General features: G+C 39.3%; 13 protein-coding genes across 29 annotated transcripts; 9 read left to right on the plus strand and 4 right to left on the minus strand.

Annotated features, from left to right (window-relative positions):
* Positions 1 to 26565: 26565 nt before the first annotated feature.
* kctd12 (potassium channel tetramerization domain containing 12) lies at positions 26566 to 29536 on the minus strand. The gene has a single exon (XM_023336496.1). It carries the CDS (start codon positions 29132 to 29134, stop codon positions 28274 to 28276), a length of 861 nt encoding a protein of 286 aa, XP_023192264.1. The 5' UTR covers positions 29135 to 29536; the 3' UTR covers positions 26566 to 28273.
* Positions 29537 to 33159: 3623 nt separating this feature from the next.
* On the plus strand, positions 33160 to 37540 carry acod1 (aconitate decarboxylase 1). Its single transcript, XM_005798088.2, has 5 exons — positions 33160 to 33261; positions 33446 to 33607; positions 33776 to 33865; positions 34096 to 34295; positions 36105 to 37540. Exons 1-5 carry the CDS (start codon positions 33250 to 33252, stop codon positions 37063 to 37065), a joined length of 1425 nt encoding a protein of 474 aa, XP_005798145.1. The 5' UTR covers positions 33160 to 33249; the 3' UTR covers positions 37066 to 37540.
* Positions 37541 to 37636: 96 nt separating this feature from the next.
* Positions 37637 to 40939, minus strand: LOC102221032 (ES1 protein homolog, mitochondrial-like). Its single transcript, XM_005798026.3, has 4 exons — positions 40704 to 40939; positions 39245 to 39416; positions 38926 to 39124; positions 37637 to 38093 (listed from the first exon to the last, which is right to left on the minus strand). The coding sequence occupies exons 1-4, from the start codon at positions 40899 to 40901 to the stop codon at positions 37898 to 37900; spliced, it is 765 nt and encodes a 254-aa protein (XP_005798083.2). The 5' UTR covers positions 40902 to 40939; the 3' UTR covers positions 37637 to 37897.
* Positions 40940 to 41924: 985 nt separating this feature from the next.
* Positions 41925 to 45328, plus strand: cln5 (CLN5, intracellular trafficking protein). The gene is made up of 4 exons (XM_005798089.3): positions 41925 to 42125; positions 43147 to 43321; positions 43567 to 43792; positions 44526 to 45328. The coding sequence occupies exons 1-4, from the start codon at positions 42022 to 42024 to the stop codon at positions 45011 to 45013; spliced, it is 993 nt and encodes a 330-aa protein (XP_005798146.1). The 5' UTR covers positions 41925 to 42021; the 3' UTR covers positions 45014 to 45328.
* Positions 45329 to 49792: 4464 nt separating this feature from the next.
* On the minus strand, positions 49793 to 55292 carry fbxl3 (F-box and leucine rich repeat protein 3). Its single transcript, XM_005798090.3, has 5 exons — positions 55012 to 55292; positions 53413 to 53785; positions 53172 to 53294; positions 52112 to 52283; positions 49793 to 50829 (listed from the first exon to the last, which is right to left on the minus strand). Exons 2-5 carry the CDS (start codon positions 53782 to 53784, stop codon positions 50189 to 50191), a joined length of 1308 nt encoding a protein of 435 aa, XP_005798147.2. The 5' UTR covers position 53785; positions 55012 to 55292; the 3' UTR covers positions 49793 to 50188.
* Positions 55293 to 56424: 1132 nt separating this feature from the next.
* On the minus strand, positions 56425 to 129218 carry mycbp2 (MYC binding protein 2, E3 ubiquitin protein ligase). Of its 14 annotated transcripts, none has more exons than XM_023336824.1 (84): positions 128544 to 129218; positions 125642 to 125717; positions 115383 to 115598; positions 111945 to 112098; positions 111626 to 111822; positions 110442 to 110684; positions 110212 to 110283; positions 109160 to 109256; positions 108987 to 109060; positions 107362 to 107500; positions 107114 to 107190; positions 104675 to 104879; positions 104425 to 104589; positions 104155 to 104313; positions 103820 to 104024; positions 103568 to 103713; positions 101320 to 101406; positions 100894 to 100998; positions 98863 to 98982; positions 98703 to 98784; positions 98418 to 98535; positions 97236 to 97594; positions 96965 to 97137; positions 96520 to 96645; positions 95902 to 96029; positions 95647 to 95738; positions 95385 to 95519; positions 95214 to 95297; positions 94556 to 94652; positions 94263 to 94455; positions 93268 to 93542; positions 92964 to 93185; positions 92103 to 92294; positions 90595 to 90801; positions 90336 to 90473; positions 90061 to 90239; positions 89839 to 89981; positions 89646 to 89746; positions 89342 to 89560; positions 89042 to 89264; positions 87910 to 88028; positions 87389 to 87476; positions 87228 to 87277; positions 86964 to 87136; positions 86289 to 86433; positions 85958 to 86164; positions 85153 to 85208; positions 84968 to 85083; positions 84772 to 84869; positions 83550 to 83666; positions 82931 to 83071; positions 80506 to 80583; positions 78973 to 79197; positions 77942 to 78074; positions 76853 to 76978; positions 73511 to 73720; positions 68929 to 70566; positions 68672 to 68841; positions 68316 to 68563; positions 68059 to 68226; positions 67429 to 67586; positions 67146 to 67345; positions 66913 to 67062; positions 66676 to 66836; positions 66409 to 66565; positions 66099 to 66323; positions 65386 to 65451; positions 64914 to 65153; positions 64720 to 64809; positions 64552 to 64632; positions 64202 to 64468; positions 62608 to 62891; positions 62426 to 62522; positions 62139 to 62258; positions 61949 to 62050; positions 61733 to 61861; positions 61122 to 61254; positions 60862 to 60965; positions 60109 to 60297; positions 59900 to 60007; positions 59553 to 59762; positions 59358 to 59465; positions 59043 to 59208; positions 56425 to 57835 (listed from the first exon to the last, which is right to left on the minus strand). In XM_023336824.1, exons 1-84 carry the CDS (start codon positions 128819 to 128821, stop codon positions 57720 to 57722), a joined length of 14268 nt encoding a protein of 4755 aa, XP_023192592.1. In that variant the 5' UTR covers positions 128822 to 129218; the 3' UTR covers positions 56425 to 57719. The 14 variants fall into 14 exon arrangements, with proteins under 14 accessions (XP_023192592.1, XP_023192598.1, XP_023192596.1 ...); XM_023336830.1 differs by having other exon boundaries at positions 79162 to 79197; positions 101320 to 101430; XM_023336828.1 differs by having other exon boundaries at positions 79081 to 79197; positions 101320 to 101430.
* Positions 129219 to 134702: 5484 nt separating this feature from the next.
* Positions 134703 to 148385, plus strand: scel (sciellin). Of its 2 annotated transcripts, XM_023336779.1 has the most exons (37): positions 134709 to 134987; positions 136178 to 136209; positions 136913 to 137009; positions 137180 to 137242; positions 137356 to 137427; positions 138080 to 138112; positions 138295 to 138318; positions 138461 to 138493; positions 138758 to 138817; positions 138933 to 139001; positions 139244 to 139306; positions 139397 to 139465; positions 139571 to 139627; positions 140759 to 140815; positions 140944 to 140997; positions 141087 to 141155; positions 141261 to 141317; positions 141714 to 141770; positions 141903 to 141956; positions 142046 to 142114; positions 142220 to 142276; positions 142620 to 142676; positions 142810 to 142863; positions 142954 to 143022; positions 143127 to 143183; positions 143581 to 143637; positions 143771 to 143827; positions 143977 to 144021; positions 144107 to 144163; positions 144249 to 144296; positions 144384 to 144425; positions 145291 to 145341; positions 145434 to 145472; positions 145565 to 145651; positions 146341 to 146449; positions 147309 to 147411; positions 147511 to 148385. In XM_023336779.1, the coding sequence occupies exons 2-37, from the start codon at positions 136191 to 136193 to the stop codon at positions 147525 to 147527; spliced, it is 2082 nt and encodes a 693-aa protein (XP_023192547.1). In that variant the 5' UTR covers positions 134709 to 134987; positions 136178 to 136190; the 3' UTR covers positions 147528 to 148385. The 2 variants fall into 2 exon arrangements, with proteins under 2 accessions (XP_023192548.1, XP_023192547.1); XM_023336780.1 differs by lacking the exons at positions 139571 to 139627; positions 140759 to 140815; positions 140944 to 140997; positions 141087 to 141155 and having other exon boundaries at positions 134703 to 134987.
* A 747-nt stretch (positions 148386 to 149132) lies between these two features.
* On the plus strand, positions 149133 to 160936 carry slain1 (SLAIN motif family member 1). The gene is made up of 9 exons (XM_005798093.3): positions 149133 to 149746; positions 152477 to 152613; positions 154781 to 154897; positions 155956 to 156066; positions 156243 to 156392; positions 157584 to 157919; positions 158532 to 158720; positions 158815 to 159148; positions 160092 to 160936. Exons 1-9 carry the CDS (start codon positions 149307 to 149309, stop codon positions 160165 to 160167), a joined length of 1890 nt encoding a protein of 629 aa, XP_005798150.1. The 5' UTR covers positions 149133 to 149306; the 3' UTR covers positions 160168 to 160936.
* A 3158-nt stretch (positions 160937 to 164094) lies between these two features.
* Positions 164095 to 167750, plus strand: LOC102216826 (kelch repeat and BTB domain-containing protein 7-like). Its single transcript, XM_005798094.2, has one exon. The coding sequence runs from the start codon at positions 164391 to 164393 to the stop codon at positions 166278 to 166280; it is 1890 nt and encodes a 629-aa protein (XP_005798151.1). The 5' UTR covers positions 164095 to 164390; the 3' UTR covers positions 166281 to 167750.
* A 1010-nt stretch (positions 167751 to 168760) lies between these two features.
* Positions 168761 to 172296, plus strand: LOC102217081 (ras-related protein Rab-33B-like). Of its 2 annotated transcripts, none has more exons than XM_005798095.3 (2): positions 168761 to 169033; positions 170020 to 172296. In XM_005798095.3, the coding sequence occupies exons 1-2, from the start codon at positions 168776 to 168778 to the stop codon at positions 170464 to 170466; spliced, it is 705 nt and encodes a 234-aa protein (XP_005798152.1). In that variant the 5' UTR covers positions 168761 to 168775; the 3' UTR covers positions 170467 to 172296. The 2 variants fall into 2 exon arrangements, with proteins under 2 accessions (XP_005798152.1, XP_023192549.1); XM_023336781.1 differs by having other exon boundaries at positions 170026 to 172296.
* A 705-nt stretch (positions 172297 to 173001) lies between these two features.
* Positions 173002 to 182160, plus strand: LOC102222160 (katanin p60 ATPase-containing subunit A-like 1). Of its 2 annotated transcripts, none has more exons than XM_023336355.1 (11): positions 173002 to 173182; positions 173638 to 173812; positions 175347 to 175501; positions 175714 to 175861; positions 176138 to 176262; positions 176353 to 176458; positions 178513 to 178671; positions 178788 to 178914; positions 179086 to 179220; positions 179343 to 179469; positions 180952 to 182160. In XM_023336355.1, exons 2-11 carry the CDS (start codon positions 173651 to 173653, stop codon positions 181148 to 181150), a joined length of 1443 nt encoding a protein of 480 aa, XP_023192123.1. In that variant the 5' UTR covers positions 173002 to 173182; positions 173638 to 173650; the 3' UTR covers positions 181151 to 182160. The 2 variants fall into 2 exon arrangements, with proteins under 2 accessions (XP_023192123.1, XP_005798088.1); XM_005798031.3 differs by having other exon boundaries at positions 176141 to 176262.
* A 1770-nt stretch (positions 182161 to 183930) lies between these two features.
* tspan7 (tetraspanin 7) lies at positions 183931 to 197498 on the plus strand. Its single transcript, XM_005798032.2, has 8 exons — positions 183931 to 184238; positions 192092 to 192280; positions 192535 to 192609; positions 192694 to 192789; positions 194741 to 194896; positions 195086 to 195169; positions 195265 to 195350; positions 195447 to 197498. The coding sequence occupies exons 1-7, from the start codon at positions 184173 to 184175 to the stop codon at positions 195331 to 195333; spliced, it is 735 nt and encodes a 244-aa protein (XP_005798089.1). The 5' UTR covers positions 183931 to 184172; the 3' UTR covers positions 195334 to 195350; positions 195447 to 197498.
* Positions 197499 to 207061: 9563 nt separating this feature from the next.
* Positions 207062 to 208720, plus strand: LOC102222676 (mid1-interacting protein 1-B). The gene has a single exon (XM_014468427.2). The coding sequence runs from the start codon at positions 207556 to 207558 to the stop codon at positions 208060 to 208062; it is 507 nt and encodes a 168-aa protein (XP_014323913.2). The 5' UTR covers positions 207062 to 207555; the 3' UTR covers positions 208063 to 208720.
* Positions 208721 to 212332: the final 3612 nt, after the last annotated feature.

Consider the following 212332-nt stretch of genomic DNA (forward strand, 5'->3'; position numbering starts at 1 on the left):
CTGAAATCATTACTCATCCTCCCTTTTTTTTTTCTTCCTGTCTGTCGCTCCCGTTCTGTGCTTCTCTGCAGAGCGACACTCATAATGAAAGGAATCTCAATGAGCTCCTCTTTTTTATTTTCTTTGCTAAGGTTCAGAGGGCCGGCATGCTCTGAGTTTCCCAAAGCCAATTTGTCATGCATATTTTATTCAGTGCACATGCATTGCACTTGATTATACTTTGATAGGCTTTTTTTCCCTCTCGCGTATTCCTTTGTTCCTGCCTTTCCGCAGGTGTATTTTGTGGACGTCCATATTTAGTCTGCAGCTCCCAGTTGCATTTGCAATACAAGGTAAAAGACGGTGGAAATGAGCTCCATTCAGGCAATTTTACTTTGAGGAAATAGGTTAGACCGAGCATTGATTTCTCTATTCTCTGAGGTGAAGCACAAACAGTCCTTGGAGGCGGACGTCTTAAATTCTTAGATTCTTTTTTTAGATCTCTCTTGGCACTTCTATTGCAGAGAGATTTTAGTTTTGAAAGGAGCCAAGCACAGCTGAAATGCTGGCTGGGAAATCTAAAGTCATCCAAAATAGGTGTTCTATGTTTTTTGGGGGATTTTTATCTTTCTTTTAAAGCCAGAGCCAGCTTGTTACAGAGCATAATCGAAGAGCCTGTCTGTGTGTTTGAGTACAAAGGGAAGCAGGATGCTTCTCATGTAGGTGTACTTACTAAAAACCTTGCTTTCTTAACTGATCCCCGCTGTTAGGAGAGCGGGGATCTCCCAACAGCGAGGAGATCCTCGCTGTTTTTAAGGTAAGGAGGTTATGACACTCATAGATCAACAACTTCACTCATTTTAACACCCGTCCTTGAAAATTGTTTTGTTTCATTATTTAGATTGGCCTTAAGGGGGCAGTGTAGGGTAAGATTTTTTATTTTTTTTCCACCAAAACAGACTGAATTGATATTTTAGCTGCAGCTGAGTGACAGCTGCTGTTGGCTGCACCACATATGTAAATGCATGACATTTACATGACATATTTTCTGAGACGAGCTAGTGCAATTGAAACACAGCAAATCAACAGTTGAATCTGCAGCAAACCAAAATATTATGCCGCTTATAATTTGCAACATATTCTGACTTCAGCTGTCACTAGCTTAGATGTCGGGTCTTGGTTTTGGTGTTTTCATAATTAAAAGGCACATTTTCGACACGGTAACAGATATGTAATCATCTTCCAGGTTGCACATCCTGCCCCAGACGGAATGCCTCTCTGAATCAGGAGAAGCCATCAGGCTAATTTACATGCAGCTTAAACTGATGCTATAATTAGACATTTAATTGCAGACACAGTCTCCAAAGACCTGTTGCTACAGCTCACTGCATACATATTCTACACCTCCAGCTGGCAACAGGGACTAAAGAAAATGCCCTTCCAGTAAATCTGTAAATACTCGGTGCTTCAAGGAGGATCTTTCAATCTTGGACTTTAGGTCTCACTGGAGAGGCTTTCGCATTAATACGTGTGACAGTTTTGTAAGTTTCTTGAAAGTTTAAAACACAAGACCACAAATTGTTGGCAATGTCAGTCTTTTTTTATTTCATTGGGACAAAATGATCCGGGTCAAAAAATACAATGTCAGAAGACATACTGTAATTATTATAGAAGTCATGAATGTTTTGTAGAAGAAAGTGGTGACATTGAATTCAATGTGGGTGTGTGGGGCTCAGATTAATTCAAAATGCAATGACATCATCCCAAATTACTCACATCAAATATAACAGAAACACTACTACTTTTAGTAGTATGTCTGATAATAGTAAGGACAATAATCAAGTATAATAGTTCTATAAGATCAAATATAATACTTAAACAAGTAACTAAATAAAATTTGTTCTATTAGTTTTTTATCCACGACCACATAAAACTGTCACAAAAACTGTAATAATGTTCTTATAAAGCTAGTCCTTAAGGTACAAAGATTATAAGATTTAATAACCTATTTTCAACTGCAAATTTTAAAGGTTCAAATTTATCACTGAAAACTAAATGTGCATCGCTAATTTTTTGCTACTCTATTGCACAAATCCAGGAAGCTTTGACCTACAAAATAATGGCAATATAGAACTGTGCAGACAATAGCTGCTGATAAGCCACGGTACATAAAATGTACACACAAATAGTTTCAGTAAATCTTCTGGACATGTTGGTGCAAAACGTCCCACCAGTGTTCAATCTGGGGAAATCAGTAGCCAAGTCAAAACCTCAAACATGCTGTTGCGGTCCATGTTCTAATTTGGCTCTGGGCCAAACTTGCTCAAATCATCATGACTTGTCCTCAGTTTAGTCTCTTCAACAGTTTGTCCTCTACCACTTCAGCTTTCAGTAGTCGTGTTGCCTGAGCAGTTAGATGTTTAGGTGTTAGTCATGCAAGCTTCATAATAATCAACAGAACTTTCTAGTTCGAGACGGAAAAAGTAGTTTCTTTTTTAATTACCAACAGATTATTAGTTCTCATCTGCGAGCACGCACATATTTTTTCCAACTTTTATCAGGATCATTGATCTGTGACCTTTCGCGAAGCGAGGGAAGGATCAGCTTAGATCCCTTCTTGTCTTCATTAAAAATGCTGCCTCTAATCCCCCACTCACAAAAGGGCAGCGCTCATTCAAAGGAGACTCGACCTTATAAAAGAGGTGTGTTTGTTTGCTCTCTTTTTTTTTTTTAATTTGACAGTTCAGCCCAGCTTATTTATCCAGCGCCCATTCCCAGCAATTATCATCTCGAGGCACTTCAGGAAACAAATTTATTCCCAGTTATAAAGAATCCTGTTCGGGCCTTCTTCGGTTCATCTCATTAAACCTGTTCATAAAGTCAAGTTCAAATCTGGTTCCGAATTATGTTGCAACATAATTATACTCACTTGATGATTTGGGTACCTGGTAAAAAGCCAATTGTCAATTGATCTTTGATCAGCGTGGCGCAATCCCTCCTCCTGAGCAAGCATGTGGCAACAGTGGAGAGGAACTACTTCCTGTTAAGAAGAAGAAGGTTCCAGCAGTACCAGGCTCCACATGAGCTGCCATTTGTCATTACTAGCTGGGTGTTAGAAGGACAGGAAGGAGACACAGAAAAAAAAAACACTGGACTAGGAGTACTTTCTACGAGGGAAAGACGCTGTGTTTTATGTCAGCAGTAGTTCTTTCATTGCATGTTTGAAAAAGCTGACATTTGTTTCCCTTTTTTAAATGTACATACATGTATTGTAGAATAAGGTGTTATCACTACCTTGGTAGCCTTTAATAGCCATTTGGCAAATATCAAAAGGGTTAATGCCATCAGATGTCTGGAGAAAGTTGGCTGTGGACGTTTGGCGAACATCTGGCAGAAGTCCCGCCAATGTCCAGCTGAAGTCCTCCGGATGTCTAATGGTGTTTCATTTTGACGTTCAGAGAACGTAAGCAGACCTACGTTCACCAAAAATGTATTGCAACGTTCAGGGGACGTCGTCTGAACATTCGTTGCCAGGAAGGAAGGACAAAAATGCTCTGTCAATGGCACCATCCACAGCAGAGATACATCAGAACACAGAAGCACTGAGTCATGACTCCTTTCTATGAAAATGTAAAACAAAAAAAATCACACATAGCTCATGACAGCAGCACCGCCATCAATGACTGATGGTAAACTGCTCAGTTGTGAATCACTGGGTGAAGCGTACCCTTTGTGAAAAGAAAAAGGAAATGTGAATTGAGCCTTCTGCATTTTCTACTTGCGTATTCAAGTGAACTTGGTCTGCCTGAAAACAACCAAGAGAATAATTCATTTAAGTAAAAAGATGATAAAAGAAACTCCCTACTCACCCATCTTGGCTTCCCCCTGCAACCATGTTATAATCAGGAATAATAATGTGCCAGAATTTCTGCTTGCGACCTTAAAGAACACTCTTTTTTTTTCTTCTTCTTCTTCTTTTCTCCCCTTTACGTCTTAAACACTGTAAGGAAAACCATTCCCGGTGATAAGATGCCTTTGAGTTGCTTTTGCAGTTGGCAGGCAGGAAGAGAGGGAGTGTTACATGGCTGCAAAATGATAAGCCTCCATGGTCCCAGCTGGGGCACCCAGATATGTTTGAGACTGCTTTGTGCCTTGGGTGACAGGGGACCAAGTTTTCTATCCTGATATTAATTCATCCTGCCTCAGTACTACAGCAGAGCATGAGCTAGAATACAGATTCTTTGTTAAGTGTTTTCTGCTCTTTATTTGATGCTTTGACCAGGAACAAGAACTGAAAAAGACCAATCGCTTAGCAAAAACTGAAAAGAACAATGCTCTAGAACCACATTGCTGTTTGCAATATGTTTTAAAGCAGTATGTGGACAGAAAGCCATACCTAAAGTTGTAGTTTGCTCCAACGCTAACTGTCTGCAGATTCGCAGTCGTTTAACTACACACAGTTCAAACTTGCCAATCGGGATTGAAGTTAATTGGAATATGTGCTGACAGATGATTCGCTGTGAAGTGTAATGCAAGCTGTGATTTAACCAGGCACCAACAACCTCCAGCCCTCTGCCTGACAGACAACAGAGGAAATATCACATTACCTACAGCCTTTTTTTTTTCCTGATTGCCTTTCCAAACTCACGTTTAGGATCCTGCACAATATCTGATACTCAACTTCTACTGAAGAATTACATTTTTAAGATGCAAAAATTATGATTTGCTCCCTTTCATTTAATTCCCCTGTTTTATGCTGCTCATCAACCGATTGGTCGGTTTATATCACTCTTTTAAGTCCTGCTCGGTTTTCACACGTAGGGAAGCATCGCCGGTTGCTCTAGTTTCTAAAATGTAAACCTCAAAATGTCACAAGAATATTAAGTGACCTTCAAAATATTTCTGTTTATTTAGCAATCTACTTTGAACAAACTCTCTATTTGCATTCATCAAAAATCTAAATTATTTGTCCAGTACATTTGATTTCACATAAATTATCCCCAGAATTAAACACCACATTCCACCTCATGGTACATGAAAATCAGTACAGAGCTGCCTTCATTTAAATGATTGAACTCTTCATTTAAATGATTGAACTCTTCATTTTAATGAATGTTTGGCTGTTCCAGAAAGTTCTCCTTGAGATTTTTTTTTTTTTTACTCACATTTCACAGTGAAAGCCGTGGTCTGCATACAGGAGGAATCTCATTGTCAAAATATACCAACCGTCTGGGAGAAAAAACACCCAAGAATTGCTAAGGGAATAGATACAACATAAAACACCCGAAAACAGAGACAATGTGAGTGCAAGGAATTGGACTTTCTTCCAAAACCGATCAAAAGACAAGAGGAGAACTTGTAAGGGAGGCTGTCAAGAGGCCTATTGCAAAATTAAAGAAGGCGTAGATAATAATGGTAGTCAGATTCATGTGATAATCGGCCATATTTTCCATGTGAAGTATGAAAGACAAGAGCAATTTCTAACAAAGAAAAACGGCAAAGTCAGGCTAAGTTTTTCAAAAACACATTAAAATTCCCTCAAAAGCACTTCGATAAATGTGACTTGATCTGATGAATTACAGGTTAAGACTTTTAGCCTAAATCTCCAAATTAAATCATAATTAAACTCCTGCTGTGAGAAAGCTTCAGGTCTGTAGCTATGTTTGAATCTATACCTAAGTGTGTTTGATTTAGTTCTATTTTGAAGGTATTGAAATAAATTCAACCAAAGTGGGTTGACATGACTTTTGTTTAAAGTGCAATAAAATTAAACTGAATTATTTTAAAATTATAAATATTCTCACCATTGTGCAAATTTTGTCTGACCCCTTACTTAGGCTTTTATGAGTTTTGATATATAACATAAAATTAATTAGGAGAAGACAAAAACATGCATGTATCTCACTAATTAAACAGAGCAAACCTCAACTCACTTAATTACATAATTATAAGTCACAGACAGTCATTACAAGAACATGGAATAGAGGGAAAAGCTGCATATGTCCCCAAAGATAGGATAAGCTGTTAACCTTTGCTTATTGTTTCCCAGATAAATTACGAACTCCGATATGCCATCATGAAGTTACATGTTTTTGTTTTGTTTGGGGTTTTTTTCGTCTGTGTTAACCTTTTAAAACTAATGACGGAGGGGGAGATAATCTTGCTGACTATGTTAAGTCAGACAAAGAGTGCAGCATAACAGAAAAGGTGAATTGTGCAGGACCCACTCGTAGGTGGAGAGACAAGTCAAGTCACAAACAGGCTGAGGTCAGGTGAGGGTCAAATGTCAGCTGTGCAAAACCTGACTACAAAAAAACCGAGAGCTGATAAATTCATTGAAGGCCAGAGTCACTCTGTGAGCCTGAAGGGAGACATTGAAAGTGACTGTGCATGAGTGCTGCTCATTCTCACCTGAGGCAAGTACTCCCAGGATCCAGTTTTGTGCCGCTCGCTCTCTCGCTCGCCTTCTCTCTCTTTCTCTCCGGGAGTCACCATATGGCCAACACAGTAATCCTCTTTCTAGCCTGAAGCCAGCCTGAGGCTGAAACAGCCTGGATAACTTGCACTGACTGGAGCAACTCCACTCTCTTTGTTTCAGAGACGAATTTAAGAATTCAACGCACTGCAATCAACCCTAACGTACAGCTGACGTCTTCCCCCTTGTTCACTTTGCAACCCACATTTTAGCATCAAGTGGTAAATATTTAAACAATTTAGTCAAACTGGGGTCAATATCTCTTTGATCTCCTCTTTCATTTGTACAAAAATAGCATCTTTTTTTGTTATTATTTAGAAGTCATTCCAGCTGTGTAGGAACCTCTAGGGGTAATGTAGTGGTAAATATTTCACAGACAGTTGGTTTTATTGGGTGTGTGAGTAAAACGAATGCACCTGGTGATCTGTTGCACAGTGGAGGCAGCATCATGCTGTGGGTATGCTATTCTCCACCTGGGTAATGTTTACAGGACTGAAAACCTCAAAGGGCTTGCAAAACACCTAAGATTAGAAGGGTGGGTTACATAGGCATGCCACACTTTTCAGATCCATTACCAAAGCATTTTGAATGCCACTACCAGTTCCCAGACATGAACCGTTTTGTGTTGATATCTCATTTGAAATACCAGCAATATAAGCTTACATTTGTGGCACTAAGGCAACAAAATGTGGAAAGGATAAAGAGGTATGACTACTTTCTGTGGGGTTTTTTTTGTTTTGTTTTGTTTTTTATATATATATATATATATATATATATATGTATATATATATGTATATAAATGTTAAACAATGGTATATTAAACATGTCAGACAGATGAGGACTTCAGCAAACTTTTTTCCTGCATGTCCTTTCTCAAGGTTAAGCCTTCAGCTCAGCTGATAAATATAATTCACTATTGGTAGGTAAAGTGTGAGATATTCTGTAGGAGGAAATAAAGGTAAAGTTAAAAATCTAAGAGTATATTTAGAGTTTTTCAAAAAATTTGACTCACAGGGGCTTACTGTGTAACTCCTAAATGTATAAGGAAGACCATCTTCCTTCTTTCTTGATGGAATCGATCCGCTCTTGCTGTTCCATGTCGGACTATGTGGGAAGCTGTTTTTTGGGGGGGTTCTACATTTCTTTGATGTTCTGTTGAGACCAGACCAATGACACATCAGAGCCGAGCGTATTTTTACCGGCAAACAGTTTCCGAGCCGCAGACATCACTCACGCTCGCTTTTATGTTCTCGACGGTGAGTCAGACGCACACCGTGTAGTTTTATTTTAGCACCACAATAAATATCTCTTCCTCTACTTTCCAACCAAGACGCGACACCGGGTTGGGTCCTGAATTTTCTGCTCACGCATTGATGCATTCGGTTTGTAGTTTCTTCATATTTGATGCCCTTTCTAGTTTTTCTGACCTGTTGTTGACCTCATGGAACATTTATTGTTGCTTTGCCCATAGGGAAGAAACAAACAAACAAAAAAAACCATTGGATAATTCCTGACCTTGAGGAGGGTAAAGCACTCAACAGGAGAGAAAACAGTAATTTATGTTTATTTATCTCTCTTTGTGGGTAAAAGCAAAGATCACTCTTCATCCTGTGCTCAGGTTCAGGATTTCAAAAGACCTCCTGAGTCACTCTCTCATGCTGAATTTGCCTTTTTGCCTCGTCTTCATGTTTCTCCAAAGAACCTTACAGCTGCGGAGTGGAAAGACACCTGAAACGGTGCGCAGCCAGACAAGATAAGACTTCCCTATTGTTGCGAGCGCAGCGAGTAGACGGCGCCTCATCTGAAAAGCACTGCTGTGGCTGTGAAGCTGTATGTCTGGGCTTTTGTCTGTAGTCCATTCGGTGTCATTATCGCTGTTGCAAAGATGTAATTACTGTATGGAGAATAGCTTTCCAGAACTCATCATTTCCTGCTCTGTAAGCCTCTTGTTTTGTTCGGCCCATAACGGAGGTGCCGAGCTGTTGTCAATATATTCATATCAACAGTTTTCACAACTGTGATGCTCGGGGGAGATTTGTGCATGTTTCTTTGGACCTATAAAGATTGGAAATGGACTCAAATGACAAATTTGAAGATGAAATAACTCTGAGACATTGATATTTGGGGGGGGGGGGAATCTCATTGCTGCATACTTGAGGAAACCCTTGCTATATTATATATATATATTTTTTTTTTTAAGATATTTTGTGGACAGAGGTGAAGAGTTTATGTAGACCTAAAAAGTTGAACTTGCTCAGAGTTTTGCGCTAGAGTCCCAGGCATATGGGTCATCAGTACGCCTAGCTGCCGTTTTCTTCATCCTTGACTGAAGGCCCAGGAGGGAAAGGAAACTGGAGCTGGAACCGTACGCCCTTCAGGAATTCCTCACTAAATCACAGTTTGACAGCTTGTTTGTTTTGGATGATTGCTCATGGTTAATATTAATGTTCTTAGAGGTCTCAAGAGAAAAGGCATATCAGTAATCTCTTATTGGTACAAATACACACCCTTTCACACTCCTCCGGTGAATGAAAAGCAAGAAGCAAAGATGCATTCTGCTTTTTGTTGCAATAAAAAAGTACACTGGTGCAGAACTTCAGTCATCCAGGATCCCAAGTGCTTAAAATGGAGGGAACAGGACTTCTTCTACTGATTCTCTCAGACCCAAAATACCCAAAAAGTACCCAAAAACTCAAGTAGCACTTCTTTCATATATTTTTTATCCAAGTACCATAAAAGTAAAATATGGTCATTTGAGAAATTACTCACACAAGTTACTATGTAGCTGGTCATAACATCTGATTTGATATTTTTACAATGATGCCATCAGACTTATAACAAAAATGAGCAAATCGTGGTGTTTGAAAGACTAAGTTGAAAAAAAATGTATGCAAAATATTAACCATAAAACACACTTTTGCACAATTTTTCTTCATTTAGTGAAGTGAGTATTGAGGAATTTTATTCAAGTGAGAGTAGCAATAAAAAGTAGTGTAGTAAAACTATTCCTAAAAGTTTTTTTTCTTTCCAAAAAGTTACCTGAGTAAATGTAACTACTGTACTTTTTTTCCCACATCTGCTCTCAACCAAAATGCTTCTTCAGTTCTGAACATTGGTTGGACTGCCTGGAATAGCCCGATACTCCAGAAACGTCCAAGAAAAACCAATTATGGGGTAAACAGGCTGTACTTATGTATCATAAGATCATTGTTTTGTTGTATCATATAAAATAAGTGTCAGAGGTATGAATATGGCGCTTCATAAAAGAAGGACATGTCCCTGTCTCACATTCATCTCTATTTAAGTCAACTTTACATATGCAAGCAATGTTCTCTGGTGAATTCATGTTGTCAACATTAAGCTGTTGTGATTAAACACTGGTGCAGATTTAATTCATGCAAAAATCTTTCCACAATTCTCTCTTAGCATGCTGTCCTCCAGATTCACTTGAACAGTGGAGAAACTGTGTAATGTACTCAGACCATTCAGTCATTACCACAGTTCATCATTAAGTCCTGCAAGGGCCTCATTGGTCACAAAGCAAAGAGACAAGCTGAGCTTATTAAGAGTGTTTGGCTTGTTAACTTGCTAATGGCCAGGGTGTTTGCTCATGAAAGATGTAGCTTATGTCCTTTTGTCTCCAAACTCAATTTCATGCCCTCCTGAACTGATTCTTTATGTCCTCAGAGGAGGAAGATATGAGGGTTTGAGCAGAGTAGATCACTGCCCGGTTGCATATGCTGCAAGTTTTGCACTGTTCATAATTAACACTTTCAGCTAAGATCTAAAAGTTTAGGGGGAAACTAAATCACTGCTGAGGCTTTTAAGCCCTTAGATCTTTCAGCGCGTAGCTCCACTGTTTTGAAGTCATTTTCTTCCACTTGCCTCTTTACGTTGAAGCTTGAATGTGGCTTATCTCTGCCTGGTTTTTAGAAACCATGAGTGTTCATTTCTTGTTGACTTCTACCCAGCTTTGGGATTTTAGTGGAGACAGATATGTCTTAGTGACATTTGAAATACAAGCAAGAAGGTGTGTGTGTCTCATATTACCTGAATCAAAAAAAAAAAATTAGACTTTATATTTAATTTCAGGACTTCAAACGTAACAGAAGCAAACTTTTTTTTTTTTTTTGCCTGACAGATTGCTGCTCAGTTTATATGTTAGTCAGGATTTTGTGTCACCTGAAGTTTTTTATTGTAATAAAATTACAATTTGAATTGCTGCAGTGACAATGATTCAAGCATTATGACAAAAAACAATCAGATTTTAAAGGATTAAATTATTTTAACCGGATGTTATTTGTAGCCCGCGTTTGTTTCGTAAGATGTGTTTACTTGCTTAATTCTTGTGGGTCATGACCGGAATGATGCATATCTCCAGTGGTAAGTGGACAATAGATAAGGTAAACCTGGACAGGCGGAAACACGGAGACAACCACGTATGGACATGGTCAGATCTAATGGCCAATTAACCAAACTTTCTGTTTTTGTACAGTAGGAGGGATGCTCTTAGTGGCACACTCTACAGTTATTATTAGACGCATAACGATACCAAAACAAGACAAGACCAGACCAGACACATTTGAGTTCACAAGAATGACATGGGATGAGATTTTAATTATATGCTAAAAAAAAAAAACTTTAATGAACCAATTTATGTTTCAGAAAGCACTTTATTGACTTTTTACACAGCTCCTTTATTTTGTTACTTCCCTTTTAAATTGAGTTTTAATTTAGCATAAGTGATTGGTCACTAAGTTACTGATCAGTCTTGTATATATTGTGAATAGTAAAAAAAAGGTGAAAAGCAACTTGTGAGAAGGAATGTTTTTATTAAGACTTGATATATTGAGAATATATACTATAGAAAAATATTGTACATAATTTCTGAATAAGATGGTTGGGAAGACATTAAATTGCTAACCATCTAATTATATACACTTTGATCAGTCACCCTGCTCCACCCACATTCTTTATTTCAGGTAAATCTCTATATCGAGTTAAAGGGATTAGCAAACCAAGGCCTTAATCTGGAAAACTGTTGTCCAGGTTGTGTCCCTAATTTACCCTCCGTGTTATTTTAATTGCTGAATCTTTTCACAAATATTACGTATAATACAACAACATTTGTAATTGGGTTAGTTTCAGAATGTCCTGTGCAAAAATGTTAAATCAAATCCATCTTGTTCTTGGACATGAAGTCTTGGATTACAGCAGGTAATCCAGTATCAGTAGTTTTCCTTAAATTAAACAGCACAAATTCTCTGCATGAGTGAAAGTAAAATGTTTTTTATTGTTGTTCTCGTTAATCCTCTTTTGCCTCAGTAATCTCCTTCAGCTGGCCTGATTTCTGATGGAGAGGCCGCTGCTGACCCTTATGATAGCGTTACATTTAACTATAACAGATTATTTAAAGAGCCGATTGTTGGAATTTTTCTCTCTTTTTTTTTTTCCAATCGCAGGTCTTGCCAAGCAGGCAGCTTTCTGCTGATTCGCCAGCTGGATCACAGCTGCAGCGGGCAGCATTTCCTACAAAACACCGCCCTCGATCCTCCTGACAAACCCAGTCTAATCTAATAAGTAATCGATGCCACTAATAAACGGGCCCGTCAGGCATCAGTCTGTCCACAGAATGTCTTCTATTGGGTCAATAGATCCCAAGGTGGACTGAGATTAGTTGGACTTAAGTGTGCAGGAGGAGATTTATTCTCTGTGAAGTCGGCGGCTTGCCTCCGTCCTGCACGCAGCTGGTGGAGCGCTGATAGGGAAACCTGTTACCCTCAGATAGAGCGCAGCTGAGGCATGAGGGAGCAGACATGTGTGCCCTTTGGTGGGAAAAAAAAAAAAAAAGATAAGAAAAATATGTCAACCTGAATAGTAAATCTTCATGAAGTGCGATTTTGTCACTCAGAGGAAAAAATGTTTTCTTTCTTCCTCAAAAACTGCCTGAAAAACTGCATCCATGTTCCAAAAATAAAAAAAATAAAAGACGGGTGATGCACCAACAATAATACACCACATAAAAAGACGCACAGCAGCTGCTCTCAAATGTTAATGAGTGTCAATCACATGTCTGCCTACACTATTATTTGATCGTTACATCATTTATTATATAATTGTTCTTGCTCCTTAAAGGCTTTAAAGGAGCCAAGCCGACAGACATATTCCAGTCACCGGTTGTTGCAACTGTCACGTAAATCAGCTTTAATATTACAGTATGACCCAAAATAAAAATAAAAAATTAGGCACCACAATATATATCGTTGCACATTGCTTATTATAATCCTGTTCCTGCAGCATGGATTGCTCCTTGGTGACTCACTCTCTCTAAATCCACCTCTGCATTTCAGTATCATATGTTGGGCCTTTCACTATACCGCTCTGAATGCATATTTCATGGCTCAATGTGTGAAGAATGGAGAGTTTCCCAAGTAAAAAATAGCTCCTTGTAGCTGCCAAAGGATGTAAGAAGAAATGCATGTTTTCTCTTTCATTATAAAAACGTCTCTTTTGAATTGGGGATTTGCTGAGGTTTGCGTCACAGCACAGTTAAGAAACTTTCTTGCCACTCTAAATTGCAGCAGCATTGTTGAAGAAGCGTGGCTCGCGTGGAATTCAAAGGAGAGATTTTTAAAAGCTGGACTTTGAGCTCAACGTAATCAATTCAAAAGAAGGAAATTGCAGGTTGTCACTGCAACTGCACTCGGAAGCAGAAGCCGGTAATTGTATTTCAGTAAATACAGTTGACATCCTCAATGATTTAAGCCAGCATTAATTGTGAGGGTTGCACTGCTCATTGCATAGAGAAATCTCTCATAATTGGTTATAAACTCAGTTTGAATGACCAGCTGTGAGTTGCTGTCAGCAGTGAAGGACTGCAGAAAGAATTAGTCCTCCAAGAATTTCACCGTTTATAAAAAAAAAAAAATTGCTACAGTGCCTTACCAGAAGGATCCCACCCTATTTTTTACTCTACAGCCACAAACTTGAATGTATATTATTTGGACTTTGTGTATCAACACAGAATGACGGAGATAATGTAGCCAAAGTGTCAAGGAAGGTGATAAGGAAACAGCATCAGCAGACAGTTCAAGTTAAGTTTCTCCTTGGTGGATTTTATTTTCCCAACATCTTGGGATTATGACATCTTAACCTCCCAGTGGCCAAAGTCTTACTGGATACACACATAATTGGAGACACAGCTGCATTTCATTAGTCTGTACCATTAGAAAATAGGTCAAACCAAACGACAAGTAAACAAACTCATGTTCACAACTAAATGATTTTCAAAATCAAACATTTAATAAAAGTTTTACCTTCAAGAGAATAAACAATGGATGCTAACAGTGACATCATACACTAATTTAAACAGGAAATGGCAGCCGGCCCGCCCACACGCCTGTCCTGACTGTAGTACTCTAACTAAGTATTAAAGAAACAAACAAGTAATTTGGAATAAATTTATGATGTAACAGAAGAAACATCCAAATAAATGTAATGGTTCAGCAGTGTTAGCTTTACAAACATATGCGTGGATGTAAACTGCAACATAAAGCCACCACAAACGAAACCGGGATAATAAAGTGAAGCAACAAGGTTTAAGTTGAAGCATTGTGGCCAACTATAGAAAGAAGAAACGAGTTAGAAATAAGTTTTTAAGTTTGGGGCGTGCTGTGGTGACGCAGGGGGTTAGCACGCCCCACATTTGGAAGCCTTAGTCCTCCACGCGGACGTCGCGGGTTCGACTCCCGGTCCCGACGACCTTTGCCGCATGTCCTCCTCACCCTCCTTCCGGGTTTTCAAAATGGCGCCGGCTTAGCTGGCTGCCTGCAGACGCAGCTCTCCTGTCGTGTGTGTGTTAATCTGTGTATAAAAAATTCTTGCTGTAACTGCGAAATAATTTCCCTGCTGGGATGAATAAAGTAATTCTATTCTATTCTATTAAGAGGCAAGTGGTAAATAAGTACAATCATAATCACTTTGTCACAGGGGAAAAAATGATGAGTGGTTTATAATTTTAGAGCTAACAACTTGAAGAAGTGTGCAGTCAGTTACTATTTCCATTTAATCTTTTTTTATTATTATTATTATTATTATTATTATTATTATTATTATTATTATTATTATTATTATTATTATTATTATTATTATCATTATTAGTAGGCTAGTGACGAAAACTGTCAAAATCCACGTGAGCGCCGTCTGTATCTGTTCAGCATTTTCCAGCGGATTTTTCTGTGAGCTGTCAAAATATGTCGGCAGCCTTCAGCAGACATGTGAGTTTATGATTGGTGCGTCTGATTAAAGGCCAAAATTAGATCCCTCAAGGCTCAGCGGGCTAAGTAGGGAACAACAAAGGCAAGAGGGGAAGAGAAGTCCAATGTTGGTGATGAGGAGGAGAACGTGGTGTTAACATTGGTTTAACTGACTGACTGGTGGTTATAAAAATGCCTGTCGATCAGGGCTGTGTTATTGATTTATTGAACCTGTAAACAGTGACAGCGGACAGACATATTTGATTCCCAATAGGGGTTAAAGGAGCAGAGGAGCCTGTGGTTGTTTTTGTCCTCTGCATCTATTTATGGTCCAAATATTGACACAAGGCAGAGCACTGAGTATCACTAGATGTATTTAGTATTAAATCTACAAAAGTTAATCAGAAGAAATCTGGTGAACTCTTTAATATCTTACAGTTACAGTAAAAAAAACAAACCTAAATGGACATGGGGAGGCAGAGGAGTGAAGTGTTTGCTTAAAATAGTCCAACTGGCTTGGCAATGATTTCCAGAACATACACAAATGCAAGGAACAAACTGAACTCTGTTTTATTTCTCTAGACAACTATTTTCAATGAATAAAAATCCTTTTTTTTTTCAACATCTATTTTGCAGTACCTGCACGATACTTACAGCAGTTTTACTAAATATAGTCCTAATGAAACAAGAGAACTTTCTGGATCATTTTTGAGAATCCATCTACGCAAATGGCATACATAAATATGGTCATTCTTTTAATGAGCAACCATTAAAGTTGATTACTACCAAAATTGCAAAGGCAAGAAATCAAATAAGTTAAACGTACCTGGTGGCATGTAGTAAGTTAAAATGTCTCCAGTATCAACGCAGCACAATTCAAAGAAATTCAAAAATAGACAAGAAATTAAGTATGTGGCAACTATTAATCAGAACAGGGATTACAAAGCCGCTTCTAAGCCTCTTGGACTCCAGGGAACTAAAGTGAGAAGCTCAAGTACTGTATAAGCAGAAGGAAAATTATTAGAAAAACAGCAGCAAATCCACCTCAAAACAATCCCAGAAAGAAAGATCTTGATATTTTTTTGGAGCACTCTGGTGAAAAGACACTGTCTCAGTCACATTTAAGGGTCTCTGATGGGTCTTAAGTAAAACAGGTACAGCAAACCTGTATTAAAATACTAAAATTCTCCACAACGAGTTAAAAGACTCATTTAGACTTTTTGATGAGTTCTTAAAGGTAATTATTTTCGCCCAGGTAGACACAACCAGCTTCAGAAGACCCAAGCTATTATTGGTTTCTTATACATTCACCTATTTGCATCATATTTTTCTGTCTGTTACTCCAAATTATTTGCAGAAAATTTGCTTATTTGGGTTTGTTGTTTTTTTCATGGCACATATGTGAATTTTTTTATTTTATTTTTTTAAAAGCAACTTAGGAATCTGACACATTATTGGCTGATGCAGCCAATCCAGGAGTGGCCTGGATTGGCTGCTATACAAGCCAATCCTTGGTGGTGATTGGCTGCACCCCCAAGAGTGGAAATAAGGGAGGAATGAAGTTGATGTTAACTTCTGTGGTTGTGCCAAGATGGGCTCCACTGTGCGCATTGATGTACATTAAGATACTGTCTGTTTGATGTTTGAATTGTTAAAATAGACAGTTATGGATGTTTTAGATGAATCTAAAAAAATTGCAGAATTTCATCTATTTGTTGGCCATTGTGGTCCTTATCTATCACAAATACCAAGGGGTCACCGTATCGGGTCTAGAGAGTGAATACTTTTTCACAAATGAATGAATGGCTTTTTTCTGCAATAACTAAAATCCTTATTTGAAAGCTGCATTTTGTATTTACTCATCTGACATCAAAATGTCTGACAACAGAAAACACTGAAATGTGACTAAGCGGCAAAAACAGAAGAAACCTGTAGTACTTTTTTTTTACACTGTGGTATGTGTTCAAAAGACGTCAAGTCGGCTCATCATTTGACTCCTGTTCTTCCACCCTTGTTAGTATTTTTAGCCAGCCATGCATCAGGTGACCTTTACACTTGGAGAAACATCCTTCTCTGCTGTTATGTCACTTAAAGGTCATCTGTCTCAGAGAGTTCTGTGTTTCACGGTAAGGTAGAGGAATGTGCTCAGAGAAACTTTTCAGACCACCTGTTGCTCTGTCGTCATCAACCCAACGTGATGCATCAGTGTACAACAAATGTTTACAGCTCGGCCAGCGCTTCGCCACCAATCTCAGGCTTGTGTTCGTAAATCTGATGCTGAGCAGAAAACGTGAGAAGACGAGGGCTGAGTTATTAATCACATTCATAAGTAAAAAAAAATATTTGAGCATTTCTGTCAGCAGAGCAGCCTTTTGAAATAAAGAGCGATATCAAAACTGGCAAGGCTCTTCTTCGAGCTGTTAAATCTTTCATCTCAAAAAGCACCTCATCTAATCTGCCGCTTGAAATCAATCCAGCTAAAATGATGAAGGAGATTCTGTCTTATTGCACTCAATAGTTTTAATTTTACTGCCATTTGGAAAAAGATTTTAATCCTTGCAGTATTCTTACATCAACTTTTACTATGGAACATTTCGCAAAGATTAACGAAACGAAGCTACAGACATTTATCTGGAGGGTAAGACGCATTCCTAACAAATTGGCGCATGTTAACAGGAGAATTACCTGCTTATGTAGTTGCATTGATGGCCAAGTAGGATGCCTGATGATTAATCTGTGCAGTGTAACTCAAGTCTGTGGCTGTGAGAGAATACCAAGCATTGTTACATCTGCTCAGCCACCAACACTCTAAAAGTCTGATGTTGTGACTTTTAGCACCTTCTAATTAAAGCTATAGCAAAGAAATGTGAAATGCAGAGAAGTTAAGCACCAAAAAAGTAAATAAAAATCATAAGTTTGGAGATGCAGTATGATTATGGTTTACTCAATTTAATATTTGTACCTGCTTAATGTTACTTTAATGCCTACACAATTTCTTGTGCAGCTGTAAAGGAGCAACAAAAACAAAAAGCTTTGCCTGGGACGTTTGTGCAATGTTTCTTTATTGCAGTCTTCATGAAAACAAAACCTTTTGAGCAATGACAGCTCGGGGCCTCACTGTGCTTTGTGTTTAACAACACTGCTGCTGGAACACCGCAAAGATGCAACGTTTCCAACTTGAATGGGCAGTGGGAGTTGTCGTCAACTTTCTCTCATCGCTGTATTGATGTCCTGCAGCAATTTCCCTCGCCAGGGATTTTAGACCGGAGTGTCTCTCGGCAGAAATCCTGCACAGCCGCAGAGTTTTGCTTCAACATTAAAAAGAATCCCAGTGTAAAAATAACTGTATTTTCTGTTCATATTTTTTTGTTTGTTTTAACAAGCCTCAGCAATTAAGCAAGGATCAGTGTAATTTTTCAGACTTTACATGAACGGTGAGAAAATGTGCACTTCACAATCCACGTTTTTGGATTTGCAACAAAATGAGCTACGTTGAGGCACGTGGAGTTTATGGGACAAAAAGATCCTGTCCACTTTAGATTTATGAAACAACACTTACCTTGTCCTTTAATTTGAACTCTGCTTGTTAAGTTATAACTTTTATTGCAAACATGTGATGTTCTGCATATGTGATGAGCAGAAATATCAACAAGTCACCGAAAGGGAGATATTAAACATGTTAGCATTAGCTTAGCACTTCAGAACTGTTCAAACAGGGAGGAACGCTGGCCAAAGAAAGTATAATAGAACTGCAACAAAACCAAAGTTTTAATGCTTTGAAGTTTCCTTTTCTATTTACACTTGTTTTTATTTCCTTTTTTCTTGTTTTATTGCGAAGATGTGTCAATTTCATTGAGGAAACATCTCATTTGGATTCCATCCGTCATCCATCCATTTTTGCTTTGTTTCTTCTCCATCCTTTCTTGACTTGTCAAGGAAGGACAAGTAGATGATGGAAAATATGAGTTGTTGCCTTGAAATGCATCTTCCAGTGTGACTCCATTTATTGTCTTTTTTATACAGTGTTTGTAAACATCTGCTTTCAACAATAAATACATTAAAATTAATCAAAATATTTTACTTTATCATCCTGACCCACTTTCCCTTGCAATAGAAGGTCATATGTGACCTTTGAACTGATTACAAAACCAAAAGAAAAGTGAATAAACGTAAGAAATAACATCACTTGCACTGAAATATATCAATAACCTTTCCATTCAAAACAACAACAACAAAAATATATTATTTAAAAAACGCTCCGAGTCATCCAGGCATATGTCATTCAACATGCCGTGTTGTTTGCTCCATGAATTTGAAAAATATCAAACACACAGAGAAGATACAGAAGGTTGTTACAAACGCATGAAGGGTGGAAACACATGAGCACATTTCGTTGGAGGATTAGGACAGCCGCTCTTGACATCAAAAGAAAATAGAAATTATCCTTCTTAATATCAAAATAACTCCACAGATGCTTGCCAGCACCGACAGTCTAAGCTTCGCCTGAAGGATGTAGCTTCGGCCGAGCAACATGCACACGTTCTGCCAAATAGAAGGAAAAAAAAAATCTCTGCCTCTCTGCGTAAGAACAGCAACGCTTTTATTAAACGTTGGAAACACGACAAACTTGAATGTTCCCATCAGCTTCCTTGGTAGAGTATATGTAAAAAAAATAGATAAATACAGAAGCTTCTCGTTGAACTTGTTTGAAAACTAAAATATATCTGAAAATACATTCGACCTAGTTGTCTAATCAGGCTGGAAACTTCAGCAGAGGAAGCAGACATCTGTCAGTGGAGGAAAACAGATGTTAGAGTTTTACCATCCTCTATTTCTGCATCCCTTTCCTCACTTTTTATTTCCTCCACTATCCTTGTTCTGAACAAGAAATCTGTCAGAGCTCATGCACCAGCATCAACGTAAAGCACCGTCCATGCTTTAATTGCATTGTGCTGAAATCAAAACCCATTTAGTCTGATGTGAATGTTAACAGTAGAAAAAAAAAAAAAACTTAAAAGTACTCTAATTCACCCGTATGCTGCCAATGGCGATTGATATTGACTTAGCATGTCTTACGTAATATCTGTAGAGGAATCCGTCTCTCGCTGTGGTGTTTGTTAAACTCCTAGATAGAGGATTGTCAGACTGCCAGTGTACAGATGAGTAATATGGCACAGCTCAAAGCATGGAGGATGAAATCACCTGTGAATCGCTGTGTACAGAACATTTTTTCTCCCCCACCAGTCATTGCTTTGAATCAGATATGACACACAAAGACTTTTTTTTTTTTTTACTATTTTATCTTTACACCCCAGTCGTCTCTGAGCTTGTATCGACTTCTTGAAGGGTTGTTCTAAATTGAACCCTTGATTTTCGGATCCTTCAGGTTCTTTCCCATTTTTTGGCTTTAGATTGGGCCAGCTAACAAAAGCTTCTCTTGATTATTTAAAATATTAACAAAGATTACTTCTAGGTAATGAGAAAGGGAGAAGGAACTTGTCTTTGCTTGTTTGTTTAACCCTGAAGTCTTGAAAGTATTTTATATTCTTGTGTGTTTACAGTAGGAGCCGTATGGAGAATGCCAGTGTGACATTAATAAATGAAGACTGAATTATTTATTAGACTCAGGTTGAGCTATGAATGACGGATCTACAGCTCTGTTGTTGTTTAACACCCCTGTTAAAATGACGAAACTTCATTTCCAAACTTTTTCCACATTTAATGCAACATGTAACCTGTAATTTACAAAGGTATATCCACTGCAGGCAGGGCACCGAGTACAGCAAATGGAAAAGAACCAGAATCATATCTACATTTCAGTCAGAAACATATTTATCCTTGTACTGTTTTTTTTTTTACCACAGCCAATCGATTTGCATCTTTGTGTGGAAACGTATCTCTAGAAATCTGTTCCACAAAAGTGGGGAAACTCAAACAAAACGGAGTAAATATTTGCTTTGATTGAAATAATAATACTACTTCTTTCTGTGAAAATGAAGTTCATTCAAGCTCTTTGAAAAGATCAGAGTAACACTGGTTGCCTCTGTTAGCTGAAATATTGGCAGTCAGCACTTAAAGGATCATTTTAAATCCATAAGTGACCCAAATATTTTCCTTTTTTTTTGTTTCTATTTGATCCATTTCATTAAAAAAAAATACTTGGGCAATGTAACGTTCAATGTAAGATTGTGTTTCTCCATCAGGAACAAAAAGATGAGTTTTTTATATCAAGTGAAGCAGTCTGAGCATTTGCTCTGGTTTTGAGGGATTAGAATGACTTATATAAGCTCAGAAAGCCAAAAAGGATTATAAGAAATAAACCATTTATTTTATTCTACCCCTTACTCACACTAGGCTTCTCTAGATTACCTTAGATTACCATTCAGATAAGAAATTAAGCTGTTTGCTTTTGAGAATACTCACCAGCATATGATCTTAAAAATTTATTTAAATATTGTTGACAATTGCTGAACAGTTAGTTGATTGTTTTTTTTATCTATAAAACTAATGCAATATGAAGATAACCAAACACTGTGCTAACTGTACTGTCCCGTGGAAAAAAAAGTCAAATACTTTTTGATGCCCACTGTATGTATTCATTTTATGTTTGTGACCATTTCCCTTTGTTTTTCGTTTAAATGTCATCGGGGACATTTCTGATGTGGCCCTTAATGGATCAGGAAACGCTGTAAAAGAAACAAAATGCCTGAGTTTAGGCACAAACCACTATCAATTCTTCAACCAAAGCAGTGCTGACGTTTACTTTTAAATCACTTTAAAGGACAAACTGGACAATTTAAAGACCAGAAAAGAACAGGACTTGACTTATTGTTCCTTTCACAACAGAACAATAAGCATGTCTTATTCCGTTTCCGCTCGCCAAGCTGTCAGTGTACTTACTCCTATAAAGTCGCCTCAAGGTGTTTTATGCTTCTCTCTAAACACTTTCTGTCCACAGTGACTCAGAAATACAAGTCTTACCTTATTTATACGTCCCCGCCCTGCCATTCTGTCCCTTTGGGACAAAAGTCATCAGTTGTCCAAAAGAAAGCTCAACTAGCTCACAAACACGTATTCTGGCGGAATTTAGCTTAAATTCAGAATTTTTTAAAATGTGAATCACAAACACTTTTGACATTATAAGCCTTAAAACTTTATGAACATTACACATTTTCTTTAAAAAGAAAAATACATCTTAAGACCACCATTTAAAAAAAAAAAAAACATCACTAACATCACTGATTAATTCAGGACTCATTGAGATCTCATAATAAAGTTGCAGCGCTCCTGAAAGAGCAACTTAATGTACCCTGATTGGTGCTGAAGTCCAGTAATTGGTCTTTAGGGCAGCAATCAAATATGAGAAGCATAAAAGGGGAGTCTGCTGCTGCCAGGTGCTGCCTCACATGAATGAAAAAAATGAGCACGCCACTGAGCAAATAACACGCCGCTGATTGGCAATAACCCTCCGAATGCAGAGGAGACTCGACTGTGGGGCTTTGATGTGAGACGAGCAGTGCTGTATATGGGGAGGCTTTTACAGAAATGCATTGCTGCAGGAAGGACATTTTCTTTTTGATGATTGTAATTTTCAAAAGGACTCAGCAGCCATGAAAGGTGGCAGGTTTAATGGCCGAGCGCGTGGGTAGCATCTCGGCTCAGGTAATATCAGGACGCGTTACATTGATGTGGAGCCTGGTGATCACAAATTGTGGCATTGGCAATCGTCCAGCAGGGCTGGGATGCACACGAGATGGATTTTAATGCAACATGTGCTTTTCCTAGTGTTAAAAAAATGTGCACTAAGTGAATTCAATTGTTTCATACTCTGCAAGACGTCATGTTTTTTGCTTCTTTATACAATGTTTTGCGGTCCCTACACAATGCTCATGTGCAACTTTTTAAACTTCTATTTATTTGGATGCAACTCGTAAGCATCCATACACACTAGGCTGAATTTTAGATGCTGCTCTACATTTTAAGCCTCTTACTTTTCAACCTAAAACACATGATTAGCTTTGTTATTTTAAAAAAAACACTACGATAAGTAGACAATTTGATGGGGCAGTAGTGTACAACCTTCAAGATGAATGTTAAATAGATATGGTTTCAATTTCTTAAAAATAATATATAAATAATATTATACAACTTCAGGGCATTTAGTGGCCTAATTGGAAAAAGCAGCATCCAAAGATCAAAGAGCGTGCCAAAAACAATTTAGCCGCAGACTTTAAAGCAGCTTAAGGTCATAAAACATTTTCCAAAGCTTTGAAAATCTCTCAGATGACAGTTCAGTTTGTCGTTGGAAAATGGAAAGATTGCAGAGCAACTGCCAACCTGCCGAGACATGACCGTCCACCTAAATTGCCATGCAGGGTAAGGAGAACATTAATCAGACATGTGTAGTCGTCACTCTACACATCTCACCTTTATGGAAAAATGACAGGGAGATTTCCACTGTTGAAATAAAGCCATTTGAATTCCTGTTTACTTTACACTGGTCCATAAGCCATATAGCCATATAGGATCTGGGATCTGGGATTTTGCTGTGTGCTGGTTCACCAGGACTGTACATCACCCTAAAAACACACTATCCGCACCTTAAAACTTAGCGGAGGCAACATCATGCTGGGGTATGTCATGTCTTCAGCAGGGACATTAAAGCTGGTCAGGAAAAACTGTGAAATACTGAAGGCTGGAAGAGAGGTTTACCCAAAACATAACCCAAGAGCAAGATTTAAATTTGTATGAGAATCTGCAACAAGCACATGATGGATGGATGGATGGACGGACGGACGGGAGGGAGGAAGGAAGGAAGGAAGGAAGGAAGGAAGGAAGGAAGGAAGGAAGGAAGGAAGGAAGGAAGGAAGGAAGGAAGGAAGGAAGGAAGGAAGGAAGGAAGGTATGTTTTAGTTTCCAAGTCACGCTTCTTAATATAGTTTAGAAATAAATGCTGTGTCTGTGTCTCAATTCAACATTTACTTCCTGGGTGATTTATCACTGCAGTACGGCAACGGGGGGTATTTTTAAATAAAGCCATTTTGGTGTCTCTTGTTAAAGTCGTTTCTTGAGAATTTAGATAAATAAAAATTTATATGAGCAGAAAAAAGTAAAAAAGACCTAAATAAACTGATCAAGTTTAAAATGCTCTGCAGTTGCCACACAGTGACATCGCAGATATACTATGCTTCACTAAATTCTCCAATTTTATTTTATTGACAGAACTGACGAATGAACAAGAACTAGCTAATATTGTGACGGTGAATTTAGTACAGAATGTTTAGGTGGTGGATTATGAATCTAAAAAATATGTAATCTTAACCATTATAAGCAAAATTAGAAGTAGTTCTTATTCAGGGTGACCTCACATAATGTATTCATGCTAGCCACCATAAGTCCTTCCCTTTGTGTTTGGGAGATTCTGGGTTTTGGACTTACCTTAGTTAGCTACTAACACAGGATCCTGATTATTATAGCAAATCTTTAGTGTATGATTTATATAAAGCTTTGAGAAATGCACTTGACCTTTTCTAACAATCTCTTTGAACAACTCTCAGTTCTATCAGCCCAATTATGTCACCGAGTCTGTGGATTTGGTAACATTTGTCGAGAGAGGTCACACCTACTGCGAGTGAGTCCAAAGATGCTATGCAGACATAAAGATTTCATCACACAATCACACAGACTTTACTTGTTTCTTCCTTTTGCTTCCCGTTTCATAATCAGTGAGTAATGTTCAGTTATGATTGTTGCTTGAGATTTATTCTCCTTTCAATAAAATTACAGCCAACATGCATGAATCTAAGGAGCTATGGAAAACATGCTCTATGGCTGAAATACTAAGCAAGTGCTGTGGGACTGAATTTGCATGTGCTGCAACAGCTTGAACAATTTGTTCAGTTGTGAATGATAGTTCCCTGCACATGTTCAATTGGGTCCCAGTCCGCAGTCTCAGAAGAGCCAGTGTCACAGCGGCTGAGGTGCTGCTAATATTTCATGAGTAAACATGGGCATGAGTCAGTTGTTTGCACCCAGAAATTGATGATGGGCTGGTGACTAATCCAGGGTGTTTCCAAGGAATAAATGTCATGTAAAAGAAGCCAGTTCTAATAAATGGCAATGTTGTCCATTGTCTTGTGCATCTCTGATGCAAAAAAAAAAAAAGAATTAAAACTAGTTATTTATTTTTGAAGCATGAGCATTTCTCAATGTAATACCTAGATTTTGTATGGGAAAAGGTTGTGAGAATATAACTTATAATGTGCTTCTTGTAAACCAACATCTCTACTCTAACTATGTGTCTATTAGCTCTCCGAGAGTGGTTTTGACTTGTTTTTCAGGGTGGACCATTTGTAAATAAATGGTTTCAGAGAAATGCAAAAATAAGAACTGGGTGAACAAGTTTATTATTTTAGATTTTCCTCTAAGTCCACAGGATCGCAATTTCTATGCAGACTCAAATATATCAATGAATCCCCAGTAATATTTCATTAAATGTTTCTCAGCAAATTGCAACTCAAGCTCTTCTGTTGGAACACCCAGTTTCAAAGCACCAGACCCAACATATCAGACTTAAGTGGAAAAAAAATTCTTCAGGAAGAGTTTAGGACCCACAAAATTCTCATCTTACCATGAATGGAAAATTACTAAACCACCAGTGTCACTGTCTAATGAAACCAGTTTCACATTGCCATGGTGTGAGTGTGTGCCAATCAGCAAAGAAGACTCTGCTCCAAACTCAACTCTTTCAAGCTAGATTGAAATTTGCAGGCACCAACAAGGACATGGCAAATGTCTTCTCTGGAAAGTCATTTGGATGATTTTGCCACAATGACACAAGGCATGTGTCAGTGGGAGGCTTTCGGACTACAGAGCACTGTACAGTCACTCATCTTTTAGAGCTGTACCAGCTCTAAAAGAAGTTGTACCAGCTCTTCTTTTACAAATTTTGAATTATGAAATTACCTAAGGATAGAATGAATTTGACCTAAAATAAGGCTAAGCCAGTACTGAGCTGCTGAATCTCACTAAATACATTTTAGTAGAGAAACCCGTTGTGACTGTTGAGATGCCGGCCACATTGTTTTTATCAAATGTGCAAAACATAAATTTAGAATGAAAATACAGAGCAGAGATTAAAAATGTGATAATTATTTAAGGTAAATATTACTGAATTCACACAATTTCTACATGGTGGCTGAAGAAGACCTAAGGTCTTTTTAAATGATTTAGCCAAAAGATCATCTCTGCCGAGCCCCAAAGAGGGCCTGTTGTTTGTTTTCTAATCCCAGCCACATTGTGAAGGTGTAACAATCCATTTTCTGAGTCCGTTTCAAGCGAGAGCTGGCTGTACTCTGGCCAGTCACTGACTCTCCATTCAGCCACAATCCCTGGCAGACGGCACCCTCCTATTTGTGTGCAGCTGGACCCTTTCATTATTTACACTTGAAATGATAATGGCGTCATGTGTGCGCAGCTGCAGTATTTGCATCCACACGCCACGCTGCTGAATTCGCGTGACAAAACAGGAGCGGCACATCCTCCTGCAATATTTAAACGCCAACGACATTCAGATGTGGAGGCTTTCTTCTCGTGAGGTTGAAAAGAAAACAGAGTACATCCAAGAAGCCAAACATGAAAGGGAAGAAAATGTTCAACGTTAGGCCTTTAGGGTTTCGAAAAGTGAAACAAATTTCCCCTGTGCCTTTCAGGGTATGTCTCTCTTTTTGAGACTGACTCTTTGATTCCCTGTGGAGTAGGGGTTTGAAATGCAGAGGGCATGGAGTGGCAAAATGCCACTAATGTTAACAGATAATGCAGATTATAAGAGGAACATGATTGGCAAAGAGCTTGGAGTACAAGAGAAGAAGGCTTTATTTAGATCTGAACACTGTAACAAATATAGCCAACATTCCACGTATACATTTACGGTCACTGCAGTGGTAGAAACTGCTAGAAGACACTACAAAACTTGGGCAAACAAGTCAGCCCTGAATGTACATTGACACTGAATATTAATCTTCGCTTGTCAGCTCCTTGATATCAATCAGTTAAATCAGCTGGGACTATATGGCGATGAAGACGATGGCGGTTGCTTGTGCCATGCCACGCAGCACAAACACCGGGGCGCCTCCAGAAAGTTTTCAAAAGATGGCAGGGATGGTTACATGTCATTTCTTCCAACTCCTTGTCAAGTATCAAGTCTTTAAGGAGCAGGTCTGAGTCAAGTCTCAGGTTACTGAGCACTAAGACAAAATCCTATAGGGCCAAGTCCAAATTAAGTCTTGAGTTCACGAGAGGCAAGTCCAAATAACGTCTTAAGCTACTAAGGACTAAGTCTAAGTTAAGAGTCGTTGTTTTTCAGGAGCAATTTCAAAGTACTGTCTGATCTTGAGGGACAAGTCCAAGTCAAGCCTCAAGGGTTAATGATTAGAGGAAGTTCCCCACGCAACAATCCACGTCACAGCTGTCCTGAGTTCAATACCTGGTCATTGGCTGCATGGCTACCTGTTTCTCTCTGGCCTCTTTCCCATCTTCTGTCAACAAAGGCCACTAATACCACAAAAAAAAATCAATGTCTCAAATCTTTTGCCATAAGTCTAATCTCGTTAATATTTAAGTCCAAGTCAAGTTGTCAAATCAAGGTCTCAAGTTACTTGCGTCAAGTCCAAGACGAATCTTAATTATCCATTGACTCATTCAACATTTTCACATCAGATGCATCTCATCTAATTGAACACATAAACATTTGTAATCTTTACATTTTTGAGAAGATTCAATTCAACATGTAAGAAAAAATATTAAATACTGCTGTATTATTTATATTTAAAAAATCAAAATGGTAACATATTTACCTGGCTAATAATATAAATATGCAGTTATGTTCTATGAAAAATAGCAGAGAAAGATTAACATGAATTAACGTTGAATTTCTGCACTAAATAAGTTAATACCTGTTGCTTAATACCCTTGCTTTGAAATGCTCTAGCTCTTTATGGTGTGTTATGTTGAGTTTGGAGGATTTTCTTCTTACTTTGAGTGGGATGATTTTAAAAAAGTTATTAGGAAACCCTCTTAAAAGCTTTGCTGGCAGGTCTAAACCATGGTCTCCGATTTACGGGACAAATAAAAAAAAGAGAGAGATTTGTTCATTTCTGTTTAAATGTAACAACTTGTGCTTTTCATTTTGAAGTATCAGAAGTGCCTTTGTCATTTCTAAGTTAAGGTCTGAAATCATGTCACACAGACTTTAGGTGAGAAACTAAATATCCACATGTTGTTTGGACACTGGAAAATGAACATTTTTAAGGAGAACCACTCGCCCCCCTCCAAAAAATACTTTGGAGGCGCAACTGCTCATGTGATGCTCAATTAACAAATTCAAATTGATTTTCTCGGTTAAATTCAGTTAGAACCGTCTCTAGAATCTGTTTCCGAGTCGAGTTACCAGTTTTCTCTCTGCCACTCGCTCCCTACAATTCAGAACAAGAACTTTTGAAAAGACAGTCCTTTCCAGATTTTGTTTTGCTATGTACATTTTTACATCGAAATGGCACGAATGAGCTTATTCCCGACAGAAGACATATTCGGTGTAGCTTGTCCAGATCTTGTCCTCGTTTGGATCGTTGCTGGTGTAGGCGCAGGTACCCGTAGAGCTGCAGGCCACCATGTGAAAGCCCGCCTCTGTCAGCTTGTCAAACGCCTGCTCCAGAAAATTATACTTCAGGTAGTAGCGGGAGGTGTACCTCTCCGGGGGCCTGTCCGGGTCCCTGCTCTCGTTCAGCGTCTCTCCGAACACCTCTTTGGCCAGAGAGGTCTTGCCGCACACGGTGATGCGCGCCACCCTCCGGAACTTGGCGTCGGTCTGGATGTCCCTACCGATCGTGTAGGAGCCACGGTATCCTATGGTGATGTACCCGGACTTTCTGGAGTCCAGAGACGGTGAGCGCATGGCCCCGCTGGCGGACAGGGCGCGCAACGGCTCCCCGGAGGAGGAGCAGCACTGCGCGCCGTCCTCCGTGTCGCTCTGGCTGATCTCCTCGCTGATCGAGTTGTCCTTACTCACCCGCGGGCGGAGGCGCTTAGCCAGGTCCCGCAGCAAGAAAAAGTCAGCCTCCCTCTGCAGGCGGCTCTTCTCCGGGAAGTAGTCCGGAAGGACCAAGTTCAGGTCTCTCAGGTAGTCGAGGATGTATCGGAACAAGAAGCCGTCCCTGTCCAAGAAGAAGCGTCCCTTGCTGTCTCTCGCCAGCTCCTTGGGGGACTTCTTGCTGAACATGTTCCACAGGAGCGAGTCCGGCACGGCGATCAGAGTTTTGTGCCTGGTCACGTACACCTGCCCGCCGACGTTCAGCTCGATGATCTCTGAAAACGGGGAGCCCGAGTCCCCGCAGCAGGACGCGGCGCGCTCCGTGTCGGCCAGTGCCATGTTCTCCGAGCCGCTCTGCGCTGCAGCAGGAGGATCAGTGGGAAGGAACAACGAGGTGCCAGCGGTGGCAGCCTGCTTATGAAGACTGGGCTTACCATGTGCGTGTGTGCGCGTACTCACAGGGGTGACTGATAAATTAACATTTAACTGTTGAGATGCTGCTGTGAGGGGCGTCTCTGCAGCTCCTACTCCCGTTTTCTTGCTCGCATCTCGCACGCAAATACAAATACGGACAGACAAGGATGGAGAGGAGAGGATGAACGCAAATGATATCCTCAGGTTTCAGGGGCGTTAGCTCAGAGAGACATGGAGGGGCATTTCCCACCCCTTAAATTTTAAATAGAACATCACCAAAAAAAAGTTCATTTATTTCGGTAATTCAGTTGTAAAAAATCAAAGTGGTGGATTTCAAGTGTGTACTAGCTGATAAGTCAAAGTCTTATCTTCAGAAAAGTCATTTTCTCATATAAACTGGCTGTTCACACACAGGGAGCTGTTTCCACACGTTAACAGAAGGTTAAGTGCAAGGAGAAACTCCTTCCACATGACAACCAGAAAAAAATTCTGAAGCAAATAGGGCATTCAAGAGTTTATGGACAAATCAAATCGAATGCACTGCAGCTTGGTCATCAGGGGTCATCTTATCTGACTGAGGAGGAAAAGATGGCATTACTGCTCGGTGCTGCGAAGTCCTCTTTTTAGCGGAAAATAAATGTTGCATTTATGAACATCCCACAGTCTGGAGGGAGTGGGGAACAGAAAGTCACAGGAGGCCTAGAGTGAAGTTTCCATCATATCCAAAGTCAGTGCAGATGATGGTGATTGGATGCAGTGTAAAACAGGGACATATTTTAGGTTGATTTCTACAGTAAAAAAAAAAAAGGAAGAAATTATTTTTATTGCTTTTACGGATTACTGTAATTTTCTGAGAAACCGAATTTTAGGTTTTCTGTATCTGTAAGCCATACTTATCAACGTTAGAGGGAAAATGTATTAATTACACCACTATAACTTTCATTTTTTAAACTAAATAAGTTCAATAAATTAATTTTCAATCTGTATATGGATAATATACCTTAATATAAATTTGAGAAAGGAGAGAACAAGATCAAAGAAGTTGCTCTTAGATGTTTTTTTTAATTATTATTTTTATTTTATTTTATTTTTTGAATGCATACTGTATGCATTTTTCGATCTTAACATTTTGTCTGTCACTCGCTCATTGCTTCACCCTTTCCCCTCCTTAAGTATCACAACGTGAAACTCTTAAACCCTCTCAAGGCTCATTATGGTTCTTGATTATCGGAATAATCCAAGAAATGTCCAGAAACGTTCCAACTGATATTTGTTACTCTCAGGCAACGGACATGAAACATGGAAAGAGCGACACCTATGGTCCTGGAGATGGAAATGCAGCCACTGAACACAAATCCTGTCCTTATTGAGTGGAGAAGCAAAATCAGGCAATGAGGGGAGGGCTTTCATCTTAGTTAACAGCAAAAAATATTATTATTATATATACCTATTATCTACGATATATATAATTTATTTGCATACAGTGATTTTTTTTCCTGTTCATAATTGGTTATTGCAAAATAATTGAACACATTTTATGTTTCTTAATCTAAGAATGACTAGTTATATAGTCAAAAAATTAATATGTCCCTTGTCTTTGTTTCCTGTGGCAATAGCTGCGGTTTCAAGTCAGGGGTGCCGTATGGGGGGGAAAGGTTATGACAATTCTAAGGGCCCCTGGCCAACATATTTATAAAAACATATACATATATTTTCACATATTTGTTAAAACTGTTATTATGTTATGACAGTATGGTATGAGAGATAATCTATGAAAAATCTATTTCATCTGCTTTCTCGTTATCAGTATTGGACCAAAGAAAGCAAGGCGGTTGCAAGCCTTTAAAATTGTGACGTTTTTTTTTTAGGTCAGATAGACTCAAAAAATTGTAACAGCAGCTGCGTGGGGGGGGGAGGCAATTTAAGTTTTTGTCAGGGGGCCCAAGATTCCTGGCAGTGCCCCTGTTTCAAGTTGCACAATATGCTCAAATAAAGGCATTTAAATGGTCAGAATCAGACCTCTTATAGATAGTAGAAGTGTAGTTTTCCTGGGATAGGGAGAAAAGAAGCATGCATACCATGCCAGTGAATTTGTTCTGCAAAATTATATTTAATGTGAGACTGGAAAAGGAAATGCATAAGATTTAGCTGAGGTTTGAAACCAGAGGAAGTCTTTGAGGAAGTTGGGGACTGGATTGCTCGAAAGCGAAATAAAAATTCCTGTTATCAGAGGACTGATGGCATGCTATCGCCAAACTGAATTTTCTTAGGTGTATTCAAGACATAAAGGTAATAAATGATCATCTAAACAGACCTTGGTTAGTCATTATGAAAAATTCTATTTGGGACTCTTGTATAAAGATGGGGATAGAATGAAACCACAAAACCAGCCATAAACAAAATATGTTTAGAAGAAAAATTAAAATGAGAAAATTTAAAATGTTGCGGTGTACTTGCGTTGCAACTCAGCAAGAGTATAATACCAGTAAAGAAAATATAAATATTACTTCTTGGAAATCTTCACAGGAGGCTGAGTGTTGCTGTTTTGAAACCATAACTTGTCATTTTTAAAGTTGCGTAATTTTCCTGTGCTTGATGTTAATTACACAGAGTGCAGAAAATATTCATACGCCCTATTCATTAACGTCACATAACAAAAAATTTTAAGATTGTCCTTTTTTATGAGCAATTGTCTGCTTTTCTAATTTCTCAATTTCCTTCTCTAGCTGTTTGAAGTCAAACAATCTTTGTCAGGTGACTGTTGGTTGACTAGTTTAGACTCGTGACAAATTTTTCAGTATAGAACTTCCTATTTCAAAATACTGAATTTCCATTGTCTGTCGTCTCAAAAACACGCATATTGCGAAAGACAAGTCTTTTTATTCGGGGTTATGAGACAGTACGGAAGGTGAAGTAGCTCTTTTTGAATCTATTAGTTCTGTATGAAAGTTGGAAATAAACATTTGACAATGTTTTGATTACAGGTATGCTAGAAAATCATGCAAGAATAAAATGGTTTTTTAAAGGTTAAAAAGACAATTAATGTATTTAGATACAACTGAAAACAGATGACTGCATTTATATTCCTCTTTCTCACTGACACACAAAAGTGTTCCTGTTTTAGGCCATGTGGGATTATGATATATAATAATATATGAAATTGTATATATAATATTATTTCTTTTTACTAAGTGCCAGACTAATAAATTGAATCTTTTTTTTTTTACTTTTACTTTATTACTTCTTTCACTTTCAGAAGTTTACATATGTTTCCTCATTTGGTATTAATCCGTTCATGCTGAATAACTTAAGTCAAATGTCTTGCATAAAGACAAAGTTTCACAATACTTTGTTGGGAGTTTTGACTCATTCCTTCAGTCAGAACTGATGTAACTGAGTCAGATTTGCAGGCTGCTTTGCTCAAATACGTACTTTCAGATATTCCCACAAATTCTCTACAGGACTGAGATTAGGACTTTGTGATGACTTTGTTGTCCTTAAGCCATTTTGTAACTAATTTGGTTGTTTAATTAGTGTCACTGTGCATTTGGAAGACTTATATCAACTTCCTGGCTGATATTTTACCCATTATTTCAATATTTCGTCATAATGTTCTTTCCTTGTCATACCATCTAATGCGTGAAGTCCAAGTTGTCTCTTCTTCAGCAAACACCCCCACAACATGATGCTGCCACCCCCGTACTTGACAGCAGTGACGATGTTCTCAGGCTTGCAAGATTCACCGGACCGCATGACTTGTCTCCAAGCATTATATTATTATATTTATAATTGAACATGCCATTGAAGAAGATGATAAAACAAAAGCATAACACCTAGCTGCACATTTTCCCAAACAGTCAGCAGAATCAATAAGAGGATAAGGCAACATCCAGTCATTGTGAAAGTACACACTTCTCATCAAGGGAGGATTGTAGCCACTTTGGAAATTTGGCCGACTGGCCCTCACGCAGGCGAGCTAACTATAAAAGTCGAGGGCTCTTAGAGGTTTTGTCAATTCAGAGCCTGGCTGTGTGCGAACAATGCTGCGGAAGGTATCGCAGATTTCTTACACTTACAGATTTACATTTTCTCAGCGTTTCCTCTGCAATACTTTCTCAACTTTTTTTTTGGTATTTTGCTCTATTTGTTCCACATTAAGCTTGTTTGTTCTCAAGCAGCTGTGTTTTTTTTTTTTTTTTTGTTTGCTTGTTTATGTGTTTGTTTTCACTTCTCCAGGGTATTACCGAGAGCTTTGGAGCTGCTATCCATGCCCTGGGTGCTTCTCAGCTGACAGATGGTGTGATTAACAGGAGCAAAAGAATGATGCTGGACACCCTGGGTGTTGGGCTGTTAGGAACCCGGACAGCTGTCTTCAACAAGGCTCTTAAGTACAGCCAGGTAACCCGAGACGAAACAAGTCATCCGTTTTCCTAACACCAGCTCCATTTACTCCTGCTCTTCCTCACTTGACCTATTCATGCTGAGATTTTGAGGCTTTGAGTAAAATCTGAGAACGAGCGCTGCTGCTCACTAGAGATCACTTTTCATGCATTGGTCTGATTACAGCTGTTCACATCGGAGCGCAGCAGCAGCATTTGGGGAAGATCAGAGATAACGCTGCCTCCTTGTTATGCCGCGCTCGTCAACGGCGTCGCAGTAAGTTTCAACACAGAAATGCACCATACTAGAAAGTAAACACTCCAACTCGATATTTTCCACATTTTATCACGCTCCAACCACAGCTTTTTGCAACTGGTTTGTATTATTGTGTTGGTAAAATCGTATTAAAAGTGTGTTTATCAGACAAGATGCGAACACTCCTGCAAAATTTTGTGCATTGTATGATTTGTCTCTCTTTTGAACTTTGGTGACCCCCGTGACTCAAGGTTCACTCCATGGACTTTGATGACACTTGGCATCCAGCGACTCATCCTTCTGGAGCCGTTCTGCCGGCTCTGCTGGCCCTGGCCGAGACGCTGCCCAGCCGGCCTTCTGGTCTGGACTTGCTGCTGGCATTCAATGTTGGCATCGAGGTGCAAGGCAGGCTGATGAGATTCTCCAGGGAGGCTTACAATATCCCCGAAAGGTGGGAAACATTTGACATTTTCTAAAAAATGTATAAGATGTATCCATTAAGTACTGTATACTTTCAGATTAGTCCCACCCAGTTGCAAGTGGACGAATCCCTGAAGACATTTGAGCCTTAAAAGGCTTGTCCATCCAGTTATAAAAAATTTAAAAAAAACTGAGTCATAAAAAGTGTATCAATAGTGCAGGAAGTTTTTTTTATTATTATTACGTTACAGTTTTGTTCACCGGGGATTACAAAACTGCAAAAGTTTTTGTAACCCTTGAATTTGTTCCTGTTGCAATAACTTTTAATGTAAAGTGGAAGGAAGATGATTTATGACTCAAAATCTGAAGTATAGTATTTTTATTCAGCCTTCCTGAATATATACTTTAGACCAGTGTTTTACAATGTAGAGGCCGCCAGGGGGTGCTATCGTGGCCTCAGAAAGTTGGAGGGAAGGAGGGGGGGGGGAATGCAATGATAATAATAATAATTTAATCTAATACCTTTTTTTACTGACATTTTTGTCATAATTTTAGTTTTGCTTTTCTATAATTAAAAGAAAAATCAAATTTAAGTTAAAATAATTGATTTAAATGTTATTTCTGACGCTCATTTCTGATTGGGTGCCATTCAAATTGATCGAGCTGCTTTGCTCCTCAAGCTGGCGTAGCAAGCAACAAATGGAAAAGTTTCTGACAAGAAAAAAGGCCAAAGAAATTGTCCAGCAGCCCTGTTGTGGAGGACAGTGCTGCTAATAACCATAAGAACTGTGAAAATAAAATAAAACTTCATGTGGTTAGTAAAACATATTACAGATTTTCTTATAATCAAAAGAGGGGGCTGTAATTAAATATTATGTCATCTGGAAATAAAGTTAGATATTTTCTGCTAACAAAATTTTCCACCACAGTACTCATGAACATCTAAAATCAGATGTATGAGGCGGTATTTATGCTAAATGAAGGAGAAAAGAAAACATTCGAAAAGTTATTGTTTCTTTATATATTTTGTGGCATTGTCTGTGGATTTTCAAAGGGGGCCCCTGGTCAGAGGTTAATGTGTTTTGAGGGACCATAGCAAGGAAAAGTTTGGGAACCCCCCCTTTCACTGCAGATAGATACAAATTCAAGTCTTTTGTCTCCTCTTTTGCAAAATGGCTCAACTTAAGTCAGATTGGGTGGAGAAGCTCTGTCAACATCCATTTTCAAGTTTCCTCGTTTGGATTTAGGTGTGGCCATTCTAAAAAAGAGAGAGAGAGAGAGAAAGAGAAAGAGAGAGGGAGAAATTAGTGTGTTTTAATCGAAAATGCTCTGGTTGTGAGTTTCAGGTTGTTCTTCTGCTGGGAGATGAATCCTAGTTCACCCTAGTCTGGAGTGTTTTGCAACCTTGTTTTTTCGGTGTTTTCCATGTTCCTGATAAAGAATAGCATCTCATCTGACCCGAACACCTTTTACCACACGATTGCTACATATCCTGTGTGGTTTATGGCGACATGCAAACAATTCCCTGTCGCTTTCTTATTAAACCGATTGTCTTTACTATTTCAACAATCTTCTTGCCTGGTGTTTCAGCTTTGGTTTGACATGCTGATGTGGTACAACTGCATGTTTCTACTACTTTGTGTTAGCCCATCCTGATAAAATGCATCGTATTATAGTTGCAACATGACAAAATATGAAAAGTTTAAAGGTTTTGAATACTTTCGCATTTAACTGTATTTGATGTATTGTTCTCTCAAGATGTTTCTATGGTTTACGAGTACAGGAAATTGTTTTATTGTCCACAAACATTCAAACTTGACCCTTTGTTTTGAATCCTCAGGTTCCACCCTCCCAGCGTAGTTGGAGTAATGGGGAGCGCCGCGGCCTCAGCCAAACTCCTTGGCCTGTCTCCTTCTCAGTGCAGTCACGCGCTGGCCATTGCAGCCTCCTCTGCCGGGGCGCCTTTGGCCAACGCCGCCACTCAAACCAAGCCGTTCCACATAGGGAACGCAGCTCGGAGAGGCTTAGAAGCTGCCTGGCTGGCACAGATGGGACTGGAGGGAAACCCTTCCATGCTGGACATGGACGTCGGTTTGGGAGTTTACTACAATGACTACAGCCCTTCCACGATGCCAGATTGTGCCTCTGGTGCCTTCAGGTGGATCCTGGAAGATCAGGATGTGGCATTCAAGCGCATCCCTGCTCACTTGGCCATGCACTGGCTGGTGGACGCAGCTCTAGCAGCACGTGGGAAGCTCCAAGAGGCGGCCTGGAACTTTGACCTCAGCCAGATCCAAAGGGTCACCCTGAGAGTGCCTCCATCCAAGTACATTAACTGCCCCTTTCCCACCACGGAGCATCAGGCCAGGCACTCCTTCCAGTTCAACGCCTGCTCGGCCCTGCTGGACGGCAAGGTGACAGTGGCTTCCTTCGATCCAGCTCAAATTAACCGTCCCGCTCTGAAGGAGCTCCTTTCTAAAGTTGAGGTGAAGACGCCGGCAGACAACCATCCCAGCTTCGACAAGATGTACTGCGAGGTCCAGATAGAGACTGCTCAGGGGGAAAGCTGCACAGCCAGATGCAATACCTTTTACGGCCACTGGAGGAAGCCACTGAGTCAGGAGGACCTGGTGGAGAAGTTCATAGTTAATGCATCGTCGGTATTGTGCACGGAGGGAGTGGAGGGAGTGATTGATGTGATTGGGAACATTGAGAAGGTGACGGAGTGCTCAGTCTTGGGCTCGTATCTGAGGATGACCAGTAACACACTCGAGCAAGTGTACAGCACAGGAATGATCTGACTGCGTAATTTAAAGAGACAGTGTTATGCAAAATATATTCGTCATGTTATAGTGTTATTCCCTCATCAAAAGAATACCTGAAGTGTTGCTTAGATTTTGTTTCATGAATGATTGAGGAATCCTTGTGCTCTAAATAAGCGCTGCCTTTTTCACCCTCTCCTGCTACCCAGCAGCTCAGCTCCTTCAGACTAGACAGCAGCAAACACCTGAACTGAGCATCTACTGAGCTAATAAAAGGAGTTACTTGCTATATGATGAGATGCTGGTAAAATCGTTGAAGGAATTTTGTGATGCTAAATGCGACGTGTTGGAAAGAGCAGGAGCTTCTTAAAGAGACAGAGGCCCAATTTCAAGGTTCTAAATTGCAAAGTCGAATTTCTTTTAGATCATGTTTTGTATATACATCTTTTTTTTAAGTGAAGCTAGGAGTTACTTGATTGTACTTTAAAATACCATGACATGTCTGGAAAACACATAATGCTGCCTCTTTATATTTGTATTCCATAATCTTGTAAGAAAATGTAAATATTTATTTTTTTTGTTGCCGGAGTGATTTGGGTGAAATAAATTGAACTGCAAAGCAAGTTTTCTTTATTGATCCTCAGAAATGTAATCAACAATGAGAGTGTTTGAATACAACGAAATAAATCCTTTTTTTGTGAACCAAAAATTTCAAACATGATGCAGATGTCAGAACTATCCCCACAAAGCTAACATTTCAAGAGCATCTGTTTTTAATCGAGTTTAAATCTCCTTGACGTCAACTCAGCAAGCCGTCTACAAAAATAAATTGGCAAATCTACACTCCAACATTCTGCGGTCTTCTGCCGAATCAGGCCATCTTCAAGACGCCCTGCACCATGGATCCGATCCCGTCAAAGATCTCGTGGATAGGAGCGTCGCACATGAAGGCGCATGTGGTGACCAGCTTGTTCTTCTCGTCCACGTGGCTCTCGCCGACGCCCTTGCTGACGTGCTTGCAGCCCAGCTGGTTGATGGCTTCGGCCGTGCCCGCCGTATCTGGATACCTGAGCGGGAAAAAAAAAAAGTTACTTGCTGCGTGAAGCGACGGTTTAATCATCAGACAATCAGATCAAACCTTTCCTCTTTTTGTTTTAGCTAAATACCAGATTTTTTTTCTTTTTACAAGTTCTAAGTACTTTAACATAACAAACTGTGGAAGTGATTGGTCATTACGACCATCCTTACATCTGGACTAGCACAGCAGAACCTTGTAAGCCTGAGATTAACCATTCCAGTGTGCAGAAAATGTCGGATGGTTAAAGTTTTTACTTTAGTTCAGTGAGGGGAAAAAATTAATTTTTGCTGCAGAGAAAAACTCAAGATCCTCCATAATGGAACCTCTTGGTCCTCTAGTCTGTTCTTTCATCAGGAATATTTTATAGTTTGACTCCAGCTTCACCTCAGATGTTTTGATCACTTCTAAAGTCTTGAAAGTTTAAGTTTCATTGTCACACAGAGATAAAAACTGCTATGAAATGATGTGCGTCATGAGATCCATGAGTACAACTTGATTACTGTAAATGATAATTTGCCCGACATTGTGAAACCATCCCTGCAGCATTTGCACGTTCCCTGAAAATGCTTTCCTCCTTGTCAAAGTGAAGAATCGGCATCCTGCCAAAACTCTAGTGGTCATGCAATTACGCTGTTCTGAACGTCCAGAGGAACTTGGGGTTAGGAGAACTGCTCAATTTCTCTTTCATATGTAGTTATGAGAAAAGAGAAAGAATTTTTTTTTTTTGCAAACCTGCAGTTTCATTAGGGACTAAGGGCCAATGGAAAGGCATTTGCTTCATTCCAGTGATTTGTACGCGGTCCAGAGCGTTTAAGACTCACTTGCTGTCCTTCTCGATGCCGACGGTGACCTCGCAGCCCGGTAGCACCTTGGCTGCCAGGACGGGCGAGATGCAGCAGAGGCCGATGGGTTTGCCTTCGCTGTGGAACGCCTGCAGAGCGGCCTTCACCTCATTGTTGACGGAGCAGTCCTTCCCCTGCACTGCCCACGTGCACAGGTTCTTCGCCGCCCCAAAACCACCTCAGAAATGACAAAAAACCAGGGAGTTACAGCACAACTTTCACTACCACCGCCCACAACATCTGTCGGGAGGGAAAGAAAGCACCGCAATCAAGGAGGCCGTAGCAGTGATGAATAAACCTGGGAATATGATGGCATCATGGTCTTTGGTACTGAGTTTAGACAGATCCTGGATATTCCCACGGGCGAGTCGTGCGCTCTCCACCAGAACGTTTCTCTTCTCCTCAGAAGGTTCACCTTTCAGGTGATTGACTACGTGCATCTGGTCGACGTTGGGAGCAAACATTTGCACCTGCAAGCGAGGAAAAACACAGAGGAAGCAATTTTTATTAACAGAACACAACCAGCATCGCAAACTGAAAACTTACGCGAGTAAAACTAAGATTTTGAAAAAAATAAAAGGATATCCAATTTCTTGAGGAGCTTTTTATATTTTCTTGTTTTAAAGACTGACATTTAAACGTCCCAGCTGCCAGCGAATGCATCGTTGACTGGAAAACCCAGAAGAAAGAGGAAAGCTGGCAATATGCATAAATGGCAAACATTTTGTGTTTTGGGCTTTTAAATATGGATTTAAACCATTCTTTTTCCCAGATGGAATAATTATGCAGTAAAATTAAGTTTTAAAATGGGTTTATTTTCTCCAATCTATACAGGGTCAAAAATATACTTGCATGTTTAAAGCTACAAGAGCAAACAGTAAAATCAAGTTTCAGTAAAACCTAGCTTTTGCTTATCGACAAGCATCAGGCATAATTCTGCCTGAACACTCTTTATTAGAAATGGTAGAGCACATTTAAACTCTCCTTTACTGTTATTATATTAGATGTTACTCCAGATTATTAATATTTGACTGTTTAATCCATTAGAAAACTAGTTTTAAGTGGACTGGAGGGGTGAGCACACCCTATGGTCCTCTCAGCTGTTCTGTCAACGCATTGCAGAGTATTTTGATCCTGAGCACTTAAGTTGCCAAACCAGGCTGTGATGCTGCACATGTCTGGCCTTCCTCCAAAGGAAGTGAAGCTGTGGCGTCTTCACATCAACAACAATATGTGAGAATAAAGACTAAGAAAGTAGTCCTTCCTCCAAGACGGACCTCTTTAAGATTAACTGAAAATTTGAGCAAAATTTCTCCTGGAGAAAATTTCCATTTTGAGCTACAATGACAGCAACAATGTTTGAGGGGGCCGGCAGAATCCTTCAAACTGGGTTTTATTGATTCTCCCTTTAGTGGAGAATAATCTAGTCCTGATTTAAAGAGTTTATTTGTTGTAGTTTTTCTTTAAAGCTAGAGTAGGTTAAATTTCACTTTGGTGAAAATGAGTGGAAATTGCTCTTTAGCTTTAGTTCTCCGAACCGGAAGCTAACTTCAGCTTCCCTAATGTCACCAAGTATTGCTGAACAGGTCATAGAGGTCAGGTCGCTTTCACGCAGATCTTATCAGCACTCTGTGTAATCCTGACTTAATGAAAACCTCTGATTGACTTCAATATGGCAGAGTGACTAATTCATGCTACCGCCAACTTCACACCTCAAACCACACAAGGGTCAGACCCTGCAGATAAAGCAGACTCACAGTGGCACCTCCTCTGCTCAGATGGACCAGGACAGCCGAGGCCTCATGGATTTCACTTCCATCATAAACCCCGCAGCCCGCCAGCACCACAGCTACGCGTTTAGCCATCTGGGAGGAATAAAAGCTTTTATTCAGAGTCTGGAGCGTCCTGACAGTCAGCAAGCTGCGACCAGTGTGCTGGAGAAGGCTGAGCAGCATGTCGGACGGCCCCTTTCTGACAGCGCTTCCTCTTCTGTGGATTTATAGGGGGCGTGAGATGGATTTCGGGCACGTTAACTCATTAGCGCCCTCGTGTGTTTGAACAGGAGCGTCACCACGGTACGTCTGAGAAAATATCCAAAAAGCATAATGTTGTTGTTTATTTTTTATTTTTTGCTTTATCTAAACACAGTTTTTGATTTTTTTTTTTATAAGCAAGCGCTAAAATAAGTTATATTCCTACTTTACATAATGTGTAATAAAATACAGTTGAATTGTGCAGCGAATTTTGAATTAAGTTTAAAAAAGGTTTTCATTGACATTTACATAAAAATATTAAAATAAACTAGCATTGATTACGTTTTGGTATTGTGCGATTTCAAACTAAAACCTCCACCAGAAAAAAACTATTTTTATTCGCTGCAGGAAAAAAAAGTATAGTTTTATTTTTTTCGTTCGGTTTTTACTTTTAAAGCTTCAATCTTTAAATCAGCTTCACACCTAATCAGAAGGATTATAATTACTTGTATACCAGCAATGTCGAGTTAGTTCTAAAAAGATGCGAGCAAACAAAAAATATATTTTAAAGTATTTTTAAATAATAGGGGGGTAAAAAAAAAGATAAAATCCCAGACTACAAACAAAAGACTAAAAAACATCTCTTGTTCTTTTTTCCATAAGTTTTTTAAAAAATATATAATAAGGTAATCTATCTTTTTTTATTTGTTAAAATTTGGATCAGGTTTTAGTACGGAGCCTTCAGGCTTAGAAGAAGCGTTTTGCTAGGAAGCTCGAAACGGATTCCATTAATGATAATAATTAATATTATTAAGTCTAGGTCACGATTTCCCACGAGTTATTAAGTCAATTTTTATTTATTTATTTATTTATTTTCTCCCACGTCACCAGACGGGCTCTGTGTAGCTACACTAGAAAATCCTAAACAATCAATGAAGTTTATTTTTCTTCTCCCGTTTCGGTGACGTTCACGTGAGTTACGTCGCATCAACAAACCCACGTGACCCCGCGAAAGAGGAAGTCGGCTCAGAGAGGAAGAATCATGTGAAAACAATCACCGTGACTTTCTCCTTATTTTAGGTTTGTCTGTCCCGGCTGCGGCATGTCCCGCAGGGAGGTCTCCGTGTGCGTGAAGCTGCTCCTTTCCCTGCATGCTGTTGCTCAGTTGCGGGCTGACGGACCGCAGCAGTGGCCTGTTCCCTACAGGTATGCAGTCAGCTCATCATATGACCGATTAGACAGCGGGGAGAAAGAAGTGCGTCTTTGTTTTGCATTCGCTTAAATTTGATGTTAGCTGCTGCAAAAATGCCGAAGCTGGGCTGAGTCACGAATGTAACTTTTGGTGAAAACTTGCTTTAGTTCAGCTGCATTGATTTATTCATCTGTTTTCAACGTGATTCTACTTTGTGTCACTTTAAGGAACTGAGTGAAACTAATGTCTGCTTAAATTGCCGGTATTAGATTAAAGTGTAGAATTTCCAGCAAATAGAATCATAAAACTTTTGCATCAGTAATATTTAGTGTCGTACAATTAAAAAAAAAAAAAAAAAGAGTTTACTCCTCAATACACAATTGGAGCAGAGGTCGTTTCCCAGGGCGGCAACACTAAACAGACACCTAGAGCATAGTGGGAAGGTTTTAGATCATGTGCTAGAATGACCTAGTCAAAGTCCAGATCTACATACAACTTGAAAATGAATGTTCTCCATCCAGTCTGAGAGAACTTGGGTTAATTTCCAAAAGAGAATTGGCAAAAACTTCAATCTCTAGATGTGCAAACCTTTTAGAGACATAACCCAAAAAGACTTTAATGAAAGGAGGTTTCACAAAGTGAAAGATTTTTAGTAGTTTAAGATGCTGAAATATGTTTCCTCTTTATTCCTAGATAATCACCACTTTGTTTTGGCTTATCACACAAAAATACAAATTCTACAAGTTGAATTTTGTGGTCTTATTGTGTCAAAGCACAACAAGCTAGCAAAAAAATTGAATTGGTAATTTCAGTTTTTAGAGCTGACTTTTTTTTTATTATTTAGAAATCTTGAGATCATTTACAGAAGGAGATCTAAAACTGTGACATTGTTGGCCCCTGAAAGTGTGTAAAAAAAAAAATCTCATTTCATTTGATGTTTGCTTATTGTTTTGGTAGCTGTAGAGGTTGCTGTTAAATGGATCCAAAGTGATGTGATTATGACTCCCCGTTCCTCATTCCTTCTGTTCTCATCAGGCGCTTTGACCAGCGACCACCTGCGGACTCGTACTGCGAAGCTCTCTACCCCTTCTGCCCCACCGGAGACCGCGATGGACGCTTTCCCTCCATACGAGACAGCGACGTCATCTCTGTCTACCGGCTGCAGACGCCTGTGTGGGAGTTCAAATACGGAGATGCGCTGGGGAAGTTTGTAAGTGCGTCGATCTTTGATATTTCTATTTCAGATATTTCTCTCTGCAGCTTTCAGTTGATGTAACGTCTGAATTGGTACGAAAGAACTCTGTATTTCACTCTCTTACTTTCGAAACGATCCGAAATAGCAGCATTGTGGAAGCTGAGGTGCAGCTGTGTTTGACAGTATTAAAAGAAATGCAGCTGCACAACTTTCCTCCCCCGTGTCTTCTCAAGCCAAGGTTTCCGTGTTGCGTCTTTCAGCACATCATGCACGATGCCATCGGCTTCAGCAGCCTGAAGACTGGGGCCAACTACACCATGGAGTGGTACGAGCTTTTCCAGCTGGGCAACTGCACGTTTCCTCAACTCCGGCCGGAGATGTTCGCCCCCTTCTGGTGCAACCAGGGAGCTGCCTGCTTCTTCGAAGGCATCGATGACCTGCACTGGTCGCAGAACGGGACCCTGGAGAAAATAGGAGAAGTGACAGGTGATATTTTACAACTTTGTTTGTGGAAAGACCTGTTGGCGATCTGCGTTTGCGACTGCCCCAAGGCTGCAGCTGCACCTCCCATCGGCCAGAAATAAATGCAGTTCTTAGAAAGAAAAAGAAAAAAGGTTTCAGACAGATCTCTTCGGTTTTTGCTTTTCAATCGATCGTAAACGTGTCAAACGAATATCCAATTTTACATCATATCAAATAAAACCTGAGCAAACTTGAGGTGGTGGTTAATGTTTCACTTTATCACCAAAGGCTTAGAAATGAGAGATGTCAATGACTTTGTTTATGACTTGTTTTCAAATTCCTTTTAGATCTGGGTATGACTGCTGTTTGACACCCGTTAGTCTACTTCATGTTGGAAGAGTTCCATCTATGATGGTTGTGATGACTGAAATTGAATAGAAAATGTGGTAAATCACAGTGAGTTCATTATTTATGTGGGGTAGGTATATATTCACATGTAGATTTCAACAGCCTTTTCTAAAAATATATCTAAATTATTCTTTGAGAACATACAGTAGTTTAGCATTTACTCAGGTTATCTTTGTCTGATATTAAAATTTGGTTGATAATCTACAGTAAAACACGTGAAGGCAAAAGCAGAAGAAATCTCTAAAGCGGTACACAGTCTTTCACAACGCTGTAACGTTGATGAACATAATAGAGTTCTTCCACCATTATCAGCACTTACTTTTCCTAAACCCTACTTTTTGTCCTGCAGGGAGTCAGTTCAACGCGATGGCCCAGTGGGTCCAGGACGACAACGAGACCGGGATCTACTACGAGACCTGGACCGTTCGCTCTGACCCCAGTCCGAACGCAACGGTGTGGTTCGAGTCGTACGACTGTTCCCAGTTCGTCCATCGCACGTACAAGAAGCTGACCGAGCTGGGAGCCAAGCTGTCCAGCCGCTCGCAGACCAACTACACCAAGATCTATCTGTACAGCGGAGAGCCCAGGTACCTGGGCAACGACAGCGCCATATTCGGGCAGCCGGCGCTGAAAAACCTCGCGACGGACATCAGGCAGTTTTACCACCCGTTCAGGCCGCACCAGTCAATCTTCGACCTCGCTTTCAGCCTCCTGGAGGCTTACAAGGAGGTTGTGCTGGACAAGAGCTTCTACCTGTACTACAACTTTGAGTACTGGCACCTGCCAATGAAACATCCATACGTGCAGATTACGTATGAAGAGGTGCCTTTGCCTTAACAACCAGCGTGTACACTTGAAAATGTTTTTATTTCTGTTTTTTAAGTTTAAAATTCATGACTAGTCCTGCCAGCACTTGCTAACTTTCATGCTAAGTTGGTTGTTTTGTTTTAACACAGTAACACTTTCCCTTCTCTGCAGGAAGCAGGCTGGTCTGATTTCACCTTTTAAAATATTTGCTGTGGATGATCCTTATCTGACCACTAGGTGGAAACATTGTTTAAACCAAACCTGATCTAGCTCGTCTGCTATATTTATAGAGATGCCATAAATGTAAACTTTCATGCCTCACAGACAGACAAAAAAAAAAAAAGTTAAAAGATCTGATTTAAACGAAAATGGCCTGAGTTACATCTGACGTACCAGGCATACCCGATAAAAATGTGCTGAAGTCCTTAAAAGAAATCTACTTCTAAGATTTATTCCAACCAACATTTTGCAAGTATTTTTTGCAACTAGTAGCATTGCTTTGGCATCCATAACAATTTCACATACATATATATATTTTTTCTAAATAACTTTTTATGTTGATGGGCGTGCTGTGGTGGCGCAGGGGTTAGCGCGACCCATATTTGGAGGCCTTGAGTCCTCGACGCGGCCGGCGCCAGTTCGACTCCCGGACCCGGCGACATTTGCCGCATGTCTTCCTTCCCCCTTCCTGTCAGCCTACTTTTGTATAAGGGACACTAGAGCCCCCAAAAAGACCCCCTGGAGGGGTAAAAAAAAAAAAAACTTTTTATGTTGATCAAATTGTCTAGAAAGTTTAATTTATAATTCAGATATAAAATGACACAGAAGCTCCTTTCCTCTGTGTTGTTTCAAAAATGGGAATGAGGAACATTTTCTACAAGGACTACAGTTAAGCATTGATCTAATACCAGTAAATATCTTTCAGATATTTAACTAACTTTCATCGTCAGTGTAAATGTACCAAAATCAAAGGTTGAAGTTTTTTTATGTGGCTTTATTCTACTGACTAGGTTTTTGGGTGTGTTGCACATATTTTGTAGGGATGACAGTAATGGTGGAGGGCATTGGAATGAGTCAGTGAGTTAACTAGAGATGACGGCATAAAGGAAATCTTTCAATCCTGCCTGTTGTGGCTTCTTCTTTAAAATTATTGCTAAGCCCAATAATTTTGTTTGGAAACTACAATTGGTCTTTGAAGATTTATTTTATTTCTCATTATCAGTGCACCGAGTACAAAGACTTTTTTTTCTAGTCTGTGAAAAGATGCCTTATTGACTTTAACCTGATTAATAAAAAAATGCTTACAGCCGTGGCTGACATCGTGAACTCTTTGTCCGACGGCCCTTTTGGCTATGCAATGCGACGCTGTGCAACAGCAAAAGAGGAAGTCCATCATGTCAGATGAGGTCATCACATGGACAGTCTGCTCTTTTTGCCCAATTCACACCTATGATTTGATTTTGCATCAATGCATAACATGAAATGGAAATAAATTATTCTGTGGTAAAAAAACAAACAACAAAACTGACAAGATAAAAGATATTTTAGTGCATGAATAATAAATTCACAAGTGGGTAGTATTTTGTCTTCGGCTAGAGTCACTTGGAAATGTCTAAATACAAGGTGCAACAAGTACATTCACAATGGTTTATTTCTGGAGAAGATCACAAGTCCCAAACAATACCTTTGAATTAAAGACAAGTGACCAGTAAAGCAAAGTAGACAAAGTATTTATTTTCCATAATCACTTGCCGTACAGAAGCAAAAATAATAATTAAAAAAAACAACAAAAACAGCATTAACTTAAAGTATTAAAGTTTAGGAAAACGTAACAGTTACGTTTTCCTAAACTTTAACCAGAGTACTCTCTAAACAAAACAGAGATCAAAACATTTTCTGACGGTCGGTACTTAAAAATGCAAGATAAATAATTTCCCCTCGAAAAGAGTCACTTGTTCAGCTGAATATTCAGATGAAGGCGACAGTAAAAATCAAATGTTCTGGTTTCTTTAACTGAAGTAAAATCACAGCCCTAAATCCAAAAATAATCAGGTGATATGTTACTGTATCGATGACATGAACACAGACGGTACAGCTACCTGCTTCAATGAGACTTGATACTAAAAGAGTCTAATAATGACTTGAAATGTCTCCTTTTTAGTCTAAATATTGCCAAAAGTATTCATTTGTGGACCCAAGATCAAATTCCTAGGGTTTAATATGATGCAAGGCAACTTTTGAAACTAACAGCTTCAACTCAGTTAGGTACGCTTTCCAGGTCTAGAAAAAGAAAAATCTTAAAGAGGCACTAACATTCTTCCAGAAGCACATTTGTGAGGTCAGACACTGATGTTGGACGTGTAAATTTGACTCACAATTTTCACTGAGGTGACCACTCAGGCTGAAATCAAGATTTTGTCTTTCCCACACCAAAAATATCTCATCCAGAGGTTTATGAATCTGGTGCGAAAGTAAACTGGTGCTGAGTTTGGAGGAGTAAACAAATACTTTTGGCAATATAATGGATTTCCTTTTTGTTTTGTTTTAAAAAAAACAACAACACATTAACAAGATCTATTGACCACAGCAGAAGAGAGAGACCACAACTCAATTCCTTACATTTTTTTTAAGGACTTAAGTATTGTTAAAACCGTCATAGTGAACTTGAGGACCACCTGTCTGCAACGATACCACGATGACAACAACCAGAAGTATAAAACATAAACAATGATCTTGTTGCTGATCTACATTCAATACTAACTCACAAATTAAGTTCAGCGTAATAATTAAACAATAAAGCGTAACTTCTCGAGGGTCTATCTGAAAAAGAAAAAAAAAAAGGCAACTACTTCAGCTTAATTCGGACTCCGGTATTACCAAAGACAAAGAGCTGCTGGTTGAGCAAACGTTGAACCCGACAGGGTGAAATAAAGAAATAGGTACATTTCTATTCAAAATAATCAAACACACAGCGTTTTATATACAAGTGAATTTGACTTCCTTCTTAAAGGAAAAAATTTTTAAAAAATACGTTCCACTCATCTGACTTGCCACATCTCTTCTGACTGTAAAGGATGAAGGTGGGAGACAGCAGCAGACTTATTTGCAAAGAATAACTCTGCTGCTCCTGTTTGATGCTATTAAAGAAAACATCAGTAATAAGAGGGTGGCTGGTATGCGAGACTGACAGGATGTAGAGGTTTACCGGGCAAATTGCAGAAGATAAAAACTGAAACCTGAGAGACAATAAAAAACAATTTTAAAAAAAAGGGTTGAGCTCTGCGTTCCCAACGTGCATTTAGCAGCAACAGCTGCAGACTATTATATTGCTGATTCCAAAGTAAACTGAGTGCAAAGAGCGGAGGCACACCGAAGTGCACCGACACTTCTGGACGCAATCAGAATTCACACAATACTTGTAAATGACTAGAATGCTTGTATGAATGCTTGTAAAAGCATACGACCCCGGCGTTTTCACACTGTCCGACTGTGAGCATCATCTTTTACAAATAAAAATCTGAGAAGTGTGGCGTCTGCTTCTACTGTTACTCCAATGCCCCTAGATAAAACCAATAACCTTTATAAGTCACCTGATTACTAAACAGAATCCACCTTTGTGGAATGCAGGTGCAAGTTTTTAAATATCGACTCAGGGAGGCGGAATATAAATGTGCGCCACACTGTTCAGATTTCTGAATTTTAAAACAAAGAAGCTTGTATCTTTTACCTGTGAATTTAAACGTTACTTTGTTTTTTAAACTTAATGTGACAAAATTTGGAAAAGCTCAAGGGCTACGCGCTTTTTTCACAAGGCACTGTAAATTGATTGCTTCTCTTCTTTCATTATAGCCTCATTATTTTAGCATACGGTATCTGGGTGCTGATTGAGCAGAGCTTCGGTTCAATACAAAAATGCATTATTTGGCCGTGAAGACTCGGTTCGGCCCAGCTGTCATTTGGTTTCCATGTAAGGTGCGTAGAAAAAGCCTCTCACTGTACAAAAAACCTTCTTTCACCAACACAAGAAAAATAATTAGTGTCTCAAATATACAGAGAGTGTGTGATGAAATACAATTCAGCTACGTTACTGAACACTGTACACCTTCACGTCACAAATATCTACCGTATTTACACGTTGCTCTCTGGCCAATGTCGGACAACTGCAACAAGACGTTTTGTGATTCATGAAGTGCAAAGAGAAAAAAAAAAAAAAACAAGGCTCCCGCTGCTTCTGTTAAAAGCGTTAAAAAACTCCTTCGGCCTCGTCTGAAAGGACAAAATCCCCATCTGTTGCTTTCTTTGCATTTCCACTAATTCAGAAACCTCAAAAGCTGCTTTGTTTTCAGAGCACAGGTCGTCTAAAAAGAGCGCAGTATGTAGGCCGAGTGGTAGCGTGACGACATGCAACGATGCAACTAACCGGATTTCCTGCAAAACGTCTGACGTGTAAAAACACACCTGAGCCTGTGCTTGCAGACGCACAAGGACTGACATCTTCCCTGATGCACAAGGTGGGAAAATGTCCACATCAGGGCTGCAGCTAACGACTATTTTAGTAATCGATTAATCAATTATTCTGACAATTAATCGGATAGAAAATACACACATTCTGCACATTTATCATTTAACCCCTAAAGCTTTTTTTTGTACAATATTAGAAATACATTACAAGTTGCAAATAGACAAATAATTAAATTCATTTTTAATTAAGAAAATAAACATTTTATTGCCTAAAATACAATACCGTAGCATTCCTTTTGTAAATCTGAACCGGGTGAAGATAAAACTATACCACTTGAGGAGTTTTGGCTGAAGCATATCTACAGAAAAATATGTTTTTATTTTAAATGCAAAATGTATATATATATTTTTTTACATACTTGGTTTAATTAACCGCTCTGAATATGTTGGCCTTTTTTAGAACCTGTGTACTCCGGTTAATCGATCACTATATTAGTGGACAATTATTTCAGTAATCAATTAATCACAATTCATCGTTTCAGCCCTAGTCCTTTTAACTCGGCATGTTGTTGTTGCTCTTGCTCTGAGTTTCACTCCAGAGTCGATTTCAGGCTCTCAGACAGAATCACATGACATCCCCGTTTTTTTTTTTACTCCAAACAGACGCTCAGAGAAGTTTTGCTCGTCAAGTTGGCACCTAGCAGTTCACTACAGCGGAGCGGCTTTTCAGCTCAAAACAGCCCCCTACCAAGTCGGCATCATGTCCGGGAACCAGACTCGGCCCAGATGTTTGGACACCTCCCAGTGAATCTCGTCCAGGGAGTATTTGTGGTCCGGGATCAGCACCTCCTCCATGATGGACAGCTGGGACAGCCTCCTGCCGCACATTTTCACAAACTCCACGAACGCGCTGCAGGACACCTCGCACTCCCCCAGGCCAATGGCGGACAGCTGCGTGCAGTGCTTGGCGATGCGGATCAGCTCCTCGTCGAGCGGCCGCAGCCCGTTGGCGCACACGACCAGCTCCACCAGGCGGGGGCAGTGGAGGCCCACGCGGCCCAGGACCTCCTTGCTGACGGAGCGACCAAAGTAGAGGTGCGTGATGGGGATCTCGTCGTTGAAGAAGGGGCCGAACTCGTCCTCGTAGAGGAAGAAGTACATGACCAGATTGAATTTGGGCGAGTGGCGCACCATGGCGTCCCAGCTGCTCTTCTTGATGGTGTGGAAGTGCTGGCCCGGGTTCTCGCTCACCACGTCGATGCGCAGGTGCTCCAGATGGACGTGTTTCTCCGAAGAGAGCGCCAGCAGGAGTTCGTCGCTGAGGAGGTGGTAGTTGAGCGCCAGCTCTCTCAGCCCGTGACACTGGTCCGCCACGCACAGGATCCCTGCAAGCACAGACCAGATTCTTTATTTTTAATCCCGCCGATTGTTCTGGCCTGGTTTTAAGTTCATGTCAAGAACAAAACAGCTCATTGTGTTTGGCAGGAAAGCTGTGGGTTGAATCAACAGAGCATCGAAAACCCTTCCAGGTTGATGAATTTGATGACAGTATGTCACAGCAAGAAACCACAGAACAAGTCCCTTCATAATTACCGCCACAGTATGAAGTCGCGTTAGAGAAGAAAAGTCTAAATCATTAGAACGCCGCTTACTCGAAGCTTCAAAGGTCGGGTACATTTAAATGTTTCTGTCACGTTACAACTGCAAACGTCAATGTTTTTTTATTGGGATTTTATGTTTCAGACTAATTTTAAGTTTTTTTTTTCCACAAATACAAATATCATTTGTTTCAATATCATATATTAAATACTTTTTCAAATGAGATTGTTGCTCATTTTTGGTTGTAATATACATGTAGCTCCAGCTCTGTCAGAATGGCTCAAGAGTTTCTGTTAACATCAAAATTTAAGACTCCCTGCAGTTGGATGTTGACTGGACGGCTCTAACTCATAACTACGCTTTGATCTAAAATCCTTGTATTGGAGCTCTCTGTGTTTTGGGTTGTTGTCCGGACAGAAGATTTACCTCCACCCACTACTGCCCTATAATTAGCACCATCCCTTTTCCCATCCGTATAAAACCATCATCATAACGAAGCCAACACCATGATTCACCACGGCGAGGATGTTTCTGGGAGGATTTTCAGTGTTGGGTTTTATTACAGCAAAGAAAACTGGCAAAGAAAGTTTAATTGTGTTTCCATTTCCACATGTTTGCCAAGTCCCCTACCTGCCTGTTGCTAACTGGACTTATTATGGCTTTCTTCTAGCAATCGCACTTTTTAATTAAGGCCAGATTCATGGAATGTGTGACTAACAGGCGTGCCGCTCCTCTATAAAGTTTACTCACACTTTCTTTGAGGCCCTTCACATTCCAGCTGTATTTGCGATGGGAATAAATTATACGACGGTAGTCTCTGTTTACTAATCAGGTGACTCGAGAGGAAACTGGTTGCACTAAATAAAGGAACCCAAAACAAGGCTATAATTTTCAGATTTTTATTTGTAAAACAAATCAGAAACCTCTAGTCGTTTAGTTAACAATTTGCAACGCTACACTACACCACTTTGTGCTTTTCTCTTGCATACAATCCCAATAAAATACTTGGACGTTAGTGGCTGTGATGTGAACAAAAAAAGAGAACAATATCTCTTGATGACAATGTACCTGCAGGGGACACATGAGGGCAGCTGCTCATCTTCAGCAGCTTTAGGGTGTCGCTGTTGTTGGCCACCAACACCTTCAACGATGGATCATCCACCGGCGTGTCGTCGATCTTCAGCGAGGACAGCGACTTGGAGTTGACGAACACCACCGTCAGCGCTGAGATGAAGTGAGACTGAGGAAGGAAAAATGTGGTCATTCCTCTGGATTTTCCTCAAACTTAATGTAGTTCTTACTACACAGAGTTCAATAATTCAGCTCTAAAGAAGAAACAGTGATGAGGCTCCATTACTGCTGAAGTAACTGGATTCGTTTTCATACGATACGCAAACACCGATTACAGTGTGAACGTTAATATCTACTCGTGATGACAGGAAAATGTGACAGAATCTGACTTTAGGAACACGACTATGCTGGTGAAGTGTTTCAAAACAAACATCAGTAAAAGGTTTCCAGATCAATCCCAGCGCAGCACAGAAAATGACAAAGCTGTGTCAAAAAGTAGAAAACAGATTAATCAAAAGGTAACATTAATAAACAATAACAAACAAAATCAAAAAGAAAAACAAAACTCCGAGTTTAAAATGTATAGAATAAAGATAATGACTCAAATAAAAAAAATTCTATTTTAACAATAACTCAAGCCTCACAAAAGAGTGAAGTTCATAATTTATTTAAAAAAAATAGAAAAAAATAAAAAATGTTAATTTTTTGTGCCCAAAAGTGCTGAGAAACCTTCAGGCTTAAATTCAGTCAGCATTAAGGGATTGTTCAAGGGTTCAGAAAGAGATCACTGTGCACAGAGGAGAACTAAATAGTAGTTTACTAAATAACATCATGTTCTGTTTTTGAGGCCAAATAACAAAATTCTGACCTTGTTAATGTGTGAGACAGACTCTACTGTCTAACCTTATCTGTGGGTGGGAATACTGAAAACACTATCTTGTCAGCAAGTGAGTAAGAGAATTAAATGTGTCAAAGGTTCAAGATAAACTGGCCGGAAACCTCATCTTTTTCTTGGCTAATACGGAGAAAGGAAATTCTTGTTAAGTGTTGATTATACCTTGGGAACCTCCATGAAACTGGGCCTAGCTGTAGAGATGAGCCCCAAGGTCTTCAGGGAGCAATTCACCAGCTGCGACAGAATGTCACATGCTGCCTCTGCAGACTCTGTGCTACTGTCCACCTGATGAGAACAAACAAAGACTGGCTATCATTTCAGGAGGACAAAAACGACATTTTTCACGTCAACATTTAGCAATAGCAATAAAATCAGACGGACTCAACAGGGATTGGATTTTTACCTTAAAGCTGACGTACTGGAGGTGGTTGGAGTGCCTCTTGATGATCTGCTTGATGAGGTCCGGGTGCGTGGCTTTCAGGTACGAGCTAGCTGGCTGATTGAGCTCGAACTCAAAGCACCTCCACAGCTCGGGCATGTGGAAAGCTTCGTTCCAACCGCGGCACACCTGCGAGGCGTAGGCCCGGTCCAGCAGCGGAAGGTACTGGAAGATGTGCAGCAGGATCTCCTGAGGCAGCAGCGACCAGTCACACAGCAGAGACTCACCCGCTGCCTTGGCCTCCGACTCCTCGCTTATCTCCGTGCGGAGCTTTTTGCAGGCCTCTGGCGGACTTTCACCGCCGCTTGCCTCCTCTCCTCCTTTGATCCGTTTCATCCTGAAACATAAACACATGCTGTTTAAGCCCAGTATATAAGCTCAGAAAAAAAATATTTAAATGTATATAGATTATAAATAGAAGCGCCAGGAAGTTATTTGCTTAATGGTACATGTTTGACATTTCTGGATGCTGACAATAAGCTAGGTCCATTACTGAGTCATTAGTTTTCTTAATTTTTTTAACGTTTTTTTTCTGGCTCTAAGAACCTTTAGCTGATAGCTTGAAACAACAGGACAGTGGGTTGAGAGTGGGGAGGAAGACATGCGGTAAAGGTCACGGCCGGACTCGAACTTTCTAACTTTCTTATCCTCACAACAAATTTGAGTATTACCGTCACTGAAAATGTGCCGTTTTTCATTATAGATTTCCTTAAACTTTTTATTTTATTCTTTTAAAGTCAACTTATTACGTTTTTTCTTTCTCATGCATTATATGTGTAAAGCACCAACATATAATGACGAAACCACTGTTGTATTTACGTTTGCAATACATTTCATGAGTCATCAATTTCGGAACAGGATTGTTTTTCTTTTCTTTATTATTCTAAGAGTTTGGTGGATGATCCTTTAATATTAAACTGTAACGCCCTCAACCAGTCATCAAATAATCTGGTGAGAATAGATTTTATGTCAGTTCAAAAACTCATGTTTTCTTTGGCTCCTTTCTAATGTTGTATTCAGCAGCAATAAATCTGACTTTGTTTACATTTTCTACACATAACAATTAGAGCAATTTCACACAGATACAATCAATTACCGGTTTGTAGATTAACAGTCACAGGTAGAGCTGTACGGAACATAATAAACCCGAGTGATAAAGAGAAAAGATGCTAGCATTTTGTTTCTGACTGCTAAACCAACGTGACCGTGACAATGTGACGTCACGTTTTCAACAGAAAACGTGAGAAACGTGACAAAGACTATAAATATGACACTGCAGATAACGCATGTAACGCTAGCTTTAGGTTTGAATTTGTATCACATGAAGACAAAACTTGTCATGTAAAATGGTCTACGGCGTTTTCCTGTAATTCGCAACAGCGTCAATGAATGTAGCTGTTAGCTAACTTTACATTAGCTTGTTTTAAATTCACTCTAACAGCTTTTCAATACAAGTTAGCTACACGCACCTTCCTGTAACGCATTGTACGTGTCGAGAATAGTGCTTTGTCGATAATGTGACATTTACTAGTGAAGCTCCAGTTCAGCCGAGAATCATCCTACCTTGTTGTTTACACGCACAGCTAGCTCAGTAGCTGGACGAAGGAAAATCCGAAAGCCGACTTCACTCTTCAACCCGGGCCCACGAAGGAAAAACTCATCCGCCACAGCCAGATAACTCGCATCGGAACCCAATTACCGAGCACACCGACGTCAGAAAATAAGAAACTGCCACCTCCGCTCGGCTGACCCAATTCCCCCTCCTAACCCTGAAATGGCGAAGTGTTTTGACAGCGGCGGTGCTCCACGGGAAACATAATGCGAAATGGCTGTTGGAAAAGATCGTGCATACTCGCGAGATTACTCACTCTGCTGCACAAACCTGCTTTCGCTCCATATAACCCTCGCCTACAGATATATAAATAAATGAACATCAAAACAGTGCGACCCTTCGTTATTATTAGACGAATTCTCTTTCAGGTAAGTTACAGCATCTTTGTTAGTCATTTTTAACTAGAAAAACAAGATATTAAGTCATGACTGAAAAACAGTAATTCTGACTTTCATTCACAATGTTGAGAAAGACGAGTTTGAAAGTAAATTTTGGCTGTAAAAAGTTATTTTTACGGGCAAATTAATATTCATGGAATCCAACATCATAAATGTTAGATTCAAAGGCATACAGTGATTCTGATTCTGAGATCGAAACTCGCTAATTTGAGTTTAAATGTCATCAGGATGAAATTGAAACACAACTTTGACCGTCAAGGGCATAATTGTGTATCAAAGTTAGCATCTGTTGAGAGATGTTGTTGTAATTGCAGCTCTCACTGTCGCAATCATCAGTAATAGTTTAAATAAAATCCTGAGATTGTCACTTAGTCTTAATAGCTACTTTAAATTCCACAATTATGGATTTAAATCTCCAAATAACGACGGCTCTTGTCATTTTTTTTGTCTGAAGTGATCAACTGTACCATAGTTATGAACATGTTTTAAGCGAATAAAAAAAAACCCCAGTAAACCATGTAGAGTACTGAAAATGCTACCAGTGATGCATCTTTCGCTCATTTTTATGAGTTCTTCTGTTTGCATTTGATTTACCTTATCTGCATATTTTAATGAAATCCCTCCTATAAAATTATTTTCTTGCATTCTGCATGGCTTCTGCAAATACATTTGAGTTGTATTTGAAAATACTGAATGAATTTCAGTAACATTTTGCAAAAAATGTAACAATGTTCCTTTTTCTTCGAAAGAACAGGGAAGATTGGAATGAAAATCCAAAGCTTCAAAAAGCGACCTACACATTTTGCTGTGAAAATCCATAATTCACTTTCCACTTGTTTTTTAAAAATGTTTTTATTGTGAGTGCACATGTTAGTGAAAGAAAGAAATACACCACTGGAATGCATATTTAAAGTCCAGCAGAAATTGTATTTTGGCTTACCAACGAAAAACTGATGACACATTGTATAATTTGTGAAACAGAGAATCTGGTTTATTACCATTCAACTCCATCCACCACAGATATTACAGAGCAGATTCACAAGTAATAAGCTTCTTATTTAACAGCAGCTGCTTCTTATTTTTTTATTTTTATTTTTTATCCCCCACACTCTGCTTCTTTGACCCCCAAATCTCTTTGCCACATACTAGGAAAACGCATACAGGTGCACAATTGTATTTGGTGTAAAGACTAGACCCTTGAATCCTTCAGCTGTAACCACTCCTATCAAGACTTTATTTTTTAAATTCTTGTATTTAAGTAGGATTTTGATGCTTTTTTTTTTTTTATTTATTTGAGCTGAAAACAAAATTTACATCCACCATCTTTCAGAGCAAGTGCCAGACTCTCTTTTCCAGACAGCAATCGAAGAGAACCGACACTAAGAAGAGGGAGGGCGAGGACTGGGGGCGGGGGGTTACGACTGTATAAAAATGTACAGTGGTTTTTATTTGACATACATTCCAGATGAAACAGCTGCAAAATAGGAGGCACACCCAGTATTGCACTTCATTAAAAGTTCTGGCTCAAAACAAAACCCAGAATACCAAACAACTGAAGAGAGCAACTTCGGAATACAGCTACTTTGAATAGTATCGCTATATACAAGATTAGATAAATCGTACACTATTTCGATGTTCTTAGCAATATTCTTAACAGTCTTAACAACCAACTCACCTTTTTGTTGTCTGTCAACTCATGATGCACTTGACAGGGGGGGAATACTATACAAGATTACGAAAAAATGTTTACATACAACAATATTTTAAATTTATAGCAAGGAAGCTGGAAATATGGCCCCTTCCTTTGTTTTTTCTTCCCCTCTTTTTAAACTCACGCTCATCCTCAGTTGCGTTTAAGCAAATTTATTTAATCTTCAATGTTACATCGTTACAGTTCAGTGATTGGGAGGTGTGCAACGTCTATAGAAGCCGAGGGATTACAACGGCTGCATGCAAACACGTCACAAGTTATTTTCTTTTTTTTTCCATTCTTCTTCTTTAAAAAAAATAAAACAAAAAAAAACTTTTTTTATTATTAAGTTTGCTCTGAATCGAAAGGAGCAACAGCTTGCGCTCGCAGCAGAACCTAGGTCCTGATGTTGGTGAAAGAGCAGACCTGACAAACTCGGCGTAGAACGGAAACCTGGTCTGCGGTCCAGAAGACTCAAAGCCAGAGCCGAGCTTCATCGCTGAGTCTCAGCAGCGGCGGCGGCTATAAAAATCACAGTAGACCGACTGGTTTTCAGCGAGTCTCTTAAAGTTCAGAAGGTGTGGGCATTCCTGCACACTCCACAGCCCAGAGCAAATTCTTCGCCCGTCGGAGGGTGGACCACATGCAGGGGGCACTCAGTGCCTTCAAGCTGCTTGCCTTTTGGCCCTGTAACACAGAGATGGCAATTAAACCTTTTCCTTCATTGCTTATTTTATCAATTTCTCTGGAGACATCACAACAAAAACAGCACTTAGGTATTTTATTATATTTCAACCACAAACATGAATGGATACTTTTCTCACAGTAAAATTCAAGCACTTCTCAAACATTTTCAGGGCAAGTTTTCAACATCACACTTTGGAGATAAAAACAATAAAAATAAACAAAAAATGTTCAAGTCATTATTACATTATATATTTGTGATAGTATTCTATGTTTTACCGCAGGGAAGAAAGGTAAACTAAAATACAGACAAATTTCATATTTGAAATATATCTTGCACACACAAACCATACACCTGATTGGTCAGAGAACAAAATGCTAATTTAACACAAAAAAAAGATGTAATTTCAATAATGTTTATTGTATAAGATATATGATTATCAATAAGTCATTAAGTCATTATAAATAAATGATAAATATTAATAATTCAAACAAATCTTGCTTGGACTGGACTGGATTTGAATTTCCTGTCAAAATTAATTGCTTACATACAATATAGAAAGAAAGTCACAAAAAAATGTTCTCTCTACATTTTCTGGAATTGAGAAAATAGAAATTATTTTTGTCATTCTAACTTGCCTAAAACAAGAGAAGTTCAGTCTGATTTAACTTCAGACAGTGACAAAAAAGTTTATGTGTCTTTCTATTCGGTGTTTGAAAATATGTGGCTTTAACTGTAAGTAACATTCTCCAAAATTAGGCTTTTAAACAAGCGTTAAATTGCACTTTATTACAATACCAAACACTTTGAAGGACTTTAGGCAAGGATTTCAACCACCTGTATGAACCCTGTTTAGTGAGATTTTAAGTCTGTTCAGAGTGTCAATATTCTCCAATACGAGTCGTTTCTCTGGTTAATGCTCTTGGCTAATTCTGCCTTCACAGAGAGCTTTAAAGAGCAAATGTTTTACATGAAAGCACAAACGTTTCATGGAGGACAATTAAAAGTCTAACCAAAATGGCAGATCAGGAAAATCAAACAAATATTCAAATTTGTTTGTGTAAATATAATACTTTAGGCAACTAAAAGAAAACACATTTACCACTATTTAAAGACTTTAATTGTTACTATAAGCTAAAATAAGACTCCTGAAACTTTGAGGAAAAGGTAACATCGTATTATTGTTTTCGAGAGAAACCATCCAGTCACCTGCAGGACAACGAGGGAGCTCCTCCTTGGGAACGCTGGTCATCCTCTGGAAGTCGTCATGGCAGGCGTTACAGAAGTGTGTGGTTCCAAAGCAGAAGAAGACGGCCACGGAGCAGCAGTAGCGGCATTTATACTCCAGGAAATCTGTGCCGTGTTTGGAGCACATCTGATAAACGCACACGGGAGAGAACATTAGGCGGATTTCTGGCAAAACGCAGAATTTTTGGAAGCCATTTTCTTGTGCAGCAACCCCCGCCTTAATTGAGATCTTCTATCTAGCATAGATGGGATTCGTTACGGGCATCATTCATTCACCTGTGCCCTGGAGACATCCGAGCATGCTCCACAGATCAGTTCGCTGGGGTCATAGTCATCACCTTGTCCTGCTTCTGCATCACAGCGAGCCTCTCCTCCAAAATATGCCTACAAGAAGGGACACTGTTGATTTTTTTCTCAACCCATGCAAAACATTTGAGTCCAAAAATCAGATTAATGGAAGTCATTTGTGACCTTTTTGCACTTGTAGCAGACATAGTACGCATATCTGTTCATAGCAAAGCCTGCGGGGTCGTTGTGGAAGCGCGCTCCTGGTGTAGTTATCGCCTCGCTCTTGTGTAGCCCCTCGTACTCCAGTCTCATCAGAGCTTTCCTCCTCACGTCCTCATACAGCTCCTTAATGGGGTCGAGGAGGTCTTTGATCACGGAGTGATTGATTTTGTTCTGTAGAGGAAAAATAAATCACACACACAATAAAACTTCATGAAATCCTTTTTAAATACACCATGTAGAGTCTGAAGATCGCCATGTCTAGAGATGGTAACATTTTTAGCAAGCTAATCTCAAATATTGTGCAATACCTTGCAAATTGGACACAGCATGAACCCAAACGTAATGCGTGGCCCGAGCCAGCGGTTTTCAAGAACACGTCGAGTGCACTGAAGGTGAAACACGTGAGTGCAGTCCAGCTGGAAGCAGAACCAACAGTTTAATGTTAAGGCAAGCTAATTTAACTCCCAAAACATGATATATATTTAAAAATAAAAATAGAAGCTAAACTCAAAGCTACCTGTACTGCAGGAGCTGCCGAGAGAGCCTCTGTAAAGCAGATCATGCACATGTCATCTGCATCCTGTTTCAGGCAGCCGGCGTTCTTATCGCAGCCATGCAGACACGGCAGACAGGTCTCCTCGTTCTTGACTCCTCCACAGGGGTGACCGCAGGGATGAGTTTTACTGCAGGCCAGCTTTGCATATTCCTGAAAGAGCCGACAGGAAAGGAGGTGGTGATGTTTATAAAGTACAATACAATACACAATACATATTTATTGACTCAGCGAGCCAACGGCAATTTAGGGCCGTAACGGCTGGTCAGCGGAGGCGCTCACTGTCGCTCTTGTCCGTGTTAACAGCGTTCAGAGAATAAAAGAACCTGCGAAAACCACACTGCTTTATTATGAAGTGTGCAACATAACTTTTATGTTACAGGAAGACCATATGTTTGCGATTTCCAATTAAGTTGTAAGCTACAAAACTGCTCTGAGCTTGACCTATAATTGTTTAAAACGCTAAATTTGATTTGTACCAAAAAAAAAAAAAGTTGGCAAAATTTACAAAACAGTCAAAAATGTATCAGTATGTTCTGGTTTTTTTTGTTTAAGTAGTTTTACATTGAGAAAGTGCGAGAAATTCTTGATCTCTTCCAGGGGGGAAAGGAGGGGGAGGAAAAAGTGCTAACAATGTTTTTTTGTATATGGTATTAAAATAAACTATCTGCATAGTTTGTTTATTGTGGATGATTGAGCTTAGTGAATCCTCCACACCTGACAGTCTGGGTCTGAGCAGACGCTCCCCACTGCAGACAGTTCGGTTCCATTTCTTGTACCACAGAACCTGCAGGCATCTGAGCTGCTGGATGCTGGTTTGCCTGCAAAAATATTAAATATGTGAGCGGAAGGAAGACATAAGCCTGAGAATGCAAAGACTGAGAAATTTAATACTTTTTTTTTTCTCTTATAATTTTGTTAGTCTTCTGACGTGAGAATGTTAGCGATTCCCATTGTCATGCTCTATGCTAAGTTACCCGTGTGCTCTCTGAACTCCACCATGGCCTTCATCGTTTTTGAATCAGCGAGCGCCATGAGCCAGAAGAGCTTGGTCCTCCCACAACCTTCATGGAGGTCGACCTTTATGGCCTCCTCTTCCTCCTTAAACACCTGAAGAGCAGAAGAACACAAAGCTGAAACCAATGAACTAACAAAATGCCCACCCAGATAGAAATCAGCTGGAACTGGAATTGACTTAGAGAAATATGATGGTGATGAATTAACCTCTTGCAAGCACTATGGACCTGTACTTTGCCATTTTTCATATCAGTGAGAAGTTTAAAATTGAAGTTGGACGAAGCACAGAGATGTAAGAAGCTATATAAATGAAAAATGTATTTAGCATGACATGTTCAGAAATGTGCAAAATAAATAATTACAGCTAACAGCAGAAGGATTTGTTAAATCTGCTTTGAAAGCCGTTTTTATTTCCTATAAAGTTCTTAAAGAGAAATCTAAAGGGCCAAAACTGGAACCACAAAATTCAACTTGAGATAATAATTTGGCCACAAAACTCATTGCTTCTTAACCTTACCTTATTAGCAGTGACAAAAACTTACTGATGTTAAAGCAAACTTCCAACACAAACCTGTCTCTGGTGGGAGCGAGTGCGTCGGTGAAGATGGAGGAAGCGGTCGCAGTCGGTGCAGAGGTTGCCGCATATGTTACACAGGATAATAGCTGCTGTCTCGCCGTCATCGTGATTGTCACACATGGGCTGTGGGTGGGGAGAGAAGGGAATAAATTATTACCCTTTTATTTAGCCTCATACGCTTTACGTTTCATGCCTATTTATAAATCTAACCATCTGCTTCTGCTGTCCGTCTTTTCCCATCCAGCGACCAGAAGAGAGGCGGTCTACGTGATCCTGGTCAAGAACGCACAGTGATGCCAAGGCGAGCCACAGCTGAAGGAAGAGAACATGAAATACTTACAGCACCGTCAATAAACGACATCTCTAATCACTGATTTGTGCTTCTGAATTGCTTTCTTACCCTTGTTGTTGCTATGCAGCGAACAGGAGACCGATGCTCCTCCTCCATTTTAGTCAACGCTATGATGGTCTCGGCAATTGCGTTTTTGGTCACTCTGGACCAGGCGTCCGACAGGTGGCCCTACAAACAATGTTTTGCAGGGCTTGTGTTACTTTAATCTGTGTAGGTCTGCAACTAACAATTATTTTAGCAATCAGTTATTCTATTGATTAATTTAATAAAATTTAATTAAAAATCTATGCAGCGGTTTTAGCAACCGATCTGAAATGTAAGAAAAAATTAAATACCGCTGCCATATCTTTGACCAGCTTTATGATGATCTCAGCTATCTGCGGAGGCGTGGACCCTTTCATCCACCAGTGGCTCTCACCCCTGCGAATGTAGCTGCGTACAAAAAGAGAGAACGAAAATGTAAACAAACTGACGTCAACAAACCCATCTCTTGAGTCTTCCAAAAACTCCAGCTCACCTGGAGTTGAAGATCATCGGTAGAGTGACGGTTGTGACGCCCTTCCCTGCGACGGTGCCGCCCGTCCCGGCGATGGTGGTGCCTTTGGCTTTCAGCTGCACAGTGAGGGCCTTTGCAATGCAGCCCAGGAACATGTCAAGGATGCACAGCTTGTTCCAGTCGCCTTTCTCTGTGGAGTGGATAATGTCGCTGATGTCTGCCGGGGGAAGAGCCTTAACCCCGATGATGCTGGCGAGGCGGACCGGCGTCACCTCCGGCAGGACACGTCGAAGCAAAGATGTCACCTAAGACGACAACGGTCAGGAGGTAAATGTTAATAAAGTATTATACAGGTAATATTTTATCCTATGAACAGTTCATTTGAACCATCAACCGTGAAGTCTTAAAATCTAGTTTCAGCTCCACAATATGGATGGGCAATAAATCGATTTTATACAGTTGTAAAACAAAGTTGAAATAAAATGAGAATGGAGTCTTAATATTACCAGAATAAAGTTGTAATATGAAGTAGTTATTTTATGAGAAATCCAACACGAAGTATAAAAAATTTAAATGAGAAATGTTGAGCATCTTGTGAAGTTTTACTTTGATATTAATTTAACAGATAAAGAAATACTTTTTTAACACATCAGCGTAAAATTATTATTAGTAGCAGGACTTTGTGCAAACAACTGAATCTATTTTGAAGAAAGGTCAACATATAGTGAGCTGGTCATGCCAGATCTCAATAACTCTAAAAGCTTTTTCTCATTAAAACAACTTCTAGTAAAATTGACTTTTTTCTTATAATATGACTCTTTTCTCATTATTAAAAAAATGAGCAATAATTTTGTAACTTGGCCCTAATACTCTGTTGTACAAGTCACAAAGGGACGACTGATATAAAAGTCACTTTTTGAAAATATTCTCTGTCATTTGTAATTTCTTTTTTAGAAAAAGAGAAAAAAATAAATGTATTAAAATTGGAAATCAGATATTGTGTGAAAAAAGAGAATTTATTTTTAAACCATATCGCCCTACTCAGCATACATCTTTAATACAAGAGTGTGAACTAATCAATTTCTCAAACATACAATGAGGAATTGGGCTAAGAGGGTTGGCATAGCCGACTTAAGCTCTACTAGTGTGTTTTGAACTGAAGTTTTATAACATTTTATATACCAATTTTATTCCAATCTCAATGTACATGTTTGTCCAGGACTTATTTAGGGTGATCAAAACAACCATTTTCCCACGTGTCATTTTCCCAATTTCACTTCTTCAAGAAAACCTTACAGGAACATTCTGTATCTAAATGTGTGGAAAAAACAGAAGGGGTACGTGTAATTCAATTATTAAGAAACAGAATAACAGGTTAGAATGTTTTTTGATATTATTCAACCTTTCTATTACTACCCAGCACACAGAGCTACACGTGTTTCAAACAAGCACTTTTCCAATGTTATGTATGCTGCAGTTAGCTTCACCACCAGCTGGTGGAAGTATTTCCATAAAGAAATCCCAATGAAGAAGTAGATGCAGTTTTCAGGAAATATGTAAGCTACCACGAAACACAAATTTGCATGTCGGAGAGTGTGTTCACATTCATGCCCACCTGTCTCTGCACCCTCGGAGAAGCAGTGTGCAGGAGAGAAAACAGGTCCTGCATGAGGGTGAGCTGTTGTGCCAGATACTGGCGGCCCACGTTGGAGCCGCTCAGAGCCAGAACCATGGAGAGGAGCTCGAAGCAGTAGGCGTCGGATGAGGCATCGTCGTCGCTGGGCTGGGAGTTGGCGTTCTCCTTGCTGGAGATGGCGTGTTCCCACTCCTCCCTCACACGTGTGGCTTCCATGCGGATCGCCTGAACGATATGTGCGCACACCTGGAAATAAAAGACAGCAGTTGCGTTGGTTTGTGGATGCTTTAAAGATCTGGGGGTTACTTTTGAATGGTTTGAATGTTTACTTGTTTCTGTAGGTTGGTTAGTTTGCTCCTGCTGAAGATTATTCCCACCATGTGCTCCTTAAGATCCGCATCAGATGGTACCTGTTTACGGAAAACAAAAAGATCAAAATAATCAGGAAACAATGCATCAGTTGGGAGGAAGCTACACGGAACTGAATTTCTACAGACCTTATCCTCTCCTTCTGGAGATGAAAGCAGATTTTTCTCCTCCTGCTCTGGCGTCGGCTCTGCATCTCCACAAATTAGTTTGCCAAAAACCTAAATGCAAACCGAAGAATTATACTCACGGTTTCAGTTAAATGTATTATCTGCTAAAATAACCGCATGACGAAGACGCACGCCAATGAGCCAGATTGACAGACCTGTGAGGTGATGAGGCGGAAAACTCGGAGCGTCTCGGCTTCACAGTTTTTCTGCTGAGCCATGCTGGCTGAGATTTGTCCAAGGATCTTGATGCTCTCGCCCTCTTTCCAGCCAAGAACCTTCACCTGGCGAACCCTCAGAGTGTTTTCGGGGCCTTTTAACTCCACCTTGATCACATGATAATCGCCTCCAGGGAGTTCACTCGTCACCCAGCCCATGTGACGTGAGTCAAGGTCAACCTGTAATTTAAAAGAATAAATTAATTAAATAATAAAAATTTTTTACAAGCATAATCAATTCATCTAGCTATTTTTCATTCCTTTCTTATAAAAAAAAGTCAACACAAATTGGAACACAGCCAAAGGAACAAGTCAAAACTACCAAAATTTTATAGAGTGAATATGCCATCTATTTTATGCCTAAAATAGTTTTTAAATATTTCTCATGTTATTTCACTGAAACTGCACATACCTGCTTGATTCTGCAAAGATCCTCTATGGCTTTTCCGCAGAGAAACGTTACTGATGTGACTTTGTTCTGTTTGCACAAAATACAAAATATAAATTCCCTGAAATCCATAATATGACATATTTTCAGTCACTTAATTCTCAAGTATGCCAACACATTAAGTGGAATATATGACTTGTTCTTTTGATGAACAAGTCATCCAAAGAAAGCTAGCATTATTTTACTATTTGTTTTTTTTAAAGCTCAATATAAACAGTAGCATCAAAAAGCAGCGTACGCCTGGATTGAAAGCATAGAAATAGAGAATTACAAATTAGACCATAAATAAAGGATGCCTGAAAAATTGACTTAATGAACAAGTGATTTCCTAGAATTCCTTGTCTGACTCCTCTTTTTGGTGGATTAAAAAAATAATTTAAAAAAAATCAGCAAACTCCTTATTGTACTGAAACTGCTGCTCATTATTAAAAACATATGCTTGAAATTGAAACAACCATCTTGTTGTCTCTAAAACAAGAGCTAATCAAGCACATCTTACCCATTTTAAATAAAAATGTCTCAACTTGTACAGTTCAACTCCACGTAACTTTAAGACTGAATCCCAAATTTTCCAATTACTGCCAAATGTTGGAATTCCACAATGGATCTTATTGTGAATCAAACAACACACCAGTGTCCTTTAAAACTCTACAGCCTGGTTTGGTGTTGCTCCTTACCCCGATGTCTCTGGAGTTGTCCACATGGACAGAAACTTTGGTGGCATTTATGCCTTTCACGCAGCTAAATGTTATGCTTTTGGTCTTGTTCTTGTCCTCATCTCCAGACTCCCAGAAGGTCTCCGTGGAGCCATCAGTCAGGCTGCCAATCATGGCGGGGCGGCTGGAAGTTTTAATGTCTACTACACTGGTCAGGTCCTTCAAGCAGGTTACCAGGCAGAGATCCTGTAAAAACACACATTTTCTCCTGGTTTCCCAAATGGACAGCAGATGAGCAGTAATAAGAACTAGAACTGGTTTGTGTTCTTGCCTGGCTCATGGCTTCATAACCCGACTGGACACTGATGTTGAAGCTCTCCTCGCTGTCCCCATCGTCTGACTTGGACAGTATGTTGTTGATGTGATGGAAAACATTGCTCTGATGAAGGAACTGGTGGTCAGACTGCTTGAACTTGAGACTCCAGCACCTAAAGCGACGAGACACAGCCAACGAAGCTTAATGTTCACCTGTTTGAAATCAGAAGACAATCTGGCAAGTTATTTCCATGACAGTGGGATTCTGGAAGCAGAGATTTACCTCAGTGCCATCTGCTGTAGTGCACTGCCACTAGGAAGTGACATCATGAGGTCAGAGATTGTCTGAAGAAGGCGGTGGAAAGTGTGGGGGAGCGGATGGGCTGCCTCTCCGGCAATCACTATGTCCGACAGAGGGTGTTCACAAACCCCAAGGTCTCTTTCCTATGTAACCAAGGAGATACTCATGATTAAAAAAAGTGACAAATAAAAGGATCACGTAACTGTAAGCCACTCTTGCCTGTTCTAAATTTTCTTTGTTCCCCTTATTCTCCTCATCTTCCTCATCCTCTGGCTCACAGGGTGATGGAGTGAGAGATGCTACAAAATGCCAGAGGATGTCGTGCAGAGAAGTCGTCTGGATCACATTGCACAGAAGCCAGTTGAATGCCTGACAAGAACATAAAAGAAAAAAAAAATTGATCACAACATCTGACATTGAAAAGTAAAATTTCACAGCCGCAACATCCATACCTCCATAGCAAACACCCTGCAGGCAGACTTTCTCAAAGCATGCTTCATGGCCACCTCCAGGCCTTCAAGGTCATGGTGTTGGATAACGAAAGCCAGAACGGGCCACTGGAAATTCCTCTCCCCTTTACTGAGTGAGCCATGAGCTGAGATGAGGCGGGACAGCTCGGGAGACGGGTGGCGCAGCAGGGAGGAGCCCACTTCTATGTGGAAAACGGAGCGGTTCATGAAGAAATAATGTCACCACTCACTCTAAGCAACACAAATCACTTTTGCATTGATCTACCTGCATCGCCGCTATGAACTCTCCGTCTGGGCACAGCTTTGACTCGGGCTGGAGAGGGCGAGTGTTGTTTGTCATACTCTGATGCTACAACGGAGTAAGACCTCTGAAAAACGGTGCGCTTTGCAGTGTCGCTGTCTGTGATCGGACTAGTTTCAAGACTAAAAGGAAATCAAGACAAACAGAGTAAAACTTTGGGTTAGAATATCCCGAAAGACAACAATTTAAGCTTGTTCTGTTGAGGTATGTTATTGGCTAGTTAATGAAGTGGTAGACAATATGGATGTCAAGAGATTTTTAACTAATTCAGTGCCTTGCAAAACTGTTTATGCCCATTGAACTTTTTCAATGTTACAACCACAAACTTCAGTGCATATAAGTAGCAGTCCCTCCAGTGTTTTGCAATTCTGTAATTGGAGAAATTCTCACAATATTAAAGACTAATTGTGAGTTTATTGCAAATCTTCTGCAAAAATTGTTAAAAACATGGGGTTTTACATGGCTGCTAACTCACCACCTGCAGGTGGCAGTATTTCTTACTTCTATTACACTTTTACCTCAGCCTTACTTTTATAGTCTGTGACTAATATGGAGTGAATAAAAAGTCGTAAGGAGTTCGCACTTTTTTTTTACCTGGGGGGCATTGATTTCATATTACTCTCTGGTTCCTCAAACACATTGGGACAAGCGTCTGGTGTGACAGAAATGTAGGGGGCAGGAACGGACGTTGACCGCAGATACCTCATCTCATCCTGGAAAAGGTTGTCATCTTGATAAGCTCCGAAGTTCTCAGTGTGTTGCCTGAAACGAAAGACATAAAACCAAAACCATTATTGTAACCCTCATTTTCTGTTTTCGCCAGAAGAAAGTTGAAGTCGCCCTATAACTACCTGGCTAGTGTTTGCAGATAGAGGCAGCCCATTTTATTGGGGAGTTCCTCTGACACGCCCTCCTTCAGGCTGGGGAGCAGCTGCGAGTGAAGGGGGCGGGGAGGATGGTGGCAGAGCATGCTGGGCTCCGCTGCACTGCTGAGGGACAGCAGGAACAACGCGTTGGCTCGGATCACCTGGTGGGCTTCCATGGTGGGTAGAGCTCTAGGAGTCTTCACCTGCAGAGGCTTCTTCCTCGACTGTTTCACCTTTAAGATTATGTTGACGGTATTAGCTTAGAAATAAAAAAAAGTATCATAGAAGCAGAAAACAAAGAAGAAAGGAGATAGAGATGACGATTAGTCGACGTCTGCTACCTTTTCCCTGGCTGCCGTCTGTTTCTCTCTCAGGTATTTCTCTCGACAGCGATCACAAACCAGGTACCAGGTGCTGCCTCCTATGCCTCCATCTCCACAATTCCCAGCCCAGCCTCCACAGAAATGGCCGATACTGTTGTAGCCCTGACCCCCGGCATAACGACCGCAACCTGGATTGGAAATGTAAAAGAAGCTTGTTTGAAAACACATCGGCATGGGTTTACAGTTAGTAAGGAAAAGAACTTTGCTCTTCTCACCTGGATGAGCCTGTCTCATGTGGTAGGTGACAGGATAAGGGTGAGATTCCCCACACAGTTCACAGATGGTGTCTTTCTCCGGTCCTCCCATGGCGAGTTGAGCCATCTCTCCAAACAGATTCCCTCTTGGACGTACCTCTGCCTTCTCCCTTTTCTTCTTCTCCTTCTTTGCCTTTTTGCTGTCCTTTTCGTGCTCCTTCTTCTTTAAGATGGCACTGGACCCTGGGCTGGGAAAGATCATGTTCTGGGTGGCTGCTTTGATGGTGGCCATTGAAATGTCTTCCCAGAATGCAACCAAGTGCTGCAAGGTTAACGGCAAAATCGACTTCGGCCTCAAGCAGGGGTGAGAGGTCATCTCATAAGACGAGGCCTCCCCTTTCCCATCCTCGCACTTCTCTGGCAGCGGAGGCTCCTTCAGCATGGATAAGACTTTGTTTTTGTTGATGCTGCCCATTTTGGAGATGTCTGGGCCGTGGGGCGCGATATTAAACATGTTGAGTGCAGAAGAAATCTCCAAGGAGTGACGGTTTTTCAATTTGCTCTCTTTCTCCTCAGGTCCCTGTCCGCCCAGGGAGTTACGAATGGGGGCTTGCTCTTTGGTCAAGTCAGGGTTAAACTTGAGGAAGGATGAACAGGCCATGGCGTCATGGACGATCCCCTCGTGCCAGAGGAACGCGGCGAAAACTGCACGAGCGCATTCAGCTACAGAGGGAGACATGGCCTGTTTGACGGGCTCTGCGATTCTCGATGTGCTCTCAGCTTTGAACAGAGGCCCAGATTTGTCTTTCTTGGGACGCGTGTGTCGGCTGGACGTTTTACGGCTGACTTTGGGCGACGAGCGGCTCTCCAGCTCCTCTTTGACGGGCGCTTTGCCGATGCTGAAGTGGACTTTGCACGAGCCTTCCTCCGAACTGAGGCGCTCCGCATTCTCGTCGTTGATATCCTCATTAGAGAGGAGAGCGCTAGAGGTGCAGACCTCCACTACCTCACTGTGGAGATTTTCCTGGGTCACGTGTGGAGATGGAGCACGGTTTTCTGCATTACTGATCACTTCTTTATTGGGATCTTTAGGAGACAGTTTAGATTTAGGAGATGTAGACCTTCCCCTCAGCGGCTCTGTGAGGGGAATCTTCTTCTTCCTGAGTGTGTCAGGATCAAGAGTGTACGAGTCTGACTTGGATCTCTCCCTGGGAGGATCCAGTTTTGCTTTAGAAGAAGGGCTGACCTTGGGGGGTAGGTTTTTGTCATGGTGGCTCGAAGAGGAGTGCTGGGATAAGTTGCTCGAGGGACTGGATCGTCCCGATGAGGATACGCCTTTTTGTTTGGGAGAAGAAGAGCGAGAGCCTGGATTTGGCGACTCGGCCCGGCTACCCGAGGTTCTACCGTCCGCCTTTAGCGCCTGGAGAGTGTTGTGGTTGGGTGAGTGGGAGCGGCTGTGAGAGTCACTCCTCAGTTTGGCCGTGTCAGACCGCAGAATGAGAGCTTCGCTGGCCGAGAGTCCGCCCTCGTTAGTTTTCACCCGGCCCTGTTCAGAGGAGCGGCTTCCTCGACTCTCCTGCTTGGGGGAGCGGTTTTCCTGACGCTGTTTACTGGTTTGGGACATGGAGCGCGCAGAGGACATCAGATTCCCACGTTCACCTAAAAGCATTGATGATTCAAACACAAATGAATTAGAAAACATGCTATTCTCATTGATGAGTCATAAAACAACAGCAACACACAAAAAACTGTAATGTTGTGTCAAAACAAACAATAAAGAGAACTAAAGACTTGAAGATGAAAGATGTTAATAAAGGTTGTTAAAAGCAATTTTTAAAATGAACTTAGTCAGTGGACAATGAAAGCATTAATGAAAGATGGTTTCCAACCCAATTTTGGGAAAAGCTCTATCAGAAACCAAAATGGTTTACCAGACAAGTTTGCAGACCTCATTCCTACAAAAACTAAATCTCTGTCTCTTTATGCTCCAACCTTATAAACTATTACATCAGAAAACTAAATGCTGTCCTATTAGCAATAGAGGATTGTAGGTATTACCAGCTAGGTTAGCAATAACTGTCACTGGTGGTTTTGTAAAACAATTTTGGACAAAATGGGATTTTTTTCCCCACCAGTGAATAAATGTGCTCAAATTAAAGATAGTATTGCTTTAAGTTTTTCAGTGTAAGATTATTGTTATGAAATTAAACATGAATTTATTTAACAGCTTTTTATACATCTTTGCCAGAGGGATCTGTCCATGTTTGTCACTTTTGCATTGAGCAAAATGTAGGCAATCAATATTGTCAAACAAAGCGTTTAAAGTTTTTTTATACTTCTACTAATGCCCTGAGCCCTACTGTCTAAACAGTACACCCAGATTCCAAAAACAGTTAATCATAACATAAATACAACAAGCTCCTCAGAGGAGGTTTTTCTCTGGAGTTCATACCCACCCTCTGTTGAGTCTGAAGGGAGCATGCAATCTGTGATTACCCACCCTTTTGCCTTAGAGCGAGAGATGAGAGAGCACTACCATGACCAGCCACCGACACACTGCTTTTGTGCACACGCTCACGAGAAGCAAGGCTGCGAGATGAACCATCTACTGCGGGAAACAGTGGAGCAGGTAAACAGGCCAGACATGAAATGCAAGACAGAAAGAAAGAAAGGGAGGGAGGAAGAACAGACGGACAGAAAGGAAGAAAGAACGAAGAGGAAGCCAATGGAGTCATATCATGAAGCCAAAACAAGAAAACAACAACACACAAACTAATGGGAAGATATAGATGGAACATGAGAAAACAAGACACTTAGAAAAAGTCAGTGAAGTCACAGAGGCCTGTGGGTTTAGTGAAATTTTGCACATTTGCTGCTTAGTAAAGTAATAAAAAGCATTAATTGATGCAGATCACCAGAATGAATGTTTGTTTTTAAATATTAGTAGCTTTTGATGGAAGGAATTGAACCATCTTCAATAGCCAAGAGCCTGACATGCACACATCTACAGAAACAAAGATGCACAAATGGCAAAATGTAAATAATGGGCCTGGGGAAAATGACCAGAAAAGTCTTAAATCTGCCATTTGGAGCTAAACTGTTTTCCCAGCAGCTTTTTTTTTTATTAAACTCTGACCTGAAAATACAGATTTGTCTCCAAGACATTTAATTATTCTTAAATGTGGGGAAACACTTGAGAAACATTTTTAAATATTAAAAGAATTGTATCATGGCTATTTTTAGATTTTTCTTATGTATTCTTTCAAGGGATAGCTACATAGAATTTGCATAACAGAATGGCACTAATGATTCAAAGAGTTCTCTTTTGCATAGTTATTTCCTTTTGCCATTCGGCTGACTAGAAATTCTTTCTTCATTTTCCATAAATTTGGAATATTTCAAATAAGAACTTTGTTTTATTGTATTTTTTTCTAAAATTAGAAAAAAATTGAAAAAAATCCAACAAAAAATCTGTACTACATTTGGTCATAAAACTAGATAAACTTGTCTCTATGAAAACTTTTGCCTATGTTGTATGGCTATACACTAATTTTATTTATTAAGAAATAGGAAAAAAATTCTCTTACAATTGTAAAGGAGGCTGTACTGTATTACTGTGTGATAATAACACAAATGGTCATGCCAATTGTCTTCCATTTTTACACAAATTGTTCGAAAAGGAGCAGGTGAAATTTAGAGGAAACACTGGATTATTCCCATTTACGCATCAACAGATGTATTCCTGGGGAAAACGATCCTTGCATAATTTTTCATAATCTTAAAAAGGTGAGTATGTTTAAGGTGCTAAAAAATTCTGATAGTATTTCACTTTCATGCATGCATCACAGCAAAAAAACAATGCAAGTTATTCTGTATTTAATCTGCTCATCGCAGACAATCATATCTATTTTTTAATGACCCTCACAGGACTCTGCAGACAGACCACACAGAACCAACAAGAAAGCAGAAAGCAGCAATGCTACAAAATAAATCAACATGTGCAAAGAATATTACTTCAGCTGGAACCTCCAAGGATCTTCTAAGCTGACTGTCTTTCATATTGTCATACCTTTTCATTTAAATGATCAAGCTGGCATACAAAAATCTACACATGCCACTGCTATTAATACTTAGATAAAAGTCTCGGGCTGGCTGAGGTGGGAAATGAAACAAGACACTTATGTGGCAATAAACACCATGAAGGAAATGAAGACGATAAACAATTGAGCAAGCACAGCAAACAGAAATCAAAGCAACTCAGCCTCTTATGTGAGCACATAGCAAAAATATTCATTTTACCAAGATATTAAGTCTAAGTATTTCAGCTTGAAATCTTGTTTTCTTATGAGTGTGTTGTTTTTTCTTAATTACAAACCATTTATTCTGACTGAAAACAAGATTTCAGCAGTAAACATTAGACACGTAAGCTTGTTAAAGATATTTCTGCGCTATAGAGCAGTAGCGTTATGCGTCACTTATCACCCCTCTTCACCACATAGAATATTTAACATCGAGGAATAAATCAGGAAAACAAAACATAGCAAGGTTAAAAAAGATCAACACCTGTGTGAGCAAGTGCTGTCAGAAAGCAGGACAGACTTACTCAGAAGCTGTGGTTGTGGCTGAGACACTTGGGAGGGGGACTGTCCAAACACAAATGGGCTGTGAACAAGGGAGGAGGAAGAGGAGGAGGAAGAGGAGGAGGAAGAGGAGGGAGGTTGGGCAGCTTGATCAAATACGGAGGAAGAGGAGGGAGCTGCTGAGAGGAAGGGCCCAGACTGAATGGAATTCAGTATGGCACTTAACCGGTCACCTGCAAATATGAACACAGAGGAAGTGGAGAAACTGCAGCTTATACTCTGGTTTTGAGGAAGTCAGGGGGATGGGGGGGGATTCAGGGTTGTTTTGTTCATTTTGTGCCAAATCTTTCAGTTACCACCACAGAACAGCAGATTTACAAAATAGGAGGAGCCGAAATGGACATACAGCTTCCTGAAAGTCCTTTTGTTAGATGTGCAACCAAAGGTCCTTTTATTAAAAAAAATCCAAACCACATTATATTTAACTGCTCAAACTGTATCATGTTAACCATACTCATTCACAACAAAAGCCATCTACTACAACTAATCAGATAACGTCAATAAATAAATTCCCCATTCAGTACAGTTCAGTCTATCTTATTTTAATTCAATTCAATCCCAAATAAATTTTTCGATATTACAAAGTGGTAATTGATCAAATCAGATGATGGAGGTCAGTAATGGTTGACCCTATGATAGAACCTGCTTTGAAAAGGGAGGTCAGGGCTCCTTCCTAAAGCCAAGATCCACAAAATGCTCACTAGGGAAAAATTAGAGCGTTGGCTCCTGGTGCTTGGCTGAGCTTAGCCCAAAAATGCTACAAGAAGGCCCCCTCTCACACTGCTCACCCTGCATGTGACTTCAAGGTCAGGTCAGGCGCAGTTTGAGCAGAGGTGTCATAATGTGACTTTTAGGACTTTAAATGTTACATCACTCATAGGAAAAGAGTAGAAACTGTGTGTGGTCGTGAGCATCTTCAAACACAGCCTCAACTCTGGGACCTAGCCTGCAGAAATGGGGTAGACTCTCATCTTCTCTTGAATTCCCAACCAAGACAGTATTCGGTGTGTGCAGGGACGCTCACAATATTGGTGTTGACCCCTCCACAGGGTAGACTCTTTGGAGGGGAAAGTCTGTTTTTTGTCTGTGCTTAGACATGGAAAGGTAGCTCAGATTACGCAGCCTGATGATGATGACCTTACCTAAAGGGATATGATTGGGATGAACAGCTTCCCAAATCTGAATCTGAACATTAAGTTACTGAATTTTGCTATAAAAAGGATCGCTATAACAAACACCATGTTTCAGCACAAGGTGGTCTATGTATCTTACTTATCATCAATCAGTGGTGAGCAGGATCTGATGGATGGGGAGGCTGCCAGACAGACCTTATAAAACTAAACAATGCTTAAAAAGAACTTATAATGTCTAGAAGAAAGATGTTTTCGTCGTTTTCTGAGATTTTCAGTCAAAGTTTCATGTTTAATCTAGGGATGAGGCTGATTGTCATGCAAGTTCAGCTGTCCATTTCACATGCTTTTGTGGATCTGGATCATTTGTTGGGGGTCCAGCAAGAGTATGCAATGCCAGGGACACTTGCAAGGGTCATCCAGTCCTTGTATAGCCACAGTAAGAGCTGTGATCACATTCTTAGCACAAAGCCAGTCTCGTTTCCAGTGCAGGTTGGACTCTACCTGAGCTGTCCATACTCAGTGATACTGTTTATGGTGTTTAAAGACACATTCTCAAGAAGTAGCCATGGGAATGAAAGTGTCTACCTTGGAAACCCTCAAGGTCTTAACTTTGCTCTTTACAGGTTATGTAGTTGAGTCGATATCTGCAAGTCAAGAACTTCAGCATTTACTGGGGTGGTTCGCAGCAGAGTGTCACATGGCTTGAATGAGAGTCAGCTACTCTAAGTCTAAGGTATTCTCAACCTCACTCCAACTCGGCATAGAGTCTGCTTCAAGCAGGAGAATTCAGATACTGTCTCATCTTAAGTAATGTGGGCAGTTTGATGTGAAGAAAAACCAATAAACCAAAAGCAAAGTTCTCAAATTACTAGTACAACTACATTCTGATTTTCCTGTATGGTCAAAAAGTGATGGATGAACAAAGGACTGAAAAGGAGGTGCCTCTCTCTTTAAAGGGCATTGGCCATTGGGATAGACCCCGAACTAAATGATGGAACTATAAATCCCTTTTGGCCTGGGAACACAGTGGGATTCCACTGTACAGAGTTGCTGGAAAGAGGGATTACTGGGTTTCCCTGCTACTTGTTACCCCATCTTGGATAAGTGAAAGACAATGAATGTAAGGATGGAAAGATGGTTGAACGTTCTTTTGTCGAGAAACCCAATAGATTTCTCTGTATATTTCTTTCATTCTCTAAAGAAGAAGTAAATAAGTTGCACCTATGAACTGCAACATTTGGCAGTCAAACATTGTGTTGTCACTGTACTTGATTATACATACATTGTTTTGTGGATGACCTTCAATCTGATTCTAAACTACTAAACAGTTGAAGCCTAAGACTGATTTTTAAAACCATAATTCTCTGGAAAACCTCTTAAGCCAAGTAGGGTAGAGAAAATTACTGTAGGAAAACTGTCATGACAAGGTACAATATTCAAGCCAAAAAAGGGGACAAATACACTTTACTGAGGCTACAGCTGCACTGTCCCTGAAGTGATGCTCACTGTACTTCACAATGAGTTGAAGATAACTAAATAAATAAAGGACTACATATTGTAAAGGAGACTTAACTAAAACAACAGAGAAAGGGGTGAGAGGGGTGGTCAGAGCCAGCTTCTGCAATAAACTAAAAAGCCCACAAAAGTTCAAATGACACTGACTGGCCCATGCATGCAGACATATGCCCAACACTGCAGAGATGTGAGGCATGACACAGCAGCATTAGACAAATTAAAAAGCATGCAGAAACCTCAAAAAAGAAAACAGAAATAAAAATAGATGACACCTTGGGATTCAAAGAGAGCCACTTAATGTAGAGGAGATCTCACTATGTTTGTAAAAAAAGAACTTTTCAATATTTTTTATCAAATACAGCAGTGATATTTTGAGATATACAACAGCTTTTCCTGATAAATATGGCCCTGAAAAGCTACAAACTGAGAACAAGATCATAAATGATTTAAACATTCCACAAGGGAGAGAGTTAAAGAATCGGTAAATTGTAAATCCATTGATGATGCTTTCAAGCATTTTCAAAAGCAAGAGAGAAGCATGACAATGAGCTATGATAAATGTATAAAGATGCATATTTATATTAAAGAACATTACGTTCAGATAATGTCAGCTCATCAACTGTTTTTGTTAACAAAAGCTATCTTTAGTAAACTCACCTTTGTTGTTGGAGATGCCATAATCAAAGCCCTGTGCTCCATTTGAAGTAGTTGCTCTGTTGAAAGCTTGCACAGAGAACGGACTGGGAGGGGGGGTCTGATTCCCATGCTCGATCAAAGCTTGTTCTGAAAAATCCAAGTTAGATCACCTAGTCTTAACATTCATTCTTGAGATATTTAATTAGATAGAGAATCCTCCAAGGTAACCAGATTACTCTGGTAAGGTTTGCATAAAAACACATTGAGATAAATTTATCTTAAGAGCTGTTAAATTCTGTCACATGTTGTTGGCACACAATCTCAAAGAACAATAACATTTAATTTGTAATAAACATTCAACAAACATTCAAAAGCATTTTAAATGTCCAAAATAAATGAAAATAAAACAACGAATAAAATGGATAGCGAGGGTTCTGTAAAAAAAACTGTCCTTGAAAAAGAGGCTAGTTGAGAACCAGATTGAAAGCTTTTGTCATCTAATCTTTAGTAAAAAAAAAAAAAAGAGAGAGACGAGAAAAACAGAAAAGTCATGCAAATGGAAGTTATCAAGCTCATTTTAATTTATCATTCAATTAACTGATTTATTGTGAGAGGTTTATGCACAACGTGGATGGCAGCAAGACAGAATAAACAGTAAACCAAAACAGTCTTTATCCACATAACATAAAAAAATGAGTATGAATAAATAAAAAAAAATACAAATTTCAGATGCTTTTATTGTGAGGAACTGTCACGGATTCAAATAAATGTGGCACAAGCGATTTTGTTAAAAATAAAATCTTATCATATCCCCCTCTACTGCATAAATGTACTAAAAGTAACAGTTGAGTACATGGTTCATGGGTAGTTTCTCGTCTACTCACGAACAAGGTAGGCAAGCATAAACATTTTTTGGTAAATTATGGGTTTGTAAAGTAGTATTTTCTTTTGTTTGTATGAGGTTGTCAATTTACCAAAATAAAGTGAAAGTATTTTTAATCATTATCTAAGGATTTATTTATATATATATCTTTATTTATTAGTGGCACCAATAAATTTCAGCAATGTTTCAAATTGCCACCAAACGCTATAAGGTCAAGTGAAACTCACCATCGTCGTGACGGAGGTACTGGTTGCCACCACGGTCTCTGGCCAACGACCACGCCTCGCCTTCATCACTCTCACAGAACTCCACTACACTGTTCTTATCCAGCTGCACCCAGGTTCCCTCTGAGTTCACAACCTGATGCACAAACAATACCTTTTATTCATACTCTCACACGTCATTCCAAGCCACTCTGATCCATTTCACTGTTCACCCACTCGACATTCAGTTTGTTACGGCACATACAGAAACCAAGAACAAATCTCGGCTACAGAAGGACCAACAACATGCAAGCAGTTAGGTCATCTCAGAGGCACAATATTCATAAGCAGAAGATTACATGAAATTGATTTCACCAGAAGATACTGCTGGACAAAACTGTGGTAAAATTAATTTTAAAAAAACAACAACTTACTCTAAGATAGAGGTGTTTTATTGAAAGGTAAATGCATGAAGTTGTGTTTTCTCAACGCCCTGGAATATTATCGTTGTGGAAAAACATACACAGGTGGAAGTATTAGTAAATGCAGGGAGCATCTCCCACATCCACACAGGGCATTCAAGAGTAGTCTCAGAAATCTACTGAACAGCATGACACACCACAACAGCCAAGGATGAAAAGGAAAGGAGGCTCCGCATGGACAGATTAAGGGAAACCGACGTGTTTAATTCAAACTTGCAGAGCAGTTAAAAGAACAAGAAAAGTGAAGTCAAGGTACAGAAAGGCTACTGGATTTGGCAATCAGTTTTTTTTTGTTTTGCTTTTTTTTACCAACAGCCCTCAAGGCAGCTGAACTTGACACCCTAAGATCACCATAAATTTACACATATGCTGGAATTAATCAGGTGTTAAGTACTGCAGCCACAGAAGTTTATTAGACCTCAGAAAGTGCAAAGGCAGAGAACAAACCCCATGCCCCGAAGCTACAGAGAACAGCTTAGAAAGTAAAGTAATAATGTAAGAAGATCTACACAGACTAAATTATTGAGCTGCAGCCACAAAAACACATTGTATTATTTGGGGGTGAGTGCGTACCTCGCCTATGGCCTTGACTTTGTTGCCAAGTACTAACATTCCAATAGGGATACCCCTAAGGTTTGGACAGCTTCTGATGTTGTGACCAGAGGGGCCGGTCTTCACTACCTTATAAAGCCCCGGGCCGCCGCCCTGCCCTGCCCTGTTCTGCACCCGAATGGGAGCCTCGTGGGAAGGGCAGCTGCTCACCTCCTTTACGTTCTCCTCCGACTGGCCCCTGACCTCCTGCAAGACGTAAAAGCACAAATTTAAACACAGCAACAAAAAGGTCTGAAAAGCTTTAAAAAATAATAAAAAAAGAAGGCTGGAAAAAATGCTGGGATATTAAGTATTCGCCCCTTTTTGTGCTAATGTTACAACCACAAACTTCAATCTAGTTTGCTGGAATTCTATGCTGAAAGACCCTCACAAAGTAGATTACCATAATGAAATGGAATGGGTATGAGCTATGCGTACACAAGCATGATTGACAACCAATCATGCTAAGACCTTCCTCCAGTCTCTGCTAGGTTGTTCCTGACTGAGAGTGATGCATTTCTGCAGATGGCAGTAGGGCCACAATGAGAAGGTGGGGCCACAGATTATCCGTCACATATTGTACTGTCGGGACATAGTGACACTTTTAATATGTAAAAAACATATTTTAATAAAAGTTACACACTGCAGGTTAGAACCTCAGCATTTCCATTTGCTGCAATGGTCCAGTCCAGGACTAAATCAGCTTGAAAAAATCTTCAGAGAAACCTGCTCTCTATTCAATCAGAGTTTTACCTGTTTTGCAATGAAGAATGAGCAAAAATCTCAGTCTCTGAATGTGAAAAGCAGCAAGAGACTGCCCAAAAGACTTGGACCGGTGTATAATTTTTCATTCCCCCTAACAATTATACACTACTTAGTATTGGTCTATAATATTAAAGAATACATTCAATTTAATGGTTGTAACGGAATAAAAGGCGAGTAAATTTCAATACCTTTGCAGCACAAATACACAATCCATTAGCCAAGCTTGGCTTGAAACCCTTAAAACAAATACGGTAAGTCATCAAAAACAAGCTAAAAATAGATGTTTTTGGTTCAGCTAATTCTAAAAGAGCATACGCCTCATTCTTTGTGTTTGGAATCACAGTCTTCTCAGCACACACAAGAAATCAAGACTCTATTCAACACTGAAATAATTCTGACAAATAAACAATGGCCTACTAAAAAGCAAAAGGCATTTTTTTTATACAGCTTGAAGGGAGTCATGCTCAAACATGGGTACTGTGTTTTCATATCACAAAATCTCATGCAACAGACTGGACATCAATACATGAGACCCATGCAACTACCAACCATTTAAAGCATTTACGCAAAATTTCCAAACACCAACAATGAACTCGGATACAGGGAAGTATGAGGTTGAAATGTCATAACCTCAGTGTTCTGACAACCATGCAAGTATACTTTTGACGTCTGACTCACAAGGGTTTCAAGGCGACACGTGGAATAACACACAAACCGTCAAGCTATTTATCCCTGATTCAAACAACTCACCTGCGGTGGGAATATAGTTAAGGGGGTCCATGACAAAAAGGCGATATCCCTGACTCCTTGGCTTGCGTTAAAAACAGTCTGAGCAAATCGTGAGAGAGTCAAAAAACAGTAGACGACTCAGGAGGAAGAAAAAGCAGAAACAGGGCGGAGCGGGGGGAAGGTGCATGTATTTTTTTGGAAGAAGAAAAAAAGTTCAGCCGTGGGCATTCTGGTTTTACTGCTTTACGAGGTTTATTTGAAGAAAAGAAGAATATTGGTTAGATTTGGGTGGATGTTAAATAGGTGGGATTGTGTGCATCACCAATAAAACGGCCCAAAAATGTTTGCATACTTAATGCAATAACAGAAGTTCCCTGCAAACACTTTGGGAGATTTCTTTCCCCAAAAAATACAATAAAATATAGATAAATAGGAGACTTCCAAAAAAATCCCCCACTTGGATGATGTAGTGTGCCATGCTGTTCAGACAGAGACCTTTCACTAAAGCCTCCTAGCAACTAAAGCATCCCAATGCAGAGGAGGAGTTGTAATGCAGTAAAGTTAAAATGTTACACATATTCTTTTTATGGACCACTGATTAATTTATAGCAAGAAAGAAGAACCGTTGTAATATTGACCTTGTTTTTAAGACGAAAATGCTATCTATGTAATAAGCAAATTCCAAGAAAAACAAAGTGCATACCCTTAAGAAAGACAGTTTGCAAGTCAGATACACTAACTAAAACACCCTTCACTACAGAATAAACCTGCACCACATTTAATTGTTTTTCCTTCTCCTTGTGAATCATTTGCTGCATTGGGATTCTCACTAATGCACAAAACAAACGTGGACACTACAAATCAAGTGTTCCTTTAAGGTGTTCAGCTAAACACGGAATGAGACATCAGTTAACACATGCACACTGATTAGAAGTTACGTTGCAGTGTTAGTGAAAGTTTCATACTCCGGTCTTTCTCAGTTATACGGTTCCCTGAGCAAGTATTCATTCCTCTTGAATTCTTTTTCGTATTTTTGTCACATTGCAGCCACAGAAGTCAATATATTTTATTGGGATTTTACATGAGGGAGCAACGCAGAGTTGCAAGTCACTGGGAAGTGATTGTAACGTGCTGTTCAAACTTGTTTTACTAATGAAAATGTAAAACAATTTTCATTGCTTTTTGGATTTACCAAAATGCATGTGGCATGCATTTGTATTCAGCTCACTTAACTACAGTATATCGCAACAAACCGTCTTCATAAATCTAGCTTCATCGTGAAGCCTTTTTTTTTTTTACAATATTAGACGTATATTAAAAAACATTTATAATTCAACTCCTTTCTTATACAAGAAAATAAACATGTTATTGCTTAAAATGCAATAACATAGCATTCCACTTATAGCAAAGGATGCAGCTGCAGCTAAAAAATACTTCTAACATCAACGTGAAAAGCTCAGCTTTTTCTGCTAGACTTCGCATCAATGGAGCGTCGCTTCGAACTTGTGACTATTTTTTGGATTTACCAATTCATAATTTGATGCCAAAAGATGCTAAATAGGATTTCTTTTTTTTTTTTTACATAATATGAAGCTAAGTCTATGTCGCTTGAGTTCTGGGTAGAGCATATTTACCGACAGAGGAGTTTTTTTTAATCTATATTGTAAAATATATATATGTTTTTGTACAGTCTTGTTTTAATTATTGCTCAAAATATGTTGTTCTTTCAGCTACTGGCCTTTTTTTTGAGTCTGTATACTCTACTTAATTAATCGAACCCTAAACCCTATCAAACCCTAGCCCTAAATTTGTTAAGTGTAATTTCAAAAATTGATTCAACATGATTAATTGTTTCAGCCATCGTTAAAATCTCCCAATTAGAGTCCAAACACAACGGAGAATCTGAGACGAGCTGGGAAAACTGATGTTCCCAGATATTCTCCATTCAATCTGAGACTGAAAGGAGAACAGGCAAAGATTTAGATCTGCAAAGCTGGAAGAGACATGACAGGTTCTACTCAAAAGGGTGGCAACTGTAGCTGAAGTGAAATCTATTTCTACACAATATTGACTGGTGGAGGCTGAGTGCAAAAAAACAACACATTTTTCTGACTTACATTTGTACAAAGTGGTAAAAATCAAGTATCATTTTTCTTCAACTGAACTTTTATTTGTCTATCACTTAAAGTCCCATGAGATACATGGAAGTTTGTGGTTGTAACGTGACACAGCGTTCAAGAGGTATGAATAATGTTACAGGACACTGCATCATGCACAAAAACACCCCGAGAGCTGCCCTTTTAACTGACCGCTTACCATGCTACCGGAACATATAAGCGCACCATTGCTATACAACATAGATGAGCTCCTTCCCAAATCAACAGTGCATGAGTCTGTCATCGTCAGACTGGGTGAAAGCTACTCAAGCAGGCCGCCTTCTACTTACGTCAGCTGGGACCAGTAGGTTCCTGCCCAGGTGCTGATTAAAAGAGAGACACCAGGCTTCTGTGTAACCATTCATGTTGGGAACATACTTCTTTACTGTTTCATCATTGAGCCTGAGCCATATTCCATCATCATTGTGGATCTAAGGGGGAAAACAAGCAACAGAGCAGAGCACAGCCATGCCGGCTTGTTACTAAAGGAGAGAGAAGGGGAATCACCCAGATCACAAACATCTGACATCTCTGAGGCTGCAGGAAAGTTGTTTTTTTTTATTTATGAGAAGCAAATCAGGGAAATCAGCAGAAATCGACTCTAGAATATGTAGAGAGCTAACAAATTTATTTAACGTATTAGAAAAAGCACCAGAATCTTTCATGTGGCCTCAGAGTGTCTTGCAAGATGAAATGAAGCAACTTAAAAGAAGAACATCAAAGTTATAAAAAGCAGTAATTATTACAGAGAAATGATTTTGTTAAACATACCAAAATTACAGACAAAGTCTTTAAGCTTGACATTATTTGTCTCATTTTCTAATCTGAATTTCTTGATTTAAAGAAGAAAAGCTTGGATCAGAGTAGTCCAGCTTCTACGTCTATGATCTTTTTTTTGGTTTTCATTACCTCGTCAATAAAAGTGATGGTGCCATTGACGTGCACTATGCCTATCTGTTCACTCTGCAAGGAGGGGTGACTACGAACACGCAGGCCCGCGCTGTCCTTGGACACAAATTTGCGGACCTGATAGAGTCAGAAGGGAGATGGAGATCGAGATCAGCGGAAGCAAAGAATAGAAAGAAACTAACAAGAAGGAAAGAAATGTCAAGGGAGGCACTGATGGTGGGAGTTCACATGCAATTTGTCCCCATACAGAGCCTGCTTTGCATTATATGCATCATCACAGCAGAAGACGACAGAATATTAGGAGGTGGATTTTCAGTAGGACGAGTCGGTGCTTCTTTAAACTCGCTTTTATGGAACACAAGTTCCAAAGCTTGTTTATTTATTTTTTTAACAAAACCGAACAACACACATTGTTGCTTGTTTCCCCATTATGACTTTCAAAAAAGTTAAATCCGTTTCACAAAATGATGATGAAATCAAATTGGATCTTATTAGTTGAAGGCATATTCTTTAAGATCTTTCCAGCTTAAATGGCAACTTATCCCTCAGTATCAACAAACTAACTCACATTCAGGCCTTGATTCTGAATTTTCTCTGGACAACATGCTACAAATGTTTTTGTTTGTTTTGTTTTTTTTAAAGATTCAAATCAAACTTGTCTCTTCTTTTTCCTCACCTACTGGATATAAATGGGTATTTTTGTTTACTCTGGGATTCAAAATGGTCTAGACAAGAGTTGCTATACATTAAAATGCACTTTTTGAGTTAAGCAAAGCAGTCTCAAATCAAAAGGTACTTAATACTTAATATACGTTATAACTTAAATCCTGAATATGTCAATACATTTATTAAAACACCGTTGGGCTCAAAACAGAGTAATCCAACCTAAATGTGAACTCTTCAGACATGTTTTTGCAAGTTTTCCCTGTGCATCATAGGCACTCCAGCTTCCTCCAAAACCAAGACTGTAACTTAATTGGTAACTCTAAATTTCCCTTAGGTAATTGCGTTTAGGGTTATCGTCAGGAATCTTTGTGTTTCCCAGTAACAGACAAGCAGGGTGTACCCCGCCTATCGTCCAGTGACAGCTGGGATAAGCAGGTGTAAGACAATGGATTGAAAAAAACAAATAATTCTTGTTTTAGATGCTCTAAAACATTTTATTTGTGTGTGTGTGTGTGTGTGTGTGTTTATGTTCAACAGAAAGAAAAATAAAACTCACCTTGCTAGGCTGAGGTTCAGCCTTTTGCTTCACCATCTGAGTCCCAGGTGGTATCATCCCTTTTGGAGGATCTTTGACTTCTACCTCCAACCCAGCATCTTAAATAAAAAACGATTCAGAACTCAGGCACACACTGCACAGATGTTAATCCGAGCGTTCACAGAATATGCTCAAAGTTACACCAATAGGTGAATACCTATTTCAATGCCATCGATGGTGACATGGATTGTATAGAGGCCGACGGCTCCTGGGGTCCAGTTAGCGCTGTAGGTCCCGTCGGTGTTGGCACGGATGAGCATGTTCTCACTGGGTCTGTTGAGGGAGGAATCAGTGAGAGCGCTGCAACTCAGTGGAAAGTGTGGTCTGCATGCTGCTGCTTACCTCTTTGGGGTGGGAGAAGCAAAACGCAGCTCCTCAAAAGAGTAGTTTTCATACACCTAAATGTAGAAAATGAGTTTGAAGGTAACCAAACTGTACTTTCTGTAATCTTTGTATTAAATGTTATTTCCTCAGGTAGTTATGATGATAATTTTACTCTGACATCTGGCCAATTACTACTCGGTAACTGGCCAGTTGAAAACTAAACGAATGCCGTTCTTTTTTCTTTTTTTAATTTTAGATCCCTGGACACATCACCAAGAAAATAACAGGATGAGATAACAATACTTTTCTGTGGTAAGAAAGTTTTTAATGAGCGAAGGAAATACAGATAGCATGAGCCAAAGGTTTGAAAAGATTCTAGAAAGACGATTTTAATTGAGATTGCCCAAATTAACAGTAAGTCATGGAAAGAACTGGATTTAGAAACGTTGGCAGGTTTTGAAACCAAGAATATGTCATAATTACACAATTTTTTCCTTTAAAAGTGTTCCCTATCTGCAAAAAATGTGGGATTGGCACTCTTCTTTATTTTGAGGTGTGCAGATAGAAAGAAAGCGGTCAACTAAGTGTAGTTTTATACAATAGATGAACCGATTGCAGTTTTCTGACTAATCACTGATTAATCTTTAGAAAGCCTTACCTGCTGATTAAAAAAGCAGGAGACAAACTAAATCAATTAAGAAAAAAACATACATATGGAACCCTCACCTAACTGACAAGCAATCAGATCCCTCCTTCAAGAATCCACAACCCTTTTTGACGAAATGAAAATATAAATGGAGAGTGAGTGAGTCATGCTGCTGACCTTCATCATAGTAATGGCAATGTATCGAGCTTCTTTCACTATGACCGGCTCATAGGTGGCTTCCAGCTTAGGTGTTGGCAGGCCTCCAAAGGTGAGGTCAGGGCCGGAGGACGAAGGAGAGGAGCTTCCAGGAAGCCTCTGCAGCTTCTTCATATTGTCTGTTTGAACCGACTTCTTCTGGGAAACTGGAACAGCCTTTACCTCTACCTACAGGTAAAGAAGATAAAAACTTTGTCTAATTGGGCAAAATAACAATATTACACATTAATAAGCCACTAAAATCTAAATTTTCCCAAAAGGAGGAAATAAAAAAAAAAAAGCATATCCTTACCTTCATGTTGGGAACATGAACCACATCCCCATACTGATCCTTAGTCTGTACGACCACAGTGGCTGGCCATCCACAGCGGATATCATCTTTGTTCAGGATCAGAGAGGTCTTTTGAGGATCTGCATAAGAGTCAGGCTGCAGCCATCTGGACAAAGCAAAAAGTTGAAAGAATTTAAGTCAAGTTTATCTGCACAGCACATTTCAGCAACAAGGCAGTTCACAGTGACTTACATCATAAAAACATCAATTATGGCACAAGCAAGAAACAATATATTTTGTCAAATGCCATCATTAAAATGATCAAAACACATCAAATATGTTGATCAATGTTCCGGTTAGTACTACTCGAAGACAATTCTAAACAGGTGGATTTTTAGCCTTGATTTAAAAGAACTAAACTATTTCAGCTGTTTTGTAGTTTTCCAGAAGTTTGTTTCAGATTTGTAGTGCAATATAAGTTTTGTTTTGCTCTGAGGAGATGCTTTGGGACCTGCAGCATAGTGAGGAAAGCTAAAAATGGCATTAGAGGGCTCTTGTTTCATATATTTGATCTGTTTGCTGTTCTCCTACAATCTATTTATTCTCACTCTAGTGTGTTTTTGATTTCAGCAAAACAGTACAATGGCAATAAAATGACTTGAGTTGATTTGTCAGCATCAAAGAGCAGCTACACACCTGGCTAGTCGCCCTCCGCTTGAGTTTGATACACAGGTGATAAAGTCCTCCAGAAAAGAGTGCTCGTTTGTTTGGATGTGGAGGGGCAGATTGCCCTCAAGGGCCTCCAGTATGGTAGGAGAATGAGAGAGAGCCAGACCTTTCCCCAGAATCCCTGAGTGGGACTTACACACCTAGGAATGTGAGGTAAAAAAATGTAAGTGCTTAAGAAATGTATACTTTTACATTTAACACACCTCAGGATTCATTTTACAGCTAACATACCTGAAGGGAGGCTTCCTCAAGAATCTCAAGGTCTTCCTCCAACTCGTTTCCTAAATTAGAAACAGGATAAAACATAGATTGATACTTAAAAATAGAAAAACAGATTTATTAAAAATAGTCATAAGGGACAAGAAAAATCCATTATGCTCCGTTTTTCATACCAATAGGGAGGGCTAAATCTTTCTTCATTAAAGCTGCAGCACACACGCTGCCCAGGAATGCCAGCTCTTTCTCTAACTGGATTATACCCTGAAAGCCCAAAAACAATTGGATGAGAGTTCGCGTTCACCTTTAACAGAACGTTGTCAACAAGCCACAACATCCAACCAGTGTTCAGACTTGCAGTGGACCAGAGTGCAGAACATTTTAAGCACAGAGTGTAGAGGGAAAGAAAGAAAATCAGAATTTTTCTATGAAACTGAAAATTATTAATTGGTTGACCTGGAATACCAGAAACAAAACCGCAGTTCATAATGTGTCACAAACAGTTTGGGTCACAGCTTTGCAAATATTTAAGTGATGCAAGCACTTAAAACATGTAAAATGCTAAGATGTGCGATTTCTTTTTTGCCACTCTCATTTTAATTTGAAAGTTCAACTGGGTGTCATCTTGATAGTGTGGGGTTTTTTTTTTTTACTGAATCCCCTGTAGAATTGTTTCAGTGAAACTTTGTGTCTTTACCTCATCGGGACCGGGATTGAATTCATATCCGATAGCCACACACTTAAAGCCGTAGAAGCAAGCTTTTTCGTCTTTCACGTAGTCTGAGGCCGTTTCCAGTGAAAAGAGAACTTCGTTTCCTGAAGGGAGAGAAGGAATTGAAATTAAGAGATTTATATATTCAGCAAGATGCCTGTGACAAAGGCTGTATAATAATCTCATGTACAGCTAAGAATACTCACTGACTGATAAATGAAAAACATACTACTGAACTACTGTCTTTAGCTTGACAGTGATTCATTTTTCTACCACATTCTTTGTCTGAGATGCTGGCAATACTATTATTAAACTGTACCAAGAAAGCATGTGTGTTTCCTGCCTCCTATAATATTTGTCCCATCCTTTCTGATACTTGACATCACAACATAATTGACTATTTCACGATTGTATTTAAATCCTCACAGCACGATTGTGGCAACCCTCCTGAGCTCGGACGGACATCAGCAGTGTCACACAGACCTGAGGCTAATAGCTGCTGTCCTGTTAGATTAGTATTGACAAAGTAGTAACATAACACTTTGTGTTCATTATTTGTCAAACCTTGTAGGAACAGAAGACAGGGTTTGCATATGCTACCAGAATAAGGGATATGGTGTCTGGGGAAACATGGAAACAAGACACAAGGAAGTAAGGGAGAATGAACCTCAGGAAGAAAAAACAAAAGTATACAAAAAGGAGTGAGAGGAAGGAAACAAGAAAGAAAAGAAATACATATAGATGGAAAAAAGGGAGAAAGAAGGGAGGAAGGACACAAGAAAGGAATGGATGCAAGACAACAGGAAAGTAGGGAGGATAGGAAGGAAAAACCCCAAGAGGGATAGAAGTAAGGGCACAAGGAACAGAGGAATGGAGTAAGGAAGAACTTGTGAGAGAAAGGACAGGAGAAGGACACTAGGAAAGGAAAGGACAGAAAGGATAGAAGGAAAGAACATAAGGAATAATGGACACACATAAGAAAAGAAACATTTATCTAAACTCATCGAAACCTGGAAAACCCGAAAGTCAAATTCCAGGCCTTACCAGACTATGTAGGAACCCTAATTACGATTTTTTTAAAAACAAGAACTGCTTTTCCCAGATATAATAATCTCACCTGGAAGCACCAGCACAGTGGTGGGCCAGCCAGTGGAGCCTGAGAACTTCCTAAGTTCAGTCCATGTGTTGATGGTGTCGTGGATCAAAGGCTTCCCGCCCAGGTTTGACAGGTGGAGCGTGCGGCTGGGGATGAGCAGCCGAAGGGCGTCCTCCGGCTGCGCAGTTCCGCATTGCGGATCAAACTCTATGGTGGTCCACCGAACACAGTCTGGGAAGGAGACCTGAAAGCAGAAATAACGATTTAAACGCCTCGCTGCATGTTTTGATGATTTATTGGTATGGTTAAAAGGTGAAGTACCCTATATTGTGTGACCCCAGCTTGCTTGTAAGGGTGGTCGCTCTCGATCACAGAGTAGTGGTTTGAAGTGGTGCAAGCCGACAGGCCGATCTCAGGCTGGTTGCCGGTAGTGCTGTCAGTGGATTGGTTGGGGTTAAAGGAGGGCGGGGCGTATTTTTGGTTGAGGGCAGAAACGGCGGGTAGCAGCTCTTGAACTAGGCCAAATACCTCAACAGCAGCCTGTAAGAGGAAGAGGAGACATTATAACTCATGATATCAATTAAAGGATTTTTTGGTAGCACTGCTCAAAGCTTGTAGCTTCCACCTTTGGCACAGAGGCAGCAACAGGTCCAATGTAGGCCAGAATGAGTGGCAGCAGCATGGAGAAGAGGCTGGAAGAACTTAACAGCTCTGGAATATCATCAGCTGCAAAGACGAAAGGACAGCTACTGTAAAAAATCTGAATGCATATGTCTTCAGCTCCAAAATTTCTCCATCATATTAGCTTTTGCACTTACCATCAACTGCAAAAGCCCTGTGGAGAAGGTCCTTTGCAGCTCTGACCACAGCACTAACCACAGACAGAGCTCTGCTACAGTTCTTGTCCTCCTCATTGGCTTTGCTGAGCAACTGAGACTGGAGGTCTCCATCATATTCACTCCTTCAGTTATTAAACAAATGCGTTAAATAAAAAGCAACTTTGTAGACGATATTCAAGAATAGATTGGCTCTGTGTTTACCTGTAGTAGAGAATCTGAGGGATCTGACCCCTGGTCTGATTGGTTCCATTGCTACTCAAGCTGCAAGTGCTGAAGGTGAAGGAAACGCCATCTGAGCACTGCACTGTTGTCATACCTCCGTCCCCATTGGCTGTCCTGCTGCCGTAGTTACGCAACCGAACAGCATATTTCACCCCTTCCTACAGCAGAAAATAATTTACACTTTAACACTCGGTTGCAGATCTTTGAAGCTTGACAGAAACCCCTAAACGGCCTGTTCCAGAATGATCAAGTACCTTTAGCGGCACTGCCTTGTCCAGGCGGATCTCCGCAATATCGCTGGGAGAGTCATCAGTGCTGTAGGTGCCCTTCACCAGCTCTAAAGACGTCCACCTGTGAGAATGCGTTGAGTCGCCAGGGTGTTCCGTCTGTGCCTGAAGGACACGTGTACAAAAGTTGGAAATACTTCTTTTTTTTATTTAAACCGGCCTAGCAACAACACAGCTAAGAGTTATGAAAAGCTAATCAAGGCAGAAAAGATTTATGAGTGCTTACATCATCAGCCAGCACCTCCAGCTCATACTCATGGATGCCCCCTCCTCCGTAGACACAGACCCCGACCAACACAACGCCCGGCTTGTCCACCGTCAGACAGATGGCGTCTGGGGAGCCGTTGCCTGTGTTCCAGCTGCGACCTTGGCTTGTTTTGGTGAAGCGGTTTGGAGATGCTTTCACAGAGTGGAGAGAGTTCAGTCCATCAACCTAATAAAAGAAGCACATACTAAGACATGTATCCAACAGTTTGAGTTTATTAAGAAATTAGTGACAATGGTTATAGCAAGGCAAAAAGGTATATAATAAGTGACATGGATCAGGTCGAATGTTAAAGAAATAAATACAATATACAACTAGGGATGAACTTATACAAAACATTTGGGTACCTACAATATATCCAATACATATTGCCTTTATAGCTGATAACCAATACGAGATGCCAATTGAGTTCAAAATATCAACTCAATTATTTTGTCTTTGTTTTAAGATAAAAGTGAATTATGATTTACAACAACGACTCTCATAGACCACAGACAGTGAGATCTCTTCTGCTACTAAAATAAATAATGGTGATTTATGACAGAAAGGCTAAAAAGGAATGCTCTTAATTATAACTACTATAGAGAAATTGGATTTAGCTAAAACTGTTTTAGCAAGTTAAGCCTGTACTGTAATTAAAACCAAAAACCAACAAGAAATCTCTGATTCCAAATGACAGGATTACAGAAAACTATGAAAATATACTATCAAATAAACTTGATCTCCTAATGATTATAAAAAAAATAAAGTTGCTATTTCTTCCACCCTGATGAGACTTAAGGACCAGACAACTACTGAGATACATAAGCGGGTACACTGGGGAGGAAAAAGTTGTTTCCCTGACAACAGACTGAGGAGAAAAACATTGCTGTGGGGGGGCTGCTGTCAAGTGACATTGCTATGGCAACAAGATTCCTGACTGCAGCGACTGATGATAATAATAGGGAGTGTGCATGCAAGAAAGGCTGACAAACATTTGGCCACTCCTATCTAATGACTCATCAAAACATAAAGGACAGCAGAATGACCCCCCGCCCCCCGCCCTCCTTCAGTTTGTTGCCGTTTTTTTAAGAACAGGAAGGACAAAGTGTCCGTTACTGTCACAAGCTAGTTTGGTGACAGTTTAAATTGAATTAAATGGCAAAAGATCGCTAATAAGTAGAGGGAAGAAAAGGTCTGGGTGTGACATTTGATTAAAGAACGAGGAAGAAGATCCAAGTCATTTGATAAACTAAAAGAGACAGAAACATGAGATGAAAATGCAAAAAGCATAAATATCAAAGTTACGTTAAGCACTAAAGATTGCTTTTGTGTATGTGCTCTCAAAAAAACAGGTCACTGAGTGAACATAAAGCTCGTGATGAGGGTGAGGTGTTTGTCAAACCTAAGCCTCGAGGCAAACGCTCTTGTTGTTTGTGTTTTGTTGCTCTCAGTGAAGTGAAGTGAATGTGAAGTGAATGTGAAGCTACCTCAGAGCCCATGGCGGACGCGGTGAGCTCAGAGACGATGGAAGCCAGCAGCCCGCAGGTGTTGGAGACCAGGTGAGGGGAGAACAGCTCGACTTCCTTCCTCAGAGTCTTCCTCACCGGCAGCACCACGATCACCAGCATCTTCTCCAGCACTTCTCGGAAACTGGTCATACCCATCAGGTTCTCTTCGGTCTGAAACAGTAAGCCACGATACACATAGGAATTTTCTTAAATGCTTATATAACTGAGTTAAAACACATTTTTCTTTCCATTTGAAAACTTCATACTTGTCTAAATTAAAATGTGAAGATTTTGGTCTATTTTACAGTTTTTTAACTTTATTATCTTTATGTCCCGGAAATCGTGAAATTATACAAATGAAATTAATCAAGTTGGCTCCTGATTTAGTATAGAAAATTCAAATCTATGATTTGGTGAAATGGAGAAGTCGACTACTAAATACAGATTTTATTTTTAAGACGAGTTCTTAACCTGGGGTTACTGGGATATGTAGCTGTTTTAATTCCTTTTTTTGGCATCAATTTTTTGGTATCCATGAGTCCAATTGAAAACCCAAAACAGGTGAAACAGCCTTAAGTGATTTTGAATGAGCATGTATATCACTGGGTTTCCTATTAGTGACTGTGACAAAACTAAATTCACGAATTGTCAAAAAAAATAAAAAAGACCAGAATATATGTAATTTCCATATAATTTAATAAGCATTTCTCTGTAATTGGTTTTCGTTTTTCCACACTTATCCAAAAATTTAAAATAATAAAAACAAATTCCATAGAAACGGTTAAATAAGATTTAAGAAAATCTATTCACAGGGTGAGTATCACTGCTGTCAAAACTTACATGGCTTAGTTTCTCCATATGGGCCACCAGCAGGGGGAAGCGATGAGCAAGGGCAGAGTCATTCTCTGTGCTGACTTGCTTCACTAATGAACGCAACAGCACTTCTCCATCGTATGCAATGGGCAAGATGGATGTCAGCTTGACTGAAGTGTTACAAAGAGCTGACATTACAGCTGCCAGCAAACGGCTGCTGGATGTGCGAAAATTTGCCTCAGCAATGTCCTGGATTACAATGAGAGAGAGAATTTTTTTTTTTCTCAGAGTGAAGGTAATTTTAGCTTCTGGAAGTATGAAATCCTCCTACCTGGTCTAGACAGTTAAGCAGATCACAAAGACAAGCCCACTGCAGAGCTGGAGTTGGGTAGAAGGAGTGAAAGCAAGCAGTGAATGTGTTGTGGCACTCCTGCAGCACAGCTTCCAGCAAGGTAAGAGGCTGAGACAGGTAGCCCTGAGGGTCATTATCCAGTTTAGTCAGGCAGTTATCCATGCCTTCTGACAGGATCTTCTTCAGCAGGCTGCGCGTCTTTCCCACACACTCGGCCAGCTTGCTGGACTCCTCCACCACAGCTTTGGTGCTGGCTGTAAATCAAAGACAGAATAGAGCATTATCATTCTTATAATCGGATTAAGTAGTTTCTGTGTTGCAAAGAAATGTTAAATATTCAACATTTTTCATTCCAAGTAATATGTGTTTTGAGCATTTTGTTCTCAAATCTTTTTAGCCCCATTTTAAAGCAAGAGTACAGAAGTTAATGAGGAACTTATTAACTTCAGTGCTAAGTCTTTAAATATGCAAGGTTCCTACAATTTGTCAATTTAAATATTTTATACTTATTATGCAAGCATGTTTTTTCTAGATTTGTTCAACAAGTTTTTATGCAATTCTAGACATTCGAGGACAAAACTCAGGATCAGGAGTGTCAAACTCCAGTCCTCAAGGGCCGCTGTTCTGCAGTTTTTAGATGTGCCACAGGTACAAAACACTGGAATGAAATGGCTTAATTACCTCCTCCGTGTGTAGATTAGTTTTCCAGAGCCTTGCTAATGACCTAATTATACTAGTCAGGTGTGGTGCAGCAGAGGCACATCTAAAAGTTTCAGGGCAGTGGCCCTTGAGGACTGGCGTTTGACACCTGTGCTCAAGACTACACATAGGAACCAAGAACATGTAATGGATGAATGCATTTGAGAAAGAAAATAAAGTGTGAAAAAACATGTTTCTGTACTTTGTTTTTATCTAGACCTGAAAAACATTTATATTAAACAACACAATTTTCCAGACTCTACAGGCGTCCCTACCTGCAATGGGGAATATCTCACAGATGTAAACCCTGAGTAAGCGGAGGCAGCACGTGCCAACAAAGCGGAGTCTCTCCAGGTCCAGCAGTGTTGCTGTGTATTGGAAACCCTTCAGGCCTCGAAGCTCCTCCACTCCCAACACCAGGGTGGTCCAGCTCCAGTGAAGAACACTCAGCAGAGACTCAAAACACTCCTACAAGCAAAGTGATAGTCAAAAGCAGTGGCAAAAAAAAGAAGAAAAACAGACTTACATAGTCATTACCAAAACACAAATAAAAAAAAAAAAAGCTCACCACCGAGACCGTCCGAGCAAACGACCGCTTCAGGATATGAACTGGTTCACTGGTTTGCTGTTTTCCTTTAGAAGCGTTGCCATCATGGGATGGAAGCCTAGTATTAAACATCAAAATTAATAACCTTTATTATATTTACCCAGTGGCTCTTAAATGCACAATATAAATAAAGTTGATTTGAATTTGAAATTGAAATTTGATAAACCTACAGGCAGACACAGAGCCTTGAAAGTAATAAAACCTAAATTGTACATGTTGGTCTACATGCAAAACATTATGTGGTGGAAAAGTAACACTTTGAGTATTATGGTGGCGGCAGCATGATGCTTTGGGGATGCATTACTTTAGCAGAGAAAGATAGAATTGTCACAATTGATAGAAACATTGAGAGAGCTAAATACAGGACAATGACGACAAAAATGGGCAATGCTTTCAGTCTCAACACACTTTTCAGATTTTCCACCTACTTCACATTTATGTTTTACTTTGTGTTGGACTATGTTTGTGATTAAAACGTGACAAAAAGTGGAAAAATACATAGCAAATTAATACTTTTTTCAGACAAAGTGTGGAAAAATGCAAAATATATGAATATTTTTTCCAGGCATTTCAATACTTAATTAACTTTCAACAGAATGTAGAAATGTAGCCTGCTTGCCTGTAAAGCAGCTGAGGTATCTGACCCGCATTAACATCTGTACCATTGTTGGATTTCTTGGAGCTTTTGAACTGGAAGACAACACTAAAAAAAGCAAAACAACCATACATTTGATACACTAATTCAAGGGTTTAAAATATATTTATTAGCTTAAATGCAATAATGTTTCACCCATCATCAGTTGTGATGGTTGCCTGTCCGTGGGAACCGCAGTCGCTGCTAGGGCCAGAGACTCTGGCCCACGCCACGTACCACCAGCCCAGCTGCAGCAGCACCGGCTCGTCAAACATCATGGCGTATTTCTCCCTGGAAACAAAAAGAACTGTCAATTTAAGCAATGCAAGAAGGTAGATCACAAAAAAATCAAAGGTCAGTAAGGGGAACCTAATGTACTAAGGGGGAAAAAAAACAAACAAGGAAACATTATTCGTACCTGGCAGCACAATCATAAGCCAGAACATCGGTCTCAGCTAGCAGATCTCCATCTGTCTCATGGTCGCCTCCGTCGGGTCCCAGCTCAAAAAGCTACACATTTTGTTTAAGAAAGGAGTCTCTCCTTATTCTTTTTTAAGAGTTTGAGTACTACATTACAACTACCAATAACATCTATATGTGCAAAATACTCTAAGCAGCACATGTTAAGAGGTTAAATGATCAGCTCTTACAGAAAATTGCCAAAGTTTCCCACCTTGATCTTGGCGGTGTACTCCCCTCGTCCGCCGAACAGGCCCAGCCCACCCAGCAGGATGTCGGCATCAGCACAGAAACGGATGGCCTCCACAGAGTGAGCCGAGTAACCCCAGCCACCTCCGTGACCTATGAGATTAATCATGGCATCAATGAAGCTAAGCTATACCGACTAAAAAGAGTTCATTAGCCATTAGTTTTAAATCGGGTTCCTCAGAGTTTATTGGAGTTTTTCCAGAAAGGTTCCCTAGTACTCTAGTTTCAGATTCGAAGCGATTCAAGACAGTTTTTAAAATATAAATGAAAAACAGGAGTCTCTGACACGTTGACATATTTATGGATTTGCACAATGTGCAAACCATCAGGCTTCAAATATGTGTGGTGTAGAACCAGCAAACAAAACTGAACAGACTGAAAGGACAGAGCTTTTAAACAGGAGGACTAGAAAGAAAATCTAGTAAAAATGCCAGGTGAAATAAATCAAATAAATGTTGATAGGTTGGTTTATAAACTGAAGACATAAAACTTTTTATTTCTGGATATTTTTTTCAATAATTCAAGGATGCAACAACCAAAATCTGTGCATTGGCTTTCACTCTGAGCATTAACTCCATCTTACTTTCAAAGCGGTTTACAACACTGTAGTCCTCCTTTGAGTAGACCTTCATCACTGCCTGGGTTTCTTCTTCTGCGCTCGCTACACCCATCTTCAGCTCCTGCATGGCGGCTAATGTATCCAGGCAACCTGCAGCGAAAAAACCAGTTTTTCAGCACGTCAACTAATTCTGATCACGTTAGTTTACCCCGTAGCTCACAAATAATACTTTAATTTTGCTGAAACAAAACAGTAGGTTTGAGATAAAATTAAAAATGTGAGAAAAAGCTCAATATCGCAGCATAATAATAAAATTTACAAGGATTTAAAAAAAACAGGTGTTACTTATTTTTACAAGATGCTGACATGGTAATACTTTTAATTACATATAATGAAAAAAATTATAAATAAATCACTGGAGATCTTAACAGGCGTTTATTAAATAATATGTCAGGAATATGAGGATTACCAAGAATGTGTAGAGCTCCATGGGAACGAGTGGTGGTTGCATGGGATCCCGAGGGCAATGCAAGTTCTGGACTGAGAATGCTACAACGGGCCTGTAGATCTGTTGCAGAGGGCATCCTAGCATCGGCTATTACTGCGTTGTAACACCACATCTCTTTTGAAGCCGGCAGGAACCTTCAAAAAATAGTTGGGGTTAAAAGATTTTAAAGTCCAGGTCTTATAATCAAGCAAATATTGAAAAGCTGTTCATTTAAAAGACTGCAAGGATTTACCTCCATATGACATCATAAACCGGGTCCAGACAGAGGCCGAACCCCTGCAGGTCCTCCTGCTCAGAGTCATTGAATGTTCTGCAACTTCCGTCCATTTTGTTGATCAGCAAACATTTAAATGGAGGCGGCTCAGACACAGAGGATGGAACAAGCCCAATGATGTGCTTGCTGGCAAAGATCTCAGAAGTAGCCAGGACGTGAGAGTTGATGAGGGCCTCATCGATCCGCAGGAACGTCTGGTCTCCGCTGGCGCCGATCCAGGTGGCCTTTCGTCCGTATTTGGCACCAATGTTGGGCATGGGTGACGGCTTGGCGTTCCAGTAGGGCATGTCCAGGATGGGCCGGCCCAACTGCCCTTTCTACAAAGTAAGCAAACATTCAGACTGAAATGCAAAAGAAATGCAACCAAGCAAACAAGCGCTTATTATGAAAAGATCTGAGCTAGGTACAGTTATTACACTAAAGTTTTGAACATTACAGATTCAAAAGTTCTTTTAATAAGATGGGAGAACTGATTTTATTGTTGTTGCCATTTGACAAAATAAATTAGATCACATTATGTTTTTGTTTTTTATATTAACAGGATATTTGCGGGATTCAGCAAGTCAAATTCAAGACGTTTTAAGGCCATCTTGAATAGAATTTAAGGCAAAAATACTATAAACACAGGGGGTCTTTGGGGGATTCTGCTGTATTATGATCAAACATCTCAAAAACTGACATTTCTGGGGTCTGTTTGTGGCTCTAAGCAGCAGCTTTGTCCTTCTCACACTGCATGTTGCTCTGTAAAGTCTCAACCTCCTTAGTGCCTAACTTAAAAGTTTTTATTTTGTTTGCTTTAGTCTGATGTAGGTTCGCAAAAGAAGTGAGAAAGTGGCGAAAACAATAAAGACGTCTGCACTTGACTCAAACTTTTACCCAACAGAAATATTCCTCGAGAAAAAAAACACTACCTAACTCTTCAAGATTAAACAGTCCTGCCACGACAAAATGTAAGACCTGTAACGTACTTAAGGCCAACTTGCATTTTCCCAATAAATTTAAGACATTTTACGACTTTTTAAGGATATACGGACACCCTGGTCACTACTGTCAAATCATAATTTTTACTCAACTTTATCATGCCATAAGAATTATCCAGACCATGTGTAGGCAGAAGACTATATTGCTACATTTTCTCACCGAGAAGCTCCCAAAAGTGAAGACCTGCCCATCCATGAGGAGAACGGCCGTGTGATTACTGCCTGCCGTCACCTGGACACTCGGTCCCGGCAGAGCCTGAACCAGAGTCGGAGAGCCCCTGCATGGTAGAAATGTTGAATTAGCTGGCTAGTTTGAAGAACTGCCTGTGTTTCAACAACCTAACCCATTAAACAGATCTGGGCTCCAGAATGTAGCTGCAGAACTCCAGCTATTGTGGCCATTCCTATAAATTTCTAACAACATTGCAAATCATCAATCTGTTACCTGGAGTTGACGTCTCCATGACCAAGCTGACCGTGTTGGCCATACCCAAACGTGAAGACATCTCCATTCTCCATCAGCACCACTGTAAAGCAAGTTTTGTTTATAGCAACCAGACAAAACCATCAAAGGGCTAAAGCAGCAACGACAAGAAAGCGCTTACCTGAGTGGTGAAAACCGCAGCTGACTTGAACGGCTCGCAGCTCACTGTCAAACCTCACCGCCCCGGGGGGATAAGTGGTAATTTTGCTGGCATCCTTCTCTCCGCGCTCACTGCTACCATCTAGAAGATAAACACTGAAGTCAGCATATCCGAGTGGAGAGTAAATATCGAGAAGTGTAGTGGCGGCTTTAGAGCGCCGAGGTGGGTGTCTCTGCAGAGTCCTGAGAAACAGAGCTAGAGGGGAAAGAGGCAACAAAAGAAAATGAGAGGAAAAAAGGGGAAAACATGCTGGAATAGAAGGGAGGGGCTAACGGTTGTGCAGGAAAAGGGCCGTTTGGCATCAGGGCATTTTAAATTCAAAATTTCTTACATGCATTAGTCCAAAAAGAGAACAAAAAAAAATCACAGGGCTAAAGTATGACTGGACATTTTCTCGATCTTTTCAAACCTGGAGCTGTTTAAAAAACAGATTTTACAGTGAAGGAATAATCCTCTGCTTTCTTCAACGCTCTCACTCAGCAGCCTATCCCTGCTTCTTTTTTTTTTTTTAGGACAAGGCTCAGGGCACAAATTTCTGAAGACTCTGGATAATTCACCAACTACCTGGGTCTGCAACGCTACAGTCCTCTGCAAATCTGAACCGCTCACCAATCAAGACACTTTCAAAAACGGGCAGCTCAAAACAAACTAACAAGCACGTGCTGCATATTTTGAGCTGGCAGGTATGTCATGCAGTAAAATAAACACTCTGCAAATTACTAAAATAAAAACACAAAAAGGAAGAGCGGCAAAGTACAGCAATATCATAACTTTATAGAAGAATGGAAAAACACACATGACAAGTGTCATAGTATTGCAGGGTATTTTCCGTAGAAATTAAAGCTAAACCATTTATTAATTCTGACTTTTGTCCTTAGAAAACCATTTTTAAAAGTGCATAATCAGCAGATGTATTACAGAGACCGATTTTTCATTTACCAATAACAGTTTCCCCAACTAAACTCATCTCCTGATCCATGTTATCCAGTCACATTTTGCTCAGCCAACGTTTTACAATAACAACCTTCTTTTGGTGTGCAGAACTGACTTTGCACATTACTTTGCTGATCTAAAAAAAAAAATCTGTATTTTCCCAAAAAAAGTTGAAGTATTTTTTTAAATTATTTATAATGGGGAAAAAGAGAAACAGTGTTGGCTGCAGCAGCTTTCTGTTTCCACACACTGTACACATTTAGGAAAGATCTGCTTAAAGTGCAACAAGAACACCAGCTGTCAATTTTACAACTTTTAGAACAAAGTAGTATGTTTATGAAGCAGGGAACGGCTTTCTGTATGTTTTGTCTGCACACATTAGGTGGATTAAGTGAAATATGTTACTTGTATAACATCTAAAGAAAAAATAATCTTGCGTCTAGGAATGGTTAATTATCGGATTATTTATAATTATTTTGTGAAAAGCAAGTTATTTTTAAGAGTGATAATTTTGTCTATGACCTTTAACTATTTGCAGGGATATACAATGACATACAAATTCTAAACCGGTGTCCAAAATTTGTCCAACTAAAACTGCTGGTCATAAAAGCCTCAGCAGGAGAAAGTCATTACTTTACTGACGACTGGCTGTACGTGTAAAATCAGATGCATTTTTAGAAACATAAAGGTTTTACTGAGACAACATATGTTGCTGTCAAGACAAATGGCTGCTGCAGCATCAAGGATGTAATTGATGATAATGTGAAACTGATTTAGAAATGGTTTACTCATAGTATTGTTTTAATGAAGCATATCAGTATCAGGGACAAGAAAAAAAATGCTAATCAGCAAATCCCTAATAATAAACCTTTTCTGTAAAGAAGTCCTTAACTAGCTCTACTGAGTTTACAGTCCTCCATGCCAGCAGGTGTTTATCCTGGTGCAGACTTTAAAGAGTCCTTCCTTCAGAGAGTGAAAGGAGGTGGACGGGACAGCCAGATTGGGAGATGGGTCAAAGGGGCGTCTCCGCACCCGCTGAATTAGTGAAGACCATAGTACCTTTGTGCTTGTCCCGTTTATGCCTGAGTGCCTGAAGGGGTCTTATTCTGGCTAGGGCCTGCTCACGCTGGTTCATAAAAATGGGACCAGGAAAAACAAGGGGGCCTGGGGGAGAAAAAAACTTTCACATGCATGCACAATGCTCACAAATGGGATAGAAATACATGGTAATACTACATCACAACAATACACAGACAAGGAAAAATATGTGACAAGGAAGAGGGAAGTCACCAAGGCACACAAAACCCAAGCTCTTGCCTCACATCTGTAAACAATCCAAAACTATAAAGGATAGACCTACTGTCAGTCAATCCACATTTTTATAATCCATCCCAGCAGCCAGGTATCCTGAATATCCCCACCAACACTTTGAAGCATTAAAACGTTATTTCCAAACCGCATTCTTCTCCATCTTTTGGGCCATACCTCTTCCCTCCTCCAACCTATGCCGGCGGTTGATTCTCTGTCGCTTCTCCTCCTGGCGGATCTGAAGGTGCTCCTCGATGTTAACTCCTGGAGGGGGAGGGACAGGCACAGCTGAAAACATAAAAGGCCCCGGGGTAAAGGGCGCCCCAAACGGGATGAAGCCGGAGGTGGGAGGATGAGGCAGAGCAGAGCAGAGCAGAACAAGACAAACATCAATGAGCGAAGGAGGGACTTGATGGAGAAAGCAAGTGACTGTGCAACACAAGCATTTTAACAGAGTGAACACTGACAAGTTTATGGAATACAGCATTCAGACAACTACAAAGAAGAATGTAATATTGGTAGCATATTGTGTACTAATGGCCTTAAACAACAGCTCATGTATCTTGAACTTTTTCACATTACGATGACAAACTAAACAGTGTGTCTTTGGGAGTTTATGACTCAATCAAACACAAACTAGTACATGATTGTGAAGTGGAAGAGTTGATTTTCTACTTAAAAAGAAACTAAAAAATATAACTTCGATCTGTCATCAACCCTCTTGAGCCAATACTATGTAGAACTAGCTTTTACTGCAATTACAGCTCTAAGTCTTTTGAGTTAAGTTTGTACCAGCACAGCACATCTGACTCTGGCTGTATGTCTTGCAGCCTCAAACTGATTACAAATACAATACTTTTCCAATCCAGAAAATTATTTATCGTTTTTATTCCGCTTCCCAATTGTGCATTACTTGTTGAGATAGAGATAAATCTTTATTGTCATTGTCACAAGGACAACGAAATTTAAGCAAAGTTTGTCACTGCAATGTGATAAAAAGTTAATAAGTTCAAGGGCCAGGGATGCTTTTGCCAGGTACTGTGTGTGAAGGCAAGTGTTCATGAAGAGCTCAAACACACCACTCACACATGTATGTACAGCACTAGCAAAAGGCTTGGTCATTTATTTAAATTTTGTTTTAAAGCAGAAAACTTTTAAAGTACAGTACAGACCAAAGGTTTGGACACACCTTCTCATTGAATTCAATTAGAAAGTGTGTCCAAACTTTTGGTCTGTATTGAGTACGGACCAAAAGTTTGGACACACAGTTGTGTCCAAACTTTTGGTCTGTACTGTACATTTCAGCCAAAGTCTCAAAATCTTTCTTTTCCTTTCATTTCTGCTTAGTTCTTTGCTCAATGCTTCCCCCTTGTCGAGTACAGAGTCTGCACACAATGGAAATAGTGGACAAGTAGCAGACAAAATAAACAGAAAGGGGCCTTAAAACACACTGTATCTACAATAAATGATCAGCATCTGAAACTGGTATCTTTTGGAAAATGTAAGAAAGAATAACAAAGGCTAGACTGAAAGCAAGTTCTCTTATTGTCCGTTTTACTTTAGGAATGTCTTGATGTCACACTTTGTTTTATTTTATTTTTTTTTACAAATTTAACAAAAGAAATGACAGGCCTGAAAAACACAGCTAAGAGTTATAAACAAATTCTAAAAATTCATTATACAAACGATGAGTCAAAGCTTTTGTACATTGCTCTAATTTAGACAGTAATTTTCTTTTTCCTAATCAATTTTAGAGACGCTATTACAACAATAAACAATTGTGGTTAAGATTGTAACATGCATATGAGCCTGGATTTATGTGAGACACAAACAAGACAAGTGATGAGTCCGCTGCAAACCATTTATGCACAAAGAAAAAAAAATAAAAAGTGAAAAATAAGTGTGAAAATGCAAGAACGAGAAGAAAAGTTTATTAAAGATATTTCGAGGCTAATTACTTAAGTAAATTAAAGTCACTTTTTATAACTATAGCAGATCCAGGTGAGTTTTTCCATTTGTGAGTTTTCTTTTGTAAAACATCAAGATAAACTCTATCCTCCCAACAACAGACTTCTACAAGCACATAAATTAAGTTGTATTATATAAAACAACTGAACAGAGGACTTTTTAATATATTAATTTATATTTTTTTGTATTACATTTAGATTTCTCAAAAAAAGAAAAAAAAAGTTTAATTTTACTTTTGTAGAGCTGTAGCAAAGCGTTTGAGTCGTATGTGATGATATGGCATGAAAATCAGGATAATTTGGCAACAATTACAATTTTTTATTTATTTATTTTTTTGACTAGAATGCATTCGACCTCTAAATGGTAGGCACTTGCAAACATCCGTGCTTATATTTTGTCTGTTTGCATGCTTAATTAAAATGAGGCATAAAGTGATAAGATAGAAGTGGTGAAATACCTAGCAGCAGATCCAGTGGAATCATCTCCTTCACAGCATCAAAGATCCCCCGCTGCCGGGCTTCCTGACCGTCCAGCTCCCTGGCGCAGGCCTTACAACAACCACACGCTGAGCAGCCAGACTCTCCAGACCCACAACCACAGATACTAGCCCAAAGATAAACACAAACAGATAAAGGTCAATTATTACATTATAATTAATAACTTTAAACGTACTGCATATAAACACGATCTTATTCCATCGCCAGCTTACCCTCCTGGTACTCTGTCTGGCCGCCCACTGCTGACACAACTGGCACCGTACCCAGTGCAGTCTCCACACACAGTGCAAACCATGCACTGGTCCAGCTTCCACTTGTGCATGCCCGGCTGACACATCATGCTCTTCTCTTCCTTGTCCTCCAGCTCGTCCTCCAAGTCCTCATCCATGGCCGTGGCCATGCTCTCAACGCCAAATGCTACAATAAACACGAGCACCAGCAGAACGATAAATTAGTCTGATGACATCGCAGTGCTAACGTAAGTCTATTAGAATAGCTGGTGTGTATTGTTATGGCTACTGGTTTAGTCTGCCGTCCATCTGCTCACCTTTCCCTGCCTGGCTCATGGCTCCAGTGTCTCTGCCACACTGGCCCTTGTTATTAACCCCAAATGTCCACACTTCTCCATTCTTAGTGAGAACACACGTATGAGCCTTTCCCATGGCAACCTGAGTTACAAAATGGCCTTTAAGATCTGTCACTTGGCCTGTGGAGAGACATGAAGTGATTATGACAAAACAAAAACAAAAGAAATCCTGTTCAAGCAAGTGTCAAACTTGTTCTCAAAAGAAAAGCTGAAATACTCCTGTTAACTTACAGGTGCTGTCACTGTAAATGGCATCCTTGCCAAACATATAAAGCTCTCCATCCTTTGTGACGATGCTGCTGCTGCCGTTATTGCAAGCCGTACACACAGCTGTCTTTGTCTCCAGTTTTATCATCTTCTTGGGTTTGTACGGCTTGGGCTGCCTGCGGCTTTTAGCTGCAACGGGAAATAAGACGTCTGCTTAAATCAACACCCAATGTTACTTTACGAATGTTTAAATGTAGTTGGGAATATATCCTACTGGATTCCCCGTCCTCTCCCTTGCTGGCAGAGCCAGTGAAGAAAACGCTCCCGTCTTCAGCCACTAGAAGGGCGTGGGAGCCATCATGGCCGACTGAGAACTGAATGATCTTCGGAGACTTTGTGATGGGCAGCTCCACCCATTTACCAGCTGATGGGCCACCCTGCTTAATACCGAGGCTCTGGTACTTTCCTGTGTAGTAGATCTGAGAAAAGAACATGTTGGAAGATTGTTGTTGAATATAGTTAAAATTAAGTTTTAACTATATTAGAAAGAGAATTTTCACACACACTATGGTAGAGTTTCAACCTCAACAACAACAAAAGAAAATCAAGAAATGAACTGTTACAGGCTTGATAGTCTGAAATCAGCTTTTTTTGTTTTGGTTGGCAACTCCCTAGAGCAGTGGTTCTCAAACTTTTTTCAGTGATGTACCCCCTTAAGAATATATTTTTAGTCAAGTACCCCCTGACACGGGCAAAACATTTTTGGAATAAAAAAGAGGTACAGTGCTGTAAAATCACTGTCTGATTTATTAAAGCCAAACAACTTATATCAGTGAACCTGACAAATACATCCATATAGCAAAAATTGCATGGTTAAACAAAAAAGAAAAACAGAAGACAGTGACCACCAGGAAGGTATAAAACCAGTCAAACCGTTTTATTTTAAAGGATATTGAAACTAAATACTGAATATAAATTTCAGTGCATGAACACACATTTATATTTTATCGAACTTTTTACAAAATAATTTTTCCCAAGACTTATTATGAGGAGCCTACTAATTTTTTAAAGATATTTTGAAAAGCTTCACGTACCCCCTGCAGTACCTCCACGTACCCCCAGGGGTACACGTACCCCCATTTGAGAACCACTGCACTAGAGCCTGCTGCATGCAGGCAGCGAGACCAGATGTAAATTTGCAAGAACAACAAAGACAAGAAAAGGAATAAAGCTGCAGCTTAGTCGTATTCCTCACTTTGCTCTTTATTCATCGCTGAGGTAAGTATTGGCAAAGTAATAGCATGGCTGATATCATTTATGAAGAACAACAATGCTTCAGTTCTTTAAACGTGGCCAATATTAAAGATCATATGCTTAAAACGATACATTTTCTAATAAAAAGTCAGTATTATTTATCAATCATAGGAAGTAGAGTTATACTCTAAAATAGAAAAATATGTGAATACATATTCACAATAATAAATTTGACAAATTATTACTAAAAATGTATTATTTATAATTAATTCTAAATTATTATTATAATAAATTATTATTATTCCCTCTACTTTATGTAAGTAGAGTGAACAGGAGAGCATAAACCAAATAAACCAAAGGTCATGTTTTGGTAGATGACAGTAATCCAGTCATCTAGCAAACTAATGTGTTGCATCATAATAGATTATTTTTTTAATCTATTATTAAAAAATAATCTTTTTTTTTTCATTAAAAAATATGAGTGAGATGCCATCTAATTAATTGCTTGTTGCTTATGTATTGAAAAATTAATGTGAATTAATTCAGTTTAAATTCAGTTCTGAATGTGCAGCTAGGCAATGACTATTATAAATAATAGTCATTATTATTATAGACATTATAGATTATAGACATTATAGATTATTAAAGACATTATTATAGACATAACAAAGATGGTGTGGGGGAGGGGGAACTGCAGATAAAATGCTTTGAAATCAGGCACATAAAACATGCACAATGTCGCTAACATGAGCTGCTATCTGCAAAACAGGCACACTGCACCACACCTAGACTCAACGTACAACCAACCACACCCTCCAACACACCCTAAACCAGTGTTTCCCAACCCTGGTTCTCAAGGCACACTGCCCTGCATGTTTTAGGTATTTCCTTGCTTCAGTCCAACTGATTTCAATTGATGACTGATTAACAGGCGTTGGTTGAACTGCAATCAGTTGAAATCAGGCACATTAAAGAAGGGAAACCTCTAAAACATATAGGACAGTGTGCCTTGAGGACCAGGGTTTGGAAGCACTGGTTTAAACCACCTACATAGTAAGCGCTCTCATCAAGATGAGACACTTTCAAAATATGTAAATTATTTACTTCAACTTAGTACTCACTGAATGTGCTCCAAAGAAAATGATTTATCGTACACATGATGCAGTTTCACCCGTAGGATCTTCAATCTTTCTAAAAACATGCTACCAGGCTTAATCAGAAAAAGAGCCTCTGAAAAAATGAATTCCTAGCTCGGTTAATACAGCTTCTATGTACCAAGTATATGTTATTTAGATGATTATTAATAGTATCTGTAAAGTGGGGGAAAAGTGCACTGAAATTACTTACATAAACTTTTAGAGGCAGAGAGTTTGGCCTACCCTTATCAAGATAAAAGCTTAGCTGTTGACGCTGCGATAACTTTCATTACTCTTAAATGTTCAGACACCCGACTGCTCACCTTTCCAGAGGCAGTTTTCATCAGAGCAAACTCCCTGCCAGCTCCAAGCAATGCTGCCTCTTCATCAAAGCCAGTGCCTAAGAGAAAAACAGATGACTGAAAAAAAACATCCTGCAGGATAGCATGAATTAAAAAAAATAAAAAAATGTTCCAGCCTATCACACACCCCTACAACAACTAAGTACTTGTTGCAGCTGTAAAGCCCCATATGACACTCAGCACCCACAGACTCATTTTGTATCACTTACTGATGATGTGTAGATCCTTTTCAAGGTCGAAGAGAGAGATGCCACAGGCGTGCAGGCATTTCCTCGCCAGCTTCAGCTGCAGCTCCTGCTGCAGAGCCGGGTCTGTACTCATGGTGTAGATCCGCACAACAAAACCGTCCTGCAGGAGTGAGGGCGTCACAGGGGGAAACGTTGTTTGACTTTACAGCACAAAACTGTTACAGTTTGACATTTAAGGCATATTAAAGATAAACACCTTCACTGAATGTTGTTTACCCAGCTGCAACCATTTAAACAACCAATAAGTTCCATTAGCTGCAGAAAATCTGGGTCAACATAATGAACTTGTGGTTTATATTACAAATATATGCACAGTCTTTTTTTTTTAATTAAAATTATTTCTAAGAGATCAAAGCATCTCGACTTAAATCCTACTTGACTCAGCTCTGTGCCTGTAAAATGATATATCTGCCAGAGACGCAAGTGAGGCAAGTAAAGAAATGTAGACAAAAGCAACTATTTACAGAGCAGAAAACAAGAATCGACTTCAAGTGAACAGAAACTATAACTCAGCATGGCAGTGATCACAGTCATGTATTGGACATTCATCCAATCAATTAACTGTAAGTGGTCTGTGCAGCTTTTGCAGTGACGAATGCAGACAAACTCCTCCCCTCCAAACAGTACTCCATCCATACAATTAGCTGGGAAAAAGGCTTCTTCTTACAGTGGGTGTATGGATTTCACGTATTACCCTGCCCCCACTCCCATTACAAAGTGCTTTCGCTAGAGAGGTTAAGCTCTCTGGAGAGCACACACATGTGGGGCCGCAGCTGCCACGCCCACACACATCTAGATGAAGGGATACAATGTGAGGCCTCTCTGTGGCACAGCTGATGATCAACTGCGGATTTCAGGGAGAGAAACATGTGCTATACATAGAGAATAAAGAGAGGCAACTAACCTCAGTTTGACTAAGAAAAATACTGTTTGAAGTCCATTTGCATTCATTTATTATCTAAGAATATTCTCAGTTGAAATATAGTCTGAATGTGATTCAATTTTTATAATCACCTTAAGTTTAACTGGTGCATTCTAGTAAAGGGTAGCCATGGGTTGGTAGTGGTATCAAAGTATAACAAGATTTTGTTTTCTTTTTTATTATTTCAAATTCGAAACTGCTAAAATCTTCCATCATAATGTTTAAATCTTTTTTAATGAGGCACCAGAGAAAGTGCCAGAACAGAGTTTTCTCTTGTTTTATGGAGAGTCGACTAATTCAGTGCTGCCCCTCCCTCACTAGCTGCTGCGCACTGCCAGTCAGCTGTCTAAAAGAACTCTCCAACAACTTCCCTGGATAATAATGAAGACAAAAGTTAGACGTTTAGAGATATTCCAAGGGACTATTTGACTCTTTTAAACATCCGAAAATAAGGAAAACTGATTGACTTTACTTTTTAAAGCAAGTTATCAGCTTTCTCCATTTGGTGTGCTGCTTGAGTTTTCTTTCCAGGATTAGTAATAAAAAGTTAGGGACTCTTATAAATGTAGCTTTAAGCCTTCTTCTGAAAGATGTGGAAAGCTTGAAATATTTTGCTATTATAGTAGATACAATGCAAGAAGAACAAAAACCAATGAAAACTTACATCTTTGCAGGCTGCTATTTGGTTAATGTACTCTCCGTCTGTGAATATGATGTTTTGTCCATCCGAATGTTGACCTACAGCAAGAGGCAACATGAATATAGTGTTGCTTAAGTTAATGTTGGCCTAATTTAACAGCACATTGATGAAAGCATGTAAATGTGTTTCCTTTGTACCTGGCATGGTGACCACCCCCTCATGTTCCAGGGTCTCAGGGTTGATCTTGATAGCTGACATACTGTGGTTACTTGTGTCCCGATACAACAAGTACCCCTGAGGACACAACACAGACACTATTACTCATCTGAAATTACAGCCGACTCTTCTTAACAGGACTGTCACAAAACATGAAATTAGGATTTTAAGTATCATTTTAAGTATTTAAGATCTTCTTAAAAACAGATTGCTTGATATTTGTTATTATTAAATAACAAATATTTATTGTATTCAACAGCAGGGGGCACTGGTTCCCTCAAAATGTGACATTATTGTCAAACTAGAGAAAAAAATAAAAATAAAAAAATCGCATTAACTCTACAGGTAATGTCTGAATGCCACAAATTGAATGGGTGGACTGCTCTCCTAAAAAAGATAAACTGAAGCAGAAAGAATTGCTGAACTTCAAGTGGCAGCCGTAAAAATAGAAGCGTTATCCCAAAAGTAGGTAATACAACACAAAAATAAGTTTACAATTTTGAAATCATAATGAATTCCTCAAAAAATAATCAATAGCTTGCAGGTTAGCCTGAAATTAGCCAACAATAGTTCAAGTGCTAAAAGTGGCACTGGGGAAAAAAAGTGGCACTAGCATTGGAAAGAAAAAAGCAACCGCCAGCTAACATGCTAAAATCATCATGTTAGCTGACTTTAGCGACCACTAGCCAATATGCTAATAGAAAGTGCTTTGCAGCATTACCTATTATGCTAATGTTAGCTTAAGAGAAAATAAGCTAAATATTTTCCTATAAAAATAGGAAAATATCTCAATGGATTTTCTTGCTTTAAGTAGAGAAAAGCTACTTAGATAATAAGCTTTTAAACAGTAAAAGAGATTTCGCCGTAGAGATTTCTTTAAAAAACATGAATAGAAAATGTAAAAACAAAAACATTTTAAGCCATGACTTGAAAGACCTGAACAACTTGATATTTGATACTTCACAGCAAACTTTATCATATTAAATGTTTTTTTTGAATATTTCTTATGCAAAACAGAGGCTGTACTAGTTACCTGAGCAAAGCCAAGCCATGACCTTTTCTCCTTTCGATTCCTGATTCGAGAAGTGGAGTTGTAGACGTGTCCCTGTGCGGAATTGAGCTTCGGTAAGTTGACAACCTCCACTAATGCTTTGCTGAATGTAATTTTTTCGAAGTTGCTGAAGTTACATGCTGTGGGCTTCTCTAGCCTCTTGTCTTATGTTTCCAACAACTTGAAAAAGCAAAACTTGAAGAGTCACATACCCTGACGGTACCACTATATCCAGATCCAGCTTTGTAGAGTCCATCCTTGCAGAGCAAATACAAGAAAGAACCATCAGTTTGTAGAAGACAGCGTTCGTCTTCATCGATGGATACTTCCTTAAGGACCCATTTGTTCATCAGTGCAGCACGTTTGATGCCATTTCCAAACCAGTCCTGGATTTGGATTTTCCCCACCAGGACAGCCTGGACACTTCGCTGTAGTGCATTCAATATGGTGGGGACCTGGTTTGATTGAACAAGACAGGGAAGTAAACCTCTGATTAGAAAAAGGTGGAACTTCCTGATATTTACATTTGCAGCAGACCTGAGGCAAATTATACTAATGTTTCGTAAACTGTAGGTTTACATTTCTGTCTAAATGCATTTTAACACAACACACAAACTGACACCATTAACATGAAAGTGACTTCAAATGCCACTGATCTCACAAATGTTTACCCATGCACAACCAAGCAGCACACTTTGTACCACTCCGACATTGTGATGATTCACAATTCAGGTAATACATAAAATATAAGCGCATTTATTAGCATAGAGAGGGATAAAATTTGTGAGTCTAGAGAGGTCCGGTGAATTCTTGATCAAGTATAGAGTTCTTTCTACATACAACTGAAGCGTTTTTTTTTTCCCTTTTAGGCCGAAACAAAACAAGAGAAAGAGGATGCAGAAGCCGAAAGGCAGACGCAAAAAGAAGATTAGCTAACCGACAGAGGAATTCAAGCAGAGTAACATGATTAAAAAGGAGAATCAGAGCAGCTTGACATTTTACAAAACTCAATTTGAGCTGTCCAGACATGGCCCTGAGCATCTGTGCACAGAGGAAATGGACGAAGGCAGCTAAAGTTATGTTTTGCAGCCCAGAATGGACTGGAGAAAAAAAAAGAAAACTTTATGCTACACCCAATTTTTATTCATGTTTTTCCTTTCCATTTGGGACTAGGTGTCTTCTTATGAAATATGACAGGTAATGACCTCTAATTAGAACAAAATAGCTCTGAGATACCTCCTGCAGGTAGATAGTCACTATTGGAATCACTCAATGGGAGATTGGCAAAATGATCCAAAAGATTTCAAATGGATGTTGTATAATTTTGAGGATAAGGCTGATCTGTCAGACTACCTGCTAATTTGAACCTGTTAAAGTAAGCTTAGTGGTTAATTACCTGTATAGTCTGACAGGCATGGCTACCATTATTTGTGAGAATGGCAGAAACAGCCTGCAGGATTTTGCCTGTATCTCCCCAAGCCACCACAAGGCTGAAAAGGCATGCACAAGACAGAGCGGTGATGTCCTGTCCAGTTGGGTCGTTGGGCCCTGTGCTCCGGACTGTGGTCTCCAACAGCAGCTGGAAAAGAGACTCTAAAAACAAAGCAAAATAAAAAAATAGTGGAGGACTTAGATATTTGGAAAATAGAATAGAATAATAAGTAATTACCATTATAGAAAGGCAAGTGCAAGTATAAGTTTAAGTATAAGTTTACCTAACACATCAGGAGGCTCTGTCTGAAAACCCTCTGGCTGTTGTCCCTGCAGCATGTCCAACAAAGCCTGAAGGCTGCGCAGGCACAGTAACGGGTGAGAGAACCGAGTCTCTTTAATCAGCTCAAAAACCCCACACAGGCCGATGCCGATGATCTGCAGATGAGGAAGAAAGCAGGTTTGTGTAAAGGGTCAGTGAGGAAAGATATTGGACATTTTGCTAACACAAAATGTTTTTCTTCCTGCATATTTTAATGCAAAAGGTAGATTAACAAAGGATTGGAATCTTGCTCAATCTCCTATAGTATGCATAGTTAATTGGGTTAGCTTAACCCTCTATGGTACAATGTTGCTATTTGGCAACAAATCACTTGAAGCCCTTCCACACACATACAGTACCTCCAATTTTACAATGTACAACACTGAAAGAGAGATGAGACTCTAAGAAAAGCAACAGCAGTGTTTAAATTTGTCACATAACCTTATGGAGGGAAATTTGACACCCTTTTCTACAGACCTCTTCACAGGGAAAGGGTCTCACCATTTGACTCCTCAGAAATCATGAAGAAAAGTATTTTTATGACATTTTTTGACCAACAAAAAAAAATACATACTCAACAATAAATGAGATAAGCTCACTATTCTGTGATTCATTGTGCTGTATTTGATCATTTAATAATAATAAACTGTTAAAATGTTGATGTTGCCATATGGCAACACTGTACCATTAAGGTTGCATTGTATTGCTAGCCTGGCATATTGATCTTCTAGAGTCTGCTATAATCGTGCTTTTTTTGAGTCCTTTCCATATTGCATATGACTATATTTGATATTCTGTCTTCCATTTACATCATTAATGCAACAATGTTTTATAGTTTCTTAGGAAGAAAACCAATCTAGCAGTTCCTTTTTATGGTAGTGATGATGCATTAGGATTTAGTGTTGAAGAAAATGAGCAGCTTGCAACTTTACAATGAGACAGTGAGGATGATGAAGACTATGAGCCAACAATGAGGGTGAACGTGCAATTATTTCTTGTGTGTTGCATTAGACTGGTATGTTCATAACATAGTAAGGGTATTTGCTTGTTTTCTAGATCCACCTCTTCACTGGAAGCTGAGAGTAACTGCTTCATCAGCTTCCACAAGCAGTAAGGCAAAGACGGCAGGATCAAGACACTCAAATCAAATAAAAACCATTATATCAATGAAATATGCCAATAAATTAAATTGTTTTTAGCTTTCAAATGAGTTTCATTGTTTACTAGTATTGCTACTGGAGACTATTTAGATATAAATAAAGGTTTTTACGATAATAAGCCAAATTCTCTTGTTTTCATTAATTTCCACTATGGTACAGTGTTGCCAAGTGGCAATGTCAACAAAAAATAAATGAAAAAATTATATATTTTTTAAAATTTGTCTTTATTATGTTTACTTGGTTTATTTTATGTAAAAAAAAAAATACATTCCAAACATTTTTTTTCCAACTTGCATCATTATGTGTACCATAGAGGGTTAAATATCAAATTAGTATGTTGGGTAGAATGTCAACTGAAATTGGATGTTTACATATGTGGAAGAGTTTGGCCCAGAAACAGATGTCCTTTCCCATCTTTTATAACCAGGCTTGTTAGACAACCAAATAATGCTGCAATCCCATTGAAGATCTGTTCTTCTCTAACTAAACAGTAAGCTTTATTGCATAAAGGTCCAATAACAAAAAGACAAAATGGACAGATTCAATGATAACTTCGGAATTAATTTTAAAAACATATTTCAAGAATTGTTTTCTCAACACATTCATGTTGTTAGCATTGCCAACATATATTTGCAACATATATCTTGGCATCAACAGTTACAACACGATGGAATTAAAACTAAATCCTAAAAAGCGCTGTATCATCAGAGAGTTTGGCTCAGAGATTATGTAAGCATGAAGACTTACATCTCTTTATCATAATCCATAGTAAAAGAATCTACATTGCTATGGAATATTTACATGGTAAACACTGCTTCAGTAACAGTTTTAATTATACAGTGGGTCAGATTCAGGAGAGGCAGAGTGGCCTCCATGCTGGGGTGGAACGTCTGAGCTGAGGAGGGTTTGGGTGGCATTAGTTTTCCAGTCAACGAGTGTTTTTTGGACCTTGTTGACTGGTCTCATCTTTGCTCTTTGCAGATGATGATCTGTTAGCATCTTCAGTGTGCAGTGCAAACAGAAAGAGGTGAAGTGAGTCACAAAAGAAAGGGATTATTGGGTTTCCATCTCTGATGCAGTAATTCACTCAAGACGCAATCTTGTTCAAGCAAAAAAGAGTGAAGGAAAGATGACTTCCGAAAAAGGAACATACAAAAACCTTTTAATCGGTACCGCACAACGGGAGATAATTAGCATTTACTTTTCAGGGACACATTCAGGAGTGACTGTATTAACAAAATGTAAGTCCAGTTCTGCATTTGTGAGTCCAAGCCTGCACCCATATTTAAGCTCAAACTGCATGTATGCAAAAATAGCACACCAACAAAGTGACATGTTAAGAATCAGCAGACTGTAATTTACACATGCTAGATTTCTGGTAACTACAACTCAAGCCACAATAAGCATAAATAAGACTGATTGTTCCTTTATCAAAAGCACTTACAAACCATCAGGGACTGGGGATAATGTGAGTGAAATGTGGAAAATGTCAAAAAAAAAAAAAAAAAAAAAAAAAAAAATATATATATATATATATATATATATATATATATATATATATATATATATATATATATTGTTTTCAGAGATTAAGTTATATTTCTAACCCAATTTCCAAAAATGGAAAACATCTTTTAACTTATTTTCTCTGTTGTCAGTGCACCACACCTGTCAAGCACCAAACCTATTTTTTTCCACCAGTGAATAATTGGCAGATAATTGTGTGTAGACAGTTTGCTTGAGAGGCTAAGTTTACCACCTTATTGTCCCTGCAATAGCTGTAAACAAACATTACAGACCCTTAGTCTCCAAACAGCTGCTTTATTCCTGAGTTCTGATAACCGCATGAAAACAAAAACATGATCACCTCTAGCCATGTTGTCTCACATAAGAAAATATTCCATCTTGTTACAGTAAATGGCAGTGGCTAGGTAATTACCCAGGCACAAGGGTCATACGTTAATTACACCACTGCCATAGCAACATGTCAAAAGTCCACGGGTTGACTCTGTTCTAAACAAAGGGGAAAAGCTTTAGCAAAAACAATTCTTCTTTGATCAGTGCTTAAAGTTATTCCTGGTAATATCAACAAAATTACAAAGTTTACAGGTCAAAAAAAAAAAGTTGAATTTGCACAATTAGAGCCATCAAAAGCTCATCAAAACTACAAATGTCTCTGCCAAGACACAAAGCAGTGACACCGCTACAAAAAAAACAAAAAACTCCTTCTTGGTTCATACCTTTGGCAGCTTTACCGCCGGCTCACGGTACTCTTCCTCCTCCTCGCTGTCCGAGTCGCCGCTCTGCACCGAGGTCCTGGAGGCCAGAGCTAGGGAGGCCTCCTTCTGCTGCCAGTCCAGAACACAGTGTCGCACATTGCAGTAGACATTAAACGCAGAGGGGTTACTGTGTAGTTTGATGTCTGGCACGAAAAGAGCTCCATCTAGACTCTCGGCCTGTGGAAATAAAAAACAAACAACAAAGATCTATAAATACTTTACTTGGTCACTATGTTCTCAACTAGTGCATTCACAAGTACATAAACACTGAAAGGAAACAAAACAAAAAAACATTTCCACAATGGCAATTAAATAGAAATCCCAACTTTTATTCTTGTTTCTCTTCATTGCTGAAAGAAGCGAGGAATTCCTCCTCCAAACCAAACATACTGGTAACACTTTATTTGATGAGGTGTGCATAAGACTGACATGACACTATCAAAAACATGAAGGAGTCTTAATGAATGTCTATGACCATTATCATGAAGTGTCATTCAGTAAATAATGAGACTTTTAATGCAAAGTTGCTCTAAAAGTTGCATTGAAAGTCCATTAAAAGTGTCAACTTTGTAGCATTTACAAAATAATGTCGCTTTAATGCAAATTTGGCACTTTTAATGGACTTTCAATGCAACTTTTAGAGCAACTTTGCATTAAAAGTGTCATTATTTACCGAATGACACTTCATGATAACAGTCAGATACTCATAAAGACTCCTTCAGGTTCATAACAGATGTTATGTCATGTTTATGGCAGTGTCGTTTCAGTCTTATGCACATCCCGTCAAATAAATTGTTACCAACATATTTTTCAACTTGCATCTCAAAAATAGACATGTAAGAAATCCTACATCTAAGGTAAACTTCATATATGATCTCTGACTACAAAACATCTGTATGTCTAAAACGTACGTCGACCAAAGAGACTTCAAATTATTTACACAAAACCATCACTATGTAATTGTCTACTCAGAACAGACAGGACAATCTACGTATATGAACATAATGTGCAAGCTCTGTCAGCATCAGCTGAACAGAAGTTACCAGATACTCTGCATGTTAAGCCAGGATTCCTTTAGATAGCAGAATTTTTATTTCTAGCAAACCTAACCACCATGTTGTAAGCAACCAGAAATATTCTCAAGTGGTCTGTGGGTGAAGTATTTAATGTTATAGGGCCAGACACCTATCTATAATGTAGAATGAGTTGGCTATATTATTAGTAATCTATCAGTAATGTGGTACTCTACTCAAAAATTTGCACATCTAGCAAATACTAGTAATTTTTTTTAATTAGCTAGCAGTACAACCTCACAAACCTGCACATTTGAGAAAAATCCAGGTTATAGCTGGAATAAATGTATTCATTTGGTAAGAGTCTATCATAACTAATGTAACTGTTTAAAGATGGGAAAATATTAGCAAATTTGCCATTTAAATATCTCACAACCAATCAACTGTGTCAATTAAAGTTAAACAACTAACTGTAGCAAAGTTGAGTGAGGACCTACGTTTGTCTTGCCACCGCAAACAGTAATGAGGGTGAGCTTTGAAAAAAAAAAGGTCAATAAAAGGCTACTTTAAGGGTTTGTGTAAATATTTGCCAAGGGTGCCAATAGTTTGCTGAAGGCCTGGAACATACAGTGGGGCAAAAAAGTATTTAGTCAGCCACCAATTGTGCAAGTTCTCCCACTTAAAAAGATGAGAGAGGCCTGTAATTTTCATCATAGATATACCTCAACTATGAGAGACAAAAGGAGAAAAAAAATCCAGAAAATCACATTGTCTGATTTTTAAAGAATTTATTTGCAAAATATGGTGGAAAATAAGTATTTGGTCAATAACAAAAGTTCATCTCAATACTTTGTTATATACGCTTTGTTGGCAATGACAGAGATCAAACGTTTTCTGTAAGTCTTCACAAGGTTTTCACACACTGTTGCTGGTATTTTGGCCCATTCCTCCATGCAGATCTCCTCTACGGCAGTGATGTTTTGGGGCTGTCGCTGGGCAACACAGACTTTCAACTTCCTCCAAAGGTTTTCTATGGGGCCGAGATCTGGAGACGGGCTAGGCCACTCCAGGACCTTGAAATGCTTCTTATGAAGCCACTCCTTTGTTACCCGGGCGGTGTGTTTGGGATCATTGTCATGCTGAAAGACCCAGCCACGTTTCATCTTCAATGCCCTTGCTGATGGAAGGAGGTTTTCACTCAAAATTTGACGATACATGGCCCCATTCATTCTTTCCTATACACGGATCAGTCGTCCTGGTCCCTTAGCAGAAAAACAGCCCCAAAGCATGATGTTTCCACCCCCATGCTTCACAGCATGTATGGTGTTCTTTGGATGCAACTCAGCATTCTCTCTCCTCCAAACACGACGAGTAGAGTTTGTACCAAAAAGTTCTATTTTGGTTTCATCTGACCATATGATATTCTCCCAGTCATCTTCTGGATCATCCAAATGCTCTCTAGCAAACTTGAGACGGGCCTTGACATGTACTGGCTTAAGCAGGGGGACACGTCTGGCACTGCAGGATTTGAGTTCCTGGCAGCGTAGTGTGTTACTGATGGTAGCCTTTGTTACTTTGGTCCCAGCTCTCTGCAGGTCATTCACTAGGTTCCCCTGTGTGGTTCTGGGATTTTTGCTCACCGTTCTTGTGATCATTTTGACCACATGGGGTGAGATCTTGCGTGGAGCCCCAGATCGAGGGAGATTATCAGTGGTCTTGTATGTGTTCCATTTTCTAATAATTGATCCCACAGTTGATTTCTTCACACCAAGCTGTTAACCTATTGCAGATTCAGTCTTCCCAGCCTGGTGCAGGTCTATAATTTTGTTTCAGGTGTCCTTTGACAGCTCTCTAGTTTTGGCCATGGTGGAGTTTAGAGTGTGACTGTTCGAGGTTGTGGACAGGTGTCTTTTATACTGATAATGGGTTCAAACAGGTGCCATTAATACAGGTAACGAGTGGAGGACAAAGGAGCCTCTTACAGAAGAAGTTACAGGTCTGTGAGAGCCAGAAATCTTGCTTGTTTGTAGCTGACCAAATACTTATTTTCCACCATATTTTGCAAATAAATTCTTTAAAAATCAGACAATGTGATTTTCTGGATTTTTTTTCTCCTTTTGTCTCTCATAGTTGAGGTATATCTATGATGAAAATTACAGGCCTCCCTCATCTTTTTACGTGGGAGAACTTGCACAATTGGTGGCTGACTAAATACTTTTTTGCCCCACTGTAGATCTCTTACTATCGGAAAGGATCACACAGGTCCAATGAAATCAAAGTGAAAAGCTAATTTTTTATACTCTTTTGCAAACAGTAAGGTACGATAGGCTGTACAGAATTTGGCGTTGTGACATATATTGTTCATTGAGCAACAGATTGGGTGTGAGTCACCGCAGCGTGTGGCCGCAGTCTTTTTGTTTGGTAACAGCAGTGTCATCTTAGAAAAGGCTAAAGGGACAGAAGGGAATATAGTTCCATAGTTTAACAAAATTAAACAATTTAGATCATTTTGCCTGTTAACGTGAGTATCGTCAGCAGTACCTTCTTACTACTAGTGAATAGTGTTTCAGAAATAAACATTTAGCCAATACTGTAACTTATTTTCCTATAATAAGAAAAATAAAAGATTTGGAAATCAGCTACAGAAGAAATGATAAGGTGCTGTAAAATTTAGACTGGACACAGTTTTTTTTCCAAGAAATGGTGGTATAGATCACCAAGTTTAACTGATTTATTAAGTTAGCTTTAAGGCTGAAAAAATAAAACCTGTTACCTTGTCTAGAGCAACTATTGCAAACAATTCGAAAGCTACCTTCTGCTATTTTACACTCCATTGTTGAACGCTACACAATATCTAGGCGTTGCCTAAAAACTGACCCTTAATTTATATACACAGTACTCAGAAAAATATTTTATGTATTATTAGCAATATTCAGTGCTGATTATTGCCTCATTGAATAAAGAAATAAAAAATAGAACCTGTCTGGTAACATGAAGTATGTCAAAAGAGCTTAAAAATCATGATTGGATCTTAAAAAAGAAATTTAAATAACTCATGAAAAATATAGTCCTTGAGATCTACCAGTCTTGAAAAACATCCAACCTTTCTAACCTTTTCAACAAATAGTGAGAGCCACTATACACAAAATAAGAAAAGACTGAAAAGATCATGCTTCCTACGGGTCCTTCCTACTAAAATGACTCCAGGACGCCATTAGTCCAGATGGTTGCACTACTGGAAGCACTGCAGGCCTCAACTGTCTCAGTCAAGGTCAGAGGTGATGATTTAACAATAAGAAGGACATGGGGCAAAAATGGCATCCATGGGACCTTGAGAGGTTAAAACTCCTGCACACCAAAACAGAACAGAAAGTGATCCTTCACATTTGGCACAAAACATCAAAATGATCCAAAACTTTGGTGTGGAATTTTTAAAAGGTGTGAGTCAAGCAACAAAATTGCATCTGGAAAGTAAAAGGAAGCAGATGGGGAAGAGAAAAAAAAAAAGACATGGTGGTATTAGCGTGACAATGTTGAACTTCTTTGCTGGTTCAGGACCTGGACAAATTGTTATAATTGACTGAATCAGAAATTCTGGTTTCTGCCAAAAATTCAACAAGTTTCTTTAGTGGTCTAGTCAAAGTCAGGACTGTAAACGGATTAAACGGGTCGCTCTTGCTTCAAAACCCATACAGTGTCACCTAATGAAAGCAAATCTGCAAAGAAGAGTTGACCCAAATGCCAACACAGGGATGAATTGCTTTGAATATTACTTATTTCCAAAAAAAACACCTAATATACTTAAAATTTATAGCATATTTATTTCAAATGGATGACAACAGTTGATGTTTCAGCAAATATCTTCTGAAATGGACATCAAGCAGCTCAACGTAACAACTCTCCTCCATTACTGAGCTTTTACAATACGAGGAGTTTTGTGTTTTGTTTTTTTTTTTATTGATTTTACTCTCAATATAAATGAGGAGGGCAGCCCACCTGGGAAAAATTGGATTAAAATAACTATTCAGATTAAAGGTTTTCTATAAACATTATTATCAGACAAACTGCAGCTGACTGGGAAACTCGATAAACAATTTAACTAATTGCTGACTGCTTTCCCAGTCCCACCAAGAGAAGTATTTTAACCACATTCCTGCTGCGAGCTCTAAAGAACTGCATCGATCCACCCAGGATCTCTCACACTGCTGTGCTTCTGGCATCGTGGTCGCAGTAGGTGAGGTCATCTATTGAGGGGGAAAGGGTCATTTATTATCAACTTAAACCTGCGAGGAGGAGAATGCTGGCTCCACACTCCCCAAACAGTGCTGTCAGCTGGTCTTTTGCCACGTTAGTAGCGTAACCTTAGTGACTCAGGCTGCACAGCACTCATGTAACAGAATTAAAGCATGGAGATATTCAGAGCCAGCAAACTAAATAATGTCAAACTTGTGCAACAGAGAAAATAAAGCGGAATTCTTTAATTATTTTCTACCTGCAAAAGGAGTGTTTCATAGGGTTAGACGCAGAAGCTCCATGCAGATCTGTGAGTTTTATAAAGTGCACTCATGGGTTTCTTCTCACTATGCTAAAGTACAACGCATGACTCCAGCAAGCTGCTCAGAGGGTTTCTGTGTTCTCCACACTGCTGTGCACTTAAAAGTTTTACAAAGCCACTGCCAGACATCCAAAGGCACACTTTGTCAAGGAAGCATTTTAAACTAATAGAAAATTGAAAACAGAGGGGGTGCAAGCCAACATGGTAAGCTGAAATCAAATTATATAACGGGCTATTTCATGAGTAAAACACGTGAAATCGAATCAAAGAGCTCTGTAGTTGCTGTATCGGTTCATGCTAATATCAAGGGGCCCAGGTGCCTGTTTCTATTTTTAAGACTTGTTTTGAAGTAAGAAAGGAAGAAGTTCTTAATTTGTGCTGTCTTGTTGATGAAAAGCAACACAGATGGACAGGTCAAAACTAGCGACGAGTCGATTATTGTAATAATCGTCAATTAATTTAGTAATCGATTAATTGTAAACAGGTGTAAACACATTTAAAAACATGCAATTTGCTGAAGGAATAACATAATCAGAGAAGTAACAAAGCAAAACCATACAAAGATATATATTCTTTACTACAAATGATCAAGAGTTCACTAATGTTATTACATTTTAGGCAAAAAATGTTTTATTTTCTTTTAAAAGAAGGAATTGAATCCGTTGTTTATTTGGATATTTAAATGTATTTTAATTATTGTATGAAAAGGCTGAAGTTGTGCAATGAAAAATCTGTAAAAAGTGCCAATTTTTTTATCTGATTAATCAATCGTCAAAATAATTGATAGAATAATTAATTGCTAAAACAATTGTTAGCTGCAGCCCTAGTAAAAACTGGAGTCCAATATCATAGAAGGATTAATACAGTTATTATCAATGCAGTTATTTAAGAAATTGGAATATAAGTCCAAGCAGTTATGTCTGTTAATTAGGATGATTTTCTGTTTAAAGCTAATAAAAACATGACCACTGAGATTAACTATTGCACTATGCCAATAAAAAAACATTTTAAAAACAGAAATATGGGCTTAATGAAAAGTATGTTTAGTACCTGATTAAAGGTTATTTTCAAAAAGTATTTTTAATCTGATAAACGAGCCTCATCAGAACGCATATTGTAATTTATTCCATATGATTGCATACTGCAAATTCTTCATAGGTGCGTCATCACTGCAATCACAATATCAGATGGTTATTTAAGTATAATGCATTCAGGCATTTTATGGTAGAGATGTGATTGATGATGCTTATTGTTTAATGCAGCATCAAAATGCTAGAGAGTAAAGGGTTTCTGCAGAAACACGAAGCACTTTTACTTGCTTGCAATAATCATATCATTATTGCAGCATTCAGTGACACCGCCACATGTTGAATGGCTTGCTGATAGCATAAAGTCCTAATATCAATTATGATTAACTTGCATTTTTCTGACTCATTTCTGCCTTTGCCATTATACAATGTCCAACATGCTTAATATCTCAGTCACTAACAACATACTTGAGGCGTGGCCATATCTTTTCTGATAGCACCCGTGCACTCCTTTGCAAATGCAATACTGTACATGCTAATGCTGAAATGACAACTACAACTAGATTGATATCGCACTTGTAAAACCTTCGCTGTGTTTGTGAAAGCCTAAGTCCTTCTTGGTTTCCTCCGAAATATTGTCAAAATCTTATCTTGTTCTTTTTAATTCAACATTGTGTATTGTCTTTCCTCTCGTGCTCAATGTATCTTTACATCACTACTCCAATACAATTCATTGAGAAAATCCTAATAAAAAGCAATTCAATAATACCTTATGATGTAAACATAAACCACGTCAGTTTTTTAACCTTTAAGCTCCAGTCTGTGCTTTTCAAGTAGTGTTACACTTACTAGCTTCACTCAAAAGAAAAAGTCATTTTCAAAATGTTCAATATCGCTTCTAAGCTTGTTGAACCATTTCAAGGAAAGACCGTTCTGCCTACAGCGCGGAAAAGAAGATTGTTTCTTCTTTCCAAGGATCTGCTCTATATCTAACTGGCTGAAAGCTGAATCTCTTTAAATATTAAGAGCCACAAGTTAGAAAATACATTTAGTGTAATGTTTGAGTCTTCATCAAATGATGTTAAACGACGGATGAAGATCACATCAACACATCTAAAATATCTGTGTACATGACTAGAGAGACATCATATCCATGTCACTAACACACCAATTATGGCTTTGTGGAAATAAACCACATAAGAATCTCAAGTATCAGAGCAGAGTCCTGATTAGGAAACGGAGATAAGGACTCTAAATGTCATCACGATGCTTTGCAGTATTTATATCATCGCTTTTTTGTTATCAGTAAAGTATTTAAAAATTAATCAGTAGAGCTACCACTGCATGCTGTTAGACAATCACAAACACAGATGCTGCTCTTAAGATATATTACACTCATTAGCAAATCGTTTACTTCAGCACACAAGCAGTTACATTTACTGCAACAGTGGAGGCTGAAATAGCTGAAACGCTAAAACTAAAACAATCCCAACCACACCGTCCCATTCTTGCAGACATTAGGAGATTTTATTGATTGCAATCATACCACTTTTAAAACAATCATATCCCCCATAGTGTTGTGATAATTCTCAAACCTGGTCTAGATCAAGACCTTTTTATAAGATGGCAACAATTACGCTTCTAAGAGCGTCTTACTCTCAATAGAGAAAGTCTACTGCCTTCAGCAGTTCCTTGTCTGTCTGTGTGATGTCACCTGCTCTGACCTGTGCTGTCTAAAAGTACTAAAGCAGAACAGATAGCAGCTTAAACACCAGTCGTTTAAATTGTACAATGTTCAAATCAAAAGTGCAAAGCTTACGATGCAGGAGAACCTTTTTTGTATGTTTTGTCCATACACAATGACTTGGTACCACATTTATCAAATTGATTTATGTTGCATTTATGTGAATTATCAATGAGACACAGAAAAACAAAGTAAACATGCCAAAGCTAGCATGGCATTTCAGCAAACTGCTCTGCATGAAAACATAATCAGCTGGAGAGTAGCATGAGTTTATAAACTGCAACCATGTGTAGAGACACAAATAATAAAGTTATGCTAATATTTAGTAGCACACTAAATTATTTAATGCCATGATGAAGTATTTTGTAGCAGTCCTGCTGAAATTCCAGACGGGGAAAAAAAAAAAAATCTAGATCCACCAGGTACGTCCATGGCATTCATTTTAATTCCTTAGTATCATAATTACTCTGATCTGCATCTAAGAAAGAAATTCTCATCAGTACATTCCTAGTAATAAGTTATAGGAAAAAGCTCCAATTCAGAATGTAAACAAACATTTTCAAAGCTTAATATCAATGATCACTTAGCATAAAAGTACTTTTGGGAAATGTATGCAAGAAGGAAGCCACCAGAAAAGGGATGTAAAACATTTCTATCATTACATTTTAAGAGACTTAAGAAAACTAGAAGTTTTCTGGTGATAATGACTTCAAGCAACAAATGCATGATGAGGAAATTGCTTAGCATACCATAGCAAACATATTACTATTGCAATTAAACACAATTGTGATAGGATTTTAACGAAAACAAATCACACATCTGCCTACAAACAAGATGTTACATAATGCTCTTCATAGAAATGACAAGCGTGCGTGTTTTGCTTTTTTTTCCGTTTTGTTCTTTGCCCTACTTTCATGTTTCAATGCAGCAGCAGAAGAGGAGCTGAAGAAAATTCAAACCACTCTACTGTCTGACTACTCCAGTGTCGGAGGCATGACAGAGCAAGAGTGAGCGTGACAAGTACAAATACGACATGACTGCCCAGTGTCCATGTAACAACAACAACCCACAGTTCTTATGCCTCCCTGATATCCAGCCTCACTTCTCTGCCTGTAGAGGTTGTCACTTAATTTTAAGAAATCATCTAAAAGGAGTATTTTTACTTGAAGAAAACTTGAAACATTATCCCATTTCAGACAGATTCTTTTTTGTAGAATGGAGCATCAGGACATATTTTCCACATCTCCTTGGAGACCTACTCTCTTAAAGAAACAGTGGAAAAGAATAAATATCACCTTCAGTATAATTCATCTCCTTATGAGTTTGAAATAATTTGGGATCAAAACACAAAACAACACAATGGCATCCTATTATCCAGACCTGGATCCTCCTTCGGATGAAGGAGATGGAGGCAGGAAACTGTTGCTGTGGAGATGTGGAACACATTAGGTCGCTTGGCAACAGCCCATCATGCACAAGTCAGAGCCACTCCCCGAGTGCTCCACATTCAACCTCCCCAACTTCATGTTTGAAGGGGGTAAACTGCACCTGACTGAACTTAAAACCAATAAAAAATAATTATCCTGACAAAAAAAAAAAGACAGATCTGCAGAGAACCTGTCCTCATCTTTAATCACAGCATCAGTTCAGACACTTCAGCAGAGAGGATTTGTCGTAAGATGTATCAAGAAACATTGTGTGACATCTATAGATTATGTCATCTTCAACTTCCTGGGAGGCTTAACAACAACAACTAAGAAAAACAGTGAAGCTTTGAGCAAATAAAACCCCAGAAAGGAGACATAAAATAGAAAAAAATATTTTTTAAATCAAGTGTAGTATTAAAAAAAAGCAAAATAGAACATCTTGGCATCTCTTACCTTTGTTCTTGATTTGACTTTTGACTTGACTTTTTGTCGCCGTTTCAATTTCTTCTTACTCAAGGCCTTCTTCCCCCTGGAAGTTCACAGAAACAAAGCGGATAATGTAAAGCAGTTGTAAAGTTCTGGGGGGTGCTTTGACTTCTTGAGCTGTCTGAATGTCCATGTCTGAATAATAATTTTTCAGTTCTTTTTATAAGTTTAAACAGACCTTTTAAGTTTCAAGTCTTTAGGAGATTTGAAGAGAAATTAGGTTCTTTAAGAATGTTCTCATAAAAACTATTCTTCAAACTGGTCAGGTCTTTGTCATAAAATATATCCTTCATGACTATTATTTCAATGGTAGTTGCTGCAGTAGAATTTAAGGAGTTTAAGCACAGGATGCGTTTTAGTTTTTGGCAACAGCCCTCGTGGTCAACGTATAACTTTAGCAGAAGGTACAGAAAGGTTTTAAAAACAAATGACACTCCAAAACCGCCACACTTTATCATAATAATGGTCATGCAGTTGATGGGTCTTTTCACGACATCTTCCACCTCTTCCTGCATACTGCTGGTCAGCTGGCTAAAAGAAAGACCTCCCCACTGATTACAAACAGAATAGTCTAGCGCAGCGTTTCCCAATTCCGGTCCTCAGGCCTGCCTGCTCTGCATGTTTTAGATGTGCCTCTATTCCAGAGCAGCTGATTCAAATGAATGCATGACCATCAAGTGCTGCAGAAACCTGTTGATCACCCATATATTCAATCCAGGTGTGTAGCAGAAGGGAAACACCTAAAACATGCAGGGCAGGGAGGCCTGAGGACCGGAATTGGGAAACGCCGGTCTAGCGGCTTTGAAATACAGCTGCCAGTAAATTTCACAGAAAATCTTTACTCTTCATTAGTCAACTGACTGTGGTTCTGTGGGTAGAGTAGTTGTTTTGTAATTGGAAGGTTTTTGGTTCAATTTCCAACTTCCCCCCCCCCGTGGCATGCCGATGTGCCCCTGGGCATAGCACTTTACCGCAAGTTGCAATCTGGTGAATGTAAAGCGTTTTCACTTATCAGAATCACTAGAAAAGCGCTATATAAATTCAGTCCTTATAAGGCATTACTTAGTGGTATGTTTGGATATCAGGATTAAAATAAAAATAAAGACACATTTTACATTGTTATAAAAGTAATAATAAACGTGCTACATATTTCAAGGAGCATAATAAAATAAAATGTATTTGTTTTCATTTAAATATTTGTTTAAATGCTCAAAACTCATAACTCAAAATGATTTGATCATGAAAACCTCACCAGTGCTTGTTTAGTACATGCCTTTCTTTAATTTACAGTCATACTCGATAAATTTGAATAAAATAATTCTCAATGTGTCTCAGTTGTCAGAGATTAAAAGTATCTTTTGAAAACAAAAGTTAGTTAGGTAATAAACTAATGCTTTTCATTTCTGTTTTTGAAAATAGCTTCTTTTAGTGGCGTAATCTAATATTCTAATTTTAAATGTCAATTTCATTAGTTTGAAGCAGAAAATCATCATGATTAAGTAAAAAATACAGGTGTTTGACTAATCTATATGATGTGTTTCACTTGATGATGGAGTACGGTAACGGTAATGGGCTTTTCAATAATATTCCAATTTATTGAAAGGGTTTGTATCTAAAGATACAAGAAGATGAAGATGAGAAAAAAAGGGAAAGATCTGCATTATGCCACATGTTAAAACAAAAACATGATTTTGGCTTCAATTACAATCCATTAGTCGCCCCTGCGCTCTGAATAACTGACATCATCCATTAAAAATCTCTCTCTGGCCTTCCATTAAAACCAATACTGAAGTAATATCAGAAACCCACTAATATAAATGTCACTAGACAGGATGACATGTTCATTTATAGATGTTCTTGCACAGTCTTATGAGCATATCAATTAGTTGTAATAAATAAATATCAATGCAACAATCAGACGATTTATTAATTTGTCAGACTTTACGGTCCAAAATTAGAGATGAATTATTTGGTTTCTGATCGATCATCAGGTCTTGCCAAACTAAACAACCTGTCTAGAATGACGTAAGTGTATTATGACAGAAAACCAGATGAGTTCATTTTGCTGCCAACACGTCTTCATCTAAGCATGTCTCAAATTGCCATTTGGGTTTGTTTAGATGTGATGTGTGTATATATTATATATATATTTCTATATATATTTCTGTAGAACTGACATGTTTAGATAACATAGAAAGGGGCTGATGCCAAACGTTTGTTAGCTGGCTAACAGTGACGCTGTTGGGCCTAAAAGCATGTACACGGCAACACTAAACGACTAAATTGACAAACGCATGTTGTCAAGCCAAACTGGAACGATTTGTAACATGCTTAATAAAAGAAAAAACGTCAAAGATTAGGGACGAGTTTGTTTACGAGCAGCAGGGTGTCACCCTCTGTCCAAAACAAACTGGCAATCTGCTGTAATGACAGCTAGCTAGCTAGCAAGTGTGAGTGAAATCTGTTTTTATTCCCTATGCATTAGGACCCAACACTTGTATTTAAAAATGCATTCAATTTTGAATCACCGCTTAATTAAAGTCACATTGCCCGGAACACCCGGAATAAAAAGTACCCACAGAAAGGTGAAGCAACGTAATGCTAGCTGTGATTGCACCTCTAAGCTAAGGAAGTCACACAAATTTAGCAAATAACAAGATGACTCCGCAAGCAAATTATTGAATACACAGCATGCTTGTTTTAATATTAAATACGGAACATTAATACAAGTCAGACTAATATATATTAGGTTTAAAATATTCGACTTAGCACCGCGACGAAAGGGTTAAGGTTAGCTTACAACCGCTAGCCCTGTTAGCCCTTCAACTGACAGAGCAGCTCCGTGTATCATTTTCTGTCGGCCACTTACCTTCCCTGATTTATCCCCTGCTCTTTATCATTGATGGCGGTGGTATAAATCCGTCTGTATCTTTCCGCAAGGGCTCGTCCTGAGAGTAAAAGCTGGTACCGAGTCCGACAATCCGACTGGGCTCCGAGAGTCGGGCAAGAACCCATTCCCGAGCCGATGGTGGTGAGATCGGCTCCCACTCCAGAAATTACCCTGACACCCAGCCCCATGGACGGCGATAAAGAGGGCAAAATTCCCCCTCCACCGGCGGCGGCCGCTGCCGCAGCAGCACACATCATCGTTTAGCAGAACAATGCATATATCACACAGTCAGGCAATATCCAGCCATTAGATGCAGTCCTCTCAACGTCAAACCCGCCACATGTCACATCATCTGTCCGCTTCGAGCTGCAAAAAAAAAGCCGCAATTAGCATCCACTGTCTCGGTTATTACAGACGCAGAGTAGGAGCCTTTCTGGCGGTGCTGCTACGGGGCTCCGATGCGCAGTGTCAACACGTCGTTCTCCTCCCGAAGGCGGACCTCCTCAAGCCACGAGAAGAAAATGTAGCAGAATAGAAGAAACGAAAGTCCTCATGAATAAAACTGCTGTGTTTCGGTTTCATTCGTTCTTTGAATATTTCTTGACCCCGGAGAGGCAGCACCCTCAGCAGGGCTGCCATCTTAGCTCCATCATCCCGCCCCTCCCAGACTCAGTCCTGCGTCGATAGCATGTTGGGATATTTTCATATGACCAAACTGAGCTGTGCTATTATTGATTTGCCTAACAAATTACCGCTTTGTGTAAATAATTCCGTTTTTTTTTTTTACAGAGCCCTGTAAATTATATCATCATTGAAAAGTAAACTTTTCGCAGTTGTACTCAAAATGTGCAACTCATTTTGATTATGCTTAAAACCAAAATTCAGTTTCCCAGAAAAGTAGAATATTATACAACTGTTCTGACATCAGATTTCATATTTAAATATCAGATTTCATTTTTTTAAAAAGCGTAATCAGACATAAAGATGATGTACAAACTCTGGTATTTTAACAAATCAAACAAAACATTACTAAAATTGCCTAAAATCGTTACAAAAAACCCAACTCAGAAGAAACACACACTTACATAAAACCATTTGAAACCAGTACATTCAATAGGGAATGTGTATATATTAGAACACCACACAGTACTTCCAGTCAATCCTTTTTCCTGCATGTTCAGTTGACCTCCAAATGGTCCAGCAGCCTAGAAAATAACATTAAAATGATAAAGCTCGTGCACAAACAGGAAGTCTCACTTTAACATAAATTGTGACTGAGTTCCTCCAGCACCACCAACTGACTTCACCTTGGACTTTGAGCAACTTGGACTCTGTGTTTCTTCTCTCTTCCTCCAGACGCTGGGACCTTGGCTTCCAAATTAAATGCAGATTGTGCTTTCCTCCAAAAAAGAGAACTTTGGACCACTGAGGAACGGTCCTGTCCTGTTCCTCTTTAGCCCAGATGTCTGAAGTTATCTTTTGTTCAGAACTGACTTAATACAAGAAATGAAATGATTGTCTGCGATGGACTGGCGACCTGTCCAGGATGTGCCACGCCCCTGCCTCTCGCCCATTGACAGCTGGAGATAGGCACCAGCACCCCTCCTGACCCCAATGGTAAGAAAATGGATGGATGAATGGATGGATGGATGAAATGGTTGTAACCCATGTTCTGAATGCATCTGTGTGTGGTAGCACTTGAGGCTCCGGCTCCAGGCCCCAGGCTCGATCTCCGGGCTATACCTTGTAAATCAACCCTAAATATTTATATTTGCTCAACTATTCTGTCAAAGCTGTGGTTATCTCTCTTGCTTTTGAGCCATTTCCCTCCAGCACATTTTCCTTCAGCTTAACTTTCCATTAATATTGGATACTCCTGGTTTTTCAGCACTATCTGCTGGACAAATGTCAAGTCAGTATCCCATGCTTCCATGATTGTGTAGGCCATAAAATGCGCGTAGAGTAACATTTCTGTTTTGTTTTTATTTACTGGTCTTATCAATATTCAGTTTCTTTTATAGAAGTAATAGGAAGTAGACGTAGAAGGATTTGGGGCTTTTGTTAGTCATAATACATAATCATCAAAATTTAGGGATACTTCTTGCAAAATGACTTCCTTGAAACATAAATTAACATAATACATGTTAAATGGAACAATGTAAATAAAACTGCAACTTTAAACTGTGTAAAAACAAACTTAGGAAAAAGATCTACTAACCCCAAATAAAATATGCTGGCAAAATGATGACAAAGTGGGACAAAAGTATGAAAAACCAAGGGCTCATATAAATTTGCATCACCAGATAGGTTTATCAAGGTTTGTTATCCATATGACCTTTAAAAACAAGGTTGGATTATGTTGAAACTGTTTTGGTTTTATATAGCACACCCTAAAATGTATTTATTGGTCAACAAGATCAATATTATGTGCTTGTATAGTTCACCTTTCCCTGGTGAACAGTGAGACTTTGACCTCAGACATGCCCTCTTACTGTACTTGCATAAGAATTGTAGCCACCCTTTGATTTTGTAATTATCCTGATAAAATCACCTCACTGATTTCTTTTTTAACCACTGAAGATGTATTCATTTCTGTCTAAACATAAAAAAATGGATTGCATTTCTGGAATTCTTAGAAATACAGAACAGATTATAGATTCTGATTATATTCAGACTTTCTCTTGTCAAGGAGCAACAGAAGGATGGTGCAGGAGGGAAACTGTGTTCGACAACATCAGTCAAAATGCCAGTGAAGGCCAAAACCTGTCGTGGTGCAGACGTAGACATGAACAGCAGGTACATGAAGCAGACATTATCATAATGTAACACATGCAATGTTTGTGATGTGCGAAGATGTATTTAGCACGAAATAAATCCTCTTGGACCTTTCTGTTCTCAGAGGGATGTCTCCTGCTAGCATACATTCACATTTGCTGAGGCAGGGAGTGGAACAGAGATGCATGCGGCCGCTTGTGTTGTTTTATTGGCTGCGAGGCATTGCATCGGCCCAATGACAAGGGGAGAAGTCCATCTATATTGTCTCTTTTCATAGCAACCCAGAAAGCATTTAGTGGCTATCAGCGTCAGTAGCAGCGTGTAACACTGATGATTTAGAAATCAAGGAGCAGTCTCCTTGAGTTTTTAGAAACATGTGACAGACAGAATCCCTGAAGAGTATTTTTCTGTTAATCCTTAAATAGAAGGAGTGATTTGCTTTTGTTTGTGTAATCTGAACACACATCCACATGAGGACTCCAGTGATTTAACCCCTGGTTGTATCATCTCTCTCTTGTTCCATCAAGGAGGAGGAGGAAGATTATCTGTGCCAATTTAATGCCACAGACTAGACAGCACAGAAGAATATGGCAAATATGACAAAGGATCTACATGTTTTACACAGATTTACAAACCAGGTCGGATGGAAAACCCAGAGCTCGCTACTTATTATGACAAAGGAATACTATTATCTCAGTTTTTCAGTCTGCTGTTATCATTATTCACATTGCAAAATGCATTGTAGTTCAAGAGCCATCAATCAGCTGGCCAAATAAACATTCTGTAAACGAAAGACATTTATTTCATTATTACAAACTGGGCACCAGTTGCTATTTTTAAATGTACATCAGTTATGTTCACCATCACTTCTATATACATTAGGAACATGTCAAACACACACTTTAAAACTTATTTGAAGCTTCTAACACTCATTTCATGACATTTCCATATCACGTTTAGGCTAACATTAGTATGAAAATTGATAGGGCTGCAAAATAAGTCACACAATCAAATCCTAATTCACAGCAGTCAGTCACATTTTGTAATTCAGTTAGCCATAATTGATTGAGCCATGATTTGTTCTCCCTGCCATAAAAACCTTTAGACTGTGACCTGAAGCTCATGCACGAATGAAGAATGCCGCAAGACAATGATTCAAAGCGCACCAACTTGTCCATCTTTTAATGCTTCATACATAAAAAAAATAAGATTTGCACATATGACTTAGTTACAAAAATATTAGATTTAATACAGAGCTATAGAAGCTACAATAAAAATGTTATTGTTAAAAGAAATTCTCTGGAGGAGCTTGCAAAGTCTGACCAGCCAAGAGACAACAGACGCTCCAAGTTGTAAGCATCACATTGCAATATTTTGTTTAAACTTTACATAGTTTAAAAAAAAAAAACAATACAGAAAAAGGAAGATTGTTATGTTTCCTGTAAGACTCCGAGAGCACAAAATACATTTCAGTAACAGAAACCTCTGAACATTTGAATAAATGATGCAAAAGTCTTCATATGGAAGAGTCTACCTGGAAGTTTTCTTGAACATCCAAGTTCAAGCATAGTTGAACTTGGATGTTCAAGTATGCTGTATGAGTTTGATATATTCGCCAGTAGAGGGCAGTGTGGCGTGTTCATTTGGAGGGAACCTGGACCAGTGGAAATGCTTTGCAAGAGATGAAATGTTTTGGCTAGAAGTGGTTTGCTAAAAAAAAAAAAACTCATTCTGTGGCAAAAAAACATATTAAAAATACATTGTCAGACATTGTGATTTCACAAATATTTATTATTTTCATTTTATAGCATTTAATACAGTATAATGTTCAAATTTATTTCTTCAAATAGAGAATTTAGCACATATCTTGAATGATTATGGATATTTTGACATAAAAAGGGCCATCTCTTGCCTGACTCCAATTAAAATAAAGATATGTATTTCACATGTTTTTAATCAGCTATTATAGTATTTAAACAATTAAAAACTTCACTTTTCAGAGTGTCTGTGAGTTTTTGAGAGAAAAATCTGTTACCAATGAGTTGGATTAACATTTATTTAGCGTTCATTCTGAGTTTTGCTATAAGTATTGTCGCCATTACAGGTCCTGAGCAACTTAGGATCTATAATGACAAAGTAGTCAATGTTACTAATGTTTGGGGATAGCTATAATGGGCAATGCAGAGTAAAAACACATGTGAGAGCCTACAAGTTGATATTCATCAGAACACTACTTTATAAAGCCTAAAATTCAAAGGAGCTTAGAAAAATAAAAGGTTGTATAGAGTTTTTCTTTCACAACTGGTCACCAATAATTGTCCAAAATTGACAAAAAAAAAAGGTTTCAACTGTCTTTGGCACTCACCTCTATTGTTCTGTCATTCTGGGCCAGTCTGCATTCCTTCTTCACTGTCAGTGACCGGGAGGGGTTAATCTATCAGAGACATGCAGTCACACCCAAGCCAGGTATGAAAGTGACTGAGCACCTTTCATACCTCTGATCACCCAGAACATGGCACACCCAATGGCACATTTCTCGCTTGCTCAAAGTCTGAGCTTTTTCAGACTGATATTGGCAACCCTGATCAGAAACCAGTCTGAAAATGTTCACATCTTACTTGCATAGTGCATCATGTATCATGGAGGTAGATTTTGAACTTCTGGGTTCTCTGAGATCTGTTCTTCACTGCATCAAATCTAAGTCAGATATCGTATTTGTTGGAACTAAGAAAGAAGCATTGCTGAAATAATCAAGCCCTGCTCTGGCTGTGTGTTTCAACCTGTTGTCCCTTTATATCCTTTCTCTGCTTTTCTTCCATTTGGCTCCAGCCATCCTCCCGCTGGTTCTGATTAGCTTCCCTACTGAAGAAAAGCATCCCCACAGTATGATGCCGCCACTACTATAATTCATTATGGGAATGACATGTTCAGGGGAGAAATTTGGTACTTTAACTTCACAAATTGTGTCTTTCAATGTAACCAACAAGGTTCACGTTTGGAGGAGAGCACGTTCATCTACGTGTTTACGGTGTTTAAACAAGACTTCTCATAGCTTTCTTTGTACCACCCTTCCTTGAAAGCCAGTTTTGTGGAGTTCCCAGCTAATTGTAACAAGCACTGTAGTACTTTTATCAGCACGAGTAAAGTACAAAGTCTCGTCTTAGCAATAATGCAGTAAAAGATCAACTCAGGCAAGACACTGGTTAGTAATCAAGTTGCAGAGTGGCCTATTGAGATCACTCTGCTCACTTTATGGCCACAAATTGTGATTAAAAATGCTTCAGAGGTCAGGGTTTAATAGAGCTGATTCGTTCCAGACTATGCTAGAAAGACATACTCCAACACCAAAGCTGAGGAGCAGGTATTTCAGCACTCCACCCAGATCCTCTAAAGCTCAGCCTGCACGCAGAAACTGATAATTAAGAGGGAAATGATGACGATGGAGGAAGAAACATGTAGAGTGACATGAAAAGAGGAAAACTGTTTCTTTGAGTCCTTTGCAATGCCACTCCCAAAGGGTGGCCTCCCCTTGAGGTTAAAAGCAGAAGGAATGACAAAGGTGTGACTGTGTGTGATAGACAGGTGTTCAGACCTGAGCTACAGTGAGGATTTTACCTTTAAAACCCAGGAACAGAGCTGTCTCCAGAGGTACGGATCACATTTTCTGTCATAACTTTTCCCTCAGTGATTTTGTCATTTTTAGTTTTATTATTTCCGTTTTTTTTAGTGATCACGAAAAAAGTTCTAACCCTCAAAACATTAAAAGAAAAATACAATTTATTTTATTTAACATGGTCTAAAGATAAACAATAATGCAAAGGTGCCTATACTCAGTGTCAACTCGCAGTTTTACTGAACATGTTTGCCAAACAATTTAAAACATTTTTCTGGCACCCAGACACTTTTTCCATTGGGAAAAAAACATAATTATATCAGTTTTAAGAGCAGCAAATATACTTTTCCTTTGACTGATACCTTCAAGATGCTGAAAAAAAATTCTTTAAGTGAAAGCAGTTTTAGTTTGTGTGCCGCTCATTGAATGGTTTCCCTTTTGAAGAATGAATCCTCGTCACTAGAGACAGACGTAACACTCTGAATCAATTCAGACGACGCACATAAAGTGATAGTTATTTCTCTAACGGTTAAAACTATTCTTGCTCTGGCTGATACAGTAAAACAGCAAACCGTTTTCATCCTGTACAGGGAAAGCACTGATTTAATCCTGCTGCGTTGTGTGATGTTAATAGCAAAGGGATTAAATGAAGGAAAATAAGCATGAAATTCATGTAGGATCATAGCTGCATCCCAATTTTTGTTTTCTATTGTGAAGAGTTTTTCTTTCTTCAACTTCAACTCAAAAACACAGAAACCTCTTACAAAATACTGTTTCTGGACTGCATGACTGATAATAATTTCACTTGATTATGTCTGCCTTCTGATTCTTTTTCAGTAGCATTTAGCACCTTCTAGTATGTTATTGTACGCCCCTCTTGTTTTGCTGACAATGGTGTGTTTGGAGAAGGAGTGTTGTGGAGGGTGGGTGTGTCTACATGTGGGCATAGATCAAGACAAACCAGTTTACTGCTTAATCACTGAGCCTGGGCAGAAGGTGCAGCGACAAACCCAACAGGGTCATTAACGTAAGCTGCTCACAAAACGCTCAGAACGAGAGAAAATGACAGGAATGCAGAAGCAAAGAATGAGTAATTTCAGATCAGAGTTCTTAGGTTCATTCAGTTCATGTTGAGAGTCAATAAGTCGCCTCACATTCACTTTCTTAGGCTGCAGTGCCACCTAGCGTCCATTTAATGTGCTCTAATTTCCTCTGTCATTTTCAGGTGAGAGTCCAAAATGAGCTCCTACTCAACTTGTAAGTATTTACACTATTACGAATAATAACTGAATCATTGAAACTGTTGTGTGACGTTACTGACAATATCTAGAATTATTCTATGCTATATTCTATGCTATATTCTATGTCATATTCTATGCTACGTGAAATGTTTGCCCCTCGCACATTTCTGCTGTTCTTGCTTGTTTGTCACTCGGCTGTATAATAAGATCATCAAACCAATTTTAAAAGTAGACAAACTTAGCAACAGCAGTGCCAAAACAGGCTGACTTTAAAACTGGTGGAAGGTGGGGCTCATCTAGATTCCACTCCATGACTGTGTTTTTCCTAACCAGAAATATTTCCAAACAACTGAATCTGTTGACTTTGTAAACAACAGAGCCTTAATTAAGCACTGCCAGCTGGCCTGCAGTGCTTAGCAACAAGTGGGGGACGGTCAGCATGACATCATTTTTGCTTGCTGTGGCATCTCATGAAAAAGACTTTCAACTGAAGAATGATTTATGGGCAATTTTTTGTGTTTTGAAACCTTGACATACTATGAAACTGATACTTAATGAAAACGATAGTAAATAAAATGAAAAAATACAAGTGTGCACAAATGTTTCACTCTGTTTTGACTTTTTTCACATTAAGCTTTAAGTGGACATTAGATGTACTTAAATATACAAAACATGGGCTCCTGAATGACTATAGATGTTTCTGTTTTGTTTGTTTGCAGCCAAGACCAAAGCGCTCGAGGACAGCAAGAAGAAAACCTCTCTGCTGAAGGACAACAGCTGGATCCGAAAAAATGCTGATGAAGACGAGCCCGTCGAGTAAGTATACAGATACTGAAGGCAAGCCGGCTCACACCCTTTTGGATTGGCTGGACAGACGAGAGTTACCTGTACCAAGCGCACCTTCAGACACGCTCGCATTCCTTTTGCGAGTCGCAGTGTTGACTCATAACTGCATGGATGAATGATTTCTCTTTCCTCTCCCACAGCCAAGACCCAAACTTTGGCAAAAGTGTCTTGAGTCGAGTGAATAACACTGATACTACTGACAGGTAAAACAAACATAAATCTCCATCGCAACCAAAGTATTAAGTGAAAGGGACTACATCTCAGTGTTATTTGTGTCATTTATAAGTAATGCATATTGTCTTTATGTTTCACACAGTGGATCAGAACCCAAGTCAACAAGAACAACTAAAGCAAGTTCAACCTCATCTGTTCAAGCTCTCACCAAGAGGTAATAGCACTTTAGTGTGCTAAAAGGCTTTTAAGAGTAAAGCTTTTTTTGTTTTAGCTTTACATCATTATATTATATTGTTACAATGTTACTCCCTCATCAAAAACATACCTTGAGTGTTGCTTTGATTTTTTTTATACACATTTGAGAAATCCTCGAATCTCCCATTGGCAGCCATTCATTTGGCAAAACACCTGACAAAGCACTGGTTATTTCCACAAAGCTCCTCCTTGTAGCTGCAGTCTCCACCTGAGCCACTCAGCTCCTCCAGACTAGCGGCAGCAGTGATTACAAATGCCTGGTGGAAGTGCGAGACTGCTGAGCTCGTTACATGAGCTACTTCTCGGTCTAATGCTCCTACAAATGGCCGTAAACATTATAACGGAGGAATGTTGTTGTGACGAGGTGTCAGAGGGAGCAGCAGCTTCTTAAAGAGACAAACGTCTAATTTCAAGGCATCAAATTGGAAAGTCTTGCAAAGATGTAAAGTTTGATATATAAAAATTTTTTTTATAACAATTGAAGGCAACATAGTTACTTAGTTGTGCTATAAAATTGCATCATGTGCCTGGAAAATATATAATATTACACCTCTATCAATTCGCTCATAGACTACAACAAGAGCCTTAACTTCTGAGTTCTCTCATTGCAGGTTCAGTGGAAGCACAGATGACCTGAAAACCATGTTAGTGCCATTATTATTATTCTACCATTATGTTTTTCTGCTAATATTATTATTATTTTATTAATAATAGTAGCAGTAGTAGTAGTGGTAAATACACAATTCTACTGTATTTATATCATTACCTAATATGTTATTTCATAATATAAACCCATGACTAAAATATGGTTTTCTTCTACTGGCAGGACACCGTCTTACTACTCAAAAAGGTACATTTTCATATCTGAGCTCATTTTATAAATATATACACAGTTTATAGTGTGTGTATGCATGCACACACTATATATGCATATGATGTTTTATGTGGATATGCAAATGCTTTTTGGTATAATCCACTTTCTGCTTCACTAGAACTTCCGGTGGGAAGACAGAAACATCCAACACGTAAGCTCTTGTATTTCACAAAAATTGGGAGATTGTATTACTGCAAAGATGAATTTATTTTAAGACTTTTTACACTTTTTTTTTAACCAGGAGAGCCAATTATTGTGTAGAATGCTGTATAATGGAAACATAATCAAATAAGAAAGCATTTGATATTTAATTGCATATTTCTAATGCTATTGCAGGAACATACAGTAGAAGATACACATAGAGAAACGTGCGGTAAAGGACTATTTTATGTATTGCCTTTTTTCCCCCTTTCAGCACTAAAACCACAGCGGTGACTAAGGATGGGACAACTGAGACCACCACCCAAAGTGTCAAGTAGGGAATAAAATATCAATACTCTGAAACCGTATGATTTGTTTCATCATTACATTATATCTATTTTATAGCTATTTTCTTATTATCGTGACTTTCAATTTTTGTCTCCTTACAGATCTCCTGTGACCAAAACACCCACTAAAACTGAGACGTTCATGGAGCGCGTCAAATCCTCAAGCAAAGAGTAAGAATTAATCTAACCGTGGATGCAAGACATACTGTATATTTACTAGAGATAAACTATAGTGTAATATGAATTTTACATTTTGTTACTGGTTATTTATACTTCTATTCTGTTTTTATTCATTTATTTTCATTGAACTATATTAGAAATCTCATACCACAAACTGCTAATTGTCAGTGGAATTGCCATTTATGTAATTTATGTGTGAAAATGAAGGTCATCTGTTGTGTTCTCACATCTAGTTCACAGTACTCGAGCTACTCGCCTACCAAGACAACAAAACCGACTATTACCACCACTAAAGAGTAAGATTTAAACGTATAAAATTTTCCGGTTATTATAATATGTACTAATTTGTATTAAAATATTTTACCTTTAATATTTTTCCCACGCAGGGCAGACGACCAACTTTACAACTCACTGACCCCCTCACCTTTGAAGGACGACTCCCCAACTAAAGACAGGTGATATTTTCATTCACCAAGCCTAAAGTTACAACAAATGTGCTTTGATACGCGGGAGTGTTTGAATTTATACTCATTATGATGTTTTTTTTTTCTCCTTTGTAGCAAAACAACCGTGCCCACAACTAAGACTGTGACGGTGAAAAGTAGCAGTGATGCAATGTAAGTTTAACCCCATACTTTGAAATAGTGTCATCAAACAACTGACCTTAATACACTGCAAAGTGATACAAAACTATAGAATAAAATGGAATATTTTGCAATGTAATAGATGCCATGCAATTCTAGACAATATGTTAGGATATAAAACATGATGTGATGCAGTGCAATGCAATATGATACGATACATTACGATGCGATACAATAAGATCCAATAAATTGTGATAAAATGTACAACTCTATGTGATCCTAAACAATCTGATGTAATATGATAATATTCCCTATGATATAACAGATGATGCAATGCAATACTCTGCAGAGTGACAGTATTATGTACAATATTATGTGATCTGACCAGTATCAGATCAATATGGTCTATGTCACAGTACAATGAAATGCAATACAATACTACAATGCAGTACAATATTGTATTGTATTGTATTGTATTATAATAAATGCACATGAAAAGTCACAGCATATGATTAAATAATTATGGCATGTGATTGATTCTCTTTGTCTTCATTTGAAGACTAAGCTACACAAAAAACAACCAAGGTGAAAAAAAAAAAATCCAAAAATCCAAACGCAAACTGGGAAATATATTGTCCACAGATTTACTGCATCTCTAGTTAAAACTCCCTCTGATTAGACCTTACATAATGCATTTTTCATCTGTTGAAAAAAAAATGTAGGCTAATTTGATGCTCAGCTGGTCTGTAGGTGTGTGAACAGTGGATGTGTGAGGGTGCAGTGTCCTTGGTGACTTGTTCAGTGTGTTACTGCCACAGAGCCAGCATTATAACTAATGGGCACATTAGGAAATGTTCATTTTTATAATGCAGACGTGGATTTTGAATGTTAAAGTAAGACAGTTTGGTAATGAATTGTTTCAGAGACTTACTTCAGTTTTTAAAGCTTTTAAGGTTTGGAGGCTTAAACATTCTTTAAATATGCATTTTTATCATGGGCAAATGTGTATGAAATGTGATGTGAATTTGTTGCCACATTGGAAGATGTTTTGCAAAATGTACAAAATGTTCTCTTCATATTTCTGTTGCATAGATAGATAAAAAGAAACAACAGTGTGGTACACTACTGGTCAATTAATGATCTTGTATTTATTATTTCTTGCAGTGCTGAGGACAAACTCTATGACACACTGATTCCCAGTGCTATCAAGAGTGGAGACAGGTAGGTTTTTCTGTACTGTGCATTTCAACTTTCTTGAATATAAGTTGCTTAAATCCCAGTAATGCCATGATAATGTGGGACATTTGTTATAGTTTCATCTGACCAATTATTGGAATATTTTCTTACAGCAAAAAAACACCTGTGTCCAGCAGTGAGACTGTGACGGTGAAGAGCTCCAAAGAGTAAGATTTAAACGTATTAAATTTCCCTGTTATTATAATATATACTAATTTGTATTAAAATATTTTACCTTTAATATTTTTCCACGCAGGCCAGAGGACCGACTTTACAACTCACTGAAACCCTCACCTTTGAAGGACGACTCCCCAACTAAAGACAGGTGATATTTGCATTCACCAAGCCTAAAGTTAATGCAAATGTGCTTTGATACACGGGAGTGTTTGAATTTATACTCATTATGATGTATTTTTTTTCTCCTTTGTAGCACAACAACCGTGCCCACAACTAAGACTGTAACGGTGAAAAGTAGCAGTGATGCAATGTAAGTTTAACCCCATACTTTGAAAAAGTGTCATCAAACCACTGACCTTAACCTGCAATAATTTCATGTGGGGTGCCTCAGAAAAATTCAATGAGACGACACAATACACTGCACCATGATACTAAACTACAGAATAAAATGCAATATTTTGCAATGTAATAGATTTACTTCAGTTTTTAAAGCTTTTAAGGTTCAGACGCTTAAACATTCTTTAAATATGCATTTTAATGCAAATGTGTATGAAATGTGACGTGAATTTGTTGCCACATTGGAAGATGTTTTGCAAAATGTACAAAATTTCCTCTTCATATTTCTGTTGCATAGATAGATAAAAAGAAACAACAGTGTGGTACACTACTGGTCAATTAATGATCTTGTATTTATTTTTTCTTGCAGTGCTGAGGACAAACTCTATGACACACTGATTCCCAGTGCTATCAAGAGTGGAGACAGGTAGGTTTTTCTGTACTGTGCATTTCAACTTTCTTGAATATAAGTTGCTTAAATCCCAGTAATGCCATGATAATGTGGGACATTTGTTATAGTTTCATCTGACCAGTTATTGGAATATTTTCTTACTTACAGCAAAAAAACACCTGTGTCCAGCAGTGAGACTGTGACGGTGAAGAGCTCCAAAGAGTAAGATTTAAACGTATTAAATTTCCCTGTTATTATAATATGTACTAATTTGTATTAAAATATTTTATATTTAATATTTTTCCACGCAGGCCAGAGGACCGACTTTACAACTCACTGAAACCCTCACCTTTGAAGGACGACTCCCCAACTAAAGACAGGTGATATTTTCATTCACCAAGCCTAAAGTTACTGCAAATGTGCTTTGATACACTGGAGTGTTTGAATTTATACTCATTATGATGTTTTTTTTTTCTCCTTTGTAGCACAACAACCGTGCCCACAACTAAGACTGTAACGGTGAAAAGTAGCAGTGATGCAATGTAAGTTTAACACCATACTTTGAAAAAGTGTCATCAAACCGCTGACCTTAATACACTGCACCATGATACAAAACTACAGAATAAAATGCAATATTTTCAACTTAATAGATTCACTTCAGTTTTTAAAGCTTTTAAAGTTCAGACGCTTAAACATTCTTTAAATATGCATTATTAATGCAAATGTGTATGAAATGTGATGTGAATTTGTTGCCACATTGGAAGATGTTTTATAAAAATTACAAAATGTTCTCTTCGTATTTCTGTTGCATAAATAGATAAAAAGAAACAACAGTGTGGTACACTACTGGTAAAGTAATGATCTTGTATTTATTTTTTCTTGCAGTGCTGAGGACAAACTCTATGACACACTGATTCCCAGTGCTGTCAAGAGTGGAGACAGGTAGGTTTTTCTGTACTGTGCATTTCAACTTTCTTGAATATAAGTTGCTTAAATCCCAGTAATGCCATGATAATGTGGGACATTTGTTATAGTTTCATCTGACCAATTATTGGAATATTTTCCTTACTTACAGCAAAAAAACACCTGTGTCCAGCAGTGAGACTGTGACAGTGAAGAGCTCCAAAGAGTAAGATTTAAACGTATTAAATTTCCCTGTTATTATAATATGTACTAATTTGTATTAAAATATTTTACCTTTAATATTTTTCCCATGCAGGCCAGAGGACCGACTTTACAACTCACTGAAACCCTCACCTTTGAAGGACGACTCCCCAACTAAAGACAGGTGATATTTGCATTCACCAAGCCTAAAGTTAATGCAAATGTCCTTTGATACACGGGAGTGTTTGAATTTATACTCATTATGATGTATTTTTTTCTCCTTTGTAGCACAACAACTGTGCCCACAACTAAGACTGTAACGGTGAAAAGTAGCAGTGATGCAATGTAAGTTTAACCCCATACTTTGAAAAAGTGTCATCAAACCGCTGACCTTAACCTGCAATAATTTCATGTGGGGTGCCTCAGAAAAATTCAATGAGACGACACAATACACTGCACCATAATACTAAACTACAGAATAAAATGCAATATTTTGCAATGTAATAGATTTTCTTCAGTTTTTAAAGCTTTTAAGGTTTGGAGGCTTAAACATTCTTTGAATATGCATTTTTAATGCAAATGTGTATGAAATGTGATGTGAATTTGTTGCCACATTGGAAGATGTTTTGCAAAAATTACAAAATGTTCTCTTCATATTTCTGTTGCATAGATAGATAAAAAGAAACAACAGTGTGGTACACTACTGGTCAATTAATGATCTTGTATTTATTTTTTCTTGCAGTGCTGAGGACAAACTCTATGACACACTGATTCCCAGTGCTATCAAGAGTGGAGACAGGTAGGTTTTTCTGTACTGTGCATTTCAACTTTCTTGAATATAAGTTGCTTAAATCCCAGTAATGCCATGATAATGTGGGACATTTGTTATAGTTTCATCTGACCAATTATTGGAATATTTTCCTATTTTACAGTAAAAAAACACCTGTGTCCAGCAGTGAGACTGTGACGGTGAAGAGCTCCAACACTGTGTGAGTTAATTTGATTCAAAAAATGTATTGAAACATCAAAAGTGAATATATTGTATATATTATAACTATTAATAACAGTATTAATATTAGTGTTTGTTATGCCAGGAAGTCTATTTAAATGTTGTTTTTATTCTCATTTTGATTTCAAGAGATGACACCAAGACACCAACAGTCACTGTAAAGTCCTCCTCAACGTAAGCTGAAACCTGTCCTCCATTTTTAAGTGGCACGCCTCACAGTGTCTGGATTACAGCCGTGATGATGTCATTGTTTTAACAGGCCCAAGGATAACCTCTATGACAACCTCCTGCCTAAAGCCATCACACCTCCTGTCAGGTGAGATGTTTCAGTCAATAAATGAATAAAACAGATCAGTTTTTTATTACGTTGATAAAACATTAAATGTTCATCCTCTCAACAGTTCAAGCAAAACCGAGAAGGACATTATCACAGTAAACACCAAAAAAGAGTGAGTGGCTCTTTCTTTCTTTTCAATATTGGACAAAGACATACTGTATGGTCTGACATATTAGTGTTTTTTACAATTTTTTATCAGAGACGAAACCCCATCAACACCATCGTCCACGCGCAGCGTCAGGTGAGAAGAGACCGCAACCCTAAAACCTATAACGTAAAAAAGAAAAAAAGTTGCCAATTTAAATCCCTACACATTCAGCCAAGTTGAAATTACTAATTTGTATTTTGTTACAATTTTACGTTCTTAACATTTTTTAATCCAAGTGAGTTGTTCTAAGCTTAGAAAATGATTTTAGAACCTAGCCCTGCTTTAAGCTACTCTATAACTTAAATCCCAATAATTAACACATGAAGAAGAAGAAAAAAGAAGCTAGCTACTTGCTAGGTTTTGCAAACATGTAAAGAAGCATACGTAAAAGCGCTAACCCTTTGTGCTGTTGTTCACAAATGCTCTCTAAAAAAAAAAGCACTAAAGCCCTCACTATACAGCTGAATTTAAATTGACATCAGTTTATGTATGTGGAGAAACTATTTACTAATTAGGAAGGTTCTTGAAGCAAAACGGTTTCTATTAAGGGCTATCCAGGTAGGGGTTGACTACAATGCAGATCTTATGTTTTAAAACATTGGATTATTTTCCTTTTCCTTCATAATTATTCACTATTTGTGTTGTTTTACTACATAAACCGAGGTTTGTGGTTGTAAAGTGACAAAATCTAAAATTGAGGTGTGAATATTTTTGCCCAACAAACTTACTTCTGAATTGGCTTTTTCTAACCGTTGGAAATATCCTTTCAGAGGATTGTGGGGGTTTTTTGGGGGGTTTTTTTTAAAAACCTTTTCCAATAGCGTAAAACTTTTAAGCAAGATATTTTTATCAATGCACAAGTTTCCTTTGTTGTATTAATAAAAGTAAAATCAAATATTTTTTTTTACTGCATCCAAATAATGTCTGAACTTTTTCTTTTTTTTTTTTTGATGAACAGCTACAGCTCATACACTGACGATACTCCCTATACTCCCACCAGCTCATACAGGTAAGTATCTAATGTTATCTACTGCAATAAAAATATACGTGTGGCGTTTCTGTTATCTTTAATCCTTTTCTCTGTTTGCACAAACACAACAGTGACTATAAAGCCTACTCCTACTCCAGACCAGACTCCAGGTGGGTGGCAGAGGAAGTGGACAACAATCGCTCGGTAAAGAATAAAGTGCAACAGAAAAGTAAAATGTGTCTCTGGTTCTGTCTTCTTGCAGCTATGAGTATAGCAGCCTCAACAGCCCCTCTCTCTACAGCTCCACATCATACTCTTCCACAAAGAGTGCTTATCAGTCCCCTGACAGGTAAGAAAAGAACACCGCCAGCATCTCTTGATTATGAAATTTATAGCACAAAGTAGCTGCAAAATGCTAAATGCCGAAGTCAGCAGTGAATTTGTGTACCACCAACATGCTGACGTAAATCCTTACTCAAGTTTATTGTGCTCATCATTATAGTTGCTTAGCACATAACATGACTTTTCAAGCCTGAGAAGAATGTTTGAGTTTGAGCCAAACAATAATTAAATAAACTGTGACCAGTTAGTTACAGCGTTGCTAGGCAAGTCAAGGGTAATGCTTAAAGCCGCCCATCCAACAATCGTTTGAGGCAAAGAAAGTGTCCACCAAAGCAGCGTTTCGCCATTTTGACAGGTTCAAAATATCTTCATAGAAAATTGTTGAGGATCTTCTACATAATTGCAATGAATTTATCTAAAATATTAAGTATCACTTAGGGCTAGCCTAATTAGTTGAGGCTCCAAGGACCACGAGATTTATGTTGGCAGAATTTCTTGGAATATTATTGCAAATCCTTTAAGCTGGTTTACAAGACTTTCACTAGCAATGAGCTTACCGCAAAGGAGTGAGTTTAAAGGTTTCATGAAGGGTCAAGGTCAAGGATAGGTGACCTGAGGAGACTTGCTGATGGACTTTTTACAACGTTAAAGTTAAACTAGCATGTTTTGAACAGCAATGGTGTCTTGTTTGAACAGGCCTGTGCTGGAGAAGGACCTGTGCACCACCTGCCGAAAGCCCTTCACTGGAGACGCCAAGATGGTCCTGGACGACATGAAGATCAACTGCCACGCCACCTGCTTCAAAGTGAGACCTTCAGTTTCAAGATGCAACTTTTATTCATCAACTTGAACCTTTCCCCCATTATATAATCTTACAACCACAAACTGCAATGTGGTTTTATGGGAATGTTGTGTGACAGATCAACACGGAGTGGAGCATAAGCGAGAATTTTCACATTTAAAAAAAAAATCAGATCAGAAAATTGTGGCTTCCAGTTTTATTCAGCCCCCTTCATTCTGGTACGCAACACAATTTCTCCAGACATCCCTTAGTTATTAAATAGAGTCCAATTATTTGACTGGCTACTCAAAGAGAGTATTATGTGAAGCTCAGGATAACTCTTGACTTATTTTTGCAACAGGTCATGTAGAGAAAGCAGCTTAAATGTGGAATAAGATACTGCAGTTAGATGAGAATGACCCTGAACACATCACGTGCATGTTAAAACCTGGCGGTGTCAGAGTCATGCTCTGGTGATGCTTTTCTCCAGCATGAACAAGGAAGCTGGTCAAAGTTGATGGCAAGTTGGATGAAAAAGAGTTGAAATGTTTGTGGTTGGGATGTGGCAAAGTGTTTAAAAATGTGAGGGTCATTACTACTTTTGCAAGTCTCTGTCAATATTGGGTTTGGATAGGTTTGCAAGCAGCACAGAGAGGCTGCGCAGAAATCCGGGACACTTCCTGTCAATACATGTAAAATATGTGAAATACATCACCGAACTCCTCCTCTGGCCTTATCCCCTCCGCTCAGCTTTGAAATCCTTACATAAATGTGCTTAGCGACATTTATCCAGAAGATGTCAGACATTAACAGTCATCAGCCGGGCTGCTGTGTACTAAGCATGATTATCCGTCTTCATTTAAGCGTCTGTTTGTTTTGGCAGTGTGATGTCTGCAACGGCTCTCTGGGCTACATGAAAGCTGGGGACAGCATGTGGATCTACAAGCGCAAGGTGCACTGCGAAAACTGCTTCGAGAGCACCAGAGGTAAATGAACAATCTCTTTGCTATTTTTTGTTGTTGTTGTTATTGTTCAGCTCTTCAATCAATAAATGTGAATAAACCCAATTCCTTTCCTCCTGACAGAAAAATGGCGCCGCTGAGCCTCCTCACAGATTACTGCATTCTGATGGTGTGGGTGACAAGGGTCTTACTAAGACGTCTTTAAGTGGGTGCTTTGGACAAAAAAAATCACAGTTACATAATGTAAATTACGTTTTCATGTGACTCTACAGGCCACACAAGGCATGAAATCTACTAATATATCTGTATTATAATATTCCTGTCTCTACCTCTACACTGTAAGTCTTTCTGTGCTCTCTTTAATGTGTCACTTCTCGGGGGACTCTTGTGAGTAACATGGCAGGGTATTCTACAATATTGAGGGCCGGGGTTTTTTTCTTTGTGCAATAAGGGCAAATAAAAAAAACAAACTTCTTTATTTACATTTTTTCTTGAACGTCCCTGTTCTTTGGGTCTATGTTTACTGCTAAATTATTATGTGATAATACAGAACAAAAAAAAAGATAATAAAGAAAGGCTTGTACTTAAATAAAATTTTAAATTACTGAAGACTGTGTTGTTGTTGTTTTAAACCAGATGCTAAAATCTCAAGTAAAAGGTCAGGCTGTCTCTATTGTTAGAGGGGAATTTAAGAATATCTGTTTGCAATTCTCTATACAAGTGTGTCTTTGCCTTTGCCAAATAAAGTTAATGCAACAATGTATGTTAAATATACTTTTCAAATTATTAAAGCACTCTGCAATGTTGTTTTTGTATTTTTCAACTGCAATGGAATATATTACGTATTGGAACAGCATTTGATCAGCACTGTGTCTACTGCTAATTGAAAGACAGCCCTAAAGAGCAATAAAGTCACAATACTTGGTATGTATGTAAAATACTTGGAGTACATTACTTGTTTTTCAATAACTTTGTCAATAAACGGAATTCAAAATCAACTTGCTGTTATGTCTTTGCTGGCAATTTACCCAATTCCTTGGGAGAGCCGACCCAAGACATAAGCAAACCAAGTTTGGGCCAGTAGGGGGCCAAAGGTTCGTCAGACTAAAGATGTCAAAACATGAAATTTGTCAATAAGGCTAAAAGACTGAGCCCACATTTATATTTGAGTTGAAGATTTATGAATAGCAAAAAATGAAGTGGCTCAGGATAATAAAAATGTTATTAGGCGTTAGGATATCAGAAAAAAATATTTCAGTAATAATACAACAGAAGGAAAGTTTGATAGTTAAGTTGTGCATCATGACACGTCATTAGGTATCAATGGAGATCTATTTAAGAAACAGTGTAGCTGCACATCGGTCAGTAAAAATACAAATTTTCTGTGTAAATTTGTTCTTCTGCATTTCAGACACGTCTGTCCGAACAAAAGAGTAAGTCAGAAAAATTACTCTGTCTTCACAAATGTACTGCTAGTTAAAACACATTTAATATGTTATAATTGTAATATGGTGCTGCAGTTTGTCACAGTATGGGTTAAATGCAAAGACTGGGCTCTTTAATATATTTAATATCACATTTTAGAGCAAAAAGTAAAAAGCTACAAAAAAAAAACCCACACCTGCCAGTAAACAAAGATATTGCACATATCTGTGCTTTTAAATGTCTTCAGAGCGGCTATAATAAACACCTCCTCGGTGGTGGTGTGATGGGAATTTAACTCGAAGCTGCTGACCAATGAGAAGCAGGCTGTGCAGCAGCCTGCATCTCAAAGAGACCAGCAGCAGCAGCAGCATCAGTGTGAGGCTGGCTGTGAGTAGTAGCTTTAAGGGGGGAATCTGGACACCCTCTCTGAATCGAAGGAGACCCTCTGCCAGCAGGCCGTGCTTTCCGCTCCTCTCAAATGTGCTTGTTAGCAAATGGAAGCAGAGGTGCTGAACCCCCAGAGGATGGCGGACGTCAACGGCAACACTAAAATCGCCAACGCGGAGCTGGAGGTGCTGAAGCTCCAGGAGCTGGTCCGAAAATTGGAGAAGCAGAATGAACAATTGCGGAGCAGAGCGAACGCTGTAAACAATTGCTCCGTCGGCCCTCATCTCCAGACCTCGTTGTCGTGTCTGCACGGGGCCACGGCGTGTCTGAGTGACAGTTTCTCCTGTAAATATGACGCTTCGAGTCCGACTCGCCCGTGTTTCTCGGCGCCACGGGCGGAGGAGCCGTTCGCGTATTTTCAGCCGAGCTCCGCGTCTCCTGGTGCCGCCGTGGAGGACAGCAGCGCCGCCGGTGCCTCAACCGTGTTGGACGAGGTCGATGTTTTGGACCTGAACGCCGTGCTCCCCATCGGAGAGCCCGATAGCTGGTAACCACGCTGTTTTATGTCAGACAGCTTATTGTAGACACATCTATGTGCTTTGCATAAATTCATATGAAAAACTCTCTCACTTGTGTTTCACAGACGTTAATAGGCAAGACATGTTTATTTTTATTTTTTTCCCCCTCATATACAAGGTAATGATTTACAAAAAAGAGAAAGGAACAAAGGGAAAGAAAATTACATTAAATATATTAGAAGAATAATAAGACAGTCTGAGCTATTGGTGTAACATGCATGAAATATTCAAGAATAGAGCTTTGAGGAACCCCACATGTGATCTTTGTTTACTCAAGATTAAAACTTATGAGGGACACAACAATTGTTGCATTGTGACCAAAACACAATAAGCTAGAGGTTTGTTTTTTGGTTAATATTTTCTTTTTGATTATTGTCTGGGCCAGCCCGTGGCACAAGTGAACAAAGCTTTTGTTTTGAGACGTATATCAAAACGACATACTTGTAATTACGTTTTTTAAGAGTAAGCTGACCATAAAATCCATTTTGACGCTTGCTAAAGAGCAAACTATGAACATAATCAATTTACATTTATTTCAGATTGAAAAGAAGTTGCAAACATGTTGCTTTAAATCATCCAAGGGGAGATCATAATAGTCTGATGGTCATGCCTGAGATGCACCAATTAGTTAGCCAAATCAGACAGTCTTCATCAGTGATCGGCAGGTTGAATACTGGAAAAGTAGATGGGTTTTTATCTCCTTCTGGCCTTTAAATGCGCCAAGCGTAATAAATCTCATCGTGTTCAGTCTTTAAATTACTCAACCAAGCCCTTGTACGTTGATGCACGTTTTTGAGTTGAATAAAAATCAGACAATGTCAGGGTCATACTTTGATGCACAAGTGGGGACAGTCTTGCCATTCCTAGATTTTTAGGTGGACTCAAAGCTTGTGCCGTTATCAAAAATCCCACAACAGCTTTGAACTCTTCTATGTGTTGCAATCCCTAGAAACACTGGCAACGAAAACTGAAAAGTAACATTGGCCAGGAACAATCGGATTACTGCATCTCTAGTTATGTCAACAACTATTATTTAAAGCTACAATTAGTGTTTGTTTTGTAGACAAACAAGGGATATTAATTGACACATTTGGTCTTAAGCTGCTGTAAAGATTTGTAAATTTAAAAAAACAAACAATTTCTTTGCTGCTACCAAGATCTTAAACATTTCATACCAAAATCTTATTTATATGATGTGACTGATCACATTCTCCAAGACCCTTGAATTTAAAGAATTCATTGTTCGTCCACAACTTGACTAACACAAAAGTGCAAAGGATCGAGCTTGCAGAATTTCTAAGACATGATAGCAGTGCTGTGGTGACTGGTGGGTTATTGGCAGAAAATGGCCCCAAAATCGATTTCTTCCTCTTTGTGCCTCCTTTGATAATGGTGTTTACTCTTCTCATGGATTACACGTAGAAACGCTGGAAAAACAGTGTTTTTATTTTCACGAGGAGCTACAGTAAAAATAAACCTGAATCTTAGGATGCAGGGTGCAGCACATGTTCTGGGATGAATTTAGAAACAATGACCCCCTTCAGTCTATGATCAAACAGCTCGGCTTTGTGTGTGGTGTTCAGCCCCAGGCTGAGCTAGTGCGGAGCGCCAGAGCTGCTGACTTGGGTTGCTCTCAAACTGACATGCTGACTACTGAAGCAGCTTTATGTATCTGATGTGATGATGTGGAAAATGTAGCACACAGCTGATTGCAGCACTGATGGGGTACGGCGCTCATCTCCTGCCCTATCTTTTTTCCGTCTAGCATGACAAGCTGACCTTAAAATCACTCTAACACTCTGGCCTAGTTGTTGAATTTAAGGTCGCTCCTGTCTTATTTATGTTCTGCAACTTTGGAGAGTCCGGGAATAGATCCTTGCTAGATTTATTTTAGCGCTCTGTCGAGAAGGAGTAGCAGAGCTAACAGAGAAGCAACTTTTATAATTTTAGATGTGTTTTCTTGTTTTCTTGAGATTGTTACATTTCTGTAATTTCTCCATATATTTATCTATAACAGTTTTGGTCGGAGGTTTGTATACCTTCATCGTTGATGTGATTCCCATATTAATGTTGGACTTTCCATCATTTGCGTAACTGCTATTTTTGGGGATGGATTATTAACTCCGATTATTACGACGTCAAGCCTCAAACACATACAGTACAACTCCACTATTATCTGGTCAAATGTCCCATTTTATACTCATTATTATCTTCTGTAACCATCGATTTCTGATGTAGCTCTGGCTGGATTTTTAACCAATCCTGTTCTCAGAGTCGGTAGACCTCATTAAATTTGGTTGATTTAATGTCATATATGAACTGTAAAGCATGGTCCATCAATTTTCCAGTAACAAGAGGCATGTGACTTTTTATCTCTTTAATATTACTGATCATTGCAAAACCCATTTTTAATGTGTTTGGATCACTGTCCAGTTGGTTCACGCACACAGATGCTGATTTGAGCTGAATTTGAAGAATATGTACATAGATATCCTTTTTGATTGTTGCACCAAACAGAACAAAACTCAGAACTCCCTCTGACATTTGGTAAAAATACATAAAGCACTCACTATGTTCGGATTTGAACTACTGGTAGTGAGAGATTTCTCTGTAAAAGACTAAGTACCGCAGCAAGTGAGATCATTTAAAGGTTTTCTGTAAAGGCTGCAGAACATGACTGAAGTGCTTCTGTGTCTCAGGCTGTATGTGAATCCCAGAGCCAAGCCACCTAGTGAAAGCATGCTCAGCCCTCTCCAGTGGTGCAGGCAGGTCCTGGACCACCCTGGGCCGGAGGTGGAGCTGGCCAAGATGACGCTCTGTCACAGACTGGACCAAGGTACAGTGTGCTTATCCTTCAGACAAACATAATTAATCTACAATCACATTTTATATATGTACATGATAGGAGATTTGAACTTCCTATTGCGCAGATTACAGTGCAACTTGGAAAATAATGAAGAAACAGAAAGTAAAATAGTGTATGGAAAACCATCGGTGGCTCCTGTCTCTGCTTCTTCCATTTTTTAACAGCATTCAAATCAAAATTTCTGATATTTCTGAGCAAGATTCCTTTTGCATATTAAAAATAAAAATGCCTTGTGTGCTGGGTATATGTGAAAGAAACAGTCCTGGTAAGATATTTTCCAAAACTGTGCAATGTTTATTCCTGAACTTGTTCCTTCAAGTTCTCTCAGGTTTGAATTCATAAACCTGAGAGAAATACATTGTTGTTTGTTTGTATTGCTAATTCTAGCTAGTGCCCATGAATTAGCAAATTGCACTGTTTTCTTCTTGCAACTAAGATGAACTCAAATCGGGTGTGATGAAACTTCTAACTGATCGGAGTTCTAACTTTAAACAAATGAAGCGCAAGATAAAAACCTTATCCAGCAGGTTCTTTAGTATCAATAGCTAATTATGCATTCTATTTGAACTTCAAAGTTGCATTTTTCAACTCTTATGATGGCAAAAGTTAAAATTGAACATCTCCAGAAGTCAGAAATTTAATTTGGATAGTCGGAGGTTCCAAATTAAATTTGTTTATCATCAGCTTTTCTTACTAATGGTAGTTAGCCTGGACACTGAGCACATCAGTTAGTAAATCCCACTATTGTTCCTACTTGCAGCTATAGAGTGCGCTCATTTTCCACAGCCAGCAAATCTGTCATTTATGTGCTAATGTAAGTCACATAAACAATTTACAATAGACCAAATCTGATTTCTGCCCGTCTAGAAACAGATGGACAACCTCTTACCACTAAGGCCACAATCCAGTTTAAAATATGTTATCAATATCTGGGACAAGGGATTATTAAAATTACAAAAAAAAAAGATATTATCAGATCAATTTATATAGCTTATATGTATATAAATGCAATAACTGGTACATATGTGTGCCAATAAATAACATTTGCTGCTGGACTAGACCCTTAGCTGTAATGCGTGGGGATGTTGTTACCATAGAAACACCGGTTACATTAAATGCACATTTGAAGCAGATTTCACAGTTTCAACAGCCTGCTTCAGAGAGGCTTTTGCCGTGAAAGCTCATACATGGGTACAAGATGTTCATGTATGTGGTTTTGTCTACAAAATATTTCCCCGTGATTAAATATTCTCACACTGTGGTCTTGGGTCCACCCTGTGACTCGGTAATGAGCATCGGTGTGGACGTTTCAAGGACGCGTTCTTTCTCTCAAGTTGGCTCTCCTCCTTGGGGTCCTGAATACACCCTTGTGTCTTGAACAAACCAGAAGCAGTTTTGTAACTTGCTGTGAATGCCGGTTTTATTCTGTAATGGTTGCGCCTAATTGTGTAAGGAATGCAAAACACTCCACTTCGTCAGGAGAGCACCTCTCAGACTGCTAATCAGCGAGGATGGACCCGGCGTTTTACACGTTGGACAGGTCAGACAATGAAGACCAATTTACTCAACATTTGAGGGTAAAAACAAAAATATTACCGTCTGCAAAGGTTAAGGGTTTGCTCATGCTCTGCTAAATTTCAATCGACCTTAATTTGAGGTATTTAAGTTAGGCGTTCAGCTAAGATATTAGGTCATATTTGATGAAAATTAGCAATATTAAAAAAAAATGTAATGAAACGAAAAGCATTGCAGTTTTGCGACTTAAAGGATTTGAGACAAAATAGATGTAAGCTTAGATTCTGAAGCAGTCCATGGATATAATTTCATTTTTGGATTGTGATGTAGCCTAAATGCACAATCCCTGCTTAACCTAAGACCCATCTCCAAAAAAAAAAAAAACAATCTGTGCTTTAGTATAGCTCAATAAGCTGCTATTGGAGGCTAAACCCTGTCTTACCATCTTTGCTTTTTCTGATCCAATCATTTAAAATATCAATTCTGATCTGTAAGAGGCAGATTAACATGGGCCTGAGTGTGTCAAACTGTATTAATCAATGTGCTGTGTGCGAGTGCGTAACATAAGGGGAGGGCAGTCCGTCTAACATGTCCTTCACTGCATGTAATCTTGTTTCTGTAGCAAAGCGGTGGCGAGGAGTGTCCTCTGTCCGTCCATACAGCTGCATAGAGGGACTGTCCACCCTCAGCTGCCCCGTCCTGCCTTACGCTAAACCTGCTGCACTAACGGAGACCCCAGGTAACACAAAGCTGTGCACGTCACCGCTGCTAACCACAGGAATCACTCCAGGATGATTCCATCAGAATTTTGATTCCGTTAAACCAGACTGAAGCATCCGACTGAGGCAAAATGCTTTACGGAACCAATAAAGCCAATCCATCCTGATCGTTATGATTGGATATCTATCAGATTTTTTGGTGTGGTTTAATTAGTGTTATATTTGCATTAAGTTTATCATTACATAAAGGCAGGTTTTCTGATGTTCCTGACACTGCTGTGCTCATCTCCAAATAAAATATGAGAGCCAAATAGTACTTGAACGTTTTTGCACTGCTTATGGGATACGGAGAAGAATGATCAATAGGTTGTTGTGTCTTGTGCGATTATTCATAGCCCTCCAGTTTTTAGCACCACAAGCCTCAGTGTGTCCTATTGGGATTTTATTAAATCAATCAACACCAAGAAGGGCGTGATTGAAATGTATAGGGAAACTGATATATGGTTTTAAAACTTTTATACAAATAAATACTTTGTAGAACTGCATTTCACCGCAGTAATACCTGGAGTCTGAATATCTCTGAACATCTGTGAACTTTCAAATCTTGCCGCAGATTAAAAATGAACACTTTGACTGGGTCGTTCCAAACCAATGGAGGTGCTTTGAGCTAAATCTTTACGTTTATCTTGGTCTAACACACAATAAACCAATTGTGTATAAATAGTTTTGTTCTTGCACCTTGATTATTTAAAGTCCACTAGACTCTGTGCGTAATGATCAGACGTAACCTTCTTCAACTTCAAATTCATATTCTAATCCAAACTAATCTGAAAGTTGTGCCAAAAGCAGTTGTTGCTTCCGTTATTGACATAACCCAGATTCTCGAATAACCTGCTTCGTGCTGCTTGGAATCAGATTACATCGAATTCCAGAGAAGAGATTATATAGTCGGACCCAGACGATGTTTGGAGATGACCAGTCTCATGTTCAACTGGAGAAAAACTCAATCAAGCATAATTTAAGGTAGAAATATCAGTAAAGTAAGGCTTAAATATTGTGTGTTTCGTTTCCTTTGAAGCCTCAGTGCCATCATCAGTCCAGCCCGTTGTCCAGCCGGCTCCCCCTCCCAGGGCCAGCTGCAGCCTCAACGACAGAGCGCCCACCTTCCTGTCAAACTCATCTCTCCACAGTACGACCTCACTGTCAACATGTCTGTTAGTCACTCATCTCCTTTAGTGGGAGTGAATCAATTAGGGATGATTGCATGCACACACATGCAAGTATTATCTGTCCACGGAGCGTCTTTAATGGGTGTTATAAAAAAAAAAAAACTTTTGAGAATGAGTGTCGCCTTCATCGTTTTAGATGTCGGTCGCCGCCACGCAGCCATCACACCCCAGTCTTCACTGGACAGTGACATAGGTGTGTCAGAGCTGGAGGAGGACTCCATCTCCATGAGCTACAAACTGCAGGACATGACAGACGTGGAGGTCATGGCACGACTCCAAGAGGAGAGTGAGTCACCTATAAACTGAAAATATTTATTTATTTATTTTTTAATTATTTACTCTTTATTTAGCTAAAGTAACTCACAGAAATTTAAAGGATTTTTTTAAAGAAATTCCTGAGCAAGGCACACAGCAGTACAGGTTAAGACAGGACGAGTTACAACAGTCTAAATATTTTCATACGCACAAATATAAATACATATCCATAATCAGCGTTTTCATCAACATCAGGAATACATCTACATCTTTCTTCTACTAGTAGAAAGCTCAAACACTTGCTAGTGGAGTTAAATTCAATTGGCAAACCTTAAGAAGTGGTGACTGTTGGCAGATTGACAACATTTGAATTTGAGAACAACTTGAGTGTTTTCTCTGAGTTTCCAGCAAACATAAACTGACAAATAGTTTTATTGCGTACATTGTAGAGTACAAATCTGCAGCTTTTACTTTAGTTTTTGACCCATAACTCTCCTGTGTATCGGTAATAGCCATGATGAGCAGAACTGATCCAAAGACCAGACCCGGAGGGACAACAAACAGGAACTTATCTAACCGTCCAAAAAAAACCAAAAAAACCTTAAGGATTGATATATGGATGTCATGTGTGTGTGAATGATTATCTTGTTGTGAAAGATTACATAAATAAATACTTTCCATCATGTGAGAAATCTGTAGAAAAACTAATATTAGGCTTTCAAATTTGTGAACAAGAACTTTTATAAAAATTGCAGGAATTAATCGGTGGTTCAAAAACTAACCACCAAATAATAACAACACAACATACAGTAAATTGTAATGTGAGTCAGCCAAATTGTAGCAATTTTTCTTTTGCCCATTTGACCAAAGCATTCAATAATTTTATTGAAATGAAAGATGGATTTACTCCAAGGATTTTTAAGTACCTTGTGGACGGTGCTGTATCTCCGCTCATTCTGTCTGTGGCCCACAATGAAAATGCTGATCCGTGGTTGTATGGAGGGATTGAGAGGGGGTATGTGACCTCTGAAACGTTGACTTTGAGTATCCAGCTCATAAATTATGCAGACCATTTCAGAAATATGCCCTATATCAGTCTGGCTTACTTATACAGCAACTAAATAATAGATGAGTGGCGCCTCTATTCGAAATATATCATATACACCATACAGTTCAGGCTCGTATTTTTATCAGGATAAAATATCGATCCCCTCTCCTCTAGGCCTTCGCCAGGACTACGCCTCTACCTCTACCTCAGCCACAGCCGGCCGTCGCAGCTCCAGTTTCTCCTTGCACTCCCTGAGGCGCTGTGAGTTGGACCTGGAGGAGGAGGACGAGGAGGACGAAGGCTATGACCAGCTGCCGCCTCCCCAGCCTCGACTCTTTCGCACGGGCTCTATGCAGCGGGGCAGCATGTCCCACTCTCACACCTTCTCCAGCTTCAGAGACTGCAGGCGCACCTCGGCCGGCCCTCAGTTTTCACTCAGCGGACTCTCTCAGCTGTCCGGACCCTCCAGCCTGATCGCAGACACACACGCAGCCTACAGGAGCGGCACAGGTGAGTGTTTTCTGTTTGAAAAATTCAAAGCTGAATTTGGACTTTTGCACACAAGCCCTTTTTTTTTTAAGGTTTTGAATGCTGTAGTTCAATACTGCAAGATCTGAGCACGACTGTTATTACTTATTTATTTAATTAATCTACAGTTTAAAATGAAGGGGGGATATGCTGATATAAACAAAAGTTCTGAATGAAAAAGAGTAGTTGGAAGGAAAACATCTACCTAAAGCCCTAACCCTTCTCTCAAAGGTCAATTCATTATACCGTAAAAACTAAGCGTCAATCAACTATAGAGATACACCTTTAAGCACAATATATATATATAAAAAGTAATATTAATGAAAAAAAAAAACTTTTCTACTGAGTGAATATGCCACATTTTACCTTGATAGGGTATTGTATATTATTTTCTTAAAATCTACTCTCTTTGGGTTTTTTTTGCCAGATTGCTCCACAGATTTGTTCCATAAACAGAAATACAATGTTCCATTTGTTGAGTTATAGTTTTGTTGTTGTTTTTTTTTTATTTTTAATTTCAGATCTTCTCAAATTATAAGTGCTATTTCCTTTAAAAAATCTTTTTTGCTAACGTGCACTAACGTTGTTGAATAGACAAGCTACGGAGAAGCATGCCCAACCTGATCCGAGCTCCCAGCATGCCCAGTGTTCCCAGTATTCCTTGCCTGGCCTCCCCTGTCAACCCACCCTCCAATGGCCCCTCCTCTTTACCACCAATGGCCTCCCTCCGGAGCAGCCAGAGCTTTGACTCGTCCAGTGGGCTCCTCCGACTCCAGTCCTCCAGTAAGACCCTTGTGTCTACCGATAAATCAGCCACAAGGGGCTCGGTTCTTTCATAATTCAAGCCTGTCTTGTGTGTTTCCCACTGTGTTTTTAGTCCCTTCCCCGGGCCAGCTCACCCAGCGAGTCCAGAGCATTGGAAACTTCTCCAGCACTCCACGACAGCAGCTGAAAGCCACAGCCTATGTCAGTCCCACGGTGCAGCAGGGTCCCACCTCCACCTCCCTGTCCACCTCCGCCAGTTTGAGCTGCATCCTGAGCAGCACGGCACTTCCTCAGCCCCTGAAAGCCAGCGGAAGTTTGCTGCCGCACGCCCTGAAGATCGGCGTCAACCAGTCGGCCGCCCCGCGCAGCTCGCTTCCTCGTCCGGCTTCCTTAGTGGGGGCGAGCGGACTTCCACGTGCGAGTAAAATCATGCAGCCCACGCGCAGGTATGGTCCAAACCGCACCATCAGGTACAACAAAGGGTTTTTTTAATTCATCTTTTTGTGTTGTTGTTAGGTCAGTAATTTTTCTTTTTGTTTCATTTGTCATTTTCAGATGCAAACTTACTCGGGAAGTGTTGTGTTTTTTTTTTCTTTTTTTAATGTAAAACTTGAAAACAAAAATAAAACTGGGCGTCCTAATCATTAAACTAAATCGATGTGTTAGGTACTCATAAATTTTGATCAGTTATCTTTTTTAAAGGATCGTATCAAGTTAATTATGGTGAAGCAAATCACCCAATTTTTTAGTTTTTAAAATTCTTTTATTGTAAAGGTTACTGACCTCTGTTCTGGTACAATTAGGGCTTGGTGTGGTCCTATAGTACCAGTGGCACTTCAGCATGCTTTGTTCTGTAAGATATAAAAGCATAAAACATTGTGTGATTGATGTGCACAGTCTTCATGTCTATGTTACTAAACCTTACTGCTTAAGTGTGCTGCAATTAAACACAAGTCAAACTTTAAACCAAACAAATCCAGTTAGTGACGCAGAAAGCAAAGCAAAGAGAGGAGAAGAGGGAAACAAAGCGAAACCACTTGTGGTTAAAGGTTATGTGAATAACATTTCTAATAGCTACAGATCAAAAGTGATAACTGAGCATCAGCATAGTTGCAGTAATTATCTCATGCCAGTAGGGGGGCGATGCTGGCTCAGATATATATACAGTACAAACTGCGTGCCCATGCTTCTACATATCTTGTCCTGCATCCCAGAACCTTCATTCACTGTTTTGAATGAAGCCTGATAGGACTAGCAGGGAGTCACCACTTGTTCCCTCTGTGTTCTACAAGTTTCATAATCTTATTGTCAGTGTATTTGATTTGGTTAATCTTTTATGTATTACGTGTTTATCAGATGCTCAGTAGACTTGCTTCCTTCCTCCCACAGTTTGCTCGCTCCTCCAAAGAGCCTGGCTGCTCTGAGCGCCCTGAGGGACGGCAGCTGGAAAGACGGCTGCTACTGAACCCAAACGGACTGAACTGAGGTGAAGTCTGAGGGCTGCACAGGGCTACTCTGCATGGGAGCAAAGTGCTGTTCTAAAATGATGCTGCCAAGAACTCCCAGAGAAAATGACTGTTAACGTGAACACAAAGACTGAGAAAAGTGTGGATCCAGCAGGCTGGATCTAAACTACCTGCTTAAACACTGATGACACAATGATAACAACAGGCAATACTCTGATAATAAGACGCTAAATGTGAAAGAAGAAATCCTCCTTTAGGTTAATTTTTTTCTTTTTTGAATTTTCTTTGTTGATGATTATTTCTTTTATTCGTTAGAATGGACATTTCTCTCAAGCCTAACGCTTCCGTACATGCTTTGAATGCTTTCAATGGTTTTCTGTGGTTGATTTTCCGAGTAATGTTATTTTATTTTTCATTCCGTGGTAAGATATAGAAGAAGACTCTCAACTGGAATGAAGTTACTTCCTGTTAAACAGTGTTGTGTTTCTTGATAGTTCTGTTTTATGGCTGGACCTTACAGCACTTTAGATGAGAATTATGATTCACCTGTAAAAGTAAATCATCTGCTTTTTTTTTGGATCAAATATGATATTATGATATCATTTGTGTCGGAGCACACATTTCATATTGAGGCCACTTTCTTTCATTTTCTGTAATTACATGAAATCTTTACAGTTGTTTCATAAATTTTATTGTTGCAGTAATATTGCACATGCTTTTTATGGATCACAAGGGAAAAAAAGAGGGGCTTAATTTTTAAAATGAATAAATCATTTCAAAGCATGTTTGTCCGCTCTTTCTCTCACCCGATGTGGTAAGGAACAAAATGGATTCAGAATCTGCTAAAGCTCAAGTTGAGCAGCACGTTTCTGTTTTGTTTCCATGTGTAAAGGGATGTCAATACATCTGTTTTACAACGTCTAGATCAGTGCTGTTTACCCCAAACTGTTTTTTCTAACATTGAAAGATATGCTCTAGCATTTTTAATTCTTAGGGCACAAGACATAGTAAAAACTGACAAGAGATGAAGTAAGATTTAACAGTAAAGCAGCAAAGAACATGGATCTACTCCCACTAAATATTTCAGTAAAATTGTATTAAGAAAGAAAAACAACGACAGCAACACCTTGAAGAAACTTACCTTTCAAACACATTTTATCTAAGATTTAGATATTTGTTTGTTTTTTATTACTGAATTTATGGCATATCACTTGGGTGCTTTGGTTTTCATTTGTGTTTGTGTTTTGAGTTCCATATCCAGTCGTCCCATATTCAGTTCATTTCTTTGTGTTAGTTACTCACGTTGCCTTAGTTTGTCTGTTTGTTATCTTCCACAGCTGTTCCTAATTCCCTTATTTATTCATTTGTGTTCAGTGTCATTCTCCACTCTCACCTCAGTATATAAGCTCTTCGTTTTTTTGTTGTTATTTGTTTGTTCTTCCTATTGCTCTGTCCACTTTCCATGTTCTGTCAGCCTTGTTCCAGTTCTGTAAGTTTATCATTAAGTCCTTCGCTGTGTTCATTCCTAGTTCATGTCTGCATTTTGGTCCTATTCACAATCACAAGCTACAAAATATGACAATAATCTTTCTATTCTATTTTTCTGTCCTTTTTTCAATCAAAATTACATAGGATGCATAAAACATCTTGTGTTGAAATCAGATTCTGAGCAAATTGTTGATTCAAAACAAATATTTGTTTTGATACAAAAAAAATGATTTGGCGGATTTTAAATAACTTTACATTAAACCCAATTATTGATATATTTATTTTTTAGCCTAATGTTATGGGATACATTTTATAATAAATGCAGAAAAGGAATGTTAAACTTTTTATATGGGCTGTAAAAGTGAGGCAGAGCATTGAACCGGATAGATGTTTGCTGCAGCCAAGACCCTGGATGAGCTGAGCTGACTAATCTTTAACATGCTTGTGTTTTGAAGGGATGTCTCCAAAGTAACGTTCAGGCTTGTACAGTTAAGAAGCCATAAGTATATTCTCCTGCTGTTGGGAAACTTGCTCTGTATGTGCTAAATCCTGGCCGAGGAGCGGAAGTCCGGTATTTCTAAAAATGCCTAATAAAGCTCAAGAGGTAAGTTTTAAGCCTTTTTTTTTTACATACAAGCTTGACATACACTACATCTAAGATTGCTAGAGCGTTTATCATGCCTTTTAAAAAAAAAAATCAGGATGCTGTGACCAACCTGAGTACGCTGCAGGAGATTTCCCAACAACTGGGTTTTGAATGGACAGTTCTGGCATCTGAACTTGGTTTCAGCAGGGCTGAAATACACCAGTTCCACACCAAATCAACTGAGAGGAACGAACAGGCCAGGCTCATGTTGGAAAGATGGTACTTTATGTGTGAGTGTGGGTGTGTGTCTGCGCATTCAGGTTTCAGAACTTGATCTTTTTGAAAGAAGAAGAAGAAAAAAACAATTTTAATGTCACAGTACTTTTTGCACCAAATTTACTTCGTATCATTGGATCCTGTTTGGGATAAAAACATTAGAAAATTTTGCACCTCTCTCCTTTTTTCTGATATTGCATTGATTACCAGGTACGAGAGGTCATGGGACAAGCCAAATAAGACCAAATTACTCCAAGACGCACTGGAGCGAGGAGGTCGGCGTGACCTTGCAGAATGGCTGCGCTGTCTCCACTGGGGCCATCAGAAGTTGAGTGAAAAGGTGGAACTGCCCTCAGCATTCCCCTTCATCATCACCGTCCATAAGACCATCCGCAACCAAGACGCCCTGCGCAGAATCAACGACCTCAACCGCAGATTCACCTAAAAATAAATGGCTTTTACATACAAAAGCCATGTATGCAGTTCTGGTCATATTTATTGCTGATCTTAAATGACATGCATAAATTATAAACCTAGACTAGATTAATACCACTGACCAAACAATAGAAGCATCTTATGTGGAACGTCTTGTCTTGTAACTAAATAAATACTTTGCAATAAAGCTACAAAGCAGTTATTAGGGCTCCGAGTGAGTTATTTTAATTCAAAGTTTATTTGTTAGTCTTTAGGACTTCCTTCAACTTGTAGATTGGTGTGATGGGTAAGGGGGCCAATTTTAGGTACATAAAAAACCAGCAATGGATGTATTGTTAAGAATAAAATTAGGTTACCGAAATCACTCACGTTAGGGCTGATATTATTAATCAAAGCAACAATTAGGATTTATTTATCTTGTAACTAAAAGTCCAAAGGCAAGTAAATTATCCCAGAAATCAAATAATATGGGTTTTAACGACGATAGTAAATATAGTGTGCAGTTATGCTTATGACATTTTGTGAATCATAATCGTGCTGTTCAAGTTTTGGGTCATTACTGGTGTTTCGCTTTATTCGGCTGTCCATGAGTACTTTTGTTAAGATTCGTTCATTGTTCATTTTGTATCCATTTACATCATTATATCTTTCATCAGTTGTAGAAGATAATGTAATATTTATCCTATTCCATTTATTATTAGGACTTGTTAAACGATACTAGTCTGTTTAGTCATCTAATTCCTTAAATTATTTATGTCTTTAGCTGGGAAAGAATATTTCTCTAATAAAATAATTAAAATACTTAATTCATTGAATCTCGGTCAACCGAACCCGAATTGACACCGTTTTGCAAACCAATCAGAAGGTTTAGCTGTATTCTAGCAAGGTTGTGAGAGCGTACAAGTTCAGCATGCAGTAAGGCTTCAAAATAAGAGATTTAATTTTCTATTTTTGAGTTAGAAAGGTTTTGATTTTAAATCAACAAAGTAGCTAATGTTGTAAAATAACATTATAGAGCATTATAAGGAACTGAAGATTTGGAAATAAAGCGGGCGAATAAGCAGTATTTGTGATAATTCACAGAGAGGGCACATTATTCTGAAACTCCTTCTCCGGAAGTAAGAAGCAGCCCACTCCAAACAGACGCATATTAATCGTATTGTAGCTATCTGCTTGCTACTATCAAAACAAGAAGAAAAAGCTTTGACAGCGACACGAAGCGATGCTCTGTTTGTGATTAGTAGATTATATTTCATTCAGAAGTGAGACTAAGCTCATGTGGACACCGAGAAATGTTAGTTTCTGGACACTCAGGCGGACGTTCGGCTGTAGTGTATTTAACCAGGTTTGATTTTCATCGAAGAGTAGGGAGAAGCGCAGCATGTTTGCCGCCTGACAACTTGTGACTTGGGCTTTAAAAAGTGCGAGTTTGCAGTAATGGCCTCATCGCTGGGTTGCTTCAACGGTCCGGAGGTGCTGGAGGACGTGAGCCACGCTCGGGGCTTGATGCACGAGCTGAAACTGATGTACGACTCTCGGTTGCTCGGCGACGTTACCATCGGGGTTGAGTGTGACGACGATGAGGAGGACGAAGAGGAGTTATCGCTGGAGCACCGCGAGGGAGGAAGAGTTGACGTGGGTCAAGCGTTTCTGTGCAGCCGCAACGTCCTGGCCGCTGCCAGCCCGTACTTCAAGAGCATGTTCACGGGCGGGCTGAACGAGAGCGCCCAGGAGAGGGTGCTCATCCGCGGCGTGGACTCTGAATCCATGTCGGTCATCATCGATTACTGCTACACGGGCAGGGTGACCATCACGGAGAGCAACGTGCAGCGGCTGTACGCGGCGGCCAACATGCTGCAGCTGGAGTACATCCGGAAAGCCTGCTCCGGCTACATGACCAGGAGGCTGGATCACTCCAACTGCGTGGGGATGCTGAAGTTTGCGGACACCTACGACAATCCGGAGTTAAAGGAGAACGCCCGAGCCTTCATTGCCAGGAACTTCAATCAGGTGTTTAACGGAGGGGATCTGTGCGAGCTGAACTCGGATCAGTTTAAGGAACTGTTGTCTCTCGATACTTTGGACGTGGACTGTGAGAAGACGGTGTGCTCTGCAGCTATCCAGTGGCTGGAGGTGAACGCACCTGTGGATAAAGAGGACGCCCTGCAGGTGCTGAAGTGTGTGCGCTGGAGCTTGTTCAGCGAGAAGGACAAGTGTTACCTGGAGAGCCTCGCGGCGAGGCCTTTAATCGAGACATACCTGGCATCCTTCTTCAGCAGGTCTGCAGAGGACGGCTGCGCCATGTCTGCACCTCTGGACGCACCGAAACATAGAATAGGCGTGAGCGCGAAGGAGATGATCCTCTTCTTTGGCCTGCCCAACGACAACATCATGTGCTGCGACCCTTACTCCGAGGACCTGTATTTTATGGCTCCGCCTTTGGAAGATCTCAGCAGTCAAGATTACAAACGCTCCACCATGGAGTCGCTCATAGTTTGCGCCACGCCGGACAACAACTTGTATTTGGCTTCCCACCTTTCCAAACACTTCTGGCTGTACAATCCCGTCCTCAACAGCTGGCAGGAGTTGGCGGAAAGGCTGCTGGGCAGAATCCACTCAGGGATGGGCTACCTGAACGGCCACGTGTACCTTCTGGGAGGAAGAAATCCAGTCACAGACGTCAGATTAAAGGAGGTAGAGTGCTACAGCATCCAGAGGAACCAGTGGACGTTGGTGGCCCCGCTGCCTCACTCTTTGGGGAAAATGCAAGTGGTGGCTCTGCATGATCACCTGTACGTGGTGAACAAAAGGAGAATGCTCTGCTACGACCCCAAGAGAAACCGCTGGCGCCACTGTGGCTCGCTCAGAAGGGACAAGCTTCACAAGGCCTGCGTCTTCCAGGAGCAGATCGTCTGCGTGTGCGACATCCCCGTGGTCAAAGCCTACAGCCCTGCAAGAGGGGAGTGGAAGAGGCTGGGGGACATCCCCATCGACAGCCGAGCACTCAACTACCAGGTGATCCAGCACAGCGGCAGGCTGCTGCTCCTCACGCAGACGCTGCTTCAGCACAACAAGAACAGGGTCCTCATCCACGAGTACGACCCCGCTCGGGACGCGTGGAAGAACATCATGGCGGTGTACGTGTCCACCCTGGGGCCCGTGTGCGTGTCGACGCGCGTGTACCCGGCGTGCCTCGGGTCCGCTCACAGCTTCTCCACGGAAGAGGACGACGACAGCGGCTCCAGCGCCGACTGGGACCTGGACGGCTTAACGGATGCAGACTCCGATTCCTGCAGCTCCAGTTCTTTCTCTGATGAGAACTGGTAGGGAACCGATGTTCCCCTGTCAAAAGAAGTGTTTATTTATAATGGCTATTTATTTTTATTGGGGATTTTTGTTTGCCACTGGTGATGTTTCAGTATTAAAGTAGCCATTTAACTTGAAGACATAAGTTAAGGACTGGGAGAGGTTATTTTTCTTTCTCTTTCACCCACTTACAGTATTACATCATTTTGAGATTAAGTAAATACAACAAACATCTCTGTGTAATGACAGACCAACACACAAGGGCATGAATTGGAAGGGGGAAAAAAATCATTGTTAAATGTTTTTACAAATATTCTTAAAAGTGTGGCACACATTTACATCCTTTTCACTCACAGCACAGGGATTGACACCTTTTTCTTGCCATTACCTGAACACTACTTTTACCATATATGTGTTCTTCCTGCTTTCACAGGGACAAATCTTTTTTTGTCCCTTAAGCTGTTAATTTTTCATACTTTTTCATTATAAGCTCGCCTCAGTGGGAACATCGGATACCTACATACACGTGAATAACGTGGGATGAAGAGTGGACTTTAAACATTTGAATTAGGGGTTTCGTCTCATGCTTGGTGCTTAAACATCTCTCAGATGTATTCATGTCCCTGTTTGCAAAACACTAGACTTCATTTGGCTCCGCCAAAGCTGTGGGAACTCTGGAACTATTTTTTTTTTTCCTATTTATTATTTTTAAACATATGGACAACTATAGAGGGTAGTATTTAATTATTTGTACTCTGAGTTTGGTTCCGTAGTGACATGTTTTTGATCACATTTGTGTTTAACTTGAACATGTGCTTGCACGCCAGCTTCACATTGGCGTAAAATCAGAATTTTGAGGTCTGGCAGCTTAAGTGCCTCTCATTTATGACTCCAAACTAAACTGGACGAAAAACAGGGCTTTTTCTATGCAGATGATGTGATTCTGCGCTCATTAAGTGGTTGTGAAATTTTTAGTTTGAAACCACAAAGTCAGTGTTTGCTGCAGTCTCAGGTTTGGGCTCAAAAGCCTTCTTGCCACGTTCGACTTTCTTTTTGTTGTGATTACAAGTGGCTCATTTTACGATATGTATTCAGAACTATGTGTTTTTTATGTAGAAGGATCATTTAATTTCTGCCTTCCAAAATGAAATGACATGTATTATTGTTTTGGTTTATTAGCAGTATTTGGTCCAAAATGCTGAGAGATGGTAGGCATTAAACGGCTTTTGGGAGCATAAAATTTGCGAAATGCAAGACCAGCGAACTGCTGCTGCTTAAACAATCATGATGTGGAGATGAATCAGAATTTCTGTCAGCATACAACAATGCAACAGTAGTAACAGTGGGTTTTATTTTACCCAAAGGGTCCATAGCGATGAGTGTCAGCTTGACTCTACATTTTACTTTTACATTTACTTTTCACAGATTAGGAGGTGATTTTATTGTATATGTGAAAAATAAACTGGTGTCCATTATATCTGGAAAATGTCATTTTGGTGTCTTTTGTATTAAACCACCCATGTTGAAAGCAGACTTCTGACACAGTCTGAACAGTACATGGAATTACAGCACAGAGAACCATGTGTTAACATGGAAAACTGGCTTTCTAAAAATAAAAAAACAGCAGTTTTAACAATGAATTAAACAAAAGATGGACCTTGTGACATGTTTTGATCAGTTAATAATAAAATAGGAGAACCAACGCTGACTATTAATGTTTTTCTTGAGGTAAAATTGGAATTTTACTAATTTTACCTCTATATGGGTAAAATATAGTCACATTTTCAAAAATCTGAAATAATCATGAAAAATTTAAATTCAATGTAACTTTAGTGTTTGGAGAGCCCACACATGCTCATACTGTACAATTCTATATATATATTATATATATATAAAAGCAATGAGCAATTTTACTTAAGAACTTAAAGCATCGCTAAATGTCACCCGTAGCCAAGAGGAAATCATTGGAAATACGCAAAATCTGCCTGTGGTTATTGTTTTATTGTTTTGATTTTAGTGAGTGAGGTAAATTAGCAAACAGACTGTGCATATATATACACATATATGGGGGTGGGCCAAGATTAGATTACCCCCATATGACCTTGAGATGTGATAGTTTTCCATATGGCAGTATTTATATAAAAAAATAACCAAAATGTGAGAAAGAATCTAGAAAAGAAACAATTACTCCTTCAGTTACCCAAGATATGTGGAAGTTTTACATTAAACTGTAAAAAAAAAAAGTTTTTTAGTGTATAAATTCAATGAAATAAAAATACATTTAATTTAAACAACACATGTGATTTTCCTTTTCATCATTCATTGCATATAAATGTGCACAGTCCGTTTGCTAATTTCCCTCGAAGAACTCACTAAAATCAATACAGTAAAACAATAACCACAGGCAGATTTGGCGTATTTCCAATGATTTCCTCTTGGCCAAAGGTGACATCTAGCGATGCTTTCTTAAGTTCTCGCGATACCTGACCGCCGTCCAGACAGCAACGAGATGAGCCATGGCAATAGAAAACAAACCAGAGGAAGAATTTGACACAGTTTTCAATCTGAATGATTCCCTGGAGCTCTCCGCTCATTCAGAGCGTGACTGTGGAAAGGCACGAATCTTCAAGATAATAGTCATAGGAGACTCAAACGTGGGGAAGACGTGCCTGACTTACCGCTTCTGCGGGGGCACTTTCCTGAAAAACCCAGAGGCAACTATCGGGGTGGATTTCAGGGAGAGGACGGTGGTGCTGGACGGAGAGACCATCAAGGTGAGGTGACGCACGTCAGCAATTATCCACAAGAAACGATAAACATGCTCTGTGTGGTGTATTGGTTTTATTGGAAGATTAGAGGAAAAGCGTTCCAATCGTCTCATGAAATTATAGCTTCTTTAGTGAAAAACGGGCTAATGGGCTACAGCTGTCCACAATTTAGGATTTTATATTTTACCTTTAACATTTTTTCAGTTTGCAAAAGTCTATAATTAGAGCTGTTCATTCAACAGTTTTCTCTTCGATGTTCTCATCGAAGGAAAACAGGTGCTACATCTCATGACACAATGTCTTGCAAAAATATCAGTATTCGTTACACCCTCAACCACAAATCTGTCTTCTTTGACTTTTACACCAACAAAAAGTTGTGTTAAGACTTGTCTCTACCAGCTTTGTGCATTTAGAGACTTATGTTAATGCCCATTCTTCACAAACTGTCTCACGTATAGCATCTATAGACATCCCTTTTGTAAGGACTTTGACTAGGCCATTCTAATTCATGGATTTGCTTTCATTTAAACCTTTCTATTCCTATTCTGGGTGTGTTTATGTTTGCTTTCACCCTGGAAGTGAAAGTTTTAGCTTAATAAGTATGTTGTTTCTCCAGCAATTGGCCTTTGTTAAGTCTACTACAAAAAAAGGCCAGTTAATGATTAGTCGGCTACTAAATTAGTTGACAGTTATTTTAATAATTGATTAATCACGATTAATTGCTCCAGCCCTAATTTCTATTTCTTCTATAAATACTACGACAAAATACTGTAAACCAGCTCAGTCCCAAATCACATGTCAAAGGTCTTTCTTCATCATTACAATACTGATTCTTGAAACCAAACTCTGCAAACCAGACGGTGACCGAACAGAGATTCTCCATGCTGTCGTTTGTTTTCTTGCCCCGATTGATTGCTCGGTAAGAAAACGACAGCGTCACTCTTGCTGTGCGCGCTGAACAACAACGAATCTGCTTCTGCCCCCTTTTCCAGTTGCAGATTTGGGACACAGCGGGTCAGGAGCGTTTCAGGAAGAGCATGGTGGAGCACTACTACCGCAGCGTTCACGCCGTCATCTTTGTGTATGACGTGACCAATCTGCCATCCTTCGAAAGCATCCCCGAGTGGATCGAAGAGTGCAGCAAACACTCCGTGGGGCCCCTGGTGCCGCGCATCATCGTGGGAAACAAATGTGACCTGAGGGAACATCGGCAGGTGCCCGCCTCTGCCGCTCACTGTCTTGCCGACAGCTACAACTTCCCCCTATTCGAGACTTCGGCCAAAGACCCCGCTGAGAAGGAGCATGTTGACGCCATCTTCCTGACTTTAGCTTATCGGCTGAAGAGCCACAAGCCCCTGAGACTGAAGCAGCTGAGTGAGAGCTCTGTTAGGGAGCTGAGGAGCCAGAGAGAACAGGAAACGACATTTTGTCAGTGCTAAGGTCTACTGTGGACTTGCAGGGTGGACAAAGGCCACAGGATCCGTCTGAACATCTGTTTAAAATCAACATTGTCACTAAATTAGTGAGCGGTATTTCAAAAGTAGAAAGAAGCTTTCTGTCATTTCTAAAATGCTCTCTGGCAGATGTGAGGCACAGGTCACGGTCATGGCAGCAAAGACCGATCGGTTGGAGCAAAAGTTTAACCGATATTTCTACAAAAAGTCAATGTGGAGATATGTCAAGTATTTGCACTTCAGAAAACAATTATGATTGACGAGAAAAGTCTACGTCGATCTCTCTCTAGTAGAATTATGTTCTGTCATTGAATTACTTTGCAGACTGCTGGACAGAGACTCAAAAATAAAATGTTTAAAGTCACCAAAGCAGATAGAATGACAATGGAACTGTGATGAAATTTGCAATCATTTTCTTTTTCTGTATGCGTTGCAAACACAAGTCTAGAATAATGTTACATAACAAATGAAAAAGAAAGAATGCAAGTTGTAAAATGCTGCTACTTTATGGGTACAAAATATAAATTCATACAGCTGACCTGCAAAGCATATCTAGAATAAGCTCTGGTTCCTAGGAATCGGCATGAAATGTATCAAACATGACTGATTATTAAGTTGCATGTAAACTGTCTAAACAACATGTTACAAAAGCATAGCAATTTGACTATTTGAGTCTGAGTGATGAAGAAAACGCACTTTACTATGCATTATTTATAGAACTTTGAAGGAAGCTGAAACTTTTGGATCAGTGCAGTGTCATGATTATTGTCCTATCAATGTGGATCTGTTGTGATCATTAAATGTGCAGATGATATCAAAGTAGTGGGACCATTTCATGGTATTGGAAGCCAAAACAGCTAGAGGGCTGGTGCAGAGACGACCTCACTGAGGACAAAACAAAGGAAACGATCATCTCGTTCTGAAGGTCGTGAGCCAAACGCAAAAGCCTCAGCATCAGCGACCGTCCAGGAGAGAAAGTGAATGGGATTTAATTTGTCGGAGTGCGGCTCTCTGATGACCCCGAGCTGATCGAAGAACATCACCGCTATTGTGAAATGGGCCAAGCAGAGACTGCAATTTCTGGGGGAACCTGAAACCAAAGTCGCTCCTCCCTACCAGCATCTCGCATCATCCCACAAGGCTGTGGTTTAGTTGCGGTTTTTGATGGGGTGTTACAGATCTCTTCCCAGAGCAGCATGCAGAGAGTGTAGCAAAAAAATTAAATTAAATTCTGTAAGTTGAGTGTGAAAAGGGTTTTCTAAGGCTCAATTGTATGTCCAGTTACTTGGAACAGTCATTTTATTACTTAGACAAGTTTAAATTGGATTTGCTCAACCCCAGTTTAACATCTGGCCTCATTAGTCTGGTCAGCACAAATGCATAGTATTTTGCTTATTATACACTGAACAGTTGTGTGTTAAAAACAGCTAAATTTACAGAACCTGTTTCTACTTTTGAAAATACAAAAAAAAAGTGTTTTCAGTGTTTGCTTGCAATAAGCAAAATCGTTGAAAAGCATGATGTATAGAAACTTGTAAAACCTGGACTTACAGTATATTAGGAGGACTTCTTATTCACTATATCTATTGATTTTCAGTTAGATTGGCTTCCTTTGGGGGGTTTGTTTGAGTGAGGGGCAGCATTCGTTTAAGAACCACCACTGCTCATGATACTCCAGCTGCAATGACAGAAAAAACAGTGCTGCAGTGAATGTGAATGTTAATATGTAGTTAAAATGTCTCTAGAGAATCTTTCAGAGCTACTGCAGGAACAGGGCTCTGAAAAATGTTACTTTTTATTGTACTTTTAAAATTATGTCACCAGTTAGATAAACAATTAAATGGAAATAAATTAACTTGATTTAATTTCTTGTGTTATTGTTGTCACAACCGATAAACTCTATTATATGGGGGCTGGTTGCACAGTGGTAACACTGTTGCCTTGCAGCAATATGGTCTTGGGTTTGAATCCTGGCCTGGGATCTTTCTGTTTAGAGTTTGCGTGTTTTCTCGGTGCATGCGTGAGTTCTCTCCTGGTACTCCAGCTTAATCCAAAAACATGTTACTGATAGTTAATTGGTCTCCAAATTGACCAAAGGTGTAAGTGTGTGAGCTGGTTATTTCTTCTGTGATGATCTGTCGAGATTGTACCACGCCTGTCGCCGCTGGAGATAGGAGATAGGCACCTGCTACCTGGCGACCCTTCAAGAATAAGCGGAGAATGAACGAATGAAAATAAAATGTCTAATGTTGAGACTGTCTCACCCAGATTTCAATATTTGACCTATTTTCAGCGACGACTAGCGGTCATCTCTTGCGTAGCAACAACCCTGATGAAGCGTTTAATAAACCCCGTGCAAAAATAATTATTTCAGTTCAGTCCAGTCACTAAAAAGGAATAGACTTGTTACATGTGGAAAGCTGATGTAAATACATTTTCTCCATCGATTCTTTAGCTTTTCCGCCTTCCCAATAAGCCATTCTCCTGATAATCTCTCATTCAGGTGCAGTGTTCTCTTCTTTACCATTTTTTTGAACGCGTAAGTGAAAGCATCGCGGCAACCTAGACTGTCCATGTTCTTCACGCGGCGTCTCTTTGCGCCCATGGTAACACCTTGCTCAACGTTGGACTGCTAATTCACAAACTACCTCACCCACAGTCGCATTTTGTGCAGGTGTAAGGAACACTTTCACAAAAAAAGGTATTGTTAAATGCACGGTATGTGTCTCTTGTGGGAGGATTATGGGAGTGTTTGCTTACTGACACACGGCGGCCAGTTGAATTTGTTTTTTTGTCTGTCGCCGTCTGACCGCGAGTTAGCAAAAAGCTAACGTCAAAGTGGGTGTAAATATGTTCGTACAGTAATTTGGGTGTTGAATTGTTTTTATTGTATTTTTTCCGAGCTGTTTGTTCACCCGCGTTAAAAAAACGAAAAACAAATCGGTGTCCCTGTTATCAGCTAGCTTCTTTTCATGTAGCAGGTGTTGCTGTATAACTGATAGGAAGCTGCATAATTAATTAAATCTTTTGGCCATTTAACATGAATGAGACTTGGTGAATTATTTGTAGAGTTCCGTGGACTTTTCAGTTGCTAAAATGTACAAACTCGTTGTTAAATCGCGCAGTTAATTCAGGAGATTGTTTGCTTTTCTACAGCTGTTTATGAAGCATGAATTTGGCAGAGATATGTGACAACGCCAAGAAGGGCCGTGAGTATGCCCTGCTTGGAAACTACGACTCCTCCGTGGTGTACTACCAAGGCGTGATTCAGCAGATCCACAAGCACTCTCAGTCCCTCAGAGATCCAGCTCTGAAGGTTAAATGGCAACAGGTCAGTCATCCTTCTTTTTCACTTGCATTGACAATGAACTGCAGATCAGCAGGACAAATGCACAGGAGTCACCCTGGATTACGTCTTACTTTCCTGCTTTCTTTTTGCATAGTTTGAATGTAGGGTTTTATTTTTACTACTACTATCAGGCTTGATATATTTTTTGTTCTATTATAATTCATGATCTCCCATCTAACATGCTGGTTATTGGGTTTCTGGGAGTTTTTCAATAGGGTGCTTATGCAGCCTATAAAGCCATCTTTCCATCCATCTGTCCAAGCATTCACACATGCACTAATCCTTAGATGTGTCTACCCTTTCATCCATTTTTACTTGTTCAACTTTTGTCTGTCAACTCTCATCAATTTGTCCTTCTGTATGTTAATCCACCTGTCTGTTCATCCTTACCATTTCTGGTTTCTGCAGGGTATATTTAAAGAAAGAACACCATATAACTATCTGTAGTAATTTAAGAGGGAACTTTTATACTTGCACTTTGACCAAATGCCCAAGCTGATTTCAGCCTGAAAAACATGGAAAATCTACAGGAACCCTGTAATGTTTTTTTTTCCCCCTAATTCTCCACACATTTTCTAGAGATTTTGAAATATAAATAAAACTAAATAATAACAAGACTATATATTTATCAAATTTGTACAAATTCAGAAATGCATGAGGAAGATGAGGCAGCAACTGTTAACACTGAATTTAAATTAGCTGAGTAAAAGAGTCCCTTGTGCTTGACTCTCTCTCAGTTGGAGAGCTGGACAACACAACAGGAAATGACCCCAGATCATGAACAGAGCATTGAACCCCCCACACCCCCGTCCCTGCGAATCTGAGACAAGACAGACATCCAGTAGCCACTCTACACAAGTGGGTAGCAGCCCTGTTGAAAACATCTGAAGAGGGACGAAAGCTGTGATTACATAAAGCTAAAAAAGTGATTTTTCTTAGGGGTTGCCGCAAAAGTACAGCACAAAGAGCTCTTGGATCAAGACCGATGCATTCAGAGCAGTGATTCTCAAGGCTTTTTCTAACAGCTACCACTTCAGTAAATACTGTACCCAGATTTCCATGTGCCACCATTTTGAGATACATTTTAAAATAGTACAGTTTAGAGGACATGGACTTATTTGTCATAAAAAGAAAAACAAATAGTTTCTGTCCCATATTTACTCTGAAGTTGTAATTTTTGAGTTTTAAGATGGAAAAATTCACAAAAATGCCCCTAGAAGTTAGACTTCTTAGTGGAAAAGTCAGAATTTTCTCACCTCTACCTCAAAATCCAATATGGCTGCCTGGCATGTAGAATTACCTGATAGCTTTGGTGAAAAATGATCATCTGATCATTTGTATCTTATCAAATCAGTTACAATCCTACTACAGTGGCAAACAATAGATAAATACATTGGTATTGGCTAAAACTGCTAATATTTGTTAGAATGGCCACTCATCTTATCAATTAGCAAACTTAACTTAATGTTAAGATTAAGTTAAAATAAATTGTTTCCTTTCTTCTGTGTGTGAGCAGCTCAGACAGGAATTGACTGAGGAATATGAGCAGGTGAAAAGCATCATGGGAACCCTTGAGAGCTTCAAGTCCGAGAAGCCAGTCGACATCCTTGTCCCTCTGGAGCGGCCAGAGGACCCAGCAGTTTGGCCCCCACCCATCCCAGTGGAACACAGGTGAGTGATGTTGTATCTGAATTGACTGTGGGACAAAACGACACAGGGTGTGATTTTGCATAGTCGGTTTTATCGCTACAGCCTCACTGCATCACTATTCCACTTATAGGTCTGCTTTTGAATGTGGGGGGTGATTTCCTGTCTATTATTATTACCACTGTTTCCCTGTCAGAAATGATTGTTGGTATGTTTAACCATCTGTGTATTTGTAGGAATCCTGTTGTGGTGAAAAGGCCTAACAGCGCAATAAAGCAGCACAGGAAGGATTCTCCTGGCATGCAGCACAGAGGAGGACGCGCTCAGGCCAACCCTAAAGCAGAGAGGCAGGCCAACAGGGCCGCAAAGGCCAAAGATGATAAGGTCTGACAGCTGCTGTTGCTCATGTTTTGGTTGACTAGTAAATTAATATAGGGAGTTAAAGTTTATATTTGTTTATATATTATATGTATTTGTTTATATATAAGTTTATATTTGTTTATATATAGTCATTTTGAACTATCACTCTTAGGTATATATATATATTTTACAAACTTTGTCTTTATTACCTAAGATGGGGTAGCTTTCTATAAATAAGCAATTTCCCCTTGGGGATCAATAAAGTATATTCTATTCTAAAGGAAAAATAATTTTTTTCAGCAGGGTAAGAAAGTGGATTCATTGGCGGAAGGAGAACAGAAGAAGTTTGATGGTACTGGGTATGACAGCGACTTAGTGGACTCACTAGAGAGAGACATCATCTCCCGTAATCCTAATGTACACTGGTGGGTTTCATGTGTATTTCTTTACAAGTTTTGCTATTTTGATGGATTTTGTTTTATTCTGCTTTCTGGCTTTTTTTCTGTGATTTGTAGGGATGATATTGCTGATTTGGAGGATGCTAAGAAGCTTCTGAGAGAAGCTGTTGTGCTCCCCATGTGGATGCCTGACTTTTTCAAGGGAATTCGTCGACCATGGAAGGTAGGTCTGCACTGTAAAAAATATTGATACCCCTTTAGAATTTAAATGTTGTTTTTTTTATGTTTTCACTTCAGTTTATATTATTTAGATTTATTTTTTGCCAATAAAAATATAACAAATGTGACATGCATTTCTATTGATCTTCCCCCATTAAATTGACACACCTAGATAAAATGATTTGCAAAAGAATTAGCCTCAAAGTCAGCGGACATACTCCAAAAGACTTGCAGTGAAAGCTGATTCTGCAAAGCATTGAGTCAACATTCAGAGATGAATTTGGCATTCTTTTCATATTTTTGGCAAAAAGGTTTATGTATCATTTTCTGTCTTTGTAAGATGTACACTACTTTGTGTTTTTAGGTTTGTCACATACGATTTTTGAAAATGTTTTAGGTGTATGAATGAATTTGCTCATGCATTATGTGTTCACACAGTTCTAAGTACTTATTAATGTCGGACATGTATGAGATGAGTGGATTGGCTCTGTTTTAGATGTGCTGTGCCTAACTTCTTTGCTTTAATCTATTTTCTTCTAATTTATCAAAATCCTTTGAACCCCCAGCTTTTCTCCCTGTCATCATCTTATGTGTCGGCCTCTCCTTAGCCTCATCATGTGAGACCTTTTCCCTTCAGGCCTGCCATTTGAGAGTCAACACTTTACTGTGTTTTACAAGAGCTCAGTTATTATCTTTTTTCTGCTGTATGCACATGTAAGCATTTCAAGCTGAAAACAAAGCAGTGCTTATTTCTCTTTGAATGCTGGAAAGGGAGCAAAATGTTAGTTCAGAAAAAGAGTAAGTGTCATTAGTTTTAACATTCAGCCATATTGGTCCTTAATGTTTATAACCATTATGCTGATAGTCTTTTCCGTTTGTAGTGTTTTACACTGGAAATCTAACATGTGGCTAGAATTTTAAGACTTCAATACATACAAATGAACTAAAACACTTCTTGTATAGTCTAATATGTAAAATCTAATATTTGTTTTCCTATCTGTGGTAGGCATTTCAGATGCAGTTAAAAAGGTTTCTTATTGTAGTACCAGAATACTGCTTTTTCTTTATGTACTATACTTACTTTATACTGTATTTACTTTGACATTTATCTGTTTGTTTGGACTATCTTGCTTTCATAGAAATCCAGATAAATTTGTAATTGTGCTCATTTCTTTAGACAGATGCGATAGATTGTGGATGCTCAAGGTGCGGCCCGGGAATCTTTTGTGGCCCTTGGAATAATTTTGTACGGCCTCCAAACCACAATTCAAAAATGACACAAAATTTGACCTGCCACTATAAGTGATTGATGCATATCTTCTTTAGTGCGAGTCAAAGTATATGTCTAGCTTCATTTTTTTTTCATTATCAAATAAGTAGGACCAAAAACATCCAACAAAACAAGTTATTAAAAAAATTAAATGTCAATAAAATTTTACAGTAGGTAGGATCAAGTTATAATTTATTTGTTCTTTGTTTTAAAATTCCTAATTGTGGCCTATGAGTTCTTTCAACTTGACGATTATATCCTGAGTGGCAAAACTCTTTTACACAGTGCCATAGATGGAGGATTTCAAGGTGATTTCTTTGATTTGTTTTACAAATCAAATCGGAAAAATTGGAAGCGGGGAGGGACAAACCAATGCAATTGAACAGAATAATTAAAATTTCTTAACCGAATTTAACCATGCAATAAGTCTCCATAACCCAAATAAACTAACAAATGCAAATAATTCCGCAAGTGTGTAGAAGGTGGAAAAATTAGATAAATGGCTTAAAAGGGACAAATATTCGGGTAGTAACTGTGCCTGCTGTGCACGTGACTTAGATCTAAATAATTATTTTTACAATACGTTCCATGGAAAAAATGATTTTGTTACCAGTGAAACACTAAAACAGGCAACAATAAATATCCCTTCATAACAATTACATTTAGGAGTCATGCTCAGGCACCCAGCCCTGGATTGTAGATCCTCCCAGTGGGACTCCTCATCAGCTACCTTCAATTACCTGCAACAGTCTATCTGATTATTTTCTTTTTTACACTGTTCTCCTCAGGGCGTACTAATGGTTGGCCCTCCAGGAACCGGAAAGACAATGTTAGCCAAAGCCGTGGCCACAGAATGTGGGACTACTTTCTTCAATGTGTCCTCCTCCACCCTCACCTCCAAATACAGGGGCGAGTCAGAGAAACTTGTCCGTCTGCTGTTTGAAATGGTGAGTGTTTCTGCAGACTGCTTTTCTGGCTGGAATATTAAACATTTCCAACCTGACTCTTTGTTTATCTGCATGTGTAAAGAACTGTTTTCATCTTTTCTTTTTTTCTTCCTTAGGCTAGATTCTACGCTCCAACAACTATCTTCATAGATGAAATTGACTCCATCTGTGGCAGAAGAGGGACGTCAGATGAACATGAAGCCAGCCGGCGTGTTAAATCAGAACTTCTGATTCAGATGGATGGTTAGTGGGCCACAGGGGGGAGGTGTTGTGTGTAGTAGGTGCTGATTGAGTGGATCGGCCAAGAAAGAAAGAGGATTCAAAGTATAAAACCTGTCAAAATGTGAGCTTTTATACTTTTAGAATTAGAACTACTTTGGCAAAACTTCATTTGTAATTCTGTGTGTTTTTCAGGTGTTGGCGGAGCCTTGGAAAATGATGACCCCTCTAAAATGGTGATGGTGCTCGCTGCCACAAACTTCCCGTGGGACATCGACGAGGCGTTGCGGCGACGACTGGAGAAGCGGATCTACATCCCGTTGCCCACAGGTGACCTTTCAAGCCACCGCCGTCCAACTTGTTTTCACGCAAGATGAGGACAATGCATGCTGATAGATCCATTTCCTCTTGAAGTCTCACCTTAACGCCTGGCCCGTTCTGTCTGCATGTAGCCGTGGGCCGTGTGGAGCTTTTAAAGATCAACCTGAGGGAGGTGGAGTTGGCTCCTGACGTCAACCTCGACCTCATAGCGGAAAAGATTGAGGGATACTCGGGAGCGGACATCACCAACGTCTGCAGGTTTGTGCGTACTTGGGACAACGTGATCAGATGTTACAATTGAAGATCTGTCTTATACACAGTAATGTGAATGCTGTTTTAACTTTCATCCTCTAGTATTCAGAGCCTTCTTTAAAACAGTTGTAAAAAGTGTTCACACACAGTGGTGTTGGCATTTATCAGCAAGGACATTGAAACTGATCAGAGTTAGAGGCTGCATATGACTTGAGACTGGGACAGGGGTTAACTTTCCAATAGTACAACCAGCCTAAACATGAAGCCAGAGCTGCAGGGCAAATCTAACTCATAATCTAATCTGTGGCTGTATTTGAAAATTGATGTTCACAGAGGTTCTTTATCATGGATGACCGAACTCGATCTATTTTACACAAACAAATGAGCAAAAGTTTCACTCTCTAGCTGTGACTACAAATGCACCACCCAGTTTTGTGATATTTAGGTGTAAAAACATGTTGAAAACATTTAATCCATTTTACAATTTTACATTTCATTGTGTTGTCCTCCCATGTAAAATCCCAATACAAATGCAGCTTGTTTAAATTTCTTGACCAAAAAAAAACACATTCCAACTCTTTGTACAACAGAACTCAGTAAATCACATTAAGGATTTGTAATATGATGTGACTGACCAAATGTGCGTAGTGAAGGCTGAAAATCTAGAGGTTCAGTCCAGAACTCAGAATCATGTAACCAGACTGTTAATTTTTTGCAATTCTCTGCCTTATGTTGGAAACCAATTACAAATAAATTTAGTTATTTGATTTTTCCACATTTATTAGTCTGTTTTACGTAGTTAATCTTAATATATCGACATGAATTCTATTTTAAATTCTTGTCACTTAAAGAACAGCTGTGCCTTTGTGAGACACAGCTTCAGGGTTTACAAAAAAAGAAAAATGTTTAATTATCTACATAGTTTTATTTAAAACAAAAAAGCAAAAATTATTCCTACTGGCGCTGAAATAAAAGTCCTGTTATTACACTTATAATACTTAACGATTAAACTTATTTTTATGCAAAAACAAAATATTTTTTAGCAACTCATTTCTCAGAATATTTCTATTGTGTTTCTTTCCAATTGGAGAACTTCAGAACAGTCAAATTTTCTTGTAAAAAAGTTGTCATTAAACCACGTCACTGGCAGTTCCTTGCAACAGATGGGAGAGGGGCACCACTCTCACATCTCTCCTTTCCATTTTTGGAAGTTAATATTATGTAAATAGATTTAGTTTTCTCTTAGTCTGTGGATTTGTTTTGCAAAAGCTGTGCAGAGGATTTTAGGAATGTTCTGTTCTGAAACGATCTCTGTTCATTTCTTAATCATTACTTCAGTGACCTTGTGTACTTCATCTAGGAACAGCCTCTAGCTTTAGGCAGCATTTCTTCATAGAAACCACGCCACCCTATTTTTGAACATTTAAGTCTCAAAACACTGAGTTCCAGGATATCTGGTAACCCTCTTTTCTGCCATGTCTGCATCAGAGATGCATCCATGATGGCCATGCGTCGTCGAATCCAAGGCCTGAGCCCGGAGGAGATACGAGCGCTGTCTAAAGATGAGCTGCAGATGCCTGTTACCATGGAGGATTTCACTATGACTCTGAAGAAGATCTCAAAATCTGTCTCTGCTGCAGACCTGGAAAAATACGAATCCTGGATGGCAGAGTTTGGCTCCGTATAGAGAATAGATGCAAACTCGCACAGTTGGACCAGAGGGTTGAAAAGAGAATTCCCAGCTTTGAAGTGTAAAGGCTTTGAAGAGGAGGAGAACTGTAGAGTGAGCCAAGAAGCACATCAGGGATGTTGGAGTCCACATCAGAAGGCTGGCATCTTTGACAGAGCTTCATAAAAACTTTGAGAAGCTCCACTTCTGCTCTTTTTACATTCTCCCCCCCCCACCTTTGCACTATATAGGAAGACTTCTGACATCTTCCACCTGGGTAACTTGAGGGATGTCAATATTATTAAGCTAAACACTTCTGACCTAAGAAAGATCTAGTAGTTGCCTAAAAGTCAAAGAAAGGAAAAATGTATTTGTTCTGTGAAACTTTCAATCTTGTTCAGCTCTCATTAAAAAGGAAAAAAATGTCTAGCACAGAGCATCGGACCTTACTTCTGATGACTTGATATACAATAAATCTACAATTGTAATCAATATTTCAAAAAGAAACTGTTAATGTATCATCCAAACTAAGCTAGAACAAAACTGTCACTTTTAACAGCAAAGGGCAAATGTTGACATTTTTTTTTAGCAAAGTTCAAATTGTCACCCATCCTACAAAAAAGTGGTCAACTTTGCATTTGCAAGATGTTCTACGAAGCATAAAGTTTATGTAGAATAATTCAACACTTGGACTCAAGTGTTGTAATAATTGCTGTTAGCAACACAAATCTGTTGTATTTGTATGAAGTCTTACTTCATTCATAAAGATTGTTGTCTTAAAGAACTATATATATATTCAGCACTTTAAATGTATTTTCTTAAAACTTCCCTGTGTTGACTACTGACTGAACTCTTGCGTTTTAGTGCTATGTGTTTGCTTTGTTGTGATTGTTATTTTGTTGAGCTTTTTTAAATTTGTCTTCAGTTTTAGATTAAATTTGGACAAACAAATATATGGAGAGCATAAAAATGTGTTTGCTTACTTGTGTTTTTGTTTTTTTCATTTTTAAATAAAAAGGAACATTTGTTTTGACCTAAAACGTTGCCTGCTTCAGTTCACCTATAGGCGTACCTCAAGGCTTCATTTCTGAGCCACTTTTAATCCACATTTATATGATCCCAATACATAAACCTTGTTTACTTTTAGTAGGCTATGTCATTTTGAAAGTGTCTCCACGGGATAAGCAGTTCATCCAAAATGGTGAAGCCAAGAGCCAAATAGAAATGGGATAGGTTTTCATGGTTCTATAACATTGGGTGTAGTATTTAATTTTGGGTATTGGTTGCTTAAAGTCAACAAGTATGTTTTGTAGATTTTACAGTTGAACAGACAGCAGCTCAGTTGTTAATAGAAATGCATGTATCATAAACTTTGGGTTAGAGAATTACTTTCATAAGTCATATGAGTCAAATGAATAATGTAACAGAGTGACCTGGTCTGGGAGCCTTGCAAGCTACTTGATCACTCAGACTCTTTTATTACACAGCCATGCTGTTGTAGCCTGATACTAGACTGAATATTTAACCTCTTCCCCTCTGTTTACACAGAGCAGGGGCAGATATAGAAGTCTGGTACATTTTGTTTTAATGTTTGTCTGTGTTGCACTGGAATGGCAACATATGTGAAATGAAGAACTTATTAAGTTCAACATTAATGCAAACGTTGATTGTACCAATTATGCATTCATGCTACGCCTTTCCTTGAACTCTTTTTTTTTTTTTTTTCCCGAAATCTGATTATTCAACATGTTTTAGCTGCACTTTTCCTTCAGCTGCTCTCCTGAAGTTTGGGTATTTTTATTGCTGCGTTCTACGATGGGAAATATTCTGCTTTTATGTTGTCTTTCATATATCGTTCTCTTTGTTCATGTCTGCTTTTCTATATTGAGTCATTCAGTATAAAAACATATGCACCATCTTCGTATTAACTCTGACAGCTTCCCTGTCTCTGCTGAGGAAGAACATCCCCACAGCATGATGCTATCCCTACCATAAATCACAAAGCACATGGTGTGTTCATGGCAAAGAACCAAAGAAGCTTTTATAGAACAGCAATATTTAAACTGGGATAACATCACACACACTTTGGACTCTAATTACTACTTAGATCACTTCTAAAGAGAGATGTATATATATTTTTTACTGAATGTTATTTTAGGTATTAGTACGAAGAGGACTGAACACTAATGTACAGCACATATTTTCTATTTTCCTTCATAAAAACATGGATCAAAGTATGCATCAATTTCTCTCCACTTAGGTTCATAGAAATGCACTACTTTGTTGGTAACTTAAAATACCAATAAATGAATGGGATTTTGTTATTGTAATGGGACAAAATATGCAAAAGTTCGAGGGTGGTGGACGCTCGATTTGGCTTTTTCATGTCTTCTAGTTTAAAGGCAAATAAAATTATTTGAAATTAACATTAATTTGACAAAATACGTTCGTTATTCAAAAGGATAATGCGTATTTACATGTAATAAATTATTGTCTTCATGACTGCTACCTATACCTCGCTAATTGCACGATGACCTCACCTCTTTTTTTTTTACTGTTTCAGGTTAAACACAGAGATTTAAGTGACAGAGTGTAAACAGATTGGTTTGAATATAATTATTGTTTTTATGGAAAATGTGACGAGACGAAATAAATTTTAAAAAAGCCCATTTTGAATATATTTCACTGTTCTGGTCGCGTTGGTTTTGTTTTTATGTAACCCACAAAACCCTCTAGTGCGCATGTAGGGGTGTTTTCGATGAAGTAGAGGGGTCTATATGTTCCTCCGCCGCTCAACAAACCCCATGCTTCCACGATAGGGACCATATTTGTCTCCACAGTGTCGGAGGAGGGAGGAGGGGAAGAGCTGTTTGATGCAGCATAGAAACTAACGGCGCAACCTGCGGGCGGACAGTGACGCCGTGCGGCCGCATCCGCGAAGGACGCAGCGCAGCGCAGCGCGACCAGCCGCGGAGACGTTTCTGTTTTTTTCCGCTCCTGTTATTATCGCCACAGCGGCTCGATCCGACACAGCACCACAATGGAGACCAAACCGGTCATCACCTGCCTTAAAACGCTCCTTATAGTCTACTCCTTCGTCTTTTGGGTATGTAGCCTCTCTCTCTCTCTCTCTCTCTCTCTCTCTGTATATATATATATATATTTTTTTTTTTTTTTACTCCTTCACCTTTCCTAACCGAGAACAAATCTTGCCGCTCCGCCTCCGCCGCTGTGCGTGTTTTTGTTGTGCGTGATGAAAGGCCGCTCGGTGCCAGCATCAGCGATGCATCCGTGCTGTTGACTAAGCCCCCCTGCAAAAAAAAAATTGTAAAAAAAAAATCACGGACTGAGACTATTAACGCCGCGACTGTGTTTTTAGCGTTTGGAATCGCCCGCAGTAACTCCTTATGTAACCGGGGGTCTAAGGTTGCTCATTTATTGGCTGCTGGGCGTCAGCGCGTTTTTATCTCACTGTAGCATCATGGTCGATGTGAGCGAGGTGGAGGGAGGAAAAAAAAAATAATTAAAGAGCAGCTTTGAAGGCGCTGCATGGGAGACTGGCCTGTTTTTTTGTAGGATACTGTGCAGTTTATTGTGTCTCCTATACATTCTTAAAGGGCCCCTTTATTTACCCAGCCTCAGTGCTGGAATGTAACACCGTTAATAAAGCCCACTTTCACTTTGAGTGGGATTATCCCCACAGGAAATCTCTGCTTACACTACCATCATTGAATATATATTGATTGTATAGCTAAAAGCTACTATTTTATCCTAGCCTCTACCAAAATATGACGCTGCGTATAGCTCAGATACATTTTAATAATTGGGTTGCTTTAACAAAAATAGGTTGAGGTTTATATACAGCGTCCTAATAAACATTAGTATGCTATTGTTAGATAAAATCAACAATGGTATTGTCTATAGTCCTTTGTGGAGAAATAAGTTACAGATGGGGTGGAATTAAAAGTGAAACCTGCATGAATATTGTGCTGTTAAAATCCCAGCTTCACCCCAGTGTCAGTGTGTGAACGAGAAAGAGACCAGCCCACAAAAACAGAAACTCAATCTGGGTACACGACTTTCCCAGTCTTCACAGATTTTGCAGACACTTGGGAGTTTGAACTAACAAACAGGTTTTTGCCTTTTTTTTGGTCTTGTTTCACAACTGAAAGAATGAGAATCAGACACTTAACTGGATCCCAGACTTCAGGGTTTATCAAACCAACTAAAGCAAAGGTCTAACTTAACATACCAGTTGACTGTGTTGAGTTTCCGCTTACAAGAAGATGTTGATTCTTTGACGACTAAATCCTAACTAAATCACTGGTGAAATAACCTGTTTTACTTTAGAATTTGCTGAACCGTCTTAATTTAAGAGCATGCTGAGTTTTCTCTTTATAATTAGAAAAATGCATCTCATTATTTATTTTAGACATAATTCTCTCTGCTGTGTGTGTGTTTTGTTTGTTGCTTATCTCTTTTATCTCTAAGCATTTTGCTAAGTTTGATACAGTAATTTAAAAAGTTGGGTTGTAGTTTGTGTGGTAGTTTTGAGTTTATGGTCGTATAGTTACAAATGAAGTAGAAAAAAAAAAGAAAAGGCTTGAAAATCAAACCTAACAAAACCACCTGCAGCTGATGTTGTGTCCCATCCTCTATTGTTTATTCCCTGTTGGCAACATACAGTATCTTGCTGTTTAGGTCGACTCTCTCCCTCCCAACTGTGTCCATCTACTGCAGACTGATTGTGTATTTTCCCAGCTGGGAATTATGGGTAACAATGGACAAAAAAAAAATCTGATCATTTGTCTCCAGTCTACGACAAATCTGTCATCTGGTGGAGCTTAAATTAGAGTTGCTGCTCCGTCACATCAAAAGGAGTCAGCTGTTGTTTTGGTGTCTGATCAGGATGGCTGCTGTCTTTTGAGGTTTTGTCCCACTGGAAGGAAACCTTGGGGAAAACTCAAGACAATATATCCTTCAGCTTATGCAAAAATATAATATGTATTTTAGTGCTGTAGAGCCTCCTTTAGGTGGTTCACAGGACAAATGTCATATTAGAGCCATCGAAATCTGAATAATTTGCACCTCTTTAAAACAGGAAGTGGGTAACATATAAGGATGATGATGCGTTATCAAACTATAGCGATGGGCTATAACTGTACATAAGGCACAGACAGTTTATTTTTATTTTGCAAAAATGAACATCTAGAGGTTAAACTCTTGGTATTTCTTTTACTTTACCATTGCTTGAATCTGTTCTTGACGCTCGGTGGCTGTGTCGCATTCCATCATTATTTTGTCTAACATATCAGCCGCACCTCTTTAACAAACTCACCATGTCAAAATCTTTCCGTAATTACACAAATGATTGGCAGATTGAGTTAGGCTGCATGGTTTATGCATCAAACTCGTCCAGTTTACATCAGCTTAAAAATAAAACCCAGAGAATTTACCAAAGAAATTAATGAAACCAAGACCAAACAAAACAAAAATTTACATTAGCATTGGTAAGGCTATATAAGTAGCGTGGTGACAAGTCTGAGATAAAAGAGAGGAAAGTGGGCTTCCTTTAGAGTGTGTACCAAAGATTTATCTGCACTGTCTGGCTATCTTGCTGTTCTACAGCAGAGGAAGCAAAACATAAGACACACCCTGCAGTGTAATGCAAACCAGTACAGCACTATGGGACGTCTTTTATTTTTCCAGCATATTGAGTCAGTACATCTGGAGCATTTTTATAAAGGTTTGATACTACAAATCATTAATAGGGTTTTGTTATTATGCAAAACTGCATTCATCACTCAAGACAAGTCATATGTAATATATTTAGTTTCTTTTTAATAAAAAAAACAACTAAATGTAACATATTTAGTTTAAAAGAAAATAAAAAAATCTCAAGAAGACAAGAATCTCTTGGGTTTAGAGAAGTTATCTCAGTGTTACCAACCATGCCGCTGTGTCCCCCCATACAATTGTGAGAGTCGATAAAAAACATGCTTACTGTATTGCAGTCTTATAATCGACACGGTTGTATTGACCCTTGCAGCAGGAAGTAAACAGCCAGACCACTGAGGTGACTGCAGTGGCTGTTGATGAGCATGCCATTTATTACATTAGTGCTCACCGCTTTTACTTTATATCCATCCTCTGTTAATACAAAGCCGCCATAGAAGTTTGAAAATCACTTTCAGTCAGTGAATTTCAGTTTATTATGACTTTAGCTGATTTTGTTTCTTCTGTGTCTGAGCCAAGTGAAAAGAGAGAACTTGCCTGCCACTGCAGTCTGTAGTTGACAATGTTGTATTGATTATAACTAGAGTCAAGAATCACTGAAGTTACATTTCTTGCAAAACAATTGAAGTGTTCATTCTGAATAAATTCGACTCCTGGGAAATATGGATAAACCTCCTTAAATGGTGTATAAGTTTCATTGGAAATGCCAAAAATTTATTCTTCAGATTGATTTGTTATGACACTGAGTGGTTTATAAACATAAGTCTAATATAGGATTTGAATATAAAATTAAAATAGTATAATCTTCTTTTAATCTATTTATTTAACTTTCCTTTGGGAACAATAAAGTATATTTGAATTTGAATTGAATTGCGACCATGCAACTGCAAGGTAAACAAGATGAGTTATCGGGGTAATCGCAAAATTTCATTGGTTTTGGTACAATTCTTCTGACAGGTTCCTCTGACTCATTTTCAGGAATAAGGTCATTTAATTAATCTGGAACTGATTTACCCATCAATAATTGTTTTAAGAACTCATTATTATGCTTCCCACGCTCTCTGTAAACCCCGACTAACATGATTGAATACCTTTTCCTGGATCTCATTAAAGCTAAATGTTATAGGAAAGCTGATTTCAGCCGTCAGGTTTAAGTCCTGCAGAGCTGAGAGACGGAGCTGAGCAGAGCCACAGTCACAGACGTGAACTTTTTATATTTAGTCGGTGGTCCACGGGTGCACTCCACCATCTAGAGCGTCGGGTTTCAGGCAGCCAGAGTGGAGGGGAATCTCAAGCTTGGCACAATTCCCACCCACCCCTCCACTCCTCTGAGGGGTGAAAAGCTGGTTCGAAATAGGAGAGGTGTCCAAGTCCTGGGCTTGTAGGTTTCACTGTCTCAAAGCTTTGTCGTGAGCTTGTGAAGAAGTGGCACCATTCTTTAAATACATGCCAGGGGACAGGAGATGCAAAAAACGCGGAGCAGGTGTTGCAGTCGGCTCCTCGTCCTTCGTGAGCATATTTTGTGATCGCACCTTCTGTTTCTTTATCAGGCCGAGTGGGAGGCGAATTGAAAGAGAAGCGAAGGGAGGCGGGGGAGGGTAGGAGGAGAGGGGAGGGTGACCTGTTTTAAACCCAGCGCTGTAACCACGGTGGTCGGCGTTGAATTTCAAACAAAACATGCGAGAGGGGGCCGAGAGGCGACGAGGGGTTGTGGGGCTCAGAAAAGGGAGGAAGAAAGAGCGTCTCAGGGTGTGTGGAATTCAGCCTCAGGCGTGCAGCTTCAATAATCCTCCCCAGACTTCAGCCCCTCAGCGGCATGGAGAGCTGCTCTCCAGCAACGACACCAAATTGTTTGTTTGTGCGAAGCAGCAGCTGTTTGGAGGACAGGATCGTGTACAACATGATTAGAGAGATTATGATAATCAAAGGCAAGACTCACTGACATAACTTTCTGTGCTGACCGGCTCAATCACTGTTAATAGAAATACTAATAATATTACTGACAAATTAAATCATCAGCCTTAAGCCCTTTAGTTTATCAGGGCGTCGACTAAATGGAGTGGAAGGCTTTACTTAAAAGTGCTTTAGATGTTTTGTTTGTCTTCTATTAGATGTTATTTGACTTCAGACCATAATAATAAGCTCCTGTCTTTTAATTGTTGGATTGGAATAAAAATGTTTACATTTATTGGCAAAAAAATATATAACATGAAAGCATGCAATTAAAAACTAAATAAACTAAAGAAAAAAAAACTTTCTAGAACTACCTTTCACTGCACTTACAGCTGCAAGTCATTCGGGCTTTTGTATATATTTGACTTTTTGCACGGGAGTTGCAATAGAAATTTCGTTGAATCCTGTTCAATGACAATAAATGCTATCTATCTATCTATCTATCTATCTATCTATCTATCTATCTATCTATCTATCTATCTATCTATCTATCTATCTATCTATCTATCTATCTATCTATCTATCTATCTATCTATCTATCTATCTATCTATCTATCTATCTATCTATCTACTGCTCTTTACACTTTCCACATCTAACAACTGAAGTTTTTGAAAAATAAGATATTAAAATTAAAAAATTAAGATCAGAAGCAGAAAAACTATTTAATAGTGGGAATGTTGTTAGACGCACTTTGCATGAAGATGCCTTCGCCGTGAAAATGTGGCACTTAAAATTATTTTATTCTTGTTGGGTTCAAACTTATATTTTGTTTTTTTTTGCAATTTTAATGCAAAAATTGGATTTGATTGGCTGTTTTCGATTATGTTGAAATGAGGTTTTGTCATCTTTTGTAGAAAGTTGCCATTTCAACATGAACTTGTTGACGGAGGAGGTACATTCTTACGGGTGGTGGAAGCTAACACATGGAAACTGTTTTTGTTTTGAGGCGTCTTAAATTACTAAAGTAAAATGTCTGACAGGCTGTTAGGAATCCACCAATCAGAGGATTTATTTAAGTTGTTTTGTAAACTCACACTGATACAACATGTTACCCACAACTTCTAAGAACCTCATTTGAAAAAAAATTGAACTAACCTTTTAAAGCAGGCCTTTCATTAGCACAACTTTTATATGCAATTACTCTTTGGTAAACCGTTTCGTTGTAACTCTGGTTGTATATTTTGAGGTCGTTGAACTGATGGAAGGTGAACCTTCTCTCCAGTCTTATTCTCTGGATTGCTCTGCCCATCTTTCCATCAACTTTGACCAGTTTCCCTTTCCCAGCTGAAGAAAGTCATCCACCACATTTCCTAGAGGGGAAAGTGCTGCATTGGTGTGTACATTTAAATGTTTGGAATATAGGCAAAAAGGTTCAAACTGGGTAGGTTTGGTATGTCCCTCTACATCTAGGGTAGCAAACAGGGCCCACATGATTACTTACAAACTTTGAGCGGGACTTCATCACTAATAGTTGTCCTGTCAACACATTCTTCCATCCTCTCATTTGCTAGTTGATGGGTTTTTTTTGTCCTAGTTTAAGAATTATGCACCAAAATATAAGAAACAACAAAGATGTAAATATACAGGCGCTCTCTCTCTCGCCAAAATTATTCATAACACATGTACAGATGAGAATACATTCGTTTTTGTCGCAGTAGTATCATCCTACCCTGGAAATCTGATGAAGATCCAACCTTCGGTTTGTGAACAGAAATAAAAACCTCGACTGTGTGTGACGACATCCTGTGTGGGCATCCTCACCTCTGCATCTAACTGCCCACAAGTTGTCAATAACGCTCATTTTCACCAGTTTTGCTTACTTCAAAAAAAATATTCCTTTACGTGAATAATATCAACACACACACAGCGTTAAGGCTGAAAGGTAAAACAACTGATAGTGGTATAGCAATACTAAAAAAATGACTAAATATCTTCAGGCTTTTGAACTGAAAACAAGTAAAGCTGATCATGTAATGTAAGGCTTTTTAAAATACCAAAGCAGCATTGGGTTAATCATCACTCGGACTAATAATTTCCAGACATAATTATGACTCTTTCTTCTATACCTGTTCTGGAAATTCATGCAAATTTATACGAGTGTCCACATTGTATCGCAACACATTAGTAAGGCCCTTTTGTAAAGGTGCAGGCTGTAGAGATAGTTGTTAAACCTCTTTTGCAATGTGTCAATAAGTGCTTGACACATGTTGTTGACATATGCTTGCAGATCCAGCTGCAGATTCTCAGTTGGATTTAGGCCTGAACTTTGAGTAGGCCATTCAAATACATACATATGCTTTAAATCAAACGCCAGGAGTGCTTTGCAACCTCCAACGTGTCTCCCTCCTGAATTTATTTTAATTGCATGTAAACCAAAAAGAAACATAAGGTGTATTTATTTATGTTTTTTTATTAGCGGTTTTGAAAGCAAACCAGAAAGATTTTGTCTCGTCTGACGAAATCTTGGAAGAAAGTAGCCTCTTCCATATTTACTCTTCCCAATAAAATCTAAAATAGCTAATTTTGAAGAAAGCCCGCCGAAGCTACAGACAAAAGTAAATGCGAGGAGCTCTGTTGCGTTAAATAAAAATAATTCTGTTCCTTTTTGTCTCTGGACAGCACAGTTTAGAGGAAGGGGCCGTTAAAGGTAGGGAGGTGAGTGTTGTGCTCACATCAGTTTTAAAGGAGCAGAGAATATTAGCGCCGAGCGTTCCCTTTGTAATCAGAAGGTCTGGCAGCTGGATGTTGAGCAGCCTCGTCTCTAGCAGACAATGGTTAGCAGGATGAGGCATCCCTCGCCGGAGTCGGATCATCCGCAGCCGTTCACCGCCCTGCTCTGTTTCCAGCGCCAGCGAGACAAACCCAGCTGAGACACACGCTGCTTCATCTGCCTCGAACAACGCGCTCTTTTATCCGCCGCATTCATTTGAAATGCTAAAAGAGGCGCAACAGGAGGAAGCGTCTCGCCTCGGATCAAAGAGCTCCTTTGATTTGATGTTCTCGTGCGTGAATGTAGGCATATTCACAGAGCAGGTGATTGGCACCTCATGCTCCTGATGATTTTCTTCTTTTTTTTTTTTGTCTGCTATCTTCCGGCTCCTCCTCCTACTATAATTGCTCTCCTTTTTGTTCCACCTTGATCCCCATTTCTTCGTCTCTCCCCTTTGCGTGCCGCAGAAACACAACTGTTGAAATAAGTGTCGAGAATAAGGCCTCTCCTTCCCTGCTCTCATTCAGCTCCTTGTGCCATATCTCTTTCATCCTTTTAGATAACGGGAGCCATCCTGCTGGCAGTGGGAGTCTGGGGGAAGCTGATGCTGGGCCCGTACATCTCCCTCATCGCCGACAACTCGACCAACGCCCCGTACGTCCTCATTGGCACCGGGACTGTCATCATCGTTTTCGGCCTGTTTGGATGCTTTGCCACCTGCAGAGGAAGCCCATGGATGCTGAAGCTGGTAAGAACCTGTAGGTGTTGTTCTGCAGTAAGAGTGAGAAGTACTGATGAATTAACCGCAGGTCACATGACTTGAGGAAACAATGCCTTACCTTTATCCTGAGTGAAGATATGAGTTATTTAGTAGGTCCTTCTTGGTACCTTGTTCGCTTAATCATGGTTATGTGAGAGTAAGCATCGAAAGGCAAATGATATTCACCTCAACGGTTTCATGTTATCAATGCAAATCTCCCGCTTTCGTTCCTCTTTGTGTAGTACGCCATGTTTCTCTCACTGGTCTTCCTTGCGGAGCTTGTGGCTGGGATCTCTGGATTTGTGTTTCGTCATGAGGTCAGAGGCGCTTCACTGCAGCTTTGCAGTTGTGCAAGTCTGTGTCGACATATTGGACTTAAGTGTGTGTCCGTGTTTTTGCAGATAAAGGGAAACTTTCGCAGGACTTACACCGACGCAGTCCTGAACTACAATGCTAAGGATGAGGCGAGCCGTGCTGTTGACTACTTGCAGAACAGTGTGAGTGATAACATAAAGCCGAGTCACAGACTCGGAAAATGATACTGTCCACACTTTAGAAGGTTGGTTACCTTTGATTAAGTGCTTTACGGCCTGCTTCTTAACCACACAGGTATATGAGATATAGTAGACTAGCCTGCAGTACACTCAAAAACGTTTACAAAATCTTAATAAAGGAGCTGAAATGGAGACTTTGCAATTTTGAGTCAAGTTGTGCTTAAGATGAAAAATCAAACATTTCAGACATGACGTGGAATTGCTTCCGCCACACGAATCAAATGTTAGACTTGACTTAGACTTACCCTCAGAAGATTCTCCACCTAGAGCATCGACATGCAGTGAGGTTCATGGCTGGTGAGGCACTGACTTAATCAAAAATCATAAGACCCCCTGCATGTTATTGCTTGCATATGGAAATTTCGCGCATACGGACAACATTGAAGGGCAAAAAGACTATACTTTCACATATGCTGCCAAGGTAGAATAATTCCGTTTACTCAATGAAACTTGGAAAAATAGATATGATTAATTTAGTGCTATGCTGCACAGCAAAGGGAAACATTGAAGTACAACTCAAAACCACCTTTTTCTCGCTCTCTGTATCGGCCACGCTACACATAGACTCCTTGCATGTAGCTTCACTTACTTACTGTATCGCTAGCTCGCTGTCTCTTACTCTGCAGTTGTGGAGTCACAATGTTTGGGATCATGAGCGCCCCCTGCCATGAAGCAAGAGAACTGCCTGCCTCACTTTGAGTCTGTTCCCTGCCTTATGATCGCTCCTCAGCCCACGAATCACCTTACACACACACAGTTTGTGACAAAAAGCACTGTACATTATATAGATAAGCTAAATTATGGAAAATCTGTTCATATATTAAACCTTTTTAAACCATTTTATTGGCGACGTACAGACAGGAGGAACATGCTCTCATAGAATGGCAGCCAGCGTAGTTAGCGAGAGGTTGATCAATCCCAAGTGAGGCTCAGCTCGCTGCTGCCTCACCGTCTTCGCTTCTGAGCATTTAAATGGGAAAATGCGAAAATTCAGCGATTTTGAAGAAAAAAATAATCAAAATTGGTTAAGCTAAATGGAAAATAAATACTTCATAGTACAAACCACAGTGTGAAAATAGCAATATAAGATATTTGATCATTACATTATTCTTCCGTGATGACAGGTGAGGCTCTGCCTCACCTGCCTCCCCTGACCGCACGTCACTGACCTAGAGTCAATGTCTGGCACTCCATTGTCAGTCTTAGTCTCAACTTGCCTTTAAGTTCCACAAAAACTTCAAACTTCAATTATACTTGTGCTCTAATGACTTGAGTCTCAACTTGGACTCATGTCTATGCTGCACAAGCAAAGAGTTCAAATTTGCTTTAGACTGGTGATCTAAAGACTTTTGTTTTAACACCAAGCTCAGGCACTTGAGTTTTCTATACCACGTTTATCCTGTGCAATTGGGTGAAAACACGCCAGTGAGCTAAGATTATTTGACTAAATGATTAATTTGGTCCTCTCTGAGTCACCATAATGTGTACAAATTATTCTGGTTGTCATGGTAATGGTGCACACAGTATGTATGCCTCTCTGTATTGTTTGACGGCATGTTCAAGTTAAAGTAGTAGTTAATTATTTAGTTAATGCTACCATGTAGCAAGCAGATTGCAGTTCTGGCAGAGACGTATATATTGTTCTGTTAAAGGGTGTGTTTTATTAATTAGCCAGAGACTTATTAAAGGTTAACAACAACCTGTTTGTGTTTGTTGTAAAATCAAATGTATGATAGAGGAAGATTGGAGGAAGGTGCATTTCAATAAACAATAGCACCATAGTCCCAGAAAACTCCTAAAAGTTGTCAGTAGTAGTGTTGTTTTTATTGTAGAATATTTTCCTGTATAATTCTGAGGAATAAGTGCTTTTTTTTGTTTGTTTTTGGGTTTGTAGCTGCGTTGCTGTGGAGTTTATAACTACACCAACTGGTTTGGCAGCGTGTTTTACCCCTCCAACGGTATCCCTGCCAGCTGCTGCTTTAACTCCTCTGATTGTAACCCAGATGATCTCCGCAATGCAACTGTAGCGCCAAGCAAGGTCTACCACCAGGTAGGTTCTGATTGTTCACCATTTTCTTTGTGCTTTTCCAAAGATAAATGAATCTCTTCAAAACCTCCCGGCTTCTCCATACACTAACAGCTGCCTCAGATACTCTCCCATACACCCATCTTGCCTTTACTTTGCGCATATAACGTGTCCCTGTTTCCTGTGCAGACTAACATGCCCCCTTTGTTTCAGGGCTGCTTTGAGTTGGTCACTTCATTCATGGAAACCAACATGGCCATCATTGCTGGCGTGACGTTTGGGATCGCCTTCTCGCAGGTGAAGGAAGAAAAATGTTCCAAAAAAAAAAAAGGTTCATTATGATTTGCAATGGTTCATTGAAGCTCACTTTGCGTGTGTTTTTCTGTTTTCAGCTGATTGGCATGTTGCTGGCCTGCTGTCTGTCCAGGATCATCACAGCCAATCAATATGAGATGGTCTAGCTGATGTGACGTGGCAGGTGAGACGCAGTTATTAAAATTGAAGCACATCTCCAAAAAAACATAAAAATAAAAAACAAACTACTCCAAGACTAAAATGTTCTTTATCTTATCAGGGAGATGGAGAGAAGAAGAGACAAAGTCTCTTGTCGCAGGACTGAAATGAATTCCCAAAACTCCCATCACACACCTGCATCGGAAGCTGCCTCCGTTCGTCTCTCTGCCTGTGATCTCAGTGTAATATCTTTATGTAACTTATTGTAAAGCACCATTTCTTGACTTGCTGCAGATGCATCAAAGCTTTCTGTACCACGCACCACATCAACGCTTGATGTAAAAGTTGCTCATTGGTGGGGTTTTTTTGTTCTCTGATCGGTGCGGCCCTGAGAGGGCAGGGGGGAGCAGAGAGGACAGCCTCAGAAGGGCATTACTTAAAAACCTGAAAGTAACCCTTCCATTGGTAGGTTTAGTTTTCCATTTGTCGTTGCTCATCACTGTGTATTCCCGTAGGGGTTGTAGTCTTTTGTTACTTGATTATGTGCACTAAGGAGGAGAGGTTATGTTGCTAAAGGAGGCGAAAGGGGAAACTGCTGCAGAGTATTTTTAACCACAATAATGAAAAATATTTTTTTGCCCATAGTATATGAAATTTAGAAAGCCAAATAAGTTAACAAATTTGATTTCTTGCGTTTTAATTCTCACTGTGAAACAAGAAAATGCATTCTTAGGCATAAGATGGGTAAAAAGGAACTAATATTTAAGCTATTTAATCAGTTCTACATGTAAAAATGAATTAATCAAGAGTTTGAAGAGCCCATCAAACCTAATGTCGACACTAGACATAACCTAGGGAATCTTTATTTAGTGGTATCATGAAAGTTACAATATTAAAACATGTCCCGCTGTTCGTATGACTTAAAGAAACTGAAGAGAAAAACTAATTTCTGGTTATTTTTTGTCGTCCTTCCTGGCTTGATCCAAACTGACCTAGTTAAACATGACAACTTACACCTGGCATTAAAATCTGGCCTGCTAAACTCTTGCAGTTTTGGATAAAGTTGTGACCAGGTCTCTTCAGACTCTGAATGAATTTTGTGACTTAGCCATATTTTTGTTTTCGTTACCATTGTCGCCTTGCGCAGGCACCTACAGTGCGTAGGATACTGTCAGATAAAAAGAACAACATCTGAGAATCACTGGTTTGGATCTGAACATACGTAGTTCATGTTAGGACTCTGTCGTGTGGTTGGTAAGACGTGGGAAGAGATTTAGATCGCAGGATGCTGCTTGTCGATCCAAGAGTAGTTTTGCATTTTTAGTGAAGTTTTGCTAAGCTTTTGTAGTGTTTACATTTTAGCCGTTGTTGACAATTTTCCTCTTCAAGCGATCGGGATGTTAAGTCATTTTCTTCTGGTGAAATATTCAGCAGTCTGTCTGCCTGCGAGCAGAGAGATCAGTGGGAATCACTCGGCGAACATCGACGACTTACGGTTGTTCTGTGTAACTCATCGACCTGCTGCTGCCATCATCATCCTCATCTGTAGATATGTATGGGAAATGTAATTTATATGACGTGTTGTTTCACAATCTAATATGCTAATCGGTATAACTGTCGTGTCATGGTTTTTCAATCCACGCCGAGCTCTCGGAGTCGGTATTTGTTTGATAGTTTGTAAGAAACTTGCACTGAGATAAAAAAAAAATAAATAAAAAAAATAATTGTGGGTGATGTTTAGTTGAGAAATAATGCACACTTTAGCTCTAAACTTATTATAGTTTGTTGGTATTTAGTTTACAGCTTCGTCCAGATGTTTTCGATCTCTCTTTTTATGTCTGTGTGTGGGCGTGTGAGTGTGGGTGTGTAAGTGTGTGTGCGAGCATTTAGTAGATGTTGTGGCTCCAGCTGTGATTTTTATTTTTATTTTATTTTGCTATTTTGGTCAGTATTTAATTGTGGCGTTTCCTTATAAAAATCTGTAAATTTGATTTGTGGATGTATGTTTTCCTGCGCTCTCTTCTCCAAACTTTTGTTCTGTAAATACTAAACTGTAATACCATCCATCTTACACTAGGGGTCACTAGAGGCCCAAGAAGAACCGCACCATGCTGTCTACTACTGACTAAGTCACCATCAGTGGTCTTATTATCAATAAATATACAGAATAACAGTTTTGCTTGGTGTAAATTAATTTCTGCTTTGTATAGATAGCTTTTGCATTGCGACACAATCATTTATTGTCTATTCAAATCACTTTGCATATAGAAAACCTGCCACTGCAACACAAGTGAATTAATTTGTCACATTAACAATTTATTCCTGTGATTTTTGGGGGGTGGGGGGAACATCTTCACTTTTTGTTCCTTACTTAAAATATCATTTGGGATGTACGGGGGTGGCAGCATCAGGTTGCAAAGGTGTTTTGCTGCAGACGTCATGAGACGTCCATAACGTCTGTGGAAGAAATGAACCAAAACTCCAGCAAACTATTTAGACAAGCTTGAGGAAGGACGTGTGAATGTTTTTACTAAATTTGGATTTAAAGTTGTTGTTTTTTTTTTTAAAGCTAAGATATTTACAGGTTAGGATGATTTTGCAACAAAGTTTCTCCTCAAGAACCTCTCGGCATTTCATTAGCTGACCTTGCCTCAGCCTGCAGGTTTTTTAGGATAGTCATGTGTGTGTAGGTTTTCATGTTTCCCCTTAACTGTGCAGATCCGACATCTTGTCACTGACACGTTAACGTTTTGAATGATGGATGAGACAACTAAAACCTCGTAGAGTGTGAGTGTCTACGTCCAGCAGTCAGAAGACGAGAGGCAAGAAGACGTGTTGATAGGAGGAAGATGGAGTATCCAGTGAGAACTCACGCATGCATCGGGAGAGCGTGCAAACTATGTGGAAAGGTTTCAACCCCGAGGGATTTTTCGGGGTTTTTTTGTTATAAAATACACGCATTATGTTCTTTATTTCTCTGGTGGCGTTTGTCCATCATTTATAATATTCCATTTAGATACACCGAACTGTGTTCATAATGAGAAACAATGAGCAAAAGTTCCAGGATTGTGAGTACCTTTGCGAAACGTCGTCTATTTTTTTTTTCTTCTCTGCTACCACGCGTATGCGTTGGCGGCTGTGCCGTTTTTGTCCACATGATGGCGCTTGAGCATCAGCGGAAAACGGAACCTCGGAGCGAAATAAATGAAGGGAAACGGAAGGCTGCCTCGCACACACGCGCGCGCGCACACGCACACACAATACACACGAGCGCGCAAGTGCACACACACACACACACACACACACACACACACACACACACACAACACACACGGACAGGCGCTTAATCTCCACCTCTCTCTCCCTTGTCTGTCTATCCTCCTCCGCTCCTACGGGCTGCATCGGAGGCAGCGCGGTGACAGGCGGTGTGAACACGAAGAGCAGAGAGGAGAGCAGCTCCGCTCGGTCAGACCGCGGCCAGCCAGCGGAACTCGCTCCAACCTCGTTACGCAAATTACCGGCAGAGCGGCGCGGCAGTGGGTCCGCTAATGGAGCGTGCGTGCTGCTGGCTCTCCGCGCTCCTCCTCGCCCCTCGCCTCCGCCTCTCCGCGGCACATAATGGGCTGTGGGCTGCAGGGAGGCATTCACCGGGGAAGCGCTATTACTCACTCAGACACACGCACCCACACAGAGGCGTACACGCACACACATACACACACACACACACACACACTGAAAGGAGTCCGCAGCGCACAGACACCTCAATGTGCAGCCAGACTAATTATTAACAGGGCGAGCGCACTTACACCCACCCTTTTTGTAACATCAAAATAAACAACAAGGAGATTTACTCTTTTTTTTTTTTTTTGTAGAATGAAAACATGCTTGCAAAAGCAGTTTACCTCGAGACTCGGCTCTAACGTTTCAGTCCATTTCAGCATCAGAGGGCCTCAATAACAGAACCACCTGTCTGTATATTGGATTACATGTCACCAGCCCCCAAAATAACCTATACTGTTGATTCAACGGCTCTCCAAACAGCTTCACCGGTGACTTAGCAAGATTTACTTTGGGAGTCTGGATTTCAACTGCTTTATTGTTTTTTGTTTTTTTTTACCTTAGCACTTTACTTTTTCAACAGACTGTGTTCGTAAAATTTACAAAAATAGATATTAATAATTAGTAATCAGTACAAATTTTCCATTTCAAAATGTCAGACTTCTCCATATTCCATTAAAATATAAATTGATCTAGAGAACCCTTTTACTTTTCAGAAATGCAGCTTTTTTTTGTGTGCGGGTTAGGTCAATGTTTTCCAAAACTGGGTGGGGGATCCCACTTTGGGTCCTGAATAAACATGTTTGGGGTCTTGAGAGCTTCTTCGTAAATTAATCAAAACGGAGAAAAGGATTCACTAAAAGCACACTTATGTTTAAAATGTTGAGATTAAAAAAGTTAACATGAGTGTTTTAAATGATTTAGTAAAAAACAATTGAAAGGTGAAAACCTGGCAATTGGACTCAAATGTTCCTTTCGCTGGTCTTGTGTGAGTGAAAAGCTAAACTTGGAGATTCTCAAACATTTGACATTTTAAACCACAAAACAATGATCAAACAACTACGACCATGACCCTTGACCCTGGTTAATGTTTCCAATTACAGCAAATAATCAGTCATAGCTACTTCTGCTGGGGTTTTTTTTTTTTTTTCTTGTAACGATTATAGTCAAAAATGTAATAAGTTATCATTTAAAATACAAGTGCTGATTAATTTTATGGAATACCCCTCAATTATTCTCTAAATTTTCAAGGCACAGTCAGAAAGAAATGACAAACTTATCCAATCAGAGCTTATCTACGTTTTGAAAATGATATCTTAAAAGACGCTGCAGTCGATTCATAATTCAAATAGTTTGTTAAAAAAAAAAACAACAAAGGAGTGACTTCTGCGCTTAGGAGTCTCGTTTCATTCATCACCTATGAGTGTTTAAGTAAGAATTCTTGGCATCACATTTGAATACACAGTGTACTTTGGAGTGAAATGCGTCAGCTCAGAGACAAACATTCTCTGACTCTTGTCACCACTCCGGTATCCATCACATCAGCACACTAAAAACGTGAAGAAATGTTTGCTGCACAATGTTTCATCTAAAATATGCTTTTCATTATTTTTGCTTTAAAGAAAAAGATGTTTACTGGAGCTTGCAAAGCAGTGCTACTGTTCTAACCGAACTGGATTTCTGGATTTTAAGCTTTAAAAAAAAAATCTATAGATCATTAAGTGATGGTATGTAAAATAATTACATTACACCCTCACACTAATACTTAGAAGCAGTGACTTTTCCTGAGTTTCCATATCATCCATTTTTGTGAATCTGATTAAGCTGTAATAAATGTTTGGTTTTTTTTGCATTCACATCCTTAAACCATAGTTTGCAGAGAAGAAACAAAGGATCAAAACGATCTCATCGTACAAAGGCTTCAGTCAGGTGAGAGGTCCACCAGTTCGCCACAGCGAAGCAATGTTTTATGGTCTAATTGAACCAAATTGAAAGTTTTCTCCGCAATTTGGAAAGGGCAAGAACTGGTTCAAATTAGAGTAAAGGTAAATATTAGTTTATTTATGTTTTACATGAAAGAAACTCTGCATTTTATTAGGGGTGTGTACACTCAGAACCACCTTACATAACACACACACACTCACTCACACACACACACGCCCGCACCCCAACACACACACACACGTACGATTTCCTTTGATATCCACCCTCTTATGCGCTTACAAGGGTTTGCTTGTACACGAACCATCCTTGAAAGCCTGCAGACTCAATCTGTCTGGAACTAATTTTCCAGCTATTTGGTTTGCCTGATGAGTATTTCTTCACTCCTTTTAACAAATCCCACAACATTTTTGATGCTTAAACGGGCAGAACATTCGGCTAGCACCAGGAAGCATCAATGTGATAGCTTAAAGGAGTGCGTCCTTGGATATATGCAACATCTGTTATTTCTAAGAGGCAATAAAAAAAAACAAAAAACACAATCCAATTCTTTCATCTCAATAGGAAAATCAGTGTTTTAAAGGGGTAGTGTTATTTAAAATGGACTTTTTTTTAGCCTTACATCATGTTATTGTGTTATTCCCTCGTTTAAAACATAACTGGAGTGTTGGTTTGATTCTTTCATGCATGTTTGAGAAATCCTTCAATCTCCCGCGGCAACCGTTCAGCTGGGTGGAACTAGCTCCGCCTTTGAGACGCAGCTCCTCCTCAGACCGGCGTTTTCCAAGCTTCAGAGGTTCCGCCTCACAGAGCTGCCCTCCCCCACAACTCACTCACTCGGCTCCTTCAGACTAGCCGGCAGCAATTAGCAGACACTGGAACTGTGCATCTGCTGAAGTCATTACGCAAGCCACTTCTCAGTGCAAGGCTGGTGAAAACGTCGCTAAATGGTTAATGGAGGAGCCATGTTGCGATGACTTCCTGGAGTTTGAGAAAGAGCAGGAGGTTTTAAAGAGACAGAGGCCCAATTTCAAGGCGAGAAATGAAGGAAAATCTATTTTAATTCATATTTGATTTTTGTAACAACTGAAGCTAACATAATTACTGTTGATTGTGCTGGAAGACGGTGCTATGCCCTTTGTAAAACATTAGAGTTAAACATGCTAGGTGTTGCTCATGACGAGATTTGACGAGGTTTTGTCAAGATCGCCATTTTAGAATGATGAAATAAAGAAGTTCATGATGCTGAGAATAAATCTGTCTTTAAAAAAATGCCAGCTTAGTCACATCAAAAGGTGCAAAAGGTCCAGGGAGCGAACGACTTTGCTTCACAATGGCCTTAGTGCAGATTTGATTTTGAAAGGCAGCAACCCAGCCCTCCTCCCATCGAAGCACAGAGACAAAGACAGACACTCCCTCATGCATGCCGCTAAAATGCCTCATTTACTACCTTATAAAGTAAACGTAGCCAGCCTGTCTCACTTCACCTTCCTGCTTGCGATGGGAGCTGTTATCACTGCTGTTTTTTCTGCTGCTGTTGTTGTTGTTGTTCTAATTGCTGTTGCTGCTTTGCCTGCAGCCTTCCCGCTGACACCCCTTGCCTCACGCTTTCCAGCAACACGCCGCCGCGATGACAAGTACTAGAGTTCCCACTCAAGCTGCCTGTTCCTGTAGCTCAACGCACCACTAACCCTCATTCCCTCTCCACCCCACCCCACACCCACCCAGCTCCTTCTCCCCCCGCCCTCTCTTCCTCTCTCCCTTCCTTCGCCCTTTGAAGCCTCAGAGATGATGATGATGATGACACCCGCGGTAATCTGTGGATGCTCAGCTTTCTGACATGACACACAATTGAGGAACCCTCCCGACTTGATCCGGGTTTTGCTGTTGCATTCAGGCACGGCACGTCCTCCCTGACAAGTGGAGAGGCCTTTTTTTTTTTCCCTTTTTTTTCTTTTTTTTTATTCCACAGGAGAATAGATGAAGTCAGTGAGGTGGGGCGCATGATTGACAGCGCTGTTGAGAGCAGCAAAGCCAGCCCCTGTTTCTCTCTGATCTCTGCTCAGCAGCTGTACACACTGGCTCTGCTGACCTGGTTTAGTCTTTCTGTTTTCAGGCTGAATCTGGGATCAGCTAATCTGCAGAGAGGAAGCCGAGAGACTGTTAGTGGAGCTTTGTTCCTGAAGCAGCAAAAAAAAAAAACAGCTTCAAACTCAGGAGAAAACCTAATAATTACATTTGTCCATGTAGACCGCTGGAAATGGGCACCGGACCTGCTGTCTACAGAACCCACACCTCCTTAAATCTGCCTGAATTAGACAAATTCTGTCAAGAAGAATGGGCTGACAGAGACAAGCTCCAAAAGAGTTGCTGGTTCAATTGCAACTAAACGTGGCTCTACGACTCGGTAACGCAGTGTTTCATTTTTGTGAGCTGGTTTGATAAACACTTTCCTCCCGTTTTACATTTATGTTCCACTTTGTGCTGGTCAGTCACATGAAGTCCCAGTAAAATATATTGAAGTCTGTTGCTGCAGCGTGACAAATTGCTCAAGGTGGTACGAGCACTTTGGCAAGGCACTGTATATACTTTTTGCACTAAAAGAGGAATGCAGGTGCTGACAAGGAGAAAAGCAGAAGCCAGCATTGAATGGTAAGACGAAATTTTTTAAGGGTCTTCACTTTGCATATTCTGGATAAGAAATTCTGAATTATACGTCAGTTTGAAAAATACAAAAATTGTATTTACGGAAGAAAGAATTGTCAATGCTACACTTTTGATGTGTTTTATTGTTCTTTCCAGGCCACAGGACAACCATTTCCCACCAGTGACCTCATGTGTTTGTATACAATTTACTCTTGTTTAGCTGCAGCCATAACTGCGGGAGTAGCAACCAGTTTTGACTGGTTTGTGTTGAACTGCTTTTCCTGCTGACCACCTGAAATTGGTGACATGAAGAAAGTATGACATCACCGGAAAGAAAAAAGGATAATTTTGTCTGGCCTACAAAACTAGGCCGTGGTTACCCAATGTAGTCACAAAAATATAAAAACACAGTATTTTAACGTTGCATGATGGTCTGTTTGTGCATTTCGTAGAGAATCTGATCATCTTTTAAAGACACGGTTCAGTGGTTTACTTTTTTCCGCTCCACAACACAGTTTACACCAACAGCAAAAGCACAGCCGAGAAATGACGAACAGTGACTTTGCAAACTCCGTAGTTTTAAAAAGTGCACTGAAGAAAAATCTGTTTCTTTCTGTTTTGTCCGTGCTTGGGTTGGTGACATCACAAGAGGCCCATGATTTAAGCCAATCAGCTAACATTTGCAAATATTGCACCATTCACTTCCATTTCAGTGCACCCCCTCTTCACAATCCACATCCATGTTTTCATCCCAAAGACACTGCTCTATACATTTTGGATTTTTATTTGTTTTTTGTTTTTGTTTTTTTCACAGGATTTTGCTCTGAATATTTGAACATCTTTCATTAAAGCTCACATTGCATCTCTTCCGGCTTGCCTTACTTTTGCGTTTGGGTCTCCTGCAAACCATTAAACATGCCATGCAAGAGCAAAAGCATTCGTTCATTGTGCAGTATTTTTCTGTAGTGGTATTGTTACTTTGCTCACGTTCTGACACTTCTTCATTCGCTTCTAACAAATGCAATAATGAATGTGGAAAGAAACCTATCTTGTTTGAAAACAACAGACATCACAGTTGTAGGTTTCAGTGTCCTAATGCACTTGAATGCAGGTTATTCTGGTTTATCTGAGCTATGTGAGTGGTTAACCTCTGGTCTGCACTGGTTGGTTCTCGAGCTGCTTATGCTGTTTGCCCCCTGGATCTGGAGTTTAATGTTGAAAATGGAGACATCATGAGAAAGCATGAGCACGAAACTGGGTCAGACAAAAGTTATGCAAGCATTTAAGAAAAATAACCAACACACAGCATTTCCCCACGTGATCTATGTCTTTTGTAGTTTGCAGAGGGTCAAACGTCTTTCAATAGTAAGCAGATCAGCTGGCCTGTTCTTCTGTTATATCTATATATGATATAAACTATTTACACATAAACTATATACATGTTTTCCATTGCTTTTATGCATGTGTAGTACAATTGTGGGGGAGGTAAGGGGTTTGATGCCTTTTGTTTGAGAAATCATATGACTTCCTTCATTTCTACTGGTTGGGGTCACCGCACTGGACGGTTTTTGATCACAAACAGCTGGTACGAATCTCAGTTGGATTTAAACCCAGACTTTGACTAAGCCATCAAAAACGGGAGTTTTTTTTTTGTTTAGATTTTTTTTGTCACCTTTCAGACTTAGATTTCCTTAAGGTGCTTTGGATTATTGCCCTGTGGTTAATAGTCAATAATTTCAAGATTTAAAAAGAAGGGCAACCACATTTTCACACAAGGCCATTTTAGTTTAGATAGCTCTTTGACTCTCAATAAACAACCGCATTATTGGAAAACCTCTTTTTTTAGAACTCATCTTTATGTAATAGCTTAGATTTCATCGGATGTTTTATGTGAAGTCTTTAAGTCTGACGTGACAGACTTCCGCAGCCCCAATTGAGGGTAGAAATTTAGGAGAACAATAAACTTCTTCCAGAAGTAGCCTGGGACCCAGAGACTGAAACCAGCCCAGCATGTTTTACCACCTCAGAGTTCACATTCCCTTAATTCCTACCCAGCAACAATGTCCAAATATTTACTCATCTCCACCCATGCAGAACAACCTGTGCTATCAGCAAATAGTCTTGGTCAGCCCGCCTCGCTTCCTGTCCAGCTTCATAGCAAGTCTCCGAGCTCATCCTCTCTTATATAACACTGACCTGTCTCCACAGTCAGGAGACAGGTCAAGTTAAATGACACATATGTCATTTAACTTTCAACCCGGGGGTGGGGAGGAGCCCTTCTATAGTTTCATTTTGAGAAGCGGTATTTACAGGAGCTCAGATTTCAATCGGAATCTTCCCACCAAGCTAGTACACATACAGTAACAAGAACTGTTCCAGAGGCTATTTTTGTGGCAGGAGTCATGGAAGTCCCCGTGTTTACCATGCAGCTGAAGGCTCAGCTGTTTACCTTCTCTTCGGGAAACCGGCTGGTGCAACAGTTTGGGTGTACATGTAATTTAAAAATCCAGTGGACTGCAGTCACCCTATAAGAAAATACCCAAACATGACTGCCACTGGGCACGTTCCCGCACCCATCAAAATGGAAAAGTTTTCCCTATATAACTATTACATACTCCATAAGGATATCTTTCATAAATCATTGGAGCTATTCTGACTGTAGTTGGAAGTTGCCTGCTATGTTTGAGAATTTCAGAATTTCTAGTCTTGAAGTGGAAAAAGTCCAAATCCTGCTGCCAAGTGATGTTTAGCACTGATTGCTTTCAAGTTTAAGACATTGTTTGGTAGTTTTACTCAATACCTGCTAGATCCGTGAGTTAAAGTTGCCTTGATAAAGGGGGCACATATTTTCATGATATTCTACATCCAGTTAAATCAACATAAATCCAGTCGGCCTACACATAATTTTGGTCATGAGAGGAAATGTACTTTTTTTGACCAAGGAAAACATCCAAAATCAATAGCTGGACGCATTCCCAAAAGCTACAGCGACGACACTAAAATGTCTGTCATTAAGGGTTTGCTGGACTTTACTGTACTGTAGTAGGCACATCATCCTGCTATAGGGGGATTTCGCAAGCAAAAGTTTGAATTTTGTTGAGTGTTTTTTTGGTGACTTTCAACAGCGCATGCTAGTGTTTATTTTTTGCATTAGTCTATCATATAAAGTTCCAATAAATAGGCTGAGGTCTGTAGATGTAAAGCTCCAAAATGAGGGGGAAAAAAAAGTTGAAGTGGCTTAAATGGTTTTGTGAAGTACTGTATTGGCCCAAAATAGATCACTGTGACACTCTTTGAAACTGATCGAATGACATCAAGCTGAAACGAGTTCAGGAACCTTCTAGTTGACAAACGTGTCCTTTCTAAGTTTGGATCGTTTTCATCCTTCACTAGAAGGGAAAACACGTGTTGCAGTAGGACTACACTGGCTTCACATTGGTGCACCTTGCTTTTGGCCCGCCCCGACAGAAACAAACCCCGGCCCGTGATTGGGCTGCCGTGCGTCAGCTCAGTGGCCTGATTTTTCTCTGTGGCTGACACTCCCCGCCCCGGCGACACCCGTGAACAACTTCTTGCTCATCAGAACAGAATGTGTGATATGTGGATGAAATCTTTGCCGTCTTTCACCGGAAGGGGAAGTTTTTTTTAAAGATTTACAGGACCGGCACTGAGGTAGTAGGACGAGTTGTGGGTCTAAAACTTTTGTGCATTTAAAGCAAATATTTTTATGAAGTTTTTAAAAAAAAAAAAAATCGTTATTATTATTTGCATAAAATCTGCACCTGTTTCTGAACGAATCTTCTGCAAAGAAGAGCCTGTCGAACCGGTCCGAGCGGGCAGCCACTGTCCCAGATCCAGGTGTTCATCTGGCGTTCCTGTCTCTGTGCTACTTACGGTCATCCGGTTCAGGTTTCAAACGTGACAAACAGGTTTAGGAACCGCCTCACAAGCAACTATAAGAAGGGATCCTCCAGAGCTGCGAACCACAACGAAAGAGAAGAGCTCACAGAAGCCTGATAAGAAGAAGAGAAGCAGAAACAAAACAAAAACAAAACAAAACAAAAATCAGAGCAACTTCAATCAAGATGATGATGATGCAGCTGTCAGAAACCTCCAAGCAGAAGAACTCGCTTTTCAACGCCATGAACCGCTTCATCGGCGCCGTGAACGACATGGACCAGACCATCCTGGTGCCCAGCCTGCTGCGGGACGTCCCGCTGGAGGAGGACAGGGAGATGGGCGTCCTCAAGTCGGACGTGGAAGACGGGGACATGTTCAGCTACTACGAGCTGCTCAAGTCCATCCGCAGTGACATGGAGTGGGGCGTCCGGTGCGCGTCGGCCGACGAGCGGCTCAAGGAGAGCATGAAAGTCACCCGCTCGCACTCCTCCGCCTCCACCTGCTCCTCCATGTCCTCTTGTTCGGCGTCGTGCTCCGAGGAGGAGGACGAGGGAGAGGACGAGGACCTGCAGAAGCAGTTCCAGTACCACCTGACCGGACTGCAGGGGGTTCTGTCCAAGCTGACCCAGCAAGCCAACTCTCTCACCAAGCGCTACAAACAGGAACTTGGCATCGGAGGATGGGGCCAGTAAAGAGAGACGCGCGCACAAACTGGACTGTCGATTTTTTTTTGAACAGTCTTACTGGCTGAACTGAACTTTCTTCCTGATTTCTGCTGCTGATGAAAACAATCATCTGAAAGGTGGTGAAGAGGGCAGCGGCCACGTGGTCTTTGGTCCTGATTAAAGCATTACTGAAACTATTTAAGCCTCTATTTAACGTATTTATTACCTCCCGTCGTGTGCTCGAGCCACACACGGAAGCTCGTAATGTGGGGAAGAAGTGGACTGAACCAAGACTGACAAAGGACTCGTCATCTCCTCTACCGAGGTGACGGTGATGTCAGTGAGTTCACGAGGATTTGTCCTTTGCCGACTCTCTCGGCCTGATGTTTTGCTTAGATGTTGTTCTCTTTGTTTAGAAGGAGGCAGATGCTTACTGTACAGCTGCCCGTGATCTCTTGGTGTCCTACATGGTCAGTGAACTGGAATCAAATGATAATTCTCCTGCCAGGAGAATGATGAGGGTTTCCATGAGACGCTTGTCTCTGTTGTTATTGTCGCTTAGCCTGTTCGGTATTATTGTTATTGCAAGGTCCATCCGTCAAAACAAGCAATCACTTTTGTATGCACCTTTTTTTTTTCTTTTTTACATATGTACGTGTACTTAATAAACTTTTATACAAATGTACTACTTTTTGGAGTGTCATTTTTCTACCTGACTGCATTTCTGTCACACCATAAGCAGCTTTCACATTTCACTGCGCCATATTATTCTCAACTGTTACTGCAACATAAAAGTTAGCTTTTCTATTTTTTTTTTTTTTTTTTTTTTTTGGTAATGATGTCACACCTAATAAGTGCTTGGACGTTAAAAAAATAGTCACATATATTGCCTGTTATATTTTTAGGTTAGGGATCTAACTAATAGAAACTGACTGTTGTAAAAATGTATTTAAAAACTTTGAAACATTTAGCTATAAATTTAAATGTGCCGTAAAACCCACATTTGCACCCATAGAGAGTTACACAAGAATTACTAATGATGATTCGTTTATTTCTTAGAGAAGACAAGCAGACCAACATAAGTGAAGTACACCTGTTCTATTTCTAGAACTGAAATTTACAATGATAATCCATTTTTGTGTGAAGTTGAGTTAGGTCAAACTAGCCTCATAGTTGCATTGCTACTGTAAATTCACAAAATCACTCAAACGAACCTGTACGATGACAGGAAGTAGGCAGGAAGATCTAAAAAAGCAAAACATTATAATCCAATCTAAAGAAACTTCAGTACAGATTAAAAAAAAGGTAATTCCAATAACATCAGTCTGGAAAGGATAAGTAATTTGTAAGGTTTAGAAACAATAAGCACGTCTGTGGAAAAGCTCCAGCACACCAAAACAAAAATAACCGCTAACCAAAAAGGAATCAAAGACTTGACTCAGATTAACTCAAAAGACATTTTGACATTTGCCCAACACTTCTGGGAGAATATTCCATGGACTGATGAAACAAAAGTGAACCTTTTTGGGAAATAAACCTTCCATTACATTTAGTGCAAAACTAACAGCATAAGAAAACAAGGACTGCGTTATGATCTGGATCTGTTTAGCTGCCTATTAGCAGTCTTCTTGTCCGACTCTGATCCCTCGTCATGATTAATCTCAAACGATGGTCTTCTGCAGAACAATATCAGTATTTGCACCATTAATGTTCAAAATACACTGTTGAAATTTGCCTTTTTAGTGGTGCAAATTCACTGTAACACAATTAGCTTCAACGTGTTGGACATTAATTTTGGTGATAAACAATGCTTTGCGTAATTGAGTTCTAACAATATACCACTGACTGTGTTCTCCCAAAACAAGCTGTTAGTGGGGAAAGGTGGCTCGTGTGAGGACAAAACAACAACAGGAAAAATGACTTCATCTGTTTATGGTTTGGCTAAATACAGTAGCTTTGAAAGAGAGATACACATTTTGTGCAAGTTTAATTCTATAATTTAGCTTGCAATCATAGGCTACTTTATTTGGTAACAGTATTGCCAGTAGTTATATTAATAGAAGCTTTGCATGGTCACTTACTATGCTGAGTGTGTTTAAAGAGGGCTGTGACTAAATGGCTAGCAGGTTGAGAAACATTCCTTTTGTGTTAAGTTCCAAGTGCCAACACCTTGAACCACCGATACTCAGAGAACTGGAGTCAGTTTTGGTATGTTTGATGCTCCATGCAAAGCTGCAAAGGTGATTGGATCTAGAAATACATTTCTTTTCTTCTTTCAGATTTCGCAGCTGAATAAAAATCGAAATGCCTCAAACCTCTGTGAAGTGAGTTGGGTTAAATAACTTCACTCTGTTGAGAAACGGTGCTTCCGTTTCTGAATCTGAGTCGCGTTGTCTTAGTTATGTAACGCCTCAACATGAAAAACAGGAAAGAAATTCCAGGTTTCTTTCATTATTTGGCGGCTGACTCGCAACAAAGGTCGTGCGGGTGCAGCTGGACGTTCAGTGGCGCCATGAGTCAATAAAGTTCAACACCCTCTTTCGCCTTTGATTGCCTGGCATTATGGCTGCACACAAACAAGAAATAAAGCACAGAAAAGTCAGATTTAGCTCCAAGAGCTGGCCAATTTACTTTTACTATTACCATTAAACATTGCAAACATTTTTTTAAAAAAAAAGCTCACTGTATGTGTATTAATGACCAGCAATGAAGCAATTGTATGCAAAAGTTGTGAATTCCTTCTATTTTAAATAACAGCTGTTCAACAACTTCTGCTTTCAAGAAACCAGACTTTCTTTAAATCCACTAAAATTCGTTTTGAGGAATATTTTTCAAGGTTTTTGCCATTTTAATTTGGCATGCACTGCTTTTTACTTTTTTTCTCATTTGTTAACTAAAAACATGGCATGCCTCAGTATTATGTGCAGTGAATTCCTTCAGAAATTGAGGATTTTGGATAACTGGATAACAAAATGAAGGAGCAGCATGTCAGAAATAAATGGGTTTTAAGAAATAAATGGGTTTTAAGAAATAAATGGGTTTTTGTCATTCTACAAATGAATCTGAACCTGAAACAAACTCATGGATGCAACATACATCAGTCTATTTTTATGCAAAGTACCTGACTAATATTGTTCTATAGGAACGTAATTGCTTATATAACAAACTTTGCTGTCTTTTAAAAAAAAAAAAGTGTACTGATGTAACAAAAACAATAAGTATAAAATGTATTTCTCTAGTACAAAGGCTTAGTAATAAACTAACAAGCATGAAATATGGATGTTACTTTAAAATGGTCTCCTGAACCAGATGTCTGTTGTATTTTAACCTCTGGAAAATAATTCATCTTAAATCTCACCCTAAATAAGCTTTATAAATAAAGTTTGATTGAACGATTGTAAATTAGCTTGCTAGTAGAACAGATACCACCACAAAGATAAGTGTACTGAATTGTAAAAGGAGGAAGTTATAAATAACCATATGATTAACGACAGAGATAATAGTGTTACAAAGTAAAACAAAAAATCTGGGCGAGGCATATTACTGTAAATTGTAGTTTTGTGTATATTGTCACCGCTGTAAGACAAAACCCTCGTATCACCAAAAATTAATCTTTTCAGGAAATAAACGGAAAAACAACAAATCCTGCTTCTGAATGTAAACTTACACTGTTTCGTCAAAGTTAAGTGCTTTTTTTTAAAAAATACACAGTTCAATGGAAATTTAACCCCAGACAAATTTGGAGTGTGATCAAAGTTGATTTTCCCAAGAACACAAAAATGAATTTAATAGACTGATTAAATCCTAACATGTTAAGTAAAAGTTAACATGTTAGGAGTGGCTTTATATGATGTAAAAACTACTGTTAGAAGGGCAGCGACAACAAAAGCTTCAGGACAAAGACGCAGTATAACACACCTGTAGGCAGTTCATCCATGTTTCGTAAGAGCGGTTAGACGACTTTTCAACTCTTACAGATATAATCTTAGTTACATAACACGTTTGTGCTTTGTCCTTATGGACATTCATGGTCATTACCTTTACTATATAAATCCCTACTCATTCGTAGCAAAATAAGAGGTTAATTTAAGAGTATGCCAACAATCAACATGCACTAATGCATACTATTCAGACTGTAATGCATAGTTTTTAAATTGCTTTACAGAAATAGTGTGATCTTATTTACTCAGAAGTGACCGGGCAAGGGTTCAAACTACGTGTAATTTAATCGGCGTATAAATATGAATGCAGGTGTTCTGTCAAGACATCCATAGTAACTCTGGAGGAGCTGCAGAGA

The sequence above is a fragment of the Xiphophorus maculatus genome, chromosome 7 (assembly GCF_002775205.1).
Source record: "Xiphophorus maculatus strain JP 163 A chromosome 7, X_maculatus-5.0-male, whole genome shotgun sequence".
In the NCBI taxonomy this organism is placed as follows: Eukaryota; Metazoa; Chordata; class Actinopteri; order Cyprinodontiformes; family Poeciliidae; genus Xiphophorus; species Xiphophorus maculatus.

Coding starts and splice junctions, on each gene's coding strand:
- fbxl3 (XM_005798090.3), bottom strand. CDS start 53,784: ATGAAACGGATCAAAGGAGGAGAGGAGGCAAGCGGCGGTGAAAGTCCG. Junction 53,295..53,412: donor TCCAGTACGTCAGCTTTAAG/GTAAAAATCCAA, acceptor TGTTCTCATCAG/GTGGACAGTAGCACAGAGTC. Junction 52,284..53,171: donor GTTTCATGGAGGTTCCCAAG/GTATAATCAACA, acceptor TTCCTTCCTCAG/TCTCACTTCATCTCAGCGCT.
- scel (XM_023336779.1), top strand. Junction 138,494..138,757: donor AAGACAGAAACATCCAACAC/GTAAGCTCTTGT, acceptor TCCCCCTTTCAG/CACTAAAACCACAGCGGTGA. Junction 138,818..138,932: donor ACCACCACCCAAAGTGTCAA/GTAGGGAATAAA, acceptor GTCTCCTTACAG/ATCTCCTGTGACCAAAACAC.
- acod1 (XM_005798088.2), top strand. Junction 33,866..34,095: donor CGCTCGTCAACGGCGTCGCA/GTAAGTTTCAAC, acceptor CCGTGACTCAAG/GTTCACTCCATGGACTTTGA. Junction 34,296..36,104: donor GCTTACAATATCCCCGAAAG/GTGGGAAACATT, acceptor TTGAATCCTCAG/GTTCCACCCTCCCAGCGTAG.
- cln5 (XM_005798089.3), top strand. CDS start 42,022: ATGTCCCGCAGGGAGGTCTCCGTGTGCGTGAAGCTGCTCCTTTCCCTG. Junction 42,126..43,146: donor CAGTGGCCTGTTCCCTACAG/GTATGCAGTCAG, acceptor TGTTCTCATCAG/GCGCTTTGACCAGCGACCAC. Junction 43,322..43,566: donor GAGATGCGCTGGGGAAGTTT/GTAAGTGCGTCG, acceptor TGCGTCTTTCAG/CACATCATGCACGATGCCAT.
- LOC102217081 (XM_005798095.3), top strand. CDS start 168,776: ATGGCAATAGAAAACAAACCAGAGGAAGAATTTGACACAGTTTTCAAT. Junction 169,034..170,019: donor TGGACGGAGAGACCATCAAG/GTGAGGTGACGC, acceptor CCCCTTTTCCAG/TTGCAGATTTGGGACACAGC.
- LOC102222160 (XM_023336355.1), top strand. CDS start 173,651: ATGAATTTGGCAGAGATATGTGACAACGCCAAGAAGGGCCGTGAGTAT. Junction 173,813..175,346: donor TGAAGGTTAAATGGCAACAG/GTCAGTCATCCT, acceptor GTGTGTGAGCAG/CTCAGACAGGAATTGACTGA. Junction 176,263..176,352: donor CGTAATCCTAATGTACACTG/GTGGGTTTCATG, acceptor TGTGATTTGTAG/GGATGATATTGCTGATTTGG.
- LOC102222676 (XM_014468427.2), top strand. CDS start 207,556: ATGATGATGATGCAGCTGTCAGAAACCTCCAAGCAGAAGAACTCGCTT.
- tspan7 (XM_005798032.2), top strand. CDS start 184,173: ATGGAGACCAAACCGGTCATCACCTGCCTTAAAACGCTCCTTATAGTC. Junction 192,281..192,534: donor GCCCATGGATGCTGAAGCTG/GTAAGAACCTGT, acceptor CTCTTTGTGTAG/TACGCCATGTTTCTCTCACT. Junction 195,170..195,264: donor TTGGGATCGCCTTCTCGCAG/GTGAAGGAAGAA, acceptor TTCTGTTTTCAG/CTGATTGGCATGTTGCTGGC.
- LOC102221032 (XM_005798026.3), bottom strand. CDS start 40,901: ATGCTGCTCAGCCTTCTCCAGCACACTGGTCGCAGCTTGCTGACTGTC. Junction 39,417..40,703: donor TGAGCAGAGGAGGTGCCACT/GTGAGTCTGCTT, acceptor CCTCGCTTGCAG/GTGCAAATGTTTGCTCCCAA. Junction 39,125..39,244: donor TGATGCCATCATATTCCCAG/GTTTATTCATCA, acceptor GTCATTTCTGAG/GTGGTTTTGGGGCGGCGAAG.
- slain1 (XM_005798093.3), top strand. CDS start 149,307: ATGGAAGCAGAGGTGCTGAACCCCCAGAGGATGGCGGACGTCAACGGC. Junction 149,747..152,476: donor ATCGGAGAGCCCGATAGCTG/GTAACCACGCTG, acceptor TCTGTGTCTCAG/GCTGTATGTGAATCCCAGAG. Junction 158,721..158,814: donor CCTCCGACTCCAGTCCTCCA/GTAAGACCCTTG, acceptor CTGTGTTTTTAG/TCCCTTCCCCGGGCCAGCTC.
- LOC102216826 (XM_005798094.2), top strand. CDS start 164,391: ATGGCCTCATCGCTGGGTTGCTTCAACGGTCCGGAGGTGCTGGAGGAC.
- mycbp2 (XM_023336823.1), bottom strand. CDS start 128,821: ATGATGTGTGCTGCTGCGGCAGCGGCCGCCGCCGGTGGAGGGGGAATT. Junction 111,823..111,944: donor AGAGCCTCCTGATGTGTTAG/GTAAACTTATAC, acceptor CTTTGTTTTTAG/AGTCTCTTTTCCAGCTGCTG. Junction 76,979..77,941: donor GTACCTCCGTCACGACGATG/GTGAGTTTCACT, acceptor TGGATTTTTCAG/AACAAGCTTTGATCGAGCAT.
- kctd12 (XM_023336496.1), bottom strand. CDS start 29,134: ATGGCACTGGCCGACACGGAGCGCGCCGCGTCCTGCTGCGGGGACTCG.